Below are 288358 nucleotides of genomic sequence, written 5' to 3' on the forward strand. Positions count from 1 at the left end.
TCTTCCTCATTCCACCCTTTTTTATTTTATTAGACCAGAGGTGGTGGTGGTTTATTTTTTGTGTTTTCCATCTCCAATTTTTTAAGATTTATACTCAAATTTTGGAATCTATTTGTTATCATTTTCATCAAGCACGGACAAGCAAGAATTCCTATGATTATTATTATTGCAATGACTGTCAGCCCATAAATTCCTTTTCTAAATGATTTGAAGGACGGAAATGCAGATTTTAGAGCGCTTATAAATGTAGTAGTTTGAGTTGCTACTGAAAGATCTATATGGTGTGATTGTATCATATCGTGAATGTGCTGTCTCAATTCCCTAAGATCTAATGACGTGTTCGCATTATTCCATATGCCTTGAAGATGATCTTGTATTTTGTTCCAAGAGAATTTGGTATTATTGTATTCAACAGGAGTCACACAGATAGCTCGATATTCTGCATGACATAAGAGAGATTCACGAGTAGCTATAATTTGTAACTGTCTTCCCAAGATGTCTACTGTATCCTTTAAGGAATTGAGACGCAGTTCAATCTTTTCATCCCATGTAGCTTGATTTTGTAACGCTTTAGATACATTAATTGATAATTCATTAACATAAGCTGCTGTCTGAATACTAGTTGTTAAAGAAATAGAAGCTACTGTAGTTACTGCTATGGCAGCAATGAGCGCAGCTATTCCGGCTATTATTAATCTGACCATTCGCTTAGATCTCTCTATTAATTGCAAAGAAGTTTCTTGGAGAATTTCCATTCCCTTATCAGCATACCAATAATGTGTCAAATTTACAGGAAGATAGACGTAATCGGGTTGCTTTACTAACAAGAAGGAACTACTGCTACTATTAAGACAATTAGAGATTATACAATCGGTACAACTCACTATGTTATTCACAATATTTAGTGGTCCGCTTAAAAAGGCATAAGGTTCTGGAACACAAGCTCGCATATAAAATTCAGTTGTATAGCTCACTGCAGTCATTGCCCATTTATTATTTATTTGAATCCAAGTCAAGTTTAATCGTTTTGCTTTGATTTTTTCCATAGCTGCGACTGCTTTCCATAAATTAGAATAGAACGTATGATTGTTTTTTGTCCAAATTCCTGAGACCAAATTAATTGGTCGCCCTTGATTTCCTATCATATTCCAATCACAGATAGTGGAATTAATGCACACTGTTTCGTTAGCTCGACATGCTCTCCATAAAGGTGCAAATTCTGTTTTTGGAGTGATTGTGCTTTGACATAAAGGAAAATTTAAGGGAGGCATTCCAGAACCTCTTGTCCCATTAGCTAAATCTATATAGAGAAAATTCAGAGCCCAATGAATTCCTGTTGAAACATTGGTATCCCAATCATTTTGCACTACCACTTTCTCACACAGGGATTGTGTTTGATTCATCTGAAAACATATAGGCATACCATCAACCTTTCCAGAATAATTAAAATGCGCAGAGAACTCTATTATGTGTCCATCTGAATATTGCCCCATAAACATTGTTTGATTGTTGTAAACCGGAATGTCCACGGGTTCATCCCATGTTACTGGATGAATGATAGGAGGATTGGGTACAAATGCCCAATATGTTTCTGCTTTACAGCCATGATGTAGGATCCAAAAGATACTAAGGATTAGGGCCACGAGTCGTATTCTGACTTGCATCTTTCTTTCCCACGTCTGGGTTAGTATCAGTCTCTGCATCTTCCTCCGCAGTTTTCCCATCTTGGTTTTCGGCATGTCGAATGAGTCGTTCAGGGATCCACCGTGGTGATGGCTCATCTGTAGGGAAGATACAAGCATACCCTCGTCCCCACATTAATACTAGGTCTGGTCCACGTATTTGCCTATCCTGTGGGTCCCGCCAGTATACTAATGGCTTGGGCTTATTGGTAGGATTCCAATGCCTGTCAGCGGCAGACAACCCATCATTATCAACTTGTAAAAAATTAAGAATAAATAAGGCATGATTTAACAGGGAGGTGGGTGTGTCCTTGAATCCCCATATCCCCCCTTTTAATTTATTTAATTGCTGCTTGAGGAGATGATTGCATTTTTCGATGATCCCTTGGCCTTGGGGATTATATGGAATACCAGTTTTGTGATGAATAGAAAATTGCTTACAAAAATTTTGGAAGGTGTCACTAGTATATGCAGGGCCATTGTCAGTTTTGATGGTTTTTGGGATGCCAAGGATAGAAAAACAGTGAAATAGATGGGTACAGACCTGAGATGCACGTTCTCCTGATAATGGGGTGGCCATTACAAAATGTGCCCGGGTTTCGGCACCAGATGACGGAGACCAGCTCAAGACGCCTGGGACAGACGGGCTTAGGCTCTGGTGGCGCAAGAAGCAAAGTTTATTGTTGTTACAGGGTTTTTATATCTTTTAGCTACAGGAGTATACAATACAGGAGTATACAATACTTAAATCAGATAACATTCATGCAGCTGACAGCAATACATCATTACTTAATTAGCTCTTTGTGGATTATGGTCAGTACAGTGATCAAAAGGTGTTCTCTCCACAGAACACGTTCTGCTCTTGGTCACGGAACGAAGAAGCTGTAGCTTATGCTTGCCAGTTTCACATGGCAGACCTTCCCTTTCAGGAGGGGCTGCATGTTTCACGTGGCAGTATGTTTCACATGGCAGTCCTTCCCTTTCAGGAGGGGCTGCATGTTCCACATGGCAGTCCTTCCCTTTCAGGAGGGGCCGCGTGTTCCCTGTTTGACCCTTTCAGGCCATCCAGGTCTGTTTTGCTTAACAGTCTTCCTCACACTTCCATGCAAAACACAGATGAAGGCTCATCTGGAAAACTGATGATTGCAAATAAGACTGAAAATGATTTCCATATCTTAATACATTAGAGGGCTAATTGCCAAAAGTCAGAAGATCAATTTCAGCCAAAGGCTTGTTCACCCATGCCTAGCTGAGGATATTCAGCTACAAGCAGCATAGAGGCTCCTATGTATCAGCAGAATAATGCTCGTAGCCTTCAAATGGGAGAAACAGGAAACCCTGCTGGTGGGAGGTGGAACTTGGCAAGTTTAACAAAGCTAATACCTGCTATGGCTGTTTGTGTAGGAAGGACCAATCGTGGCGGCCCAGGGGATGCTCTGTACTAACAGTTCCCCTCAGGCCCAGTTGCTTCTCGTCTCTGTAAAATGTGCACTTGGAGGGAACACAGCAAATGGGGAAAAGCTGCCAGTTTGTTGCACAGAGCTGTGGAGCTCTGCCAGAATGCTGGGCAGATGCCCTGGCAGGATCTCCATCACTGCAAAGGCCTTCATAACACAAAGAGGTGAAATCCTAGCCCTGCAGGAGTGAATAGAAAAACTGCCACCAGCTTCACTGGTGCTGGGAATGTAGAGGGAGTCAGAAGTACAGGCGTGCTTTCAGAGACAGAGCAGCTGATTGAATACATCTGGTGCCCTGCTCTTTTATCTATCATTGATAAAATGGGGCTTTTAAAACATAAACTTCTGGTAAACTGAACCACAAAATGCAAACATGCTCATTTAAAAGCTTTAAAAACAAAATATATTTGGTTTTTTTTGTAAAAACAAAGGAAATTACAGCCCAAAATACACCACACTCCCACTCCTCCATCCCAAACCTCTGTAGCATTTGACATTCCACTTCAATGAGCCATTAAAGTGTAAAAAAACCCTATTAAAATGTTTCTAGGTGACACCTGACACTCCATCCTCTACGGATGTCATCCCAAGTGCCCTTCCTCCCCATGGAAGCTCCTCCAGCCCCAGAACCTCCGCGGTTCCCTTCCAGCCCCCACAATCTGCGCTTCGTGACCGCCAGCAGTGCATCCCTACATGCACAGCCGCGGCCGGAGGGCTTTGCTCGGCCAGAGCCTTTCTTGGACCCGACTCCGGCACCCGACCCCGCGTCCCGGCCCCGCACCCCGCGCAGCGCCCGCCGCTCGCTCGGCCCGGCCCCCAAGGCCAGCCCTGCCCCCGGGGCCAGCCCTCCTCCTGCCCAGCGCCGAGCGGACCTGCCCGGTGTGAGCGGCCGCCCCTCCCCGGCAGCTCCCGCAGCTGAATTTGCTGCGGTCCCTTGGTTGGTTCGCTCTCTCCGAGAACTTTGTTTACGGTCCCTTGTGCCGCGAGCTGCATCCCCTTCTTACGCTGCTGCGGGCTCGTGGCCGCCGCAGTCGCGCCCGGCAGTCGGGAGGTAAGGCACGGCTCGGCGCGGGGCGGTGCGGAGCGTGCAGTGTAGCGTCGGGAAGTACGGCGTGGCACGGCGCTATGGCACGGCGTGTTGGAGCAGGGCACAACGCGGCGCAGCACGGCGTGCTATAGCGCAGCACAGCATGCTACAGCATGGCTCGGCTTGCTACAGCATGGCACAGCACGGCGTGCTACAGCACAGCACGGCTTGTTACAGCACAGCACGGCTTGCTCCAGCATGGCACAGCACGGCGTGCTATAGCATGGCACAGGACAGCGTGCTACAGCACGGCACGGCACAGCTCGGCTCGCAGCGCAGCGCCGGACGCCTCTCGCTGCTCGCCGCTCTCCGGTGCGGCTGCGGCGGATCCCGGCTCGGCGCGGGGCTGTGTGTGCGGGGACGTCGGGGACAGGACCGCCACTCGAAGCCTTCGGGGTTCCGCAGGCGGAGCTGCTGCCTTGCCGCGCCGCTTTCCGTGGCAATAGACGGGAGTCGCGCTGCGTTTGTGGCGTTTTACCGATGTGTGCGAAAGTTTTGAGACTCGCGAAGTCTGTGTGCGAGAAGGTTCGGCTGCTCCTCCCCGAGCCCCAACCGCGCCTGAAGGACGCTGTGGTCCGGCGGTGATTTGCCCGACGGACTTGGTGAGGAGCCGGCGTGCATCCCGAGGCTCACGCAGTCGGCAAGGGCGCAGCGCGCTTTTCTCCTGCCTTGTTATTGAGGGTCTGCAGCCCCTGGGTCTGAGTTCTCGTTGCGCACTCCCGGCAGTGTTCCGTGAGGAGTTGCTGTGGGGTTGTGTTTAGGATCACTTTGGTGTGTTGGACCCCAGTTCTGGCTCTCCTCTCGGTACAAACTCTTTGTTGCAGTTTTTCGTAGTCGCTCTAATGGAAAGTCCAATGTGACACGTGGGCATCGTCGGGTCTGAAATATGCTGGGTATGGGGAGTCAGATCTGTGCCAGAATACGTGAAAACTTGAATGTGTCCCGTAGGTTTGGAGTAAAATGCAGAAAGGGAAGCAGTTGCAGTGGCTGCAGAATGGCAGCGCCGTGCAGTCACACAGGTATCAGCTCCTAGGAGCGCAGCACTGCCATGAGCAGTGCTCCAATACTGGGACTGTAAGGTGTGCATTCCATGTATTTCTGCTTCTCAGCTTTGTGGTGAGGGCAAGAAGAGCGAGGGAAGAAATCCTGTCTCTAAAAATTGGTCTGACAGAGTTTTGTTTTATAAAGGCATCACTTTAAAACTGTGAAGGCTGGCAGCGCTGCACCTCAGAGCAGTGCTGGGAGGATTATTTCTTAGGAGCCGCTGGAGAACATGGGCCATAAGTGCCCGTGTTTGTGAAATGCTACCATGGTCTGCAGGAATTAAAAAGAGAAAAAGCAAGGAAAATAAAATCACTGTATGATCTCCTGTATTTATTCTCATCCCCACATAGGAGCTCCTGCTTCAGTGTTGAGATGATCCTCAGTGTTAAAATGACCACGCACATGTAGGAAGGGAATGCTGACTAAGATTAGCAACAGAACTCTGCTGCTGCTGTGAGTTTTGCTCCACTGCTTGGTGGATCCACTGCAGTTTCTGCAGCTGAGAACAGCTTCCATCACTGCTTTCTGCAGTTGTTGCACAGCACTGCTGCAGCCCTGCCTTGCTCTGAATGGTCACGTAATAGAAATGAAGAATATTAAACACAAGAAAATTACATTTATCACACTGTGTTCTTGGGCTTGATTTGCCTTTTACTGTGTTTATTCAAGAGGAGTTTGGGGCATTCTATTAGTTATCTGTATAACAGAATAGATTTGAAAGGCAGCTCTGGCAGGAGGTGTCACGGCCAGCTTGCAGGTGGGAACCAGGAGAGGAGATGGAGGGCTTTGCTCAAAGCACTGGGATGCACAGCAGGGACAAATGCCTGAACGTTCCGGGCTATGATTGGGTTCTTTGGTTCAGGTGGCAGCAGCAATAGAAATGGATTTGGAGATGTTAGCTGTGATAACTTGTCTGTGTTCCCCTTTCCTGCCCATAGCTCTGTTCAGGCGACTTACCTGGGCTGCGGCTCCCGTCGCATCAGCCACACTGAGTGGTGCACAGCAGTGGGCACAAGGAAAGAGATGGGGGGAGAACACCTCCCTGCTCCCTATGGCTACAAACGCTGCACGCACCGGGAGCTTTTCCATTCGGGAGGTGGTTTGTAGGAAGCTGATAAATATCCAACCTCTTTTCTTGTAGGAAACCTCCATGCTGGAACTTTGTCACCTCCGGTTCATCACACAGCGACATCTGACGCCTCAAAGCCTGACGCTCTTCCCACTGCCCAGCTCTGCCTGGATCTGGGAGTCTGGCCCTGGGGACATCTCAGGCAGTCGCCCTCTGCTCGCTGAGTGTGCGGCGATGGATTTCTCGTGGCCCCGGTAAGTGTGCGTGCTGCTGTGCTTTGTGCCTTTGCCCACATCTCAGTTTATACCTATTAGCAGGCAGTGTGTGCTCCGCGGTCAGATTCCTCTCCCAGTGTTAGCCACGGATTGCCACATCAGTGCATTCTTACTGGAAGTCAAAATAGCTCCTTAAGCAAGTATTCTGGCCTGGCCAGCGAGGGGATGCTGTGCTGCTGGGGATTTTGCTGAAATCTCTTACCCTGAAACCCGAACCAAGTCATCTGTCGGCGTAAGTCAGAAATGACTCTGCTGGCAATGAGGACCTTGGGCTGCTTTCTGGGGTGAATACCTTTACTCTTACTTCTGATGGGTTCTGCTGTTTATTTAACTCACAGCATTTCAATAGAGGTTTGTTTGTTTGTTTTGTATAAGTGCCTGTCAGCTTACCTCCTGGTGCTGGTGTCGGCTGTGCGCCTCAGAGGTCTGCAGACTTTTTGCCATTGATGGAGTTGTGGTAGTTTAGGATTATTGTTCTTTTTTTTTAAATCCATGTTAGTTTTAACTGTATGAGTATCTCTTCTTCTTCATAAATCTCTGTACAAGATATTGAAAAAGACAGAGCTCACTGAGGATGTTTCTGAAGCAAACAGACAGGGAATGCTGCAAGCAGGTCCCCCTCAGATTTAGGAATAAGTCATTGAACAAATGGATTCTTGCTTAGTGTTTGAGGGATCTGTCTTGGGGGTCACTGTGCTGAACTTCTGTAATCCCCTGTGGACAAGAAGTACAGCAGAGTAGTGGCACCAGGGTGAGTCTGTTGTGTAAGTTATCACAGAGAATGCAGAACTTGGGCTTAGATCCATTGGGGACATCCAGTGGCATTCTAGCACAAATCCGTGGCTTGGCTGCTCTCTCCCTATGGGTACAAGGGATGCTGAGTTGTGTGTTGTGCTTCAGAGGACAAAGCCCAGTGCCCAGGAGAACCTTGGACACATACAATGCCAGCACGATGTATTTCCTTTGCTGGGTGCTGCTTGGATCCCCTGTTAGCCCCAGAGACACCGAGTGGTGCCCTGGGGAAGGGAGCACTGCCCAGCTGGGAGCTGCAGAGCATCTCGTGGGGCTGAGCACCATTGCAGCCATGTGCAGCAGAAATCCAGCAGAGCGCTCGCCCTTACTGCTGTAGAACAAAAGCTTTGTCCAACCAGAGCTGAACTTTTTTCTTGTTAGAGTTCAAGGAAACTCAATGACAAACTTTCTGATGAGGTCTGGGCACAGCCTGGGTGTGGGTGTGTTAAAAATAGTGGAGTCCTTTCTCACAAAACACACGGTCACTCACACGAGGTACAGAGATCCAAACCAAGGGCTCTCCGTATGGAGGGATATATCTTAGCAACAAGGGTGGGAGTGGTGGGAAAGGAAAAGGAGAACACAAGTGTCTGGCAATTAACTTCCTAGCCACAGATGTGAAGGTGATAAAGTGATAAAAGCGTTACAGCACTGCCAGCACTCTTCCTTGCTCCTCAGGCTGCATGCTGTGCTGTTGTCAGGCAGCAGTGTGCAGTGCCCCAGCGCTGAGCTCTCCTGCATGCCATCTCCTTCAGCTCTTTGGAAAACTCAGATCAATGGTTATGAGTCCCTGGGCATGCAAGCTTTCATACAGGCATCAGCATCTGTGCTCGAGGGAGTAGTTCCTACTGTCCTTTATACTGACATCAACAGATCAATAAGAAAGTAATTTGAATATCATTTAATTTAAAAAAAGAATTATTGCGTGGGAAGCTTGAAACCTTTCTGTTGGAATGATTAAGCCCTTTTGTAGGGAGGGAGCAAGTGATGACAAGAAGTGGTGCTGTCTGTGTCCCTGGTTACGTTACACACATTTAGCACACTGTGAGCCTATGGCAGTGCACTGCATCCAGAACTCCTGTCTGCAGTGCACAGCTTACAGTCAGGTCATCCCACAACACTTTCAGTCGGTGTTGCTCTGGGTCTGTCAGCACTGTGAACAAATGATGTGAGAGCTGATTCAGACCCACTGCAATCAGTGACAACTGAGCTTGTGCATTCATCCCCCTGTTCAGGGTCCCTGCTTGTCTGCCGCCCCAGGTGGGTGCCTCTCTGTCCCCATTTGCCATGTTGATGTTGTTGAACTCGGGCTCTTCTCTCTGCAGTGTGCTGAGTGTTGAGCAGTGCCTGCTCTAGCCTGAAAGCGGACGGTCTGCGGGGAGTCAAGATGACAACCGAACCTATCAAAGAGATCCTGGGCACCCCAAAGCACGCTGACCCCACATCCACAGAGAAGAGTAACAACAATGACTGTGTGATAACCACCATCCCCCTGGTCAGCGAATGCCAGCTGACGGCCGCCACGGGGGGGGCAGAGCTCTCCTGTTACCGCTGCACCGTTCCCTTCGGAGTGGTCATCCTCATCGCCGGCGTCGTGGTCACTGCTGTGGCGTACAGCTTCAACTCCCATGGATCGATCATCTCCGTGTTCGGATTGGTGCTCTTGTCATCAGGACTCCTCCTGCTGGCCTCCAGCGCCGTGTGCTGGAAGATCAGGCAGCAAAACAAGAAAGCAAAGAGGCGCGAGAGCCAGACGGCGCTTGTGGCAAACCAGCGAACCCTGTTTGGCTGAAGGCAGCTGCCAGGCGTGGGCAGCAGCAGAGCCTCACCGCTAGCCCTCCTGTTTGCCATAGGACAGACTGCAGCTTTTAATTTAACGTTGGGAATGAGCTGACACGGAAACGGAATGGATTAACAAAGGCTCTTAACAAGTCTGCAAATGCTCTTATTATTTTTCTCACCGCAGATGTAATAGTGATCCTTTCCAAGACAGAGGAAAAAAACAATTTTCCTGCACAAAAAACTGTTTTCATAACCGTAGTCGCCAGAAGTGCATTCTCCAGTGTGCTGCTCGTGTTGGAAAGGGGACTCTGAGACCCAAGACCATAATTTGAACTGACTGGAAACGCCGGAGGTCTCCTCAAATCCGCACTGTGACATTTAACCAAGGGAGAACTCGTAGCATTTGCAGTGGGTTACGGCCAGATTCTGCAGCTGACACTGATACTCAACAAAAAGAGCAAAGAAAAAAAAAAAAGCAATAGCAACCAAGCAAACTGCAGATTGCTCAATAAGCTGATTCGTATCTTTTATGTAACTCTTTCCCCCTCCCAATATCCGTGGTACTTTCCCCCCTTTTTAAACCAACTAATATTAATTTTGTCCTATTATTGAATACAAATAGGTAGAAATGTGTAATTATATTGTCTAACCTAAGTAACGAGGTATGGTTATAGCTTAAAACACAAAACTTTTTTTGTAAATTAAAGTGGTCAGGTTTAGCACTTTTGATTATTTTGCTATAAAATTAAATTTCATTAAAATAATATTCAGTGCTGCTAGATATTAAGATTTTTGTATTATTACAAGACAGCTCGTGTCTTCTGCTTTGAGTGCTTCACCGTCCTTGTTGGTGTTTGTGGAGCAGCACCTGTGGCAGCACAGAATGCTGATCTCTTGCAGAGCTCCCTGCAGAATGAGGGTTGGGTCTGAGAGCCCATTTCTCCCACGGTCTGACCAGCCACAGTTGCTGAGGAGCTGCACGTTCTGCAGGACAGGCCCAGCGCTGCTCACATCACTCCCAGCTCTCAGCAGCTGGTGGTGGAAGCAGTGCTGTCCTGCCGTGTTGTTGGGCTGTGGGGTTACATGTCTGTAAGAAAGCGCAGCTCTCAGGTGCCCCCATATGCATGAGGTGTTTCATTCTGTAAATGCTGTGTTTCAGAGGTCTTCCAACTTTTCTTGGGCAGTGTCCCAGGAAACCCTTGGGTTTCTTGGCTGACCCCAAACCACAACCAAACAGAACATTTTCCACATCGCAAAGGACGAGCGGTGCTGAGCCAAACTGTGGTGTGAATGAGGTGCCGGGTGGCCGAGGGGCTGCTTGGACTCCTCTTTTTCTCATTTTTCCCCCAACTCAGAAGGGCTGGGAGCAGTTTCTGCCACCTCAGCTGCTGAGCACTGCGGCATCCGTCCCATTGCCTCCTGCAGGTCAGCCCTGAGCTCTATGCTTGTGCTGCAGCCGCCCAGGCTGGCTGGGTGAGGCGGCACCTTGTCCTCTGCCCAGCGTGGTTTGAGCTCGTCGCATGCATAACTTAACCCCGCGTTTGCAGAGTGCACTTTGTGTTTTAAATAGAGCAAGCTATGAGTACTGGAGGGGATGTTTGGAGTCAGTATTTGCATTGCCACACTCCGTGGTTACCAGACGCTATAATAAAATCACTTGCATCAGAGGAAAGCTGACAACACATTTTAGCACTTCCAGAGCTCTATCTTAATCGCGGCAGGAAGCTCTCCTGCTGCTGGGAGAACATGTTGCGTCACCAGAACATCTGACACCGGTGTCTGATGTCAATCACTTTGCTTAAGGTCATTAAAAATATTAGGGTGTCTCCTTACGATGTACAGGTTTTGCATGAGCGACAATTCATAGGAAATGCACAGCGTGATAAATAATGGAACAGGTGGACTAAAGCGGTGTCTTTCCTGTTTAAAATGAGACAAGTGATTGACATTAGCAAAGCTGGATAAGCTAAATGGGGCCGTTTATTTTTTTCCCCTGGGAACACAATAGTTTTTCTGACTCCTCTTTCCCCTTCCCCATTTCTTTTTCCTCCGGCTGCAGAGCAGTGAGCTGCTGGGTCTGCAGGGACGCCATGACCCCCGGCACATGCTTGGTGCCCAGGCTGGGCTGGAGCACAGCAGTCCCCTTCAGCAGCCCTTCCCTTCTCCATTGCTGCGATGCTGTGAGCCTGCCTCCAGTGTGCAGCATGTGGAAGGGAAGTGGTGGTGCAAGGTGCAGGACAAAAGAAAGGGAACACAGATGACTGGGGACAGTTTGAAGTAGCTACTGACATCTTGACAGCCAGTGGTGACATCCAAGACAAATCGCACAAGTTCTATTTTCTCTTCCCATGTAGCTATGTATTGCAGACTTTTTCTTTCTCATCATCTCTTTCCCTGCACCTTTTGTCCAGGTTGCTACACAGCAAGGCACATTCCTTTGAGCACTTACTGACTGCTTGTTGTCAGGGAGGTGCTCCACAAACCCCATGTGTCAGGCATAGCACCTTCCTCTTACCAGGGGGTGGTGATACCCTTCGATCTGAACCGTTTTCAAAAGGGAAAAAAGTAATAATAATTCTTTCAGAAGGGCCAACTCCTGCGAACGGCTTACCTACAAGCAGAAAGGTTCTGCTCCAGACTTGGAGCTCCATCACCAGACTGGGGCTTTCATGGCGGATGGGGGCTGTGCAGCTCTGTGATGCAGAGCCCTTTAGATCTCCACGAGCGCTGCCTGGTGGGAACCCAAAAGGCAGAAGTTGGCCAGGAGGACGCAGCCCTGCAGAGATCACAATGACTTTCCGGCTCCGAAACGCATTCCCTTCTGGTGTGAAAAGGCTTTGAGCGCGACAAATGGTATTTTGGTTCTGGGAGAGGTTGGGTGGGAGCTGATGCAAAGTTTATGGCCACAATTGCTTGTCGCTCCCTTCCTGAAAGCTCTGGCAGCATTGCGTAAGAAAAACTGCCCTCACAAGGATAGAAAATTATCTAATAGGGGAATTGCAGCAGTGCGCTGGGCAAATGTTACGGCGATCTTAGAAAATAATTTCCAAACTTAAGCACAGGAAATTGTGTCTGTAACTACACCCTGCATTGCTATTGTACAGAGCTGCTCACAGCCTGGGACACAAGTTTTACCATAAGAGTTGGTTCACTGTAACAAGGCTCAGTGTTTGCCTCGTGTTCCTGCCTCAGCTTTGCTTGTCTGGAGCCCAAGCCCAGGGCTGCTGCTGCCTGCCTGGAGGTGCTCACACAGCCGTCAGTTTCACCTGATTTCTTCTTGAGAGTCTCCAGGGGGATGGGGAATCTCCACATCTCACTCTTACAATGGGCTCCAAAAGAGGAGCACAGCAGCACTGCCAGCCACCATTCTGTGCATCTGCCCATTGCTCTGATGCCTTTGCAGGGGGTGTTATCCTGTGCCAGTTACAAAGGGCTTTTCTAGGTGGAAGTACCTCGACAAACAAAGAATGGTGTGAAATGCAATGGAGATCCTGGTGAAACTCTGCAGCAGATTAAATGTTGCAGACTAAAATACATGGAGAACAATGGTCTCAAACTGCAGAACTGACTTGAATTGCTGGCTGTCATTCAGGTTGGTGGAGGACCTGATCCTTCCTCCCGCCGCAGCAGTTGGAGTCCTATTGTTCCAACTGTGCATCCAAAGATTTGCACTTGTGACAAACACAGCATTTTTGGAAAACACTTCATTTGCATTAATTATTTTCACTTTCTAACTCTTCCGTGCTCTCTAGATGGAGAGAAAATAGTATTAAACTTCAAAAACGGAGAGGAAAAGAGGACAGAAGGAGAATACATGACAGCAAATGCAGTGCTGCGGGGAGCACAGCAGTTCCCCCAAGCTCCTTGCCGAAGGGCACAGTGTGCTACAAATTGTGCAGCTCTGGTTGCAGATACATCCTTCATGTCTGAAGTCCCCACACCAACATCAGCCCTGGGTGTCACCTCATCCTACTTCCCACTGTCTGCTCCCAGCACTCAGCCACAGTCTGGTCTCAAAGCAGAGGGCCCTACTGAGAGGCGAAAACTTCAGGACCACAACAAGAGATGTCGGTGAACAACCTTTGAAGTAAATAGCAGTGGAGCAGCCCTCCTCAGCCTCTGCACAGCCCCATTCCCCTTCAATCTGAGGGCCCGACTTTGTGAATAGAGTTAACAGCTTTCCTGGAAAACTGGCCCATGACATTATTTCCTTGTGAACTCCATCCACCTGTCATGTTAGGGCTTGGTGCGACGCCAGCGCGGGCAGGAAATAATAGGCAGCAGGATGCTGGTGTGTGCCGATGGCCCTGACCCTCCCATTCCTGAACATGAATAAGCTCCGAGCTCACACGGCGTCACAGCCGCGTGGCTCCTGGGCCCGCAGAAACACTTGGGTGGGTGCACAGCCACTGCAATAACATCCAGGCGGCCGTGCTGCACGGGAAGGGCCGGCGCTGCGCTCCTGCAGCTGCTGCTGCTCTTTGTTTCCCTGCCCGCTCTCTCACGGTGCTGCCGGCGGTGCAGAGCAGTGGCTGAACAAAAAGCACAGAGTGTTGGTGCTTGTGAGTGAGCTGAGACCCCAGCACACAGCACAAGAGATTCACCGAGCGGCAGTCGCCAGTCCTCTGGGGAATCCCTCCATCAAGGGAAAACAAGCTGCTGGCCTGACACAGTTTGCAGTGAGCTTCTTTCTGGGACTGCCCTGCTGTCAATGGGAAAGGTTTGAGCAGGAAGGACTCTTAGGGTTAAACGGGGACTTAGGGAGCCCACATCAAACTGAGAGGAGGGAAAGGTCACATACACACACACATGCGCTTCTCACACAGGAGAATGGGACGTGAGGCAGGGATACTTCTGACACTCACGGCATAGACGTGCACTCCCCATAGGAAGTGCCTTCCCAGAACTGATGGCTGCAGCCCTCATCACTGCCAGGAGGGTCCTGCAGACAGCAGGTTGTGAACCAGCGCTCACCACCTCCAGCTTTGCAGCCTGGTGGTTGGGAAACATCTGATCACACAAGGCCTTCTGAATCAAACCACCATCCTCCTTCCTCATCTCCTGTGTCATGGAAGAGCTGAAATCCTACGGTGCTTCTCACCCCTAACAGCAGGGTTGGGTACAGTCAGTGTGACCGGGGTGGCTCCTGCTGCAGCAGTGTGTTGTCTATGACCATCTGTGTGCCACTTCTGCTCTGTTCCTCTTTTTTTGCAGACAGAGACAATGAAAGTGCCGTTCTTTGCCCACTGACCGATGGTTTCGGGGGATGACCTCTGCTATCACACAACCAAAGGGCTTTTCACCCATCAGTCCAATTCGTAAAACAAGTTTGTAAAGAAACATCCTGCTCCCATAGGAACTTGTCTATAATGAAACCATTTTCATAGGAAAATCCGATGACTAGATCAATTGTCTCCTGACCTGGAAACAAAACGGGTACAGCTGAAATGAAGTGAAATTCAGGCTAGAAGTGAACCATCCTGTCACCCCATTCCCTTTTTGCCCAAAGGTAAAAAGTGCTGAGCAACGTCATTGCTGTGCAAAGATCAGAAGGGCAGCTGGGCTGTTGCTCACATCACAGCTTTTGCAAAATGAGGCATTATGTGTAACAGCACCAACAGACTCCGAGATCTCTTCATCCATCACCTTTCTGTGTCCTTTCTCTTAGCTTCACTCTGAGACGGTGCCCAGTGGGTCCCACTGATGGCAGTGCACGGTGGGCTGGGGGAAACCGGGCCGTGTGGGGCCCCGTGTTCCCATGGCACGGCTGGGCTCTGCGGGCTGCAGGGCCGCCCCGGGTCCTGGCAGAGCCGGGACACAAATTTTGGGTATTTTTGAGCGCCATCTACTGGAGTTTTATTTGTTTTCTAATTGTTCGCACACATTATGTGCATGAAAATGAGTCCGTTAAGGGAAAATTCATCTGTAAGGGATGAAGGATTCCAAACTGAGAAGGAGAAAGTGAGGCTCCATTCCACCGGTGTCCCAGGGCTGGCAGGCAGCCCTCGCTGCCCCAACCATCACTTTGCCACACTCTGAGCTTTTAGTGTTGATTTTTTTTTCTTTAATTTCCTGAGCTGAACCATTTCCAAAGGCTGGAGTTACAAATGGCCCCAAATCCCCAAACAGACACATCCCACACTGGGAAATGATGAAGTGATCACTCATGGCATTTTATAGAAGAGTAACAGTTTCATTGCTCATTTGTTTTTAATGGAAGCTGTGGCCACATTAAGAGAATCGGTTTTCAACCATGTTGTTCTTAAAAAAACCATTAGGAGAAGGATGACACAAAACACTGCATCTTGCTGAGATGTTGTACATGCAGATGAAGGCTGTGCACCTAAATGTAAGCACAGATAAACTCCTGAGACCAACATTTGTGCTCCCAGTTTGAGAAGGCAACAAAACGAGGGACAAACTCCTCCTGCACTGAGGCTCCAGGCAGCAGAGAGCTCCGAATCTCAGAGCTTTGTCTCTCTGTGCAGCTTTCACTGTTGTTTTGAGAGAAAACAACCTGACTCAGGGGATCCTTGCTCTCTCTGCCTGCCCGTGCACACCCTGCTGATGCCTCTCCATGAGCCGGCTCTGCCGATGTACTCAGCTCAGCTCAGCAGACTGTTGGCAGGTTTGGTTTCCTGTAGCAGAGGCAAAGCTTTTGTACTTTTTCCCTTTGGGCAATTTTCTGTTTCCCAGTGTTAGGCCTTTCCAGCTGGGAAATGCACACTGCGGGCGGCGGGGCCAAAAGCACAAAGAGAAAGGAGTCTCAGGACAAGTTACAACACCGACATCTGGCATATAGATTTGACGTCTCTGTCGTCTCCTTTGCTGGACAATGCTCTGTCCCCAGAGTGAAGCCTTTGTTCAACACTGGAACTCTGCGAATGTGACTGGCATCAGCTCTGCAGAGTGCTTGCAGTTGTTTGCACAGATCCGCCAATTGAAAGGGGTGAAGCTGCTCAGCCCTCCCCTGCATCGTGCCCTGGGCGTCATGCGCTTGGGCAGCCAGCCCTGCTGACACCAACACAAGGAGCGTTTGGCAGTGAATGAGGCACAGAAATGGTGATATGGAGGGGAGGCATCCTGGCTCCCAGCACAGCCCACGGGAGAGGAGAGGTGGGTAGAGCGCTCTGCAGCCCCAGCCCATCGTGGGCAGAAGGAGCTGAAAACAGCATGAACTGCTCTGATCAGATTATTGCTTTTTCCAGCAAAAAATTAAATCCACCTTGAAACAAAGTTTTCCCCTGGGCTGGTGCAGCAGTTCAGCTGAATATAAAAGATGCTATTGAAGCAATTTTTGGCATGGAAGGGATTAAGTACCGTGAAGTCAGAACTAAAAGCTTGCAGTTCAGCAACACCCATAGCATGAAATTGTGTTCCTCAATATGTGAGTTACATTGCGGCCAGACCTCATGGCCATCTGACAACTGCCCTGGGAAGTTTTGGGTCAAAGCCCTGAGCAGTGCTACAAGTATCCCACTGGATGATGGGGTGAGTGATGGGAGCTGCGCTGAGCAGAGTGGGCTGCACTGCAGGGCACATGGGGGCTCCTCATGGAGAGAGAACCTCTTCTGCAGCACTGTGTCATTTAATAGCATTTGTCAATGAACTCATCTCCAAAGCAGCCTCTCCTGTGTGATCAGTGAGCACACCTGCCTGGGACAAGGAACAGCTGGGTGCTTTTTGAAAGGAGGCCTTGGTGATGAGCCTGAGAGCAGAACTCAGCTGCTGTGCTCAGCTTCCCCAGTCTACTGCTGTGGTGGAGGTGGGAAAGAAAAGTCTCTACTTTTTGCACACTCTTTCTTAATATTGCATGTTTCCATGCTCTGGTTTGAAATATGAGGAATAAACAGAGAACTTTCTCCTGCATGGGCTGTGCTCAGATCACTCAGCGCCTGGACCAGTTGGTGTTGGACCGTTTGGACAGTGTTTGCCAAGTTTTGCCTCGTGTTTCTGGATATGTCCAAAATGTTTCCAGCTCATCAGCTGCACTCCTGTTGGGCACCCTCCTAACTGATGGAAGTGATTCCTATTTGATTTCCCAGTGTTGTTTTCTTTTCAGATATTGTGCTTTGCTCTCTGTTTAACAGCTGTTCAGTAAAACACACACTGTCCTTTTGTGTACAGATCTCACCGTGTTACGCTCTACTTTTCACTGAAGTAGATGAGAGAAAATCCTTCATTTTTTGAGTGGAGAAACATGACCTGGTCAGCACAGCTATAAGAATGTGTGATACAAGGAAACCGCAGTGCTTCTGTTATTCCTCTGATACCTTCATCTCACTGATGAGAGTAACAAAACCTTCTGACTCTCACGAAGCCAAGATTTTGCCCACAGGTATCTCTGTTGACATCTTCATTTTCATTATGGAAGGAGCTTCATCTTTGTGACAGTTTATGGAGGAGAAGGAATGCATGCATGTATCACCTCCTGAATCAAAATAGAAATTTTTTTTTCTCTCAGCCAAATCTGATGAACTTTTGGTTATCAGGAGCCTCTGGCAGAGCTGCCCAGCATCCAACCCACCCCCGACTGGGGGTCCTCCCCTCCTTACTGCAGGTTCCATCCGCAGTGCACAAGGAAGGAAGGTTCCATTTCTCCAAGGAAACTGCACTTGAATGCATTAAGCCAATCCAGCAGATGGAATTCAAGTTTCAGGGTGTTGTTGTGGTTTTTTTTTTTTCCAATAGGGAAAGTAATTTGGTTTGGAGCCATCAATTAAGCAATCCAAAAAGGCAACGGAGCCACAATCTAATTACAACCTAATGACACTGCCAAGTGATTCCGGCCGCCGTGGCTGCACAAAGGGCTGCGGTGAGCTGTCAGTCTTTCTCTCACCAACAGGAAAGTCAACTTCCACCCTGTTTACAGGGAACCTTGGGCCTGGGTCCTAAACAAACTTCCTCTGCTGTGACTGCCAACAGAACAGCACAGCGCAGAGCTTCGGTCGCTCCAAGTCCATTATTTGTCAGCCTCTCCAAAGCCACTATTATCAAATGCATCCAGAGAGCGGCAATGAAAGGCAACATAAGGTCCCCCTATTCCCTTTTCTGCGTGTTTTCTCTGGAAAACTCTGAATGCACTTTGTTCAGGTAAAAGCTGCTGGGAAGATGCACTTTGGGTGATTTTCTGCTCTCGTTGCAAACAGCAAGCAAACCAGAGCTGCTTAATGCTAAACCAGGATGCTGGTGTTCCACGCTCAAGCAGTTGGGCAGAAAGGTGAGATGAGCTCCAATGTGCACAGTGCAGCTCTGCAATGAGGGCTGCACAACCCACAGCCACTACTGCTGTGATACAATACTGCTATGTATTTTTCCCATAGACCAGGGGAGGAATTTGCATACAATGAGAACATTTTTTCTAAGTTAAAGCATAGCACAGGCATATTCTGTGTCTTTCAAGGAAGGTTTGGAGGGCAGCCACGTACATTTGAAATCACTGGACCAGAAATAAGCCATTGAAACAGATTTTGCAAGATGTGGTTTTTTACAACAAAGGGAGGGAACGGATCTCTTGTTCTTCTTGGATCTTCAGAATAACTTCTCATGACTCTCCTTCCAAAACAAAAGCAATACAACTCAATTGCTTTAAGCTCTTTATTGGGGAACATTCCAAGAACATCATCAATTGACCTTATGACTTGCCTCTGGTAATTGCTTTTCCCTGAAATATTGACAGCAGAGTTCTGACATTTGCTGAGCTAACAGCACATCCAGCAGAGCAATGCTTCTGGAGGCAGTATGGGAATGGTAACACTGGGCCTGCATACGGATACAGGGAACTCAAGTGCTGCATGCTGTGTGAAGTCAGGCCTGGGCTTTGTGTTGAAGGCTAAGGAAGCTACAGCCAGGACATGCCTCAAGTAATGCTCCTGCTGGGTTTCTCCATAAATTTAAATCTTTTAGAACTTGCATACAAACAAACAAGCACATGTGTATAAAAGCACAACACAGTATCTTTGGAAGTACCTTTATAATCAGAACAGCCACCTGCTTTGCACTTTGAACAAAAGTACTTGAAGCAGCAATGATTAGCTAAATTATTTACAGCTGTCAGGGATCTTAATAGGTTTCTAATGAATCAGAATGCATTAGAAATACAATTGCTATTCAGCTGGAGCTCTGAGTAACCTGGAGGCTCTCACTGATCCCAGTAAGGATGTGCAGGTTGGTAACGCCATGGAGCCTATATTTCCTCTGCTTAGAAGGGATACTTCTGTAGCTGTCCAATATATTCAGGTTATGTGATTTTAATTTCAATTTTTAGTAAAGTTATTGTGGGTTCTGTGTGTGATGCAGTGCCTGAATCAAGCTGGTGTGCTAGCAGGTCTGGCAGAGCATTGCTGAATATCTCCTTGCCTGGGCTACGCAGCTCTTGCATTCTGTGCTGAGGAGCCTCTGGCTGTGTTTTATTTTCTGTTTCATTTGTTTGCTGACGTTCAAGGACGTTAATTAGAAAATGTGCTTTCCCTATAGTGTAAGAATTTCTCTCACCATAATAAGCATATGGGGCAGTTGGGATTGATACCTAAAGGTTTTCTTCTAGGATCCCTTAGCTGTGCAGGATTCCATTTTGTTGTTTCAGTACCTGTGCCCAAATTCTAGTGGTTTTCACAGGGAATCAGTACCTATAATGTGCTCAGGGCTGATGGCGTAAAGTTTCCAAGTTTTTCTGTGGCTTTAAAGCATTCTGGGCAGGATTACATCCTTCACAGCAGCACATCTACATGTGGGAAAGAGAAATGTAACCAATTCCCCTGCTGACCTTTATCTTATTGTGTCTATGTAAAACAGGAAAAGCATGCCCATTGGCTCAGCTAATACCTTCAATAACTAAAAGGCACCCTGCTATTCCCAACTCCTGACTACTTCCTTGTTTACTCCTCTTGGCCAGCAGCAACTTGCATATATATTTCAACGTGTATTCGAATGTCCAGTTCTAGGCAGGTACTACCCAAGAAAACAGGACAATTTAGGTATCTCTATAAGGCACCACAGGGTTGGATTCGTGATAGGGCTGAAGCCTCCATCTGTCCATCCCCTGAACGCTCTGTGCTCTGCCCTACAGAGTGCCTGGTGGTGTGTGAGCTGGGGGCAGATCAGCAGGAGAGGTGTGAGACCACAGTGAGCTCTGGCCTGACTGTAGTGTGCATTCCAAAAGCAGAGGTTCCTCTCTGCTGAATGGTGCTCTGTGAGGCTGTGGTCTTACTGTTAGTGAACTACTCATGTAAAGAGGGGCAGTATCTCTTTCTTCCATCCTGGATCGCTGCATCTGGAGGAACTTCCCTGCTTGGATTTCTGCTCCTTGTCTGCAGGGTCCTACGGGTTGTGATCCTTAGGTGGAGAAGAGCATCCTGTGTTTTGAGCTTTCTGTTAGCTCACCTGGTGAATCCCTGGTTGTCTGAGCTTCTCATGATGCTTCTGGGGCTCTCCCCATGGGAAATGTAGCTGCTTGGTCAAGGCTGCTGGTCCTGTTATTGATGTTGGCCACTGCACTCAGAGGTGTGAAGCCATGGCAGCTCTGCTCCTGCTGACTGGACCTGCAGACTCACAGAGGTCATCTGGACATCACAAAAACTTGCTTTGCTTGGGCTTTTCTTCAGCTTGTTGGTCAGTGATAAAGAAATGGAAAGAGTGAGAGCAAGTATCTCTACAGTTCTGACACACCCTTCTAGGTAAATAGGGATAAACTTCTTCAGAATGTTTCCTTGCTGCTTCAGTCGTGCTTCTAGTAACTTCTGTTGTGGATATTATAAACATCCTATATATATGGGAAGGGTAGCAGTGTGTTTTTCATGTGAGCTCTTTAAGCAGTGGCTGTTGCTGGGGCTGCACAATCTGTGCTGCAATGGGAACCTCCATCAGGCTGCAGGGTCAGGAGGAGGAAAATATATTTGAGACAAATCACCTCAGTTAGGTGCTTGTATGTTACCTTGTTGAGCTTCTTAGTTTCTTGTAAGAAGTTTTCTTTCTGCTGCCTTGGATTTAAAGCTAGATATTAAAAAAACAAAACAAAAAAAAAACCAAAAAACAAAAACCACACACACACAGAACTATTTGTTGTATGCAAAACTTCATAACTTGGATTTTCATTGATCTGGAGCTGTGTTTTCTGTATAATGGAAATTAGAAAGCAAAATTTAATTTTGCCTTTGCATTTAATGGGGATCTGGAGAGCTGCAGCCCATGGATCTGAGGGTGGCTCTCAGAGCTCCTGGGACGTGCAGCTGGGGCAGCTCCCACCCACAGGATGCCCTGTGCTCCATGGCTGTGTTTGGTGCTCAAGGTCTGGGTGCTTCCTGGGGTGAGCAGCTGATGGTGAGGCAGAATGGTGGGTGGTGGCTGTTCCAAACGCTCCACGCTGTGAGGAGGTGGCTGTGCCAGCTGTCAGAGCACTGAGGGGTTGTGGCCAGGGCATCTCCCTGGGGTGGGGGCCAACAGTCTTCATGCCAGGCAGACGCTGTCATTACGAAGCAGGTCTCTTTGGGGTAGGAACTTCCTTGCAGAAGTGACTGTTTTGGCATGAGTAAGTAGATCCACATCTGAGCAGATGCGGGGCAAGTGAGAGGAAAAAAGTCCTTCCACTCCTATATAAAAATTCTGCTTAAATTGAGTTGGAAGCTTAAGAAACTTAAAAGTGCACTTATGGAGGCACAGTTGCTGTGTTTTAAGGGAGAACAGCAAGAAGTCATTGTAGAGTTAAACAATCACCTACCACCTTTATTACATGGAGGAAATGTGGCATGGGATGAAAGGAAGAGCTTTATATGCTGCTGAAGATGTTAGATTCCATGTGGTAGGCAACGTCCAAATACATGAAGTCACTTCCAAAAAACACAGCTGCTTTGTGAGAGCTCTGACTTCCATCTGAGTGAGCTGCATGAGGACATCACAGCCGTGCTCTCGGGGCAGGAATGTCACCATGGATGCTGCTCAACTGAGAGACAACTGGATTGTTTTTGTGGTAATATTCAGTGATGCTATTGTTAGCCTTTTGGAAAAAAGATATTCCCTTAAATGAGTGCATTACTGACTGGTTTAATGGCTGCTTGTCCTGTAGGATGTGAGATTAAGCACAATGCTGAGTTGCTTTGGCACGTCTGTAGGTGAGATTTGTCTCAAAAGCTATATTCTAGCACAGGCTGCAGGCGATGTGCTGTGCTCAGTCAGAGAGGCTCAGGTGTGGGCTGTGATAACCTCTGTGCAGGGCTGTGGAAGGGGAGCTCTGTGCTGCTGAAAGTCATTAGGGCTTGGCATCAGCCAGACCTTCCCAGCATGTTTTTGTAGCTGCACATGGAATCTTACCAAGGTTGAAGGCAATATCCTCTTCCACTTGAATGCTAAATTCTGAAATCATAACATTTATGTTTTCTATCACTTGAAACAGCCCTTGGGTTCATGTTTCCCTCAGTTCTTGCAGCACGAGAGCAGTAGGGCTGTTTTGCTGAGACCCTTGTGTTAAAAAGAGGCTGTCAGCCGCTCTCTGAAAGATGGATCCGTGGTGAAGAGCACAGTGCCTGGCTGCCTGGGAGGTCGGGCTGTGCCGAGCCATGGGGCGCTGCTGCCGGCAGATCCCAGCCCTGTGGATGTGCACGGGGCAGTGAGAGCGCCGGCGCTGCAGTGGGAGCCTGACCCTCGGTGCTGGGAGGGCTGTCGGGGGCTTTCTGGTTCCTGCAGGGTGTTGGGTTGGGAGAGAAAAGAATGAGCCCTGTGTTCTCACTGGGGTGTAGTCAGCCCAATTAAGTACGGTTTCTGAAGTTGCTGACAAGTCTGTGTAAACACGGCTTGCGTGGACTGCTCTGAAGTTTACTGGAGGTCACTGACTTAATTGTGGTTCAGCAGAAGTGAAAACTGAGCTCGAGATGCCTGAAAGGAGCAGAGCTCCATGTTCTTGGCCTGGAGGTGATGCGAGCTTCAGCCTCAGCCCGAGCACACGTCCCTCTGATCACAGCCCTAGGCTTTGTGTGGGCTCTGCCCCACAGCCACCTCTGAGCTCTGGAGATGAGCGAGCAGCACAGAACAGCACTGTTTGCCATGCATGCACTAAGTCATATCACATCACCCAGCCCAAGACTGATAAATGCTTTCTCTGAAGCACAAAGTTAGAGGCACCATGGGATGCTGCTGGGTTTTGCAGTTTGCAGACCAGGTACGAGGGGCTTAAACATCCCAGGCTTAGAGCCATTTGTTGTATGCATCCAAGGGACCCAACAGCTCTCTATTTTATTTCTCTCCATCCTCCACAAGTACTTGTCCAGGTCTTCCAAATTGCTGGTTCATGGCAATATTCATATCTTCCCTCCATGCAAGCAACAGAGGACTTGAGCAAAAGCCCATCTAGGATCTTGGAATTTTCTGCAGATCCAGCAGGACTTGGAAGCAGTTCAGAGGTGAAGAAATCCCTTCAGTTACTCTGAGCTATGGACACAACCCATGCAGAGAAGGAGCGGCTCTGCCCCATCATACACAAATAGCTGAGCTGCTTCCTTCTGCTCTCGCCTCCTCTGCAGGCTGCTGGAGGCCCTTCAGCACACAATACATCAGTTTCTCACAGAGCACAGCTTGTTAATTTTTTAAAACCTTTTTTTTTAAAGCAACGCCCTCTGATTTGCCCCATCAGCTGCAGGAGGGGTAACAACTCCATGGGGCCATCCATGGGAGGATGAAGGTTGCTGTGTGCCTGTCCCTGCAGGCAGCCTGTTGTGAGTCCAGTAGCACCATTTGGCTCCTGAGTGTTCCCAGCAGGAAGCTCATAATGAAAAGGCTATTGAGCAAGGCGAAGGCTCAGACCGAAGGCACTGCAGACAGAACAGCTGGCTTTGTTTTCAGTTTGTGCTATCAAGAAGGACTGGGGGGGAAGAAGTTTGTCCTCTCTGCAGAGGACTCCTATGACCTTCAGGTACTCAATCACAGCGTTCTACTGCTCACTTCTAACACTTGCCTGTATGTAAGATCTCCATGCTATAAAGATGCTTTAGAATTGATTAATTGTGAATTTAATTGCTACTGCTTCCCAGAGAGAAGCTAACCACAATCAAAGAAAATAAATGACTGGCCCTGGGAAAGTGCAAATGTTGGAGGCGGTGCTGCAGCCCAGCGCACAGCACTCCTCCTTACTTTCCAGATGAGTATATATTTTTTGGAGGCAGAATGCGTGTGTCAGGATGGAGGGGAAGGGTGGAAATCTGGGGATGGAGTTGTACTTGCCAACTCCTACCATGAATTAATTGTATTTGGCTTGCCCAGCAAGTATTCATTGCCTTGAGATAATACAAACAGCATTTTGCAAGACTGAACTCTCCCAGCTCCAGCTGTGATGCTTCCTACCCCAAACACTCCAGCAAAAATCCATCCTCTGCCCTCTCTCTGAAAGCTCTTTATGAAAGCACTAATTAGTTTGTGCTTGATGGATGCCTGTTGCCACTGCGTCTGTCCCTGGCTTCTCCCTTGTCTGCAGTGTGTCCGGTGAGGGCTGCTTAACTCCTTCACCTCCAGCTGTGGCTGCATTACATGCAAGATCTGCAAGTGTGGAGTTCATTTAAAAACAGAATAAACTTAACAAGAAATTGCTGATGTTGAGTATAGCATTAATATGTCATCTCTTACTGAGCTGTTGCTGTGTTTTTCGTGTTGGAGGCATTGCCATGAGTTGCTGCATGCAGAAAGGTTGGCTCTATCTTGCTATTAAAGCTTTTCTTCTAGGGTGGTTGTTGCTTTTTCCCTCTGTGCCCTATAATGCTGGTACCCACCTGCACCCCTGCTGGCTTCCTGCAGAGACACTGAGCCCACAAAGGTCTGGGTTTCATCCTCTCAGAGCTCTCCTGCTTCTCTTTTGGAAGCTGTGCTTGCTGATAGTGACTCTTCCCTTGGCCAGGCACCACGGGATCTCCTGCAACTGAAACCATCATGTCTGAATCCCTCTCTCAGCTCTGTGGCTTTCTAAAACCCGACTGTGAATGGGCCCCATCAGCTTGCTCCTCTCTTCAGTGGGGATGTTGGAGACAATCCTCTGTTCAGAAGGAGTCTCCTGTTGCTTCCCATGTGTGCAGCTCACAGGACAGTATGTGCCTCCATCTGAGCATCCATGCTTGCATCCTGAGCCCTTGATTGCCTCCCAGGCCACTTCTGTATAATAAATACATCTGTTTTGTTTTCCCTTTGAGAGGAAAAGGGCTGAGGGCTTCCTACAACAAATTGGATAAATTGTTTATTGTGCAAATTTCAATAAGGGTTTTAAAAAGGAAGTGGTCTGTAGGCCCTGATAAACACTGTGTGCCAGATAGCGATGGGGAAGGGTTGCTGTTCCATCCAAATGTACACACAGCCCCTGGGCTCTGGTTGGTATGTGAGAACAGTGCTCTGAGCAGCAGGGTTGGCTCTTGGCATGGTGCTGGTGGCACCAGCTGGGACCCACAGCAGCGAGGATGTGGGCTGTCAGATTGGGAACCTCAGCTCGCAGCTTGTGGTCCTGAAAGCTTCTCTTCCCAGAGCGAGGGCTATTCACATAGTTAAGTGCTTGAAGATTTGGATCCCAAATGAACAGGGAACTTTAGCTATAAGTATATGATCTTTCTTCAAAGTATTAAAAACTTCCACAGAGTAAAATTCTAACTTCATTAACTTGAGTTGTTGGTATTTGAGAACTGGAATGTCAGAGCAGGAGGGATGGAGCTTCAGAATAGGAAGGTGTACAAAAGAAAAGGTACTGATATGTGATAACCTTTTCTCTTTATGAGGTACTTGGCCTATTGGTTGCACTCTAGAAACTGCCAATGTTTATTCCAGCAGTTGGCTTTCCATTACAATGATTTGTTTCTCATTAGAATGCAGGTACTCTCTTGCTGTAGCTAGTGACTGAAAGAAATACTAGCATGGCCAGAGCAAAATCTCATTTGCAAGAGGTATGAAAACCTCGTTATTGACTTTTGTTGGCTCTGGAGCCGTTTGTGTAATGGTTTCATTATCATATTGAAAACTCTCCATCATCTGCAGCTCAGCTTTTTCCCAGTGTAGCTGAGAAATCCATGGATGCTGCTCAGCTGCTCCTGACAGATGTGGAGAAATACTCAGTGTGCTGTGAGAGCTGTGATAAGGAAGCTCCTGTTCCTGCAGAGCCCATTGATGAGTGCTCAGGTGGAGCCCCACTGACCCCAGCACAGCACTGCCAGGCTGCAGGAGCTCCATGTGAGCCCTGGGGCTGAAGGTGTCTGCTGCAGCTGTGCAGGGTCCCAGTGTGGGGCTCAGTGAGGTCAGAGGAAGCTTTGTGGCTTCTCTGGGTCCAGATGAGAGCAGTGTTTATGTAGGAGTGTCCTCCCAGAGCTGGGCAGCAGTGCGGTCATACGCTCAGCTCTACCTCCAAAATGCAATCTGTAATTCTCCTGGGGTAGGGCTGGGAGCATTGCAATCACAACTTCAGTCCTGGGCTTGATAGGAGAGGCGGAGGGGAAGTGATTTCCCGAGTTCCTTCTACAGCTCTGTTTTCATGTTAAAAATCCAGCGTGGTGGTGTTGGCTGGGGCAGAAAATCCTCTGACTGTATATTGCTGATGGAAAGTATGACTTCTTGTGAAGGAAGTGAGCACTTTGAGGATGCACCTGTGCATCAAGGTGCTCTGGAGGTGCTCAGCAAAAACTGTTGTGGTCTAGAGAGAGTGGCACACACTGCCCAGGATAGGGCACCATGCTCAGTTCTATGGGACGTGTGCCTCTCATCCCTTCCTTCAAGGAGCCCATTGAAAAAGCATGACAGTCTGACTTGCATACAACCAGCAACCAAAACCCTGAAAGGTTTATTGGGAGGGAAGGGTGGTGGGGAGAGGACGCTATGAGGCAAAATGGGGGTTTCCACTTTAGCCCTACAGCATGGCTGGGAGCAGTGAGCCCTGCAGCACCCCACAAGTGCTCCACAGTGCAGCCGGGTCACGTCCAAACCCTGCAGGATGCCCGCGAGCCCCATCCAAGTGTTTGTTGTGGGGTTGCTACTGGAGGCTGTGGCCAAAGGGAGTTCCTCGGGTGCGTTGTTGAGTCACCCGATCCAGGAGGAGCTGGGATGGGAGGTGCGTCACCCCTGGCCCTGCAGCCGACCCCAGCCTGGGGCTGCTATTTAAATCAACAGCAGAAGTGTCAGTGTATCTGTGACATCTTTTTAAAGATGGCTGAGGAGACCAGGAGCCGACAAATGATTCTTCCACTTCTCCTGGCTAATTTTGGATTTGCTGCATTTACCAACAGGTGCTGACATATCCCCAGGTCCCAAAATTCCCCTGTGCCTTTATCTTGGGAGTTTGCAGCTCCCAGACCTGGGGAGTGGAGTGATCAGGTGTGTGCTCTGTGGTGCACAGAAATGTCTGCCCTGGTCTGACAGCCCTTCCTGGCCAAGCTGGCAGGATTCACCCACCTCCTCCCTGCTGCTCCTTGCCTTGCACTGCTCTCCCAGAGCCCATCTTTGTGCTTCCGCAGAGCCACAGCCCCAGTTCGCCTGGTCCCCCAGAGCAGTGCCTCCCTGCGGGCCCCTGAGCTCACAGCCTCAGCTCCATTGGAGCTCACTGCAGCTGTTACCAGAAGAGAGGGCAGGAAGAAATTCTTTGGTGACTTTTCTAAAGGTTAATCTGCATAGTTAGGCTCCATCAGGAGCTTGAAAATGTGCAGGTTGTCTTTATCGGTCAGCACAGCTCTTTAGCTTCCTGCAAGGCTTACCTCAGCCCTACATCAGTATTTTGGTGTATGAGGGTATGTACTCCTCTTTATATCAGCTCTAACTTAGTGTAGAGTCCTATAGAGGTAGGGATGTGGACAAGTGTTCAGAATTGGGAAAAAAAATACATCTGACTGTTTGCTTACCTTGCTCCTTGATTGGATATGGATTGAAGGACTCTGTGTTACCAGTGCCTTAAATAACCACACTATCGGGTAGCAACAGCACAGAGAACAGAGCTCAGAGCTGCTACAGGCTGAGCTGCCCTGGGAACTCTGCAAGCCTGGAGCCAAAAGTGCTGACCTGAATAAGAATGAGAGCCTTTGGGGCAGCTGAAACTTTGTGCGGAGCCTGACTAAAAGGCCTTCCATTTCACTGCGAGTCAGTGCGAATAACTTGCTGTTTCTTGGCTGAGGCTGTGGTGCAAAGAGCAGGAGGCAGCATTACACAGCATGCTTTTCATTGCTGATGTCAGTTTTGATACAGTCCCACTGGGACTATAGAAAGCTCTGCCCTATTATGTTTTGGAACAATGGGATCACTGCAGAAGAAAGACACCAAGTGTGAACGTGCCAAACTGATTCCTTTCCAGTCGCAGCTTGAGCAAAAACACTCAGGAACCAACATCCTCATGTCTAGAGGTGGTCAAAATCAGTGCTCACATCTGTGTGGTGTGGTCCTTATTGGCCTTCCAGTACACTCGTACCCTAATTCCTGCAAGGATGGCACACTGTGTTTCTGCTCTCCTGAAGTGCCATGGGGCGTGCTGGAGCTCAAGCACAGTGAGCACCTAATGCCCACAGCACTCAAAAGGGACAGTGTGGGTGAGGATGCTGATTCCATGTCCTATCTCCAGTGGTGGTTGAAGTTTGAATGTGTAAGAATGTATGTCTCTACCTAAACCTCATTAACAGTCACAGCTCACATCTCTATGGACTGCTTTCCAAGATGGTACAGTTGTCAAGGAAGCACTGATGTCTACTACTGGTGCTTTTAACAAATGGAGTTTCAATGACTTGTAGTAGGTTTATGATTAAAACTCAGCTCCTTGTAGTGAAAATGCTATGTGATGGAGCACCTGGTGGAAGGCAGGGCCAGTCCAGGGGAGCTCAGGTGCATGCAATGTAGAAGGGGTGGAGCCAGGATGCACCCCTTCCCAGCCCTCATTTAAGAGCTGGCAGTGGAGATGGAAGCATCTCTGCTGGAGGTCCCTATGTACCTGAGGATCTTGCATGCCTTCTGAAGGTAAGCAGTTTCTTTGTCTTGTTTCTGTGCTTACTGCTGTTGTTTCTGAGCAGATCTCTACTTGCTATGGCCTGGGGTCTTGCAGCTCTGCTATATTGTTGTGTTATGCTCCAGTATCCATGTTGCAGATACCAATGGTGAACGAGTAGTGCCTGTTGCTGACTATGGGCTGTTTCAGTTAATGCTGAATAGCAGTTATTGCTGTGCTGTTGACTTGGAGAGCCACCAGGTGTGGTAAGCATGGTGTTGGCCTTTTATTTCTGGTTGTGTGGCTTGAGAAAGCACTGGGAGCTTCTATTGATAAGTAACCAGTGGGAAGATACAAAAGCTTTCTGAATACAAACAGTTCTCATTTAACTACATCATGAGGGTAATAAATACATCAGAGGGGCAAGCACCAGGGAGGAAGAAGAGCTATTTAAGCGGGACAATGTTGGCACAAGAACAAATGAGAGTAAGCTGGACATAAATACACTTGGGTTGAAATTTAGAAGATCTCTCTCCATCAGAGGAGAGAATTTATTTTGGTTAAAGGAGTGTGGGAAAGAAACTGGTATTTGTTTGTTGTTTCTTCCCAAAATGAAGCTTTATCAGTGTGTAGGCAATTGGCAGAATCCATTGTATCCTAAAGGAACAACTGTGCTCATGGGTTACCTTTCAGCCTGCCCATTGCTGCTTTTTCCTCTTTGTCTGCCAGTTCTTGTCCTTTCAGCTGGAATCAGCATTCCTTTTAGCCCTGAATTACCTTCATACACTTGCAACTTCCAATCTTACTCCAGGAACTGCCTGCTTCAGTGCTGTGGGAGCTAATGGAGTGGGATGGAGGTCTGCAGGAACCAACTGGGCAGCTGCTGTCGGCAGGCCTTAACCTAAAACCTGAGATTATGGGCTTCAACCCCAGTAATCCAGCTGCTCCAGTCCACTCCTCAGTATCTTCTGTCAGAAGGGTTCCTTCCTCCTTAACCCTCATAGCAAATTGGAAATTGCTATTAAATGTGGAACCTACTCAAACAGTATGTGTTACCTCACACTTCATAGTATTTCAAGTACAGAAACAACTGTGAATAAACAGTCATAATTTGATTTAAGCAGCTTCTGCTGCAGAGAACTGGATGTGCAAGCTATTAGGAAAGCTGATCTATTTGAACACATCTTTGTATGCCTTTACAATCAGATTTCCTCCCACCATAAATCTGATTGTACTTCAACTCCTGCCTCCTTGTACGATCTTCTGTGACGATCAAAGTGATGAGTTTCCCACCCCAGAGATGTGTGTGCTTCTCAGGGCACGGAGGTGGAATGCTCTCAGTGCCTGACGGTTCTCTCAAGCTGCTGTTCCAGGCCATGGGGAAATGGTGTCAGGAGGTGATCTGTGCTAAGAAGTATTTGGAGGAGCCCTTAAGCAATGAGCCTCAAACTGATAGTAATGAATCTCTCCTTCTCCATTTCCTCTCCTCCCCCTAAAATGTACCAAAAGAATATACAGTGCTTTTCAGTTTATGTTATAAACCCACAAGGAAATAAGCCAGAAAGTGATAGGGTAAGTCTGAGTTATTAAAGCTGGGTCATACCCTGAAGGAGGTTACAGCAAGAGGAGCCAACATAAATATATGCTCTATTTCTGTCATGCGTCCTTCTTATCCTGGGTGGTCTGCAGTCAATTAATGGAGCAAGGGGAGAAAAGTAGAATACATGAATATGAGGGGATAGCAGAGCAGCTGGTTGGAATCCTGTTCTCATTAACTAATTTATATTCCTTCTCTGGCCTGGAGTTTGGTGGTAGTGTGGTATAAATCTGGAGAAATCCCCTTAATTACTTATTTGACTGAAGTCCTGCTGCTAGCAGAGTTGTCCTCTTTTCCTGTTGAATGTCCCTAATCCCCTCAATAACAAATGGATGTTCTCAGTCAAATGGATGTGGTGATGAGAAACTGTGTTAAATGTGAAAGCTGTGCAGCCTCTCTGCTTTGTGCGTTTTCAGGCCTTGGCTGTTGGATAACCTGCAAGGGAGGGCTCACACAGGCTCTGGGGAAAGGCAGAATGCTGGAAGGCATTAACGTATTGGCCATGAGCACAGAAAGCATTATCTCCTAAGATGTAGAGCCAAATTCTGGTTCTCATTAAACTGGTGTGAATCTGGAACACGCTACTTCCAGTGTCGTCACTCAGGATTTGCTCTTGGCATAATAAGAGGAGGAGAATCAGTCCAGAGAGGGAACCATCGACCTGTGCAGTTTGCCTCTATTGTTGGGTACCTGCAGCTGCAAGCCTGGGTGCTTCCATAGGGCAAAGCTAAAGGCTGAGCAGGAGGAGCTCACCTGCACCACAGCATCTGTAAGCAGCCCAGGGGAAAGCAGAGCTGTGCTGCTGCACGGAGGGCAGGGTGTGCCCTGCTCAGCCCTACGAGAACAAACAAACACAGAGCTGGGGGGAAGCCCTGCAGTAACGTCACGGCCTTGTTTTGCTTGCCTATCACACATCTAAACACAATATTTTCTCATTCTTGGGCCCGCATCAATTTCTGACAGTACAATTGGAGGCCAGCGCCCGGAGCATATTGTCTGGAGGAGCTCGCCGAGGAAACTGAGAGTTTGGTCAGCAATTGTAAATATCCTCCCTCCATTGGGTTTGTTTGTTCTGCTGTACACTGGGCGACTGGGCCGTGGGACACCCTGGCACCAGGTTAGTGGTGGGAAAGATCCGCCGCTCAGATAAGGATGGGAATAAACTCCACCCACAGAAATGCCAAAGAAAAACCCCTGATTTCTCCATTAATGGCTTTAAGGGGTGGTGAGCTGGAGCACAACAATGGGGTATTGACAATTATGTGCCTCCTTGGCAGGAAAAGGGCTTTCCCCTTGCTCAGAGACATTAATGCCTTAATGTCATTAATACCTCTTGGAATTCTTAAGCGTTTACAAATCCAGCAGTGGCTCAGGGGTGAGGAATGAAAGAAAAGCACCCAGCAGAGAAACTGCAGGTGGGAATGGCTGTGGTCCAGCAGCACTGGGGTGCTGGGCAGGGGCTGAGGAATACATGCTCACATTACTTGTATGGTTGTGGGGATTTCAGAGCCTGCTCTGTGCTATCTCTCCTAACAGCCATGGCTGTGTGCAGCACGCTGCCTTCACTGCAGTGTTTCCTCACTAACAAGTTGGAGGTGTGGGTCTGTTCCCTATTACAGTGTGTGGATCCAGAAGGCACACAAAGCTCTGCTCTCTGCTGAATGAGATTATGCTGTGAAGGGAGTGGAGGAGTTCCAAACTTGCACTGACATCGCTGGGAGCAGAACAGGGCGCGGCAATTGAATTTGCTCAGCATAACACAACTGCAGCAGGGAGGCCGTGACCAACAACTTGCACGTTGCTTTGTGAGAAACCTGGACCCTCAAAGTCTTTCTGTCAAACACAGCACGGGTTTCTCTACGACACGAGGATTGCTGATGAGAGATGCTAAACGTCAGCTCGCTCCAAATATCATGTGAACCCTGCAGCTTCCCAAGGCACAGATGTGGGACCCAGCCCACCCTGCTCTATTGTTTGTAGGCTGCACAGAGGCTTATCCCTGGAGGATATCCTGTCTGAGATTACCCTGTGCCTGTCTGCCCCATGGGGCCGGGCACTCAGAATTAAATAATGCCAGAGCAGGGCTCATCTGCAGGGCACGGGGCTGCCCTCTCTCAGGGGTTTAGTGCTGTGCTCTGGTCCCATTCCCCAGGGCATCACTGCAGCTGCTCAGTGCCCACAGGGATGGGTGCTGCAGACATGGGTGTCCCCAGCCTGGAGGGCCTCGCTGGGGCAGCAGCACCCAGTCTGTTCCCATCAGCTCTCAGCGAATGCAAGCAAATGCTACTCAAATAGCAGTGTAGTTTTGGTGACACTGAGTTGTTTTCTGAGCCTATGCTGTGTTTGCTGAAGCTTTTGTTTAGACTTCCAGGGTTTTTACTCAGCGCTGAGCAGTGATGAGAGGGAACCATGGCAGGGATAAGCTGAGGTGACAAGGACTGGTTGTGTGCATGTGGTTCCATCTCATTATGGAGAGAAATTGAGGTTTTGAGCTCATTCATTAATCTCCAGGGTTCTTAGAGGCTTCCATAAGAGTGAAAATGCTGTTCATTTATTTCAAGTGGCTGCTCTATCTTTCATTAGTAGCAAAAACACAAAAATGCTCCCTTTGGGTGTAAATGGCAAATCATGGTTTTGTGCTTAACTGCCATCCTGTAGGATATGGAAAAGAAACATCAGAAAAGAAACCAAAAATGAAACCTTAATGCTTCTGGAGAAGCCTCTTTGTTACTTGTAATTGAAAGAAGGAGAAGAGGAAAGTCCACAGTGATTTATTCAGAGCTAAGAGGGACTGGGGAAGGTGAGGAGGTTCTGGTGGGGACGTCTGGGGCTGGTGAATGCCCACAGGTCCCAGTTATGTGGAAGGATCTGGGTCTCCCCAGTCTTAGCTGCTGCTGCTCAGTGGGGCTGAGAGCAGGGAGGCAGCGGAAACCTTGGGAGCTGTGAGGTGTCCAGTCTTTCCCTTGCTCTCCTGATCTAATTGATCCTCATTCAACTCTCCTGAACTCAGCTTGCTCTGTTGGCTGGGTGCTGTTGGCTGGGTGCTGGCTCCTGAGCAGCGCCAGGGCAGTTGGAGAGGATCTGTTGTATTAGCAGCTATAAATCACAGCCTTGCACTGAGCCAGCTCAGCTCCCAGCCCCTTCCCTCTCCCATCTGGAAAAACAGATGGTTGCTGTCCTCCCCCTGCATCTGTGGGGATGCACCATGAATTACACGGGTGTGTGCTCCTGAGGGTGTGTGGGAAATCCAGACGTGCTCAGCTTTCCCACTGTGTAAGATGTGACAAGAATTCAGATTTCACTTTCTGCAGAGGGGAGAAAAGTATCCATTATTTGCTGCTGTTTGGCAGATGCTGGAGGGGAGTGGGCACCTGGTCCAGTGCAGAGAGCCTCCCCTTAGGCTGCAGCACCGGGAGAGTGGCTCCTGCAGAAGTTGTAGCATGAATAACTCGCTTCAGCACTTCATTTGGCTACAAGCTCCTTTGGAGCTGGCTCCAGTCTGGCCCTTAATGAGCTGAGAAGACTTGAAGTCTTCTGCACCCAGGCTTAACATTCACCAGAAATTCAGCTTTTTTTTTCTTCCTGTGCTTTATATGAGGGAAGCAGAGACATGACCGAGGCAAGAAGCTGAATTCCTCCCCAGGGAGATTGTCTGCAATGGTGGAGAGCCTGCAGGACCTCATCCTGGGGGTGGGAATGGAATGCTGCTGTGACTGAGATCCGAGGGGCAGTGGGGACAGCTGGAGCCCATCTCCTTCCACCTGGCGTGGATGCGGTGCCGCAAGTTCTTACTGTCGGCCCATGGGCTGTGATGAGGTTACTGCAACACTGACTCACTTGGCAGATGGACACAACCCATGAGTCAGCCTGAATCACATCCGCTGCATCTCGGGGTGCGTTGCTGCTCTTGAAGCCTTTGATGTGAGATGTACGTCTGATTCCTTGGAAACTGCTTCCCTTAATTAAATCAAAGGAAAAGCATCATTGGAGCTCAAAGACCCAATTAGCAGGAAAAGCAAACTCCAGCTCTGAGCATTTAAACCCATTTCTGGCAGGACACCCTGAGCTCTGCTTTGTCAGCCAGGAGTTTCCAAAGGGCTCTGACTGTTGCAAATGGTATGATGGTGCTGATCACAGCAACTGTCCAACTCCACGAGATATTTGGAGGAGAGATGGGCAGAGAAGCCCAGGTGCTGCAGGGCAGCAGCTCAGTGGGGCAAGCACTGGAGGAGCTGAGTGCTGCTCCTGAGCGTGTGCTTGTTGATGAGCATGAGCAAAAGGAAAGATCCTCCTCCTCCAGATCCTGGACCTATTAAATCCCTTTCCGTCAGCTTTGGTGCATGACCTGGTGAACCCAGAGAGGTTCTTTCATTGCTCCTGTCGCAACAAATGGGCAAACAAAAGTTGAACCAAAATAAAGAAAAGTGTTTGCTGAGAAAGAGAAGTGGAACAATTTGCTGCCAGTAAGCAAAAGAAAACAAAACCAAATGGGCTGAAGCTTTGCTGGAGAGCAGTAAAACAGCCCTCTGTGGGACAGAGGTGTTTGGGGTGAGCTGTGCAGGTTGTGTGCTGTCCCAGTGCCTGTGGAGATCGCTCCCCATGGGCACATCTGTGGGGCTGTGCAAATGAGGGCAGGATGCTTGAGTTTGCAGCCCTGAAACGTGCACATGTCATTTCCTTCTCTGCTCAGCTCCCTCCTATTGCCACCAGTTTAAACCAGTTAAAGCTAACCAAGGGTGCTGCAGGTGGGTTTGCTGTGGATCTGGAACACCAGAGAGGGCCCTGGGGCTGCGAGGGGCTCTACCTGCAACTGCTTGTAATGAAGCTGATATCTTGGTGGTTGGATGTAGGTGCTGTCATCTACCTGAGGACAAGTGCACGTGGTTTGGCTGCAGAAATTGTTCTTACAAGTATACATGGAGTTATGGAATCACTTTAAAAACATTTTTTTTTATTTATTAAATATTCGGAAACTTTCCTGCTGTCCAATGTATTGCAGTGCAGTTGCAGTGCTGCAGGTTTGGCCTTTCCTGGGTTAAAAGAACTGGATGCATTGCACAGGATCCCATGTGTTTGTGGTTGTTGAGTTCAGCATTTTGGTGTGTGTTTTTGGAGGAGTGATTCATGTGCTTTTGCTCAGGGCTAACTCCATTCCAGCTCAGAGCAGGCCAGCAGTGATATGGGCTTAGTTCTGTGACTTCCACTTTGCTAAATACCAAACCCAGCACTAAGATGGTTCATGTCTGGCTTCCAATTTACCTTAAATGAAATGGTCTAAAACTGAAGCAGAGGGCTATGTGGGAATATAGACCTCCTTTTAAACCTCTCTTACTTCATCATTTATCTTCTCCTTGCCAAAAGAATGAGAAAGATTTCTTTCTTTAAATGAGTGTCAAATACCAGAAAACTGCTGGTGAAACCTTGTGAAATACTGACATTGCAGAGAGGTTTTTGGATTCCCCTTTGATCCCTTACACTTCCCCTTGCCAGCAGGGATGCTCTGTCAGCAGCAACTTCTAAAGGGTGCCCAGGGCTCAGATGAGAGATGTTGATGCTCAAGGAAGAGCTCTGATCTGTCCTGGAGGTGCAAGGAAGCCCTTGGGGTGGGACCCCAAGGAGAGTGGTGACTTCAGTGGCAGGGAATCCTCTTGCTGCCATGCAGGCTCCTGCGTTTGGGAGAGCAGCACAGCCTGCAGCAGGGAGCACCAGTGCTTCCTTCACTGCACATCTCTGAGCGCCTCGAAAACCCAGCGCTGCCGCATCTGTGTGCGTGAACTGAACATCTGGGAAAGGTTAGGGTCAAGCATATAAAAGGGGGAGCACAGCACATCTCATTAAAATGCTCAATCTGTGACGTCAATTGAACCGATTGAGCCCTTCTGCATTGCAGTCGGGGAACCATTAACTTTATCCAGTGGAGAATGTTTATGTGGAAAATATGAGGCCAGGAAGTTTCTCTTGATTGTGACATGAAGGCTATCAGAGTAGCTCGTGCTTTTTTTTTTTTTTTATATATGTATGTGCTGCTTTTCCACCCTGTTGCTGTAACGGCAGCCACGTCTCTGCCCCTTGAGGTGCCTTTTGCTCCCTCTTTGCACCAGCCTTTCCCCTCTTTGCACCATTGGGTGCTGCTAAGCTGCTCTGAATTCTCCCATTTCACAGGCAGCTTCCTACAACATATGCAAAGGCTGGCTGTGCTCCAAAATACACTTGGAAGAATTAGGTTAGGTTTAGGCGTGCAATAGAAAATAGCTTCCATGGGAACAAAACTTCTACTCTTGCAGTTCTTAAAAAAAAAAAAAAAAAAAAAAAAAGTTAAAAAATGAAGATAGCATGTGAAAAGAACAGCCCCAAATATCAGGGGATGGGTGTACGATGCTCCAGTGTGCCCAGAGAGCATTTGCTGCTCTGCTGAGGGAAGCATTTGAGGGCACTGAACTCCTGCAGTGCGGGTCCCTCCATTTGAGCATCATTCTCCTCCTTGCCATTCTCTCCCAGCTCTCTCTTTTCTTTCCATCTGTCTACAAGAAGAGAGTTCCATCCCATGTTTTAAATCCTGGGTCTGTATTTCTGTCGTATGTTTTCCTGAAACGCTCTTATATTCAAGAGATGGCCCAATGTCTCTCCCTATCACTTCAGCAGTGTTTGTCGTGGGTGAGCTCAGCCTGGGGCTCCTTGGAGAAAGGCCTCGGAGTGAACCCCTCCTCTTTGGGAAGGAGCTCTCTGCAGGTGGGCTTCTACTTTTTAAACTTGAAAGAGATTTTGTTTAACTTCTGAGCAAGCCCTTTGCTTTTGGTGACCTGCTCTCAGGCACACAGACCAGCTGGGAAAACAAGAGAGCCATCAAAGCTTTGGTGTCTGCTGAAGACATGGCAGAAACCATGAGAAAAATGGGTTCCTTGCTGTGCAGCTGGGTGGTCCTATGGAGTCTGCATGTCGGGCCAGGTCCTGTGAAACTTACCTCTGAGCACCTGTATCTCCCTGGCAAAATCGGGCGTCTCATCTACCTCAACTTCATGTTCCAAGGCTTCCGAAGTCCACACACTGCTGTTCTAAAACTGCACTTTGTGGAGCAGCAGGACTGGGGATGGCTGCTGCAGCTGCCTGGGCTGTGGGGATTGTGGCACCTGAAGAAGTTTGCATCTTGGATCTGCTCGGGGTCTTTTAGCTGGGCTGTGTGAGCAGCTCGCCCTGCTGTGGAGCTCAGGCAGCAGTTTGCTGAGGCAAAGCACGAAGCTGCTTTTTGAAGCCGTGTATGTGAGGCTCTGGAGGTCACAATGCAGGACGGGTCAGCCAGTGTGCTGTTTAAAAAGCATTACAATATTCAAAATGAAAACACTTCTTTTTTTTTTCTCCTTTGAATCACGGCAATCAACTGAAGTGCTTCCAGACCAACTGTTCAAAACTGGAGATTTAATTTCTTTTGCGTTGTTTAGCACTGGGTCTCCGTGTTGCTGGAACAACAAGAAAAAGAGGCCAATCCTTACAAGGTCAGGACAGTTTGCCAAGCTTAAGAATCTCATTTTATACTTTAATTGGCTGACCTGTCAGAATAAGAATGAAAACCCCCGTTGGCTGCACTCTGCTTATTGAGGCATTGCTCAGCACGGGGCAGTGCCATGGTGAGGTGCAGGATTATCATCGTTTCTGTCCTATTGATGTATAGAAGTGTTACTGCTGCCATTTGTAGGGAGAAGCAACGTGAGGTATCAGTGCAAAGCTCAGCCAGAACTAAGGCCATTAGACTTGTTTTTTGTTTTCTAAACAAATCTTGTGTAAAACTCCAAGCAGTGCCTCATTTCAAAACAGAGCTGTCCTTGGGCAGAAGTTCACGCAAATGGATCCAGGGTTTCTTTGGGGTTTCAGACAGCTGTGCTCTGCTCTGCAGTGCTGGGGAAGCTCAGGACAAGCCGTCATTTCTTGTCGTGCTTGTGAACATTTTCATGGTCTCCTTTGCACAACCCTGACTTCCAGCTCTGCCCAGGGCTCTTTGCTCAGTGGAAAAGAGATGTTTGATGTGAGTTCAGCTGAGTTTTTGGGTGGGAGAGCTGACATGCATTGACAGGAACAGACTGAAGCCGGGATGTTGTGAAATAATAGTAATGAGCTCTGATGAATGACATCAAAACTTGACTGAAGCAAAGCCTAATGCGATATACAGAGAGCCAGAGGACAGATAGGAACCATGGAGGAAGCTGAGGAGGAACAATGCAGCCATGATAAGATAGCGTCTGGGAGAAAACAATGCAAAAGTGACTGGGGCAGCAGAAAACCATGCCTGGTGCCAAGAAAGAAAGCAGCGTGGTAGCACTGATGGCCATATATCGATGGTCTGAACAAGAGGGAGAGCCCAAGGGTTGGGAGAAAGGCTAGAAGGAGACCAGAGGCCCAGACCTCCCAACGCAGGGGACGTGGTTCCCTCGTTGCTGAAGATGGAAAGGCCACTTGCTTTGGACCGCTTTTATCCCGCTTTATTATCAAGGCAATACAAAATAAAAACATGGGTGTGGAAGAAGCAGAGAGAGGAAAAAAATATCCTGATGGTAAATGGAGTGGAAGTGGGTGAGGCAGGGGAACGGGATTCAGATCAGGCTGACGCTGGTTATTTATTGCTGTTTGTATCCCCATATCTTACATCTCAAGAGGAAGGCGAAGGCTTTGTCCGCCAGGGCTGTTATCTGCTGAGGGCGGCTGGCAGCAGCCGGGTTCCCATGGCTGTGTCCCTTTGGGCTGACCCTGTGCAGGCTTTGAGGTGGGTGACGGGATTGTGGGGTGTTCAGGTAGCAGCGGGCCGCCGTCGTGCTCACATGTCACGGGAAGTCATTCAGAGAGGTTTGCAGGGAAGGGGAGATGATGCTGATGAGTTTTGAACGTGGTGGGGTGGCACAGCCCATGGAGGCCATCTCTGCTCAGCAGAACGTGTCAGCACGTGCATAGCTGTGGGCATCTAACAAGTACTGAAGCCTTGACACAGAGCTGTGCGTAACCCTCTTCTCTTTTCCTAAATTAAACTCACCCCATAAAACTCTGCTAACATGAAATCAGGGACAGCAAAGCCAGTCTTGCTCTAATTTTTGTATTTGTTCCCAGAGGTTACTTGGCAAAATTGTACTCCGTGTACTTCTACAGAAGAAATCTAGGACGTAATTATTTGAATAGAGAGCTATAAGTGATAAAAATCTGTTTGTAGCACAGTATCTCCAGCCAAATGATTGACGTACTAGCTGCTGTCCTTCCATTGATGCAACTTTTCAATTTCCTGTTGTCTAAGCTTGATTTATTTCTCCATTTATTTGAGTTTCACAAAGAGCACTTAGAGCTTGCCACTTGGGTCTCTTTTTTTTTTTTGTCAGTTCGACCCTCTCAGTCTTCAGACTCTTCATTGTTCCTGCAAACAATGAGAAAGATGGAAAGAGCAGCTGTGAATGGCTGCCTGGTTACCCAGGTGTCTGACTGGTACTGAGGGAGGCCTGTGTTCCTGAAAGAGAGAAATTCAGGCAGGTTCCAATTTTTTGCTGCCCCCAACACATGATTTGCAGAGATGCCAGCAGGACTGAAAAAAATCAAAGCAAAGGAGGAGAGCTGCTTTAGTAAACCTCATGGTTTTCTCTGGTTGCACACTGGATGCATCACACAGAGCTCTGCAAGACCTGCTTAGAAAGATTTTACCAAGTTTTTTTAGAGAACCTTTCCTCTTCTCATCACTCAGCTGTTCTCTTCCTTGCCCACCCGCATTCTGCAAGGCAGTGGTCAGGAGGCACAGCTTGCACTGATTTTGCAGAGCAGCTTCAGCAGGGGCTGCTTTTGACCACAGTGACTTGTGCCTATCCTGCCTGCAAACCACCACCAATTCCCAGCTGGTAGAAGTCCTCTGGTTCCTTTGGAAATCAGCTACATGCTGCTGCTTGTCCCAGGGTAGCAGAGTCTTGAAAGCAAATCAAGAAAAAGCATATTGAATTCAGAAGCAAAAAGTGATTTGTTGCCTGCAGATTTGTCACGTGATCGTTCCAATATGGCCCTGGAATAGTGAGGTACTTCTTGCAGCTCGCCCCATGGAGGTTTATGTGAGGCACATGAAAAGAGGGGAAAATACCTACATCGCCCTATGGAAAGATGTGTAGGTTTTGCCTCAGACCAGCTGGGGACTGCTCAGCAGCACTTTCCCCAAAGGCAAGTGGTGCACAGCACTGCTGAGAGTTGGAGCCTTCTGCTCTGGCAGCACAGCCAACAGCCCCAGTTCAGCTGAACATACATGTTGGAGCTGAACACCGTGCCCTGAAATCCATCTCTGGACCATCCTTCTGCTAAGCACACGAGCAGTGCTGGGGACGTGAGGGAAGTGAGTTTTTGGCTGAAGGGTATGGCGGAAAGGGGGAGCAGTGCACAGGGTGGGATTTGTTTCACGCAGCATCAAGCAGAGCAGGGCTGATGTCAGCAGAGCCTGGCAGCAGGAGGGGGGCTGACGGGGGCTGGGCAGTGGTGGATTGCTGGGCTGCATCTGCCACCTCCCGGCGGATCGTGCTGCTGAGATCCAACCCCCTCCAGTTCAGATCTCTCTGCTAAGTCGATTTGCATGTGAAGGAAATTAGATTGAAGTCAGCCTGACGGCCTAGTGAGTGTAGGCTGGTTGTAAGTTGGTTTTGGTGGTAGTGAAGCTTTTGGGGATGGAGCTGAGGAAATGCAGGCAGTAGCTCTGAGCAATACTTAGCACGGTAAGACTGAAATCCTTGTTTCGAGTTTCTGGCTTCTACCAATGGTGCTCAGGCTGTGCCTGGCCCAGATGGGAGTCCGAAAGCAGAGCGTTTGGCTGGCAATGTGGAGACCTTGGTGCCTCCAGAGGAGAGCACAGCCCACATGATGGAGTCGTTCTGTGCACAGTAGCTACGGTGTGTTTTTCCTTCCTATCTTTCTCCTTGAATTTCTACTCCTCTACTCCAAAAGGAGCACGATAGTGACCGTTTTCTAAAGCTGTAGAGATCAGATAGATTTACAAATCGCGTGCACAAAGCGGGGAATGGCTCAAATGCGCTACTTAAACGCTTCCTGAGAGAGCGTAGCGAAACCCAGCGGCTGTGGGCCGACAGCGCGCCGTGCCCGGGCTCTCAGCGCTCGCTCCGCGCGGTGCGCCGCCCCCTGGCGGCAGCGGCAACGACGCGGCTCCGGGGCTCAGCGGGGGGGGCAGCAGCGCCCCCGTGCGGCCGTCTGAAGGCACTGCGCGCAGCGGAGCGCCCGTCGGGGCTTTGCTCCGCGGTTTGGGCTCCCGGATTTGCCGGGTTTGACTTCCCAGCGCGTTGTGCTTCTTTCCCCGCCGCCCTCAGCTCTCGCAGCTCCTGAAGGCGTGGCCGCCCGCGTGAGGAGCCGATGGGTGCGAGCAGCTCGGGGCCTGCACGCTTCGGCTGTCCGCGTGCCCGGCTGCTGGGATGCAGGGGGTCCCTCCATCCCGGTACCCCATCTCGGCCCGTCTGTCGTTCCGCTCGAAACTAGCTGGGACTGCCGTCAGCCCCGCTCCCCGCTGCCTTCAGGATTGAGGAGATTTATTTTCCAGGGTCTATTTTTAGCAATGACACTGCGGTTAAGCCAATCATCCCGGCGCTGACGGCTCCACACTGAGCGGCACTTCTGCGGCGCACCGACGGGCGCTGCGCACAGCACGAGGCAGCGCCGCCTGCCCGGCCCTCACCGCGGCGCCACCGTCCTTGGGGGGCTGCGCTGCACCTCAGCCTCGGGAGCTGCACTGCGGGCTCTGCCAGCCGAAGTGCTCGTGGGGTCCCATGGACTCCTTTTTCCAAGGCATAACATGTTCGTATCTGATCTCAGAGTTCTCTGCTGTTTTTTTGCTAACCTCTGCTTTTCCATGGCGTGTGAAGTTGCACTGGTGCTACTCAATGTCACCAAGTGCTCATCCTCACCACCTAGGCTCCTCTCGAAGCGTGTCTCCTGCAGTGCCTGGTTTGTGCTTATTTCCTCTGGATGCAGATCTGCACAGAGCTAGCAGGGCTGTGGGGCAGGCTGTGGAGCTGCTGTGTCTGGGGCTGCAGCAGCCGCATGGCCCCATGACATATTTCTTACTCACAGCTTAGACGCTCCAGATCCGATTCCGGCTGACATGTAAAGCCCTTTTCCACAGCTCCAGCAACGCTAAGATGGTGACAGCCTAATCCCTTCCTAAAGCCCTCCTGTGCTGTAATGCTGATCAAAACCTTCGGGTTCTGTGTGGAAGAGGTGAGCGTGCTGACGTGGGGTCTGGGTGCTCAGCAGCATCGCCTGCTGCCCTTCCCCATGGCCTTCCTGCTGCTGTGCACTGTGTTGTGGAGGAGGGATTGGGCTTCCTTAGCACAGGGCAGGGCAAAAAGTTGTTAGAATCACAATCGGGCCAATTAGACTTAGAGCAGTTACCTTGCAAGTGGCTTTTCCCCTCATTTATCTCTGTATTTGTTTAGCAGTGAATAGTGTGGCTTTATCCAGCCCACGGCCACAGTGAGCACATCTGGAGCCCAAACCCACCTTTAGGGGTGTCCTACAAAACGCCCTTTGAGGAGACCCAGTTTGGTGCCCACCTGTGGAAAGAGTCCCTGAATAATGGAGATGTTTTGCTGTCAATGTAGCGTTCAAATTTAGCTTCTGCTGCGGTAGGCAACGTGGCATTAAACGAAGGAGCTTAAGTTATTAAACTGAGCTGCTTTAATCATCCAGTTCGGGGAAATCCACTGCTACAGGAGACCTGAGGATTAATGTATTTTTACCGCAAAGCCAATACATCTATTCTGATCAGTTAGCGGTCACTCACTCGTGCATATGAAACTTCACTGTCCGGGTTTGCACTCCATAGTATGGGATCAAATGGAGTTTTATTTGGAGATTGACCCTGTTACCTTGAATCTCATCATTCTGGTAGCTAGCTACGTGATTTTGCTCCTGGTTTTCCTGATCTCCTGTGTGCTCTACGACTGCAGGGGAAAGGATCCCAGCAAGGAATATGCTCCCGAGGTCCCAGCCAGCAGCCAGCCCCCCATCCGGCTGGTGGTGATGCAGCAGGGCACCCCGGGCACCCGCTGGGCAAAGGGGCTCGTCTCTGCCTACGAAACCTCCCCCGACCTGCAGGGGAAAAGGACTACTGTGGTGTGAGGGCCTCGTGCTCTGCCGACCCGCCTGCCTCGGCACCTCTGTTTACTCTCCGTTTGCAAAAGGATAACGAGTTCATGAGGTAAGCTGAGATGCCGATTTATTTGTTATGGGGTCAGACAGATGGCTTGAGTTATTGTGTTACTGAGCAGAGCTCTGTGCAGCCGGCAGTTTGCACGGGGCTGGGAGCTGTGCTGCACCCCAGCCGTGCAGGTGACAAACTGGGGGTTGGTGGTGTGATGCTGTGCCACACACTGTGCTGAAATAACAATGCTGAATACCTTGTTCTGTTTGTTCAGCACCGAAAAAGTGCAATTAACTGCAACTTCCAGCTGCTTTTGGCAAAACTTGGCAGCGATTGAGCCTTCTCAGTGATAAGGGATCCCTGTGATTCTGTGACTGTGTGCTCATGGCTGTTTTCTTTGTTGGTTGAGATGCCACAATGAGGGTAGAAAGGTCCACAGTTCTCTGTCAAAGGTCATGGAAATAATGCAGTATCTGACACTGTGTGCTTGTGTAATTCTGCTGACACAGAGATTTGCAAGGCTATATTAATAAATACTTCAGATAGCAGGAATCTTCCAGACTCATAATTTTCTCTGCAAATCCCTGGTGTGCACCAAGCCAAAATTTTTGGCTCCCTGGATGTCAGTGGCAAAACTGCTGATTTTGGCATGGTTATGTTTTCTTGGTGAAGCATCAGGTGGGGAGAGAAGGACCTGTGAGCAGGTGAGCTGCTTTAGGAGCAGTGTTGATGCTAAGGGGACTTATTGCTTGTGACAGGGCTGGTGGACTCTGCCCTGCAACGCTGAGCTAAAAGCAACAAATGACATTTCCCTCCTGATAGTTTTAATGTGTAGTTGGCAAAATCCCTTTCCAGATGAGGCACTAAGGTGCATCAGGACTTTGTCATCCCAGAGGCAGGGGCTGGAATGGGTTTCTTAAAGCTATAGCAGAACAGCATTGGTGTACTTGAAGCAGCAAGAGCGCTTGGGTGCAATTGGGAATTGCAAATGATCACTGTGAGTGGAGGTCTCTGATGCCGCACTTGGCTTGTATCTGGAGCAGGGTTATGGTGGGCAGATGGGCACCTACAGGCTGAGCTTGGAAAGGCTCTTCTTCAGCTGACTATAGCACCCTTCTAAAGATATGTATGGCTGCTTCTGTATTACAAACTGCAAAGCCGATCCCACAAGCTGCCTTTGTGCTTTCTGCATGGCAAAGCACTCAGCTGTGCTCCTGCTCCGGCCCAGTGGCTGTGCTCTGTACAGGGCCAGGCTCCCCAAGCTACCTTTGTCCTGCTGCAAAGGGAAGTGGGTACAGGTGGGGGTTAGGGCTGCTGTGAGGCTACACGCCGCAATGCGTGCGAGGAGCTGCTCAGGATGAAGGCGCTGGGCTCCTGGGGCAGCAGGGAGGGTATGGCTATGGCAGCGAGTCACTCCTTGCAATGCAGGGTTAGGAAGCTGAATGGACTGCCTGTAAGTCACCTTGCCATTCATCGTGGAAAATCATCCAATGTTACCAAGGAAAAGCATACTAGGAATACAAAAATGGGAAAATCAGAGCTGCTGCCATCCCCAGCTTCCCATTGCAGCTCCCCTTTCTGCCTTGCATGCTGGTCTCCTTGGAGACACTGCTTGTTAGCTCCCTTTTCTTAGAACAAGCTGTTTGGCATTAACCTTCCCAGGAGGCAGCCCCCAGCCTGGAGGAGGTCTCCAGGGGCAGATCCATGCCTGGCAGCACCAGAACCCACTGCCCACTGCTGCTCCCCACACTGTGGGTGCTCTGTGTGCACAAACCCTGCCCCAATTTCTCCATCTGTGAATGTCAGCAGTAACTGTTACACAGCTGGGGTGTCAGGTTGAGTTAATTAATATTTATGAAGGAACTTTAGATCCTTCCGTGGGCAGTGGTATGGAGATATTGTTAATTATGAATTAGTCCGATTAAGTATCCGTGTCTGTTCTGGAGCACACAGACACAGTCATGCTCCTAAAGAACCCACATTTCACGCTCCTTCAGTACTGAAGGATCGCGGCTCAGCTCTTCCTTACCCCACAAACACACCGCACTGTTGTTGAGTTTGGTCTGAGCAAGGAATACAGGCTTAGCATCTGCTCCGATGCAGATGTGATTACACCAGAAAAAAAGTAATTTGACAATAAGCCTTATTTTGCTTGCTGAAACAATGTGTGCTAAACTGGCAGAAAACCTCAGGCTCTGTTGAGGCTCTGTTTACAGCTGATGGTGAGAGGCAGCTTGTAGGGACATGCCATCAAGTCTTCTCTGGTGCAGACAGAGCTCTGTAAAAGCTGCATTTTTATTTATATACCTCTGCAGAATAGAAAATCGGGGCAGCTCTTGTAAAGCCAAGTGTTTGGTCCCTGGGGTATTGAATAGAAGGCAAATGTCTGGCATCAGGAGGTCGGGTGTTTGTTTTGGGAAGCAGAGCTGGCCGTGCTCCCAGCACTGACTCTGAACAGCTGAGGAAGAGGCTGGCAGGGAAGAGTTCTGTTGTGACGCAGACGGGGGAAAGCCAGGAAATTGAAAGCCGGGACAGAGGCTGCTACCTTAACTTGTTCTGGCACACAGAAAATAATTGGGAAGTGTTAACACCACGTCCTTGGGCCGTGTCTTTACAAACCGTGCTGGCGGTGCGCTGCTGGGCAGGACCGCAGCTCCACAGCTCTGTGCAGTGGGGTCAGGGAGCTGCTCGGAGTGGAGCTTCCAGCCAGCACTGAGGACACAGCTCGGCACTGCTGAGCCTGTTTGTGTGGCTGTCTGAGCAAGGTCGGTGGCCTGAGAGGACACGTGCACATCTGCTGTTATGCGTAGCATGCTGGAGGGACAAAGGGATCCTTTTCCTTTCTCTCTAGCTAACTTTGTCTCACCAGCTTTGCAACATAACCTGTCCCTGGGGTTCCTTTTTCTTGGGATTTTTTGTTCTCAGCATTACAGAGGTCCAGCTGCTTCTTTGGGTAGAAGTTAAATGTTGTTAGGAGGGCACAAGGTATTATTATTGCTGGGCTCAACTCTCCCTGTTTTGCCAAATGAAAATGCTTTGCCTGCTCCCTATGCTGAAGGTGAAGACATTGTTCTATTTCACTGCCTACTTGATCCTAAATGTTGGTTTGCATTGGGAGGAAGCATCCCCCAGCCGGGTGCATCACATCTGGGATGGTGGACAGCAGTTTGCTGAGGGCAAAAACAGGTGGCAGCATCAGAGGGACTGAAGCATTCCTGCCTGGGTGTGCATCCCTCAGGAGCAGAGCAGTCTTGGCATAGGGCCTCAGCTTCCTGTATTGCTGAAGTAGAACAGCTGCCTGTGAGGAGACAGGAACCAGAGAGGCCAGATGGCTGCTGATTTTTGGTGCAGGAGGCCAGAAGTGCTTGCTGGATGGAAAGGATGCGGGGAAATGATGAAAGCCAAGCTGTGCCCTCAGCGCAGCTCTGTGTCCGTATGCTTTGCAAATTCTTGTTCTTACCCGTGGTAGACCAGGCCCAGCTCTACTCAGTGCTGCCCAGTGGGTGTCCTGCTCAGTGCTGGGAGCATTGTCTTGCAGCTGGCCAAGTTTTTCATCCCCTATTTCGGCACTACCCTGACAGATTGGCTCTACACCTGCAGGGTGCAGCTTTGCTGTCTTAGCAGATAAAGCCCCACCAGCCTGGTTGTATCCAGCTTGGGTGTGCAGAATAACCCAACAGAGGGCAGTGGGGGTTCAGATAAGCTCTGAGTTCAAAGGGACACATTGGGCTTAATCTGGCAGCACCCAGGGTGAGCAGAGCTCTGCACACAAAGCAGCACAGGCTCTTCCAAGTGTTGCAGTGCTCTAACACTGTTGTAACAAATAAATTCTTTAAAATGGCAGAAAGTGATAAAATGGGGTGGTCAGCACTAAGGATGACCTTCAGCAGCCCTGCATCTGAAAGGAAGTCAGAAAATGCTGTGATGTTTTACCATGGATTTAAAATTTTGAAACAGTTGTAATACATATCTCCAAATAAAAGATGGTATGGAAAAGAAAAGCAACTTCACCAGCTTCTTTGGCTGTTGTACCCATTTTAGTTGATATAATGCAGGTATACACCTACATTCTCAGTGTTGTATGAACACATAATTACAGGTTGTTATATAAAGATTGCAGGTGTTTCTATTTTAACTCAGTGTCATGGTATCTTGAATGTAACTCTGAAGTCCCTCTAGCTTGATTTCCATCCTTCCCCCCCTCCTTGGGATTGTCTTCTTTCTTCTTCCCAGAAGCTCACGTGACAAGGGCAGATGTCCTGACTGCTGTGTGAAGCAATTGCCATCCTGAGCACTGTCCTCCAAAAAAGCACATTCTGGAATCCAGAGCCCCACGTTTGAGCCCTGGTTTCAGGTCCAACATATCCCCTCGTGCTGGTTTTCATGCTCTGTGTTGCTCCTTGTACAACATGACTGCTAATTGCTCCAGCTAGCAAATTGTTAAAAGACAGTTTTTGGGTCTTCAGAGCCACCTGTGGATTTGAGAGCAGCTTTGCTGAGCAGGGAAGGCAGTGAAGGGTAGGAGCACCCTGAGGCAGCACTCGCTTTGTGTTCTGCTTCAGAGTCTCAAGCAGTTGTTTTTCCTACTTATTAGGTGCAAGGTTGGACCAGGCAGTGTTTTTCAAAAGCTAAGGGAACGAACAAAATTAAGTATTTGTTTCAATTGGGATTTGTCTAATCCCTCTTCTTCTGACATCTGTTCAGGAAACAGAATATGAAATGGCAAGCAGCAGCCTTTAACTTGAGCCCCCTGAGAGGCCGATGTCCCCTTTAGCAGAGATGGCAGCGCCTTCCCAAGGCGTTCTTGCATTACCTGTGGCTTGGTGCAGTAACAAAAACAGCTGCTTTGTTTGTTGAAGATTTCAGTTCTTGGCAAGCGCTTTGTTCTCTGGTGGTTCCGTGCCCTCAGCACGAGGCTGCGTGGCTGTCAGCCCTGGTGCAAAGGGGATGTGTGACACAGGGCCGGGGCTGTGCCCTGCCCAGCTGAGCTCCTGCTGCTGGCAGCCTGCACAGCGACCTATGCGTGGCAGGAGGCAGGCTTGTACGCAAGCTGTAAGTCATCAAGTCTCTACCATTGCCCTTTGCATGTAAGGTAATAGCAGCCCTACTTTCTTTCAACAGTGCAGTAATTTGTAGTTTGACAGAGGCTTAATGAAACTCAGCCGTTCTTCTCGCTGGAATTTGAGAACTGACATGAAGAAGTCCTTCCTTGACCTTTCCCTCTTGGCCCCTCCTGGAAATTAGTGCCTTCATTTTAATGAGCTCAGAGAACTGGGGAGTTGGAAGAAAAATAGTCAGCTTCAAAAATACCTCACCTCCTCTGAAGAGTGTGTCAGGACACGTTTTAGGTACAAAGCTCTTACCTGACCGGGCTTGTGCTCTTCTGATGTTGTGCCTTCTGCAGCCAAGCTGCCTCTTGGCCCAGCCTCTGCTGTATGATGCACAGCCACGTGTGCTGTACATGAGGTACATTGCAGCATTCAGACCAGATCTCCAGCTGTTGTAAATCGCCCTAGCCTTTGCTCCTCTCTCTATCACTTCTGCAGTTAAATCTAGACCGTGGGCCACCTATCAGTGCACATACACATACGTCCCTGCAAGGCTTCCAGGAGCTGACAACGTGCTCATATGGCCAAAAAGATGCTGCTGCCTGGCTGCAAAGCAAGAAGCAGCCTCAGGTTTTCAAACCAGGCTCCTTCTATGCGAATGATGCAGTGACTGGGATGTCAAAGCAGTGCAGAGGTGCAGGAGCTCAGGTTGCTGAGGCTCAGAGGAGTAGCAGGGCTGGGGTCCTCCTTGAGTGGGAGTTCAGGCTCTGGAGGTGGTGGGAGCATGGCCGTGTGGGCTCTGTGATTTAGGAAATACAGCCTGAACTGTACACTGGAGTTTGTACAGCTTTGGACGTTGTGTAAATAATGGTCTTTTGTAGTAACACGCACACTATCTTGTGTACACATTTATTTAGCAGCAAGGCAGGAAGATTGGAAGAGAACCATGTTTGCAAAGGGTTGTAATGGCAAACATTTTCTTCTTGTGCTGATGTTGGGCAGCACATAATATAAGCCGATATATAATTGAAAATCTGTAGGAAAGAAAATTTATTCTATCAACAGCAAATAGAGATACAAAACGGGCTGGCTCTGTAAGTTTATTTGCAGATTTTATTAGCAAAAATAGATGGTGAAGTGAACAAAGTATAAACAGAGCTTGTTCCTTTGGTGCTTCGTAAGGTCCCAGGACAAGGAAAGTGATGGCAGTTGCCTTGGCCATGCCTGGCATCAGCCTGCTGCAGCTGGCAGGCTCTGAGGGGTATGGTTCTCAAAGCGGGATGGTTAATGGATGTCAGCTTTGCCACCACTAAGTGAGGAAAGCAGCTGTGTTTTGTGCAGTCAGGTAGCAGCACTGTCATCCCTGAGTGGAAATATTGCGTTACGCTCACCTGGCTGTGGCGCAGTAAAAATGATACATGCCTCATCTCCCCAGGGACTTCGCAGCCAGGGAGGTGAGGCCCAGTAATTAATTCACCTGCCGTCACAACAAACCCTTCGGGCAGAGGACAAAGCTGCGGCTCAGGGCTGGCCTTGGAGCTGCAGCCATGGGGCTGTGTGAGGTCAGGGCTGGGCTGAGCTGGCAGGGCTGTGCAGCCACAGCTCTGTGCTGTGCCCCTGAGAGCAGGAAAGGGCAGCCTCTGTCCTCATCCATGTGAGCATCCAAGGAGGGATGGCTGCCATCCCATTGTTCTCTCCAAGCTGGGACCTTGTTTCTGCATGCAAAAGTGCTCAGTTGGTGCAGACACACTGTAGCCCATGCTGTGGCATGCTCTTTTTTGCAGCCTGATGCACTGTGAGCAGGGAGCCTGGTTCCACAGAGCTCTGGGTGGCTCTGTGCTGATATGGGCAGATAGCTGGGCTGCTGGGGAGGTGGTGGAGTTCCCATTCCTGGAGGTGTTTGAGGAGTGTGGACAGGGAACGAGGAATATGGTTTAGTGGTGGGCTTTGGTAGCTCACATTGGGGGTTGGACTGTGGTGTAGAGACTGAAGGGCCGATGGGCAGAGCCCATGGTGCCCCAGGTGCTGCTTTCCATCTCCCCTCTGTCAAGCCCAAGCTGCAGGTGGTGCAGACTGACTGGTGCAGATGCCCTAAGCAGTTTGGTTTAGTTTTTCACTTTTCAGCTTACAAGAAAAGCTGGTTTGGGGCCATAAAGCTGCCTAATTGAGCAGCCAGGATGAAGGTGTGTTGAGTCACAGCTATGGAGTGGCTGTGGGTCATTCCCTGCTTGGTCCTGCTGTGCCACGGCTGGGTTCAGTGCGTGGCTGCTCTCCAAGTCAGGCGTGCTCATCACCTGCAGCAAAACTTAGCAGAAAGTTGTTTGGCAGCCTGTTATTGCTGGGGGAGGGTAATGCGAATGGGATTTGTGAAGGCTGTCCTACAAATATTTGTTCTCTGCTCCTTAGCAGCACAGGGATACCTAAAACAACATCTCCTTTTAAGGTCTCATTCTTGTTACACAAGCCTTGATCCAATTCTCTTGCTGTTAAAGACCTCTAGCTCTTTTGGCTTGGTTGTGTAACATACAGTTCAGCTAGCTTTGCATAGCACTGAGTAGAGGCAAGAGCCTAAAGGTCACCTTTAGATCCCCAGCCATGAGTACAGCTGTGTTTGTACCCAGTCATCCCAAGCACTCATCTGCATGCCATGAGCATCCGAGCAACAGCACATCCTGTGCCCACGTTAGGTTAGGACTGTTCTGCTCTCCCAGGATGAGATGGGATTGTCAAGAAGGCTTTTTGTGAGACCTCCCAGTTTGGATGAAATCTCAGGCCACAAAATGAAAAGTAAAGAGCAAGTGAAACACCGAATAGCTGCTCCCAACAAGAACGTAGTCTACCCAGTGTGTCATTTTTCCTGCAGGAAAATTGCAGTTTGATGATGGTATCACATGCTGTTCCACATTAGACATATACAGAAGGAGCAGGTTAGAGTGACTTCGATTCTGGTACTTCCTAATATTAAGGCATTTGATTTTGCAGCTTTAGCATGATACTTTTCTGCTGCAGGTGGAGAGATTTTGTGCTGCCACTGTGTTAGCTGGGACACCCTGCAGGCATATGCCAAAGCTGTATCTGATCCTGCAATTTATAAAATTGATCCTGCTAAATGCAAATAGAAAGACAGAGAGTGGGGTGACCTCAGCCGGGAGGAATGGTCTGAGGGCAGATCGGGAATTCCCAGGCTATGACCTGCCAGTGCTGCAGCCTGGCTGCTGGGGAAGTATGGAGAAAACATGTTTTGCTGCGTGGCCTTCCTCCAAGGCTTTGCATTCCGTTCCCAAAAATGTGGCCTTGCAATTTTATGTTTACAAGCTGCAGATAAGAAAAAGTTGTACGTCAAGTGCAGCAGAACAAGGTAAGCTCTGGCAAGGTTTGCCTCTCTTCACTTTGCTTAGAAGGAAAAGTTTCTGAAAGCTGTGCTGTGTGTGCGCAGTTACCTCCATTTCAGCTCTTCAACAGAAGCATTGTCTGTTATTTCTTGATTTTTCTTAAGCTAAATTATCTTCTCCTTGATCATGTTGCTATGAGACCTTGGAATATGGAGAATAGGAATATGCAGTCCCGAGGCATGCTGTGCCCTTCTGGGTGGCTGCTTGCCCACTGGCCATCAGGCACCCAACATCATCCCACCTCCTGGGCTTCTTCCTTTGAGCCTTCCAGCAGTTATGGCAGAGGCTGCAGGCTCCTGAGCTGCTGTTTCATGGCTGCGTGGGGCATTTGGACACCTGGTCAGGAGAGCTGGCTTCTGTCCATCATGGCTTTCACTCCTGTGCTTGGTTTTTCTAAAATACTGAGAAAAAAAATCACACAGTTCAGGCAAACTAATCTTAAAAATCTGAAAATGAGAGAATGTCCTGTTGGAGTGAAGTTTCAACCATTTATCCACTGACAAGAAGTCAATTTGTTTTCTTTCTCTAAATATGTTTAAAATCTCTAAGTGGTCCAAATGGGATATGGAAACCATTTCCTCTCAGATGACGAATGACAGGGTAAATTCCACTCCCTCTGCTCTCTTTAGGCTTGACCTAGAGCTGATAGGAAACAATGAGAGTCTTTCCTTTAACTTAAATGGATTTTATGTCAGGCCCATTAAGTAACAGCTTATTTCACTTCATTGATTGTGATGTCAAAAATGAGATATTGAGAGTCATGATGGATGGAGGGCACATCTGCAGGGAAAAACACAATGGTGGGAAGAAAGAAGGAGAATAAATGTTTTTGCACCTAAATTCCATGAACATTGATTACAGACAGAGCTTTGCCTGAGGAAAAGGACTTAAAGGTAGGTCAATTTTATTCTGGATTTGGTGTTAGTGTGAATGTTATCCATTTACTTCTGAGACACCAGAAATGGGTATATGTATAAAATATAAAAGAGAAGTCATTTGTTCTGCATGCATTATGCTTTGCTTTGAAAAAAGAAAAGGTTAACATCCCTGATCATCTCCTCTTCAGTCCAATTACTAAAAGCCAAACAAACAGATATTTGTTATTTCTAAACAGGCCCCGAATTCTGGGACTCTGTGACTAACGCTTCACAAAGGAAACACTACAGAATCAATATTTGAAAGCAGGATGTTTCTTCACGAAATCCAAGTTCTTTGCCATCATCAGCTGATGACTCAGAGCTGTGCGTGGCTGCGGCAGGGCCAGGCCTCCCCTCCTTCCCTGTCGCTGTAATCGCATTTCAGTCACACAGAGCATCTCCTTGTGGCTTCTTCCTCTATGTCTGTAACATCTGTAAGGGGGAATGTTTCACTCCAACAGAAAGTTTTCTTTCCTTAGTCCTGCTAGAAAACATTGCTGGTTGAAGTACACGGGAGGTACATCAAGAATCCAAATGAAATCACCTTTGCTAATCACAATAAGGAAAAAAAAATCTGTTTTATAAATAGTCTCAACAACTAGAATATGAGAGATGGTGCTTTTACAATCAAGGATGTCATGTGATATAATTTTTCAAGCCATTTATGTTCTTGGAAAAGATAGATTAATATCAGATTTGACCTTTATTTTTTTAGGTCTGTATTTTGAAATCTGTGTGATTTTACTACCTAAAACAGGCCTGTCTTCAAATGCAGCGCATGGCAGGACTGTCATCTGAGGCACAGGCCAAATGACTGCAAAGTAACAGTTCCTCAATTATTTTCCTGAAGATACAATTGAACATCATTAGTCAAATAGATGACAAAATTTTAACTTCATAATGATGTCTGTACCTTGTTTAGAAGCTTAACTCTCACTAGTTTGAAGTCCCTACGTCAGAGAATGACTGACAGGTTTTCTCTCTGTATTTTGGTGTAAGTTTATATTTTCTGTTACATATTTCATTGTGTGGTTTTTTTAAATAGAAAATTCCAAAATTTTAAATCATTCAGTCATTGGATTCAATGGCTCAACAAATTATTTAAATAACTGAGTAATTTTAAGACATTTCTCTCTTCTGAGACTTTATAGCTACCCTACTCATTTCCTACCGATTGACCTCATATTAAAGATTCCTACCAACCTGTAGCACTTCATATTATTTCCCAACATAGATCCCTGCAAAATCTTGAGTGTTTGTAGCCATGAAAAATACCCTTTTATCACAAATACTGACAGAAAGAAACCTTCAGTAGATTTTCATTATCTAGCATAACCTAACTGCAAGGCACAACCCTCTAATATCACTTGTTTTACTGGTGATAAATCTTCTCTGATATTACTGAGTAACTCTGTAATCTCATTTCAGGTTTAATGCTGGCAGCAAGAAGGCTGTGACATCAGGTAAATGTTTCTGCTTCAACATTATTTCTACCGTGTGCCAAGGAGGCAGTCCCTCCTAGACACCAGTGTCACCCTGGAGATGTTGTCCAGGGCAGAACTAATTCCATTAGTGTTTGGAAAGCTATTTATAAGCTGCCTTCAGCAGGATGACCTTATTAATTAGGCTGAGGGAATGCTGAGGGAGGGAGAGGTGCTTGTTTCACAAGACCATTGACATGCATTTCAGTACAAGATTCTTCTCCTTCACAAAGATTGTCAGGAAAGGCAGCAATCTGAGCCAGTCTGCAGCAAGAAAAAAAGAGAGATGTTCATGTGCTGTGCAGGAGCCTTGGCCCAAGGAGGCTGCACCACGCTGAGCCCCAGCACAGGGTGTTCTGCAACCACGTGTTCCCACACATGCCAAGTCCCCCTGGGGAATGAGAGTTGCTTTGCAGCACTATGGGGGTGTGCCTGAGCACAGGCCAAGGGCAGCACACCGAGGTTTGCCTTGGGCTCACTTGGGACCTGTTGTTGTCCTGGTCCTACAGGTTGTGTTACTGCAAAACCAATTTTTGTACTAGAAACTTGAAGAATAGGATTTTCTTCCAGAATTATGTCAGTAAATTAGGTTTTACCAGCCAAGAAGGTCTTTGTGCATTTCTACTATGACCATGTATGAAGCAGTCAGTGACAACCCCCATTCTTTCAGAGTTTATTCTCTAAACTTGAGAAAGTGAAGGAGCTTTATCTTTAAAGCTTCTAAATCAAACCTCAGGGAAGCCACCACCTTCCTCCATTAGCACAAAGACTCCCAAGAGAGGAAGTCCAGATTCTCAGATTTGTTACAAAGTAAGAACAAAGCAAAAGATATTTTTCTCTTCCCTTGCCAGAAGTGCGTAGGCTGGGAGTGGAGAGGAGTTTCAAGGAGTTTCACCTGTCAGACTCGTTTCCCATGCCTCCTTAATGCCCCGCGCTGCTGGCCTTGCTGTGTTACATCGACTCAGAACTTCTCAAGCCACAGTGTGCCTCCCTGCTGCTCCAACAGAGCCCGTCACCACCAGCAGCTCCGAAAAGTAAGTACGTACCTGGGAACATTACTTAGCAATATCGCTGGTAGGTCCATTTGGTAGCACAGATTTATGCTTGTCTGTTATCTGTTCAACAAATCAAGAGACTATGTGTTATGCAGGCTGATATATAAACAAATTATCTGCGCTAAATGGCTGGAAGAAACTCAGCTCTTGTGTGAGATGTTTAGTGAAACTTCCTGACAGAATCCAATTCACCACTGACATCTCATGTGGCTCTTAAAATTTCACCTTGGCTGGCTAAAAGCAAACTTCCAGCAAGTCTCATCTGTTGGCTTGATAGATTTGTGCAACATTCTTGTAATAGAATGAAAACTGCAACTTTTGTGGCTTCAGACCCCACGTTTGTGTCCCGATTTGCATAATCCTATGAAAGCTGCCCAAGTTCTGATTCAGTAATGACACATGCTGTCAATTTAATGCTCATAAAAGCGCTGGCTTAAACATCCAGGAGAATGAACTCCTCTGTCCCTAGACAGTAGATAGTTCTGAAAAGGCTCTGCAGGAGCTTCTGTATGGGTAAAATCTGACCTAGAAATAATAAGGGCAAACCACACAGCTTCTGTAGTCATTGACTTCACTTCTGAGACTGTCAAGAGCTGCCATTAGAACAGATTTGCTATGCAAACTCCTTCTATTAGGTATCAAATAGGGATTGTCTTATTCATCCTGTAAAAATATCTCACACACTGATAAGAACTAAATTCCTTTTGCTCAATGAGAAAACAAGTCAAATTCCTTATTAACAAGCTCTTTGCCTCGTGGGGGCAGTTTACAAAGCTGTTACAACTGCACTGCTTGCTCGCTCAGGATGTGGAGGAAGATTTAGTAAAAGGGACCCACAGCCGGGGGAGATTGGGTTTAGTTTGACCGCCAGCCAAGTGACGGTGCTAATTCCTCCTGGCAGGCAGAGGTGGCAGCTCAGCTGGGTGTAACACTCCAGCAGGTCCCATCTGCCTCCATCCTACGAACAGTGCGGTGCTGGATGGTTCATTTGCCTAATGGTGGTTTGCTTTGCTGTGCCTGCACTGTTGCTGTTGTTGAGGGCTGGAGCTGTTTGAATGCCATTGTAAACAAGATCTTAAATTACAACACAATCTCTAACAGAACTTCATATTCTCCTCACTGACGCCCCGCTTTGTCCCACAGTGGTATAGGCAATGGAACTTATGGAGACGTTCTCAACACCGTTTCTGGGTTTCTTTATTTACACAACATAACCCTTGCTCGGACAACTGTGAGCAGATACGGATCCTCAGTGGCGTGCAGCCGGGGGTTGGAACTGAGCAGCCGGTTATCGGCAGCGCTGCAACCACGGCAGCCCCGGCGGAGCGGCAGCTCCCGCTTCCCTCGCTGCAGGGCCCTTCGCGCTTCCGCACTTCAACAGATCGGCCCGTTCGCATCGCGATCCCTCAGCCTCCGGCTTCTTCGGGTGAATCGCAAACCGCGCAGCGCCTCAGGCGCGGCTCTGCACGGCTCCGCCCCGGCACGGGCCGCCATGTCCCCCCGCCACGGTCCCGCCTCAGCCGGGCTCGGCGCTGGGGGCGGGCCGGGCGCCGGGGGCGGGCCGAGGCGCGGGCCGGGCGGGCTGCGGGGAGCTCGGAGAGCGGTTAAAGCGGCCGGCGGGCCGCCCGGCTCTCGCTCCTCTCCGACGGACGGCTTTGGCCGTCGCTCCGCGCCGCGGCGGCCCGCACGCCAATGAGGGCCCGGACTCCGGCCCTCGCCGCCTCCGGAGCCGCCCGCAGCCTCCCGTCCCGACCCCCCGCCCAGCGCCCGGCCGGGGCGGGCGGCCCGGACCCATGCGGCGGCTCCAGGAGCGGTTCCGGAGGTGAGGGATCCCCCGTTCCCCTTCTCTTCCTTCCGTCCCCGCGTTACGGTGTCCGTCCCGGGGCAGCGCGGCTCCGTCCATCGGCGTGGCCCGGCCGGGCGGCGGTTGCTTTGGCGGCGGTGCGTTTTCCCCTCTCGGTGGGTGAAGGGTCACGCATCCGCCCGTGTGCCGCGGTGCCCCGACCTGTGGCTCTCGGCTTCCCCGCCTCGGGATGCGGAGCTGCCTTCGTTTCGGAGCGAAGAGCCGCTGTCCGCCGGGTTTCTCCCCGCAGGTAAACGCTCCGCTGCGGGGCTGCGCTGCTCGCCCATCCCGGCTCGCTTGGGAAGCCGAGGTGTGAGCGTTAAAAGGGAAATAAAGCTGAAAGGGAACGGGGGGGAGAGGGAGGCGAGAGCATGCTCGGACCGCGCGAGGCTGGCGGAGCCGCGTGTCCGCGCCTTTGTGCTGCGCTGCGCGGCCGGGATGCGCCGCCTTCACAGCCGGCCGCGGCTCTTAGAGCTGAGCTGATTGCAGCGGATTCTTAGCCTTACGCGGGTGTGATTGCATTGACGCTTCCGGAGAAGCATCTGTTTCTGCGTTGATGCGAGTTACGTCTGCGGCTCGGTTGTTGAGCCGTGGAGGGGATGGTGTGGGCAGGTACCAGGCGCGGGTAGGCAGCGGCTACGGGGAGTGCCTGTGCTTGGAGCTGAATGGGCCGGATTCACAAAGAGGAGATACCTGCCGCTTTGCTTTAAAAAGAATAATCATCAGCCTGACTGTCAAGCTTTTTCTTTCTCGTTGAAACGCAGCGCCGACCTGTCTTGACCCGCTAGTGGTGTTTTTTCCTCTCGAAAGCATAGAGCCGCGGCAGCGCAGCAGATCGCTTTGCTATCTAAATTTATTCGCCCACTGAATGCGTGCTGCTGCTGTCTGCGTTGAGTTCTGCCCGCCTTGCTGCCGTTTCTGGGGGTGTGCTGCTATGTGTGGCTTAGGAGGTCTGACTGGCCCTTCCTGCTGCTGGAGAGCACAAGGAAAAATGATATAACAAGAGACAACGTGGTTTGCAGCTGCTAGAAGGAAGTGTGAGCCCTTTTGAGCTGAGTAAAGGAAGTGTGCTTCCTGACAAGACAAAAAACAAAATTAGATCTTTGAGACTAGATCAGTATTTGCTGGTTGTTTTTTCTGCTGCCTTCTTTGCTTCATCCATCAAAGGGTAATTCCATCAGCAGATGGATCCAGAATGGAAGAAAAGAACGTTTCAGTGGTTGTGGGAGTCTAGTAGAGATTTCTGTTCAATAGTCACAACAGTAACATTATTGTTTTATATGAGATGGTCAAGACTGATTGTTTCTGTTTTATTTAAGGAAAATGTTTGGAATTACTTGTAATTCTGAAATCTGGTGTTTGTTTTGTCAGGATGAATTTACCACATAGATAAAAGAATATTTCTTGCCAGGGCACAAACAAGGGTGAAAAAGGCCCTTTGTGTAGATGATAGGGAACAGATAGCTTTGTTAATGCCTTTGTCCTCTTCTGCTGCTAATAGCGCTGTCTTAATTTGCATGAATACCAGATCCTAATAAGAGACTTTTCAAAAACGTTTGTTCACCATCCTAAAACCTTCCCTTATACCAGGCCCTGCTGTGAAAAGGATCCATCACCTTTTCTCCTCAATGAATATAAATGAAGAGGAAAAAAAATTCTAAAAAGCCCTCTAATGGATAACAGGAGGTCCCATTAGCAGCCTGCCTTCAATTATTAATAGCTTTTTCAGATGGTAATACACAGAAATGTTGAACAACAGAAATAATCAAGCTAATGCTGAGGATAAGCTTATTCCTTTGTGTTTTGGGGGGTTTTGGCCTCTGGCCTCCTGCAAGGCTCCCACAGCCCCCCTGTGACCCTTTGAGGCACAGAGTAGCACTGTGCTGTGGGGGTTTGGTTGTGGTTCCCCTCACAAGCCGTGTGTATAAAAATTGCCAACAGAGCTGCTCTCAGTTCTGAGCACACAGGGGTGTCTGTAGAGCTGGTCCTGCCCTGCTGGATACCTGTCTGACTGTCAGTGCTCAGTTTCACAGTAGTCTGCAGTACTCTGGAATGCAGTATGAGAACTTACAAGTGAGAGCATCTCTTGCACGTGGCAGCAGTCTGTGCTGGGGTGCTGTGTGCAGCTCCGTTGCTGCTATAGGAATAGAGAAGAGGTTCAAGTTGGTTTATTCTGAGGTGCTGCAGAACTGCAATATTGCTGTAGAGCCGAGAATACTGTTCAAAATGAGTGACACTTGGCAGTGACGATGAAGGCCACAATTCAAGAAAAATCCAAGTCTTTATTATGAAAGGGAATACTTTCATAGTATAGGAAATAAATCCTTAATTCTTCTTTTGACCAAACGATTGAAGAGGGAGATATGACTTCTGTATTGTTTTCTATGAAATGAGAGCAGTCTCGACTGTGTGTTGCCATCCCCTGCGCAGTCACAGAAACGTTTTACCCTGTATTTCTGGGGAGGGAGCGTATTTGGGCAAACGTGGAATTTTAAGAACAGTTACCTTAAACGTGTCTGTACCGATATGTGCCGTGTTGCTGGGTTGGAGACATCCTCCATGACAGACATTCCAAAGGCGGTTTATTAAAAATGCTCCTTAATTACTCCACAGGTTCATGAACCACCCAGCTCCAGCCAACAGCCGCTACAAACCCACTTGCTACGAGCATGCTGCTAACTGCTACACACATGCTGTAAGTGCGTTTCCTTTTTCCTTTCTCACCTGGGTTTCAGTACATTTGTGCTGTATGGATAAATACTTACCTTAGCCCAAGTGGGTGCATTTTTGCAGTCTGTCTGGTTTTGTTACACCAGCTTCAGCCATAACAGCCCAGTAAATGGGATCACCAGCCGTCTAGCTGTTTGCCAGCAGTCACTGTTGCTGGTAAGAACAGAATTACTTTGGTTTACATGTAGAAGAGCTAACTGAAGCTTGTCTCATGTGCAGCATTATGTAAATATGTGCTTATTTGCCTAGAGAAATGTAGCAACATTCTGTTAGCGAGCACAAATATGTGGTTTAGCTCCTAATCCTTGTACAAATCCTGACCAAGAAGTTGGATTTGAAGATACCTGGCAGAAGTTGCTGTATTCCTCAGCAATTCTAGGCTTCATCTAGCTGAAATACAGACATGTGATATTCCTGCCTGACAGCAGCAGGTTGCAGCCAAGATGTCCTATCAGTATTTTGTGGTTTGCTGCTGTTTGTGGTGAATTTGTCTAATTATTTTCTGAACAGCCAGGCTGTATGCTACAGCATGCCACAAACTGTTTGTAACTTGGGGATATGCTAACATCCACTTTAGAGAAAACGGAGTATAATAAGGGGATTGTTGCTCTGTAAATGAAATTGTATGCAGTAAACAGCTTTTAAATGTAAAGCCTTGAAATAGGAATCGAATCTATGGGAAAGCACAGTGCGTTATATGGAAAGAGCAAGGGGGCATGCTTTATTTTTCAGATCTGTTACAGATTGTTTTGCTAAATGTCAGAAGGTCAAGTAGTTGAGCAATTGCTGCTAGCCTACAATGGTTTTTAATTAGACACCGATATATCTGTACCTGTGTTTAGTAATGGTTCTCTGTAGGTCTTTCAAAATTTTACTCTTAATTCAGAAAGTAATCAACTTGTGTTTAATGGCTGTTCTCCTCAGGTATGTATCACTTCTGATTTTCTACTTCAACACGTGGTAGTCGTTTAGGCAGCTGCTTGGAAAACATCAATTAGTAAATGGGAATACAGGGTCCTGTGTACAGCTTTGGGATCCAGTAACGAAGCTAACTTTGTGTAGCGTGATAAGGCAGCTTCACATTTCCTACTAGAAAAGCTATTTAAAATGTCTGGAATATTTTTTAAGTTTAAACAAAGCATTGACCTGTCTTTAGTCACTAGGAGACAGGAAGGGCAGCTAAGCAGTTGAATGTAGAGACAGAAAAGACAGCCCTGTGTTTAGAAGAACAGGAAGGAAGCGGTGTGTGAGAGAAGCAAGCAATAAGCATTTGAGATGTAAGGTAAGCAAAGTTGAAGCATTGGGGAGGGGTTGCTGGGTTGCCCATTCATGCTGAAACTTTCTAGGATACTCTAGTATAAGGTTTATTAGATAAAAGACACTGTTGTATTCAGACCTTTGAGCTTAAGCACAGATTTCTTTATGTTGCTCAAAACTTTTCCATTGCCTTAAAAGGAGGAGCTGTTCTTAAAATAAGTTAGGCTCAATTTCTGCAGTGTGTGCTGGGGGGAGAAAAAAAGTATAAGTATCTCAAAAATGAGGCTTGGAGTGTTGTCCAGGCCATTGGTGCATGGAAGGAGGGGGCTTCAAAATGTCAAAGTGCTCTCGTGATGAAAATGCCTTGGCTGTGTTTGATAGTTAATAGCAGTTTCTCTGTTCTCTGCACAGTGAAAAATCCAAGGTGCCAGAAGGCTTTTCATTCCATGATGCTTGTCTCCTTGTCTGGGAGGAGAAAATCCATGAGTAGAGGGATGTTGTGCTTGGTTTAGGGCTACGCTTCTGGAGCAGGAAGACTGAAATGGGCACGATTTCTCAAGTTGCTTCTAAGCATCACGTGATTATTTCTTTTTTCCTAATTGTTTTGACTGCTTACTGCTCTTTCTGTCTGCTTCCATCCCTAAGAATGTTGGGGTCATCTTTATGCTATTAACGTTTCCCTCTCAATGAAAGGCAAGTGAGAGAGCAGCAGTAATACCGTGCTTTGCCACAGTGGCTTGAGCGTGTCTCTGACTGTGACCTACGTGGCCTCGTATGCAAAGAAAATAACTTAATTTTGGTATGAATATTACATATAAAAGTAATTTTAAGGTTTTTTTTTTTAAAGCCATTCCATGGGAAAGATCGTCTACAGATATAAGAAAAGAACAAAGACAAAATGCTGGCCAAAGCACCATTTTTCTCAGCACCCCAAACAGATGGCAGTTAGCATGGAGTTTGCTGTGATGCTGATTTGGAGGAATTGCACTTCATGACGAAAGAAGTACAGCTTGTGCTGATTGTGGCTAATTTTGTTAGTGGGAACGTTGGCAGCTGAGACGTGCCATGGCATCCCCTGCAGTGACGCAGCACAACGGTGCGAGTTCTGTTAGTCCTGATGCTTTGACTTCTTCTGTTAAATCTCTCCCTCTTTAAAGGACCGATTGCTTCTGCCTTAGGATTAAAATACCATCCTTGCATTGGAGAGTTTTCTAATTACAGTCTTGTAATTAGAAACAATCTTGAGACAGATGTTAGATGTAATGAAGTCCATCGACGACGCGAGAACTGAAGAACTTTGGTCCAGTTGACTGGAACAGATTTTGTTTTTAATCTAAGTGCCTCCTGCAAATATGAAATGAAATAACTGTCACATCTAATCAGTTCCCTGCTGTTCTTAAGGGCTTTAGCCACACTTTAAATCGTATGCCATATGTGGAAAACAGGGGCAACTAATCTCCTGAGGAGTGAAATGCTTTAACCTTTTTAAAATTGGAGAGCAGTCCAGGATGTGTATATGGAAATTGATGGGTTGTGACAAATGAGAAGCCAGGCTGGAAGACTATTTTTGGCCTTAGAGTGCATGAGGTCAGCTTCCACAGACTGATTGCAAAACTCAAAGTATTTTCACCTCTGGTCCAAATGCTGCAGATGCAAGAATGCCACACTTCTCAATTGTATGACTGCGTAGCTTTCAGCTTAAATGTAAATCTTTGCAAAAAAGAAGAGAATAAAATGTTAATGAAGTCAGTATACTTCAAAATCCATAGGAAAAAGTAACGTTTTGTCTTTTTTAGCTCTTTTTTTTCTGGATTAACTGTCTGCTGTACAGATTGGTTCAGTACACTTTTCATCTTCTGAGCTGTAGCTGTGGTGAGAGTCTCCATTTTTTGTCTGCAGGTAGATGAAGGACAGACAGTACTGGCTAGACCAGAACTTTGCACTCTAAACTAACAAACCTGTAATGCAAAGCAGAATTGCCATATTTGTTTAAACATTGCTGCTTCCTGACTTTGTTTAGCCTGCTAAGCAATGAAGAATTTAACCTGTGAACTGTCTGAAAAGGAACTGATGCAGAATTTTTAACAGGAGGGCTGCCAAAGATTTTCCTTCATAGTAAAAGGAGACAGGTAGAAATGTCTGAGTCAGCAGGTTCCTTCCTTTAAATCCTCTTTGGCTCTTGGTGTTTTCTTTCTGAATGAGACAAAGGGTAGAAGTTGACCTGGAAAAGAAGTGGAGTTTTAAATGCATTTCCACACTGTGCTGGAGAAACAGTTAAAGCTGCTTGAGCAAAGATGTGGCAAGAAAAACAGGTTGGGATACACTGCAACATAATTTCATGTTTGTGCATTAAGCATCTTCACAAAAGAAGTCCCCACTTGAGTACTGTGCCAAGGAAGGTATGGGAGCAGGTCCAGAGGAGAGCCACAAAGATAATCAGAGGGCTGGAGCACCTCCCTTATGAGGACAGGCTGAGGGAGATGGGGCTCTTCAGCCTGGAGAAGAGAAGGCTCTGGGGGACCTTACAGCAGCATTCCAGTGCCTGGAGGGGCCTACAAGAAAGCTGGGAGGGACTTTTTGTGGGGTGTGTAGCAACAGGAGAAGGGAAACAGTCTTCAAACCGGAAGAGGGTAAATTTAGACCAGATAATAGGAAGAAATTATTTACTGTGGGGTGGTGAGACGCTGGAACGGGTTGTCCAGTGGAGTTGTGAATGGAAGCATCCCTGGAAGCGTTCAAGGCCAGGCTGATGGGACTGTGAGCAACCTGGTCTGGTGGGAGATGTCCCTGCCTGTAGCAGGGGGTTGGGACTGGATGATCTTAAAGGTTCCTTCCCATCCAAGCCATTCTATGGCTCTCAGTCTGTAGCTGATTTATTTGGTATCTAAAGCCCAAGTTCTGCAAAGCCTTTGTTAATTCCATTGCCACCTATTTACCTGCATATGTTAAAATATTCATTTTTTTTACTCATTTGCTATTTTAGTTTCTTTTGGTCTGTCCTGTGCTCAGCCTTTATGCACAAGAGGTGCTTTGGAGCACAGCTTAGGGTAAGATCAAAACTTTTTCAGGAATAAGCAGCAAAATGTGAATAAGAAAGTTGGTCATTCTGAGAGGAGCAAGTAGCATATTCTAATCCCATGTAAGAGTGCATTTGTCACAAGCAGGTATTGCTTCATTGTCTGAGATGCTGTCAGATCTCGACCCCTGTGTGCTGATGTACAACTAAATGGAAAACTCCTTGCAGCTGGGAGGCTGCCGTCAGATGTGCGTGCGTGTTCCTCTGTGGTGTGCTGCAGCATTCTGCCCTGCTGTTGCAGTTCAGTGGGTGGTAGCTGCACTTGCTGTGAGTAGAGTTAATGGCCTTTTTTTGGTTTTTGTTTTAGTTCCTCATTGTTCCTGCAATTGTGGGCAGTGCCCTTCTCCACCGACTTTCCGACGATCGATGGGAAAAAATAACAGCATGGATCTATGGCATGGGGCTCTGTGCACTCTTCATTGTCTCCACAGTGTTTCACATCGTTTCTTGGAAAAAGAGTCACTTGAGGTATGTCTGTAGCTCTTGTACAGATGTTTGACTCTCAGGTTCTGTGAGGTTTTAACACTGTGGCCAAAAACTGGGAATTTTACAGCCTAAGGTCAGAGTGGTATCTTGTACTTAATCACATAATCATAAAAAAGAGCAACAAACAAACCCTTGATTCTGTTGAAAGAAACATGAACCAAGCTCACGTACAAACAGATGTATGTCTGCTGTGTTTTGATGTTGATTTATGAAGCCCTTGTGGCTCTTAATCTAGTAGTTGAGTGGGAAGAACAAAATCTATGTGTGTGGTGGATGTAATCCCACCTCAGAAGAACACTATTTGGGACTATGTTATTTCATGTACCTGGAGTAATGCAGAGCTTGCTAAGAGAATGAAAATGGGATACATGACTAGCAGCCTTGGAAGAAAGGCAGCAACAGCAAAACTAAAATGTGATGGTTTTTTTTTTAATGACACCTATGTAGTTCTGGGTCACGAATTGGGTTTAACTCACAATCACTGGATAACCATTTCTGGATTAAGCAGGTCTGATGTGACAGCTTTCTGCTTCCTTGTGAGTAGAACCTATGGTGAGGTAGGGAAAGGGAGAGAAATAAAAGAGTGCTCATCTCCTGTGTGTCTGGCTTATGGCCTTGTGAGGTTGAAGCAAAGTGGACGGTGCTCCAAATGATTTTAAATGTATTTCCCCTGAATTCTAAGACGTGTCAGGAAAAACCAGTGATACTCTGATCTCCCTGCTGACTTGCTCTCTCCCTCACCAGGACAATGGAGCACTGCTTTCACATGTGTGACAGGATGATGATCTACGTCTTCATTGCAGCATCGTATGCACCGTGGTAAGGAGTCTGGGGGGAAGAAACCTCTGACTCTGAAGCACTCCATGTAAACACTTTTATCCTTGCAACTTTCCAGTTGCTGTAGGAGTTTCCATAGCTGCATCTGACCATGTTCTGCATTGTAAAAACACACGTCGTGATGTTGTGGGATTTGCTCAACAGAAACTAATTAGAAAAAAAGCAGAGTTGTTTGTCCCTCTTGGTGCTTTCCTCACATCAACAGAAATACGCTTTTGCCTCTTTATGCGTGCCCACAGTCTTTTCCCCATCATGTCTAAGCTGTAGTTCTGGATATTTATTTATATTAAGCCCCAGTGTTCTTGTGTTAGAGTGCTCCATTCATTCACTAAACCTGTCTGTTGAAATCTTTGTGCTTCCAGGTTAAATCTTCGTGAGCTTGGACCTCTAGCATCTCACATGCGTTGGTTTATCTGGCTGATGGCTGCTGGGGGCACTGTTTATGTATTTCTCTACCATGAAAAGTAAGAATTCTTATTTGCATTTAACTGAGGCTTTTGTTCTGCTTTCTGAGCGTTGGGTCTGGCCTTTCACACGTTGAAGAAAGACCTTCAAGAGGGCAGAGATAAGTGATGAGAACAATGCAAAGTTGCATCTTGTTCAAAGATGCTCTGTGTCTTCAGGCTATTTTACTGTCTTCTCTTAAAGGGGGGGAGGCAGGTATCCAGATTGAAGTCTTAGCTTTGTTGCAAGAGAGCAGGAGTGAGAAGGGGTGAGGTAAGAAGGATGAAGTGCTGTACAGGTTGTACTGCAACGTAACACTGGGCGGAGGAGGAGGAGGAATTCCTGCTGAAATGTGCCTTCATTGGTTTCTGGAGCCTGATTTCATTGCTTCTATTTTCAGTGGACAAGACCAACTGTTCTTTGTTTTGATGAAGAGCTACTGAGTTTCTTCTCAAACAAGGATATGAGTTTACAGAATGTTTTATTCTCACTAGCATTTAGCGGGAATGAATGCGTCTAGGCAGTATGTAGTGGATCTCTGCATGCAGAGATAAATGTTGGCTTTATTTTTAGAATAAAATGGGCAGAAAGCTTTTTGAAAAGTTTAATGGCCTCATGCTAACGTGAGATTGAATACATTTCCTTTAGTGCTGAAATAAAGGGTCATATTCCTGTACATCACCTGAAATGATTCACTTCTGTTCCATTTTTAGGTATAAGATCGTTGAACTCTTCTTCTATTTGGCCATGGGATTTTCTCCTGCTCTGGTAGTGACGTCCATGGTAAGGAACGCGAATATTGACGTTACAAACACAGGCTTCCCTTTTAGGACTAGTCTGAGTTCTGGTGCAGCTCTGCTGCTTCTGAGAAAATCTGAATTTTAGTCTACCATAATGATAAATGTTCTCTGCAGGAGAACCAAACAGCCAACTGTGTCATGGATTTACAGCTTCCATTCAGCGAAGCGCTGCCTCTCTTCGCTGAATCCGGGCTGTAGAGTTCAGATAAGAGCAGCTGGGGCTCCAGACTGGATGAGGACAGCCGTGTTGTGTCGAAAACGTTCCTTGCCTCCTTTCCATCCCTAACGCGTCCTTCATTGGCAGAGCAACACGGAAGGACTGGCGGAGGTGGCGTGGGGAGGTGCGATCTACTGCCTGGGCGTGGTGTTCTTCAAGAGCGACGGCGTCATTCCTTTTGCCCACGCCATCTGGCACGTCTTCGTGGCCACGGCGGCCGCGGTCCATTACTACGCCATCTGGAAGTACCTCTACAGGAGTCCTGCCGACGTTCGTCACTTGTGATCCGCGCGCGGCGGGGGGCAGAGCTGCACGGGGCCTTGTGGCAGTGTTACTGACTTCAGGAACGGGGGGAAATGCCCAGAGAAACTGCACTGACTGTGGTAGTTCTGTGAAGGCGACTGCTGTGAGCTGCTGTGCGCGTGTCCTGGAGTTGCCCTTCAGATGGCGACGCTGTACCTGACGGAGGAGCTGTGCTGCAGTACTCAGAGTCCATTCCATGTGAGCAGAACTGGCTACCTGATGTTTACAAAGAAATTTTGTATTCTAGTTTACCTTTGTGATTTTTTAACAACGTGAATTTTTCTAAATGAACGATTCCAATGAAGTCAGTGCAATAGCGAGAACAGAGCTCTTGATTTGAAATCGGTTTCTGTCACCTTTCCACTAGCATTTGTTGAACACAAACACAGGTGAACGATCTCCTTTTACCACCTATCATCTTGATATGATGTGACTTTTATAGAAAATTCTGGGGGCTTTTGTAAACTTTAGAAGTACATTTATTGAGCTGGAAACAAGCAGCTTCATCTATGCAGTTACTCATATTGCAAAACCTTGCAAGAAATGGTTACATTCCACATACTGTACTGACAGGCAAACATGGTACCTCTTCCAAGGGTTGGAGCATAGGTGTAATTATAACCACTGTTACAAACTAACGCATAAATGCTCTTCTGCTGAGTTTTAATGTGCTATTGTTGTGCTTATCTATAATACCACTTAAACAGCACCTTAATTTGGCTTTATCTGTGATGGAAATGAAGCGTGTTGGAAGAAATTGGCATTAAGTAGTTCTTCAGGATTGCCAGTCTGCCTCGGTGCTGTGCAATAAATAGGGCAGCAGTGTGAGGAAGCCAGCTTATCAGAGAGCAGCAGCGTTAATGAGAGCAGTCGACTAATTTGCCTCCCTGCAAAACAAAGTTGGTAATTTCCCCAGAGCATGGACATTGGTGCTGGAATATTAAGGCTCCAGTTTTTCAAAGGGATTCTAAACTGGCTGACAAAGGCAGTTCCCAGCAGCTTTCCCTGCGGCTGTGGCTGATGTGTGAGGAAATGCAGGTCAGAGCAGCAGACAGCAATGGCCAAGCAGGGGGAGTCCATGGCTGTTGGCTCTCCTCAGCACAGCCTTCTAGGAAGGAAAGGTGAAAGAACTTGATGCAGTGTCACTTGTCATTCTGGGACTTAAAACACAGAATAAAACTGGTATTTACTTGTATTTCTGTCCTTCTGTACAGGAAAATAAAATGTGGTAGAAAGTCATGACTGTAGAACGTGCATTAAATGGCCAGATGTAGAAGAGTCATTGTAATACTGTTTATCTGATAATTGTTCTCTGTCCCACTATACAATGAATGTCTTATATTAAGATTGACTTGATCCTTTTTCTAATTTACTCAGTTTTTCATGTCAGTATTTGAAAACAAAACCAAAACGTGTTGCCTTTTTCAGATTTCGTTCTGAACATTGCCTATCTATCTGCCACTGATGAGCAGCAAGGCAGGGGCGTTTTTCAAGGTACCACTTAATACTGCAGCTAGATTTGCCGGGGGGGGGGGTTGCACATTTTAAGGTAGATTCTTCTGTAAACAGAATTTAGAAGAGGGACAAACTTCAGCTTCAAGGCACTGAAGAGCTGTGCAGTGTTAGCAGGCTGAGCAGCTGCCCCATGGCTACAAGCAGGGCAGCGGGGCAGGTAATCTGTAGTGCTCACACATTGGGATGCCTCAGTTTTTTTAACATTGTGTCTACTTTAGGATTTTTCCACTTGGTGATTTCAAACCTTTTGTTTAAACGCAGTACTGTTAAAACCACTAAAACACACGTAAAGGTTTCCTGTAGTCTAAAGCGAAACCATGGCTTGAATACGTTTGATTTAATTTTTCATGGCATTGCTTTTTGGAGTGTTTGAAATGGTTTTTAAAGATTTCAATTCGCCAAAAATATTTTGAATTACTGTAATCTAGTCGATATGATATTGAATGTACTAAACTAACAATAAATATTTTGTGCAATTTGGAAACCCTTGTATTCTTGTATTTCTTGCCCCCACCATTTGTGCAGGCTCAGCAGGGGCTGAGGCTGTTGCCAGTCCTTGCACAGGAGATCAGGGCTGCAATGTACTGTCCCCTTCACAGAGGTTTTTCTCACTCAGCTCTTAGAACTGAGAACAGTAGGATTACAATCCAGAGGATCCCATTTGATGTCAGGGCAGCAAAAGACTTCATTTTCACGTTTTGATCCATGTTGGGACCTTACTACTTCAGCTTTGCCGTTCTAGATTAACTTTCTCAGTCACAAGGGCTTTGTTCAAGTAAGCTACCCTGAAACGTAACCTTCCTCTTATGCAGTGCTACACCTATAAGGATAAATCACAGACAAGCTGAACTGAAAATACAGTTGCCTACAAACCAGCGTTGTGTCAATCAGCCTCTGTGTCCCAGTCCCCACCCCTCCCCTGGGCTCCCAGAGGTAGCAATGGTGCTCTTTCTACTAACACTTCCTGCAGTAACAGAGCAGTTTCTTCTGGAAGCAAATGTCTTTAAAAATGTCTTAACAGCATTTGCTCCTCTACTTCCGTGCCTCCAGGGTTTAGGATGTGCAACAAGGACACTGCATCGAAACGTAGCAGTGGGAGAAGCGTTGGTGTCTGTGGGTCTTTCCAGAGAAGCCCCCACTGCAGCACATCAGTGGGGAGCAGCGCCTGACTGCTGTGCATTCCTGCTGTGTTCCTGCCTTCCTGCACAACTCTCACGGCTAGGAACAGAACTACAGTGCTGATACTTGATTTGTAAATCACACAGGTGTAATAGCATTCCTGTGCCGCTCCTTACTGAGATACATGGGGCAGGAGAATAATGAACAACTGGAGCAGAAGGTGCTAAGCTCCCCGGAGAGGCTTTTCTCTTAAACCTTTTGCTTAAATTGCACCCAGGACCCTTCCTCTGAGTCACCTACACAATTCTTTATTTAGCCACACGATTTCTTGGGAGGCCAAGGCTGTCACGTTCACACCATGTGCTTGACTGAGTCCTTTCTCCATGCTTTGCTATTTTTTAAGGGCATGCAGGATGTTAGCCTCTGCCTGTTAATTGCTTTTGCTTTCAATAGGTGTCATAAGATTAAAAATAGCAGAAGAATGACCAGGAAGAGCAGCCAGATGCTGCCTGCTCCGTGCATTTCCTGGGAAGTTAAGCAAGTTGATTGCTTCGTGGCATGGACAGTTGTTCTTAGCAGCCAGAGGCTGTTTGCTGTCATTCTTTTCTTACTAGAAGAAAAGTTTGCTTTCCCTTTTCAGAATGTCTCTGACTGAATTCACTGAGTGCTGTCATGGTCTGAAAAGGGAATGCACATGAAATACCTGTAATGTTCACTCGTGGCTACTTGCAAGCATTTGGATGCTTTTAATTCATTAGGACGGGTGCAGCCCAATTGCAGTGCCTGTGGTGCAGCAGCAGCTCCACGCCCAGGGCCAAATGCTCCCAGGTTACTCAGCGTCAGCCACACATCAAAAATTCAGCACCAAGATCAAGTGAAGCTCCTTAAAACATCCATGCTGTGCATACTCTGGACTAATGCAGTATGCTGGTCTCACTACCTCCATGCAAAGCAGCCCATAACGCTGTAATGTGATAGAAAGCACAGCAATGACAGCAGAATAACAAAGTCCTAAGCTGCAGCAAGTGAACATATGCTCAAACACAGAAGCTGTGTGTGCAGAAATAAAGGAAAAAAGCTGCCTACCTTCAGGAGGCCCCAGGTACACAAGGATCTCCAGATGAGATGCTCTCGCTTCCATACCAACCCTTAAATGAGGGCTGGGAAGGGGAGGATCCTGGCTCCATCCCTTCCAGTCAGCCAGGTTCATTGCATGCACCTGAGCTCCCCTCGGTTGGCCCTGCCTTCCCACCAGGTGCTCCATCACTGCTTCAAGCTGTGACTCAGCATTTCCACCACACAACCCAAAAGTAGGAATTTTCTGAATTCTGATTTTCGTAGTATGATGCAGCAAAATGGTGTTTTGGTGCTGAGCTGAGTGATGGTTTGTGTCACAGCAGGTGAGCCTATATGGCGTGCAGCACAGGCAGCAGCCACGTCTGTACAACCAGGGTGCTGGTTATTACTGAGGAGTTGGGGATCCAGAACCCTCTTGCAAAAAGCTGGCAGTGCAGCCAACACCAGTTTTATAACAGAAGTTACATCATTGCCTCTAACGAGGCTGTGTGCTCTCAGAAGGATATGTGCAGACACCTTTGTTGCTTAGCAGCATGAGCCATGCTGGCAGTGGCTTTGTGCTCCCAAATCCTTTAGGTGCCTTTGAAAAATCTCCCTCACGTTTTCATGTATGTGAAAAGCCATTAGCAGGGACCTGCTGAATTAGTGGCCTCAGCTGTGCAGAACTCTTCTTGCTCTCTGTGTCCTGTTCAGCCCAGGTGTGATGCAGAGGTTTGGTGTGCAGGCAGTGATGGGCACAGCACGCAGCTCCCTTGGCTCTGCCAGCCACCAACTGAGCCTCATCCCTGACAGGATGCCCAGCCCAGCCCATGGCTGCTTGGAGGGAGAGCACTGGTAATTAGTGAGCGACTTCACCGGTGATTAACACCAGTGATGAAACCCAACCCACATTGCCCAGTGAACTTAGAGAATCTGTGGTACATTGGGCTTCAAGCAGCCACAACACAGGAAAGGACTGAATGTTATTGCTCGGGGGGCTCAGCCATCCTCTGAAATTAAAAAGCATGCACCCAGGAAGCTAAAGATGAGTTTAGGAAGGGAATACAGATTTTTTATTAAATGCATGCCTGCACCCGTGAATGTTTGACTGAACAAAAATGCCCTTTGTCTTGAAGCTGATGGTGCTGCTGAGCAGCTTAATCAGCCTTCTGCTACATCACTGAAAATAAAGCTTGAAGGGACTCAGATATTTTTATCCCATCCTCTGCCTGCAGGCAGGATGAACTCTGCCTGTCACTCCTGATGGGCTTGTCCAACCTGTTCCAAACAGCCTCTAACAACAGGGATTTCACAATCCTCCCAGGCAGTTTATTTCTGTATTTCACCCTCTGCCTTCCTAAACTTGTTTTTTTCTGCTATTTAAGCTGTATTCATCATCTTTGCTATAATTTAAGCCCGTTACTCCCTGTCCTGTCTGCAGCGTGCTCAGAGAAGAGCCCTTAGAGCAAGGTTTCACGCGTGCAGACAGTCACTCCTCCCCTTTCTTTATTCTCCCCTAGACTTAAACTCAATTCCTTCATCTTTTTTCACATCACATTTTCTATACCTCGCACGCTGCCTCTTGCAGTCCTGCTGCAGTCCTCCTCCTCCTCCTCTTCCTCCTCCTCTTCCTTCTCCTCCTTGCCCCCCAGCTCTGCCTGTTGCTGCAGGTGCTCCACATCAACACATTGTGTCACATCACCTGTGCTGCCTTCAGGAACTTTGCAACAGTTCAAGTACCCCAAAACAAACTGTGCGTGATAAAAACGAGCAAGCAGAAGGAAAACAAAGGGTATCCTCTGCCCACACACTTCTTGGGCTGCAGTTTTGGGAGGCTCCCCCCTCACCGAGCTGTGCAACACTATTCCAGCCAGGAACAAAACATCAATCCTAGCAGCTCCCCCTGGAAAAGAAGTGAAGATTCCCTTAGGATGGGCTGCGCGTGTAACAGCTGGGGTCGGTTACTCATCCATTTCCCTCATGGCAAAGCTGCTGGGGATGCATTTGCTGTTGAACCCAGAGCTCAGGAGTGGAGCACGGCTCGTGTGTGACCCCTTGTGTCGGAGGGATCCGGCATGAGGGATGCGGCCAGCTCCGCTGGGACATCGCCGTCCCTACTGGGACATCGCCAGCCCCGCTGGGCACGCACAGATGGTGGCAGCTCTGGCTGTGCTCTCGGTGGCTGCCGATGATCCGCAGCTCCGCGTTCTGCTCCCTCCCGTTTCTCTCAAGCGCGGCCTCGTTTTCTTTACGATCACAGGGAGGAATGAAATGTAAACACGCAGCAAAAGCCCTAAGTCACACTCGGACGTGTCAGTGTGCGCTGCTTCTTTGTTTCAAACACCACCGCAAAGCTTTTCCACGGCCAGACTCCTTGCGGCAGCGCCGCTCCGCATCGAGCTGAGCAGCGCAGCGCTTTCCCCGAGGAACCGCCGGCGGCAGCGCCCCCTAGCGGCCGTCTCTCTGTCTTTGGTGCGAGAGCGGCTGCGCCTCTGTTGGCCGCCAGGGGGCGGTAGCGCCGCGGGAAGCACCGCGCTGCGTCAGCGCTTATCCGTAGTGCGTACGTGTGTGTGTGTGTGTGTACGTGTGTGTGTGTGTGTGTGTGTGTGTGTGTGTGTACATGTGTGTGTGTGTACGTGTGTGTGTGTGTGTGTGTACATGTGTGTGTGTGTACGTGTGTGTGTGTGTACATGTGTGTGTACGTGTGTGTGTGTGTACATGTGTGTGTGTGTGTACGTGTGTGTACATGTGTGTGTGTGTACATGTGTGTACATGTGTGTGTGTGTACGTGTGTGTGTGTGTACATGTGTGTGTGTGTGTGTACGTGTGTGTGTGTGTGTACGTGTGTGTGTGTGTACATGTGTGTGTGTGTGTACATGTCTGTGTGTGTGTACGTGTGTGTGTGTGTACATGTGTGCACGTGTGTGCACAGCGTGCATGCTTCGGGTATACATACGCTTATATGCGTGTGTATTTAGATGGGCTGGAAAATACGGATGCATAAAACATGGATACATTCTATTTGGCCCCATCACCTGTGCTGTGTGTCTATAATACATCAGTAATCCTCTGCTGGAGAGCAGCGTGTGCGGGAACAGCGGGAGCAGAGCCCTCCCAGCACCGACAGAGAGAAGCACGTGGCTGAGAGAAGACAAATTTAAAAGTTTATTAAACATTGAGAATAACAGACAAAAATAAAATAAGATTTGGGCTGAACAGCATACAGGATGCAATCCATTTCTTGTTGTACAGTTAATTTGATCTTATTAAACTTGTGTTTAAACAGATGCTGTCTTGTGGTGTTGCCAGAAATACAATGGTTGATCACTTGTTTTAATACATACATATATTTCCTTCTTGACATAGAAAAAAAAAAACCTCAATAAAAATAAAACTGCACATCCCTATTGTAAGTCACATGCAAAAATAGCTTTTAAGCAATAATTGGGGTTATTACAAACCCACAGAGGCAAGATGATCCTTGGCCAGGAGCCTTTGGTGCTGCAGGCAGCACAGCACACACGGAGCCCCAGTGCTGCCCGGGGCACTTTGCTTCTGTGAGTTCAAGTCAGACAGTGCTGCCATGGTGTCAGATCCAGTGACCCCAAAGCACCATTGGAAAGAAAGAAAAGGACTCCCCTGCCCTCTGCCACGCACCTTCCAAAGCAGCTCCCCAAGGTGCTCATGTTCACAAATACGTCTCAGATTCCATTTGTGTTGAGGATATTCCTTCTCAGAAAGAAAGAATTCGCTTCTAAGATCCGGAGGTAAAGAAATAGAAATTAAGCATTTTACTGATGCTTACGTTTTTAGTAGAGGTCAGTGAATTATTTAGACATGCTGGTATTTATTCTGCAAATACATATATTTCTATTTTTATAAAATGAGAGTTTCTTATGCCTGCAAGCTCCTTCACAGCCATCAGAGCTGTGGTGACTCCAGCTGAACTGAGCCGCGGAGCTGAACATGAGCTGAATTTCCTCTTGGTTTATGCCACGCTGGGGAAGCAGCCTGGTTGGAAAACCTGTTGTCACTGCCAGGTTTTTGGCCACGAGTCCTGAGCTCTGAGAGGGTGTCGTACAGGGAGCACCCAAAGCCCTCGGGCTCCTTTAAGGAGCACTCTGTGGTCACAACGCAGCGTACCAATGGCTCTCACCATTTCCACATCAGCTGATTTCATTTCCACCATTTCTGCTTTTCAGGCACCACTCCAAGAATGCTCACAGTGATGCTGATGACAAACTGCTGCCAATTGCTGCGCAGCTGCTAAAGATGCATCCGTGGCAGTGGCTGCTTGGGGAGCTCCGCCACCGCCACGCAGCGCCAAAGGGAAAGCAAACTTCTGCTTCCCAGAGCACAGAGCAGATGATGAAGGCTCAGCTGTGCTGGCCGCTGCCTCCTGCTTCTCCATTTGTGCATTCAGTGCCTTACACTGAGCTCTAGAAAAGAACTGACTGCACTCCAAGCTTTGCTGCAGCACATGGAAGAAAGTTGAGCTCACTGAGTTCAAGGTCCACGGGCGAGTACTGCGCGGAGGGACATGCTGGGTCTGAGACCAAGTACTGGGAAAACGTCAGTGTGCACGGATGTCTGTAATGCTGGACAAAATGCAGGGTCCTTTGTAGCCATCTCCTGAATCATTGTTTAATGGAATGAACGACCTTTTTATTTGAAAACAATGCCAAAAACACTCAGGAAACAGTGAGCAGGACATGTAGCACCGTATTTTACTCACATGTGAATGACCATGTGCACTACGTACAGCCGTACACATGAACTGAGCTATTCATCAGAAAAAAGGTCACCTGGAAACAGATTCGAGCAGCAGCAGCAGATTAGAAGTGAGTGATTTTGGGGTTTGCATGCTGTTTTTTGCCTTTAGAAATTGCACTGTCCAATCAATAGTTGCCTAAAATCCATATTGTGCTTTGTCCCTATGAAACAGATCTGTCACGTGTTTCCAATGGAAAATAAGCAAGTCTCTCTTCTTCAGTAACACCGAAGAGCCTGGAAAGCCACACTACTTCCATAACAACTTAATTTAAAGCACAGAACATGCCAGTGTGCCAGTGGTAGGCTTAAAACACGAGAGGTTCACAAAACAAAAACTGAAACCAACCAACAACCTCCTAAGCATTTCCTTTCTGTACAATAATGGAGAATATATATCTTTGCTATATATTTTAAACATGGAATAGCTTTTTCTCTTTGTTATATATAATATATGTCTTTCAAAATACACTGTCAGTATTTGTACTTGAAAAATACTGTACAAAACAAACATACTATAATTATTCTGTATAAACTTTATACATTTTATAATATCTGTTCTTTTGGTCTATAGTAAACACTTAAGATTGATTGGATTAACCACAGTATATGACAACACCATCCCCCTCTGAGATACACCAGTGTCTCTTACATTCATTTCTCAGAAGTCCACTTTAGATTCGAACATAAGTGTTCAAAAGCAAAGAGAGAGTTTAAAACAACAGAATTCAGAACCATCAGTTCATGTCACACTCAAAACAACAACCACTAGGAGAAATGGGCTTTGCAAACCAGTGACTTCTTCTAACTGAATCAAAGTGATTTTTATAACAGCAAGATATAATCCACAGAAAATATATTACACAACATGGGAAAAAAACAACTGAATTCAGGTTATTTAATTTTTAATCACAAAATGGAGCTCGAAGAAATGCGTAACTAACTGAAAACAGAAAAGCCCCTCTGATTCCAATGCCGGATCTGAGTTGATGCTATTAACTTTGTCATTTCAGGTAATTATCCTGCTTCTTGTACATGCGCTCCCTATAGCAGGGATACAATTAGCATGCTCACATGAACGTGTCTTTTTTCTTTTTTGTTAAAGACATTAAAACTCCTGTTGGGAAGGGAAACCATCCTACGTCCACTAGGAACATCCAGGCAGCATGCGCTAGCGTACAATAGGATTATTGCTTCAGGTACAGACAGTGCAAAGTACACACTCTGTGGGCTATCAATAGTACTCCTACCTACCTGGGGTCCGTGGAAATAAAAGGAACCTTAATAGCTACAGAGAAGCCATTATGGGGTCTATAATGAGTAGAGCTAACTCAGTCTAACAGCACTTTAAATCTGAAGACAATTATCACCAGAACTTAAAATACAACAAAAGCAATCTATAAATTAATATTTCTGCAGTGTAGTACTAAATTATTATTTGTGCACTTTATTAGCATGTTAACTTTTCTGATTAGACGTACTTAAACGACAGCTTGTTACTCTCCAAAAACTGAGCCCTACTTTTTTTTTCTTTTTTCTTTTTTTTTTTCCTTTTTTTTTTTTTTTTTTATTTAATATAATTTATACTGGGATCTTTCCAAGTGAGTCAGGAGGATGGAACCGGTTACAAGAACATACAAACCCTAATCCGAAGCAGCACTGAGAAAAAAAAAACAACGTAATAAAAAGCTTACTATGGCGGTTCTCAACAGTCCAGGTAAAAATGTGGCACCCTTCGAAGAGGGCTTTGTAAAAATGGGAAGTGCTGAGATGCGTGCACACACACACACACACACACACACACACACGCATGCACACATGCACACACCTGGAGGTGTGAACACACGTGCACACAGATGCGCCGCACACGCAAACGAAAAGAAAATAACGTGAAGTCAGTTTTGTTTCTGCTTCTGGTAAAGTGCTGAAGACAGAAAGGTTGGTTTGGGCGTGGTGCTATCAAACAGGAAACACATTGTCCATCTATTCAAATGCCAACCCGCAACCGAAACAAAAACAAAACACAAAAAAAAAAAAAGAAAAAAGAAAAAATACCCCGCTCCCCTCCCCTCCCCTCCCCGCGCCCTTACAGGGGGCCGTGCCGCGCCTCGTACTTGGCCAGCACGTTCTTGCACTTGCCCAGCTCTTTCCTCAGGTCGGCCACCTCCTGCCGGAGCGCCGAGTTCTCCTTCTCCAGGAAGGAGGCCCGGATGGCGATCTGGTTCTCCTTCAGCCGGCGCGCGTCCCGCGACCGCTTGGCAGCCATGTTGTTCTTTCTGCGCCTCGCCCAGTACTTGTCGTCCTGCTCAGTGAACACAGGGAGACACAAACGAGCCGTTAGACGTCCCGCAGGGAGCGGTCGGTGCGATTTGCTCCCTGTGCAGCACCACCGGCTTTGCTGTGAGTTTGCCTACTCTGCTCTTGAAGCTCGGAAAGCAAACGGGATCCTGGGCTCCATCAGCAGAGGGGTGGCCAGCAGGGACAGGGAGGTGATCGTCCCCCTCTGCTCTGCTCTTGTGAGACCCGTCTGCAGTGCTGCGTCCAGGTCTGGAGCCCCCAGTACAACACAGACGGAGCTGTTGGACAGGGTCCAGAGGAGCCACAAAGATGATCAGGGGGCTGGAGCACCTCCCTACAAAGACAGGGCAAGGGAGCTGGGCTTGTTCAACCTGGAGAAAAGAAGGCTGCAGGGTGACCTCATTGCAGCCTGCAGTACCTAAAGGGAGCCTGCAAACAGGAGAGGAGTCAGCTCTTGGAAAGGGGAGATAACAGCAGGATGAGGGGAAACGGTTTGAAGTTGAGGGAGGGAAGACTGAGGTTGGATGTCAGGGGGAAGTTCTTCACTATGAGAGTGGTGAGGTGCTGGAACAGCTGCCCAGAGAGGCTGTGGATGCCGTGTGCATCCCTAGAGGAGCTCAAGGCCAGGTTGAATGGGGCCCTGGGCAGCCTGGGCTGGTATTAAATGGGGAGGTTGGTGGCCCTGCATGTGGCAGGGGGTTGGAGATTCATGATCCTTCAAGTCCCTTCCAACCTGGGCCATTCTGTGATTCCGTGATTCTGTGATACTCTGATTCAATGTCCCACTGAGCTCTGACAAGGCAGGGACAGAAGTTACAGACCTGCAGGCACAGCCCTGTGAGCACAGAGCTCTGCTGGTATTTCTGCCAAGATGTTTGCACAAAGCCTCTCATCCTCCTGAGAATGAATTCCTCCAAGGAAAACCAACGCGATACTCTGGTCCGACCCATCTCACAGCTATGCTGACCTACTTAGCACATCCACCTACGTGTGCCATGACCCCCAAGCGGTTGCTCAAGCAGTACCAATTAATTCCTGCATGGCCCTGCTCCTCTTTGTCACCCAACACCTGGGGCTCTCTTTTGGAGCCATCACATCCTCTGCTGCTTGGCTCTTCGCTCTGTTCAGAGCTTTCACTACAGCACCCCAAAGGGTTTGTGTTTGCACACCAGAACAGGAAGTCACTAGAAGAACTTTTCTTGGCACAGCTTCACAGCCAACTCAGGAATGGCAAAACAAGGACGGCTGCTGTGGTACCATCCACAAAGAGATTCATGCAATGGACTCTAACAGTGAAGAATAAAGCATTTGCCAGAAATAGGTTCGCTCACCTCCAAAGTTCCACAAGTCAGCACGTTCCCAAAGCATTGCCCCAAAAGACTTGGCTCTAGGAGATTTCCTTCAGCTCTAACTTTATACTTAATTTCATCTGATTTATCCACTCTTCTAAGTAGCATCATTGTTGGTATGAAAGTTAATTAAGCTCAAGAACAATTCACTAAACGCAAAGTGGGCAGAATCTCTTAAGAAAAGTGAAATTCAGACCCCTGAAGAAAAAGTGACACAGCGATTCAGCCTTCAGACTGCCTGGTGGAGCCATACAGCTCCAACTTCCCTTCCCAGCACCATCCTTCCATTTTTATACGCTTACATTCTCTTACGATCTGAGTGCAGCTCTCCTGTTCTACCAAGCATGGAAGCACAGCCCCATCTCCTGGGTGAGATCTAAGAGCCATCTGTCCCTACCAAGCAGGGAAACACCACCCACTCCTCTGTCTCTCTGCAGGAAACCTGCCAAGACTAATGCAGCTGCTCTGCATCTGATGCCGCTGCTTGCACAAGGCAAAGCAAGAGCAAAATGACAGCTAGAAGCACTCTACAACTGCTTTGCACTATTTTAGCTGAGCCAGGTGTCCAGTAATGATGATTTGGAGCCAGTGTATCTCTAAATTGCTTTTTACCTGCATTGAGACAGGACCCCCCCCCAAATCCTCTTAAAAACAAGCATGCAGCAAAAAGCTATGACCCAAATCTTGTTTATAATTTCCCATCTCATTCCACTCAAAAAAAAATCAGCTTTAAGCAATTTATTAGTGTGCCACCTAGGCTTCATCCATCTTTATTTTAACAAATTGCTGCGGCAAATCCCTTAATCCAGGCCCAAAAGAGGTAAGGCTGGCATTTCAAAATCACATGCAACCAGAGACGATTGACTGGTCTAATCTGCTTACCCTCCCCGAGAACTCAACAGCCATTCCACATGCCAGGCAGAAGCAGCACTTGGGTCAAGCATTCTGAAATGAGTCAAGGGCATCTGGTGTGGTTATCTCAGGGAAATGAGACCCTCTATTTCTAGCCTTAGACTGAAAACTTATGTGCTCCACTGCTGTGTGCAAGGCAGTGACATTTTCTGCCTCTGTTATGAGGCATTTTTGGCAAAAGCTAACTTTGACTAGCAAGGATACCCGGGAGATACCACAAAATGATGTACGACACAAATTTCCCTCTCCTTACATCCGTGTAGCCATTTCTGTACTGAACTTCTCTACTTAGGTAGACCTCACAGTACACTGCAATGCCAACAGAGCATCAAAAATAGTAAAATTTGCCTGAAAAAATAATGGCATGGTACAGAGAAACCTTTCTGAATGAAAACAGAGGACATTACAAAGTGATAGCAACATTACCACCTGAACACCACCAGGACTGTGCTTTCTTTGCTTTTAGCTTGCACAACATTATCCTTAGGGATAAAAATAGCAAACAGCATCAGCTTCTTTCCCTAAATCTATCACTGTGGTTTACACACGTGGCACCACAGCCTCTTTGCACACACCGCCAAAGATTCCCTCTTCCAACAGGCTTTCAATCAGTATCTCAGGGAGCAACAGCAGGATGAAACTCTGCATTGACTACTTCTGATAAAAAGGTCCTCTTGGCAATCACATGCTGGGAAAGGAACTTTGAAAATAATGACAATTTTCACAGTTATTTGATAAACTGAATCAGCTGGTCAATTTGTTCAGCTCTCTTCTGAGGAGTTTTTGCACTTTACATCTCAGAAATGGTGAGAGACATAAACAAGTGTGCTTCCTCTTTTTAAATACTGTGCTGTTATTGTATTATGTTTTAAATATTGTACTAAAATGCACTTACTGGCAGAATTATTTTCTTTGACTTTCCTTAAACAGTTTTAAATTCTTTCACTTAAATTAATAGCATTTAGTGTGGTGTTCCCATTTGTTGTTAAAACACAGAGCTAAAGAAACTTCCAAACAAGACAAAACATATTTTATTCTGTCTCCACAGACACGCTCTGTGAGTGAGGGATTCTTCCTTGAAGACTTTGCAGACTATGCCAATGAGCCAGACAGGGTGGAGGAAAAGGAAACATGATCAGACTGTTTTGTAAGTGGGAAATATGGGACAAATTAAGCCTGTCCAAGGTCACGCAGGAAGTTTCTGGCATACAAAGGAAATTAATATTGATACGAATTTCAACTGTTGATTAACACATAAGGGACATCCTCCCCTCAATCTTGCTCAGAACCACTGACAGTTTGATTCTACAAAAAATGTCATTTTTAGTTTGGCAGATTTACACTACATGAGCAAACAGATTCATGCTCCTACTGCGTATCTGAGAGAATTACTGTCTTAGGGTCTGTGTAGGAACAAACTGGTCACCAGTTCCAATTTACCTTCAGATCATCTGGAATGAAGACTTTGCGAGCTTTCTTAATCATTGGCTGTGGTTTCAGCTCTTCTTCAGAGAATTTGCGCTTACGAGGGTCAAACATCTCCTGGCCAGGAATACTGGAAAGAGCAAGATCTGCGGGGTCAGGTTCGTAGCCAACGGGAACTTGGATGGTCTCTGGATCAATAGGACTTGGTGTGTTTCGGTTCGTTGGCAAGATTTGACCTACAAAAATAAAGGAAGAATTCAGCTATGTTAGAAGAAACTATGTAAATAATATCACTGAGCATGGATTTTAAAGGCTCTGTAAATACTAATAATTCTTTAAGCTTTCACTGTAAGTTTGGTAGCAACTCTGCTCAAATATTAGACTGCCCATCTGCAGGGTGCACATTCAGGTCCCGACATGCTCATGCCGTTCTTTTCAAAACTGGTTCCTAATTCTGGTTGCTAATCTTACGTGCCCATTTAGGATCAACGAACCCAGCAGGGCTGCTCTCAAGTGCAGGCAGAGGGCTTACTGCTCCAACCTGTGCCTTATGATCACAGCCTCGGGAACAAATCATAAGTGCTGTCATTTAGGTCTGATTTATCCATTGCACTGCAATCTTTCCTCTTATTCTCACACAAAGATTTCTAGAATCTGAAGGTGTATTAGTTGCGATAGGAAAAAAATCTCATCAAAGCGTACTGTCAAGCTGTGCCACAGCTCTCTGCTAAGGAGGTGCTAACTATTCTCTCAGAAATCTCACTGGAAACGTTTTAAAGACGCTGAAGGAAATCAGCAACATAGCAGGCTACAGTGATGCTCTGCAAAAACGGAAGAACTCTTATGTACACTGTTTATTGCTCTTTTATAAGAACTATTTAAAAGGAGTCTACTGCAAGAAAAGAACTATTATCACATCTACTTCTCTTTTTTTAACCTTCAGTATAGCCTTCAAGACTCCAGTGTGACAAGCCCAGTACAGGCAGCATTCCCACTACAACTCCAATTTAAAATCTCAACCAAAGGTTCCAAAAATAGGATCCTAAGGTCAGCTGCCTTTCCCCATGGGCAGAATTTCCAGGAGTTTTCACATGCCTCAGAAGTACCAGCCTCACTGACTTCAGAAGAACTTGTGATTGAAGCAGATATTCCTTTATAATTTTGGCTATTAGTTGATTCACTTTGACTTTAGAGAGATGGTGGCTTTCATAATATCCACACAAACATCCTGTGACTGCATAATATTTCCCTATTCGTGCCTGCATCTGTAATATTGACAGCGTAAAGTGGTAAACATGAAGTGTCATTTCTAATTCCAAATCAAGGTCACTGTTAACAATACAGTTTTATTTTAATCTAACAGATTGCAGCAACAATATTGGAACTGCGCAGAAAATGCACCGGGGGATTGCATTGTGCAAACCAGGGCTTACTGACAGGGAGCCTGTCTTTTGTAACTCCCATTTTAAAATAGCACTGATAAAATCAGCTTCCAGGAAAGGTTAGTAAGGGCCTGGGAGAAGAAAAAAGGAGGATCAAAGTTATTTGATTAATATATATATATCTGTATGAGAGAGCAAGAGGAAAGAATTCATCTGCCTGCGCTGCGCGAACGCCGCGCTTCCTCCCGTGCTGCACAACATGGCTGCTGCTGCCAAGGCCTCGGTGCTGAGCGCCGGGCTTCCTGGCAGCCTTCCTCACGGAGCCCAGCAGCACCGTGTGCTCAGGGCCGGGCAGCCATGGGATGGTGATCAGCCCACCTTGGCCTGCTGTGCAGGTGCAGACCAACCCCAGGGTGACAGGCAGCAGGACACGGGCAGTGGGACTCCGCCTGTGGGCAGCTTTGGCAGAAAGGCTTTTTGGTCAGCCCTGGGGACGACATTGGTTAATAGGTGTTTAAGCTAACTGTCTTCAAAGGGGGTGGTGGGGAAATCCAAACTATTAACTGTTTTAAAGCCAGCCCAGAAGGCTCAGTAAACCAAGACATTTTTGTACCTTGCTTTAAATGGATAGCTAATCTCATTCCAGATACATGGGCTGGCAGAAACAGGCTTATTTAAAGGCTTAAATGCAGGAAAGCTTCCTTTGATGTTAGCATACTTGTATCAGAGCAACCAGATATTCTTTAATGCAGACCAATATAGAGAAACACGCAGGTACAAAGCTTGCAACTTCAGTAATGCAGATAAAAATGAAGCAAGCCATTATTTCTGAATACCTCATAAAATTTTCAGTGAGCATGCAGGGTATTTCTAAAAGTCACGCAGATTGTGAAATTTGCCCCAGCTTTCTAATTGCCCTCAACAGAAGCACGGGTATTGCAGTATTGCTAAAGTTCTAGGTACAGACTATCAGCTGACATCATTTATCTACAATATGCCATGTGACGCAATTACATGAGGTTTGTAAGTGAAATTTTACAAGATCTCTCTAAAGAAGGAAAGGGCGTAAAAGCTCTTTTTCAACATGGGATATTGAGGTATTGCGTCTTGCCCAGTGAAAAAAACAACAAACCACTAAAACAAAGAGCATTGCACTTCTAAGTAATCCGGGAGAGGAATGTGCAGTAACCACAATCCTGCCTTCTTACCCACCTGCTCGAACTTTGCTTTGCCCAGTCCAAGCTCCCCATACTAAAGGTCCTCAAGGACCTTCAAGGCAAGGCTCAGTAAAGGTGACTGCTTTCACTAATGCCTGAAAAAATGATGTGCACAGCTAAGCATTATTACCTAGGAGTCTGAAGACTATTATGCTGGAAGAGATTCGCAGGCTCCCAACCACCTGCACACCTCTGTCAGTCTGTGTTTGCTCTCTGCTCTGGTGTGCTCTGCAGATGATCAGGAACTCCACTGAGCACAACAGAGTTAACGAGGGTGGATGAAACCCCAGGCAGAAAAACCAGTATTTCCTTGTCCAATGTTTTACGTTAGGCAACTCCTGGCACTCTGTATCTTTTTATTTATTCTATCAAGTTTTGCCAATAATGCAAGCCAGGAACCTGTCTTCGTTAGTTTACTGGCTAATGGCCACTGCATCTACGTGGTGCTGGAACTCGTCGTAACCTAAGTCGACAGCGTGGGCTGTGCTGGACTTGGCACTGCTGTTAGTGCAGAAGTACAGTATGTGGCCTCATGTTACACTGCTTTTCAACCTCCTCTCTCCCTGTATTCATGGCACTTTAGCTGTGCATCCTTCTGCCAAATTTGTTCAGGGTGTTATTTTTATGCACTAAATTCCTCGCAATCAGAGGTAGGTCAAATAAGAACAGCAATCTGAACGTCATGTGCCTAGCAGCCGACTAATCCTCACATCAGCAAGCTTCACAGCTGTCACAACATCCCGAGAGAGGGCCGGTCAGAGGCCGCGATGCGCAAGGAATCAGCCAAGGAGGAAGCCTCCAGTGCCAGCCGCAAGGCCAGGTGAAGGTAAAGCCTCTGCTGCTCAGCATCAGCAGCCAGATGCCTTCACTGCCAGCCTCTGTACTATTTAAACACTCTGTACTCACAACAGCGGCCACATTTTCACAACAGTGAAGTGGCTGGGCTATTCAGTGTGCTTAGCTTTGTTATCAATGGGGGCTGATGATTGCCAAGTGTTTTGGAAAGATCTTAGCCCCTCCATTTAAGCTGCTGAAACGAGAGCTCTTGAGCACTGAGCTCTTTTGGAAATCCAGCTGCAGAACTCCACAGCGGTGGTGGAAGCAAGCTGGGAACAATGGTTAATGGAAACTTCCCCTCATACCACCCCAGTGATGTGTCTCAACCGTGGCCTGGAGAGACCACAACTATGTCAACACTGGCCTTTTGTTTGGAAGCTTTCCCGCTCGCAGAGCCGCACTCCAGCAGCGCTGTCTGCCAGGACAGACGCAGCTCCAGGTGGATCCCGGCAGAGAAGTCAGCAGGTTTTGGCAACCCCAGCAGCTACGGCTGCCCCAGCAGTTTGCCTTCGCTAATGCTCTTGGTGTTGCTCTGGCTCCTATTAGCAATAGCAGAAAATTTTCCAGAAGGAAGGACTTGAAAGAAAGTTGGCTGTTCTAACCCTTTCAGTCCTTCTCCTCCCAGCAGAGACTGCCAGCGAGGAAGCTGAACGTAATGGTAATATTTTCAGTGCAGCTCCTTGTTCAAAGAGAAATGGACCGAAGCCATTCACTCATGTCATTTAGGTCACTGAGCAGCCGGTAAGAAAAGAGCAGCTTTTAATTGCTTGCAATAATTAAAATACACAATTCAAAAGTACAGTAGCTTTTTTATATACCTTCATATACAACAGTGCTTTTGTACACCTATAAAACCAAAACATGGAGGTGTTGTGGGGACTTTGGTCCTTTAATCCTGACTCGTAATTTCCCCCTCTTTAAACATCCTGCCTCCAGCTGTGTCTAGGAGAGCTAAGATGGAAATAACCTCTTCAACTGTACCACTACTTGACAGACTTATTACTCGTATTGCAGGAGATCCCTGATGAATTATGTAGAACTCAATTTTGAATCATTCAAGCCCCATAGAAATGTGCCTGATTTTCAGAAAAATCTCCCTTCTCACAGCCCTTCCACACCAATCATCAGTTCTGCAGCTGGCTGGAAAACAGCAGCTGAGAAGAGGAAAGAAAGGGAAGATGTTCTAAGAAAAATATTTTCCCTTATTTTTTACACATGCAATGGTGGAAGGAGAAAAAAGAGGAGTTTCTCATTCAATTTATGAACAGCCCAAAGAGAAAGACAGGTGTTTGCAAGTCACTTTTCTTTATATAAACTAAAGGCACCTTGGGTATGTCAGTGTTATGATGTAGTGTGGAAGTGCATTGACACCTAATCCTCACCCAGAGCTGCTCCGGAGAACCCCACTGCTCTGCTGGTACCATTTCCAACCCTTTTATCCTGCTGGAGGCAGGCCAGCTTTTTGGGATACTTCTCTCACTCCAAATCACAGACTGATCTGCTGTCTATTTCTGCATTAACTCTTTCTGCCTCTAGGCAAAGTCACTCAATGCACAGCACAAGGCAGAGCTCAGGAAGCAAGACAGACAAAAGAACCAACCAGATAGCAAAGTAAGAATAGTATTCTGGAGGCTAACATTTATCCACAGGTCACAGAGTTCCTCAGTTAAAACATCACAAGCTACATTTTATTTTCCTATCTGATTTCAGTGACTTTCTGCCCCTGAAACATCTGCATGGCTACTAAGACCATCATCTGCACTAACAGGTAGAGAAGAACCAGCCATGCTGCCTCAACCCCAGCCACTCTGCCTGGGGTGAAGGATGCAGGTCACCCTTGGGTTAATTGCTTATGTAAGCAATTCTCATAGGAGCTTTATTTTCTTCCAAAGCAACAGACAAGTGTATTTTGACCACTGCTCCAACCCAGCACAGATATTCTTCTATTTCTTCTCCTCCACAGCCTAAATTCTGCAGAACGTGGAACAACTGCAAACCTTTCCTCCAGAAAAAAAAATCATCATAATCCAATGCAACAACACATGCACTGCTCCTAACCCACACTAAGAGTTAAGACGTTTTAAAAACATGTACTTTTCAAAGATAGCAGCACTGTTTATGAATCTTGAGCATTTAATTATGAAGGAATTGTCATTTCCCCTCTCAGCACTGCGTGCCTCCCGCTCCGGGCCTCTGCAGTATTATTACAGGCAGGACTGGTAGTCTTACTAAGACTGCCTGACACTTCCCAATAGAGGATGCTGTCTTCAGTTTCTCAGGCCTTTGCCAGATTTCAGCCATTCTGTTTGGATTTGAATGTGCCAATTTCTGTTTCTGCCAGAATGGTTCCACAGCTTCCTGAAGAAGTTTCAGCAAAAATACTTTGTTTTGAACCTGCTACAAATTTCTGGCCAACTTTTCCCTGCCCAGTGCTTGTGCTCTGTCCTGGAAGAGAGGAAGGGAGCAGGAGAGCTCTGTGCTCACAGCCCACAGCCCCAGCTCCGTGCAGCTCTGCCTCGTGCTCAGTGCTAGTGCAGGGGTGCTGCAAACTGCAGGGCTGCTCAATGCCAGCCTGCATGCCAGATGGGGGGCACATGAGAAAATCCAGGTTGTCTTTTCAGTGTGCTCTCTGTTCATGCCACTGAACTTGTTCAGAGTTCTACTGAACCGTATGGTAAGGAAAGTAACAAAACCCAGTTTCTCCAGACATAATCGTTCTCTTTGCTGCTAGACTTCTCCTTCTTAGTTCCTCGTGTCCTCTCACATCTGCAGCAAATGAGGTCAAGATCCAAGATCCTACAGACAACCGCTTCCTTCCTGATACAGCTCTGATTCAACACAGAGCTGGTCTGACCTCTGCATTCAAAAGGGAAAGGGTAAAAAGAAGAGGATATAATGTAATTAAAGCCTGTATCTCAGAGCAGAGAAAGGATGGGGCTGCACTATCTGGAGCTGCACATGTGGCCTTTGTTTCAGTGCCTGCAGGCTTTTGAGGGCTTGAATTTGCAAGTCCTGCGCACGGTTAGGACAGTGTGCACACAATACACTATATGCCTCCAGTGACCTTCAAAAGGGATAAATAAGTAACTGAGGCATCACCTCGTGAAATCTTCCACGATGCCCACTGGACTTACAACTCTGCTACTCTCTAAGACTGATACTCTTTAACCTGTGTGAAGACAGCACTTTGTTCTGTGAGGCCCCATTGCTGACAGCTCCCAGGAAATCAGATTTTTATTCCTTCCTAAACCTGCCCCTACAGCCAGACTGCGGGATGCCAAAGCCCATTGTTTCCATTCTCAACAACTCCCTTGCACAGCTGCTACACACAGAGAATAAGGGATTTACCTTGATCCTGGGACAATGCACAGGGATTCCCCTTTTCAAATCCTTGAAAAGCCTCTAAAATTACTTTCTGATTTTTTGTAGGGCTCTGCTTTTCCTACACAGACAGGAATGTCCTACAAGATGACATGTCCTACAAGATGACATTTAGAGAGGGCAGAGCTGGAAGAGAAGGTGCATGAAAGCACGCTCATACAGGTATTTCATTTTGGCTTAGAAGCACATTTCACTTCAAGATGCTGCTGTCCTCTGGTATGCTGGAGCTTCACGACATCCTTTGGCACATTATTCACATACAGCAAGGTTCCTGAGAAAGTACAATTTGTTTCTGATAGAGAACCTTCCAGAAAAGCATCAGAACTGTCAACCTGTTCCGAAGGAGACAGCGGTCCATTTTTCCTTCCTTAGACCCAGCTTTAATCAATCAGTCCACCAACAGTAGACTTTAACTGAGTCCCTGCTTTAGGCATCAGCCTCATATGGCATCCATAAATTCCCCTTAAGTAGAATACCGCTTTCAGAACGACAAGTTGTGCATTCATGTCACTGCCAATGTCTTCTGCAAATATCCAGAGCAAGTTCTTCTCATATTGCTCTATCTATTTGGCTAATGAACATCCAGGACAGCACGCTCCCAGTCAGTAAACAGGTCTTGCAAAGCCACCATGTAATCCCAGCAGCATATGCCACTCATGAGTCATGTATCTGTTACCCAGTTCTAGTACCCAAGCTGATCTTGCTTGGGCGTGTTATCAAAACACAGCTGAGTGAGATTTGCAGTGGCATGGAGAAGCCACGTGAACCAGGTACATTTCCTCCCATCGGCAGGCAATGCCAGACCTGAGAGACAGACAACAGATGCTATCAGCCCCTGGCTGAATGTATCCCTTCCAAAAAAGGGGTCACCGGGCAGAGTTACAGCGGCTTGCAAATCTCACCTTCTCTTTTGACCTGTTCTGTACACAATACAAATTTGCTCTAGCTGTTCATTGGCTTTTGGTTTTATTTACATTTCTCGTTCACTAAAACAAAGCACGCTCTTTAGGTGGCAAAACTAAATTAAAGCTTTACAGAGAGTTATCTTTATAATCACAATTTAAGAAGCAGAGATGTCAGAATGAGGACAAGTTGTTTTTCCCTAACCTATTAAGTAAGACTTAATGCATTTTCTTTTCTCTCCAACTTAATTTTAGGACCCTGTAACGAAGTTGGAAAAAAAGAACAGCAACATTTCAAAACAGCAAAAGCCTGTATTTGGTTTGCACAGGAGCCTCGTTTGCTTTTACATACTAATGTCATTCTCACTAGGCACAGACAAAGAAAGCAAAGGTGGTGTGAATGTCCTCTTCTTGGGTACCAGAACAGGATGACAGAGATCTGACTTCCATTATAAAGTATACGAATGCATCAGTCATCACATAGTCTGAAAATGGGTCAGAGGAGGAAGAGAATGCAACCGAGGCTTAGGGAAAATTCCAGAACATGTTGCATACAGACATTACTGGTGAGGCTGTATTTCTTCGTAGCTGCTGCACATTTCTGTAGCACATCAAATACCCAATTCAATTTTGATCCAACTCACAAGTAATTAGGGTTCTACTTTTTGCAATCACACACAGCCAGGCATTCATAAAGATATCAAATTGTTTGAATGTAAACTTGAAGACAACAAGAATTGGCAAATCACTTAACAGTCCACATTTCATGGGAGCTTTACAAATGTGTCGGCATTTTTAAAACACACGTAAGCAAACTGGATTCTGTTTTCTGAAAATTTTCATTAAGAGAATTGTAAGCCAATGGTAACCTTAATTACAGTAAACTTATTTTTAATACAGTATTTTTCTTGCAGCAGCCATAGCTGCAAATTACAGAATTAGTTGCCAATCCAGACGTACCGACCAACTTTCAAACAATGTCTTGGCACCGAAGCATTTCTTTAACAGAGATACTTCTATCCCCTTCAACTATAGTAAATTTTGTACAATTCTCTGCCTGCTAGCAAACAAAGCCCTCTGTGTGCTGCGCTGGGCACTTGGCAACAGCCAAATGAGCAGCTCTGTGCCACACTGATCAAAAGAAGATGCGTTCTGCTCCCACAAGCATGGTGTCACTGCTGTGCAACACTGTTATTTCAGGATTATATGAGAGGGAGGGAAGGGACAACACACTCATCTGTGGCACCTTCAGTCTTGACAATTCTTACAGTTTGCAGTAAGTGTAACACTGCTTTCCTGTTAGCTGACTCCCACAGCTGGATGATCTGGCACCCTTTTAACATGGTGGTTGTATTCTGTACCTGGAAGAGCTGCAGTACAGCATAGGCCTTATAGTACTTTGTTGTCTAAACCTTCCTAGAGGATTTTTGGAGGGGTCTCGATCCCACATGTTCTGCTGCTCTGTTCACAGTGGGTCATGCACATGCAAAGCTACTGTGGGCTCCATCACACAGCACTGCTGAATCTGGGGTCGGCCATGCAGAAGGTACATCTGTGCCCAAGTGAAAAGAGAAACACTGGAGAGTTGGAAGGCACCGCAAGCTGAGGGCAGCAGCGATTCATAGGCTTGGAAAATTATGTGGGCTTTACCTTTTACACTCCTGTTAACTCTGATTTTCCTGAAGTAGGTGGTGTTGCTACAGCAACTGTCATATCACATCATTTCTACTGACTCTGTCAGGGAGATCATCTTATTTTATCTTAAATTCAGATATGCAGTTCTTCTTCTATTCTAAAGCCTTCTCTATTTTGGATATAAAAAACAACAGAAAACAGAGTTGCACCATATAAATAATACTTCTAAAATGCAGAAAGCCTGTAAGGTTTTTATTTGTTCTCTCTTTACGTACCCAGAAGGGAAAAAGAAACCAGCACTGATGAGATCTATAGTGCTCCAGAGGTTTGTAAATAATTCAAGAGCAGGTCTCACAATTAAGGTGCTTCGTGCCTCCTTTAACACATTCTTCCTGCAGAAGCAAACTGCATCCTTGTGCACTACACCAGAAGTAACTAATCCACTCACAGGTGGAAACACCTTGCCTCCTCATGCCCAGGTCCATTTACGTATGTACATTCCACACCACTCACACCCAGCACTTCCCAGCCACTGCACACAGTATGTGGCTCACCCTGCATACATCAGCTGCTTAACCTGTGGCCTGGCAGAAGCGCCTGTGGAAGCAGAGGCCTGATTTTCACCCAATTCAGAACACACTGGGCACGAGGTGGCACCCAGCTCAGTAACACCAGAACTTTGTCCAGCCTCACCTGCCTCCATTTCACTGCCTGGATGAGGTCTCTGGGTACTCAATGCAGTGGGCAGGAGCAGTGCCCTGTGACCCTGGGTAAGGCTACGCACACTGGTAAGACATCAGACGGTCTGCAGGTCTGTCAGTCACTCCACAAGCTGCATTTCAGCACCCTGGTACTTGACAACTATTCTTCAGCTCAATTTCCTAACAGAGATGAGTTCTGTGTGATTGGGCTGTACATGCCTGTGGAGCTTCCTCCCAGCTTTTTCAACTGCTGGGCAACTTCAAACAGATTTGGCAGAGATGTATTATTCTCAAACATGTATTACTAACAAGCTTTTTGAAAACAATGTGAACCAGAGAAATTTGATTTCCTGGAAGAAGGGCTCAATCAGCCAGAGAACCTCCAGAGATGTTGCTGCTTGTGAAGCCAATTCATCAGACGGGCAATAGGAAGGAAGGAGGAGGAATCTTCACCAAATTATTCTTTGTTATAGCAGTCATGAAAGTCACTTAATCCTCCCATTCCCTACTACAATTAAGTATATTTCTTCACCATATTCCACCCACCCATTTACTATTTCCAGCAATCACAAGTAAAATTATTTGTTTGACAACTGCACTGTTACTTGACAATCCCTCTGAACTCATCACAGACACACACAGCACTGACAGCCGTTAAAACTGTCAGGTGCACATTCCATCTTAACGAGCAGTTTAAGAGAAGGTCAGATGTGGACAACCATGCTGTCTGATATCACCTGAGCACGTATTTAAAATCTCTCTAGAAAGAGCTCCTTTGTATGTTGTGTTATCTCTACCATTTATTATGTAAAAGCAAGCAATTTAAGTCTTCCAATCAAGACACAGTAGGAGAGTTTGGGAACCACCAGATTTGTCCCGGCAGTGATGAATACTAATAATTGAGTTTGGGACTGGGAGTAAAAGTGAAGATTTCATTAAAATACAAGACAAAAAGCCAGCTGATGAGTGCTAGGTGGGACTCCAGCTAAGAATGGCAGCACTCTGGATTTGTGCAGGAAACTGCATGTCTCTGCATGAGGGACATACGCTGACACAGCTCAGTCCTTGCAGGATCAGAGACCCCTTTCCTAACCCTCTTCTGGCTCTCCTTACTGTTATTTCAGTGTTATGAATGTCCACAACATCTGAAGTCTGGAGAAGAATGGGTTAAACTCTGCAAAGAGGAAAAAAAAAAAACCAACAGGCAGGAGAAATACCTTTCCTCTTTCTGCTTAACTGGCTAATTGGTGAGCAGGAACCTGCTTGATGAGTTTCAGCAGCTCCTAGAGATCAGGCAAGGCTGCTTCTGAGCGGGCTAAAGCTGCTGCTGTATAAACAGCTTTAAGCTGACCGACAAGGCACCCCTGGCTAAGGCTGCTTTTGCACAACTAAGATTTTCAGAAGGCAATGAAGCAGTTTGCACCCTGAGAACCCAATCAAGCCCAGTAAGAGCACAGAACTGAACTATGTTAAGCAAGATATTCTATGGACATAAAACTATCGTACGGACAGAATTAACAGATGATTTCAAAAATGTTCAGGAAAATGAATAAAGACTAAATGAAATGGAGAGAGCAAAAAACCAAGATTCTAACAAATAACAGTTCCAGGAGCTAAGAAAATTCCAGTCCTAAAGGTTCATATGACAAACTAAAGAGCTTCACTGGATCTGTACAATCCTCTGAGCTTAATACTCAACACATTTATGTATAATGCAAAGATTCTACTCAAGTAATTAGTGTTTTTGAGTCCAGCTGTCTAAAGAGAAAGTACAAGAGGGTTGATTTTCACACAGGGATTTAAACTGTCCTATATAAGATGTGTAGCTATGCACATAGCATTAAAAAAGAAATAGAGAAACCCTAGTAATATCTTGCTTTAAGTTCAGAACTCCATTAAGTCTTGAATATGCTATCACCCAAGCAGCATCTATAGCAATCAGCGCAAAATACTAGAAAAGATTCACTTAGCACCCTCCATACTGTCATCTTGACTCCTGTTTATTCATCCTGATGTTTCAATTAACTGAACACTGACACTGACAAATGGCTATTTACACGAGCTGGGTTCTGACCCCACGAAGCAATCTCCCCTGCCTGGAGTGCTGCAGGCCAACAGCAGCTGAGCCTCATGTCCGGGGTCCTTCCTGCCAGCTCTTCTCTCTCAGGATGCAGGAGGCCCTGTGAGAAGACATTTGTAAATAGATGTTTCATAGAACAACGCACAGATCTGGGGAAACGCACGTAAGTTTTTGCTTGTGTGCATCTGCTCACAGTAACTGCAAAACCAGACTCACAGTCCGAGTTCTGTCTACATGAAACAAACCAACAAAAAACCCACACCTTCAAGAGATGTCCCTTTGTAAAGCTGGGACTGCTCCTCCAATGCTGCTGCTGGTGATGCTGTTTGCACTCCTTTCCTAAGTCTTATGTTTTTGTACCATTTTTTCATTCAACGGTGCCATCAGAAATACTGGGGTTTCAAACCCAGAGCCAACTTCCCTAAACGTGCTGTATTTTGAAAAGCCCATTTTTGTTTCAGAGAAATAAATGAGTTTGCATCACAAAACCTTTATATCCCCCAAACCCGGAGCCTTCCATACTGTTAAAAAAAATCAAATCCAGCTTTCCAGAGCCAGGCTGCATGCAAACAGAATCAGAGAAAGGCAAGCTTGGGGTGGAGAACAGAACTGAAGTACGACATCCAGAGCAGGATACTTGTTCTTCTAAAAGCACACTCCTATTTCCAAGATCTTTGCTAATCTTTTCACTTTAAAACCACCCTCTTCCCCCAAAACATAGTTTTAAAGATTACAAAGACACACAAGGACAGGCTTTATTATTTTAACAATTAGCTATTTTCAGAGCTCCAGCAAAGCCGCTTCCTTCCATAGCTGGACTTCAATCAAACCCTAGTGAAGCTTTTGATCTTGGAAAGAGTAACAACACAGCTCTGTTATCGGCACACGGGGGGCAAAGAGGAGGACATCCAGAATTTTTCAATAAAAGAAAGTTAATTGCTTTGACTTGTATTTACCAAAGGTCACGACTACAAGTTTGAGTGCACGTACATAACGGTGCACACTGAGAAATGGTGCACAGAGCAGCCAAAGTGAGCGCTGGGATTATACTACTTGTGCATTAAAAAAATAGAAAAAAGAAAAAGGCAGCAAAACAATGCTAGATTACTATCCAAATATACCCCAGTGGATGTCCTGCCAAACAGCAAATATGTGGCTGTAAGCTCCAAAGTGAAATAAAAGCTTGGCCAGGAGCCCAGAGCTTCACTGTATTTTGCTCAGCTAGCCATAGTCTGGCAGAACAGAGTGAACACATTCTCAGCCACGTGATGAAGAAGCCAGTCAGGCCAAGCTGATTTCCTTGTGTTGGGTAAATGTGATCTTCAGACTGTACAGTACACACCAGCAGCTTTGGGAAAACGTGAGAAAGTGGGAAACAACAAGCCATGGGCTATAAACTGAAGGACAGCAGAAGAATCATTCAAGGATTTGCTTCAACACGTGTCTGCAGAGCTGTCCTTGATGCAGGCGTTAACTGGGCTCCCGGGGCACAGCACATCCTGCAGAGATGCTGAGCACTGTGCACGCACACGGGCTGCATGGGAGATAAATATCACCAGCTTCTTGGGCATGTAGCCCCTGAAAGGAGCTGACTGTGAAGAAAACAGTAAATTCTTCATGGTAAAGGATTATGAGAGCTTCTCGTGAGAGCTCACAAGAGTGAAGTCTTGAACAACTTCAAATCCCATATTCAGGAGAGTCAGAGGTACTTAGGCCTCTCAGTAAAGGAAAGCTGTGCGTGTGATGGTAGGACATAACCCAAAGGCTCAGATTTTGCTGACAGTACTTAAACAGCTACCAGGGAATAGCACTGACCATAAAGGAACATTCATGAAATAGAGATAAAATTTGGCCAAGGGAATCAAACCCCAAACCATACAGGGTATAATGGGCTAAGAGTTCTCCTGGTGATAAGCTAGTGTATTTTGATAGTAGTGATAATAATGTTTTCAAATAACTGACTCTGGAAGAGATCAACAGCATCCCTGGCCAGCATCAGGGGTGCACGTGACTCTTGAGAGCACGTAGCATGTGGAAGCAGAAAGAAAAGCCTCCATGCACAAGACCTCAGAAGTTCATCCCTGCTGCAGATAACAGCAGCTTAGATGAAGCACTCGTGAGGGTACATAAGAAAAGTGAGATTTGTTTACTTTCTAACAGAAATAAATTGATAACCTAAACACGTGCAGCAGCTGCTGAAATCAGAGATGCACACAAGTTGACAATTATACCTCCAGCTCCTTCCCTCTACTTGGCTAATGATTTCTTTTCACATGTTCAAAACAGCTTCGCTTCTAAAGACTACCAGGACGTTCAACAGTAACTTCAACCATGTTGAAGCAGATAAGAAAAGCGTTGCCTAAATCTGGCACTAAGTCCAGTTGCACGGAGATCAGCTGCCCTGCAGCAGCCATGTGATTTTGGATGGATGGATGTCATGTCTCCGAACGCTGGCCTCTGATTTTCTCACTGTTGAAGCACCAGCTAAGGTGTTTCACAGACACCCAAACCACGGCTGTCCAACACCTGTAACTAACTGCAGGCCTGTGGTTCAACCTTCTTAAAAGGTGGGTAACTTGAAACATGTTGCACTCATTGCTAATTCCCCCAATTAGGGATACAACTAAGTCATGCAGGTGTTCAGGTCTATCTTTGGTTCCCATTTACTCAATTTGTACTACTATTAACAAATGACTCAACCACCATAAGGAACAGCCTAATACCACCTCAGGAAAACCTACATCAGCACACGCCATTTTTTCCCCTATGTGAATTAGAGTAAGGCATTCTAATGGTGCAGTTAAGCGACATGGCAAAAACTTCAGGCTCTGACTTAAATCCATATTTTATATTTATGCTCTTCTCTCCAAAGAAAACAGACTGGACTACAGGGGGGAATTAATCTCTCCTTTTTCACTGCACTCCTGCTGACACAAAGGGCAGGCCCTTATGCAATGGGAGCCACCCACCAGCCTCTGTGACCTGCAGCCCTGAGGAAGGCTGGAATTGGGGGAGTAGGAATGAAACGAAGGTATCCTAAGGTATCCTCAGCTTCACTCCCCAAAGTCCAGTCCTTCCCAGTCTCCAAAGCGATGCTCACCAGCTGACTGGGCTCCAACTCTGATCACCCATCCTTAGCTATCTGCTCACTGCCTGAGCTGGAAGCCATCCATCACCCCACCCCTCAACCTGTGGTAAACAAAGGGAACTGGGCTCCTCCGTGGGGATAGCTCAGCACAGAAAATGGATACAGCAAATTAAATTATCTCACAAAGTAAGGAAGACAAGAAAATAATTGAGCAAATACACACAGCTGTGAAAATTTTACTTAATGCATCCAAAACAATGAAAACAACTGAGCAGGAAGCTCAGTGCTTGCAGTTATTTCAGATCTGTATCTGAATTTTTACTCATCCAAAGCTAAGCTCAAGGCAACATCTTTGACTTACACTGCTGAGATATGTTACCATTTCTTTTTATTTTAAGCTTTAACTTAATCTGGAGAAAGCAAGATGAAACGATTTAGTGTCTTTTTCATGCAGCTTTAAAAAAGAATTATTTTAAAAGTCACTTCATACAGCATGTACCACTTTGTGATGCCAGTGCCAGACAAAATGGAGTTTCAGGACTTAGATAAGCGCTACCATGCCAAAAAGGGACTGAACCATCCTGATGCTGGGCTGGAAGCAGAGAGCTGAACTCTGTTCTAACAGATGTCCGAATGCCCCAGCAAGTGTGTGCACTCAGGGTAAGGGAGCAGGAGAGTCCACCCAGCAGTGCTGTATTATACTGCAAGCATGTTGTGTCATTACAGCTTTATCCCGACACACCCATATTTACAGCACACAATGTACTGTACAATTCACAATGCCAAGAAACTCAACATATCTAATCTGGCAGAAAAACAAAGTCATATCAGGTTAATCCAATTCTTACATTGCACAACTTTGAAAAGCCAATAGGAAAACAAGTCTTCCCCTCGCTCCCGCTCCCCCTTTCCTCCTTGAGCACACATACCCTGCCACGACCTACTTTTCTCTTTGATCCCTGAACATCTTTAGCCCACTCTCACCATCCCATGTTTCTCACTCACTCCTAACCCACCTCTGCCTCCGACCCTGCTGGAAAGTTACACTGATAAGCACAAGCCATAGAAGGGAACTTTGTGCAGAAACGCGCTGCAAAGAATGAATGGCAAGACACACAGATAGGGTCACTTGGACATCTGCCCACATGTGATACTGCAATAACTGCAACGAGATAACAGGCCTCAAATTTAAACTTGGCTGACCGCAAGGGAGCTTCAAGCTGGGCAGTGGAGCTGGGGTGCATAGGATACAGCAAGGTTGCACAAAGGTTCAGGTTTTAGGTAAAGTTGTTCAACTTTAGAGAGGATCAAGATCATTCCATTACCTGCTTTAGTGCTCTCAGGGTTCTGTCCACAAACCCAATGGCTGGTTTCCTAATTTCTATTGTTAAATGAAACCTTAGAGTCATGTAACGGCAAGACTCAAGGAGATGAGGATTTTAAAGGAAGAATAATGGTGGAAAGACATTTGGGACAACTGCACCCCTTCCCAGTAAATAAAACCCAGCTTCTTGCAGATTGGTTTCTCAAAGTGAATCAACACCTCATGGTATCCATAAAGGTGTCAGCTCTCACAGAAGAATTTCAAGCACATCAAGCTCTTTAAAGGTCTTATGTAAATTCTCTGATACAGAAAATGCACATTTACATCCCCACAGCTCCCCTGCTCACTAACATATTCCTATCCTATCCAGCCATCTACTTTCAAGAAATTTTAGCAATGTAATTATTCTTTGCAAATTCCCACTCTCTTGCCACATTTGGTTAAAAACAGACAATTACTCAAGAACTATGACCAGGAACATGCAAGAGGCCATGCACACCTAGGATGAATGGATAAGGTTCACTTTCACAGCAGAATAGGCAAAAATAAGAAACCCCATCCATCTATGGCTGTAAGCAACAGAGCTGCAAGATTTACATACATAAAATGACCGACTGTCCCACACTGTAATGAGGCCACAGCTGCAGGGATTGCAGACGTCAGTAACATCTGTATCTCCACTATGCAGCACAAAAGGGAACAGTGGTATGTCTGATTGCTGCAGGGTCCTTCAAATTAAGTCAGTTTAACCCTCTCCGTTTTAATGAGGAACAGGATTTACTCTCAAGTGCCTGGTTTCCACTTACTAAGCTTTAGAAGCTAAGCACCCAGCTGTTTTTGAAACAGACTCCTTGCTGAAGTAAGACTTGCTTCCAAATCTTGCAATGGTGACTTTGTGAAAGTGCCTGAACTGTTTGAAATCACCTCCTTCATTTCAGTGCAGTCCCTCTCACGCAGAGTCTGCTCCATATTCTGCAGCCTTGTGTAAAGCAGGCTTCCACAAGAAGGTTTAGTACTACTGTTTCATTAACTTGTGTTTAAGCACTGGATGCCCCAGGAAACAGAACTCTGCAGAAGTATTCTGCATTTAGAAGTTTCACATTATTATTCTTTCAGTTTTCCAAAATGCAACCTACAGTTTCTTTCCTTGTCTCCTTAGAATCTCAAGTTATAAGTAGTTACAGTTAGACCACTTTTAATTTGTTCTCCTTTACCACAATTACTGCACTTAGCAGGTCACCTCAAACACGTCTGCATACAAGGACTAAGAGTGTGGGGAACCTCGCAAGCATTTCAAAAACAAAACTAAGGTCCAATCATTGCCACCCAAAGTAATGGATCTTGCTATGGATGGAAAGCCCTGTTCATTCGTTTATTACATTCAGGAGTACCAACCAGCTCTGTAATGAATTACTTAATCTTTGACCTATTGTCCACTGCCACGTTCCAGAACAAAGAATTTATAGCAAGCTGAGTTCCCTAAGGCTAATTGGAAGAACTTTTCTAAACCATTCTTCATCCTTCACCAATCTCTGCCAAAAAGTGCCCTTTTGCCTCTCTGCTTATACACCTGAATAGCTAACACTTCACTGCAAATGAGCTACAGCTGTAGGACTCTCTGGCATCTGCTTGTAGTACCTGCCTGCTAACGCACTGATCTATAGGTACCGGTGGAGTGATAACCCAGATTTGTGCTTCAGTTAACAACTACCTGAGTTTCTAGGGTCCTCATGCAATCTGGATTTTTTTCCTTCCTCCTGCCTGGGTCCATGCACCAGAACATACGCATATGAGCAGAGCATCAGAATTCTCAATGTCCGTTTTAATTAAACATAAAATAATATGAACAAGAGAATGCTAGCAATAAGATAAAGAGCAAAAGCTGCTTCTCTCAAAAATCAAACAGAGAACCTTTAAACCAAAGGATGCCACATCACAGAAGCTAAGCAAGTGAAAGCCTAGGCCAACTTCAGCCCTGGCAAGATTCAATTCAACCAGAGAACAGAACGTAGAACTGTAGCCATACAACACCTTCATGCGTGTCAGAAAATGTGAGAAGTTGAACAGTAACTAGTATTCCTATCCAACATGATGGATGGCACCTCAGCTGCACAAAGCTGCCCAGCTCCAGCCCAAGCAGAAAAAAACCACAATGAAACACTGCAGCACCCACATTACGTCTGAAGCTCCCAGGACCAAGTTCAACTTTCCGACAGAAAGCTTCCTTAATGCTATTTGCTAGTTTCTTCAACACTGTTAGCTCATGGGGAAAAAAAAAATAAAGCCATAAAAGCTGCAGAATCTGTTCATCATGTATTTATTTTGACACTGATGTGCATCTCAATGTTTGTTTTCCATACTTAATCTTCATGTATAACTTGCTCCACTAATTACTATTGTATTTGAGGTTTAAGTAAATGTTTATTTCCCCCCCATTTACTTCACATGGAATAGATCAAACCACAGCCTCTTCCTTAATATAAAACTCAGTTGAAATACACTTTCCTGACTCTCAACATCTTTTGTGGAATTCAGACAAAGTATTGCAATATTTTATGAAAGTGAGCCTTCAAGAAAGCAAGCTAACAACTACGTTAGCATGTAAAGCAAGATGCCAAGCTTCTGATTTCCTAACACTCTAAAGTACTCTTTACTGATGACAAATATGTCCTTTCAGTCTGAGAAAACTCCATGGGTACACTGAAACCAGCTACCCCCCTCCTCCCAGAGGAAAAAAATGCACAAAGATAAACGACAGGAGAATGGATGGTGACATTCTGCTGCTCCACCTAGGAGCTGATGAGGGACGGCAGTCAACAAATCACTAATTGTATGAGGAGTAAAGCACTCATCACTGAGATTAATTGGCAGAATCTGGTCACAGTTAGCTCCCACCATTGCCAATCTCTCACATAAGCACAGAGAGATTGCAGCAACTTAATAAGTACCCCAGTAGTTTCATCTAATCAGATAATATCAATGTCTTCCTCATATACATCTCCTGATGACGTCTTGTCTCTTTTAACTACAAGATACTGTTCTGTGAAGGACTACAGGGTGTGTTCTCTTCTTCAAAACCAACTCTCTGCACTAGGCAACCTTTCTGGGATGGGAAGCAGGCCTACAAGAAAGACAACAGTACTGCAATAAGTTTGACTCCCAGGCATCCTTCAAATACCTTCCTCAGGGGAAAAAGCACCCACTGGCCCCTCAGTGTATCCTGTTCCTAATTTAAGTTAGCCCTGGCTTACGAGTGGCTCTGTTGGTGCAGAAAGCGCTGATCCACACAAGAAACTTAGAGGCAGGCCAGGTATTTTCTAAAAAAGCAGTAAAAAACCCAAGGTCTTTCTTGCTGTTTACTGTTTGAACTCCTAAGAAACTTCAAGTTCTTTCATGTAGCTGAGCAATTATTTAACCAATAATCAAATTTTGGCAGCAAATATTAAAATTAGATCTTCTGACAGAGACTCAGTGTTCTTGCTTCTAGCATTAACAAGGCTTGTTCGTTCAGCACTTTTTCCCCTGTTATCATATGACAGGCTATTTTTAATATTTGCCAGAATATATTTTGCATCTTCCTTTGATCCAGAAAGCAGTTTGTGAGGCTCGCCTGCACGCTGCACCCTCCTTGCTGCTGCAGTCCTCAGAGCCCTCAGAGCTCTTTTCTGCCCGGCTGCGGTTTCGGTAGCGGCAGGAGCACACAGCCACGCACGCATGCCTGCTGCTCCAACAAAAGCTGTGCTGAACAGGCTGCACAGGGGACTGCCACGTGCCTGAGCACATGGTCACGCAGGCAGCAGCCATTCAGAGCCTCACGTGAGAGGCAATGTGAAGAGCAGCTCTGGTACCAGCCTGCCTGGCCGGTCATTCCCATGTTATCACGTGGGATGGCAAGGGTCAGGAAATTCCCAGCACTTCTCGGTGCCGGAGGTGGAATCCTTTGCTTCTGAAAAAGGGGGGCTCAGGTTTTGGCTCATGTAACACCTGCTTGTAAACAAAGATTAAAGGTTCGGAGAGGATTCCTCATCCAAGCCGTCTGCTGGAAGCACTGCCCTCCGCGCTGCAGAGGCCAGCTAGAAGGGGAGGTCACGTTAAGAAACACATGGGAAGGAGGACTACAATGCAGGGAGTGCTGCACACACACCCTTCTGTGGGCTGCCCCCTCACCAAGGCATTCCCAGCATGCAGCAGAGGCAGCCATCCCCAGCCAGAGGGTACGCCCAGCTCAAAGGGGAGTGAAGAGAACACCAAAACCCACCCAGTCCTGCCCACTGTCAATCATTACAACTCTGTATCTATGCAACGAGCGAAAAGTAATGGATAACGTGCTCTAGATGACATCTCCCCACGGAGCACATACAATATGGCATTGAATTAAAATCTTACAGGAGGGGAGTTGGGAGAGCACAATTCAAATAGAAACGGTTTTCAGCTTTCTGATCAGTGCTCTCCTGACTCTCCACTTATTTTGTTACTGAAAGCAACAATTCACAGATGACATTATATATCTGCAACAGATTACAAAGCTTGTTTTTCTATTTTTTTTTCCCCTTTATCTTCAGGGTATCCTGCTCAAGTAGGACCAGGGCATCCAGCAATCCAAGCATCACAGAGCAAAAACCACCCTCATGGAAATGCAATGACAGGGAGGGCTCTGTACGCTTTCCAAGGCCCTGTCTGCCACAGGGAGCTGGGCTGTAATAATGCATGGGACTTCAGTGTGCTTGTACCTTCTGTGACACGGCCCCATATCCAAAGCTTTGGTGGCAAGCAAACTTGACATCTAAATCTCAAAGTATTTTCTAAGTAGAGCAGCCCTCCAACTTACCCAATGCTTCCAAAGCCAAACCCTTTACATTGCTCCCCAGTTCAGCCAAGTAAAGGCAACACGGAGAGAACAGGCAGATAAAAGCAACCACTGACCAATTAACTGCAAAATCTGATCCTCCTTTTATGTACAAACAGCTAAGCACTCCCAGTTTCCTTAAGGGACTGCACAGTTAAGTGGAGGGACACTTAATAATGCTATCTTTATCAAGCACTCTTTTTCTGAAGGAGCTTCGTTTTCTACCAACTAATCAGCACTCAGTACAGAAAAAACATATGTTTTAAAGGATGATGGTTTGTAATAATAAAATAAATCACAATACTGCTTATTAATAAAAGATACTGTGAACAAGAGATGCATTTTATTCCAAGCCTACAAAAAACACTATCCTGCATCCCTCCTATTCAAAAGCAAACCAGTTTTTCTTACACGGAGATACCCAAAACAGGATTTGATGGCAACGTAGGTGTTTACTTTAACCTTTACTATAATTCATAAAAAACTGGTGAGACAGTACATTTCTCTAACAATCAGACAACCCAAGAAGTTGGAAATAAAAACGTCTGTTCTATTTATAAGGAATTTGTTGTTCCATTTTAGTTTGTTTGCTTGTTTTCCGCTCTCCCTGAGGATTCTGTAATGTCACGTTTACCCAAGCACACTTCTCACTGAAAGCCAGGGCAAATTCCCAGATCTCTTCCACAGATACTATACAATGCATATCAGCAGAAGCCAATGATGCCACTCAGATAAGCCATGTATTTCAACACACACACAAAATTAAACCTTAAGCCAGTTTTCTGCAGATCTCTATGTCTGAGATACACCATGCAGACACATAAACCACATCTGGTGTTCCAGACTCCCAAACACAGCCTCCACATACACACTGTGTGCACAGCATGCGATATGCTGATGCTAACTGCCCCAGTGTCGTGTAAAGCAGGGATGTGAGAAGCACAGCATTTGATCCTCCTTCAGCCCCAGCTCACACAGGCTTACATTATAATATTAATTAAAACAAAACCCAAAGTATAAAATTGCTTAAGAAATGAAGAAAACTGAATTTTTTAGGTGATAGCAAGTAATGCCATGAGAAATTAATTTTATTGAAACTATTTTAGACTCTGTTGGTGCTTTCTTTCCAGTAGTACAAAATAAAACAGCTATGCACAGGGAAACAGTAGTTGACATCAACTGAAAAAGAAACCTCGATTCATGTAAGTTTATAAAAATAGTTTTTAAAAGTCCTATAGGACTTTGTTTAACCAAGAAGTTCCAGTGCAATGATTTTGACATTTACATTCAGACAAACTTTCATATTTCAAAGCAGCAAATTTACCCCGGCACTTTCATGACAACCTTAAGTGGACACTTTTATTTTACTGATTTTTTTTTTTTTTTAATAAATACTATCTTACCTTAAAACAGATTATTGATTGGACTTTCTCCATGACAACACAAAAATATTCCAACAACTGGACAACTAACAACACTACGGTTGTCACAGTACCTATCCACAATTGGGGAAAAAATGTTATTGCTAAGAAAATGAATGAGCTTACCCTTAAAAAAAACCAAAAAAACAGCTTAAAAAAAACCTGTATTACTCTTAAGACAACATGGCATGGGGAAAAAAATACCTTCAAGTTCAGAAGCTTTCTCCTGCCCCAAGAGACCTGACTTCTTTTACACCAATAAACGAGCACAATTTCTAGTGAGAGAAGTTAGTAACCCCAAGCTGCAAACAGCTCAGGGAAAAATCCAAAAATCAATGAGATGAAAATAAGCCGTGCAGGCAGCTGATCACAAATAAATTCTGACAGGTGATCATTAAAAGCCTGGCCCATAACTAGGCTCCCCTGAGAAGAACAAGGACAGACTGTCTGCTTTTAATGCACAAGTGACAGAAAATGGGGTAGCATACCCGCACTATTTTTAAAGACTCGCTTGGGAGAAGCAAGATTTTGTTTTATATTCCACTCCTGCCAACTCCAGATATATTTTAACATTGGAAGCACTCACAAGTTACTGGTTAACTAAGAAATGCCTTGAAACTGAAAGACAGAAATGAAGTAAGATCCACATACAGTGAGCAAACAAAATCCATGACCCAACACGCACACGACTTAGGGCCAAAGGCTCTGCTGACAGGTTTGGGGTGCTCTACTTCTTTTTAATGAAAAAGGTACGTTGTAGACTTTTAAGACTTTTCTACTTCATCCTGTTTTACAACTGTTGTCCTTCTATTTATTTATTTTGCCTCCTTATCAGATGACTCTGACAATGACTTCGCACGCTGAGCGTGGCAAGCGATCAAGCGGAGTGGAGAGGAGTGGTTTCCTGCTCCCAAGAGCACGCTTTGCTCCAGCAAGCCTTGTGAGAGCAGAAGGGCACAATAAGCCAGCCTTGGACTTCTTTTTCAGGGAAAAAAAAAAAAAAAAAAAAAAAACTTTAAAGTTGACACTATTCTGCAGGCCATGATCTCAGCCTTGCTGGTATCAAGCCAGAGCAGTTACTCTAGATGTGCACTGGTTTCTCTAAAGGGACTGTTTGAAACATTAATAAACAGATAGAAGAGTTTCACTGACACCAAGCAGGTTTGAAACCTGTTAGGATCAGAAATCAGCTCCCTGTCAATTTCTTTTTTGCCTCCAACTAAAAGTAACCATAGGTGTAACACATTAACTCTGGACAGAGCTGCACTCAGCCTATGCTACTTTAAGAAAGGTTACAATGCAATTACAAGATTTAGTTTGTTGCACCAGCTATGGCAAATTTTGCTATGCTCAATAAGGAATAAGATCGCAGCCAAAGCTTAGAACAGGAAGCATGATCCAAGGATTATCTTAAAAAATAATTACCAAGGCTACAACTCAAATACGGGTAAGAAAAATAATGGTCCTTCTCCCTGTTCATTTCACATCATGGCATACACGTGTTACTATTTTGTTCATGTGTTTTTCATCTGCTATTAGCAGGCTACCAAAGAAGAAAAGACAACAGGAAAGTTCTCTTGGAATTCTTGCAGCTTCCTGACATAAGTTAAGCAAAAATCCCTATGGAGCAGCTTAACAATACCTAGAGCTACTTTCCTTTTCTGAATACAAATGCCACGAATCACATCAGCCCTCTCTAAACTGCCTGTCAAGCATACAGTGCGAAGCAGTGATGTACAGCGGGGAGGGAGGCTCACGCCACAATCCAGAGGAAGCTCTGAGGGCTGATTTACCTGGTCTGACCGGACTCTGCATGCAGTTCTGCGACACCATGCCTGGGTGGACTGAAGTAGAAGCCCTGCTGCTGAGGTCCATGACAGAAGGGGATGCTGAGGTAGCTTGCTGCAGACCTGGCTGATGTGGGCTATGCTCGTGCTGGTTTGGGCTGGGTGGAATGCCATTTTCTGAGAGGAACTCTTCCAGGTCCATGTATTCCAACTGGAAAGTGTCTCCATCGTATGGCAGCGTCTTGTCCCATAATGTAGGGCCCAAGAAAGCAGACTGAGGGACTGTGGTACTGGTGCTGTCATCCTCTAACTTCTTCTCTTTGTCTTTTTCTTTACCGAATGCTTAAACAAAACAGATAACAATGATGTAAGAGCTGAGTAATGAAAATATTACCACTCCTTATTTCTTACAGCCGAAGTTGCAGGGGAAATGAGTATTAGCTTTATAAAATCAGTTCCCTTGATTCACTCTGTTAAGTGCAGCATGGAAGGGTCGTGACAACTGAGCATCTTTACTGGATGTAGCCACGCTTGTTTTTTTCTGCTCCTTTTAGTTAAGGATTCCAATGCATGCTTGGATTTGAAGCCAGCATGTGAGTAACAGCAAGCTGGGAGATACTGCTGTACCCTGCTGGAAAGGAACGGTCTTGACCTAAACCTGAAGGGGCTGTTATAAGGTCACATTTAAAAAATTAAGGTCCCACTCTTGCAGTCCTTGAATTTAATAACTGTTTTGCTTGCTTTAAGGTGGCCTCATACTCAGCAGCAAATTACAAAATATATCATTTGAAGAAATAACACTACTCATGCTTTAAAGTTTCTAACTCAGAGCAGCAAAGTCTAACTGGCCTTACATTGACGTTCAAGGGTAGAACCAAAGCAAAAAAAAAAAAAAACAACAAAAACTTCAAGCGATGTTTCCTACCCGCCCCTACAACGAAGAGCTGTAGGGAAACACCCCATTTCCCTCAGACATTTGGGAGACCCCGAAGGGACGCGGCCAGCAGCGCCGTACCCGTACCGCACGGCCCGCGGCTCTGCGGGACCTCCAGCTCCTCACGGCTCTCTGCTCCCGCGGTGCTGAGAGGCTCGCAGCTCTCCGCGGTGGCAGACGAGCGCTGGGTCGGGGCGGCAGCGTCCGGCGCCGCACCGAAGCCGTCCCGGTACCGAACCGCGCGGGGACGGCAGCGGCAACGAGCCGCCATTTCGGGGCGCACTGAGAGGGACGCGGAGGGGCGGCGGGGGGAGCGCGGGACCGCGGCGGCCCGGGGGGCCTCACCGTCTTCGTGAGCGAGCGGCAGCTTGAGCGGGTTTTCCAGCAGGGATTTCAGCACCCCGTAGGTGGGAGGTAGGAAGGTGGGGTTCAGCGGGAGCGGCCGCGACATGGTGGGCTTTCCCTCGGGGCGAGCTGCGCGGCAGCGGCTCCTTCAGCCTTCCTCCGGCGGTGCCGCGGCGAAACGGGAGTTGCGGGGCCGGGCCGAGGGACGGCTGCAGGCCGCCGGGCAGAGGGAGCGGGAGAAGCGCCTCCGCCGCGCAGCTCCTCCGGCACCGCCGCTCCCGCTGTGCGCCGCGCGCTCCGGCCGCGCGCCCATGTGCAGGCGCTGCCGCTGCTGACGTCACGAACGGCGCGGCCCCGCCATTGGCGGGGGTGGTTGAGGCGGGCGGCCCCGACCCTCGGCTCCGCCCCGGGGCGGTGTCGCCACAGCCGCGCCCCCTCAGCGGCACGCGCGGTGGCCGTTGCCCGCGGTGCGGCGGGGCAGGGCGGGGCGGCGGGTGCTGGCCATGCGTCGCGCTCTTCGCGCTGCCCCGGGCCCGGCGCCGTTTCCATGGTAACCGGGAGGCAGCGCGCTGCGCGTGATCGCGTGGCCCCGCGGGAGCCCTCGGCCGTGCCCGAGATGATGCGGGTCCCTCCGGCCGGGCCGGGCGTGCCGCTGGGAGAGCGGCGGGGCAGCGTGTGAGCGGGCCGGGGAGCTGCCGGGTACGGACCGCTGAGGGCCAAACTGCTGTCATTGGAAAGACTGAATTGCAAAAGTACGGAGGGAGCGACGTAGAGGAGCGGTGCTCGTGGTGTTATGGCACGGAGTGCTTCTTCTGCACAGTGTAAAGATAGAATAAACAGTGAGGCATCGGTGGAGTGACAAAGGATCGCTGTGCCAGCGCTGCGGGAATGGCGCGGCGGTGACCAGCAGGCTATAAGGACAGAGCGGAACTGCTTCTGTGGCTGTTGACATAATTGGCATTTTCTACAAAAATATACTAAAAAAAACCCCCACCAAGTTGTTTTTTAGGTACCAGGGGACCTGAATGCACCAGCCCTGTCATCAGATAGGTGCTGCAGAGCCTATTTGTGACCGAGGTATGAGGGCTGCTCCAAAAGTAGTGCCTCCTGTTTCGTCACGTTGGCCCATGATGTCAGAGGCAGATGCTGGCATGGCAGCAGAGGTTGAACCTTCCCACCAACATCTCGCTCCATTTTGTTCTGATGGCAGCAGATGGGAGGTCTGACAGAACGGTGTCTGACATGGGAGTACAAATGGAGCAAAGAGGTGGAACTGAATTCCTCCATGCTCAAAAAATTGCACCCACTGACGTTCATCATGGCTGCTGAATGTTGATGAAGGCCAAGCAGTGGATGTGAGCACAGGGAGGGGCGGTGCTGCGTCCCAGCAGTGGGGCAGAGGGTCACCTCCTTGTGCAGGTCCTTATGAGCGCAGCATGCAGATCTTGTTCATTGCTGGCATAATTCACAACTAATGTTGGCGACCGTGATGAAACGCAGTGTTTCTTGAAGTTGAAAACATGCTCTATCAGTGTTGTTGCGCTCTTCTTATCTGTTAGTTTCCATGGAAATAAACGGGAGGCATTACTTTTGGAGCAACCTATGCAAATAAAAGTTAAGAACAAATCTTCCAAGATTATCATTATTATTATTTTCTGTGCAATTATTTCCTAGCAATTGGAAACACAACTTAGGATGCAGGCACGGTGACGTTTAAGGCCCCTTCTCCCTGCAGCGCCCGGCGGGAGCACAGCCGGGGGCGCGAGCCCCGCAGCAGGGAGGGGTGAAAGGAGGGAGCGCGGGGCTCGTCACGTGAGCGCGCGGGCTGACCTACTTTGGGCCAATCGCAGCACGCGAAGCCCCGCGCGCCTCCCGCAGCAGCGCCACAGCGTGGAGCCGCCGCAACGGTCGCTCCACGCGCCCCGCCCCGCGCGTGGCGCCTCGCCTCGCCTCACCTCACGGCACCTCGGCCGTTTTGTCTTCTAAATACATTTTTTTGAGGGGGGCGGAGGGAGAAAATTGCAAAAGTAGCGGGAAGGATGCAAAAGCAGGAGAGCGCGGTTTGGGGAGCGTGCAGAGAAGCAGTTCCCCCTGGCTGAAATACTTCGGTTTGGCACCGCCCTCCCGCAGGCTGCGCGGAGATGCGGAAGGGACAACGGCTCCAGCCTTTGTTTTAGGTGTAAAACAGCAGAGCACCCCCAGCTTGGCCTCGGGCGTCAGTCCTCCTCCATCTGCCCGACAGGACCCGTTACTCAGAGGTGCATAGAAAGACAAATGCTTACGTTTAGACACCCACATCCCAGGCAGAGCTCAGAGCCGGCAGCTCCTGAAGGGCAACACGAAGCCCCAGCAGCACGCCCTGCTGACTGCTGCCCGCGCGGCTCCTGTGAGCAAGGACCTCTGCTGAAGGAACCACCATCTGCCCCCTCCGTTTTTATTATTTCATTTCTTTTCAAAGGTTTTTAATGAATGTGGGAGAGACAGGTTTGGAACAGCGTTGGGGTGATGGCAGAGGAAGTTCTCTGAAGTAATCTGGGGGCAGTGCCAAGAGCCATTCCAGTTCTCAGAAAAATAACCAGTCACTGCTTATGTGCTGGGAGCTGAAAGATTGATCATTTTTGCTGCCAACATTTACAGTCAGTCCTGACCGTGACAGTAGATCAAATACATGTACTTTTCTGGACAGCTGACCTGGTTTGAACTCAATGAGTGTTAAATCTCAACGATGACTACGTTTATTTAATAAATACTTTGCTATATTTTTTAAAGCAACCATAACCTCACCAAGCACCAAGCAGCCTCTTAGGACTGTTTCAAACACCTGGTGCCCTTGGTGCCTTGGGTAATTGCTCAGACCCCGCAGGTGTGACTAGCTGGTGAAATGAGATGACACAGCTGGACTGAGACAAGCCACAAAAAAGTTGCTGGCTTGTTCTGCAGTTGGACATTGATTTGAACAAGAGTAACTTCCAGCTGGTGCCAGTGGGAGAAACAATTTGATCCTTTCTCTGTGCTCGGCTCTTATTCCTTTCTCACTTTTGGCTTGTGTGCAGCAGGAAGGCAGTTAGAAATAGCTGTTCTTACATGCTTAGACTGTTTGATTTTGGAACTTGGTGCTGGTTTTACTGGAGATAGAAGAGCACCCACAAGCAGAGAATGAAACATCCCATCCCCAGGCAGAGCTGTAACGGGAGAAAGGAGTGAAAGGTGAGCATCTCTTCCTTATTCAGAGTTTCTAGCAAAGTCAATGACCCAGATTTCTCTGACTTCAAATGGCTGTTTTCAGCAAGCTTGCCAGAGGCATGGTGCTGGGGAAGGTCAGGCAGAATTCAGCCTCAAGTGTTCTGCATGTTCAGGCTTATCAGATCTGGATTTGTAAAACTTCATACTGAACACTCACTAAAATCTGACCAGTGCCCTGGGCTCCAGACTTGCAAGGCAGCTGCCCAAAGCTTGGGATTCCTTTGTCTGTACTTCTGGGCTCAGTTCTGTAACAGTCGCCTTGTTCTGAGATTTTACTCTTAAAAAAATTACAGAAAACCAGTTTTTAATCTGTGGTATTTATTAAGAACCTAGAAATACAATAAACCTCTTTACGTTCTCAAGGAAGCCTGACCTGCTGGAAAACTGGGACAAGTCCTGCAGACAACAATCAACCTTCCAAACAAAGGCATTAGAAGTCATGCTATGCCTTTTTGTGAAAGAATCGTCATAACAGCACACATTTTAAAAGAACAGCAAGCAGTGCAGGAGTGCTCTTTACTAACCTGTATGCAGTTTATCCTGAAGGACTGGATCCATTAAGGCTTGCAGGTGAGATTTTCCCCCCTCATTGCACCCCTCCTTACCACCCCAAAATGTTTTCCCACTCAGTTATATGCAGTAGTGGAGAAGGTTCTCAATTTCAAGGTTAGGCTGTAGCACCCTTCCTTAAGATCTATGCTCATGTCTCTCTTATGCTCTTTTTTTTTTTCAATCTCTCATAAATAAAAAGAATGAGTTGGAAACTAGTTGTTGTTATCTGAGTATTAGAATATATACACTGAGTATGTGTAATACCAGTCTACCAGACTTTGCATGTATTTTGAAACCCACATTTCTAAGTACCATAAAGCAACCACCATTTTAAGAGGCAAACATACCTTGCATTTTGTGCACGCAGCTCCTTCCTTTATTTGATGCAGTGAGACAGATTAGATCTCTAAAGATTAACTTGGATTTTTAAAATGCATTTCCAAATATTGAATAAGCTTCACTAATACTGAACATCCAAAATCTGGATTTCGGTTGTATGCTCAGTATTTACCAAAAGGAAGTGGAGGTATTTTCCCATAACCATTTGTTGGCTCTGCCTTAGCAGTGTCTGGGGCTGCTGCCTGCTGTGACTCAGAATGGAGCAGCTGCACACTGGGAATTGTGCTCAGAGTGCAAGATCCTGGGCAGCCATAGTGCAGGTCCTCCTGCCTCAGCTGTGCTCAGCAGCCCCCTGCAGAGGTCCTGCTGCCTTCTGAAAGAGTAGATGAGTGGATTATTAATCTACCAAGAGTAGATTACTGATGTCTCCTGTAAGGACAGACATGTATGGAAAAAAATATACATTAAGAGAGATGTATAGCAGTTGCCATTTCAAACATGTTCAGCTTTGTAAAACTATTTTTGTGCATTTAAATGAAACGCAAAAGTTGCAGTGGTAGCTGGCATTGTACAAACTTCTGATGTTCATGCAGATACAAGAAACCATGGAATGATTGCTTTTCATTGCTTTATTCTGCCTTTGACTTTTTTTAATATTGTATTTTATTTTGAAGTTGTCAGCCTTGATATGTGGAAATGTGGATGTGTAATTGTCTACATCTGGGTTAAAGATATTCTTGCCTCTATATTTTCCTGGTCAGGCATTTAGACTACAAGCTATATTGAAAGCCTTGGGCAGCAACCTATTCTGAAATCATCAGAATAACTGGTTTCATATTAAAAAGATCTGCGTTTGTTTTACTCCCACACATTTTGCTTTAAGCTTTTAAAAAAATCTATCTTTAATTACCTTGCAGCGTAGCATTTTCGTAGGCACTGGTGAGTTTTATTTTTATTTTTCTTTAATTGCCAAAGGGCATAAAAATAAGTATTCTGTGGCCATGCAACAACACACATGCAAGGAAATAAAGATGTCCTCCTGTATTTTCCCTTAAATGGCTTTGACCTGGAGAACACATCGTTTTGATTGACATGAGAAAGAAGGCTGTGATCTTATTTTTCCTGTTTGCTATAGCTGTTTCAAACTTATCAAAGGAAGAAATAGAGGCTTTTTAGATGGCTGCTTGCCAGCATCACTAATCAGAATTTTAATGAGATTTTTCTTTGAAGGCCTAAATTAGGTCTAATTAACAATATATAAAGCAAATATATAATGCCATAAAAGAGATGCAGCCTGCAGTCTTTTATACAGAATACGCATTTCAATCTCCTTACAAATAGAATTGTTAAGCTAAATACACATCTTTATGCTGCTTAAATATAGGCAGAATTTCTTTGCTGTTAGGCATTAATTAACAAATTGCCTTTAGAGAATGTGGTCCTACACTCTCATAGTAAGTTGGAAATCTCTGACAGGGATCAACAGGAGCGCTTACGGCTGAAGCCCTCAATGAATTCCGTTCACGTTGACGCAGACTCTGAAAACTCCAGTCCAACATACGCCACAGTCACAATGGCAGGGTGAGCTGTTCTCTTTTACTTCCCTCAAGTACTCCATTTGCCACCATCGTGTCTCTGGATGGACCATGTGTTCCTATTGTTTGTGGGCTGGATAACTAGCCTGCAGCTCCCATTTCCCAACCATCATAAAAGGCGCTGTTAAATTTAGTCTGCAGTTTTCCCCCCAGCATTTAGGACAGAAAATCATTAACAACTACAAAACATTATCCTCAAAACACAGCATTGTTTCTTCTGTTCCCCACCAAAGCGTATAGCACGAAAAGAAAGAGGAATAAACCAAAGACATTTTTCTTTCCCACTTGTAGGGTTTTGGTGCTACTTACTGTTCTCTCCTGGGCTGACATATCTCTAACATTACAAAGCTTTTTAGAAAGGGAAGCATTTTTAATTAGAGATGCTCAGATGCAGCCTATTGCAATTAAACACCTGAAAGTATGGAATTACAACATCTGCTTAAACAGATCATTTTATTCACAAGCTGAGACCATTAACCAGGAAGCTTCTTTCAAAGCCTTTTTCCAAATTTAATGCTTAGTAAACAAATCTCATTTCTTTTATCCCCATTAAATCAACATCACTTCTGATTCATTCAGTTCGTGAAACTAAAGATGAATAGCAGCATAACAATGGGGGGAAAAAAACAAACAAACACACACCAAAGCACAGCAGAATAGAAAGAATTGAACCCCCAAGTGCTCCCCCTTGCACAAAATCCAAGTCACCAGTTCAGGTGCTGCTGGATCGAAGCATTTGGAGTGCTTGAGCAGGATAATGCTCTAGGGATTGCTCTGGAGCAGGTCTATTTGGGAAGCTGTAGGCAGAGTTTATGTTAAATTGCAGCATCTGTAGTTAATAAGAATAGTCTCTCAAGTGCCCATTAGCTTTGAACTAACATCAGACACGTTCTGAGTAAGCTTAAATAGCCATTTCAAATGTGTATTTCTTGAAGTGTGTAAATAAATATATTCTCAGCAATTTTAAGAGAAGAGCCAAACCACAGGGTGAAGCGAGCCAGAATCATTTCGCATCTGTTACAACACTCTGGATAATGTTTTGGTTGATTTATAGTGGAAATATTTGTTTTTCAGCTGGAATTTTGGTAACTCAGAACAGATGTTCACAGCAATGTTGGAGTAATGTCTACTCATACTTCTCTGTTAAATAAAGCACTGTTACACATTTAAGCTAACCTAGGTTGGTTTAACCTGAAATCTAATATACTGTGAAGTTAGTAAGCTTAAGAAAGATATATAGTAATGGAGATGCTCATGGAATCCAATATCGTTTATTTTCCCATTTTATCAGAACTAAAAGGCTTACAATGGTGCATATAAAGAACTACCAAAGCTGTTAGATTTTCTGTTTTGTGAATCTAGATGGAGAAGTGCTTGTCTATCAATTTAATATTTTTTCAAAGCTATGTAGTGTTGAACCACTCATTTTTCAGACTTTTTTTCCCCCACCCTCTGCAAGCAGAGGGATATTTCTTAACCAGGAGAGAGAACCAGGTTCTTGTGATGATGAAGTTATGCATGTTTCCTAAAAAGCTGGCTAGTTGTCTTTAAAATCATTAGGAATTTAGTACATAATTTAGAAAAGACAACACACAAAACAGTAATCAACTGTCTGTATCACCTAGACCTTTGACTGCAGAACAGAGATGAACAGAGTCCTCTCTTCTCCACTAGAATTACTCATCTCTCAACATTTTGCCAGATAAGCATAGATGCAAACTCATTATATTAGCTGGATAGACAACATGTTGTGAAACCAAGTGACATCTCTGCATTTGCTTCAGTGGCATGGAGCTCTGTTTTTTTTATTTCCTTTTGCTCTGTGGAGGCCAGACAAATAGCATCCAATGCTCTTTGCTGATGCAAATTCCAGATTGTCAGTGGAGTTGTACCTGATTTGATGTCTTTACCTGATGCTGGTTGCTTCTTCTAGGAACTTTCAGCTTCTCTGCTGTACTGTTCTTACTTCCCAGGAAAGAGCCCCATTATCTGGCATGCAGCTATTTAATGGTTATCCCGTTTGCAGCTGTGTTTCTTTCCAGGTGGCATTACTATTTTCCTAATAGCTGAAAGCATTAGCAATGTCAGAGGGGTTTCGGTTACTCATTTCTATGTGGAGCACATACTTTGAATGGCTGCCACTGCATTTAGCTCTTGAAGGTATACCAGAGAAGCTTCCTCACTGATTTGCTGAGCTCCCAGCAGTACCTGATGATGCCCAGCCTGGTGCTGCGTGCTGTTAGAGGCACAGTGTCCTGCTCAGTGCTTAACCCCAAGTGCTTCCAGGTGGGAGAGAAAGGCAGAGGCAGAGCACCAGGAGCGTAGATTTTCCTCGAGCTGCAGCTGTTTTACACCTCGGGCTGCGTCTCCTCCTCCTCTAAGCCATCACTATGCGCTGTTAGCATTTGGAACAACTGGAGTCTCAGCAGAAGTTGTTGTGCAAATGCAGTACAAATGCAGATCTTATTAGAATATACTTTTTGCAAGCAGATTTGTATTTTTAGCAGTGACATGAGTTGTCTCGTTAGATACCATGGATACAAGCTGGCTGATTTCTGCTTCTTAAAGAATCCTGAACTGCTGAGAACTCCTCCAGGTCCAGAGGGCGTGATCCTTCCAGGCTGTGAACGCCTTCTGGGGCTGAGCTGTCCTCATTCCATCAGAGGTGAAGGCTCTCCCCATGCTCCAGAATCAATTGGGCTTGAACAGAAATTCTGTGCATATGGCCTACAAGAAAACACAGCTTGCTCTGGAATGCCCATAGATAAGCCTGGTTTACTTAAGAGTTGCACTGAGGCTCTTTGGAAGGCAGTCACAGGTGTGGTTATTGTGGGATTAGTGGCTCATGAGGAGTGCCTGCTGAAACAGTTCACTCTCACTGGGCTGTTGGAATTTCTCTGGTACTGTACCTCACTGCCACACAGACTTGTTTTGAAAATCAAAGAAGTCTGTGGAAACACCATATTTCTGTCATAAAGGTCAGAAAAGGATCTGTCATGTTTGTGCCAATGTCTTTCTTGAAAAGGTAACACTGGATTTACTATAAATGTAAGGTTTGCTGGTAAACTTTTACAAAAACTAAAATATGTACATGTTCCTGGGATGAGCTTTTGTAACTCTGACACACGCTGCAGCTATAGACACAAAACACTGCACTTTTGGTTCATTTAGTGAATACACATTTCAGCACTCAGAGGCCCCCTTATGATCAGGCATCAGCACAGACTGCACTAATGGGAATTTTCAAATTAACTCTGGAAAAAAAAATCATTAGAAGCTTTCCAGTTCTATGCTAGACAACAAGAGCTGTGATTTTCTTCAACACTTAGAGGAGTCCCTCTCAAAATTGCAAAACTCTGCTGATTTAACTCTTCTCCAGCAGGCGGGCGCTGCAGGGGAGGAGCTGCTGGGCCCTGCCCGCAGGCCACAGCGCTGAGTGCAGTGCAGAATGCACAGCCCAGCCTTGCCTGCTCCCTGCTTGTCAGGATGGGCAGCAGGAGCTGCTCCTAGCCTGCCTGTGACCTGGATTCAAGAGGCTTGAATCCAGCTGGATCCTGCTGTAATCTATGATTTTAATCCTCTCTCCTCCCCCAGAATTACATGAACTGCAGTCGTGGCTGAGGTTCATATCCAGAATCTGCGCACAGATTAAAAAAAATCTTGACAGAAAAGCTCTCAAAAGTATCTTTCATCAAGCAGTAGTCACTACTTGTAATTACCCTGCTTTCATCTGTAGCTGTCATTGCACTGTAAAAAGTGGCTGTTACAGTGGCTGTTACTCCCATTTTAGAGAAGAAACAGATGTTCTAGGGACTTCTGAACAGATTAATACAGAAATTGCATGCCTAAAAGGTCTTCTAGAAAATCCTGTCATTATCACATGACTGATTTGGTTCAGTGCACCAGGAATTCGGCAGATCTGCTGCTTGTGCTTTGCTTCTCTTATTTGTTTTAAAGTAGTTTTGGTTTGGAGTTTTCATTTCACTTCTGCTCTTGGGCAAAGCTGACATAACACTGGCTGTCAGCACTTTCTTTTCAAGGCAAACTTTCAGGTAGGGATTTGTTTGAAACTTCTTGAGGCTTAATTTGGTTTTCTGATCAAGAGACACAGAAGTCGCATTTGTGCAATCCAATTAGGCTCCATCCCTGGCAGGGACATGGCGCAGTGCACGTATGTCCAGCTGACTCACTGTCCTTCCCTGCTCTCAAAGCCTTCAGCCTCACTTGCAGAGCCATGCCTCTTATCGCAGGTAGCTGGGATTACTGCAGGCTGTTTGGGAGGTGTCAGAGCTGTAGTCTTTCCCTCAGAAACATGGTAGGTGACAGTGAGAAGGGCAGGAGAAGAACAGCAGATGGCTGTTGTATTGGTATCAACAACTTGAACTACTACAGTCAGTCATTACTGCATGCCACTGCTTCCATCCCCAGCAGCACCATGTTCCTCAATTGTCTGCAGCAGAAACTATAGATCTTTCTCCTTAAGTGAAGAACTATTTCTCTCAGCCACATCAGAAATCAAATTGCTAATTACTGCGTTTCTCACCTCCCTAGGAAGTAATCATCCCTCCCTGCAGAGACCTCTTGTAGAACTCTCTTGTGCCATGAAAAACTTCTTTTCTGCAGGCTGAGAATTTTTTTTTGAGAAGGAATTTGTATTTTCTAAATGTGCTGAAGTTACTGAGTCCTTTTCCTTCACTTCCCTGAAATTGCATCCATTTGTAGACAGGTTAATTTTGTGTATACATAACAGTGAGGACAAGCAATTATAACAAACTTTGACTGAAATGGACTCCAGAGCTTTGAACCAAATATCTCTGAGCACAGCACTTATCTTCAGCCAGCCACAAGACTTTCTTCTTGGTGTGCATTTGTCACCGATCTGTTTTAAAAATATGATGTGCTGCTGGAATCTAACCATTTTGTGGAGCACTGCAGCCCATATTAGCTGCTACTTTAGCACATAAAATTGTAACCAGCTAAGCACATAGGTATTTTTGAGAACTTAAGTTCAAGTGGCTGTACTACATGCCAAAGATGAGCAGACACAGAAATGAACGAGGTAAGATTAATTGCATCTAAACATTTTCCTTTAATGATAAGAGGCCTCCTTTCAGTTGCATCTTCCAAATAGCCAAATAATAAGACAATCAGTCTTCAACTCTGCAGGTGTCCTATTTCCTGTTCCTCTGCACCTTTATCATTTACAACACTTTCTGTACTTAATTTTAAGGAACAGGATGTTCTGAGAGTGACAGGCAGCTTTCTTAATGGGCTCATCAGCTCCTCTTCATGCCATGACATCAATTATGTACAGTTGTCTTTGACTTGGAATTTGTAACCCCCATGGTGACTAATTACAGTACCTAATGTTAGAGTCCCTGGTGGCACGGGCTGGAGATTAATAAACGCAATTCAGCCTGGGGATGGAAAGCTTCACAATCCCTGGAGAGCTCATGGCTCTTGGATTTTTGAGGCCACTGTAGTTGGAAAGGAATGGTGATTACCATTCCTCTTTGCAGTTTGGAGTTTGTTACCATCCTCTTTGGAGTAAACATGAAAAAATGAGAAGGAATCTCAATGCTAAGGTCATCTCTTTCCCGTATTGATGCTATTACCTTTTTATTTTAGGCCACAAACATCATTTTATATTTTCTTCTATTTTAATCACGTTTTAAAGAATTCTCTTCACATACAAGAGCAAGGAATGTTCTTAATAATAATTGGACCATAGGGAAATTATGACTTAATAGGTTGAGAGCCAGGGTACTTGAAAAGAGATTAAGGCATTTCTGATGAACTTGTGGCTTCTAGGAGTTGGAGTGAAATTGTGACTTATCCAAACTGTGGCAGAACTGCTGATTTTCCAGAGCTTCTTTTACTCAAGAGATCTTTGGGTAACGGGATCTGACTACTAATTCTGTGTTAGCTCACTTCAGCTCTTGTTGAGGCAATGTAAAAGGGACGAATCTCTTTGAAAGCAGGAGACCAAAATCAGAGACGGCCTTATGGATTCAGGGGCAAACTCTGCAGGGCTACACTAACATCCCAGATAACTTCACAAGTGAGAATAACTGGGAAGGTGTGCATTGGGATTTTCTTTTTTTTTTTTTTCCATAGATTCCCTTTGAATCAGCAGTTGAACTAGTTTGAATTTGACTCGGGTACCATACTATGGTGACAAAATCAGTATTGGTCATTGGAATTTAACTTCCCATCCTAATTCCTAATTTATCTCAAAAGAATGTTACAAAAATATCAACCTATGGATCCATGGGACCATTAGCCATATATGTTGAAAGAAGAGTATGGAATGAGCAATGAATAATCAAGCTACCAAAAATGCAAAAAGAACCTGGATGGTACAACCTGTGAGACAGCTGGTATTTTTAGTATGATGTGAAATCAATCCCCAGGGAAAGGCAAAGCTAGTTACAGAGGACAAAGGGCAGGCTTTATTCATTAGTAGCTGATTTTTGGTACAGTATCATTGTAGGCTGTGAGGAGAAGGACTTACTAAGATATTTAGGTACCTAAACATGCCTAGCAGCATTTATAGCAGCATCTAAGTAGGTTAGGTACCTAATTCCCATTAACTCCATCAACTTCTTTAAGCTGCTAAACATCACTGTAAAGCTGGTACCAGTGTGAGCTGACAGGTGCCTCTATTTAAATTGAGGTGGCTGTACTCATTAGCAGCAGCTGAAGTCTAAGCTCATGTTTCTTGCTCAGCTCAAGAAACGCACTGGAAGCTACCTGGGAAACCTTAATGCTTACTTCAAACCTAGCACCAAAACTCCGCGCCCTTCTTGCAAATTCTGGTCGGAGTGACTTTTGCACAGTTCTACTTAAATTAAGTCAGAAGCAAAATTTCAAATCAGCTCAGGAATTAGAATTGCCCTTTGAGGGCAACTACGTGAGAACTGAAAGGGGAAGTTCTCAGTGCAGAATCTCATACCACAGCAAACCTGTGTGAATCCTGAAGGCTCCAAGTGTGGTTGTGTCCATGTGAATGTGGTTGTGCCCCTTGGCTTGTGTTAAATGTCTGTGCACAGATAGCAACTGTTTCTGTCATCCTGATTGATCTGTAGAGGCTCCATGTATATGCTTACACAACATCTGTATCTTTTCTGCACTTCACTGCAGAAGACTGGCAGGGCAGCCATTATACTGGCTTGCCTGTAGAACACCAGTGCCTTAGCACAGGTTAGGCAGTGTGGCTGTGCTCCTGCCAGCATAGGTGCCTGAATATTTATGCTTTATTCATAGAATGGCCAGCTTGCGTATGTATGCATGCATATATTTATTGCATGGAGTTGATGAAAGAATCATCATTTATTGAGACCCTGAGTAGTGTTACAGGGAAATTACTTGTTATATCTAATATGCCAGTGTAGGTATCTGTGCTAAGCTGTTTGCTTTGATGGCAGCCAATGTGCCATCTAAAGCTTACAGTATTTGTGGTATTTGAAGGGCAGAGTGGTGCAAATATTCAGGTCAGTATTAACACCTATGCGTATCAGAACGGTATTTCTCAGTGTCACCTTTGAATGGAAAATAAATAAGAGATGTAGGGATTACTTATGGCCCTTTTGCCATTCCTTTCTAAAGCTGACTTTATTTTAAAGCACTTTTTTTTGTCCACATCATTTTTTTAATTCTGCAATGAGAATGGGAAGCCACTGTTTACAGCACTGTATATTGTGACAACTGTTCTTTACAAATTCTTCTCAAGTTATCCTAGAACCATTTTCTCAATATGCATAGTTCAGTTCAATCAAAATAATTTCACAAAATATTTCACAGGAAGGAAGAGACAAGGGGAGATACAGAGAAATATCCTAGGAAACAAGCATGCCAGCATACAAAAATAGATTAGAACATTTGGAAATTGTAGGTATGAAAATGTAGCCTCAATAGCAGAGCAGTTGAACTAGTGGATCATCTGAAGAGGTAATGCTTACCAGAGAAGAAGCTAGATAGATGCAGAGATCTATTTCTAATGACTTTAATTTCTAGGCAAATTTGTAAGAGAAAGAAACAGTCTCCATGTTTCTGAAATGTTCTCATCTGGGGGTGGAGATGGTAAGCAGAGCTGGCAGGATGTCAGCATTGTGCCTTGATTTCTTCTTCTCTCGTGCACAGCAGGCTGTGCGATGCATTCTCAGAGCAAGAGATCATTACCAGCTCTTCAGGAAGGGCCAGCACTATGTACATAGCTGTCCTCCTCCAGCTGATACAACAGAAGGACAGTTTTAAATTGCTGCTAGGTCTCCGTAAAGCCTCTTCTGATGAAGTCTGCCTGATCCATAGCCTCTGCCCCTAAATAGCTTCTCTATGAGGAAACTCAACTAGCTGTCGGAAAGCCAGCAGCAGAATAAATCAAGACTGTGAGGGTCAAGTGGAGCTTGAAACTTCTTTGGAGCAGAACTGGAAAACTGGAGTCTATATGAAGTCTGGCTGCCATGGAAGTATGAACTGAAAGCGCCTGTCATAACGCATCCAAATTACTTCTAAGGCTACAGTAAATACTGCAAGGCATTTAGAACCTCGCATACAGTTTATGGGTCACAAGTCTATGCCATTTCAGAAAAGGTATTTAAATAATGGTGCATCTAGAGTGCTCAAATGAAACTGAAGCACACACTTTGTCTTTTCACACTGTGCTCTCAGGGAGCACAAAGGAGGCCATGAAGCACTTAGGGGTCACTGGAGCAAAATATGAGAGAAGCCCAAGTGTTACTGCTATGAGAAATTTTCTCAGAACTATATGCTACTGTGGGTCTGCTGAGAAAACTCCTACCTAATCCACCTGTGTAGATTCATGGATAACGTGGTTCTGACCTACTTAAAAGTACAAAACATTTTTTCCTATTTGCTTATTCAATGTATCCTGACATCTCCTTCCAGCAAAGACTGCAAAAGAAACTTTCATGAGTTGCACTCTGTTCCTACACGAAGAACATTTGGTGATGTGCTCTACAGCTCACAGGCCATATGCAGTAGATTGCTGCACGGCTGTTCAGAGAAGAGACTTGACTTGGGTTTTTACAAATTGTGTATTATTTTAGATTCAAAAGGACCAGCAGCCCCTGTGTGCCTGACTTGGCACAGCTCTGCAGTGCTGAGGATGGAGATATGACACAGACACCAGAACTAGGAGGAAGTCTGGGCTTTATACACCTAGCTTGCTCTGAAAGTAATGCTTCCTATTTATTTCCATGGAAAACACAACAAATACAGTGAGCAATACAATAGTACTATTTGACAACAAATTCTCAGCTACAAAACAGTATTTTTCAGCATAGGCATCACTGGGAGCTATACATTTTTGCCAGCAGTGAATAGGAGCTTGCATGTTGCACTTGTAAAAATCTGCACCTGCAGAGCTGACTCTGCTGCAAAAAATTTTTTCTACCTGGAGGAATTCAATTTCATACTTGTTCCATGTATCCTTCCATGTCAGACCGCCCCTGCTGCCATCTGTCACGTGGCAACAAAACAGAATGGAATATTGGCAGAATGGTTCAACCTCTACTGCCATACCGCCAACATCTGCCTCTGACATCATGGGCCAACATCATACAACAGGAGGCATTGCTTTTGGAGCATCCCTGGTACATTCTTCTAGATGCTTGGATTTTTAATACCACATCTGCTGGAGACAGACCTCCAAAAAATGTGACCGCAAGTCCCAGTTTCTTTGTATGGGCCAGCAGAGGGGAGCTGGAGTGGAGAAGGGTCCCCAGCCATTTCAGAGAGGTTTAGAAGTCCTAAGTGTGTGCCTGAGAAAAATGCAGGTTGCAGCCTGTGCCTTCCTCACACTGTTACAGTACTGTTCTCCTTGGCCTGAAGTTTAGTAATAGGGTTTTCTTTTGGGAGATCCATCAGTGCTTCTGCAGTGTTTCAGATCCTTCTTTCATTTATTAGTCAACACCTACCATATACATATATATATATAAAATACATACACAGAGTCTCTAGAAAAATATAGCATTGAATCATGTTTGTAAAGCTAGCATCATATGTTGTGTTGTGAATAATGAGATTTAAAATATCCTGTGCTATTGAGGTGCAGCAAAATCTGTTTACTTAGATTGCAGTAGCACCCCGTCATTTTCTTCATCCTCTTTAAATCATCACCAGTGTTTACAAAATGATTCTGTTCTCCTTGAAGACCATTTTTGAGGAGGTGACTGATTTCTGCTGATCCTGGAGGTGGTTTCACAGGTTTCATTGTACTCGAAACTTCACAGCTTCTACTGAAGTATCTGATGCATGTATGCACCAGTTTAGCAGAGTACAGAAGTAGAATAATTTTCTTTCTTGCCACATATTGTTATCGAGTACGGTGTCTTCTCACAAAGCTGCTTCTTTTTGTTTGACATCCTACCAAAGATTCATTTTCCTAAAGCCCAACCTTAAAAGTAATCAGGGCTGCAATACTTGTAATTTGTAACTGCCAAATTTCTGTTAGCAAAACTCATTCACGAATTTATTCTATAAAAATAAGATTATTCAGTAGCTACACAAAAGGCATCCATCTGCATTACACTCATTAGCATTGGTCTTAAAAAAAAGCAGGCCTTGCATACTTCAGCAAACCATCAGATGGAATTTACAACACGAAGCGTATCCAATGCCTGTCACGCTGGTCAAAATAGAAAATTTCACTCTGAGTCAGTGGAGTTATGCTGCTACAGAAGTCATGAATTGGGTCTTAAGATTCACAACTGATCCCTACGCAGCTGGGGAACTTACGGACTAAGAGAGATTTCTGCAGTGCCAGCATCTTTTGAGGCACCTAAAAATAAAGCCATGTAAATAGGCAGCAGAACGCCCCTGACTTCATGGGGAGAAGTGTCACTGGGTACTACAGTGTTGGTGCTACAACGATGAGAGAACGTTAGAATAAAATGTGTGCTTCTCCTCTCTAATGTTTGGAAATCAAACATTACTTTCAGTCAGCAGGTGCCCTCAGTGGCTCTTGGATCCTGGAGGCTCTCTTATTCCATCGTCATCATCCTCAGAGCAGAGCAAGCTTAGTGCGCTTGTTACAGGGTGGATCCACGATGTTGTCTGTGTCACGTGGCTAAAAAAGAAAAGATATGCTATCAGCAATCTAGAAGGTTTACCAATCTCTGAAACAAGAAATGCCAGATGATATCCATTTTCAGGCCTTGTGTTATCATTACAATACTTTCAAATTATGAATTCTCTTTGTCTTGCTAACTAGGAGATTTTACAAACAAAATGAGGAGTCTTCCGGATGCTAGAATCTGGAAAGTTTCACTTCTAAAAAAATGAAAGAGTGCTTTTCTAGGAGATTCCTGGTTCAAACTAGCAACATTTCCTGTTAATGAGTAAAACTGACCCAGCAACAGTGAACAGCCCAGACTATCAAAGTCTTAAAAAAACCCACATCGAGCTGGCAAGGTATTAACATTGCCATCATAGCAGTTAGAGAGTGAAGCATTGTGGATAAGAGGAAGTGGACTGAACACTCATCATTAATATTTCTCACCGAAAAAAAGTTGATGAGTAAACCCAAACAAGGTGTACTTTGTGTAAGTAATAAAAAGGAGTATTATCTTTTTAAAGGCCTAAACCCTATACTTGAAAAGGAGTCTGAGCTGCTTGGTATTTTTGTTGAGCTTCCAGATGAATGGGAAGAACCTGCTCAAACTCAGTAAGGACAGATAAATGGGATGTGCTTATTGTCTGAGGGCGAGAACGCTGCACACCCTACGATTGGTAGCATGCATGCTAGCCATACTGTGTGTGGGCAAAGCACAGCCTCTTCTCCCTTCTGGAATAATGTGTTCTTGGTAAAGGAAATAGCTTCTCTGGACTTAAAAAATCTTGCTAATAAATTCACTGTTTTTATAGTCAGGCCAGTGCAAAGATGAATTTTTTAATACAAGTTCATGAGAAAAAGTTGCTGAAAAATATGGCATATTTAATATAAACTGTAAAAAACAAGCAGTTCTCCTCAGTTAAGTCTCACAACTACTAACTGTACCTAAAGCTCATTTCTGTACTCACATTTCTGGTGCATAAGTTTAACATGAAGTTGTGATGAAACTACTCTAGATTTACCTTTTCAAGTGAAAAGTTTGCATTTTTATCTTCAAGAATGCTATACAGAGTATCTGATAATGGAAACTGATTCACCAAAGTAGGATTCTGCGGGTCAGAGTTCATCACACTGACTTACAGGTATGGAGACTGCTTTCCATCTACCTGCGTTGAGACACAGCGCCTTCCAATGCCTGAGGAATCACGGGATTCCATCCATTCATTCACTGCCAATGCAAGATTTATTGCCTGCAGTACCATTCAGGTGTTTATACTGCCTTTTATCAAGCCATTTCTCAGCAAGCCATTTCTGAATTTAAATAAGAACCAAATTATTTTTGAATTTTTTTTTCTCATTTTTCACCTGTAGATGCCTTGACCTGCTGCATACCTTAGAAGTCAGTTCTTGCAAACTTGCACTAAACTTTGTCCCATGCTTCTAGTAGTACAGTTTGTTTTAAACCTTTTGTTAAAATCCTTACTAGGAAATAGCTCTTGTAAATAACTGTTAAGTCCAGATAGCATGTAAAAAGCAGTTGTAAAAAGACATGCATTGTAAGAAAACATACACAATATGCACAACATGATTTAGGTAAAGAGTAGATGTAGAAACCTCCTGCTATTTATTTTTAGCTCCCTACAAGTGCTGTGGCTAAAAAGCTTTGACATAATCAGTCTGAAGAGATAATCCCAGATTTACTGGTTTGCAGAACATTCCTGTATTAGAAATACATCCTCTCTGATTTGTGTTAGGCCATCAATACGAGCAAGAGAGAATACAAACGTACAGGCATTTTTGGAAGGCTTCTTCTATTTATGAAAATCAGATTACTTGAAATTAAACATTCTTTTTTTTCCCCTTCCTTTGTTAAAATTGGTTTAAAAGTGGCCACTCCTTCAAGGCACAGTGTATAAAACTATCCAGGGAGCTGCTAGGTCCTGAAGGATGGACTGACATCACCTTTCCTCGGCTGCAGGAAGATTGAGAGCACTTGTCACTGTGTCCTAAGGTGTCATAAATGTTGTTATTTTTTCTTTAATGTCCCTCAGGGACTGAAGGTTTGGCTTAATGGTAATTAATGCTTGAGGGATACCAAGCAAAAGAAGAGAGTCTCGCTGTTCATCCCTGGATAAAGCAGTTGTCTACTAAGAAAAATGTATGAGCAATCTCAGAAGTCTGTTATCACTAGGAAGATATGCGCATCTAAATGGCATGCTCGATCATTAAAAATTACCAACAACAAACTAATGAGCCCACTGAAAATGAAAGCAGTAATAAAAATGGGATCAGAGCCAAAGCTGAGTAAGCCCAAAGGTCTGAGTGATAGGATATACAAACTTCTCACAGTTTCACAAGTCTGACCTGAATTCCTCCTCACACCAGTTTTAGCCAGCTGCTGTTAACCCTACAGCGCTGCGTTAACCAGTGCAGTTACAGTGCTGAGTGCCTCCCCAGGCCTCACACGAAACACACATGGAGCAAACCCTTACTGTGCCCTGCTCTGCCTCTCCCCAGACGCAGGATCCCAAGAGCCCCGACTCAGCCCATAAATGCCCCAGCACAGGAAAACTTCCTGGGAGCCTCATCTTTCCAGCATCCAGCTCTATTTATAGAAGTTGTTAAATAGTGAAAACTAGACACTCGATCACACCAGGCTAAGAGTAGAATTACCCAGCAGAGGCAACAGAAATCAATGCACTGATTTCCGTCGAATTTACAAGGCTTGAGCAAAACAGCAATTTCAGCTTTAAGTGTTTCCTTACTGAAATGTTAACAGCTGCCTCGTATGACACGTCAGAACCTGGACACAGCAGTGTTTGTGGAAGCTGAAAGAACGCTTCTCCATTTTGGTTCTTGAAATTAAAAAACAAACAGCCTCTGAAGGAAAAAAATTATCCAACCAAAAGCAGCTTAAGGACTCAACATTCTTGTATTACAAGCTCATGTTATCATAAAATCCAAAGCCAAGTTTTCTGGTTGCACATCTGAGGCTATTTTTCTTATAGTCATGCAACTAGTGAAAATCAGACTGGCAGAATTCCCTACAACCTAATCATCTGCTGATGATACGCTTCCAAACCTTAGAAATTCTTGTGAATTTTCACCTTATCTCAGATTACTACCAGTAAGTCTTTAAGTCTTTTTGTTAGCCAAAAGTCTACCTCTGTAGAGGGAGGTAGGAGCAGAGCTCATACTTGATTCATTCCCACTGCATGTTCAGTGCAGCAGATCAGAGTTTCCCTTAGTTTGTTACTCTGAAGTCACTGAAATACCAACCTTACTGGAACATGCAGTTTACTCTTAGATCACCTCTGCTACAATTTGATCTAAATTGAGCTTGATTTCTTCTTAGATTGCCTGTGGTCAACTAGTATATTGCAATACACTAATACATGCTGGAATCAAATAGCAGAGGAAAAACCAAACACATCGATGTGCTACATTTTTGGGTTCTTTGCAATGCAGTAGAGATGTGAAAGTGCACTTACAAAAGGAGCAGGTTTGTTTTTCAATTGAGCACGCTAAGTAAAATCAGCTGTGATTTATTTTCCATTTACGATGATACCTTTAGCTCTACTTCACTGTTTACACTGCAGAAGTTCATTTACCACACATGCTTTCTATTCTTAGTTGAGTCACAAAATCATAAACAGTTTCTGTGACTGCCCAGCTTTCAGTAGAATTAATGTTGGCTCCTTCCCATACAAAACCAAAACAAATAGAATATGATAAAAATAAGTCCAATTTGTTATTTTCCAAAGTAGAAGCATAATTTTAGGTACGATTTCAAAAGCTACCATAACACACTGTGTGTTTTTATTAACCTGTAATGTATGTATTGCTTGTCTTCTACTCTCAGTTACACTGACATGCTGTCAAAGCACCTGTGCCTGCTTTGTCTCACTGAAATACGCAGTGCTTCAATGTGAAGCTTCTCATTTTTAGGTAAATTAATGAAAGATAATCCTAAATCAAACATTACCATTTCCTTTTTAATATAAGACAGAAAATCCATATGTCCTAATTCATCTAACAGAAAGCATCCCAAAACATTAAAGGAACTTCTGTGTGTCTTTTAGGCTAATTTAATTTAAGGTAAATGTTCTTGAGAAAAATAACAGTTAATATGGAATAGCTGGAACCTAGTCCTGTTAAAAAGCTAGAAGAGGTGTTACAGGGGCAAAATTCACAGCTGGTCCTTACAAACTGTATACATATGTAAGCAGTGGGTGGGAGTGGGAGGGAGAATAGCAAGGCCCTACCTAATTATAGGTGCCAGTCTCATGATACAGAGCTGCCATATGTTAAAGGTGAATGTAGTGGGAGGGTGGAAGCGATCAACTTTGATGGGTTTTCTGAGGAAAAAAATTAGTGTCCCAGCTATATTGTAAGTAGAATAGCATAGTTCAGTTGGAAGGCACCTTCACAGATCATCAGGTGCCCATTGGAATAGGGTGCTCGGATAGGTGGTGGAACCTTCCTCACTGGAAACGTCCAGGTCTTGGTTTGACAGGACTCTCATTTACTTTTCCGCGGAAGGTTTGATGACTTGACCTCCAGAGATTCCTTCTGATCAAGACTTAGGATTTTCTTCTCTGATTTTGGAATTGCAGTGGACTGCTGAGGAACCCATTGGGCTACGTTCAGTTGTTGCTTTAAGTTCACGAGGTCAAGATTTCAGCTCTTCTGAAACAAATTCACCGATGTAAACAGGGATAGAAATATCAAGGGTAAAATAGTGAAGAAGCAGGCATGTATTTCTATTAGACATCGTGTGAGGGGGCATGAATCTGGGGCTGCACGTGGATGAACGACTGTATTGCTGGCAGGCAAAATAAAATAACGCTTGCACTATCCATTACTTTAAAGTATATCAGATTATTTCAAAACATATCTGGGGCCAAATTCAACTTTTCAGCAAGAGGAGAGCAGAACCACATTAGCAATGAAGCTGATTGCTGCCTTTTAGTCTACTGGCATAATTTTTGTCCTTTTGGTAACTTCCTTTATATTATATTGCAGAACACTGAAACTTGCTCTTGCTGCACTGTATGCTGACGCATAACGCAGAGAGGCATACGCTGCTATCTGATATTGCACGGTAAGTCTATGCGCATGACCTTAATGCCTTGCATAGAGGTACGTGAGTTTATGACACGATAGCAGCCTTAAAGCTAATTTCCTCTCACTTGCCTCACTTGCACTTTGTGACTGATCCTTAGCAACTTGGTTGATTGATAATAATTTACTGCAAAACTGAAATCATTTCCTGAGTAAAAGAAAGAGGTGACTTCAGAAAGTTATCTGCAGGTACATAGAGGTGGACAAGATGAGTCTTTCCACAGTAGATGGAGAGCAGTTTAGTGCCTTAGGAATAGAGCCATGTAAATGTTTTATTCATGTCATTTATTCACATAAGTGGGTTTTCACTTCAGTGTGTAACACAAGCCAGCTGGTTTGCTTCTTTTAAACTCAGATTTCTCATGCGCTTCATATTGCTACACCCCCTTCAGAGATATTTATGGGAATTTCACAGCAAGCTGTCTCAAGCTTATGTGCTATTAAGGTTCCGTTCTGGGGTGTTTACCACATTAGATTTATAGCATATAGATTTATGGACTCAGCTAGTTGATGGCACAATAAAGCACAATGGAACTGAAGGCAACTGCTAAATAATTCTTACACCTCTCGTGGCTTTGGATCTTCTAAACATCAAAGAATAAAAGGATTGATATTCACAGCCAAAGAGAACAAGTTTACAGTGCCAGGACGGTGAATTATCAATTATTCAGCTAAATCAATTTAAACAAATGAATTAAATTATGTGAATTGTCTAATTATCTGAAAAGGATGAGCTGATAAAGATGCATCTCAAGCAAGCTCCAAAGATTTTTTCAATTATATTTTTAATATTAGGTAGAATTTTATCTTCAAATTTCTTCAAGCTACATTAGAAACAAGTGACTTGCAACCCTTGTTCCTTTCTCCAAATAACTGTCTGAGATGAATACTGAAGAGGTATGAATTTTCAAGCCTATGAAGAGCCTGGCTTACACTCTGTATGTACATTTGGTAACAAAGATATAAACAAAATTAGGAAATAGGTTAAAAAAAATACTAATTAATATCATGTTTTATCTTTGCATTCAATTAATTCTGTTCTAATGAAGTGAATTAAGACCTCTTAACAAATGTGGTTGTTCCATTTAGAACATGACAGGTGATCACAGGACAGGTTACAGAAAGTGGCAATGATGGAGAACCCAGGGCTCCATCACTTGCAATGCTAGGAGCATGTTAAGAAGAGGGAAGAACATTCTTGATCCATTAATGGTCAAAGGCCAGATATGCAAAAGTTCCTAAAAAACTTGTTCATGTGATCTGTTCAGTTCAGATCTGTAGCTTCAACAAGTGGGGGCAATGTGAAAAACATGGGAAGCTTTCTGAAATTAACTTCTACCACCTGGAAAGGCTGAGATTCCGCTGTTGCTAATAAGCATCTCATTAGTACAGCTGCAACAGTTCCACAGCCAAGAGCAGATCTTAAGAGTTCTTGACCAAACCCAGCTTTCTGCTGACACCCAAAAACACTTGTATGAAAGACACCAGTAACAAAACCAGGAAAAAGTGTTAGATTTCTTTTATTCTGTTGCTAGTGTATTGTTTGCAAAATTCTCTCTTCAAGCTCAGTTCCCAGTTACGCTGGTAAAAGCCTGTATTCCAAGTGCTTTACCCAGAACAGAACCCAGCATCCACCCTAAGCATCCGACTGTGCCATAACGTCTCCCTGTATCAACGCCCATCAAGATGGAGACCAAGTGAACAGTGCTCTGCTTCTTACTCGCTCTTGTATTTATTTGCATTGTTATGAAATTGGCTGCCGATTTGTTTTCATTTCCTAAATTATTTGCCTACAATTTCATTTTTTATAAATCCCATTTAGTAACTTATATCTGTCTGAAAATAAAAGCCACCCTTTGACTAGAGCTGGAATGCACTATTGTGTATGGTGTGTTTGAAAACCTCTGCAAAAAAACTCAACAAATCACGTCTGCTTTAACACGCAGAGCCTGAGGCACCATGGGATGAGTCAAGGACAACACAGCAGTGCTTGAAAAAAAAACCAAAAACCAAAAAAAACCAATTTCCTGCTTTTCTTCACTAGCTAATACATAACCTTCACTGTTATTTATGTGACTTTTGCAAGAGTTTGGGATAAAAGCAGTTGCATCTCAGTGCAAAGATTCACTGCCTTTCACGTCTTTTAAGAGACTTCAGGGAAATCTACCTTCAAAATCAGACTTAAACAGTATGTGAATTCCAGTAGCTGAAATAATCTGCTACGATGTAAGCAATCATTCGTGATGTATACAGAATGGAGATAAATTATAGTTTCTCAGCAATTGTTTCTGTCTTTTAGAGGAATAGTAAAACTATTACATGAATTAGTTTTCACTATATTCTGGAAAAAAAAATGCTTTGCAGCAACAGAACAACTGATTCCCACAGAAGGGAACAGGAGATCATATTTAAAAAGTCATCAGTAGCTGCAGATAGCTCAGAGACTGAATTCATTGCTAAGGCAGTTCTCCCCAAGATGTCCATTCAGGACAGGAGGTGACCAGGGAAAGATGCTCCTTCTAGTTACAATGTGCTATGAGTGCTGCAGAATGAGGAGAGCAGACAGAACTCCACCTTCTAGGGCAGCTGACACATTTGGTAGGACAGCTGGACTCTGGGGTCCTTAATGCCACAATGGGACTAAAATCCACCGATGAAACAAGACTGATATGTTCTAAAAATCCAGCCCTCAGAATTCTTCCACTTCCCCCAGAATATAAGAACGTTTGCAAATGGATATATTTACTATACAATTTTTGGGGGATTTTTTTTTCCTTCTGTATCTTCTAGGTCTGTTATATGGTCAAACACAGCTGGGGAAGTTCTCAACACGTGCACTGGGGTTTTCAAAGACATCTGAAAGACAGAATCTCACAGTTCTCACTGAATTTCAGTTGACTTTGTGACCGAGCCCTGTAGAACTTTCTGAACAGTGCAGTACTGAACCAGAGGAATGAACAAGTGATGTTGGTAATAAAGGTGTGTATTAAAAATGTGAGAGCTTTTGTTAATTTGCTCTTCTTTTTTCCTGTTCAATCTAGGTTTAAAAATGCCTTTAGATGGGATTTTATTTTAGCTGCAATCCATTTCCTCTCAGAAATACTCACTTGATAAAATATTTGATTCCATCTGCTGTATAAGCTTCTTCCCATCCATAAGGTAGACCTGCAATGAAATAAAAAAAGTCTCAAAATTTAGGTGACACAAGGAACAAATGGTTTTGAAATGGCGTAAGTTCGAGGCATTTCATGAAAAGATTATAAACAAATTCTTACTCTTTTTGTCACAGATGATAATATAAGCAATGCAGTTTAATATTTGCTGCACAAAGAAGCTACAAACCACTCAATGATACTTTTATTACCAGCATTTCTCTTCCTGAAGCTGACAGTCTGGTCAAATTGGAGTGCAGCAGTTTGGTCTTTGGAACTTTTCTTGTAATTCACACCTTTATAATATCAGCAAAAACAACCCTGTGCTTCACTGAGGTCTGTTTTAATTTGTTTTTATAGCTTTTCATTCAGATGGCTATATGAAGTACCAATCTGGACAGAATCAACTCCTCTACTGTCTGGCTTGTCACCATCTTCTGTGCTGCTACATAATTATTTGGAAATTCAGACCAACTCCAAGATAATGAATGAAGATAAAAGAAAGAAAATCCTAAAAATCCCTTCATTTTTTCTGTAGACTAGAAATATATATGTGCAGTTAAAAGATGCATGAAGATTGTTCTGCAAGAGTTTTAGCTTGAAGTCATCTGGAAATGTTACTGTCTTACAAGTTCCACTATTTTTGTTCAAGTCACAGTCAATCTCAAAGACCAGCTCATTAGAACCATCTGTGAGCCTGCTTTAGATTTAAAACTTGTATTTGGAAAACATGCTGGCCTGCACACACCATATGATCTTCAAAATCTTCTTCATACCAAAGCATGCCCTAAGTGCACACATTTTCTGGGAGGGAAATTCTTTCTTAAAACAGTGATTTTCTTTTCTCAAATTGTCACATCTTTGTTTCTAGTGCGTTCTTCTTCAAAATCTGGAACGGGACGGCTTCAGTTCTCAAAGAGAAACAAAGTTCACCACAGCTATGGAAGCACTGGCAAGTGAAGCAGGCACAGACCAGCCATGAGGTAATCACAGCTGGATGTAGACACCACGTGATGAATAACAAGGATGTCTACCAGAACTCAGAATTCAGATGGGTGACCTGAGAACAGGTACCTGTGTGCCGTCACAGTTTTGTACAGCTTTGAAAAGGAAAGAGTGCATCAATCACATTTTTCCTCTTTTTTGACCCGTATTTCCCACTTATCTCAAGCATCTTTACATTTTCAATTTAGCATAAATCTACGTAATCTGGTCCTCAGAACTTTCCACCTACTGCCTTTGAGAAGGAATAATCCACAGCCTCTTCCCTTTAATACCAAGTAGTTGCTGTGTAACACTTTTCAGGCTTTGATTCCTACAGAGGAAAGTAGGAAAGGATGTTTTTAAGTTATAAATACACTAGATATTATCACTAATTCTTCTGCCCTTCCCATAGATCATGGGAATTTTATTCAAGTTGGATAGTTTCTAATGATAAGAAGGGAAATAAGATTCATCCTTCAGTTACTACCATCTTCCCTGGCTTTTCCTCATTTCTGCACAAAACACACAAATCCAAAACAAGTGACAACACACTTGCTCTATTAAGAATAAAACCTCAGCATCTCCTCTGTGCTCACTCTGATCCCATACATCACCTGTTTCATTCATCACTGATAATTACATTTTACGCTGGTCATTTGTCTAAAATTATTTCCCTTTTTTTCCTTCTAAATAAAGGCTGGCACGTAGGTAGCGATGATAACTGATGCAACCACGAAAGATTGCTTTTCATAAATAGTGAATACATTTGTCAGCTGTAAATGAAAGTGCAAAGATAACTCTACAGCTTTATTTGCCTTTCTCACTTAATATGCAGTAGTTTGTATATCCTACTCTATCTCCATGTTCTTCAAAGCTCCACCTTTGTATTTTTTAATGCCTTAGTTTTCCACACTTTTTCACTGTTAACTGTCCTTAACCACTGTTCTCCTCATGCCCTTCTCTCACTGTTAGATTTATAGTTATTTCTCTAAGTTTCTGGTATTTCCCACGGTAGCCAGGAGGCTCTCATTTTTTGTCTTGTATTTCCCCAGACACCATCTTCACTTACTTCCAGCTCACTTTCTCCATGAATCATTCAAAAGTTGATCTACTCGCTAGTGCGGTGTTTTTTCACACCGTCTGGGGTCAGATTTGTTGTCTTTCCTAGGACTTGCTTTGGAAGACTGCGAAGCTCCCACCTGGGGTAAATGGGAGGTAAAGGAGCTCAAACAGGCAGAAGCACAGTCTGAAGACCACATTTAGCCTATGTAACCCACGGCAGTCTTAGGTTTCCTACATGTTTATCATTTCTTCTGTGAATTGCTACATTCTTTGATGAAACTTCATAAATAATGTATCTTAACTGTAGTTGTCAGCATGTATAATCTTTTAAAAGAGTCAGATTTCCAGTATTTAAAAATAATTTCCTCACAGCAGAAAATACAAGGCTTCTAGCTATTCAGATTTTTACAATTATTTGTCTTTTGCAAGAAGGTAATAATACAAAAGTAACAATGCATGCAAAACAAAAGGAATACATCCAAAGCACCCTTTGCCCAAACAGAATAGAGTCTCCCTAGAGAGCATATTAACCAAAATATATTATAATCTACCATTATTTGGTTCAGAATGTATGCATCTAATTAGGCTTAATGCAAAGGAGAGGTATATAATTTTATGCAAAAAAAGAAAAACAACAAACTGCTTGCTATTGTATGTGCCAGTACTGCTGCAGCTGCTACAGAGCAGCAAGGCAGTATCCGAGGGGGACTGCTTGCTTCTCAGCTGCAAGATGCCTGCTGCAGTAACTGCTGTATCAAGTTCCCACTGCTTAAGGCAGAGGGAATGAAACCCTGGGGCTAACCAAACTTTTTTCTGCTACTACATGAAGTGTGCATCTCAGTGATCTTGTTTACTTCTTTGGTTCAACAGGACAAAGAAAACGTACTGATACTTGGCTGACTGCACTAAATAGAACAATAAAGATAAGGCCAAATTAGAAACTTGTACAGGGTGAAAAAAATGGAAGATTTTGCCCATGTACCCTCCCTCATGCCTCAGGATAGTTCTCCTGGAACAAAAGATGCACACTGTGTCATCAAAGGTATGTCACTAAAAGAGCAAGGAGGAGAGCAGAGAATTTAGGGAGAAACCTCACTTTACTGGGCAGTTATCAAACCTGTAAGTAGTGCAGAAATATTATTCCTGCTCTTCACTAAGTTAAGTACAATTATAGGACAGGAAATGTGGAGAACAGCAGATGAGACTAATAGTAGCAGATATTACAGCACAAGCATTGAGTTGAATCTGAAGAGAGTTATTTCCCTAATGAATAAATAGTGCAGACCAAAACATTTTGGTTTTAATATTTTCTGATGACAAAATTACTTAAAGAAATGAAGAGATTCACAGACTGTAGTAAGAATGGATCAAAATTTACTGTTCACTACTATTCAATTACCTCCTAGGGACTGATATTTAATATTACAATTCTCCAAAATGATGAAGTTTTTGAAGAAATAGTAATTATCTATTAAAAGTACATCTGTTAGAAAAGGTTTCCTAAAGGACACTATTAAACAGTTTTCTCAAACTTTGGATAAATGAAATTTTGAATTCTGATCTCTTTCCAACATCCAGCAATTTATGCTCTTGTTCACACTCAAACCCTCCTTAATGGCCTCAGTGGTCGTGCAGAACTCATCAGTTAGGATCTCCAATGCCTTTGGCTCTTCTCTTTGAGTTATTTAGGCCACGCAAAGGAGATGGAGAGCCGAAGATCCAACCTGCTGGTCATCTGATGGCTGGTCTCAAACTCCTGAGCGCTCCTGGAATATGGGAAAATCCCAGATAGACTGGAGCCATCAGTGATGCAGGACTGGCAGAGAAACTCCCGTGTGAGTTATGCTGTTCGGCACAGCTAAGGCAAAAATTTGTGGAGGAGGATTCATCCCTGTTTGTCAAGAGTGGGTCAGGCATAAAATGGCTCTTTGTTTTTTGAAGCTGCCAATAATTTACGTATATTTTAGTGCTTACTTGCAAGTTAACTACAAAAACAGTTAGAGGTCCAGGAAAACAGCTTCCAGAAGAGAGTATGCACTTCTGGCATTTGTTTGTGTGGTACTTTATTCTTCAGAGCATTTCAAGTGCTCTTCCCACAAACAAATGGACTCTATTTTGTGAATAGTACTCTAAAGGGACATTCAATTCTTGTCTTTCACATATCAAATTCAATTCTTTTTTCTTCTTTTGTTTGTTGCGATTTAATAAAACAAAGATGGAGTCAGTAGTTTTCAAGTGGAGACATCTGGGAAATACTGGCAATTGAAATTTATGCTAATTTAGAGTAAGGTTGGCAGGGTGGCTTGTCTCCAGTCAGCAGTGTTCCTAGAAACCAAGCTTTAGGAAAAATACTGTTCTTATTTTGACACAGAACATGGTGAAAGACGACCTTGTGCCTTCCATTTCCTATTGATCATATGATACCGACCCATCTATGTCAGCAAACATCTCTTACTGAGACAAATGCACTGCATTGAACAGTAGTTAGGTACTAGGAGAGTAATGAAAAAAATAAATCACACGGTGAAAGCTTAGATCTCATTTTTACTGGAACACTGGCTTATATGATCAACTTTAAGATCTTTCTGGTAATCATGAAATTATTAACTATTAGAAGTGCTTTTGTTCTAATAATTGCCCTTGAAGAACTTGGTACAGTTATCGGAAACAGCATGGATACAATGGAAATGCTAAGATATGAACAATGCTCAGTCAGATGGCTTATTTCAGGAACCAAGACTGAATGACCTCTGATCAGTACCTGGGGATCAGACTTTACTGTAGGTGTCCTTTTTTTTCCTAGCTTAGGAATTAGGAAATCCAAATTTGAACAAATTCTTCCTGGAATGCACTCTTAAGTTCAAGTGAGAGCAATAGTCATGCAGGCACTGAGGTTACTAATAGGTGCCTTCAAGATGGATAAAGAATCACATTCCTGAAACATTATTTGAAGAAAAAAAAAAGGTATCCCTTCAGAAGCTGAATGCTATTAAAACAAAAAAATGCATGTTTTTCAACTAACTGCTAATATCCTCTATTTAAATACAGTTTTACATTCTGTAGGATACAATTATTAATACTGTAATTAAAAAGAGAAGTGAACAGTCTAGCTGAGGCCTGTTTTTATGCAGGAGGTTCGTAGTGTAATGAAAAATAAGCACACCTCACTTCATTAAGGCAATAAAATGCTTTCTTCTGCTTAGCCGACAGCAATCAGATGCATACAACAAAACACAATTATGCAGAAACCGCAGAAGTCACCATACTGTGCAGTAACATCACTGTGAAATACTCTGACTTCCTTTTTGAAGGAATGGAAAAGCTGCAGCAAATAACTGGGCTGCACTGAGTCTGTCTGCTTCAGCAATGGATGCTGTTCTTGTAAGGTACGCTGTAGAAGATGCTCATTTGTGTGAGAACAAGCTGAGGTACATAAGCCATTATCAGCTAACAGAAAACCACTGACCTTTGGATAAATCCTTATAGCCCAGAGGGAACACTGACAATCCAGCCATGCCATCAGCTAGGCACTGGCCTGATCCTGTGCAACTGCACCAAGTCTTGGTAAGAAACAGAGAACATCTCTTAAGCATGCAGAATGCCCAAGAGAGACTGCATTCCCTGAAATTCCAACACGAAAGGAATTTAAAATTATACTGATTATTTCTGTAGAGAGAAACCTTCCAGAAAACATGCATTATTTAATAACTTACACTGAAAACCATAAGCTCTTTATTTCTTATATTCACTATTAACATGACTGCCTGTTTGTGATCAGTTAAGAACACAGTATTATTTTCACAACACACAATAATTACTGTACAATCAGAGACATGGGCCATAGCTGGGGAAGAAATCTGCACCATGTCCTTACATACATTACATTTTAATACTGGCTCCTAAGTTCATTCCCAGGCTAAAAAAGCTAAATTCATAGAAGTGAAGTGCTCTCTCGAGTACATTCTTGTACTAAGTCAGCACTGTCCTCTTCCAGCTAATTTCACTAATGTGGAATAACACGTTCTGACTTCAAAAGCCAATCCTCTGCACACGAGGCACGCAGGACCAAGTGGGAACAGCCTGGAGTACTTCAGTGCACAGACCTGCTCCAAATCATTTTTTCCACAGCATCCCTTTCTCTTGCTCCCCTGGTTACTACTCCCTCTGTTCTGGAGTTCATTTGTCTCCTCCTCTCCTCACTGGATCAAATCCTCTTGTCACCATCTATTGTGCCACCCACCCACTTCCATCACTGTCATCTCGCACCGCTCCCTGACGCATTTGTTAAATATAAGTTTAATTAGAAAGCATTCATTGGTAACAAATGAAAAAGCCTAAAATTAGAATTGGACAGAGATTGTCTGAGATTTAAAAAGTAATACTATTACATGATACGCCTTTATTGCTAAGCAATATCTTACTTTTATGCACTGATGATGAAATTAATCCATGCAGGGGCTGGCATGTACCACCTTCAATTTGAGAACCACATAACTACTTTCAGCTGAGCTCCACAGTAAGTATGGACCAAAGTAAGTAAGAAATACTATTTTGTTATGAAGCAAGAATTGTGAGAATGCATTAAAACAACACCCATTCAGCCTGTTACTAAAGCCACTGTAACTACACCTGAGTTAAAGAAGGGCTTTACTTATAGACAGACGTGACTTCAGGACCAGTGTATTATAACAATTGTCAAATGTTCCTAGAAACTAGGATAGATGCCTTTTTTCCATAGTAAATCTGAAGAAAAATAAATTCACTAATTCACTGTGTACCAAAATTAGCATATTTATTTTATCCTAATTGTGAAAGATTCCAACAGAATAATTGTACCAACCACTAACAGGAGCCAAAATCACCATCCCCAGCTTCCCGTTCATGATATACATGCTTCATGGGACAAGATGACAGATTCAGTACGAGATGTATATTTTGTACCTCATTTGGATCTCCTTCATAAGCACCAAGCAATTATGTTTTGCTATTGCAAATTCTCAAAATACACTTTTGAAATCTTCCTATTCCACTCTTGGCAATCAACTTCTTCCATGCCTCTTCCCATTTCAGTTTTCACATTTGTGCACCACATTCACCATGTACGTCTAAGTAACTCTGCTAGCCCTCAGCTTCTCACTCCTACCTACTGAAAAGAAGTGAAAAAAATGTGCCAACTGAAGGAACTGACAGAGCAGCACATTGCCCCTCCTATGCAAGATGAGCACTGATGGCTTCAGCATGCACTGACATTCTAAGCAAAGGAAATTAGCATTAATCCACTCTCAGGGTGCTCCTAACTGCATAGCCATGGAAAATTAACTCAGCATTAACTGCACAAACAGCTTTGGTTGTGCTTCCTGCTGTAATGGTTATCTAATTTTTTAGTACCTGAAATGAGGAGATAGTTACTCCCTGACTGGTGTGCAGATACGTGCACCCCAACAGACATCTGGGCACCCTCCTCTCTGACAACCAGCATCCTGGGCTGACCTGTGCTGGCGGGTCAAAAACAGCCTGGAGTTTGAGGCACTATCTGGAATTGAGAACATATGGGTTCAATTCCCGTCTCTGACTTCTTTGATTGGGAGCAATTTGCATGCTGCAAAACTGAGAAGTATTTCTGTTTTCTTCTTCCTCACGTCAAGGACGTTGTACTGTAATTAATTGTCAATACATGTAAAAAAATTCTAATCATTATGTCAACAGAAATTAAGATGAGGGAACTTAGGAAGTACCCACCATCCGGCACAGTTGTTGGTTCTACACAGTTTTGACTGTCGTTTCCACAGTTACTGAGAACAAGTATGGGAAGAGGCACCAAGTCATTTAATTTTTTCATGGCTGGGTCACAGTAAGAACTGAACACGTGCAAAGACTTCTAAAGATTTGTTCCTTAATGAAGTCTTCTTATCAGAGATGCTGGAAATTTACTTAACAAGTCTGTCCTAATCTTGTTAGAGCATCTCCATTTTATGGTATAATAATATCACTTACTTGTTTTTCATTATTAAAATGTTTTGATTAGAAAGTCAGTACAGACAGTGCCTATTCAAAAGCTGATTCATCTTTTCTCATTAAAGGTAAGTGAATGGAAAAGGAATAAATTGCTTTTCTAGCGGCAGCAACAGAGTTCTAAAATCTAGGTCACATTAAAGAACTCTTAAATAGGTTTACACATTGAATTGTCTTTCTCATTGCTGTGAAACACTGGGAATAAAATACATGTTCAATCACCAGTAAATTAGCTAGCAATTTGTTCACATACTTGCTTTAAAGTATCCCTTCATGATACTTTAAATAGTTTTTCTTTTAATGTGATCAGACGATAAAATTATTCTGTCCTTCTAAGTATCACCTCTTATGTAGCTTCCCAGCTTGTATATAACTGCAATTTGGAATGTTCTGATTCTTGTACATGAATTTAAACCTGGAAAGAGGAACACGTGTACCAGCCTAAGAGCTTTTGTATGCTGTATCTTAAAGCAAACAAACCTATTAGTCCATTTTATTTCCTATAGGAAGGTGTCAATTACATGGCATAATGCAATGTTGATGAACTGGAAAGAATCCAGAGAAACAAAAGAATGATAAAACAGCCAGAACAGCAAAAAATGAGCAAACTGGTATTAGGGGCTTATTTCGGGAACAGAAAATTCAATGGTGAAATGATATCTTCAAATATATTAAAAGGTACCACAAAGAAGAACATACTAGGATGTTTTCAATAACCACTGGAATGAAGAAAAAGCAGCAATGGACTTAAACCACAGTGAGGATTTAGGCCAAAGGAAAAGCCTCCTAATGGCAAAGATAATTAAGCATGGGAATCGTTTGTCCAGAAAAGCCAGAAAGCAGAATATGTTTGACAAACACCTGTCTGGATTCATGTAGGTGTAATTGCTGAAGGCAGGCAGGTGCCCTACCTAATTGCTGGAGAATCTTTCTAGCCATATGTTTTCAGATTCATTGGTACTATTCCAAGTACTTGTCTAGTTTTGGAAGCATCTGTGTGATTTACATTACATATACATATTTCTTCTGCTTCCCATTCACAAGGCATTTTTATACCTCAAATTCACAGAAGTAATGCATGTGCATTACATTATGTACCAAACAAGTCTTCACTTGTCTTCGTCCAAGTATTTACTGTTAAATCAAATCCATCCTGGCCAAAGAAACAGACTTTATGGCTTTTTTTAGGTTGCAAGATAGCACCTCAACACACACCCCATCAATCACATTAAAACTGAACAGAAAACCCAAAAGCAAAACAGAGAGATTTTGCTGTCTGCTGCCTTTCTAATCAACCATTAAACCCCAACGTGGCCTCACTAGGCTTATTTATTTTTTTAACACTATGGACACAGCTTTTAAGTTCAGGTATTTCCTTAATGAGCACTGTTTTCTATCGAGAAGAGCAGGACACCAGAATACCAGTGCTGCTAATTAACAAATGTAATCTCTACACCTTTAAGCACACAGCGTAGATTTTAAGATTACTTCTTTTGCTAGTCAAAAACAATGGGAGCTGTATAGATGCTTTAAGAACATATGTTGTATAATTTAATAGGTCTCCTCATTTCTGATTTGAGTAACTCACTGAAATATTTATGGCCTTACCAGAACAGTGAATGTACAGTTATCTCTTCAGTTGTTATTATGCTGCTCTTTCTCAAGCAGCTCTTTCATTCAGGAAGAAAAGGTACATTCTGAGTTTATTAGCTGGAACTATATTAAAGCAATGTTGTCCTCCCAGTGCAGAAATGTCGTTAGAAAGACACCTCGCAGGGAATTATTTTCTTGCTCTGACACTGAAAAAATAAAAACATAGCAGCACGAGCCAGTGCCAGCAATCTGAAAATATTTGTGGGGTCAATGGAAGGGAAGAATTTTGATACTTGGGCTCTGCAAATGCATCTTTAATACCACTATGCTAATTACTAAGAGTCAAGTTAGCCACAGTATGCCTGTCTCACAATTACAGCTAGATATCAATGCACATAAATCAAAAAGGCAGGGGGAAACACCCAGTGCTTACCTATTAACTTCTCCACAGCTTTCCCAATCAGCTAAGCCAAACAGCTGTACAAAATTACACCACTGCCATATCCTTAATTTTAAGAACAAAACTAATAAAGTATATGGCATTAATTTGACTGTAATAAATATACCGAGGCTGTAATGTGTAATTAAAAAGAACATGAATATTTAGCAGTATTAACTATTCTCAAATTAGCAACTACTGTTTGAGAAGACTTGCTACTTTTCCTTGTAGCTCTGCCACATAACTGTGTCAAAGGAATGAGAAGGGACAACTAACAGCTTGCTAAACATGGAGCTATGTTGGCAACTTACCATAATGTAGTTTAAAAAGTAAACAGAAGAAATTGAGGGATTCCATATTTTAGCTGTTAATACCTGAGATGTAAGACTTCATCTGTGGTCCAGAAAGTAACAGCAACTTCACTACCAAAAGAACAAACACCCATGGCTGCTGACCACCAGCTCTTCCCATTGCCTTCTTTTCATGTGCAATCAGCATACAAGGAAAATGAACGCAAAAAGTGGGCAACTGAACCCCTGCCTGTAGGATCTTCATAAGTGAATGCATAATGCCCACTGCAGTACCTGGAGAGATCAAAATCAGGGCAGCAGGATTTTTGGAAGATATGTCTTTGGAGATACTTTTAGTGAACTTCCAATGACGGCCAGATCCCAGGCAGGAAAAGAGATTAAAGGAAAATGATGTCAAGAAATAGCTCAAGATATGCTGCTTTAGTGATCACAGATCAGAGAAGCAGGCTTCTGAGCACGTAACAGATACTGATGGTTGGGATTATATCAACAAGGGCAAGACTGTATTTTTTAATAGAAAAGTCAGAGGCAGGGTGAGGAAATTCGCAGTCAGAATACTTGAATGCTGTGTTATTCTGCTGAACGTTTCAAAATGCTCACTGCCTGCTGTATGAAGAGAGAAGTATGTTCCAGAGCTAATCAGATTTTGCCATTATCAAGTATATTTCTTTTTAAATTTTGTAATAGAAAAGAAGAAGTTGCTTTCTCAATTTTTTTCTTTACCAGATGGACTACTAAGTGCAGCAGCAGCTACTTTTAAATGTTACGGTTCCTTTGCTGAGGCATTATGATCCTTTGTAAGATGAAAGTAATTTTCTTTGTGTCTTAAGGAGATGGTATTCTGCAAAGCAGAAAGGCCTCCCAAGACTTACTGCCTAAAAATAGCTAACAGCCTTTCAGGAAGATGAAGAATGAATCTTTCAAGAGACGTGCTTGATTATTCTGTTTATTACTCTGATTTGCATTTCTGGAACTGGAGGATCCTGTAGTAGTAAGCACTGTAAAACAAAGGGGGTTGGTTTTGTTTGTTTTATACAGAATCCTGGCTTAAATCACCAAACTGACATCACGTAGCTGTCATTCAGCCTACCAAGCTGAAAACTGCTCTGCAGCATCATTACAGACAAGGCAATGTGTACTTGGAGAGTTTCAAGAATACACTGAACTTCTTTTAAACCTCTTCCCCCAGGCAAAATGTGAAGCTATTGTGCAACAGAGGTCACTCTGTGCAGCTAGCTCATGCATATGCCATTTTGTTCTGGATGTCAAGGATGATTTTTAACAAGGAAATCAGTTTCCATTTAGAAGAACACTCTACACCTAGATGTGTTTCACATCTACTGTAAATAAAGTAAAAATTAAAGGGCATAATGATGAATGTCCAGCAGTAGATTTTTATCCACTTAACAATCTCAGAAGTATTCAATCCAGTTCTGTAAGAACTCAATAACAAATTTTAATTTGGAGGCACTTGTCTGGATAAAAAGGAAGTCTTCTAAGTAGTGTCTACAGTCCTTTTTTCTTTAATGTATGATATTTATGAAATGCTACATACATGAGAGCCCTTTTTAGGACAGCACATCTGCAAGAAATCAGAAGATCACACAGAGAATGTGCTGTGAGAATCTGGCCTAGAAGGCTGCAGACAGAATGCCAGTTCCTGTGCTGTAACTATTTGTCTTTTTTTTTTCATTTCTTTTCTTTGAGAGAGGAAAGCCTTAAAGCTTTAATCTCACACACAAGCTCATCACATCCCAAGTCTATCTGTAATGCTCTCCAAATAAGAATGAACTCGGAAGGATGATGCTCAATCATTAAATCCTTCTCTGCAGAGCTGTTTTCAACTTACAGGTTCATAAAAGGGATCCTTGCTGTGGCTCTAGAACTTTCTGACCTGTCCTACCTGTTACGCTTGACAACCACACGGTAGAATTCAATTGCATTTAGGACTAAAAGTTTTCCTTGCATGATTTCCTGTGTAGTGCGATAGAAACAACTTAATGTCACAGCACACTTCCATTGTCACTGGTGGAAAACAAATTCCCCTCCCTCCTGGCCACTGTTATTAACTCCAAAGCAAAGAGTATGTGCAAAAGGCAAAGGAAAAAGTACAAATGTAAAAACTGGATCCGCTGCTACCAAACTGCCAGCCCACCAAAACAACATACATGCTAACAGAAATAACACAAGGAAATGCCCCGTGCATTTTCCTAGAAAAATATTGAAAGATTCCAAAAAACTCCGTGACTTCATTATCATTCACAGCACTGTTACAAAGTCTTATTTACTTTTTTGTTCTTTGTTTCCACTATTTATTTCTGAAGGTCACACTGTTATTTGTTACATGACTCAGGGAATTAGCAAATACATTCAATTTGCTTAAATAGGGTAATTACTACTACACTCAGCTGACATTAGGAGCCTTTGTGCAATGAACTGTCCTGTGAGGTGTGCTTAAAATTAAGGAAAATATGCATGTATATTTTAAGAGCATTAAGAAGGAAGAACACTTGTAACTCCAGACATAAAAGTTTTTCATCTTCTACTTTCTGTATTTTTTTGAAGTACTGATTGAATCTTAAGCTACCAGAATGCAGGCAGCTCTGTAGTCTCAGAATCAAATGAAAAAATAATACAGTGTATAAATTCTTCTGGGTGAGACAGACCACAGAAAAGCCACCAAAACAACCATGAGAGAACAATGCACTTGAAGGAGTTAATGTTATGGTATGGTTAGGACTGGAAACACTGACAGGATAGGAGCAGCAGCCCCTAGCCTGCTTTGGTAGGTCTTCTGTCATTCTGAAAGACAGTGCATTCTGGTAACCATACCCACACCACACTCTGAACACAGTGGGAACAGAACCCATACTCAGGAGCCTTTTTCCACACTTGGGAAAAAACAAACAAGGCGACTGCTGAAACTCCTCATGCTCAATTACTGAGCAAGATGCTAAAGCTCCAACATTTAATGAAAGAAATGAAGTGCTTATGTGCATGTATACAAGTGTACACACACACAGGCACGCAGCTCTTACTCACAGTTTACTTCCAGAATGGCACGGACAGACTTGGCAAGGTCCCTGGCTTCTGCTGCAAGAGCTGTGGTAACAGTTGGTCCAATCCTCCCCAGCCGGGCAAGAAGTGCTTTAGAAGACAATGGTGTCCTTCTGCCACTAAAAGAAGGGGAGAAAAAAGCATTTATTTGTAAGGTGAGCAAAGGTTCCTTTCAATAAAGTAAAGCTTGAGTGTCATTCTGTGAAAAAATCACTAGTATCATCGAGCATAAGTTGGTTTCAGAATTATTCTGTCTGTATAACAAAGGCTTTTAGGAAAGCTAAAATAAAACAGCATATTTAATTTCCCACCCCCGCATTGAGTATAACAGCATTCAGAAACATACAACAGAAAACTAAGGAAAAAATACAAGACAATTTTTAGGGACAAAAGTAGATTATTTTTCAATATGTGTGTGAATAACAGCTCATATCTGCTTACCTCAGAACAGCCGAGGAAGGAGAGTTTTCGGAAAGCATTTCATGCACAACCTGTTGGCCACAGTAAGAAGTTAACAGCTCATAAATCAGTGCAGTCAAGAAGGTCAGATCTTTGGCACATGGGCTCTGATCTGTACTTCATAATGTTGTTTCTGTTATAGCATTTCAAAACGTTACTAAATACCATTTTTCTGCCTTCTTCCTCTGCAGTATTTCACAGAAGTCAGTATGCTCGTGAAAAATACGTTTAAGAAATCCAACCAGTTTCACTGACTCCACATACAGCAAGATGAAAAGACATTCCTACAAGAACAGCACCTGTATTTCCAGCATGGTGCACCAAGCTGGGGAATCAACACAGGGCTTTTCCAAACAGAACAGTGCAGTGGCACAGTTACCTCTACGAATTGTAGCAGTTTTTCAGTAGCCACCTCAAAGCTCTTCCTAGCCGACTCCGATTTCCGCAGCTGACAGTCAAGAACAGTAACCCTCTTTCTCAAATCTTGGATGCTATCCTGGAAAAGATGTTTGGTACGTGCTAGTTTAAGGCTTTTATTTTCATCATTTGCTCCTATGGCTCACAAAGGTAAAAGGTGTGGATTAAAATGAAATGTTTTACACCTTATGTTTCCTACCCATACCTGCTCAGGTAAGCTCTAGTAAATAAGCTCCCGGGTATCACATCAAGATACATTCAGACTGGCAGCTGACAGCAGCGATGGGCTGAAACCGAGGATGCTCTGTACTGACTTATGAACAGATGAACAGCGCTGAAGTGACGCTGGCAGGACCTGTCAGCAGGGTGCCACAAACAGCCAGTATGTGAGGAGTTGTGGCCCTCTGCTTTGCGTCTGTCCATCCTTTGTCCAGCAGAGCAATTATGGCATATCATATTGAAAATCACCCCCCAGGATTTCTCCACGTGCGCTTGTATAAGCTATCGACCTGAGTTATTCATCCTTCCTCTCCTTCAGCTTCAGACAGTGTGAGCCCAGCACCACTGAGTCTCACTCATTAGATCAGGTGCTGAAGGCTCAGGGTTTTCTCTCGAGTCCTTGGAACTGTTCACCATGAGAAAAGTTTTTATATGCATGTAGGTTGCCCAAAAGCAATGCCTCCTACTTACATACATGGGAACTATAACACAGAGCAGTACAACATTATTTGATAGAGCAAATTCTCAGCTAAGAAACACTTTTTCTACACAGGCACTGCTTTCAGCTGTGCATGTAGGTATTTCACCCCGATGTTTGGAAAGGCTGTGACCGATCACCCATGCCATCAGATGAGGGGAATTTCTCCCTGGAAGTTACACACATTTCCTGTGTTGCTCCTCCGTAAGCTCATACACCGCAGGGGTCAGTTTTATCTTATTAAAACCTTTTAATATTGAATTAATTCTCACCGTGAAAAAAGGCAGCAGTTCATTAAGCCTCCTTCACCATTAATTCTTATGCACATCTATTTTTCAAGAGAAAAAGAAGGCAAACACACACGCCAACCTGTCTGCACTTGTTTGAACCATGTGCAGAAGATTAAAAGCACCTCCAATATTTTTACTCCTCAGCATACTTTGAAATGATTCACTGGAAATGAAGTAGCTTTAAAGTATGAGACTCAATTAAAAAATTGTAGGAAATTTCACTGGCACACTACTGTTGGTATCATTTAAATTACTATCTTGATTAAATCCACATGTACTTAAGAACAGCACTGGATTTTGTAACATTAATCTAGCAGAAGCATAAAAAACCATTCAGGTAACTTTTACATAGGTACAGAGGCAAACAAATGTGTGCACCATCTTCACAGCTGCTGTCTACAGAGCAGAAACTATTCCTGCTCTAATGCTCGAGATGTGCCATGGTGACATGGCCCACATGTGCTTCCAGCTCCTGTTTTTCCAGCCCAAAGATGTCTGGATAAAGGAAGACTCACGCACTCCACATTATCCCCCCCACTACAAATCATTCCAGTTATTGAATAATACAAGACAAACAGTGACCTACTTTAGCAAAGCAGATGAAAAGAAAATGAAAACAAGATACATGACAACAGCAAGGAAACCATGGTAACTATAACAGGAGACTGCTTTGCTTACTTTATTTTGGCCACAGTGATCAGAGAGCTGAGCCTTCAGCTCCACGATTTCAGCTTCCAGCAGGCGAATCACTTCTTCGTAGTCCATCTCCATTCCGCGCGCCTGTCTCTGTGCAGCTTCTGCAAGATGAATCCTGCTTCGCAGGGCTCTTGTCTCCTCTACAGCTGCCTTGGCTTCCTGTAGATGATAGAATTTAATTGACAAGTTACAACTCCTGCTAATAACAAAGGATTTTTTTTTTTTTTTACCTGCAAATTTAGCTTAAAAGCATCGTGGTTCACGTTAGGGCTGCCTTCTAGTTTTCAGTCAGCTGATCCACTTCCTGATTTTTACATCAGGTTTTTACAGAGAGATGACATTCCCAATGAATTACAACATTAATTCTATGACTACTTTAAATCCAATTGAATGAAAAGCTTTATGGAAATGCATCCAAAGCTGTTAATTTTTCCCATTGCTTCTGCAGGAGGCGAAGTCCTTCTAATGATGTTGCTACATACTTTACTATCACTGCCTGAGTTTGCACATCATGCAGGTGGATTCCAGATGCAACCATTCAGTCTAAACTGCTCTTAAAGTAAGTGCTGTTTTTAATTTTCCTGCCCAGTTCCTGCTCTTGTTATTCTGCATTACCACAGAGCAGCGTCACGTAACATTTATTTAGAAATATATGTAGAAAATTAGAAAAGAGAAACTGTTAAATTCTTATTCAGCTAGAAGTAAATGCTGTCAATGCTCAGTTCATCAACTCAAATTCAACTTCAAATTTCATGGAAAATACGTCATATAATGTTTAACAGGTGTCATAGTATGAATGAGTAGAAAGTTCAGTTAGGCTTACAAAGGCAGATTTAATTCCATTGTTTCCTAACTTAGAAACATGCCTATTTTGCAAGCAATATTCTTCAAGCCAGGTTTTCCTACACTTTGTCTGAATGTTTTTCATATAGAATGATGGCCAGCTCCACCACTGTCAGTTTCATGTTTTTTAACCTGTAATCTGTTAGCCCAAGAAAACAATTATATTTTTTCAGGCTGTAAGTAAATTAATCTGAATGACATATATAGGACACCATCTACCCCATATTTACAATGGTTTTGCAACGTAATACCAATTTGGATAATTGCCAGGGACATTCTGGTCCTTTGGGAAATAAAGCAATGAAGGAAAGAAGCACACATGTAGCAAACAGCAATATCACTAGTACAGATGACAGCTTTTATATAAAGACCTTTCTACTATAACTGATGAAAGATACATTTTAATACCCTTTGATAGCGAATATAGACATTTGCTATTTTCCTTCAGAAGCACAAGCAGGTGTGGCCAATGCATTCGACATGACTGTCATCTGCACCTGGGAACACAGGCGACCCGAAAGCAGCGTCTCTGTTGGGCAGCTCGTCCTGCTGCCAGCCGTTAGCACAGCACCCGGAGCTGAGCAGCGCTGGCTGACAGACAGACAGACAGACAGACAGCTGCTCACGGGCACAGCACAGACAACGCGTCCCTCCTGCACGTGGCTCACAGCAGTTCCCTTTCCTTCAAATTAGTCAGGGGATTTCTTAGAAATCCCAATCCATATCTGCAGAGATCAAACCTCCTGCTTCTGCAGGACTTCCCTGCTGCTGTGACTCATCAGCAAGAAAAGGTGGGCCCTGCAGATGACAAAGGATGTTTTCATAGTCTTCAGTAGCAAAGGTACCAGCAGTGAGGGAAGGGCTCTTGGAGAGAAAAGTGAAAAGGTACTAAGTTTGCTGAATAGAAATGAACACAGAGGCCCCGACAAAGGGTAGCATCTTAAAAATGCATTGGTGGGAATTATTTAAATAAACTGATAGCAAATATGTCATGGGAGAACTGCTATAATGAAAAGGGAGGTCTTTATTTTGAAATAAGACTTCCTTGAGATAGAGGCTTAATCTCTTCTAACCCAGAACTGCCTTCACTCCTCCATTGTTTCTTCTGAAACCCAATTGTTGAATATTAATTCCTCTGTAATAGCAGACTAAGTATGACCAGATTTCAACAATGAAAGACCTAAAGGAATAATTAACGAACAATGGACTCTTCTATTACAAGGAAACGATTATCCACACCAGGACTGAATTAGCAGAATTTTCTGACAAACCAGAGCTGTTTCCTCCAGCAGGGAGCACACAGGGATGGAGGCCATCAGCTTTCCCAGTTCTACAGTTACTGAAGCTGGCACTGCTGTGACGCGGTCGGTTCTAACCCACAGAGCTGGGGGGCATCCACCACGAGAACAGGTGGACTACAGCATGCTGCAGCAGCACCTCGTCTCATCCCTTTTGACTGCAGGCATAAAGGAAGACATAACAGCTGCAAATATTTTACCCAAATAAATGCTTGATGGAACCCTTTGTCCCAATGTGGCACAAAGCCACCACCACAGCTGAGTGCAGGCTGCAGAACAGAATGGAATCCTTATGGAGAAGGTAAGGTGCAGGTTTCTTACGTGCCAGGTATTTCTCCCTCGAATTAATTGAAATGTTTACAGGCTTTATCTGAGAAATAACCCAGCCACCACAATCACTGAACCAAAGTCACAAGACTGGGGAGGAAAGGAAAGGAACAGAAACCCTGACATGGCCATACCTACATGGAAAGCTGCAGAATCTTTTGGGAAAAGCCCCTCAGCATCTATGCCTGGAAAAAAATCACAACTTTAACACTGACTCAGTCAGTGTTCAGTGCTGAGACTTCTTCCATTAAGGACTGCGCCACACCTCTACCCGTCATAATGAAGATGTATTTCTTAATACATATACAAAAAAAAAGAGGCAGCATTCAAGTTATGGCTTCTAGACTGGCAGAAAGAAGGGTGAGGTGGGCTTCAGTACACCAAGAAAAAAGTTGCTCACACTTTCACATAACCTGTTTTTCCATTATTTCTCCTGAAATAAAGCACCTCAGAGACACTGCACCCATTCTATTTCTTACACTTCTGTGTGGATAAGCACCTAAGCTGCATATCTAAAACGTATCCTCATTTTTGCTCTAGGAAACATCTACCTCCTCTGAGCACCTTCAATGCAAATTAATGCAAATTAAAATAGCCACAGCTTAAGGCCAAAAACATATCCCTAGATCAGCAAAACAGTTTTCACTTTCTTGCTGAGTGAAAAATGGAAAGCACTTGCACTTTCACTTTCCTAAGTCGTACCCTTCCTCACCTCCAACAATCCCTGTGTGTCAGAGGACTCAAAAAGAGGTTCAGATAAGAAGCCTGAAGTATATCATTATAAATTGACAACTGGCAGTCTAGATTGCCTATTATTATCAACTGTGTATCACTATGAACCTCAGTGTCAACAATGGTTCTGAACCACAGATGTATATATATGCACTATATCAACATGTAAAAATGTAATAATTTCTTATATACATATATATACCATTTATGTATAGTTATATGTATAGTTATACATAAAATACTTGAAAACATGTGCAGAACACACAGAACTGTATTTTCATCAAAAGCCTTCTCTGTACCTCCAAAGTGGGACTCAAACAACAGCACTGCTGCAGTGACACATCAGTTATTATTTCTCTCTTTCACTATCTGGGCCCTTTTCAGCAGCAGTTACTCAAAACCTCAATGGGAAATGTTTGTATTTATCCCTTGGTGGGCTGCTTCACTCCCAGCAAAGCCACCTTTAGGACACGTAGCAGGACTGGACAGAAAACTAGAAGTATGAGGACCTCACCAGGTAGAAAAGGGGCATTGCTTGCACCGGAACCGACTGGTCCTAAAAAAAGTCCTCAACAAGAGCAGCTGTGTGAGCTGAGGCCCACGAGGAGGACCTGCTGCCATACCACCCGTGTTTACTGTCTGTGCTTTCTCTTGGCTTTAGTTTGAACCGATGGACACCAGCTCCAGTCCGGAGTGACGACCTGAGGGCCCATTAATGAACAGAAACATATGCAGCACCATTGTAACGTACTTCTGGTTACATTCATCCAAAAAAGAATCTGGTTTAATTCATCAGGGTCTGCTGTGGAGAAGGTATAGGATTAACGGAGGAAGCTTCCAATTAGTTCTCTTGCATTTGTGGAATGAAAGGTACCAACAATGGTGCTTAACAGAAACACGTAACGAGCAAAAACGTAAAAGTGATCTTTGCATAGCAGTGAACTGAAAGATTTTTCAAATTATATTTTGCATTTTTGCATCTGATGCAACTGAGAGCCTCCAAGGAAGGCTGCAGCAGTACAAGAGAGAAGAAAGGGGAGCAGCTTTGGAGGAGGGCAGACAGAAGTGTTTGGTAGAAGCAGGAAACAGGGAAGTTGCTCCAGCTGGAATTTGGGATATAAACAAGTTTCAAGAGAGAATGATTTTATTTTAAAGAAACTTCAGCATACTTGCTTGACTGCTTGTAGTTCCTCTGTTAACTGCTTCTGTAAATTCAGAGATTCTGATAATTCTTCCTGTAAAAACAAAAATAAATAAATAAAGTATGCCATAGCTTGTATTCCAAACTAGATTCCAACTGCTGTGTTTGCAGTTTGTGACACACTCTACAAATGACATTGAATAAGCCCACAAACACACAGATTTTAAAAGCGCTGGTGGGAAAAAAATAAAATCTGAACATTTTCTTAAGATCTGGGACAGAATCAAGCTGGAATTCATAAAGGACAGTTTTAGGAGGGTTCATTAACGTTATACTCATTACATTTCTCAAGCATCTGAGGATTACACACTGAATGTTTCTGCAATGCAAATAAAACACGCTTTAAGCCTCTTGCTGTACAGCCACAGAGAAAGTGCACAGAACAAAGACACCTCTGCGGCTCGAGCAGCGTGCTGCACAGCCTGGCATTCACAGCAAGGTATCTCCAGCACCGTGTTTGACCACTCTTTTAGCTGCCTACCGACACCAGCAGCACAGTCAGGCTGTGCTGCCACAACCTGCACCATTTCCAGAAGCTTAAAAGCTCTGGAGAAGTTTATTAAAAGAAGTGCCATAAAAGCACAGAGATGCTCACACTGAGGCAGAGCTTACAGATGTTTACAGGAAAAGTAAAAGAAATGGGGCGATTCTCATAAGCTGACCTCACCAGCTTTCAACATCAGCTATTCAAGGCCTCCTGGTCAGTATCCAGTTCTTCAAATTGATCACTGGAGACCAGGCTCTTTCATTTCAGTACAAAGTTCTTTGTGAGAAGAGTCCTTGCACACAGAGTGAAGAACAGTTCTTTGTGTGCACCAACCCAAAGCTTTTGCAGTCTCTAGCAAGGATGAATTTGTTGGGCCAGCTGACAACATATAGAATTGCTTGTACCCTGGGATCACGCTTCCCACTCATGTCCAAGAACAAGAGTTAGGGGCACTGAATATAGAATTTATTTTTTTTTTTTACATCTTGGATTGCTAAAGAAATTCAAGACCACGGGACAATGGTTGTAACCCAGGTATTAAGTAAAAATAAATACATTAATTGCTTTTGATATTAAGTGTTTCATAATGTCTGTGAAAACACGCATTAATTTTGCAAATGGATTCATTTATTTTCCAGTTAACTTCTTTCAAAATTATCAGCATCTGCTCAGACACTGTGGTTGTGAGGATCACACATTTCCAAATTAAACTGCTCTGCAAATCAGTCACTTCTCCAAAGACACTTCAATGAAATGGCTTCTCAGCCTCACCTCCCTGTGAATCAGATTTAAAAGTCTTCGTGGTCCATGTAATAAAGCTCATGTTCTCCATACTGTGAGCACACGATCTCTAAGCATTATGCAGTTTGCTCTGCCTTTTTATTTATCTATCACAACTTGAGTGTCAAAAGCAAAGCAGCAAAGTACACAAAAATTCGACTCCTGATTAAAATAACACAAGTCAAAATTAAGTATTACCTTTAATTTGCTCATTTCTTTTAGAGCTTCATTTCTTTCCTTCTTAAGCTTTTCCATGTCATCCTCCAAAGAATCCCAGGTTACAAACTGCGCACATTTAAACAGGCCCTGTTAGAAATCAGTCCTATGTGCATCTCTCATAATCCTTAACATCCTACCCTAAAAGGTCTTGTCAATGAAATGAGAGAATGATTTTAGAATGATTTAAAGCTCTGGAAAATATTATTGAAATCATGAAGAATTTTTAAGAAAATTCTCAGCAACTTATCAAGTAATTTTTCCTGTCACAAAGGACTGCCAAACTACTGCAAAGTGTCAAGACCACTCCACTAACAGTCACCACTTTGTTCAATATTTTAAATAACACATTATTGTATTTAGATTTTCCCATGCTACAAATACACTGCTTTGGCACTCACTCCTAAGTTACCTCCAGAATGAAGTGATATTCCATTTAGCAGCAGCACAAATCACCAGACCCCATAACTGTTTATAATGCACACAGGTAGCAGCAATGTGTATTTAAGAAACCTTGGCAAATCACTGTTGTCTGTACTCACAACAACATCATTATGTGAATTGCTTTCTGCAATGTAGGTTGCTTTGAAAAGCTTCATGGAAACTGGGTTATCTTAAAGCACAGCATGACAGGGGGCTGTGCTGAAAACCTGCCCAAGATTTGGAATAATCTCACACGTTAAGCTCCCCAATAATCCCCTCCCAGCAGCTGAACACTGCACACACACACACTTCACCTGCAAATCTAACAAACTGGCAATTTCATCAATCCCAAACGTTACAGGTTTTTGGCCACCATCTGTTGCATCCAATTGCACAGAGAACAGATTCCTTGAAACTTCAATGAAATCTAGAAAACAAAACAGTTCAGGTTTTGTTGCTGCAGTCTGCAGGTTCGTGTCAGCAGCAGCATCAGTGGGTGCAACACAACTGCTCAGAGCACGATACAAGGCTGCTCTCAGAATGCAGCATCTGCTCTCCACAATTTTCTTAAAGGAAAACATAAATCTTAGTTTTGTCAGACACAGCCCTCTGAACAGAAGCAAGCTGGCAAAATAAGAACAGGTCCTGGCACAAAATGCTTCGTAAGTTGTGAAGGAGAAAGGAAAACCAGAGTTCAACCTCCAAGTACCTGCTAAGAGATGCCGTACACCTGCAGACCCCTGTGGAAACCTGAGATCTGCACACCTGCTTTACACCCACCCTGCCCTGTGGATTGATCTTCTGCAGGAAAGACACAATTCTGTGCTTGCTCACCGCTCAACTGTACCTTGGGGAGCCTTCAAAACTCTGACAGAGGCCTGGGAAAAGCGATGTTGGACAAGGAAATTTCACAAACGCTGTGACAATCAGCGCGGCCCGAACCTACCGTTCATTTTGAACCTATCAAAGAAAACGTTCTGCTACACCAGGAGAGGAAACGTGAAGGTCAGTTTGTGAGCACCACAAAATCCGATGGAAGATCCACCACCTTCACCAACAGGATACCTGGAAATCCAGTGTCACGTGTGGATGATTTGGTACAAGCAGTTATTTTTGTACCAGTATGAAAGTTGCATTAAATTTTATTACCAGTGTTTGATGCCGTTTTTCACAAATTTCAGGAAATTTCCATCAATTTTAGCATTGGAAATAAAATATCTCAATGTAAAACAAATATTCTGAAACTGCTGGTGTCTCCTACCAGCACTGCCACAACCAGCAGCAAAAAACTGGACAAAGCAGCGTGCTGGGCTGCACACAAATGTCTCTCCACACATAATAGCTCTTCTTGGTTGTCACCAGCTGACCAAGTGAAACCATCTGTCAGTTTCGTTTCTTTTCTCTACCTCTCAGATACAGTCACTTCGTTTCAGAATTTTAAGCTTATTTTTGTTAAATAGAAAGGTTTCTGCCCTGAAGTACTGTTTTATTTGTGGTAGCAATCTGACATTGACAGAAAATACATCTGCTATTTCTGTATTCATACATCTTGCTGTTTTCCAGAGTAATTAAGAAATTATTACCTCCAAAAGACACTGTTCCTTTGGAATCTTTCTGAAGTTGCTGCCTTAGGGCTTGCTGCTGTTCAGCTGAGGGCTGAATCCCAAGATAATTCAATGCCTGGAAAGAAAAAACTTATTTTGGAGAAAAAAAAACACCAAAAGGACCAGGGATAAATGGCTGCAGGGACAGAGCTGCACTTCAAAGAGCTTCTGCATCAGAGTGCACTCTCACTGACTACACTTTTATTCCAGACACTCTTTGTGACTTCTTGTTCTAATTGAGAGATGTTCAGATATTATTTAACCTTGAATACAGATGAGCATAATAAGCAAAACCCTTTGTCCTTAATAACTTTCTTCAAAATCCTGAGGGACGTCAGATCCTCAGAAGAGTTAATCAGTAATTAGATTAACAAAAATAGTAATTTGCCCAGTATATAAAATGAAATATTGTCCCAGAACCTGAAAGAGCTGCCTCAAATTCATACCTTTGGTTTTGTCAACTTAGGAATACCCTCCAAATGCTTTACATTATAAGGAGGGAGGGAGGAAGATTCAGAAGATGCTGTTTACCTTCTCTAGCTTTTCTGCTTTGAGACGAATAGCAGAGCTCAAGGAAGCCTTCCTTCCTGGCAGACTGTAACCATTGCTCTGGTTGGGGGCAATGACTGAGAAGAAAAAAAAAAACCAAGCAGTAACAATTCAGTTGTAATTCCTGCTTTGAAAAACATAAGTATTGATACCTTAAACTAATCTGGAATTTTCTTTAAAAAAATTGCAACTACTGAGTTAATAGAGAGAAACCAGAATAATTCGATGTGTTCATGAAACACGCAGCTTCTTTTTGTAGTGTTTTCCTTTCTCAGATCTACACAGCAAAACTCTGGAAACAGAAGGGGAAACACTGTTGTGAATTCCAAGAAAGATCTTCAAAGACACACCTTCAGCACAATCAACAGTTCCTAAAGGCACATCCAGTGATCTGGAGAACCCTGTGGGAAGAGAGGCAATGCCCTGCTGCCAATTAAGCATGTGCAGAGGTAGCTCAGCCTGAATTCCAGTAGGATTCTCAGCAGGTTTTTTTGGGGAGGAACTCTTCCCAGGACTGCCATCCATTAAGTTCCATATTCCAAGTGTTTATCACCCCCCTTCCAGTTTGTTCAGTCAGAAATGCTGCAGTTTTGCATAACTTTAACTAGTTGCATTGATTAATTCATTACAGTGCACTAAGTTCTAATGGAAGTTGAAAAATGCAGCTACAGCCTTGTCATGTTTCACATGCATACAACAGCACGAGAGGAGGCAAAAAGCATAAACCAAAACATCTTGAACATCTCCGATGCCTCTCCCATGCTGTATTAAATTCTGAAGACTGGGCTAGAACCTCAGTTCAGTTGGCACTCTTTCTTTCAGCTCAGAATGACAAAGCTTTGTGCACGGCTTTCTGCAGGACTTTCTCAAAATTATGCTGATTTTTCCTATGGCATTTCAAAAAAAATCCCAAAGCTACTTCAATTTTTCATGGTTATCCTTGGAAAAGGGCAACAGGAGAGAAGTAGCAGCTTTGGTTAAAGCCTGGCGACAACTGAAGTGAAAAGTGACAACAAACTTCAAGCTGGAGCTGCAGGTTTTTCTGCTTTCTACTGTTAGCTACGCTCTTCAGAGAGGCTGACAAATTGCAGCCTTGTTCTCTTTAGGCAGCGTGAAGCTCCTGTGTATTGCATTGTACTAAACGAGCCTCCTATTCTGAACACACCCAGCAACAGCTGTTTGTCTCGTGCCTTTGATTTAATCACATTGTTTTTAATCATCAGTACGACAGAGCTGAGATCATTAAACTCCAGGTGTATTCAACTACAGCCTTTGCAGTATCAAAAGCTCATATTCCATCAGTTCACCCTTCAGGGAAGAAAACCAACCAGTCAGGTTTGCACTATGGAGGCTTTCATCTGGAATTGGGATATCTAACGTGGGCCACAAAAAACCCAAGCACAGCTTAAATAATCAGTGCAGAAACATCTAGGATGAATCAGATGCTGTTTGTTTGTCCTTCATCTCATCGGTCTTCCCCCTCAAACAGAAAGAAGCACAGGTTCTGCTTCCTTACTGCTGCCCAGAACATTGTTCAGGTTTTCATACAGGAATACAGTTTCATTATTGCTTTCTGTGAGGATCTCACGATCACGTCTGCATTTGCACTGTTTATACATGCACTGCATATCAGCATCTCAAAGGAACGACAGGTGTTCAGTTCAGACTCGGTTCTGACCAAATTCTAGAACCTCTCTTTAGTTTTCCCTATTGCTGCTTTCATAACATGTATTTGAAGATACAATCCAAGTGATTGCAGCCTCAGCTTGTAATGTCACAGCTCTCAAATACACACATGCACTGTTTGTTATTGAAATAGTGCTAAGAGGTCTGCATGTTATGCCTGTACTTCCAAAGCCTTGATTAAAAAAATGTGCAAGCAATATACATCCACAGAATTTCATTAAGGCAAGAAAGCACAGTTTCTATGGCAACATAATCTTGATCTATATGTGAGTCCTCATTATCTGCTTTCTACTAAGTCTGTTATCATTACTGCCATACAGCAAATGTTGTGATCACTCATTTTTGTTTGGTTTCAGATGTTTGTTGTTATATCTGACAGCAGCAACTGCACAATCCGTTGATCTCTGCTCATTTTGTACTATAAAATGGTGCAATATTCCTTTTTTTAGAATGCTAAAGAATCTTACTACATATTATTTTCTGTTAAGACAAATACTAAAGAAAAAAAGAGCGACAGGGAATTAAACCAGCATTTACCACGAACAGATACATCAGGAGGACTGCTCTCTGCAGAAGTAACTGGAGACTGCTCTTCCATTTTGACTCTAGTTTCCATCTGTGAAAGGAAATCAAAAGTCATGAAACACCATTTTGTAAGTAGGTCACAAACAGACCAGAAGCACACAATGAACCAAGAGAGGGAAAAAAAGGGCTGAACAAACTAAAACTCCAACAGAAAATGCAAAGCACAGTGAGAAGGTACAGCAACCAGAACTCAGACCAGGGCCTTATCAAAACCTTCCAAGGGTTTTCAGTATTTTCACAGATGAAAATAGCAAAGCTTTCATGCAACTTGCTTCAATGCTTGCACCCATGAGAGGAAAGAAAGCGGGCAAGAATTGAGAACATGAAAACAATTGAGAACCAGATTCTGTTTGGGGAATCTTTTGTTCTTCCTCATTCAAAGGAAATGCTTTATTTTGTTCCAAAACGTTGGGTTTTTTTTTGTTTGTTTTGTTTTTTTTTAATACAAATCATACACTAACTAAACAAGTGTTATTTCTTGTGTTCAGCATTGTTCCTTTACATTGAGGATGAACTGTGCTGCCTCTTAGCCAAAATAAAGAAAACTTCTCATTTTCCTGGGATGCTGATTTTTAAGCAAAAAATTCTTCATCATAGAAGAAGCGCAAGCTGTGAGATTTGCACTGTGCTCACACAGAAATCAGGCACTGAGATACAAAACTGAGTAACTCGCAGATATCAAGTTCTGAAGCTTTGCTGCCAGGAAGAAACAGAAAGAACTCTGTAACTCTAAATGCAGTTGTGGCTAATTTTAAAGGATTTGTTTTCCTACTACAAGTCAAATAATACTCCTATCACCCTCATCAGTGTTTATTTTGCTGTTGCACAACGTGTCTTGAAAGAATCCTACGCTGAAATTCCAGTAAAGCCCAGGCAAGGGCCACTTGCTTCCTACAGGAGCAGTAAGCAAACTCACAGCGTTAGGAAGCAGCGCTGACACGAGGTTTGTGTGAGGAGATGCCACAGGACCGGGGCCTGCAGCTCGCTGTCCAGCAAAGGCTGCAGGAGGCGCGACGAGGCTGGAAGGACGCTGCAGATTCTCTGAATAACTGGGAGCACTTTTTTGTCTAATAAAAGCTATTTCACAACAACTTTCAAACCTAAAATGAAAAATGAAAAAGCTTTCAGCATACTGCATGCTATTCTATTCATGAGAGCATGTACTACCAGTGCAAAAACCGTTTTTTCCCCAACACTGCATTATTTCCTCTTCTGTAAAAGATGTTTTATTCTCTACCATTAGAACCATTAGGCAAGCAGTGCTTTTTGGTTTTCTTTTTCTCCTTTGAAAGGAATGCAAACACAGTTTTAAACAGCTAAGGGGTGCATTTGAGTCTCCTTCTGTGATGACAGTATTTCAGCTGAATATATCAAAACCACGAACATCCCTTGTGTTTCCTCTAAGCACAGAGCATTTCACAGTAACCCAGTGTTCACTGTTGTCTAGTAGCCCATTTTGGAGCAGCTGTCTGGCAGTGGCAGATACCTCGTCCTGGCTCTGTCAATGATACTTTTTGCCTCTTCATAGGACACACCAATCAGTGACTCCTTGTTTATGGAGACAAGCTGATCTCCAGGCTGCAGCCGTCCATCCTGATCCACAGCAAACAGAAAACAAAACCACAGATTTTGTATTAACTACCAACACTGGATTTTGGTGAAGTTGCGTAAAGAAATTTGGACAGCAGGTCATACTTCTGTTGAAAACAGATAAGCCATAGATATTTGCTTCACCAAGAACTAACGACCCATAAGACGAGTGGAAACTTCTTACTAATTAACTCCGCTGAGACTTGGACTAATTTGTATTTCAAGAATCAGACATTCTTGGCTCTAAGCAGGACTTTTCAGGGATCTCCTCCCACATTCACCTTACCAACACAAGCAGACCTGCAGACCTGTCTGTTGGGAATCGGCCAGGCAGAATTACCATAGAAATAATCATAGAAATGATACTGTTAACTTTGTGTTGAATTGTTCATTGCAGTCTTTCTACCAGCACAGGATTGATGGCACTTTCCTGCTTCAGGTCTGCAAAACAAAACTTTCAATCTGCGTGGGCAGATTTCTCACTAATATAAAGCATTCTTCACTCACTTTTTAAACAAGCCTTAACAAATTTAACTGAAAATGCATGGCATTCACCTACATACTGCACATCACCCGTGCTTATGGTTACAGATTCAGATCAGACAATTGTGCAAAGTAACACACAGAATAACATCGTGTTCTTCATTTTTCAAGAAATGAATCACAGAAGCAACCTGACCACATAAATCAAACTACAAAAGTGAAATACCTTTATAAAACTAATATAGTTTGACATACTTACTACTCTCATACGCTAAGATTTAGTTATGTTATTTCAGCATGTGATCACACTTTGTTACTAAAAGCTCAGGTCTTCCATTTCTCCTGCAAGCAACCTGTGAAAGATATCAATTTCAATGCTGCCCTCCGGTGGCAGAGATTTAAAATGCACTCCTCATTTAGGTCTCTCCAACAGGATAAAGAGGGAAAATACCTCCAGCACTGCTAACACCAGAACACAGAGCACACTCGTGGCTCAGCCCCACTCCATCAATTACAAGCATGACAGACTGCAAGTGCTTTAAATTTACACACTTACAATGAGAAAAATGTTTCAAAAGCCAAAACTAAACAGCAAAAAGGAAGAGAAGGAGGATTACCATTTATCTATGAAGCCTTGGAGAGATTTGGCATTTTTTCCCTTCAATCTCTGCCTTTTAGGATTAACCTCAATCTACAGATGTTCAATCAGAAATAGTTTAAGACTATTTTGGAGCAAAACTCACTGCTTGTGAAATTAACTTGTACCCTCTTGCTTGGCAGATGGCAAACGCTGGCTTATCTACACCTCCAAATAACCACAATAACAAAGGATGACAAGAAGACTCTTAGATAAACAGATCTGTGTATTTGAACCAGGCCGTTCTGTTGTTTATTTTTTAAACTTACAAGCTCTCCTGCTTTACATATTGCACTTGTCATAAATGAAAACAGAAAGCAGTACTGATTCATACATTTTATAAGTCTGCTCTATTTTTTGAAATTATTTGCCTATGCAATGCTTTTCAACTGCACGGATTCAGCTAAATCCAGTGCAAGGGGGAAAAAAATAAGGCAGGTCTGCAGGTCTGTCCCCTCCTTGCTGATTTTCCTTGCATCATAAAGCCTCTTACAAAAAATCACTTTCTCAAGTGCCTCCTAAGTGGAATAGGGAATAAGATCTTCGTTTACCCCACACAAACTCACATAATTTTCATTTCGAGGCAACCACGCTGCGGTGCAATGAGATAATTCTGTCCAGGGAGAAACAAAAATGGATTCCACAATGACAATGTGTGCATATGATGTATATTGGTACACAAAATGCAGGCAAAAATACAGGGGACTCAACAGTGTGAGAAGGAAAGGTCTTCACCTACCTTATGACAGTCACCACCAGGGACAATTCCTTGGATGTACACCAAAGGCCCCTCATTTCTGTCAATTCCTCCAACAATATCCAAACCAAGGTTTGCTCCTTTGCAAACAGAGATGATCTGAAACGCACTACCCCTGGGAAGAGAAAGAGAATGTACACTTACCTCACAGCTCTGCATACTCACAAATGAGTGTCAAGCCTACTGATTTCACAGGTGTGCACCATAGTAACAGATACAACCAGTGGATGGAATTGAAGCATGATACAGCTTGCTTACTACAAAATCTCTAACTTTGGGTGTTGCTTCAGGGAATTACAAAAGGAACCACTATATAATTTTGCAAGACTATAAATCTCTCTCTCTCTCTCTCTCTCTCTCTCTCTCTCCCTCCAATGGACCATCCAGGTACACGAGGCAGAAGCATGCATTCATTACAAGACTCTAAGAAGAACAGTCAATCTGATTAATCTAACTTTACCAACTGAACAATAAAAAAAAAAGAGAAAAAAACTTCTATACTCTGACAGTTGGTGTTATCAACAGTATCATAGGATTCAAAATACAGTAATTTTGAGCACTTCAACGCTCAACTCCCTCTCAGACAAGGAAGTTACCATCAGTTTTGGGAATTACTTTGCAATCTTTGGAGATGCTGCTGGTACAGAATCTTTTCTGCTGACGGTGGTGATAACGTCCTCTGGAGGCAACTGAGGACTCTGTGACCTCGAGGATGATCCAGAAGAAAGGCTGTCCACAGGTTTTCCTTAAAGAACAATAAAAAAAGAGAAGTAAAACACACCTTTGGGAGAAAGCACAGTTTCAGCTCACTTAAGGGCTCGGTGGCATTACTTCATGTTAGGAAGCAGAAAACTGTGAGCAGTTGGGCAACAGAATAAAGTTTAACTCTACACAGCTAAGAATTGCAGCCAGCATTCCAGGGACACAACAGAGCAAGGGATGACGTTCAAAAATTTGGTGAAATAAATAAACAAATAAATAAAAATCACAACAACTTTCCAAAAGAGTAATGGTCCAGCGATTGCTGTGTACAGACGTTCTATGAATGTGGTATAACTCATAGAATATGGTATTCTAGCTCAAATTTTTATTAGTAATTCATAATCTTGTGGCACTTTTCTACAGCCAAACACTGTTCACACAATTAACTAAAACTGATGAAAGTAGACAGTAGAATATGTAAGTTAGAGCTGGGAAAGCTGGCACAAACCAAGTGATTCACATGTTCAGACTATAAAGTAAATCCTAAAGTCCCGAGTAAACGTGCTTTGTCTGACTCCCTCTTGCTCCAGTACCCTTCCCACAAAGCCTTTCAATGCAGGGTTCTAATGCACACAAGCATAAATTCTGCCCCACAGATTTATGTCAGGGCAGGAAGCAATCTCTCACCAGCTAACAGCTGTGTTGGAGAACTTCTTGCAGAATGGGCGTCACTGTGAGAGCCGTACTTATCCATCAGGTCGAGGAATTCCTTCCTGTGGGAATACAAAAGATCCTCTTTGTCAGGACTTGGTACTGGTGCTAAAGGTACCCTTAGCATCCTGCTAGCATCTCTGCTGGCCAGTCAGTCCCTCTGACTGGATAACACAGGTCTGCTAAAAAAGGAATATGAAAAAAGGTATGAAAAAAAAGATCATAAAAAATGAAACTGGTGTTTTTACAAACCTACCAAAACAAACTGGCAAAAAAGCAGCAGAGATGTAGAACAAAGTACACACATTACAGAAAAGGAAACAACTCCTTATTAATCAAACCCTGGATGCAGCCTAATAGAAAAGCATGATTTTTTAAATAATCTGAGCTATGAACACCTCAGTAACAGAAAATGTAAAAATAAATACACAAAAATCGAGACTGATGTAAGCCAGAAACATCATTGAATTAATATGCAATTAAAGATAGAGGACAAAATTAACTGACCACAGTAAGTTCCTGTCATTGCAGTAACTGCAGACTTATTGAAATCTTGTTGGATGTGTTGCTTAAAAAAAAAAAAAAAGAAAGAAAAAAAAAGACCATTTACTGAACTAACATTGAACCCAGGGAAAACACAGAAACCCAGTTAAATGGAAATTGAACCCTTTATCACAGGGATGTGATGTAATTCATTTACTCAGAGGCATCTGAGTGAGGGACTGTGCAGAGTGGTACAGCATCAGGACACTGAGCATACCACCAGGATGGCAAAAGGACTGATGGGTTTTAATTATTGAGGGAGTTTAGAGGAACTAGGTCAGAATGCTTTAGATAAAAGCAGATTAAGAGCACACCTCACCTATCTGGGCAGCCTGAAAAAAGGAGAGATCAAGGGCTGCAGCAGGGAGTCATTACTGTCAAATACAAAAATAAAGGAGCAGAAGAGGAAGGGTGAGGTGTCACAGCCATTTCCTCCAGAGATTTAAGTCAGAAGGGTTACAGGTGTGGATCTTAACATCCCCTGTGGTTCCAAGTATCGGTTTATATGGCTAACTTTAGACAAGATTAAGCAGTACTTCACATACATGTACTTACAATGGAGGTTCTGGACAACCTGCTGTGGTGAACAGTTTAACCTACTTAGCCAAACTAATTCAGAGCTCATTAGAGACTGAAAAGAAAACTCCTGAGGAGAATCAATACTCAAATTTGCCTTTTTTCGGAGGGCAAGACCAGCTTAAATCATATATCTTTGTGGTACTGTAGATCTAATATATTCCTACTTCTTTATTATTTTAAAATGTGAGAAGTGTATAAAAAAACCTATCGTTATTGCAAATGAATTGTAACAATAAGGGTTGGTAACATAACATGTCAATCCTCTTCATTAAACTGAAATCAGCCAGAGCTTACTGCTATCAACAGCCTTGATAAAGTGAGCCTTCCATTCCCCCCTGCCCAGGGCACTAAGAAAGCAAACTGCTGTGAGATGCAACACTGGAAAATGTGACATGTGCTGCAATTCTGTGATTAATCCTATCTGAAAGCAATCCTGATCCCTACAACCTCAGGTGCTGCGTTGGATGCTGTCAGTTTGAAGTTGAGGATTTCTTTTTCTCTTACTTTGCCTCTTCATCTCTGGCAACCAGCAGAGACATGTGATTAGATGCAGAAGCTGTTCTCAAGATGTCAACGGCCCTAGGAGGGAAAAATAATTAAGTAAATACATCAAAGTTTCAATCAAAGTGGGTAATGCTAAAGTAGTGGGAAAATGAACACATATGTAATGCAGTTGATCATTTTAACAGCCGGATACAGAGAAAAAAGTTTGTCAGTATCATAACCCAAAACTGAGTCAGTGCCAGCTGACAGCAACAACCTGGGATGGCCCTCTGTCTCCCACCCTTTTGTCCCCATCTCTCCTTGGTCGATCCTACTGCCTTCCTGGATCTCCTTCAGAACTGACAGCTCCATCAGCAGAAGAGCATTGCTCAGACACTCCGTTGCTCAGGATTTCACCTGGCAACACACACACAGTAGCTTTACTGTGAATTTTAAATGTACATCTTACTCCAGAACGAGGTTCCACATCGATCTCTGGTGATCCAGCTACAGAAACCATTCTGCCTTTTTTTGAAGCAGCAGCTCTTTAATTGTCCCATTACAGTGACACTTGTTAGCTGCATCATTTACTCTCACCACTATTCCATCAGCACACGGTTATAAAAATATCCTAACAGCTCAGTATCTTATAATGCTATTTACACATACATTCAATGAACAACATTATAAAACAGACATTCTGTCATTACAAAAGCATTTAAATGCCTGTCACTTTTCTACAATGGTTTTGCATGATAAGATTTATCGGATCAATTCATTGCTAGCTCAATTCCAGTGACCTCAGTGGAGCCATCTTTCATCAGTGGTCAATACAGTCCAAATAATCCCAAGCATATTCCAAGCTCTAATCAACATCTAATTAACAGGACACACATACCTTTCATTGGTTACTCCAGTTAAGTTTTCTCCATTGACATCCAAAATGAGATCTCCCGCCAGCAAACGGCCTTGCAGTGAAATCAACAGCAATTCATCAATCAACAGGAGAGTGCAGAACATATGATATCACACTAATAAAACAGGATATGTTCTTTCAATTTAAAGAAAGCTGCAATATCAGGAATCCTGACTACGCCACGCTATTTTAGATATCCTACCTCACACAGTAAAATAAAGAATTGTTTCAACAGCTTTTGCTTCAGAGCAGATTTGCAACAGAAATAAATAAAGTTACTTACTGTCCACAGCAGCGACCCCTCCAGGCAGAATTCTCTTTATGAAGATCCCATAATCTTCTGCTGTTTGCGCCCGGTAACCTCCAATTATTTTAACTCCTGCACAAGAAAAGACACAGGCAAGAGAATGGTTATTCCACCAGTGCCAAACTGATTTACAGCCGAGTACCTAAAAGGCAGACAAATTAAACTACTGACTGCAGTGTGAGCTGGAAAAGCTCACAAAGTGCTTTTAGATCTGGTTTCCTCTGAATCAACAGAACGTGCAACCTACTTACCTAATCCATTCTGACAGTCAGAGAAAGAGATGCGGTGAACAGCTCGATTGATTCCATGAGGGCCCATGATTGTCCTAGAAAATAAAATAAGAATCATTAAACCTCTCATAAATCAGTGTATGTAAAGTTAATACAGAATAAAGTACAGCGACCGTGTTTGTAACACAAACCCAAAGCAGCTTCTTGGCAATTTCTTATTATTTGATACCTTCAAAGAAAATTCAATCTGTTCATCGAAATCTGAGATGGTAAAATAAAGCACACTTTACTTCCTCTTCTCCCAAAGCATTTCAGGCCAAATTCCGAATCCCACTTTGCTTATAACAAAAGGACTGAAAATCCCACAGCCTGGTCCAGCTTAACAGTTTGGCAAGAAGAACACATTGCAACATCTCAGCTCAGGGAATGGATATTAGAACAGAACCACAACTAAGACAGTGCATACAGAAACATTTCCTAAGATACCCACCATATCACTGATTTTTCATTAACACAATCTTTTCCCTGCAGCTTCTCATCTTTTCTTCAACACCATTCCACTTAAAAAGGCAAACCCTGCCTGCTCCCCTGCACACCTCCCACCCAGGCCAGCACTGCAGGATGGCACGTGCAACGAGTTCTCCATGGGCACCTGATAATGGTAAGGAACTAAAGAACTACACCAAGTAAAATCAGATCCCTGAAACCTACATTCACAATCTCATCAGAAATATACAGCCGTGGGAATGCAAAGGGAAAGGACCATAAATCCAGTCATCAGAGATGCTCTGCCCTCCCCCTGTACCACTTTGGGAACAGCCTCACCAGATGCCTCCTAGAAGAAAGCACAAGCACTGTTCAGGTTTTCCTGCTTTGACCTACATTTTGTTCTCTATTAGATAATGAGCAGTGCTTTCTAGAGCATGATGCTGAAGTGAAATGGAACAACTAGAATTCATTAACAGGGGAAAAGAAGATCAAAGTGGAGGACACAGTGACCCAAATCCTCCCACGCGACCAAATCCAGCACAGGGCTTCAGCTCCAAGCCTGAAACCCCACATTTCTGTGAAACCTGCAGAACGTGTCATTAAAATGTGCCATGCCAGAGAAGACAAAAACGCAGGAGGCCCAAATGTTGCTAAATTCCAGCACCAGGCGAGAAATTCATGTCCTAAAGAATGTGCCAACCTCTTGCATTTTGTGCAAGAAAACGAGATGAGCCTTTTTTCGATGGGCAAGCACTTGAAAACACAACAATCCGTTCCAGAACCTCAAATTCCCAAGCACTTTGAAACATCAGCCTTTGCTTCATAGAGACTCACCTAAGAGCAGCCCAATAACCATTCTTCCCATCCTTTTCCTATCTTGCCTTCTGTTACCACTGTTCTGTTTCTCATGCACCTGGACTCTCGCTGGCACTCTGCAAAGACCCACAGACTGGCATTCGTTATTCAAAACATATTCTTCTCGGTAACAGAGACCTCAATTACACTGCATTTCCTTAATTTCATCACAGTGCTGCTCTGTTGGTCCATCCAAAATACTGCACTTTTTCCTCAACTTCTGAAGCATTAGCATAGAGCAAATAGTAGCAAATGAAGCTCTCTCAACACGTGCATAGAATATCAACATCCAGCAGAACTTTCAGAAAAGAGAATCTAAAAATGAGCAAATGTTGAGCTTCAACTTTACACCATTTATTTTTGTGAAGTTTGAAAATAATAGGTCTCAGATTTTAAGTCTTTAGTATTTCAAGGCGGTGGAGCTCGCAGTATATGTGCTATGATCACAGCATATTACCAAATTTAGGCACAGAATACATCATACAAAGCTATGTTTCCAGGAGCAATGCTTGGAAGAGGGATCCAACTCACATGAAATTCATTCTGAGAGGATACAGAGAATGTGAATCAATTGGCAGCAATAACAGAAAGCAATTTCTTTGTAGGAAAAGATGCAAATGAAATCATCAATTGAACATTGCTGCTCCCTCCTGTAGAAGTCACTCAAAAACACCTGTGAGCGAGCTTCCAGCAGGCAGAGGGAACAGATGAGAGGCAAGAGATGAAATAAACAAGCAGGTGCTGAAAAAGGTGTGCTGTGACTTTGGGACATTGAAATTACGAAAAAAAATATTCCAAAGCACTTCAACCAAAGTCGCGGAAGGTTAGCAGACAGCTTTGTGCAGATGTTCCAGTAAGGCAGTGAAATCTCTGATACTCTTCTCTATCACTTTGTTACCAGCACATACACGGAAGCCAACAGTTCTGTTTCCTACCTTCTGGAGACTGAGCAGCACACACAGCTCTGAGCCCTGTTCTGTTCTGAATTCCTCAGAAGTTACCAGTCACTGCCATCTACCAACTACTCGGCTGGACTTGCCAAAGGGTAACAGCAAACAGCAAACCCTCCCAATTAGCCATCACCTGGCACTCCAAATCTAAACGTTAACCTCTGACTGCTTATGAAAAGAAGGCAGCAGCTGAAAACAATTACAGCTTGTAAAGGACTGAAGGCTGCTTTCCCCATCTGCAGGCCCGAATGCCAGCAGACCCGAACGGCTGAGCGTACCAGTACAGCAGGGAGAGACCATCAAAGCGCTCCGGCTCGTCTTCGTCTCCAGGTGAGAGCAAGGACATCCTGCAGCACAGCACAGCAAACCCCCGGCGCACAGCTCAGCTCCCCACTGCAACTGCACCAAGGTTACGAGCAGGGCAATTTCTGCTCCTAACCAAAAAAAAAAAATCAGACAGAGCCCCAGACGAGTGTCTCTGCCTGCTTAATCTGCTTGAAACCCTCTGCGTCACATGGACTAATTCAGCTAGGGAGGTAATGTTTACTTTTTCTCCTTTGAAACAAGGATTTGTAGCAACTTTAAAGAGACTGATAAATGCAAGGGAGAGAAGTCACTCGCATTTACTAAAGCTGTGATTATGTGAACTATATTTAGCAGCAGCAACCAAGGGAAATAATTAAACTTATTCACTCGTGTTCTTCCAGTTCTTTATGTGCTCCATAAAAACAAGGTCAGCAGCAGCAAGTCCTGACCTCCACAACACAGCCCATCAGCAAACTGGGTCACCTCCACCCAGCACAAAAGGGAAAGCCCACAGAGCAGGCAGTGGGCAGCACTAAACAAAGGCCATCATGCTATTACCTTGCATTCTCTACCACAGCACTGATCCATGTCATGCTGTAACTGATTTTTAGCCTTTCGATACCCAGCAGTCACAAGTTAAGCAGAACTTGATGTGCGTTCAGTAGGAATGGATGCTGACGTGTTTTAGTCAAGGCAAGCAGAACTGGTGGAAGAGATGATCTCATTTTGTTAGTATATCCTCTGGTGGCTTTTATGGCTTGAGGAGGTGCAAAGCAGGTAAGATTCTGCACCTCACGTTCTCCTACAAAAGCAATCTGTGAACAAGCTGTGACCCTGAGGCTTTAAAAAAAAACAACAGACTTTTCACTTGTCACCGAATGCTCAGAACTGCCCTTCTTAATCCAAATGAGTCTCAAAAATTGCCCCCCAATTTCCATGTCCACTTCCAGGAATGCTTTGTCACGGAGTTACCAGAAGAGCCACACAGCCCTGCAGTGCCTGCTTGTCTCAACAAACCCAACAGTACAGCAGAATACCAAACAGAACCGTTCTCTGTTGCTACTTGAGAATAATCCTTTCAGAAAAGACAAAATACACCACAATTTGCAGAGCTTAGACTCACTCCTGCTACAAGACTCAGCCCTTGCACTGATTTTCAGAAGTTCTGAGATTCCCAGATCAGTTTGATTACTGACTATTTTCCACATTTGCATCACAGTGCACTTCTATAATCCCCCACTTCCTAAAATACCTTGGCAATACTGCAACCTAAAATGAAAAGCAAACATTGTGTGTTGGATGAAGGCTTTACAACAAATCCTCCCTGCAGCAGGGTGTCACCTTGCCATGAGACAGCATCTGTCAGCGTCTGGAGCCACACAGTGGGACAGCTTGGCTATGCAAGGAATGCATATGCTGAGCCCAAGTGCTTTTTTTTTTTGTTAAAGTTACAGCAACTGTGGCTTTATGAGCACGTGGGCATTCCAGGAAAACAACCCTTTTGCTTACAAGCATGTATTTATTACGTGGTGATCAACAACTTTGAGATCAGCCCTCAGACTGCACTCCGAGGACACAAGACAGAAAGCTGAAGGCTGAAAGCCAAAGTGACCCACAACAGACAAGCCTAAGGATGGAAGCAGAAATATGAACGCCGCCTTCCCAACTCCCACAAAGCAAAGGACTCCCACCAGCCTCATTCAGATTGCTCACACCCATTCAGTGACAAAAGCGTGTGCTCTGTAATCCTTACTACTCAGTTTAACTCTGCTACTGTTACTGGCATTAGTCCAAAAGAGGAAAAAATCACTGTTATTTTCAGCACTGTATCAATTGGATTTGCTCCAGGCAAGGTTACAGATGATAGCAAATAAAATACCCATTGCATTCCTACAACTATTTTTTCAGTGTTCTTAACAGTGCAGTTCAGTTTGTGTATCACTACACGGAGCATTTGTCAAAACAAATCACTCAGACCAACACAGCGTGCTCACAGCATCGTGCCTTCTGCAGCACCAACACACACCTTTAAAAATAGTTTCAAAGCTACGCATTTCCATTATTAAAAAGACTAATCCTTATTAAACCAGGCACAACAAACTCCCCAACAACACGTACAGATGCAAAGTAGCATCACCTCCTTATTGCTCCAAACTATTTTTATTAGTGTGGTGATCAACAACGCATCCCTTGTTCAAATACTTGCTCCTCCACTCCTTCCTCAAGAGAAAACACTGCAGTTCAGCTTCCTGAGCTCCTCCCCAAGGCCTCTACCCCTCTTCACTTTAAAATCCTCCTGCAGTGCTGCTCCTACAGTTCCTACAGAGTCAATTGCAAAACTGGGATCGCTTCTGGTGCCAGCTCTCTGCCTTTCAGAAGGTGCTCTGTGCAACAGGAATTCCCTTTTACTTGCAGAAAGAGCTAGGGACGCTGTGACACCTGCAAAGCTACTCCTGCTAAGTGCAGGTCAGACTGAACTGTGGTGGGAGATGAGGCACAGCTGTGCAGCAGGCAGACAGGCTCCATTCCTAACAGCCAAACCATCCCCATGTGGCAGTGTTTTAAATTATGACTCAGCTTTCCCCAAAGAAATTCTACAATGCTTTAGCAACCAAAATGGATTACAGGATAATTTAGCAGACGATAAAAAGACCTGTATCATCTCTGATAGCAGGATTCACAAGATCTTTTACAAATTAAAAAGAGCTTTATGAAAACCCCATTTAAGCAAATGACACCAACAGAACCTTTTTAGGTTTGCTAACCCTAAAAGGTGAAAATTCACTGTGACCCCAGGGACCTGACCAAGAGAACACTTTATCACACAGTGTAAGCAAACTCTTTCTTCTCATCTATCTCAAAGCATTAATTATTCAAAACTGTATTTTGTTGATTAGATCATACACATTAAAAGAAAACATATAATTACTGCTGATTAGTAAACACAGAGGAAAAAAAAGTTGGAGCAACAAACAGTGTAATTGTGGAGAAGCAGGAATGGTTAGAGGGTAACCCCTGCATGCAGCAGGAATGTATTTAAGTTTAGGTAAACCTCAATTAACATTTAATCAACTGCATTCTTGAAACTCTCTATGCTGATACGGTCTCCCAGAGTTTAAAACTAGTATAGAGAATGACAGTCTGGCACCACAGTGTGGCTCAAGTACGGTTATAGCACAGACTTCCTATTTGTTTCTTACCTGAAAAACTGCTTTAGGAAGTCAGTGGCCCATTAACCATTTATATGAAACACTTCACACAGCAACATGTAACTACTTAAAGATGTATGTTTGCATTGCACGCCCCATCACCCTTTATTTCCATTTGCCTCTTCAGACCTCAGTAAAAAGTTAATTCTTTTTAATACCTTTTGCTGGCTTTTTTCTGTCTGCACGATTTAACCAAGTTACTCACAAAATGATGTAATTAAGCTATGCTAAATCACTTAATTAAGCTTCTCAGCACCACAAGCTGGATCCTATTGCACAAACACAGCAAACATGATACAGCCCAGCATGAGCTGCCTGCTTTTAATTACAGATTCGATGATGCTGTTGGCATGGTTACCGAGCAGTTTATGACATTAAAATAATTCTTACCATTCTGAAAATATGATGATTGTACCAGCTGCGTTCAGCTATGCCATATAGTTAGGGTACATGCACAAGGAACCTGTTTGCTACACAGCTCACAAGTACGTGCCCATAGTCTTGGGACCATTAAGGAATTTTTCCATGGGGTTTTATCTGTGGAGATGCAGCTCAAATTAAGTGCTGGGAAACCTGATGAGAAGCAGAGGAGCTCTCCTCCCTTTCTTTGTAAACTCATGGCTGTTGGTGTCACTGTCTGTAAGTAGTTGTTTCACATTGTTTCAATGTCGAAGTTACTTTTAATGCATCATCAAAACATATTTCTATGTAGACAACTGCAAGAACTTTCATGTTACAATCCCATAACTGGTGTAAAAGTACTTACGTTTCATTGGAAGCTGCTGGAGGCTCTGTTTCAGGCATCTTCTATTTCAGTAGAAGCTCAAAATGAAGAATTCTGAGATAAGAGGCTCATATTTCAAGCAGTAATGGCTGTGGAAACAGGAAAGAAAAAAAAAGCTGTTTTAAATTCACACGGCTATGTTTCCTTTCATGCATGCCAACCATTCCATCACTGCCCCACACCAGGGTCAGATGGAGAAAAGAAACAGCAATAAACCAAGCCTTGCAGCATCAAAAAAAGCAGATAACACTTAGGACCTGACTGCACGCTGTACTGAAGCGTCCGACATCCTCATTAATCCTTCATCTACAGCACAGCGAGAAGCGAACCTACGCCTAAAACCTTCGAAAAACCGAATGAAGTCACGAGATTAAAACAGCTGCGAGCAACGCGATGCTAAACGGGCTCGGCTGCAGCCATCCGGGAGAGCAGGGCTGGAAACCAGCCGCTATCAGCGCTCAGCGCAGCTCGCGGACCGCAGGTGTGGAGGAGCTGCGGGCTGCAGCGGTGCGGCACAGCCCGCACGGGAACGGAGCCCCGCGCGGAGAAGCGAAGCGGTCCCTGCCGATAAGGCTGCGATGAACCGGTGCGCTCAGTGCCCGCGCAGCCCCGCACGGCGCAGAGCCGCTCCGTGCCCGCAGCACCGCGCCCCGCTGCCCCCGTGCTGCCGGGAGCCGCCGTAACGCGCGCACAGCCCACCCGGTGCGCGGCTCCCGGAGACAAAGAGCTCCCACCCCAACGGCCGCGATAGTTACCTCGGTACGCGGACGTCGCCCGAGCGGCACGTCGGGACACGGGGAAGCGACGGCGCGAACCCCGCGCGCCTCAGCGGGGCGGCGCCCACGGCCCCACGCGCCGCTCCCGCCCTCAGCCGGTCCGCCCCGGGAGGGCGGCGCACGCGGCGCTGAGGCGGGCCGTGGGGAGGCGCGTGTCGAGCCGTTCCCGCCTCCTCTCGCGAGAGCCGCGCGGCGCCGCGTGCCGGCAACATGGGGCCGCGGCTGCCCCTGTGCGCGGGCGCCCTGCGGGCTCTGGCGCCGGGCAGGACCGCGCTCCGGCCGTGCCGCGACAGCTGGGCTGCCCGCGGGCTGCGGAGCTCCAACCCGTTCACCCGCCGGCAGGAGGAGGAGTGGCGGCGGCGGAACCGGACGGTGCTGACTTACATCGCGGCGGCCGCCGTGGGCATGGTGGGGATGTCGTACGCGGCCGTGCCGCTGTACCGCCTGTACTGCCAGGTAGCCCCGCGCGCCCCTGGCATTACCCCGCCATCCCCCGCCCGCCTCCGCGGCGCTCCGGGCGGCGCCGAGCGCGGCCTTTCTGCCTCTGTGTCCGCAGGCGACGGGGCTGGGCGGAACCACGGGCGCGGGGCGCGGCGCGGAGCGGCTGGAGAAAATGCGGCCCGTGCGGCAGCGCCCGCTGAAGGTGACGTTCAACGCGGACGTGCACGCCGGACTGCAGTGGAACTTCCGGCCCCAGCAGAGCGAGATCTACGTGAGTTGCGCCGGGTTTGCCCTGCCTGGGGCCGTCCCGGCTCGGGCTCCCAGCCCTGCTGGCGGCCGCAGCCGCGGGGTTTGCCTGGCACGGCTCACCGCTCCGTTTGGGCACCGATAGGGATTGCTGCGCGGTGCCCTCCTGCAGCCCTGCGCTCACGGCTCCGTGTGCTCACCGTGCGGGTGAGATGCAGAGTGCACGCATACACCGACACAGCTTAATTCTCAATGGGGCAGGTTGTCCCAAAGCAACACATTGGCAAAGTTACAGAGAAAGTTCTCCTGCAGGTCGTACCTGGAGAGACGGCGCTGGCGTTCTATAAAGCAAAAAATCCTACAGACAAACCAATAATTGGGATCTCTACCTACAACGTAGTGCCCTTCGAAGCAGGACAGTACTTCAACAAGATACAAGTGAGTGAGCACGGATATGAATCGTTATTTGTAAATTATTTCTTCTAATTTCAATCCTGGGTATCATTCTAAATATGCCAATATGTTAAGAAAATACCTTAATTCCTCATTTTTAGCCTTACCCTCTTCATAAAAAGCATTAAAGAGGTTCCCAGTTCCCTGGCATTTGGTACAACTGTTGTCCTCTTGCCCGTACAGTTGATCCTTCCCCAGGCTACAGGGATGTATAGGGAATGAGAGTTAAAAGATGAAATGTTCCCATACTTTTGCAGAGAAAGTTCACAGTTTTTGTCTCATTTTTTTCCCTTCCCCCTGTAGTGTTTTTGTTTTGAAGAACAGTGGCTGAATCCTCAAGAGGAAGTGGATATGCCTGTCTTCTTCTACATCGACCCAGAGTTTGCAGAGGACCCCAAAATGGATAAAGTCGATTCGATCACCCTCTCTTACACCTTTTTTGAAGCCAAGGAAGGACAGCACTTACCGCTCCCTGGCTATCAGTAACAGGCAATCCCTACCCCTGCCTTCAGCTCCCTGACTGCTATGACATCATTTTTCTACAAAAAGAAAAGCTGAAGGAGCACTGTGAGACATGATAGAATTATTAAACTACTGTGGGCGCATCCTGGTGTTACGGAAGCATGTGTTTCTTATTTAACCTTGTACAGTTGGAATGTTACCTCTTAGGAGTAGTACTTCATCAGAAGACAGAAGGGATCTCTTTGTGGAGTAGAAAGTTGTCTCAAAGCCATCCTTGTATCAGATGATACATGCTTAATAAATTCCATGAGGCAAATTTTTAAATCTAAGTGTAAATTGAGATATGTAAATTTAGAGGAACAAATCAGTTTATTAAATACCTAACACTGCATTGCTGGCTTTGAAAAATAATTAACTTACCTTTATTCAGTGAAAGGTTTTTACTTCTCAGTAGCAACCTAATCAGTTCACGGACTCTCAAAACTTGACTGTATTGCTTCATAGCCTTCCCACAGCACAGGAAGATGGGATGATTTGAAGATGATGCTCCTTCTTGAATTATTACTGAATCAGTAGTTCATTTGGTAAGAGCACACTGCTCTAGAATTGTTGTTTGAGTGAGGAACAATAATTTAAGCATAAGCATTTCTGTGGACTGCTTGGAGAAGCATTTGACTTGGAAGGGAAGTAATCTTATTGTGTTTATAAATTGTCTGCATAGCTTCCATGTAGGAAACTCATTTAAAATATCAGCACTGTTACAGATTCCTCTTTCAGTCCTGCGAGGGCTGTACACTGGGCACCTCTATACAGAGAGAAGCTAGACTTGGGTCAGAAAAGTGCTGAAGGGAAAGACAGTACACAGCAACTGCTCTGCATCACAGGCTAAAGTACCACAGAGGCATCTCAAAAACCAAAAGGATGTCAACAAGTCTGCCCAGAAACACACCAGCTGATCAGAGTACATCTGAGTACTCACTGTTTACCACTAGAACATGTAACCCTGTATTTATGTAACTTTTTGTTATTATCTGGAGGGGAAGGGATAATAACACTTTATCATAATCCTGCAAATAAGGATGGAGTTGCAGAGCAAGTTTAAGTGATGTAGGGATTTTCAGACAGAGATTAATCTCAGTTGAGTATCTCACCTACTAGGCCAGTTCTTTTACCCCTTTCAGTGGATGATATCTCAAAAGATAAGACTGATGTTGTTTCTGAAGACTCTAAAAAGGTACTGAGTATATTGTAAGTTGCCTTAGTCTCAGTTGTGTTTGCATACAACAATAAGAATGGTGCCCTCTGAAAATACGCAGGTGCTACCTTCAAAATGCATTTTTGTACTGAATACCTCGTGTGTTTAAAAGGATTCTGGATGATGTGTCATGCTTTCACTGTATTTATTAAAATTAAAATTGAAAACTACCATTAGTGCTGTTGTATCTCTAATACGCTTTATCCAGCAGAATGTGGATCCCACACAAGTGGAATGTATCTGCATGAAAAGACCAGCAAGCTTTATAATAAATCTGTAATTCCAGTTGTGCTTCAGAAAAAAAAAAAAAAAAGTTATCAAGACAAATCTTAGAATCCAGGCTAGGGAAAAATAACAGTAAAATCTTACCTTGGTTTTCTTTACTTCTTCGTCATTTAGAAAAATGAGCTGATCCTGGAAGTCCTCTCTACACCTTCCTTTGTTCTGGCCACGTGTTTTAGAAGAAAATATCCTCTTGACAAATGCTGCTTCCATAAAGGCTGCCTTCCCCTGAGTTTGAAAGCCCAAGTCTGCACAGATACTGGGCACATCCCAACAATGAAACAAGCTCTGTAACCTCAGTGATTAGCCAGTTCCCTTCACAGTTTTTACCCATCTGTGGTCATTTTCCTTCCTTAAATATTGACAAGTTCAATTAGCAATCATTTCGTTATGGGTTACCCTTGAAATAGGCTATTTAAAACTTAGATTTGGCATGCTAGGGTCTGCATATAACTAGGCTGTAGGAAAAGTCATCCATCTCAAATCTTACTTTCAACTGTCTTAAGCTACTTTCCACATCACTCTAAAAATGCAAGAAAAATAACAGCAGAGGCTTACCTTTTCACCTTTGCTTACAAGCCCCCCCACCTTTCAACAGATTCTACACCCAGCTGCAACCTTGAGAACCAGATACTTGAAACACCACGGATCCACTCAGCTTCTTCCAATACTGTCTGCATTTAGAACATGCACGTCAGCTACAGAAACTCAGAAGTAATGGGGCTTAACTATTCAGTAAGAATTCGTTTTTATTTGGAATTCTATGCTACAAAAATTCCTTAAGGCTTAAGTGTTCGTGTCACTTAAACAAATAACCATGAGCACTTAAAATGCAGTACTTAAAGATGAAGTTAGCTTATCAGCTATAAACATAAACCACGTTCTCAATTTTTTTTTATCAATTACAAATTCAGAGAACTAGATCTGTAAAGTGCAGATTTTACATTCAGCATTAAAATAGACAAGGCACTTAAACTATTAAGAGATAAAAGCAGCTTTAAATTACTTGATTAAAATAAATGGATAACTAGTGCTCATTTGCATTGTAGATGGATATTTTTCCTTCACCAGAACAAGAAGCTGCAGAGCAGGAACATTGGAAACAATAGTGATCCCTTCCACTATTTACTAATAACCACAACATGGCAACACACAGCTTTTTTCTGCTCTGTTAATCACAGACGACAGCACTGGATGTCCCAGCTCAGCTTCTTACCAAGACAAAAATCCTATTAATTTGTGGGGTTTTGCAAAGAAAACAAAATCCATATTCAGAATATAAATGTAAGAAAGTGATGACTGTGTATCTTTCATATCTATCAGGAGGCTCAATTTTAGATAAGTCACACATTTCAAGAAATATATATATTTATAGGGAGAGAATTTCACAGACATCAACATGGCCAAAACAGAAATAGGATTATGTAGTATGAAAGAACAGATTAAGGTGGAAGAAAAGCTTTCTTCTATAGCTGTGAGAGTGCTTTTAATTTACTTGGTTTTGATGTCATGTGCTACCTCATACACAGGTGACTTCGAAAATTATATTCTGAAGGCCACAATACTTAAAAAAATAGCAATCATGTAAGTCACCTGGAACAATACACAGTTGAACATTCAAGACCAATTCTCAAGGTGTGGATCCAAGTATTTGTCCACTTCTCATTGCTCTTTGTTCACGTTACACGAAGCAGAGCCCAGGAGCAGCACCAGAGTAACTTCTGTGTTCAGATCTCCACCTTCAGCATTTTGAATGCTTTTCAGCTTCTGGCTTCAGCACAGCATCGATTTCTTCATAAATTGCTCTGGCAGAAGAAGAACAGGGCAACTCTTATGTCACAGCTCTGTTTTATTTGGACAAAATGCACCAATTAAGTCCTGGCTGGGAGTTTATGTTGTTTATCTAATATGTACAAACTGCAGGATGCTCAGCTTTCCACATTAGCAAGGAGCCCATCCTGAGATGTCTGTGATTGTACGCTGACTGAGATCTCTCTGGAAATGGTCGCTTTTGATTAAATAAACATGACTGCAAAATGCAAATGGCCTCCATGCCACGAGATGTGCAATTACTACGCTAGTTCAATAAATAAACGAAACCTTTGTTGAGATCTTTCTACCTCACAGTTTGATGGTTCCTTGAAAGTAGGTTTTGTGCAGATGACTCAAATCTTCTCAATTGACTGTTAAAAGGAGAGTGCTGCCACGTGGTTGGTTTATACTAGTTTTCTGCCTAGTTGGCTGTCTGGAGAGGCCCGGCTTGTACTGGTTGCTTATATTTTAAATTCAGGATCTTCTTGAGATTCAGCAAAACATTAAAATAAGGTTGTTATGAGCAGGAATTACTTCACAGAATCATGGTATGGTTTAATTTAGAAGGGACCTTCAATGATAATCTGATCCAACCCTCTGCCATGGGTAGTGACATCTTTCACTAGATCAGCAGCTCAAAGCCCAGTCCAACCTGATTCAAACTCTTCCCATGGTTGAGCAACTTGTTCCAGTGTCTCAGTGTAAAAAATTTCTTCCTTATGTCCAGCCCAAATCTATTCTCATTCTGCTTACAGCCATTATTCCTCATCCTGTGACAAGACGACCTGGTAAAAACTCATTCACCTTCTTTATGAGATCCTTTATGTACTAGAAGGCCACAATATAGGGTCCCCAAAGCCTCTTCTCCAGGTTAAGCCATCCCAACCCTCAGCCCCTATAGGAGTGGTGTTCCAGCCCTCTGATCGTTTTCATGGCCCTCTACACTTGCAAGTCACTCTGCTCCAGAACTACCTGTGTTGAAACATCAACTGGCTTCCTCCACTACAGCCCAACAGCGTTGTATTCACCTTTTCCTATCACTTAATAGGATTTTATTGGATAGTTTTTGACATAGAACTACTTCACCATTTTTGCAGATGCTGATTACTGGGCACACTACAGGAGCCTATTCCTTAATCAGTTAAGCAAGGAGTAATAAAAAAAAAAAAAAAAGCTCCAATCCAATTGGTCACTTAACTCTGCCTAAACAGTATGGTCTGTTTCCTCACTCAGAAGAAAGCCATCTCAGAAGCCCTTTTGCCTTTGGCACCTAAGAGAACTGTAAATTACTTTAAAAGCTACTTACTCTGTAGGAGCCAAAGGATCAAATTCCATTATCTCGTAGTAATGAGGTGTCTGCAACTTGTTCTTCGATGCAGCTGAAGGGTAAATACAGACAGATAAATCCAGATTTAAACATAACTAATAGCACGTTTTATGCATGTTACTTTTTTATTTCTTTCTGAAACAAGCATATTATCTAGTATCTAGTTGCTTTAAATACTAAAATGGGCAGAGAAAACCATGAACTATATGAGTTTTTGTCAGTGTTTGATGCTGCTCTGCTCTTTAACAGGCATTATACAAAGCATTTAAGTGCTAACAAGAAAATAAATCTCCATTAAAGTTAAGTGGTCTGCAGTAATATTACCTGGTGGCGATGGTCCACTTGATGATGTAGTATGTCCAGCCTGTAGATTTACTGGATTCAGAGGCACTGGGCTTAAAAGAGTTGCCAGCTGAGGGAATCAAGCAAAACAATGCACAGATCTGTGAGAAACTGCTGACTTCAGACTCTTGGACTAAAACAGGTAAATTCTAAAGGCAGGCCAACGTTCATAATCCTAATTAATCTCCCTTCCCCACACAATTAAGTTGGCATGACCACAAAATACAGAGCGTTCCCTGATGACTGTGACACAGAACAGGTCCCTGTGTCCCATTTGGACAGCAGTCAGAGTAAATCTTTTTGACACTTGAAGAACAGTAATTCTGAAGAGGAGTGCTACTCACATTGCTATACGTATGTCCAGCTGGGGTGCTCACACTATTGTTTTGTGCTTCAGTTGCAAATCTAGGAGAGTAATGCATTGAAAGTAACTGAGAAACTAGTACAGCTAAATATTCTGATCACTGCATTATTCTTATCTGCTGTGCTGTCTTTACCTTAAGTCACAACTGAGAGCAGCATGAGCAAGTGCTCCATTTATGTAATAGGTGGAAAACTGCAAGGATTCCTTTTTCTATTTTAAACTGTTCTTGGTCTGTACAATTCATCTGTTTCTCCCCTTAACTACTGCACAGGCAAGACTCAAGCAGAAAGTCAACAGATATCTCAAGTATCTTGAGATAAGTTCATGGTTATGACTAAAAGGTGCTTCAGGGTTAGTAAATATTTTAAGCATGTTAAGCAATGTCTAGCACACGGAGTTTTCACTTTTCTACTGGACTAATCTGTAGAAGTATTAAATAACTTCTTTTTTCCAGAGCTTTCCATAAAAATTCCTTGTCAGTTACAGCAGACTCATAGTTCTGATTATCTGCTATCATTTCTTGACAGATTACTCACGGGAACTGCTGAACTTTCACAGCAGCTGCTAAATCTAGCTGGGGGTAAATGGATGGATGGAGCCTTTTTGTGTCTTCAGGGTGTGCAGATATGGAATCTGAAATTCAAAGTGATATTTAATGATCATTTAAGAGTTATTAAGCAAATGTTCCTTACTTGTACTATGACCAATGAAGTTTTGTTTGGAAGGCATATAAAGAACACAGAACCAATTGTGTTTATTGTGACAAAGACAAAATTATAACTGAAGTTAGGAGATTTAGTCACTCCTTGCACTATGACAGAAGTCTGACGTCAGAGAAGGCAAAGTGCCCTTCTCAAAGTGAACTGCTGTTGACATCAAATGCCTCCTTGAAAAAACATAGGAAATCAAGAATAAAAGAATATCTCAATTTCTTTCTTCCAACCTACAGAACAGGCAGCTATCACAGTTTCATAAAGAACGTTCTTTTGAGATCACTGCTCTTCCTCTAAAAATATCAGAAGGAACCTTATGCCATCTTGTATTTATTTATTTTTTTTTAACACGCACACCCAAATTATCATGTTTTATCAGCTTATGGATACCTTTCTTTCAAGAAACTACTCGATCCCTCCACTACGCTCATGTTGGTTTGTTTTAAGAAATCAGACTGCCAGGGAAACATGCATTCATCACTTACTAGGACTTGGAAACTGAGGTGCTGCAGGGTCAGTCCCCAACACTGCAGCCACAGGAGATGGAGAATCTGTAGAGAAGTCAAGGAGATCACTGGAGGGAGCAGATGGCTGTTTCCTGTACAGCTTAACATTCAAAAAGAAAGAAGAAAGTAGGAAAAAAGGAACATGTAGTTTTACATAAGCTGTCATTTTTACAGAAGGTAAATGTTTGAAATCAGATTTGTCACTAACCAAATGCTCCTATAAGTGTCAGCGATATCAGATTTAATGGAGTGGATGGGGGCTGTGGAAATGCTAGCTAATGGACCAGAGAAGATTTCCAGATAACACACATTGCAGCAAGCTGACTCAGTTCCAAAGCGTAACTGTGAGTTTGCTCAGACTCTGACCTTCAACACTCATACATTTCTTACTGGGGCTATTTTGATTTGATAAGTACTTAGGGAATGGGTGTTCTTCCAGTTTCGATTTTGGCAGGAAAAGTTCAAAATCACAACGTTTCCCAGAGCACAGGAGAAAGGTTTGCCTTGTTTCTCTGTGAAAGTGTGAGAATTAAAAACGTAGCCAAAGTTTTTAATCAAAATCACGTACTTGAATCAGATATGGGTTTGGCCACACCAGATTGAGAGAAAAAAAATAAATCCATTTTACCATGGAAATTCCTGGATAAAATACAAATGCACACAGTGCACCATTCAAACCATCCTTTAATCCTACAGTGCCTCGATCGAGCAAAATCATCTACCTACATAACCAGACTGCAGCAACAGCAGATTTTCCAAAGGAAACAACATCGTCTTCTACCTTTCTTTAATAACAATCAGCTGTATTTCAGCTTCCACGAAGCAGTCATTCTCCTACTGAGCCCTGGATGACTGTGCAATTATGGCTTACGAGAAGCTGAAATGTGCAGAACTACTTTGCACAATATAATTAACAACCACAATTATCAATCAATAATGGACAGCCAGATTTGCTACAATCCATTATTCAGAACTCAGAAAAGGCTTTGACTGCAGAAGAAAAAAACCAACCTCAGTAATAGTGAATTCTGATTGTGAAACACATTTTTAGTCTGTAAATGTCTATAGAGAATAAAAGCAACATTACAGTTTCTCATTTCATGTATGGAAAATAATTGTGCTTAGCTATAATGGTAATAAAATTCAAGTAAATCTCATTTTCCTTGATCAAGCTTCCATCTGACATTGTTTTTTGCTTTAGTTAAATCTGCATGAAATTCTGCAATACATTATTAAATATATATTTAATATATATTAATATATATATATATTCAGTAAATATATAGTTAAATCTGCATGAAATTCACAATACATTATTACAAAACATTACAAAACATACAATAAAGAGACAGTTTTCACAATGAAGAGAAAATGGGAAGCTTGCAGTCCTGCAGCTCACAATTCATCCATCACTACTCACCTCTTCACGTTCACGCTGTATTCTCTGGTTCTCCAAAAATCGAACTCTGTTTCGAGAGAACCTGTTGGAATGGCAAAGCTAAAGGTTCGTTCTGACATTTCTGTTGTGCTGCATAACAATCTGGCAGTTATAAGCAAAGCAGCCCTCATTATTTCAGGCACTGTAATTGAGGAAAAAAAATAGGTTTTGAAAAGAAATCCCTGCAAAATATGTTTGTGTACTGATAGGCAAAATGGTGCTACAGTGGGAGCAGAGGAGCTAGATGAATGTCAGCACCTTAAGGCCAATCTGTTACAGAAGGAAAGGCCTGAACTGGCACGGATACGAGACTGGCACACGCTGCACTTGATGTTCAGGCCCACCATGCTGGTGAGGCCCATAAGGATGACATAAATGCAAAGAGGGACAGGAGAACAAAACCTTTCCAACAGCGGAACAAGCATTTGTCCAAAATACATTAAGAACAGAGTTGCCAGGGCCACTAGAGGGAGTCATCATTACATACACGAGGCCAGCGTGCTTCACAACGGTGACTGCTCCTGATTTAATTTAGACTCTACACGAATAATCAGAAACAGAGAATGCAGCATGACTTGTCTTCAAACAATGCACACAGCATGGAACAGATGCAGCTGGTTAAAATAAGTTTGTCTTTTACACATCTCATTTTCAGAGGGAGTTCCAAAGAACAAACCTGTAACAAGCATTAATCAAATAAATCTTAATACTTAATCAACTCCCATGTGCAAAGGCACCTGCACTCAGGAAGACTCGTTACAGTAAGCCACAACATCACAGTGCTGAGAGGCACAGCCTTCTGCCCATTTCACAATGGCCTGTTAATTGCTCCTTCAATCACCTGGTGAGTCCTCCACAAGGAATTTTTTAAACCATGCCCACAAGCTGCTATTCACAACTCATGAGGCTCGTGGCATTGCCAGCACTCATCAGCCTTAATAAACATATAAGCCCACCTCTGACTAAAGTGGATTTCACAGGATCATTTAGGAGGATGTAAACTGCTGAACATGGAAGGCTCGTTCCCATTGAACAAGAATGAGTATGTTCACTATGGTATTTTGGAAGAAAATGGTGGAATTCTGAATTTATGTTTCATTTCATTTTTGCCAGCACCTCATCAAGCTGCTGCTGCCATAACAGGCAAACACACGAGATGTCAACACAAGCACTGCAGCGCTTCCATGTGTGAAGAAACATTTCCTGCTGTAAGGCAGGTAGAACAGCTTGTTTCGATTCAGTTGGGAAAAGCAAGCGGCTCTCTTCAGCATGCAATAAAGCAGAACGCTATTCCATGGCCAATTTCTGCAGTTAAGGCTGTCAAAGTTGTTCAGAAAGGACAGTGAATATTCCTTCCTGGAATTGTATATATATAAATGCAGTGACCATCACCAGACCTGAAAGATTTGTAGCAGACTGACGGCAAATCCACCATGCTTGACAAGAAAGGAACACCAAATTCCAAAATGATTTTTGTGTGCCTCCATCTCACTTCCTGCCTATGCTGTCAGCTTGTTTTACCACATTCTGATGGTCTTATAACTACCATTACCGACTGCTTCTGATGTGCCCAGGGGAAGGCAAACAGATTATCTGCTCCTATTGTTATCACACCTCCTTCTGGATGTATGGAAAAATCTGCCTCCTTGGAAAGATTCAGCACTAGTCCCACAGACTGACTGTAGCCACCAGGTGTGCTTATCCAGTTCGGACCACTTACCTTTCATGTCCCAGGAGAACATTATTCAGATCTTCATTTACTTGTATTAACTCTATTATCACATCTTCATTCTCCACTGTCACCAACAGCTCCATGATCCGTTCCTGCATCATCCGACACGTCTTGTACAGCTTCTACCCAAAGAAGGGGAAGAAAAAATCTGAAGTCACAACCGTGTTCTCCTAATTTCAGTTTTGGAGAAGAATGATAAGACAGTTGAGCACAGGAGGCTCGCAGGTCACGTCCCTTCATTTACACAAACCACACACATACCAAGCATTGCAAATAGTGTGATTTTCATGCCTTTGATCTCTGCAAGGCCATGCTGACAACTCCTATCATCAAACCAGCACTCCTACCCCTACCAGCCCCTACCCATGACCTACCTTCATTTCTGAGGATATAGCTGTCTCTAAAGTCTAAATTACAAATTAGAGAATAATGAAGACTCCTCTGGGTGATGCAGAGTAAATTTGATTTGAGCCTGATTGAAGCTGATTAAACTCAGTAGGATACTTCACATGAATGTAATGAATGTGATCCAGGTTCAACATCTGCTAGAAGGAAAGACAATGGTAGTCTAAAGGATAAAGTGCTCTGTGACATCACCGTGTAGCTCTAAGTCCTCCTCTCAGTGGGGAAGTCTGGATGCTCCTCACCCATGCACTTTCTCGTGCATTGGCACAAACCTTGCATTACCATCCGGTGTGATATTTATGAGACCTTTCTCAGCAGAACGTTGCATTACTGCCAGCTAAAATGGTGGTTAGTTTATTTACATTTCTCTCCCCTGCAGGTTTTGCCTGTTCAAAGAAACACATTCTTTAGCATCAGAAGCTTCATCTCAGCCAAGATTCTTTTCCCACAGTGTATTTTTGCGAATGCTGGCTGGCTCTGCTTAAGGAAAAAAAAAAAAAGGGAGGGCAAAATCTTTTAGGTCTTTTCCAACCTTGGTGATTCTATGATTCTATGATTCTATGAAAATACTGTTTGCACACTGCTATTCAGAAAGGGCTCTGGTATTATTTTCAAAGTGTTCTTGTTTTTCTCAAGAAACATAAGCTTTGTTTAATTCTTTAATTTATTATGTAAGAAGAAATGTTCCACCCCTCTGCCAAATCTGCATACACATTACTTTACTGCTCACTATTGTATCTTCACCCATCCAGGATAGAACACACAGAAATGTATGCAGTCAATGAATACAATTAAATTTTAAACCTCTTCAGCTCCACATCTTATAACCTTGTCCACACCTCAAAAATGACTATTTCTTACGAATCCATTCTACAGGCAATTTTCTTTGTAAAACTGAATAAATCACGAAGCAGTAAATCGTGATGCTCATTTTGAGGAAGAATTTCTACGTTTTATTCTGACTCACCATGAAGTCCAGCATTTTGAAAACTGGAATTTACAGCAATGCACTACCAGCTCATATAAAGCCATCGGTGATCCCAATGAACTCGTGCCAATGTTCCCCACCTGGCAATGTGGGCCTTAATTCCTGCACATCCATCAGACATGCCTGTTCACTGCCCAGTACAAACATTTGTGGCTCTTTCAGCTTATAATGGGCTTCTGGTATTCTTCAAAAACTGTTACTGGCAAGCACAATGTTTCATGTGAGATTTGCTATCCTTAGTCTAGAACAGGGTGGGGAAAGGCTGGAAGCAGTCATTCACCAAACTGCAGAACCAAAAATACGTTGCACTGATGAAGTTTACCCCCTTAAAGGTTTTTACTCAGAGACCCTGGATAATCAGAAGGGCTGATACTCATCTCTCCCACTCACTCAAAGCCTAAACAAAGAGCTCTTGTAACAAAGGACTTTGTTCTCCAGCAACAAAAGCCTAACACAAGAAATCCAGGTAAAGCCACAAGCAAACATGCATGTTAAACATGGTTAAAGAAACAGGCTGGCCATGCTTGGTGTTCCGTACCACTCAGTGCATGGAGGAAAAGAACAACAATGAAATTAACATAGAAGGAATGAGTTTTTAGTCACTCCCCCACAAATGGGAACTCCACACCCTGTCCTCAAACTTTTGCCAACAATTTTATTACTGGGAGTGTCAATAAGAATCCACCGGTTTACCGTGGACAACCCAGTGTGTGCGCCTGCATGCAGAAGGGCTGCTCTGTAGGAGCCAGGAAATGAAAGGCGCCCTTCCTGTTTCACAGCTGAAATATCCCTGGTTCACTGGCCCTTCCTCCTTGGACCTGCGGCTCTACAGATCTCTGCCAGAGACAGCAGTGGAGGTGCCAGGAATTTCCTGGGGAGCAGAAACCCAGCGATTGATTCTGTCTCCTATCTGGTTCCCACCCACCAGCAGTGCTGGTGGTCAGTGGTGGTCATTAAAGGTGAGACACAGTGGTCAACTAGTGCTATCTTTCTAAATCTCAGCCTTCAGCTGAGAACCAACACAAAAAAAGGATGCAACTGAACAGTGTAACCCTGAAGGCAAACAAACAGTACCCAGAAAAATTCCCTGCAAAGGAAGAATTCTCCACACCAAAGTCTTGCAAAAATTATATCAGTTCTTCAGTGCATTTATGTTGACAAATTACCAAAACTGTTTCCTTGTCACAGAATTTTGGAGGTAAGTTTAGAAAAAGAAGGATATGATAAACTTATTTATTTCTTCCAGAAAACACGAAACATCAAGATGTCCATTTAACATACAAAGCTGCTGAAATGCTCAACAACGCTACATTTTAAATTTCTCAAACAGAAAAAGTACGAGCAAGTAGATCGTATGCATCTTCACTATCAAATCTAAACTTGACTATTGCAAGACACTACTTCAGGCTACACTTCAAGAGCACCTGGCTCCATCTAACGTGCAGCAAGCTTCTGGGCTTTGAGGTCATGTACAGAAACCCAAAGCCTCATTTTCTTCACTGTCCTTCAGTTTGCCTTTAAGGTATTGGCAATAATAAAGAGAGCTCTGAAAACTCCAGGACGGATATGAGATATTGTGTCATCACTTGTTTTCCCAGCAGGCAACTGCGCTCACCTGGAATGTTTCTCAGGGCTGTTTGACAGAACATGCTTAACAGAGAATGCTCCATTATGAAATTCCTTTGCCCTTGGAAGTCCCTACAGCTTAAATTTACATTGCAAGCTGCATTGTCCTTTCATGACTATCTAGATGTCGGGGAAGGTAAAGGAGACTAGAGGAACTGAGCAAAATCAGAGGCAGAAACTTGATGTTGGTTTGATTTTGCCATCTAAATTCCGATGTTACAAGATAGGATACAACAGATCCTAAAACCAGTTGTGTTCAAATTAACAACCCCATCAATGAATTACCTCATACCTGTAAAAGATTCATATCATCCGGATTTTCAGAGCCAGGAACATTTTCTTTTAATATTGATGACATGACTCTCACATTCATTTTCGCCATATCCAGTTCACTGTACAGTTTCCCAATCTGTTCATTTCAACAGGACAGAATATTGTGCAGGTGAACAGAGAGAGCAAAGTAATTCTTACCTCTAATACGTACTTTCTTCCCCATTAGGCATAATATGGGTCTAATTAGCATTATTTTACTCCACTGACATTCTATGGAAATCAGCTCAGTTTTTATGCATCCAATCACACTAAGACCTAAGCCCAAAAATACTAGTGGTTTCCTATACATGTAGTGCTTCTCTAAATACTGAGAAGACTTTTTAGTTAACTGCAGGCCAAGTGGGATCAGAAGCAAACTGTCCCTTCCTTTCTGCTTTTAAGTACAATTTCTTCACATGAGTCTTATCTAAAACTAAGTTCGGCTTCCTCACTCATCTCTGAAGGATCTTTTATCAACATGCATAACTTGCTCCTAAGAGATCAGCAGAAATTCTTAGCTCAAGTGAACTATTCCACTCCCTGGCTGGGTACAGCCTGGCATTTACCCAAGTGATTTCTGCATGCTTTGTTTTGGCAAATCACCATACGAAACATCTTCAGGTGAACAAATCTAGAACCATGAATAATGAACTATGCTTCTTGAGATGATGGTTCCATCTACGACCTGCAATGCTGAAACTGCATGTTCCTAGCATGTTTCAGGTGGAATGCCCCTCCCCTCCAAGCCTGTGGTACTGTACCTGTTCAGGTATCAACAGTAACGTTGGGCCCGTGGGAAGAGGCAACAAAGAACGTTTTGGGGGATTAGCAGAAGATGGTGATGACTTTGCAGAAGATGGGGACTGCTAGAAGACAAAAGAGCAAAGCTTGCATTTAACAGAGGAATTGAAACCGACTTCCAGATGAGAGTGCTACCATCATCTGTCAGACCACAGAACCAGGCATTAGCTTTCAAATAACCAATGCTGAGCAAGCTCTATTTGTAAGAATGAGACTAATAGCTAGTTTGTAGCAGTTTGGAATTTGAGAATGTTTTTCAATTAGTTTGCTTAGTAAATTCCACTACAGACAAAGCAGGAATGGCTGAGAACAAGCTGTCTGTCCTTGACCTCTGAAGCCATCTGACAGTGAGTCCTACCTTAAGTGCTACCACAGTTCTACAACCATGGTGGTTTAGAATGCATTCACACATGGAAAGAGTGACAGGCTGGGGGGTTTCACTTGTGTTACAACTGAACTGACTGCAGCAGAAGGCAACCCTGCACAAGACTGTATACATCACATGCTTAATCTCACAGAGACTGAGCTATAGATTGTATCCAGGTCTGCTGCAGCTAAGATTGACAGGTTTGCAACAGAATTTAATGGACTGAAATATGTGGCGGACAGAACTGTCTCTTATTGCAACTGGTAAGGAAAAAATTGTTGTCTAGCAAAAGCACTTTCTTTCAATTGTTCAAGATACAGCTTGTTCAAGCAGCCTTAAATACACGAGTTTTTGCACTCTTTGCTATTCAGTCGTTGAATCAAACTCAGTGTAACGATATCCTTCCTGTCTACACTGATTACAGTCATCTAACTCTGTAATTGCAAGGTTGCACCCAAAGGTGAACAGCTTTCACATATCCCAAGTCTTGTGAAAACTTTTCTAACAGAAAAATTCTGGAAATAACTGCTGGAAAGCATGGATAGCACGTACTGTATTGTCAGCCAATATCCCATGCTCAAGCCGTATTTATATTTAATGTATCCCAGATGCTACACAATGATGTTTAGCATATATATGCCTAAACACAAAGGTAGAAATTAGCTACAGGTCAAACATTATTGAATGTAAGTTATGCAAACAGCTATGGAGAGATACAGGCAACAGACCTCTCTTGGAGATCTGTACCTCTCTCAGATTAAAATTAAAAACAGACACTGTTCCAGGGAGATGTTATTGCAGCCTTCTAAATAATCTAAAGAAACTATTTACTCTGAGTGTGGTGAGGCATGAACCAGCCTGCCTAGAAAGGCTGTGGATGTCTCCTCCCTGGAAGTGTTCACAGTCAGTCTGGATGAGATCTTGAGCAACCTGGTGTGGTGGGAGGTGTCCCTACCAATGGCAAGGGGATGGAACTGATGCTTAAGGTCCCTTTCCACCCCATACCATTCTATAATTCTTTGAATGCTCGAATTCTGAATGGCATGTTTTCAGGCAAATCTTACTCATTTTAGTTAAGGCTTCCAAAAGCTGACAAGTTTCAAGCATTCATCTCTCATTCATTTTGAGGCAAACTGGTTGCTCAGATTTTTCAAATGCTCTGGAAGTCTCAAGAGACAGAAACTTCCTCTTTAAGAACAAATCTACTATTCCGTGGTTTTAAATAAAAGACACTATTATATAGGACAGGTTTCTTTGTTGTTATCTTAGCTGCTGTAATTGAAACTGATTTCTGCTCACATGCTTAAGTAGATTGGTCATACTCTGCCCTGGAGCATTTAGAAAACAAAACAATAACGTACACACCTTCTGTGTCTACAGAGCTCATACAATTAACACATCCTGCTTCTGATTTACAGTGGATTAATGAGGCATCCCTGCATATCCCCACCTTAGACCTTTCTTTGCTGGTAGCAGAAGATGGAAACTCCACTCCTTTCTTCAGCAGTTCCAGATAAACTTCTTTTACTTCGGTCACATCCACCATTCCTTGGAACCCTCGAGCCCATATCTGGTTTTGAAATAACAGTAACAGTCACAGAAATGGACAGTCAGTTGGGGCAGACAAACTTTTCTAAAACATACAATCCTAAAGGCATTTTCTCCATGTGAACAGCACGTTTTCAGCCTCTATCTGCTCCAGCTAGCTCCAGTTTAAAACACGAGAAAGACTGCAAAACTCTCAAGTTCCCTCTCACCCTGCTTATCACCACAGAGGGGAGCAAATACACAGACTGGGAGAGGAATATAAAAGGCAGAGGCTGACAGTTTTCCAGGACTCTTTCTAGTTCTGTCTTCTTGTCTTCCACTCTGCGCTACCCCTGCACGAAGCAGAAGAATAAAGCCCATGAAAAAGGTTTCCATGAGTACACTGCAGGAGAGAAATGAGATGCATATAAAGCAGAGAGACAAACAGCCAGTGTTTGCTCTGGGCTCACCATGATGAAGGTCAGGATTTTCTCCTGCAATTCAATGGGCAGGTTGTATCTGGGGTTCAGCAGTTTCACCAGCTTGTCCTTGCAGAAGTCCTTCTTCACAACTAATGACTGGAACCTTGGACCACAGTTCTGCATACACATGTCTAGCAGCTGCAAACACAAGAAGCTTCTGTTACGTATATGTCAGGAAAAAAAAACCTTTACTTCCTTAGTTTATGCCAAGGTGTTGCAGGGAAAGAGTACTAATGGATCTGAACAGATTATTGCCAGTAGTCTCACAGTGCTGTCTGAGGAGGTTACTGCAGGGAAACAAAAGTTCAGCATGTGCACTTCTACTGCTATGCACGTACAAAACGAGATGGGTTACCCAGAATTAAACTATTTTTGACAGCGAAGCCCAGCCAAGCTTGTTTCCTTGTCACAGCAGTTACTGAACACGTCATACCTTAATGGTGTGAAATCTGTCCGTAGCCTGAAAGAAATGACTTGTATAAGACGATTAATTTAATGCCTAGCAAACAGGTCCCCTGGTCTGACAGATTCTGAAGAGCTCTGCAGATGAGGAAAACAAGCTTACTAAGTGCCTCTCTTCTAATCTGCCCTCTAATGTGAGAGACTAATGAAAAAATAGAAAAGAACAAATTCAACAACTCAGAGCACAATTTCTCCACGTGTTTTAAAGGTCACACTGATTTGAAACAGAGCAGGTGAATTGTTGCAGTTGTCAGATTCATCTCCACTACAGCTGTCTACTTTCAAAACTGCCTGGAACGCTCAGAATGGGATCTCTGCAAGCAGCACATCAGCCCTATCAAACACAGCACGTGTCATCGTGACGTTACACCTCTCCTTCATGCACCTGGAGACAGCTGGCTGCAATTCCCTTTTTGCAGAAGAGATATCAGTACATCCTAACCACCTGGAATCAGGCCAGTACAGGTTTTGTTAGGGAGCTGGGGCTGATCACAATCAGAACTCATCTTGCCTGGCACAAAACTGGAGATCAACTAAGGTACTATGATGCTCCACACAGAGAAAGAACACTCACTTGCACTTTTCACTCTTCAACCTTGTCTTTTCTCTCTTGATTTGAGAGCGAGGACAGAAAGGTGAAAGCAAAGGGCAGAATTCACAAAAGTTTGCAAAATTCTGTGGCTTTAGAGTCATAAAACTTCCCCAGAATCATGCATCAGGCAGAACCCAGTCACAAAAGGATACAACAAATTTAAGGCTGCTACTGTAACCGTGATCAAAATATGCAAGTACACTCTCCTACCCAGAGCAGACTGTGTTTAGCTCTGTTGGAGTCATTTTAGAAACTAGTTTTCCAGCTCCAGGACCTGGGGATTTTTCTCCCAGCACTATCAGGAATTTCAGGGAGAAGTGGCTAAGACCAGAAGAAAATGCACTGCTGAAATAAAGAGAGCAGAACAAAGAGACACTGGCAAACTGCTGCGCAAAAAAACAAAGATAATTACCAAAAATCTTGGCTGGAATCATTATTTCTCATGAGCACATGAAACACATGCTAATAAGCCAACTCATCTGCCTGTACAGTACTTCAAAGATGGCTGGTGTAAAACATTCCCAACCCAGAACACAAGAAATTTGGTATGCTATTCTCTATCATTAATTTTTTGCATACGGGACTGACTGTTTACCTTCTGAAAGTACTGAAGCTAATGGAGAAGACCCTCCATTAAATTAGGCCAGTTCAGCCCACTTACTTCACCCAAGCTGGTGAAAAAAACAAAACATAACAAAACAAGAATTTGACTTTATTTTTAACCAGCCCATTCATGAACGAGGCACTTCTGTACTAATAGCACCTTTACTTACAATGTCACTATGGTTATTTATCACTGTAAGCAGGACTTCACTTTCCTGAGATCCATTGGAGCAAATGGACCCAAGTCAGCCCAGCCAAGTGCTGTAGCATACAGCACAATGGAATCTCAGCATACACATTTTCTAATAACAGAACTGGTAAATTAACGTGAATCAACCCATTAACCCTTCTCTCAATGAGGGGCAGGATTTGAGGACTGTAGGAATGGACAACGCTGCTGTGTTCCAGGCAAGCTGATAGTGGGCAACCATTGAGAAGAGATTTGCACTGAGTGGGAAGGGGGGAGAACTGCACAAGCACAGCCCTGGGGTTCACAGAGCACCAACACAAAGCTGAGGCGACAGAAGGCACCTGAGCAGACATGAAGGCAAGCCTAAGAAATAAAAGACAGAAATGAACAGGGGAGAAGCCACTGGGGATAACAATAAAAAAGCCAACTACATTCCTTATCAACAGTGACCTTGCTCAGAGTTCTGCAGGACTAACTGCTCATCTCAGGCAGCCACATATGAGGTCCATAAAGCAACAGTGAATGCATTAAGTTTGCAACAGGTACCTTCAAACTTAATGTGAATGCAAGAAAACACAGACAAACAGTCTGCATTCTAATATTTCTAACTGAAAGAGAACAAGTCATCAATCCCTGCCCAGGCTTATAATCCACTAAACTCATACTGCTGTCCTACCAAATAGAGTTTCTGAAAGCCAAGACGCTTGAAGAAACTGGCACAGGCTGCTTCTTAGCTGCCATTCACTACTCACAATGTAGCAGCCATACAGACGTTACCAAGATCTTTTATTCCTAAAAGCAAACTTGTGTGTTAACACAGGTGCACGGAGGAACACATTAATGAACTACTTCCCCATACGCTGTTCAGTTCCTAAGGCCTCACAAGATTCAGAACTGGGGCACTGCAGAGACACCGAACAGGTGCCTCAGCATTCACTACGTAAACACATTTTACACAACCAAAGCTTATTAATGAGCCAGATAACACACGCAGACTCTGCTGGATTCCTGCCTAAAAGTTCCAATCCTCGTTCTGTGGTTGAGCAATCAGCACTGCCAAGCCTGATCTCTCGGCTTTATCAGGGAGAGCAAGAAGCAGCTTCAAGGCCTGGCACGCACACACCTTGATCCATGTGACTTCACAAGCACCAGGTAACTTCCCTAGATCAGAGTACAAGCAGTTAGGCCACAGCCAACACATTACACAGCTGGCACTCACCCTTCCTCCTGCAAGCAAATAAACACATGTTTAAGATAGAGGAGGAAGACAACACTACTGAGATTTAACATGTCTCGATGACAGTACTGGGGCTGCGCCACCATGCAGTGGTGTTACTTCAGACACAGACTTTCAGTCTTTCTGCACGTTTCAGTCTGCCTGCATTCCCTGGGAAGGATCTGCTTTAGAAGTAGTTTTATTAAGACGACGATTCCAGAATTTCAAGGTTGAGTAAACAAACGTGGATCAAAGTACATTCCAAAGGAAAAGTGGTTTCAAGACTTTGCTGCCTTCTTAGAATCACAGAATGGCCTGGTTTGAAAAGGATCTGAAAGATCACCTGGTTTCAACTCCCCTGCTATGGGCAGAGTCACCAACCACCAGATCAGGCTGCCGGGAGCCACATCCAGATAGAGCTACGAGAAACACAGGCTGGAGAGAGAATTAGATGTAGAGTCCCAAAAGCAGGAAGACAGCATCTACTGCAAGAAAGGCAGGCAATAAGTATAGCTTGTCAAAAGAAAGAGCTCTTGTTTTTGTTGAAATCTGGGAGAAATCAAGGAATTTTTAAAAGGTAATGGTTGAGGGTGGGGCCTCTGCTGATTTGTTTATTAGGAAGTGAAAATGGCTTGCTTTCCATTTGCAATGACTTACTGATCCAATCCAAGTATCTCAAAATGAGAAACAGGAACAATGTCATTATTGCAATCAAGAACATAAAATAGAATGGCCCATAGAAGGACCAGCTTGGGATCAAAGGAGTTAAAAGTCATCCATGGTTAGCAGTGAAGTCAAAGGGAAGGTTTCACACACAACTGATAGCAGTGAGGGCAGAAAAGGGGAAAAAGGGAGCCTGGAACAGAGGAAGAAGTGAGGACAGAAAGTCTTACATAGGAGCAAAGGTAGAAAGAGAGCTAAATGTGAGTGGAGAAGGAGACTGGAACTGCAAAGAAGCTGTGAGAAAGCGATGAACAAGAAGTACCACTGAAACCTGGTATGCATTCCACCTGCAAGCAAACAGAATAAGCTTCCAAGTAAACATGATAAAGCTCTTCCTTGGACACAGCTGAAATAAGAGCTCCTTGAGTATGTCTGCAGGGCAAACATCCTGATAAGGACTCAAATGTAAGTACTGGGCCCTGGAAACTCCAGCTGACTGCATTGGAGAGCTGGGGTGCACAAGGACTGCAGAAGAAAGCAAGAAGATCTGATATAGGGATTGCAGTTACAGTGGAAACCAAGTGTTTCTGTTATGCAAACACATGGAACACACAAAAAGGTGACTCATGAGACAGTGGAGGAGGAAACTGAGAAAGCAGTGCGGAAGTGGAATGAGCTGAAGGTATACAATGGTATGTTCAGCACATTTATCTGCCTCTCAAACTTGTCAAGTGACACTTAAGCAATTGCTAACCGACCTACAATTCAACACTATCAATCACCTATCTTTCTTAATCACCTCTCATATGTTGATATAGATAATGATTTTGCACAACAAATAGCAAACCTGTGATTAACAGTACTCAGAGTGCAATGCAGACAAACCTCTCTACACCCTTAAAAAAGTCAATTGTCAAATGCAGCTCTGCAGCAGCTTATAACACAAACTGCTTCTTCCTGCAGCTGCACTGCTGTCAGCCAAGAGAAATTCAGGTTGGGACCTCTGGATTTATGACAGCATCAGGAACTTCTTGCTACTGCTCACCTTACCAGCGCACTGGAGAACATCAGCATGCTCCTGTAAATCTTAAACCGACTGAAATCATAACTCTTCCCCAAAACCTGGGAGAGCTCAAAAGCAGTGTCACGTTCTGAAGGCCAGGTAATCTGCAGTGAGGACACTCCCGGTCACCCCAACCTTTAGTCACAACATCTGAATCCTGCAAGGCTTATCCTCTGCCTTTCTGCATCACTTAATTCACCACTGTTAACCCTTCATTCAAATCTTGTTTATTTACAAAACAGGTAACACACATTTTAGAATGCGACCTCAAGCACTCAGTCTAACCAAGGTCACCACGAGGTAACAGAAAGGCCAGACAGCTTTTATGGCATGTCCTCAGCTCTGTGCCTTTCACAGACAGGTGGGGTGCTCACAGAGCCACAGTTGCTGGAGTAAAGAAGAACCAAACTGCTTTTACCAGCTGCAGGCTTAAATAAAATACAAAGCAGCAGTACATTTAGGAAGAACGAACACCAGTGGACCATCAGATCTACACTGGCAGAGCTATTCACACAAGCAACAAAGACAGAAAACGCCCTGGAGAGTCATATCAGTGCCAGTTTGCATGTCATCTTATCATTTGAAATGTTTTCTGTCTTAGCGTCCAATTAACATAACCAGAGCTGTACTTACAGACAGGGTGAGCCTGATCTCCTTATGGTTACAGTTTTTTGAAAGCTTCTTCTTTAACGCTTTGACTGCATCCTTAGGCCTGTGACAAGACATCAAATAGAAAAGTACCAGAGAAACTGTTTTTCCAGTTCATAACTACATCCAAAATCCCAAAATACCGGCCTGAGATTGGGGCATCCCTGTATTTACACCCACTTACAAACAGAGTCATTTCCCCACAGATTTTGGTAAAATTTCTTCAGCAATGAGCAAGATAAACAAAGCAGCCAATCGGGAGCATTGCTGCTGAGATTTGTGCAGAGAAATGAAGTTATTCTTCGCAGGGCCTCCTTCCAAACTGTATTACTTCACTGTCATACTGTGGATTTACTCACCTAGTGTGGACAACATCCGCTGCTATGAAAGGGAATAGGAAATGCCAAATGTACCAAGACTTGACTCGCACCTATTTTTCAAATATGATGTGATCAAAAGATATTCTCCTGGGAGTGCTGCAAGAAGTAGGGGTGTCTTGGCTAACCCCCAATCTTTTAATTGCTGGATGCTTTTAACTAATCTGAGTAATTATCAGGTACAGACAGACAACGCATTCCACCCAAGAGAGTGGCACTTCCACTACAGTCTTTCTCATTTCTATATATACACCCCATATCTGCTAACTATCTCTGTAGGAGGAAAAGGGTGGAAGACAGTATCAAAGTTTATCACATGTGGGAAACAATTCTGACTGATTAATATGGGCTATGTATAGTGTACCCAGAAATTACAGCTATTAGGGCCAGCTCAGTGCTCATCATCAACAAAAACAAGATGTCCTCAAGTCTCTTTAGGATCTCTGTGGAATCTAAGATGGAACCATAAACTGAACGTGTCAATTACAGAAATCTTTGCTGAAAACATTACCAAGTTGATTAACTTAAATGGGTATTTACCACTGCCACTTCTTTTTTTGTTTTGTTTTCCTCAGTTTGAAAGTCTGCTGTACCTTATAGAAAAAAAGCAGCAACTTCTGTATTTTTGCTTCGATCCTATGGCCACCCGCAATTAGACCAGCAGAACACAGAGTCAGTGATGGATGGGAGGGGAGAGGAAAACCTCCCCCTGCAAAGCGACGCTGCTACCCCACTGCTGCTTCTGTCTGAAGCATCTGGAAATGCCCTGCTCAAGAGTTGGGTATTACATTAAAATAACAATTTGCCTAATTAGATACAGCAGTTCCTCTGTTCCTAATATCCTGTTACAGACTGGGACTAGCAGCAGTTGCCTAGGAGGAAGCTTTAAGGAGCTGCTCTGTAAGCATAAGCTGTACACAAGAGGAAGTAGTTCATTAAAAAAAGCTCTGTTGCATAGAAACTTCACATAAAACTACCACAGATGGTCAGAACGTGCTGTGGCTCATGGCAAGGACTGGGAAGGAGTTACTGCTGAGCCCCCGAGCTCTCAGTCACAGGTGAGAGGTGACACTGGGAAAAATGAAAGGAGGAAAAACTTGCTATAAAGGAAGATACGGATACCTTTTTTTTCTGAAGAAAGCTCTCCAGCAGCGTTATAGCGTGCCACTGCCCACTGCCTGCGAGTGCTAGACACGTGTGTGCCAGCAACGGGTGTGCCAGCAGGTCCCACACAGAGCTCACCTCCCCCTGCCCACACCGCTAAACGCTGCTGCTGGGGCCGGGCGGCCTCGGGTTCCATCAGCAGCTGTGCTTTAACACCTGAGCGGCCAGAGGACTTCTCCTAGCCGGGGCTCTGCAGGGCACGGGGCCGTTCTGCCCGACGAACAGCACGGGCTGCACGAAACGCGGACGGAACCCGCGCTGCCACCTCTCGCCAACAGCTCTGAGCCGCAGCCCCGGCAGACGGGCAAAACAACTCCCGAGGAGCCGGGCTGCCGTTCGGCTGCCCGTACGCACGTGTGCACACACACATACAACACATACACACACACACGCGTAGCCCCGGCCCCGCTCACCCCTCCTCCGTGGCGTTGATCACGTCGCAGATGTGCATGAACTGACCCCACTCCTCCGTCTGCAGCGATCCGAACGTCGCCCGGTCTGTAAAGCCAGGGGCACCGCGGTCACCGGCGGCACTCGACCGGCCCAGGATCCCCGCTGCCCCCGCCCCCTACTCACCCACCAGGCTCCCCACGGCGGTGCCGAACGGGTCTTTGGGCGCCTTCCCGAAGGCCATGGCCGCCGCCTCCCCGGGGCAGCCCCCTCCCGAGCGGCCCCGTCCCGCCGGGCGCTCCTTCCCTTCCCGGGCCGGGGCGGAGCCGCCCGCAGGTACGGCAGCGGGGCGGCCGCGATCACGTGCGGGCCGGGCGGCACCGCCCCGCGGGGCAGAGCCTCAGCGCCGCTCCGGCCCGGGGAGCTGCGTGTCTGGCTGCGGAGCGAGACCCGCCCGCCGCCGCAGGGCTCCTCGGCCACCTCATACGCGGCACCGAGCGGTGCGGAGCACGGGAAGCCCGGCACGGAGCGAGGAGCCGCGGCTCGGAGCTGCCTGCTGGCGGCCGGCGCTCGGAGGAGTTCGATGGAAGAAACGGCACGAGCTGCCTGGGAGCGCTCGCCCGGATCGGTTCTGCGGAAGAAAGAAGTTTGGGCTGAACGCTGTAAAGCTCGCCTGTAAGAGCCCGCAAAAAACCGAGGTGGAAAAGGAGCTGACGCTGATCCCATTCGCGCAGTCACCCCACATACTCCGCAGAGCTGCCTGTGCATCCCACAGCGGGGCTTTCTTTTTGTGGTTACTATCGGTGTGCCGCTCTATCGCAAATTTGACTTTATCTCAGACTCAGACAATGCCGGGGAACAAAACGTGGCATGAATGAAGATTAAAAGCTCAACTGCAGTTTTTGTTGACTGCGAGTTGTAATTATTGCAGTGTCAAACAAACACGGAATCGCATTAACCTTCACTTGAGTACAGCTTAATCAGTCACAGTCAAAACACGATATAACCAAATAAGTCATTTGCGTGACATTAGAATATCATGAATGAACAAAGCTGTCTTTGCACTGACGAGAGCCCTGCCCAGCAGGAACGCGCTCATTTGCGTACATCTACGGCCCCACCTGCAGGCCGGCACAGCACAGCACGAAGGAGGGGAGCATCTCCCACATCCCTACAGTACAAGGCACCGAGCAGCTCGCCTCGGAGTTCTCGCGTTTACAGCGCGTTCACAAACCCAATCTCTTCCTCACACTTTCAATAAGAAATGAGCTTCATCACACAATCTGGTGAGGTTTCAGCTTAAGACTTTTTCTAATGAACTCCTCGATTCTCTATGCTTCTGCTCTCCTTGTCTGGCACACAAAGTAGGAGTCTGCTTGTCCTCCGTTGCAGAATACTGAAAGACAACCTCTAAACTCATTCACTCTTTACTGCCTGATCTCCAATAAGGGCCCATTGAAATGAGCCCTTGTTAAACCTGCAACATGAGTCAGCTCTCGTTTCAGAGAGCATATTTTATTGAGCTGCTCAGGGGAAAAAATTAATGAAGCCTTTTTTTTCATTGGAATTTACTACTTAAAGTTACTGACTGAGATCAGCTGCTGGCATCAACTGAAGAACAGCCCGGCGTTCGGGCACAGCCCTCAGTATGAGCTGCCCAGCAATCAGAGCCCTGCTGCACTCCCAGCACTCTCACTGCTGTTGCGGCTGCAGTATTACACTTCATGACCATTATTAAGGGGCACAGCATTTGGGAGAGTGTTCTAAAAAGAAAGGAGAACAAGCCCAAAGCAAAACCAGGAGAGAATCCCGAGCACACACAAGCATATTCAGTCTCACTGAGAAAGTGCTGAAAAATAACTTTCAGCTTCTTTGAAGACCCTGTAAGTTCAGGTTCTGCTCTGCCTTAGATGCATAAACATCTCCAGTGTGAAATTAAGAACCACAGTGGGACTCCACTTCTAAATTTTGTGCCATTTTAAAAAATTCTCAACAAATCCCAAGAAGGCACTTTGGGTTTTGGAGGCCTTATTCTGTCAGTTCGGAGGTAGCAGAGCTCTGCAGACTTTGGGAGATGCATGCACTGCTCACAATAAACTCACGGGCAATAACACAAATAATTTCTCTTTGCAAAACACTTTGGAAAAAGAAGGTGTCCAGTGGCACCACCTACACCCACCTCTTGATGCAGCATGTCTTTTGTCAGCCTAAGCAGGCTTCTCAATGCAATTTTATTTGTACTACGGATACTGTGGATGCTGTGACAAAAAACAAACCCCTAACTGCCAGAGCTACCCAGAGATTTTTTCCCCTCTAGTTTTGCTGAGTTTACAGCTTATATATCATTAAGTTGTAAAGTCAGACTTTATTTAATCTTCAGTCTTATTTTCAAGGATTTGTGTACACATACAACAGAGTAAACATTTCACCTAACAGCCCTCCTACTCATAAATTGATCCATGATATTGACTTGTAGCTCAGTGATGTGTTGTATCTACATGCACCACAGTGATGACTTTTGACACGGTTTAAGAACAGAGAGATTTTTAAGAGATCACTATTTCTGCAGCCTTGCAGAGGAATTGCACAGCACCATCTGCCCCAAGAGCTGTGTTTCGTCCCCAGCCTTCCCCAGGAGCTGTTTGAAGCTGATTCTTCCTTGTTATCCCATACAACAGAGCTGCAATCAGCGGGATTCTCGCTGCAGCTCATTAGACCAGATGCTGGTTGTGGCCTGTGCTGGGAGCTGAACTTGAACAAACAGCCAGAGGGCCGCATCAAATCCCTTCTGCACAATCTCCATTAGCTCACTGCCTTCAGATAACAGCAAACCTAATCAAGAGCCATTTGGGCAAATTAAATTAATGCTTGTCTTATTTGGGACTGAGCCTTACTAAGAATGCAGAGCTGTCCCCAAATATCCATTGAAGTAATTACTACTTTATTGTTTAAAAAAAAATAAAAAAATAAAAAATCCAACCCTGGTTGTGCAAGCAGCACCTTTAATTTGCCCGTGTAAGAACAGAGAAAGAACATTGCAGCAAACGAGGGAAGTGTGAGCAGCCTGCAGAGGGCAAGCTTGGCCAGCCAATCTCCCCGTGCACAGTGCAGGTGCCTCAATGAAAAGGCACTTCTGGATGGGCCTTTCTCACACACACTGTGGGCTTCACATGCAGCTTTTTAGCAGTAGGACACTGTCTTGTTAGGAACAAGGCTGTCTCTGTACGTGTGATGCAAAGCTTTCTGAAAGTAAACCGGGGAAGGAATGCGGTATTTTTGGGACTCAGGAGTGCCCCACTCAGGCTTCCCCCACAGCTCTGTGCTGTTTCCTGGACACACTGCCATGGCAAAGCTGGGCAAATCTGTGTGGCCCACTCCTGCCCCCAAGCTTCTCTCCAGAAGTGTATTTCCTTACAACAGATTCTAGATACATAAGGTGAAATCACTGTTACATAGCACAGTTTTGCAAGTTTTGACTCAACTTTCCTGTACGATATTAATTATTAAATATACCTCTGCTACTTCTTCTCATTTTCTCAGTACTGGGAGAACAGCGGTATCTAAAACCAGACCCTTTGTAGAAAACTGCATGTAAAGCAAATGATTTTCAAACAAGGTCCTGAATTACTAATTGCAGCATGACCTGATTGCCCACAACAGAAGCACTGCCACCAAAACTCACCTGTAGCCTGTTAGGAACCTCAACCTGCCTGTAGCCCTGTGTCTCCCAGCCCTGGGTTGAGTCCACCAGCGCCAGCTAACGTAATGCCACACTGCTCACAGGGCTATCTCCTGTCCTAATTAACCACGAGTCTCAGCTCAACTCTCTGCTGGATTTTAATTACTGAGTTATTAATTCATGGGGAAAAAATTGACAGATGTTTCAGGTTGGTCGTAGCAAATTAAAAGGCAGGTGCCTGGCACCAAGAGTCAGAAATGATTAAACAAATGACTCATGGATGTTCAGCTGTTTCACAGCAAACAGTGTGCAAGGCACTGCTTGGCATTCTGCAGGGCAGGGTGACTTCTCAGGATAAAAATAACTGCAACAGATTTCACTATCTCACTTTTAAATGTACGGAGGCTTTTAAATGTGCGTTCTTAATTTGCTTTGCAGTTTTTTTCTTGGTTTGTTTCACTCTCCTTTCCTTTAAAAAGGAAATTCTGCTTTTTCCTCAGATTCTTAGTTTAGAAAAAAGTTGGGGTGATGCCATTTGAAGAGAAGGAACTATCTGGTTCCTCTTCAGTTATCACAAAGCAATATGCCACACGTTACTCTGTATACAACATGTATACATAACACAAGGTTGAGGACTATTTTCCATTTCTTACAGGGGACAGCAATAGTTGTAATTCTGCTGCTAACTTCAAGGGCTTGACAAAGCTCATGGAAGCGTTAGTGCAGATCAAACACATTACAGGAAACGCAGCCTGAAAGGCTACCGAGGTCGGTGCTGTTAAAGGAAAGCAGGAAGCAGCATTGCCACGGGCTGCAGCTCTCCATCACTCGTGCTGCTCCGCAGAGCCGTTCCGTCAGGTCTCAGCAGGTCCCATTTGTCATGATGGCACACGCAGCCTCAGCCAAACTGAGCAGAAACCACCTTTCAGAAGATGGCTGGTTATTAAAACCCATCGCTTGGCCACAAGTTCTCTGCATCTCTTTGGGCGTTTCTGCTGGGAAGGTGAAGGAGGTGTTCCAGGCTGAGTTTGGTGACAGTGTTGCTTGTTTGACTGAACACCCATACACAATTTATGGTACAACCCTCTCCTGAATGAGGCATGTTGTATTTTCCACACGTTAGAATCATAAAAAAGATAAGTGTTTTGCTAATATTTTAATTTCTGTACAGGTTGTTTTTTTTCCCCCCACCCTTGTATTAAAGTACAGCTCAAACTACACCTCTGGTTCAAGTCAATCAAAAAATTACTCAAAGACAAAAAAAAAAAAAAATTACTAAATTTGATTTGGACAATGTGGAATCAGATATTTTGACAACTTCAGAACTGGAATTGAATGGTAATAGATTCGTAGGAACAGTCTACATTTGTCAAAATCAGCATTCTCTGATCAGACAGCAGAAAAATTCCCCACAGCTGCAAGCTATGCTGTGTAGCAGCTGTCCTGGAGCTATGAGGAAGTTAAACAACCACCATCATCACCACTGCCTTCTTCCCATAGCCTACCAAAACTCACCCTGTCTGCTTTATTACCACAGGACACATCCAAATGCATTACTTGGGAAGCTCTATCCAAACCATCTCTCTGTAGCCCACAGGCACAGCTGCAGCCACAGAATGACCAAAAGCTGAGTTCCTGTGGAAGTTGTGATGCTCAGGGACACAGCGACCATCCTCCTATTATAACCTGTCCCTGTTCTACCTCCCCTCTTGCCTGGAAGACCCCTCAGCTCCTGCACAGCACGTAACTGACATGACCACGCAGGAACTCAGACTCTCTCCGGGCTGGAGATTTTCCTGTTGCCAGGTAAGACACTGCCAACTGCCTGGACTGTATACAGAGCCCCGAGACTCACCTGTACCCCATCAGTTAACAGAAGAAACAAATAAACGCAGACTTCAATGCTGTGACTCAAAAATATCTTTCCCTGTTGCTATGAGAGGCTGCATTTCATCCAGAACACGAACACGGAAATGCTGTCTGCTGGGCCCTCTTCTAAGCAGGAGCACGTTCACACTTAATTCCTTCCACCTCCCTCCCGCCTTGTTAGCAGCTGCAGCCTGGTGCCTGTGGCCTGCAGGCTTCTGCACGGCTGCCGCTAGCAGAGTAACGCATTAATGGAGATTTATGGCACTGCCACGTGTGTCACACTGAGCTCAGGGTACTCCAGAGCAGAGGAATCACGCTGCTCCCTGAGCTCACACCCATGCTCTGCATCGCAGCTCACTGCTTTCTGTAGTGCATGTAACTGAGCAGCAGCACAGTGAGAGCCGTGGGTCCCCAGCTCAGGACAGAGAGCACACAGCGTGCGTGCCCTGGGCTGGGCACAGGGTATTATTGCTGCTTGCTTTTCTGAACTCTACAGTAAAGATATCTCAAAGCCTGCTCAGAACAGCTGTAAACCTCAACATATTCTTCCTGCCTTGGCTGCATCTTCACAGGGATGTTTTTGGCACACGTTCTCTTGCAGTACATTTCACCTAGGGAGCAGAAGCACCGGTGTGCTGCAGGACCACGCAGCTACCAGCAGTTTAAAGCTATGGGGAACAACTCTCGTTAAGACTAAGAGGTGGAGTTTCACACACTGCAGGAATCCCGGCGGTATTTCCAAAAGCACAGAACACGTGGGATGTAGTGCATGCTCATCCTAACGGACACTATGTGTCCTGCATGCAAACAGGACATTGCAGCTCATCTCCACAATGTTACTGCAGCTATCATCACTGAGTAACAAGGCAGCAACAGGATTCTTTCCTGAAATATTTCATACGGTCTTGGAGTATTAAAATTATCTGAATTGTTGGTTGTGAAGACAGCCATGAGGAGCAGCCCCCACAAACTGCTGTTTCTACCATGAAAAATCACTCTGATGCTCAAACAATTATAACAGCCTCTACTGATTTTTAGCTACCTACATGGTTCTCATGGCTACAGAAACTGACTGCTTTACAATCCTTAACACACTTCCCTTCTGTCACTACATGTAGCACCACAGGATCCCCACTGGAAATACACAGGGTTGTCTGTGGTCCCAATGGCTGCCTAAAGCCATGGAGAAGTTATACAAGGATGCTGAGTGTCAGACCTCTGCCTTTTTGTGCTCCACTTCATGGACCCTGTTCTTACACACTGTGCAGGAATCCTGTGCGTTGTCAGGGCTCAAACTTTGATGCCTGTAAACCTTTTATTGGATCTAGAAATAAGGAATTTGCTTAAGGTTATGCAAGAGATCAGTAGTAAATCAGGAAATTGAGCCTAAGCCTCTTAGAGCAGCAGCCTAATGGTTGTTTTCAGAAGAGTTTCACTACATTACACCAGCTAAGTGTCTGGCTCACTCACTGCTCTGTGGATTAACAGAGGGCAGATTGACTATAGTTTATTGAATTCCTAAAACAAAAAATAAATACCGGCTATGAGCTCTTAAAAAGCTTTTCCTAGCAAGGCTTAGGGAAATTCCCAGCAGTCTTAATTGGATATCTATACATACACAGAAACTAAAAGCACATACACCTACATAATAATAAAGCCAAGTCAAGTATCATTATTTAAAGTTAACGAAAAGCAGTGTAATGCCTGACATCCCAGATAAGCCGCTTTTCATTGCTGTACACAAACACACTGAAATACAGTTAGCATTTCATTCATCAGGCAAAAATAACCTTTGCCTCTTCCAACCTGGAATTCTCTAACCACCCATAGACAACAGGACATTGTGCACTTACCATCAAGTTACAGTATTTTTTTTGTCTTCCAGGGAATGAAGACTGAAAACAAAACACACAAACCCTCTCACACAGCAACCCCTGACACGTAACTTCTCTACTGCATCCCTGCCTACCTCTAATTTAACTCAGCTGAGCCAAATCTATACCCAGCTGCACCTGGTACTACAGCCCTCACAGCTCAAGGTCACCAGCTCCAAATAGCTGCTTGCTTTTAACTGCTCTCACTTGAATGGTAATAAGCTTCAAGTAGTGCCTAGTCTTAGCTTTGATTCAGTTAACAGTGCACTATCATCACCACGTGAGCAGGCTGTCTGAACTGCAGTTAGAACCTTGCTGCTCCTGTTGCTCCAGTCTAATGCAGAAAATATGCAATATTGTGCAATATCATCAGCAGACTTCTGAATATAGATGTATATTTACTTACACACCAGGGAAGCTATTGCTAACTTCTTGGTTTTTCATCTCAGTTGTAGTGTTTTTAGTAAACCCTATGCTAAGGAGATACAGATGTAATAAAATAAATTTATTTTGCTATCTCAACCCAAAAGTGCAATGTAATGGTAATAGGTGTAACAGCCCAGAGAGCTCACATTCTAGCAGGCTGTGATTCTAAGACTGTTCCTATGGAAGCCCAAAAATATTCTTCTTTGCTCTTTTTTCAATCCTTTGATTTCCAAGGCCTTAAAGGCAAGCCAGGGAAAAGAGGGCTAATTAAACCTCTGATCTTGAATCATGGCATGGCAGCTGCAGCCTTGGTGTACAGCACCACACAGCAAAGCTGCTACGAGTAACACCCTGATAACCTGTTAGTATTTGTTAACAACAGTTAGAGGGAATTGGTTTCAAAGCCTCTCTGCTTAACACAGACTGAGACCATTAAGTCTGCATACTAAAGCTAGTTTGGGAAAAATGGCTCACTTGCAAAGTGAAACAGCAAAACCCTTTGAGGAAACAGCAGCGACCTTTGCTGGCACTGTAGTTTGCTTTGCATGAGGATGTTTTGACTTCCTGACTCAGTCATTTTGGACAATTCAATTTGGCAAGCCCTTTGTAATTGCCTTGATTCTTAGGAATGCTGTTAATATTTAATATCTAACTATCAGTTGAGTCAAATCTTTATTACCCTGTAAGGCTTTTTTTCAGTTCTTTCTTTATTCCTAATGGCTGATTATATTTTTTAGCCAGAAAATATTTGTGCTTTGCCCTTTGCTTTGTAGAAGGAAGCTTATTAGGGGTTTCTTTCAGAGTAGAAACACAGTGCTGTCAGTCAAACCTCTACAAACACAAAGCCTCTTTACACAAAGTTCTCTCTACATACCCAGACAAAACTTTTTACCTAACATGTATTTCATCTAGCCTTACATTTATTATTTCTAGTCAGTGCGTATTTCTGTGGCTGTGTGAGGCATTTCTACCCCATAGGAACTGCAGTTCAGATACTTCCATGCCTGTTCTGTGCAGTTGGAAGCTTCTTTGAACTGCCTTTGTCTTGAGAGAAACCATGGCTTTCCCTCAGGCTGTCATACCACGAAACAATGGGATTTCCAGGAGCTTGGTGGGAGCATCTACTGCAAGAGCATGTGGACGTGGGCTAGCACCAAGTATAGACACATCTGACTCAGAATCAGAAATGGTATTTAAGGCACAGAAATTATTGACAGATCTCAAATCAGAGATGGTCCACGTTATACAACCAGGACGGAGGAGCCAGGAGTCTCAGCATCTTTCTCCTGGTTTTAAGCTACTTGCTGTGCTTTTGGGGAACACAAAAAGTCACTCACTATGCTATGCTGTAGTTTTTTCATCTGGAAAAACAAGATAACATCACTGACCTACCTCAGAGGCAGTAGGTGAGCCTTCAGTAATACTTGTGGAACTACGCCGATCTCCTGGCAAGAAATACTCTAATGGAGCACAAATGTCAAAGATTGTTTTCAAGTCAGGCAGGTTTGAGAGCCGCTGAAAAGCAAGTATCAGAATGCTGTATTTATTTCCACTAAGATGCTTCTCTTATTGTTTCACCTCTTTTATGGTCTATTTCATGGCCTATTTTCATCAGTTAGCATTGTCTAATACTTTTTTTTTTTTCTCCAAAATTTCAGGTGTCTCCTCAGCCCTTTCCCTGCATTCTGCCCACCCCACCTGCTCTCACCCAGCATGGCAGGGTGGCAGAATGCTACCAGCCAGAAATTTGCATACATTCTTCATTATCTCTTTTCCTTGTTGTGGTAAATCCTCCTTAAGTTAGCTTTAAAATGCCAATGGCTTAAATATTTCCTGTTCCTGTTTTGTCTCTTGGGATTATGATGCCTTTCCAGCACCAGGAATTATTATTTAATAACTTGGCTACTTGAGGTTAAAGTGAAGGTTTGTAGAAATCATCTGTACATTCATATTGTACAAACAGATCTCTTCAGAAATATCGTGAAGAGGACCAGCAGCAGACTCATGGAAGGTAATCTTTTACTGTGCTGCATGTAGGGAAGATGCCTTATCTTGAATATGGTTTGTAATTTAAAAAAAAGGATTATACATCCAAGCAGGAGCAGTAGCGAGCAATTAATGAAATTACTCCTGTGGGAGGGCTCAGTGTACACTCTTAAATACGTTGAAAATTAGCCACAACCCCTTAGGAGTTTAATTGGAACAAAAGCCAAATTTAAATCCTGAAATTAATACAATAATGTGAAATAAATCTTGAGACCAGTGGACCAAAAGTTCTCTCAACTCTTTTTTAAGTTTGCATTTTACCCAGTGCGTGTTTCTTTATCTCTTTATTACATTTAGTTTAATATTTTATTCCTCCTAATGTTGTCGTATGTTAAATATCGTAATCTCCCCAGGTGATGGAAGATAACAGCAGGCTGTGTGCAATGCAAAACCCAGCTCAGAGCAGTCTGGCACAGCGCTGTACTGCATCCAGCAGAGCTGGGGGCAGCAGTGGGGACCTGCAGAGAAGGCAGGAGGGTTTGGGTGTCCTTGGGAAGAGCTGCAGTTGCATCATTTTAACTGAGGAACTGCTCGGATTGCGTCTGCAGTGGGAGAATGGGGAAAAATCCAGCCACTGTTTTTGAACCAAATTCATGACGTGTAATTTGGAATTTGTGGTGCTCAGTGACCTTTAGAAACTGTTCCCCAAGTGGGTGCAGGAGGATTTAACAAGCAGGCCTGGATGGAGCTCGCTGATGCCCAACATGAACCCTTCTGCCTCCTAGGAATGAGGGATTTCTGCTCACACAGCCATGGAGATGCCCTGAGACAACCACAGAGCTCTCCCAAATAGCCTTCGAGAGAAATACCTTTCAGAAAAGGGATGAAATTCTTTCTGTCTTTTACTTTTCCTGTTTAGCTTATAATGTCCTAACGACGCTGGACTGGCTGCTTTCCATCGCTCCATTAAAACAAGTCTGCATTTCATTAAAATACGTCAGATGTGGCCTATTCCTTTTTCTTTCATCCTGCCTCTGCAGAGAGCTGTGTGAGACACGAAGTGCCCTCTTTTCTCTTCATGGGGTGCACGTGGCTTTGGTGTTTTGTCAGGTGGCTCCTGACCAGCTCTGTGCTGACCATCACGCATGGCTCTCTGCTCTGCAGCCCCAAAGATCTTCTGAAGGTGCTCCACATCAGTGAAGGAGCTCACTCAGGAGGAATTCTCCTGCGAAGGAGCTCAAGATATTTTCCAAGTCGTAACATTGCTTGTGATGAAGCTGGATATCCTTATTCCCACCGGAAGACGCTGGGTATACGAACCCGACGTCGAGTCACATAAAAGCTACACACAGAGCCAGGTTCAGGCACAGAAAAAAAAGGAAAGAAAAAGATAAAAAGAAAAATAGGAAGAAAAGAACAAAAGGAAATCCCAAACTGTTACTGTTATCTATCTTGCTATCACTAATTCAGGTCTGTGAAAGGCCTGGGCAGCCGTCCTTTACTCCCATCACCATCTCAGATCCCAGGAAGGCTAGCAAGCTGAACTCCTAGGGTGGGTTTTGTACTGGAGACTGCTTTGCTATATAAACCAGAGTGAAATTATCTTGCAGTATTTCAGACTATGACCTTTTGAGTAGACAGACCCAATGATTTTCAGTCAATGCTCCCTCCACTTGATTTAGAAGCCCATTCAGAAGGCAAAAAGGCCAGTTCATTGAGGCAACTCATTACTCCACTGTGCTGCTACATCCTGATAGATAACAAATCTGACCTTTGCTACAGAAATAGGTTGTTGTGGGCAGTAAAAGTTCACTTTGAGTGACACGACGAATGCTAACACTCCTGCAGACAAAGACAGCATGGGGGCAGAATGTGCAATCAATGGTCCACTTTGAGCAGCTCGCTGAAATCCTCTCTGAGAAAATGCATGGTTTTCCCATTTCTACAGATGGGATTGAGCCCATGAGCCTCAGATCTCAGTTTACTGTCATGGGAACACCAAAAAGTCCAGAAAACAACCCACAGGTAACCTCACTTTTGTTTAATGAAGTGGGGATCAGTTGAAAATGTAACTAAGTGAGCTCCTTTGTAGATGTAGATGGCCCCATTCTTGGCACCAGTGCTAAAGCTGTGCTCCTGTCTGTCTATCAGATATTCTGGCTGATGATGGTGAACTATCAGAAACTATCTGGAGAATTCAGCCCTTAAAATGATGTATCAGTAAAATGGAATCAACCTGCTCAGGTTGGAAAAGACCTCAAAGATCATCAAGTCCAACCACAAACCTCTGCTGAATCACATCCCTGAGCAAACAGTTTTCTGAGGAATGTGCTAATTATGGCAACGTTCAGTGGCTCCCTATTCAGCAAATGAATTTCAAACATAAAAATTGATTCTTGATTTTATTCATCACATCTATTTTATTTTAATGCCAGCTGACTTGGCATAATGAGATATTACTTGCTCTCAGGAATTATTTCTTTTCCCAAAGTTAGGCAATTGAACAAAAGCTTGGATGATCCATTTTGTGAAGTTTCATAGATGAAATAATAACATTATCCAATACCTATCACAATCCAGAATATATAAGCTCAAAAAAACACATTCCTCTGTTTCTCATGCAGCTCTGTCTACTAAATCAATGTATTTCTATTCCCTGCCTTCCAAGTGAGAACAACTACAAAAATCTGATGCAGCTATTTCTGGGGAAGTGTGGCCATACATCCACCTGCAACCTGCAAGAACCAATATGCCAGAGACACAGCATGAACCACAGTGCAAGGAGCGCAGAAATGAAGCTGTTGAGCTCTGCAGGCCTCCTGCTCCTTCACTGAATGCTTCATCATCAGAGAATATTGACATCATCTCAGAACTAAAATCCTAACATAAAGTCAGCAGTAAATTAAAGATCCTCCTCAGGAGAAAGGCGTTTGGCATTCTGGAAATATTGGTCTTTGTTGTTTAAGACTTATGTATTTATGTGAAACCTTTTTGGCTGAAGCTTCAGATGATTTTTCCCAATCTCACACACCCACAGTCTATCTTTTCATACCAGAGAAGATCAGGTTGAACCATGCTCTCAGTCCATCATTTAAGCTATTTTTTAACTGAAAAATCCCTTATTTTTTGAAGCACTGAGGTTTCATTCCTAGGAATTTGTGCTTCTAGCCTGGGAACTGCAGCGCTAATGAAGGCAGTGCTTTATGGCAGGGCTGGCTTGGCAGGAAGCAAGTGGCATCAAGAAGCCAAAAGACTGAATCCCCTCCCCCCCTTATTTTTTAAATCACATCTTTAATGGCCACAAGATCCAGGGTATCATCCTCCCTGCTATACTGCTGGGATGCTCATTAAGCACTGGTAATTAGAGTACTCCTACTGCTTTCTTATACAGCACTGAAAAAAACTGTTAACTTGGCTTCCTCCCAGATCAGCTCATTTCAGGGAAGTTCCTCCCACTAAATTCTGTTGACCACAATCCCTTTTAATCTGCTGACCTGGACACTGCTTTAAGGCCATTCTCTTTGAAAAACTTAAAGAAATGAAGAATTAAAAACGATGAGAAGGCAGCTACTTTCTGGAAATGTTAGCACTTAGAATTCCCTCGCTCACAGCTATGGCCAGGCCTGCGGACAACAAGGCAATGCATAAGAGCGATGTGGGAACACTAATGTGGGAACACTGATGTCACCCATGGGTCCCTGCCCTTAATAGCCCCCTGGCAGCCCAGCCTGGTGACAGCTGGGTGAACCAGCCCGCACTGTTCAGGGAACGTCCATCAGCTTTGTGGGTTAATGCCTCAGTGCCCCAAGAGTCTTCTAGAAATGACTTTCAGAAAATAATGCCATCAGCAGGAGACCAGCAAGAAGCCAGCGTATTTGCAAGATTACTTCCCATGTAATAAATTCCCTGCGACGAGCTGTGTTACTGACCTTGCTGTTTGTCTGCAGCTGCACAAAGGCTCAGAGGGGAAGGCTGACCCAGCATCGCACGTGGCCCCTCCAGCAGTTGCAGTGCTGCACAGTGACTGCAGCCTTGAGCTTACGGACAGATTACATGCAGCTTTCCAAAAGACCCTTCTGAAAAGGTGATGTCGGATATTTCATAAGTTAACACCAATGAAAACCAGATTTATTCCTAGTGACAGGGAGCTTAGCCCTGCTGAGAAGCCACATAATCATTTGCTGCTTTCACTTAGTCGTCATCAAAGAAATGGGTATGTTGGAATGAATGATCTGAGGGATGGAACATCAGACATGAAATACCTCATCTCTCCAACTAGCCCTGCACACTGAATCTTGCTTGGGCTCCATCTCACCACAGAAAATTATGTATGTTTAAAACCTCCTTTATTTACTTTGCAGAGCTTGTCAAATCTTAGAACTTCTGTTTTGCAAATTATTTCCAAACATGTATTGACAAAAACAGGACTAAAACCCCAAAATGTCCCAGAAACAAACAAAAAAAATGGATGTAAAAAACTCATTCGGTTTATCATTTTGTAGTTTGTCATCTTGCATATTTTCATATTGTTTTATGCCAAGCTGGTAGCGGTGATTCATTACACGAAATTGGAACATTATAGATTCAATACAGAAGCATTCATCTTAGTGACAGGAAAGGATCCTTTAGGTCACAGAGCCACTTCCCTGCAACCGTAGGAAATCCCATAAAAGACACCGAAACCAGAGATACTGAGAAACTCCACTTCATTCAGCTGTGTACCCCTGGAGTTACAAACCCCCGAGCATCCCGTAACAACACGAAAGCTGTCAGAGCAAATGAAAGGCTTCAAAAGCTAATCTGATGCTGCAAATCTATGCTATATAACAACCCCAAAGCATTAACAGTGCTCTGCCCTGGCACTGGCACAGCCTTTGTGAGGTTTCATAAAACAAATATTCTGATCACAAATGCCTGATGAGCTCAAAGCTTGAACTTATGGACAAGACATGCATGTCCATGTGTTGTCATCTCCTCTGCAGGGTCATTAAAACAAATAAACATTGCTGGCAGCCTGTTTCATCCAAGCCCCAGTGCCCTCAGTGCCCACCCTGCTGCTCTACAGTGAACTCTGAACTCGAAAAGGTTGCTTCATGTCTCCAGCAGTGATGCTCGGGGCTGTGTGCACGTCAGCTGAAGCACATGGGAGTGAAAGCAGCTCCCTAAAAGTAACAGATGGCGACATTAGTTCCTATTCTCACAGCAGGCCAAGCTGTGAGAAGAAGTAATTGAGTTGCAAAGGATTATAATATAAATACCACTATTGTACCATTATTTTTATTCCTTTGATATTCTGGAAATGAATTGGCCATAGATATTTTACTGTGTTTGAGTCGTGCCTTATTAATCCACATGAAAGAATCATAATGTCTTTCAGAGTGGATATTGGAGAGTGGGTATGGAATACCTAAAGGCAAGAGCTAGACAACACCCAACTGCATGGAGGCTATGCAGAGAGCTACAGAAAGGTGGGCTTGTATGCAGACGTGGAAGGGGCACAGCTGAATTGGAAAATGCCCTGAGGTATCCAAAGAAATGAGATGCTGTAAAACCATTTGGGATCATGAAGGAATCTGGTATACAGAATCTTTCAGCAAGTACCAACAGTTCAGTGACACCGCAGATGTATTCTTTATGCAGAATAACTGATATGGAGATGGAAGAAAGAAAAAGGGCAGGAGAACCAATTGCAAAGCACTGTCTAAGTAGGAGGACTGATATCATACTTCTAAGTTCTTTGGTTGGGAATTCTCTTAAAAGTTTCCACGCAGTGACAGTGAAAGAAAAATACCTTCCAGAATTCAGCTACAGATTTGATTTCTACACAGTAGTGACCAGTAAGCACCACAGAACTTTAAATCAAAAATCACCTCAACTTCAAGAATTGCTCTGTGTCCTTCATGGCCTGGCACAGCAGCCTGCCTGGCACAGACTCAGTACTTGCCTGGAAATCCCTCCCAAGCTCCGAGCATCAGCTGTACCTGCACAGAGACACCCCTGTGCTGAAGCTCACACCCAGCTGTGCTTGGGTTTGTTCTTAGGTCCAAGGCTTTGTTCTTAGCACTGCTCTGCTAATGCTTTGACAAGTGAAGAAAAAGTAACTGAATCTGTGAAATGAACAGAGGGAAGCACTGACCTTGCTCTATTGTCCCACTGACAATTTGACTGAGTTATGTATCCAGCACCAAAGACCTTTTCTGTGCAGATGTCCAAGAAAATATAAAGGAAGAATTATACCATGCAGTCAGCTTTCAGAGGAGCGTACGTAAGGGCTAGTACAATTCAAATAAAGATTAGATGTGTTGGAGAATGATTCAGAGAGAAAATTCATCATAGGTTGTGATTTTGGAATATGCTGTTTTCCACAGGCTCGGCTGGGTAGCTGGAATTTCAGGCTGGCCAGGAAAAAGCCACAGCGTTACCTGGTCTATCTGCAGACCTGACTGTTCAGTGGAGAGAGCAGAAGAGAATCAAGGAATCTTGCTTCCTGGGCAGATGCTGCAAAGCAAAAGACACTGCTTCTTCCAGACCTGAGGCTGCCAGCCAAACACATGCTTAGAAGTAATTACAAACATACCTGCCCTGCAATCCCTTGGGTCCTACGTTGTATCGCTGCCTACAAAACTCTGAGAGGAAAAATGCATTTGAAAGTGTTACACGATTATGAAATGTGTGTGTCTGATCAGAAGTGTAATTACTTTGCATTTTGGTATGTCAGCAGCAAATGGCATTCCTGTGGGATACATCATAACATATGCACTCTCACCCCTAAACCTCAGGCATTTCTCAAATGCCATTTGAAAGCAATAATAGAAATCCATGTTTTAATTTCTAGTATTTCAGAGCCTGTTCTTTTAGCCATTATATATGGCTGAATCAATCACGCTGTCTATAGCTGAATCTCTAGAGGCTCTTTACCTGAACCCTGCTGCTTTCTTCAGGCTCCTACACGGATTCACTACGTTTTCATTTTCTATTACCCAGATGGGTATTAACAATCAGGACATTAAGTCATAAAAAACATTAACTCGTTGGTGGAAAAATAGACAGCGAGAATCCATTTCACTCCTCCTTGTATTCTGACATTGCATTTGTGAGTTGTATCATCATTTTATGAGTGCAGGCAGAGCAGAGCACGGCCCTGTGATGCTGCAGAGCGTGAGAAAGCAAACGGTGCAAGGCTGCTCTGAGTGCGAGCCTTGGTCGGGGTTAAAGACATTGTCACCCAAGGGAAAAGCACTGATTAGAAAAGCTGTTAAGGGCCCACAGTTAGGAAGGACCTGGAGTGTGAGTACAGGCAGAGCACCCGAGTCTTGTGTCCAGGGTTGGCAGAAGAGCTATAGAGCTGCACACAAAGCCCTGCAGGTGTGCCAGCTCCAGAACAGCACCGCTCTGTGCATCTCTGCATGATTCCAGGAGGGATCTGCCTGACACAGGAGCCAGACCTCTTGCAACCATTAATTTAAAAATGCCTCCGGAAATGTAAAACTGAAACTGAAGAGCTACTAACGGGAAGAAGTGAAACAGCAGAACCTGGTGGAAGTTTTGATGTTTCCTCTCAAAGCCCATGTTAGCATTAGCACTAAACAGATGTCCCACATTCCAAAGAAATGGCAGGTTTGGCACCTCTTCACGGTTAGCAAATTTAATTATGGCTTCAAATGCAATAATGGAGCAACCTTGCTTGGTTATAATTGGATCTACAACTGGCATAGACTTTCCTTCCCTCACTGTGCCATATGGGGAACTGCAGAACAAGGTGCTGCATATGTTCTTGCTGAATTATACTGGGTCAAATCAGGGTCAGATTAAAATATTATGGAAAGGAAGGGAGGGGCAATCAAAAATGAAGAGTGGGTGTTTTCCTTCAATGCCAGTTTCTCTGACCAAATTACTTGGGATCGAATTGGATATGGGCTACAATAAAACAGCTATTTTAATTAGGAGAGCTCCCAGTCTGTCTGAAATAACAGCTTGTTCTGGGCAGAAGATCAGGAGAGGCAGAAGAGCTGGCATCAGCTGGGTACAAGACAGACCCGAAGAAAGGAAAATAACCCTTTAAATATACCACAGATTCTGGGGGGAAAGCTTTCTCTTTTCATCCCTTTGGAGAGTTAATGGCATTTCAGAAGATTTGGAACAGGGTGGGGAAAAACATCCTGCCAAGTCACGTTACAGATCTGAAACACCACACTGATTAATGAGAGCAAAAAGAAAAGCAGGGCTATCTTTTATTTGGTTATGTAAAATAGCCCTACAGGCAGTGAGGGAGCAGCATCTATGAGTGAGACTGCCTGACACTTTCCATTAGCAGACCTTGTTTTCTGTTGTTAATAACACTGTCAGACTTAAAGTGTTGGGACTAAAATTGCCCTTCCTGATCTAAGTCTTAGCCTGAGTTTGTCTGCCACATGTCCATGCAGGCACACTTACACCTGACTGGGGTGGTGGATTCTAATCCAGAGGAAGAAAAAGCAACCTATAAAATAATTGCTCCAACAACTTCATAGCACCAGCAAGGAAAAACAGCATTACAATATTCATTGTGGCATCCCTCTGCCAGAAGAAGAAAACCAGCTGTGTGAAGGGCGAGAAAGTGATCGGATGCTAATGCAGAACTCCTTACCTCCAGCCAATGTCAGCACTACACACAAGAACATTCAACACCACTTAGTTTTAATTTAGTAACATTCTGACAATATTTTCTTTCTCCTGTTGAAATGAATGGGATTTCTGCAGTAACCGACCGGGGCCTCTTGCGTGTACGTCTGCTTGGAGTTGCATCCCTCTGTGACATCTCTTAAGGCACCAGGAATCACAGTCCACTGTTTACTGTTTGAACGCCTACTTAAAAACCCCAACATCGATGAGAAGTTACTTATTCTTGTTTTCCTTTTCCTGTACTTTCTGTGTGGTAATTTGAAATTATGATTCTCCCATACTTGGAATAGAACATGAAATTAGCCCTGATGGCACTGAGACCAGAATCAGCACAGCAGCCGAACCCAGCACAGCATGCAGAGGTGCCTGTAAGCAGAGCCCAGCTGACTGCAATTAAGCAGTGTTGCCATGGCAATGGGGAGGGCTAGGGAGCAACACAGCAATGCCATTTACACGGGGCACAGGGGGAAGGCAGCTGCAGGTGACTGTGGCACTGGAATTTGGTCTCTCCATCAGAAAGCAACAGAGACATTTATAAATATGAATATGAATATAATAATGATTTGCAACACCTGGAAGTAAGGAAGAAGGCTGCACACTACAGAGCAGACTACCGAAATAAGAGGGCTGCTACTTTTCATGGCACTGTGTGCCCTCGGTGCGTGCCCTCTAGATGGAGCAGCCGAGCAGAGCTGCACAGGGGCCGAAGGAGCACGAGGAAGAGGAGTTGGATGCTGGAGTTCCCAGTCCCAACGACTTCAGCTCTGCCAGACAGCACTCAGCAGCCCCATTCCTTTTCTGTAACGCCAGGGATTTCGCACTCCTGCTTCTGCTGGTGCCATCTGTGTGCAGGACGTCGATGCCAGCACCACCAGGCTGCCAGCACACACTCAGCCAGAGAGCAGCAGCAGGACATTTACCCTCTGCTCCTTGCACTGCTCGCACTCCCTGGTTTAGGGACACATCCCTGAACACCTCTGACAGCAGCTGTCTGGAAGATGACCAAAGGGAGGAATGGATTTTTACTCCACGTGGAACCCGTTTTGGTTGTGTGCCCCTTTCTTCCCCCAGTTAATATCATCTTGAAAAAAAATAATTCAAATTCAAATATGAAATGTTCTCAGTTCACTTTAGGAAGAGCAAAACCAAACCACAAACCAACAATGAGACTCAAAAACTGCAGTCTGGAGCTGAAGGTCCTTACAGCTGTGCACATCTGCAAACACTTGCAGACAGCTTTGGACTGAAATAAGCTGCATATTAATGTCGTCCTTGAAGCAGCATGAACAGAATGTGTAAAAGTCATAAGAATGAATAAGGGCAAAAGTCTGGAAGATCTATTTCTTCATTACCTTATCTGGATACATTATGCTAGCAAATAATTCAATACTTGTAGAGAGAGAAGAAAGTCTGCAGCGATGTCCTGGATCCCTGGATCCATATCACTGCCTTCTGAGTTACTAATAGCTGAGACCCTTGCTTTGAAACTCCTTAAACCTGTGGCCTTCCACCTATGAAACCACATGTGTGGTAACATCTCAGGTGGCTGTACTTCTCCTGAATTCAGCCTGGAGAAGGGGGATTTCCATATTCCTCATACTGCTCACAGGATGGGTCTTGCTCTTTCTATCAGATTCAGTTGGGAGGCACTGCAAAGTGTGTTTCTCTACATTAAGAAGAGGGACAGTACTTGAAAGCATGAGCATTATTTTGTTATTCCACTTAACCTATAAGAAATACACAGATACAGCTTCCTCATATATTGCAGTCTCATTCTACTCATCGCCCATGGCAAAAGCCTCCATAAGACATGGTAAGCTACAAAACACAGCACTCGGGCCTAGATCCCAAGGGATCCTCAGTCTCTCTTACATAATAACAATGATGTAGAACTGATAAGTTCTACATTTATGTCAACATTTCCTTGCAAGGGATGCCATGGCACAGAGAAGTGGGCTGGGTGCATCCTGCCATCCTGCTCATGTCTTCCACTCCTTTTCCTCTCTCTAATGACCAATGACTTCACTGAACCCCGAGTTCAGCCACGTGCTATGTACAAATCCCAGTGCAATTCGTAGTATAAGGGATTTATTGGGTCGTAAGAGGCGCAGAGTTAGCACAATTAGATTTTATATCGGCTGTAGATACGTGGAATATAAAAGTACCTGCTTTAAAGTTGGAGCAATTTCTAGGAAATATTATTTGCTGCAAAATAAAAATTAAGACATTGCTGGGAAGACCACAGCTTCACTTACAGCTTTTGGATAAAAAATAAAAAAAAGCTCATTCTGCAAAAGCACACAGAATACAGTGTGCTTATGTATTCAGCAAGAGGAGGATGTGCTCCGGCAGCGGAGGTACCACGAACAGGACAGACAGAACTCAGATAAGTAAGAAGCTTCTTGAAGAAGATAACTTGCCAGGCTTTCACTGCACAATGCTATATCTGAATTTCCAGTCATCTAACAGATATTAAGGGTGCTCCTTGTCAGATAATCCCAGCTAAATCCAGGACATATCTCCACTGGTATAAAATACTGTTAGATTTTGCTCGTGTTTCATAGTGTGGGAACTATAATTAATGAAGTTCATTATATTGAGTATCTCAGCAGAATGCTGTGCTGCCTTGCTACGTGCCACAGCCCGTGCTGTGATGGAACAGCTCCAGCCAGAGCCACAGGCAGTGCAGGTCTTCACCTGGTTTTACTGCCCAGGAAAAAGGAGCACAACTGCTTGTGCTAAAACCTCCCGTTTTTGCTAAAATTGAAGCTCTGTCTGTCTTTTACAACCCCGGCTGCTCTGTTGCTTATTCCATTAGCAACCATTAGAGTCCTGCCGCTGCAAAAGGCAATTATTTGTTCTCCACCCGGCACACGGAGCTGGTGAGTTTGGCTGAGACATCACCTGGAGGACAGACCTTGACTGGCAGCTTCCAAAGGTAATTCAGGCTCCACAGTGAATGCACTAACATAAAACATTTTTTCTTTGTATTGCAGCAGCATCCTGTTTGTGAGAGCAGGTCTTACAGCATGGAAAATGATCTTTTATTCTCATTTTAATTGGAAGATTCCCTCTCATCAGCCTTTTATAGCACTGTATCAGACCTTCTGGAGGTAAAGCTGAGCTAACTTGGTAAAAGGCCTTAGCAGAAAGAAAGGAGGTTGCTGTGGCTTTTTGATTAAATTCTTACAGACAAGTGAAAAATAATACAATTCCCTAAAGCCCAGATACCACAGCGATGGCTGCACCGGCTATCAGAAGAATATTCACATCAGAAACATTTCTGCAGCTCTACTCTACCCAACTTGTTTCACCTCTTCACCACTCCTCCCAAATGTGAGAGAGCCAGCCTCGATGATTCAAGGATCTTGGATAAAAAATGCAACGTGCAGAGCTTTAGCTGGCGAGCCAGCTCATAAATTCAGTGTTTCAGCTGGCAGCCCTCGGCAGAAAGCAACCACCCCATTAAATCACACCGGGCAAGAAACTGTCATTTTGGTGAATCATGAGAATTACTAATTCTAATATAATGTGTGCATATATGAGGAAGGTAATTCAGTGGGAGTTTTAGTTTCATTTTTATGGTGTCCTTCAGAATATTATAATCCTTTCTGCTTTTCCCCGTTGTCCACCCAACTTCCAAAGCAGCTGTTAGAAGTGTTCACAGCAGCACTTTATAAAGACAAGCCAAGCATAAACCTTTGCAAAACTCATTCCTGTTTTGCTGCTCCCCAGATTCCAGCATTAACATCCCATAGACTGGGGGTTGTTTGGGAGAACAGAAAACCAAAACCAGCCTGAGCAGTAGAGTACTCTTATTTACCATGAACTCCAACTCTCCATAGTCCATAGGACAAAACAAGCAGTGCAGCCCAACTTTAAAACCAATCCAAGAGCAGAGCAAACAGCCCCATCCCAACCCTGAGCATGGCGTGGGGTTCTGTGGCGTTCTGGTAGCAAATACTTATTTTTGCACTTTGTTGCTATGCAGTGGGAGATGTGGGGTAAATTCTATTGACCCAACCGGTTCTGAGAGATACAAATGTATGTGAACGATGAAAAAAAATTTGCCATCTCAACACTTCACATCAAATGCATAAATCTCCCAGAGATACCAAGTGAATACAGATAGGTTTGATACTTCAATCCACCTGAAACAGTACAAACCACACCAATCAGTACTAGCATATTTTGTGGGAAGCTGCACAAGTCCAAACTGTTTGTAATTTCAGGTCCACAATTTAAAAGTACATGATTTAATTCAGAGTAAAGAGATAAAAAGCAAAAGTAAATCTGTTCTTTTTTTTCACCAATGAAACAGTACTTCACGGTGCAGTAAAGAAAATACTTGGCTGCAGTCTTACTGCAGTGTGTCTGGAAGAGGCACACACTGCTCTCGATTCATAAAATCTTGTATGTGTTGATGTGCTAAAGAAGATGCCAGCTTTTGTCACTGGTATCTGTGAGACAAGTTTATTCATTTTTGCATCAGTAAACGTAAATTGCTGGAGGCGACTGTTAAACACAAGTAACCATGTGTTGTCTTTTGAGCATTGCCACTGCTCCAACAGATCGATGGCATGCTTATAAATATGGGCAAAGGGCTTTTTGTGAGTTATTTTATTTTCAAAGTACTGCTCACCTATGTCCTGCCTTGCTTCCTGTACGGCCCCTGAGTCTTCTGTCTTCAGAGAGCCCTATTTGAACAGTGAGGAAAGAAGCTCATTCTCTGCACACCTCTGCACTGCTATTACCTCCCCCTCACCTTAGTTTGTGAGACATTTAACTACACCTTTACTGCCCTCTCATAACAAACCAGAGGATGAGCAGAACAACCTGGGACTGAGCTACAAAGAGATTAAGGCCATGTCTGCACTGTGCAGTGGAGCACACTGAAAACAGCACTAGGGAATATGTACTTGTGTCTAATAACTGCCACAAGCACTTCTGCCTGCTGCATAGCACTATGTCAAGCACTATTCAAGTCCAAAAGGCAGGGCTAATTAGCACTGTTACCCTCACATGGTGATCTGGTTGCTGCTTCTGGAGCTGGCTTGTAGCATCCCCACAGGGTTGCTTGGACCAGTGTGCAGAATTACGTGCTCAGACCAGTGTGCAGAATTACTTGCTCAAAGTCACGCCAGAAATCAAAGGCAGCAAGAAGAGAAGAGCCCAGATGTACTTAATATCAGCCTTGGCTCAGTCACTGGGCTCTCTCATTCCCAAGCACAACATCCTTCTTCCTCCAGTACACAGACAAAGCATTGGAGAAGCTGCACAACTCTTAATACGTGCAGACGAAGTGCAGCAGACACAAAGCCAGATCCCAAGAGGAGGACTTCACCAACAGCCCACTCTGGTCCAGGACAACGTAAAATCTCCTCCTGTGACTCAACTTCCTTGCTGGACCTGTTCAAATGAATTATTCCACATCAAGCAGATGAGCATTCATACAGACCTGAAGGGTAGATGAAGCTTATACTTGGCTGCAAGCTGCCCCGTGTGCACACAGGTGGGATCCCTAGCAGCAGCCCCTGCTCCACGCAGAGCCTCTGCTGAGCTGCTCTGCACACACACTGCTGGGGGCTCAATACTGAGTACATGAATTAGTGACACTTCAAGCCTAGGAGCAGAAATTCAGTTATCTATAGCAACTAAAATAACACGGTGTAGCTTGTCATACCCAGTCCAATTTGTTCCACAGTGTTTCAGAGACACCAGGGAAATACTCAGTTCTCCAGTTAAGCAAGCTTCATCTACGGTATATATTGGTTTCTAAGGAGTTGCTACAGTGGTGAAGAGAAAGAAAAAAACCATGGAGATATAAAACAAAACTACAGGCTTTCCACCACGACTCCTATCCACTTCTGGTTACTGAATTTAAATCTAAAGCCATTTTCTTTCCGAGACAAATGCCAGTCTATTCTGACTTCTTCAGCTACTGTCTTTGGCATGAGGCCTGTGTCACACAGAATCACAGAATCACCCGGGTTGGAAGGGACCTCAAGGATCATGTAGTTCCAACCCCCCTGCCTAGCAGGGCCACCAAACGAACACATTCAGATCAGATTGTGTTGGCCCACGATGTCAGAGGCAGATGTTGGAGACACGGCAGCAGAGGTTGAACCTTCCCACCAACATCCCATTCCATTTTGTTGTGTGTGACAGATGGCCGCAGAGGGACAGTGTGACAGCATGGCGTCTGACATGGCAGTGCGGATGGAGCAAAGGGGTGGAGTCGAATTCCTCCTTGCAGAAACAACTGCACCCACTGACGTTCACTGACACCTGCTGGATGATGGCGCAGCCCAGCAGCGGATGTGAGGGGGATGTGGTGGGTGCCGCGTTTCAGCAGTGGCAACTGTGGGTCACCTCTGCCGGCACGGACTGTCATGAGCGTGGCATGAAGCTCTTGTTCATCGCCGGTGAAAATGCGCAGCTAATGGTGTAACTGTGTTGAAAAATTGTGTTTTGCAGGTCAGAATTTGCTCTACCAAATAGTGTTATTGTGCTCTTTGTATCTGTTGTAGTTTCCATGGAAATAAACAGGAGGCACTACTTTCAGAGCTACCTACACACAATTCTGCATTGATTTATACTTCTTTTGACTTAAGTTGTTTAGGTGCAAAGGATGGGAAAAATGGCTTTGAATTTCCTTGCTTTTAACGCTTCTTCAATCCATAGAGAACACAGGCAGACTGGCTTATATTTTGACTTTGTAAGTCAGTGTCATATTTTTTTTCTCTAAAATCACAGTAGTTGAAACCATTATGTTTTTTCTGTGCACAAACAAAATTCATATCCTTTCAGCTTAAATTATTTTTAAATGGTGAGATGCAGAAGTAAGTACAATGACAAAGCACAGTGGGTTTCTCTCAGTACGTTTGGAGCAAAACCAGGAGGGAGCTGTTTTCAGCATGCAGCAGACTCCCAGAAAATTACTCTCCCAGCGCAGGCAGATGTAATCAATTTCCACACCTCCAGTCAGAACATCCAACTCTGATTTTCCCCAGCCAGCAGAGAGAGAGAGGAAGGTGGGGCTAACTGCCCAGCTCCCCTTAGGGTCCCAGTGAGCAGCACCAGGACCCTGCAGATGTTGATGGGAATGACAGAGAGCTGCAAAGGGGACTGCGACACTGAGAGCAAACTGGATGAGCAGTCAGACAGAAGAGAGCAAAGGAGCCGTCTAATTTTTCTTTGGGGTATTTTGTTTCATAAATTCTCAGACAAGCTAACAACTTTTCCACTTCAGAAATCAAATCTCAATGTAATTCTCCTTGCCAGTAACAAAACGAAAGACGTTACGTATCTGCCCACTGAGCCCATTCCATGGCCCACAGCTACGCCAACTCTTATTGGTACCAATACTGAAAGAGAAAAAATTAGAGTACAGAAGAAATGTTTTTGAGGATGTGCAACCCCAAAAGGATCCAAAGCACACTAATTTAAGCTCCTTTGGTGCTGTGGGTGCTTAGAAACAAGAAGAAAGAGCTCCTTCAGCAGGGGAGAATTCTCTGCTTCTCTGAAGGGTCTTAACTTTTAAAAATCGTGCTAAGGAGAAGTCAATAAATGCACTAAGTGGAACAGGAGGTCAGAAGCAACAGCCCTGATGAGGGCAGCCCTGTCCCTGGGGGTTTAAGGTGGGCCCTGGTCAAGGCCTAAGGACTCAGACCACAGAAAGGCACTGAGATTTGGAGGGAGCCAGACACAGCCACCTCTTGCTTATCTCAGGCCTCCAGGCACCCTAAAAAAACACATCAGAATTGAGTGGTCACTGTTTTGACTACATGTGTGGGTTTTGGGAGCTCACACCAGCCTTGATGGGATCTTTACCTCGTGTCAATCACACCGCTCACTCTACTGACAACCAGCTGCCTACACCACTTCTTACAAAGCTGATCCCATGGTAGGAATTTCAACAGCACTCAGTTTATTCACTGTTATTTTAACTGGATGGAAACACAGGGAAACATCACCGGTGAGCCCAAGCTCTACACAGAACTGCTGGACCGCAGCAGCTGCCCGCCGGTCTGGGCTCCTCCAGGGATGGCTGAGCTCAGGACGAGCCGCCTGCAGGGCCTGCTCACCACCCCCTGCTCCTCCTGGAACAGTGGTTTGCAGTCAGCTTCTATCCAACACAAAGCGCTCTCCCTGTGTTTGTAAGTGAAGTCGAATACAAATTTGGTTTGATGTCTCCTGCAAGAATCCTTTATCGTCAAAATTTGGCAGAGGAAAAAGACAGGAGCTGTTCCTGACCTAATGTCTCCCCTCCCCCTTTGGGTAAACCCTTACACTGGGAGACATTTGAATATCAGAGCTTTCCTTCCTTTTATCCTGAATTAGCGCCGTGGAAAAATCTAGCACAACGTTGTATGATAAATAATGCATTCAGGCAGTTTTCTCCTCTGCCCAAACAGTGCTGAGCACGGAGAGTCTCACGGTGACTCCTGCCTCTGCACCTGGCCGTGTTCCCCTCTTGGCGTTAAGCAGCTCCCGGTCAGAACTGATTCCCTTTCTGCTCCAGGTGCACCAGGCTCAGCAGGGTCTGTGCCGACCTGCTCTGCACATCTTCACACAGCTCCTCCCAGGACGATGCCATGCTTCTGTTCCTCAGTTTCCTCTTTATCTCAACAGCCTGTTTCAAAGTAACTTTTGTACGCAGCACGGAGGTCCTTGGTAGAAGTGGTGTAGAATTTCTTTACTTCTAAGCCCAGCTATTTGCAATTCAGAAACTCTTGATAGGACATTAAAAGGTTTTGACAAAGTAATGTGAAATTTCTGGAGTAGGCTCCAGCAGCACAGTTTCTTCTTTTTATCTTCTATTTCAAGAATGACAGCAAAAATGTAATGCTGTTTTTATTTAGTGCTGTTTGATTGAAAGACTAAAGGTTGAATTGCTAATTTGAAGAGCAATCCCCAATGGAGATACAACATTTATATCTATTAAGGACAAGGTGCCCCTGAAATTGCAATCTGCTGCTCTTCAGAAGTTTTAAATTTCAGGAAATTATAGCTTTTTACCTTCCCTACAAAACAAACAGATGTAGTTTTACGATAAAAATAAGTGCCTAAAGTAGAAAATATGTGTATTTCAAATCAAAAAAGTGCCCTCTTAACTTTCAGACGAGGCATTTCTGCCCCTCTCTAGCAGCCTCACAATAAAACAGCTGTTGATCTTATTTTATGGCCACCTCCCTTCTCAACATGCTAATCCTGCTACAACACAACTGAATTTCCAATTCTAAAGCCAAGTCCAGCTTATGCCAGCGCTGCTGTGCAGCAAGTGGAGCACAGAGATAGCTATAAGGCAGACACAGGGCAGTCTTATCTCTCTCAGACACCATCTGCATGAGGAGGCATCTTCCTCACCCACGACATCCTCACGCCAAAGGACACCGTCCTCAAACATCCTCCTGCCTGCTAGAGGCCCAGAACAATGTCTTTCCTCTTCCCTCCTGCCCATGTCAAACATGTCTACAAGGGATAATGCTCTCTCAGTACTCCAATTTCTGCACAAACTCTGAAAACTGGCAGCTTGAGTTGTCACAAAATGTTTTTCACCACAAGTAGCTCAGCTGCGAGCTCAGCCAAGAGCCGCATTCCCTATCCAGGCTGCCAGGCCACAGCCTGAGCAAACCTGAGCTGAGAGCTACGGCTGACCGCCGAGCAGCGCCGGCAAGTAGTGGCCATGTCCCCAGCCCCACTGTGACAGTGCTTTTATCTTACAGGCTGCAATTACGACTCAACACAACCGATCCTCACCATGACAGACCTGAGTTACAAAGCTGTCAAATTCGTCATCTGTCACTCAAACAAAACACTTGTGGATCCGCACACAGACCTGCCCCCAGCAGATTAATACTGAGCACTATAAAAGAGCTGTGCCCAGGCTGATGTTTGTGATCACTCCTGGATTCAAATATGTAACAGTCCAGCTAGAAAGAAATGATAGCTAATAACAAAACCCAGACATTTTTAGATAGAGAGAGAATGTTCCAGTCTTATTCTCAATAAGATCATTCCTGCCCAGAAAGCAGCATGGGTATTTGTACTCAATACTGTGTTAAGCAGCTTGCAGCCTATCTTGGGCAAAGGTGGTGTTGTCACCCTCATTTTTTATGTGCAAAATACAGGCACAGAAAGAAGAGTTGACTTGTACAGAACGAGCCTGACAACCATCAGAAGTGAATGAGAGCTCGGATGCTGTATGGGAATGTTTTCACAGAATATCTTCCCTTTTCTGTCACTGAATTTCCCAACCTTTTTTTTCTTCCCAATTTCCCACTTAAATTAGGGCATCTTTCACTGCATTCACAGATTCTGATTCCTTTGGTTTCCAGCAAGTTATAGTCTGTCCACTTACCAACAAAAACCAGGCTGTTAAGGGTTCTTCCTCTCTATTTCCTTTAAAGGAAACTGACTCTGGGCATCAAACTCAAAGGCATTTCTGGTGGGAACTTTCAAAGCTTTCCAATCTTATGCACCTGCAGTCACTCTAGCTGCTTGCACCCTGGAAGCAGGAGGTAAGAGGAGGTAAGAGCAGTACTGTGCTACCAAAATGGGTTAGATCAATCCTATATACTTTTCTTCCAAGATATAAGGGAGTAGCACCTCCATCCTAGCACAGAATCATCAATACTGGATTACAGCGCTGGAGTCTGCTTTTGAGGGACTCCTTCATTATTCATCTGCAAGCATCACAGGTCTGCTGGAGCAGGAAGTTTATAGTGCATGCTCTCGATGCTAAGTAAAACTCTAACAATGCCTGTCATCCTGCCTCCAGCATAACCTAAGATGAAACTTCCTACACTGATGCTTCAGAGGGCAGCAAAAGAATAAATAAACCCCTTAGTAATATGTCTAGCCAACCGTACAATGCTTTACATGGAGAAAAACATCTTTCCTGAGCCCAATAGGAAATCATTTTGTGCCCTGAAGCGTGAGATTTGTTTAACCTTAACTTAACATGCATAATGCTACTTTAGTTTTTTTTTTTTGCAATGAAATTATCCATTCCCTTTATAAATCCAGCTCTTCAGATTCCCCTGAAGAAGCTTATGGCACAGCTTGGAGAGATAAACCACCAGAATGAAACCATGAGGGAAATTACTGTTATTTCTCCTAAACTGCCTCAACAACTGCACAGGTTGGACAGAAGTGCACACAGACAGACAAGCACTTTCCTGAGCTGCATTTTACTTTAACACTGGCAAACCAAGGTGTTGCCTAAATAATAAGATAAATTAGATAAATTTTATGTTTAACTCCCCTTGGAATGCAGCACTGTCAGTAGAGCTAATAGAGAAAACAGAAGTCTTCACTTAGCACTGGAGATTCTGAACTTTTTCTTCTTGGGTTCAAGACAGCTTTAATTTTGATGGCTGATATTTAAAATGGCACAGACACTTCAGACAGACACTGTTCACGTGGACTGCATAGGGGTCACACCACTGAGAACCATCATGTCATGGGGGGGCTCAGACACCCACCAGTGCAGTTTTGAAGACCTACAGTTTTATAGAGGAGACACAGCTTCTGCAGGATAGAAAAGGACTTCAATGGCATGATGCTGCTAACTCCTGAAGGTCTTTTCCAGAATATTGTATTTACACTGAGATGAATTTGTTCCAGCAGCCTCATGGTATTTTGGTAGACCATGAACACCCCCCCCCACATTTTATTAACTCAGATGCTCTTTTGCTCTTAGAAGGCAAAAGGGCAGAAAGATCTGCTTGCAGTGGTTAAATGCCTTCTTTTTGAAGGCTGTCCAGTGAGAACAGAAAACATTCCTCCAGAGACAATGAATGCTGCCAATCCATAGCTGATGCACTTGTAAATACTGATGACAAAAATATTTGCTGAAGGGCAAAGTAAACATATTTCATAGTCACATCTAAACAGCACTGCAGGAGAGATAACACCACAGTCATAGAAGCAAGACTTTTTTTTCCTTGTATCTGTTCACATGCCGTAGTAAACTGCCTCCCCTATATCTCTAGTATTAAGTCTCGCATGCACTCATTGCTGATCCTCAGGACATCATTTCCATTGCAAATGGTGACTACAATGTAGAAAGAGACAGCAAAAAAACCCAAACCAGGCCAAAAAGCCAACAAACCATTTGAGGGAATGCAGCGATGCAGTGGTGATCCAAGAGGAATGCTGCAGCCTGGTGAGGTTAAACCCCCTCGGCTCCTCTTCGCAGTCAATGAAGAAGGTTGGCCTTTCTCAGATGGTGAAACTGAACAACCAAATTGAGTTCCTGCTCTGAGGTGCAGAATCCTGTCTTCACTAACTAGAGAGATCCCAGGTAGATTAACTGCAGTCAGTGGGGGCCTCACAGCACCTTCTTCAGTTGTTGGCCCAGACAGGGCTTTGAGTGCACGGGATGGATCCAGGTTCTTGTGCACAGATGGTGCCTGCAGGTCACTTCAGATGGTGTTTCATACCTGCTGTAAACTAACCCCATTGTTTCTACTTGTTTGGATTTTTCATTTTTAATTGACTTTCAGCTGGACAGGCCCTGGCCTAAGTCCCCCCTCCCCTTAGTGCTTTGCTCTAAGGCACTTCTGGAAGCGCTGCCTCAGTGGCATCCATGCTATCCTGTTGGTTTCTGCCACTACCATTTTGCTCACCATACCCTCCATCAGGCTCCCCACTACATTTCACTTCTTGCCACTACTCAGGGAAAGGAACCACAGAGAACCAATATCAAAACTGCATAATTATTATAGGCTAAATTCCATAAAAAGAGGTTATGGTAGGATATGAAGCCTATATAGCAAGAGAATATCTCCACTGCAGGGCTCGTGTGCTAGATAAGGGATGGGAGAACACCTCATCCTCTGTTCAACACAAAGCAAATTAATGCCTTACCGTCCCTTCCACGTGAGCTATTATGAAACAAAACAACCTCTCAAAAACAAACGAATAACACACAACGCCACCTCACAATAAAACAAGCAACCAATGAAAAACCCTTGTATGAAAGCATTTCTGTTAGAAGTAACAGTATGTACAGAAAGATGACAGCAATACCTGAGCTTCATGGTCAGCCAAGCCCTGCTGCAGCTGGGGAGACACATTCCCTCAAACGAGAAGGTAGGTAAAAAAAAATAAAAAGTCAAGGAATCAGTCATCTAATTAATTTAAGGCTGAGTTATTAAGTAAGTTAGACATGATATTAGAAAAAGAGGTGGCCCCAAATGTGTTAATATTCACCCAGACAAATATTGGCATTGAATCCAGTAGGATTACCCCCCAGAGACATGTTAAGCGTACACTCAAATCCCTGTGGAATTTGGGCTTAGTTTTGTTGAATAAACAGCTGCCAGAAAATTATTCATTCTGTTATATATGGCCTCATCTGTAGGAATACTGATAAAATAATTTGAATACTGCTGAAATATTCTTCTTACGTGGGTGAGGGATAAGACAGGTACAAATACAGTGCATTTGGGAAACAGGAGAAACTTAGTCACGTTACAACAAACGTCATTCATTTCCTTAGTGTAATTAGGTTGATTAAAACCCAAGGTAAGATACTATTATATTTGCAAGCATCTTTCCCCATGGAGCCCCAGAGTACTCAGCAAAGCCCATGCTGGCTGCAGCCTATGTGCAGCCCCTCTCCTGCACAGCACCCCAGCCTCAAAGCTCCCAGCCCAGCAGCCCAGCTCACGCCGTGAAGAATGGATCCAAGAGATTTCACCTCACCACTGCTCACATCCGCGCCCATTGCATGGCAGCCCGGGCCCAAAGAGCCCGTTCCCTCTGAAATGAATGTTAACAAGGAAGCCTGGCTGTTGGTGGAATCCGCATTAAGGGCACGCGTGTATCCTCAGCTGGGAAACCACGCTTCAAACCACCGCTTGCAGAGCAGCAGGAGGGCAGCCCCGTTCGGACAGCAGGAGCGGCAGAGCGCAGCTTTGTGCAGCAGCCCGGACCGCCGTGCTGGACCCGAACAGCAGCCGGCAGAAGGGCTGGAAACGGAGCACCGCTAGAGGACAGTGGAAGCTAAGAAACGCCTGGTGCTGCTGGAAGCGGCCCGGGGGCTGCAAAGCGGCTCCAGGAAACTCAGCACCCTCGTTTCCAGGCGTCAGCGCAGCACGGGAGCCCAAGCGCGGCAGCTCGGGCAGAGCAAAGCCGCGGAGAGGCGGCGCGGAACGGCCCGCAGATCAGCGGCAGTTCCTGCCGAGGGGCGGCCCAGCCCTCAGCGGGCGTGAGTGACAGCTGCTGTGTTTGGGATTGAAGAGCCTGACGGGGCAGCATGCTGAAATATAATTATTATGACGCGGAAAAAAATTAATCAGCTTGCAAAGAGGTGACAGCTGTTTCTCTGATTCCATTTACATCTCATTTGCAGTGTTTACTCAGTACCTTGGGCGAATCTCCAGACAGCTAAGGATACTGCATCTCTAAGGCTGCTAAGTGAGAGCAGACGTAATTTCACGTGGGTGACGAATTCTACCATTTCTTGCTAAGCAGCAGAAGCCCAGGCCAAAAGGAGTGATTTGAAGACACCTGGTTTGGAATGCTGAATGACAGTCTGCTGCATAGACTCACACTGGCCACGTGTTTGCATGAGGGCTTCAAACAAAGGTTCCGTATAAGATGATACAGATGTAAATGCCAGGCATGTCAACTGACTGTAATCCTGAAGAAAATGCCCATGTAGAAAACCCTTAAGATTTCTCACCACTCAGCAGCCAAGTGTGGCTAACATGCAGTTTGCGGCTGCTTCTAGCTTTGTTCCTTGGGACTGGCAGTGACACAACTGCTCTCCTCCAGTGCAGTTCCCAGTTGAGACTCCTTGTGGCTTTATCTCAAATTCTCTTCCATCTTTTACGTAATTTCTAACTGTGCTCACGTTTCTCCCATTTCTTTGGGACTAGCTTACTGCTTGTGAGGCAAAATGTGTAAGAGCTGCCACAGCATCTTTCACACAAAGTGTCCTGGCTCACTTTGCAAACCATGAGAAGATGTGCAGCATTCCTATGAAATGGCTGCAAAGTCAGGGCTGTGCAAGGCAGGAATGAGCCTTGTAACAGCGGTGCCAGCAGCAGAGCCCTGCCTGCCTGGTGAGGCTCTGCTCTGCTCTCTGCTGGAGGCAAATGCCACAATGTCACATGGAGAGATCCTGAGTACTTTTCTCCAGAGTTATTAATATTTTATTAGCAATTTATGGATTACCTTTCCTTCTCCCTATTCTCCTCAGACGTGGAACAAAATTAAAAAAACAATCAAGGCATCCTGAGTTCCAATTAAATACAACGGGGCAGATTCCCAGGGGCTAGACTGGCACTTGCTGGGGCTGTCCTTTATGAACATAAGCAGAACAGATCCCAGTTTGCTATGCAAAAAGCACAGTTCCTACTGTGCATCCTCCACTGCCAGGTACAGAGGGCAGACCTTATTCAAGAAATGCAGTTTTCCCTGGGGAAATACGGGGAAAAAAATGGCAGCTTGTTACTCTTTCTCACAATCTTCTCACCCTCAAAGTAAAACAGCAGTAAAGCTCTGGAGTGACAGCACTCTATGCCAATTTCTGTGGTTTTGGCTAAGCTGCTTACTATTGGCTTTTACACTCACAGTGGTTTGACTTTTCCTGGCAGTCTGGCAGCCCGGGGGAATGGTTTTCAGCATCCTGTAATTGCGAGGCTGCTGTCAATGAGCTGATGCCTATGGGGAGGTGGGGAAGAGCCCAAGCCCTGGGAACGGCTCCCATCCATGCAGCCGAAGCACAGAGAGATGCACAGAGAAATCTTCTTGATGGCTGCAGAGTAAAACATGGACTCTTAACATTCACACCTGCACTTCTTGGTCTTGTTACCTTAAGGGAAGCATTGGAAATTTTGGCACTCTGAGGTCATGAAACATACTTGCAATAGACTATTCCAAGCGCTTCCCTAAATTAAGGAATGCCTCTTTGTCTCTGCTAAGGACTTTCTTCCTTTACAGGAGCGATCACTGTGTTGGCAGTTCACTCCTGAAGGAGAGGACATCTGCAAAATGCTCAACGGCAGTGGCTTGGTGACTAGGAGAGAGCAAGGCACTGAAAAAGGGAAAGAGTGGAAAGAGAAGGAAATGCAATCAAAGCTCATTTTAACCTCAGTATATCATTATTAGTTAAAATTCCCAAGGTAACTTCATATTTCAATTTCAGTAAGAAAGTGCAAGCAAGAACCGTGAGACTCCAGGCAAAAGGACCAAGCAGTCTGGCTGCATGCACCATGTTGCAGCAGGCCTCTGATACTGCACCCCTGTGCCCTCTTCAGTGTGTACATATAGGTGTATATATACATGTGTACCTGCTACAGACAGCTAAATAATAATCCTCCCCTCATTCATTTCTTGTAAAATCATTTCTCAGCAGATCTGGATGACACAGATGAGTCTGATGAGAAGAATGACCTGTTTTTGAGTGAAGAGGTCAGAGGACAGATCCTGCACATCCCTGAAATGGCAAATGAAGCAGATGTTTGCTGTTATTGCCTACTACCAAGGTGCCAGCATTTCTTCCTCACTAACCTCATGCTGCAAGCAGCAGTCATGCATCCCCTTCTCTTCTTCTAATGGTTGCTCAGGCATGTAATAAGTTGAATTTCATCTTGCTGATGAATCTTATTTTAGTTGTTTGGCATGACAGGCATTTCTGTTTTAAAAAGTGAATGGAGACATCTGGCTTTGGCAGGGTGACTAAAATGAGCTGTGTTTGGCCAGTGTTTCTCTTGATTCACCTTAATTTGCTGGCACTAGATCCAGCTGTGACTGCAGACATAACAGGAAAGCAAGCTGCAGAAGCCACCCTTTACCCTGCCCTATTTTCCCTCAGACAACTTTATCTTTCTTGGTGTAAAACCATGAGGTATTCCTTCTGCCACCCGAGCAGCGCCAGTGCTACATCACTGCTGAGCACAGGCACTGAACCTGTGAGCACATGGGAGATATTCCCATTACTTCTGCTGGCTCCACTGATGGCAGTAATACTGTCTGCCAAGCAAGCACCACGTTCAGTTCTTCCTTGACCACCTGTCTCAACCTTGCGCTTATGCAGAGAAGCACAACACTGCTCTGACTCAACAGCATCTTGCACAGTGTGCAGGACTGGGGTAAGTACAAGCTTCAGGACAAAGAATCAGACCCATAATCTGGGGTCACTGGTGAGAGACTGCTGCTGCTTCATCCCCCTTGTAATAGCTTTCTCCCTTCGCAATGAGTTATTGCACTCCTATTTTTGGCTGTGCTTCATTTGGGAGGTTGGCACAGAAATATTGTTTGGCAGACACAGTCCTGCCCTGGCAATCTACTGTTTTGGGGATTGTTTGCTTTTAACTAATTCATTATATTGCTGTACTGCAACGTATATCACTTGTTTTCCCCTCCAGCAGAGAGTGTTTATTAGAAAACTACTCTCAGGAAAGTTCCCTGAGACAAACACTTAACCCTCAGCCTGCTCAGAATGGCTGGCAGTCCTGCTGCACAGGAAAACAAAGGCACTTCCAATGGATTGACACACGCTTTTAATGATAATAAGCTTTGGATCATATTTTACTTGATATTAGTGAAAACTTGTGTTAACGTCAGTGCCTTTACTTAGATTAATCCCTGAAGTAATCACAGAGAGATTTCTCAGATGAAGCCTGGATTACACCAGTTTCTCTCTCTTTGTGATTGCTCCTCACAACCCTGATACACAACCATCGTGTCTAGTGCTGGTAACCACCCTTCCTACTGGCAAGGGTTATGCATGCCAAAGACATTTAACAGCATCACTGCTCAACCCTGACTCTAGAGCCACAAAGAAACTCCTGTTCCTTAGAGCCAATCCCAACAATTTCCTTTTTGGCACACCAGCAGTGTTTGGTGGAAAGCCCTCGGCACTGCCAATTTCCATAGGGGTAACTGCAAGAGCTGCTTACTGATCTCAAAACAACCCTCAAGCTTCTGTGACCTCAGTTGCTGCTGCATGAGTGCAAAATCTTCAGGAAATACCAGGAAATGCTCAGAATTTCATCTCGTTTAGCTGTCATACAGACTGCAGTAAGCATGCTATTGCATTCAAGATCTCAGTCTAATCACTGGTTATGGCAATATGTAAAGACATGGCAACACCACCCTGACATCAGACAACACGGCCGAAGTCCACCACACAGTACAGCACGTGCCTTAGAGAAGAATCCCTACATGCAAAGAGAAAGAAATGGAGAAGCAGCATCTGATCACAGAACGAGTTGGAAGAGATCTCAATGACCCACCCAGTATAACTCCCTGCTGTTGCCTGAGTGCCACCCATTGGTGCTTTCCCCCCCGCTGGGAGCAGGGCCGGCAGCACAGGGTGAGCACAGGCTGCCAGCAGCTGGCTGAGCTCCTGCAGAACCTCTGCTGAGGTGAGGGCCAGACCTGCGGTGCCCGAGCCTCTCAGATAATAAACTCCCCATCCCGCAGACAATCTGCAAGTTAACCTTGTTCCCTGGAGCACCGTGGCTGCCCACTGAGCCAGGTGCAGCGATCGCATCTTCTCTGCATGCACCACAGAACGGCCAAATCCCCGCAGGCACAGCCAAGCGCATGGGCAGAGAAACGGCACAACAGGACATTAGAGAGAATCACTGATCTATCAGATTTCTGCCTGTCATAATAAATAACTCACTAAAGGACTTTCTAGACCATAAATTACAAGTTTTATAAAAGAGAAAGACACCCTTTTTTTCCTGTGCAGCTGCAGTGGTCCACTGGCTTTTGATGCCTGTGTTTCAGCCCAAGCCCAGGCAGTGTGTTCATCTTAACTTGGTTGTCGTTTTGCAGATCAAATTCTCATGCACGTCACCCAGAGGAGCACAGGTCAGCAAAGAAGAACAAAAGAAACACTGTTAATAATTTCCCCAATTCACCATTTGCTTCAGCTTTAAAAACATGCCTTGTCACATGAGCTAAGAGAGCGCTGCACAAGAAAGCACAGCTGTAAACCTGGGGCTGAATTCTGGATCTGTAAGGGGTGTGAGTCAATCTGTGAGGCAGTAGGAAAAGCCTCCCTCAAACCATCTGGGCTTTCACTGCTGCCTCGCTGTTTGTTGACATCAGCAGTCCTTGAAACGTTCCCAACAAAACCCAGGCTTTTATTTTTCACACCTGGGTAATTAAAACAGGTAAGCATTGAACACTGGGAGCCATTTTGAAAAGACATCCTTTTCTCAACCCAGCAATGCAATCTGCTCTCAAACAAAGCATTTCCACGCCCCGTTTCTCAGCATTTTAGCACTATAATTTGAAATACAGGTGATGGCAATGCCTCCTTCCAGGCAGCTGCCAGGTTGGGATGCAGTTTGAAATGAAGCGCTTGCCTTGTTCTTACACAGCTCAGCTGCCTATTGCCTCGGTGTGCAGAGCAGACAGCAGGAAACAGAAGGGAGAGCACTCAGAGGAGAAAAGGTACCTCATAAAATGGAGATGAGGGCAGGAAGAGATGATTTGCTTTACAAGAGAGTTACCACTGTAAGCCTTTCTTAGTGGAAATTCTGTTGTCGGAAACTTGATTTTCAGTGCAGCATTTTGGAAATAGGCTTGGTTGATTCGGAAGAAAATAAGACATAATCCCTGCAGCAAAGTCATAAAATCCTAACATAGAACTGTGCAAGGCTGGAAGGCCTTGGCTTCACCTGCTGTTTCCAGCTGAGACCTGAGCAGGTAATACCAGCATCGCACACGGAATCATTTTGCAGTACCCCAAACAAAATACATAATCTAGTTCATCTAATTCAGAGAACTTTTCTGGACACCACAGCCAATAACCTGGGTGGCAGGGGCTCCCATGACCGAGCTTTAGGAACTGGTTTTCCTTTCGGGAGTGCAGAACACAGCAGCACTGTCTGTGCATCCCAGTGGCTTTTCTCCAATGATCAAATCGCAACACACAGCTGAGAATCAAAAGCAGTTTCTCAGTGTTAGTGGATTCTACTCTAACTCCAATTGTAGCTTAATGTACTTCTTCCGAGCACTAATTTCATTAGATTTATTTATGGTTGTAGTGGGATGGTAACAAGTTACTCTATAATTCATGGATCACTGGCGTAATAGGAACCATTAGCTGTCACATCAGTGCAGATGAAGTGAGCTTTGACCTGTGAATTACCGTCACAATAAAAACTCCCGCAGATACCAATGTTATTCTTGTGGAAATAATGCATGTTAATTTGAAGTAAGTACTTTAGTGAGGAACCTAAGAAATTAAGGAGAGTCTAATCTGCTCCTGATCTTTTGTCTTATTTGAGAGCTGTACTTCTAATAAACCTATTTGAATATGCAAAGAGTAATGAGTTGCTCAACAAGGAGAACTAGGGAATAATGGCAAAGCAAAGGATAGCTCCTCACTTGACAGCTGATTTACTGCCAAATGTATGTTCAGGCAAAGGACAACAAAGGAACACGAATGCAAACTGTGGTTTTGTCACTAGTAAAGAAAACAAAAAAGGATAAAAGTAAATGTAAAGAATAAGGGGAGGTAACGATGGTAATTTGTTTCCCTATTCTGAGATAATTGGTCCACGTTGAAAACATAATTAGAGTACATTAAAGAGATTAAACATAAGGTCTGAAGCACAGAGTGAAGACAAGTGTTTGAGTTGAGATACTCTAATTATGACATTTTAGGAGTCGCAATATTTTGATGCTGGCCTTTCAAAATCGGGACAACGGCAATACAGCATTCAGTTGTCAGAAATCTGCTATTTCTATCCCTTTTCTTGTTTCTTTGGGCTGCAGACTCTGACAGAGTGCCTGCTGCTAGCAAGAAGCATGGTAAATGATGTGACAGTCCATGCGGTTAGGGACAACTATTCTGCTGCTCAGAGTGTCTTCTTTTGATTGCTAATCACACCTCAAAAACGGCGATTCATTTGCCCAAGGGGCTTCTAAACCTTCATGTTTTTGCTTGTTTGTTCCCAGCCCTCTTTCTTCCCTCTAGGTGATCTTGTGCTTTGCTCTTATTGACGCAATACCTGTGGTGACAGATGGTTTGGAGCCCTCGATGTTCCATCTGCCACGTAGGGCAGTACCTGGCATGCAGGGCTGGGCTACAGCAGCCAGCGGACTCCAGCCATCATTGGCCTCTTTTGTCACCAGCACTGGAAGTGCTCTGAGGCAGGGAAGCCCCAGCCTGCCTGGTATGGCTGTGGACATCCATTGTTAATGCATTGCGGATATATGAGATGACAACAGCTTTTAACTATTTAGAATATACATTCTGTTCTGTCAGTCAAGCAGCTTCTCGGGAAGAATAAAGAGAATGACTCAAATATAGGAATTCAAACCCTAGCGAGGAAAGGAGATTGCAATAAGCTCAGTATTAGCTATTTGCTGTTAATTCTATTATTCTGTGTTAGTGTGTTTTCCTGGGAAAGGCCCCCTTTATTTCTTTTGTTGAATAATGAATATAGAATATGCTTTTTTATGGTCACCAAAATTTCAAAAAAGAGTGCAGGCTGAAAATAATAGAACATAACCAATCAGGAAAGAAAAGAAATATCTGGCAAGTTTACTGCACACAGTACTGGCAAGCATGGATCACCCCATGCATTTCAGAAGAGAGTAGAAGCATTAGAACACAAATCAGTCACAACAAAGATTTAAACATGTCCAACCTATACCGAACACTGACCAGAGCAAGAGGAAGATGAAGGCTTTAGCTGATAACCCACCTTCTGCAGGGGATGCCAGCATACAGATACATCAGCCAGGAAGTTCTGGGGGTGCAGCTACCTCCCACCTACCAGTAGATAACTTATTCCATGAACTCATTTGTCTTATTAAGGCTTCAAGCAGTTGCTTTGTTGAGCACCTTAAAAAGCAACTTTCATTTCACTCCACCAGCTGGCATACACGCCAAGTATGCCCTTTAAAGCTGTTAATCTTGATTCCAATTTTTTTCTTTTACTGCCCTTAGGGAGTGTGATAAGGAAAGAGCAGGGAAGGAAGCATTAAGCTCCTTCACAACTCTGTGCTTAGGGCATTTACAGCTTACCTGATTTCCCTGGGCTTGGCTCATGCTGTGCTGCTTCTGCTGGCTAAGAAGCTTCACTACTGTGGCACTGATCACTTTGTCCAGCACATTAACATATTTTAAAAACCTTTAATTTCACTATAGAGCCTTTTTCTGACCCAGAGATGCCTAAGGAGTTTCATCTCTGCTTTCTACCCAGTCTGTCCCAGAATGGTCTTGATGTACCCAGGCACCCATGGGTGGTGGTCTCAGCAGAGCAGACACTGCAGTGCAGCATATTGCAACTCTGGACTAAGTTCTGTTTATGTAGAATATCTGGGATGTCATGGGAGGAAAGAAACTTTTCACTGTGTTTTTCTGCCACGCTATTACAGTGAGGTGAGAGGAAAAGCATTCTTGAAAACAAAGCAGAATAGGGAACTTCAAGAGAAAAACCAGGTTGGATGTCATCGCCACGAGAACTGCCACAGACTCCTCCAGCAAGAAGAGAAATTCTCCTTTTAATCGTTGATTTCACTGTCTGTTTTGAACAAAAGCTATGTAGAATGAGTTCCGTACAGCACTATTTCAGCCATCCCTAGTCTCACTTAACCCAGAGGAGGCTGATGCCTGCTCTTTTGCTCCCCCAAATTCTCATTTTTCTTATTTGGGAGTTCCCTGAAAACAACAGAAAAGTCACAATACTGTAAAAACCAATTCATTAAAAACAAAGGTCTAGACAATCATTCAAGAAAATGAAAGCATTGCACTTAAGGGACAGAAATACAGTACTGAAATAGATTAATGGGAGAAAGTAATGAAGACGAGAAACAGTCCAGAACAAAAGGCCAAATATTTCATGTTAGACAGGAGGAGAGAGAAAACTGTAAGGTCATACGTAATTTGGTCAGTTGAGAATTGTAAGCAGATGCATAAAGGAAAGTAATAGAGAACGGCATCTTCAGACGTGGCTGCCAGAACAGGGTAGAAAAAGGTAAAAGCATCACGAGCAATGCAGCTGATGAAGCCCACTGCGCAGTGGCTCTGTGCTGTGTCCCAGTCCTCCATGGCTGTATGACTCCAGGGAGCCCAGGGTGGATGCAGCCGTCCGGCCCTGGCAGCACTCAGCTCTCTCCACTGCTCTGCAAGAGCTCTTACTGCTACTCCTCCATCAGATTGCTCTGTGTACAAAACTGATCTCTGTTACTAAATCCCTTTTTTCCTTCTTTTTAAAAACGACACTTATTTGAACGTTTTAAACTTGACAGACAAGCAGACTTGTCAACTCTCTACAACAGAGACTGCCTTTTAATGCCTCAAACAATAGGCCACAACCTCGCAGCTCCCCAAACACTTAAGATTTAATGTTCGTAACACTGCAATGTTATCAGCATTAAATCATACCAAGAATGGAAGCACATGGATCTTACACTCAGCATTCAGCTTTGTTTCTAGGAATGTACTTCTAAGGCCCAAGAACCAAAAGGAGAGATGAAGAGAGGGACATTTCCTGCATTCCTTTTTGAATCCTGAGCAACAACACAAAGCAAATTGACATGAGGGGAAGCAGGGGAGAAATATCCAACATTTAGACTCTGAAGATGTTCGTAATGCTGCTTATATTGAACTTTTTTCCTCCTTATTGACTGGAGGAAAGGAAGAAGAATGACACATCATTGTACTCTGTTGAAGAGGGCACAAATGAGCTTACGTTGTCAATAAGAAAATACTGTACTATTTCTTTTGGAGACCTCTCCGACTCTGGTTTTAATTTTTTTAGAGAGAGATAAGACTCTCCATGCACTGTGTAAGTATGGAAATGACCTCTTTTGAAATTCCAAACTGGTGAAGTTCTTTTGATACAGAGCTTGCAGCACAGCTCTTTTCACCTCTCTGCTGAACAGTACTTATTCCTGCAAACAGGTTGCAGACGCAGCTATCAGAATTTCACCAATATCATTTAGCACTGCTGTTCACCCAGCCTGGGCAATATCCATATCTACCAATTATGTGAAAAAAGATGCCATACATGAGCAGAAATGCATGAAATATTTTAATTTGTACGGGCGCAATCTCAAATACCTGAGCTTGGAGACTAAGAAAGAATCACACACTGGCAGGTGTCACTGGTGCCTGTTTTCAAAGGTGAGAAAAAGAAATTTCCAGCAAAATACACTGTAATACTTCATCAGGAAAGAAATGGATCCTTCATCAGTGATCTTAGGGGGCCTGTGGCAGAAAAATGTGGGGTGTTTCTCTCTCCCATGTCTACAACTGCATCAGCATTGCACAGTATCTCCCACAGCACAACCACTTAGCGTGGCAGAATGATTTGCAGCTCAGGCTGAGGCCAGCCCATGGGTGCCCAACAAGGCACATGGATTCAGTACAGGTACCAACTCCTACTTAAGCCCCTGCCCCTACAGCATTACAGGGCTCTCCTGTAAACCAGGAAGCAACAGTTCTGCTTACACACAAACCAGCCCTATCTCCACTTCAGGTGGCCCAGCCACCTTCAGGAGTCACAAACCAGGCTCTGTGTTGTCTGATCAGTGAAGCCTCTGGCCCTCGGCAGTGTCCTCCTCTCTGTGAGTGCTTCTTTAATCCAGACTTAAGGCTAGAAAAATTTCATCAGAAACCTTACGAATTCTCAGTACATTGCTACATAATAAAAGACAGAGGCATGTTCACAGGATGAAATTCTCAGTCCTTTCCAATGAGAAGGCACCAACCCGCCAAACTACCGCTGGTTATTGCAGGATGCTGTGCTACCCTCTCTCTGCTCTCCTCCACCAGCCAGGAAGCACAGATGCTCACTCTCATTTCCCAATTAAGGCCCTGAGGCAGGAAAGCAGTTACTGTGCACTATAAACCACTCTGAAAAGCATTTAAATACATGCTTAAACTTCAGCATGCATTCAAGTACCCTTCCTAACAGGGCTGCTTCCCTGAACCGAGAGTCGAGCTGCAGCCCCTTCCGTGCCTCTTCCCCACATCTAAAAGGAGCTCATAAGAGAAGATGGTTATTATCAGTGGCTCCAGGAGTGGAGAACCCTCTTGTTAATACCACCCTGCACAGAGAGGGGCTTTGGATGTGTCCCAGATTACCAAAAAACAGCCATTCTGCCTACTTCGTTAACATCAAGGGCTGTCTAAGCTCCAGAAAGAATTTGTTCCACCTGTTCTGTTTATCCAAATTAGTACCTTTCTCTTCTATTCGAAAGCAAAGTTGCAGAGTGCACCAAGATGTGCTGCTGGATTGGAGCACGCTTAAAAATACCTCTTACAAAAGAATTAAAACTGGCTGATTGCTCGGTGAGTCTGCAAGTAGGTCACTAATTAATCTAAAAATATTTATTATCAAGTCAGATCCATACTCTCTGCTTTGGGATAAATGCAATTTCACATTCAAAGACAATGTTTACATTCATCATAAGAACTAAGCTTCTCTGCTGTAATTAACAGTTGTTCAGACACTGCCCACTATTACTCAAAATAATAAAGAAAATATTTTTTCTTTATCATTAGCCAGCTAGGTCAGCGAACACGAGGGCAACATATATCATAAAATTCCCAAGGAAGCAGAGATTAGTTCCAACACTTAAAATACCCTAAATCACTGTCAGCCACATTACAGATTCCCACGTGTAAAGAAGGAAAGAAGTCACAGTATATCAACACGCACACAAATAAAGGTAATTGCTTTTTTTCTCTCTATTTCTCCCTGCACTTTAAGAGAGATCACAGTGAATAATTATAGCTATTTTTTAAATTCTGTCAAATGAGTCCAGTTTTACTTCCAAGAATCTTCTCTCTACCGTTGCTTTAAAATTAATCTAAAGGATTATTTGGATGAGTGAAAATTGTCTGGGAGTGTGCTCTGAATAAAAAGGCGATTTCTGAGCCGAAGAGGTTATAGCTGAGATTCTCTGTGGCTTGACTTTCAGATGATGAGTCTGGTTTGATTTCCATGTAGATTTAAAGGCAAGCACATGTTCAGAAAGAGATGGGGAAAGATCCTGGATTTTTAGCACACATACATTCTCATTCAGGAGTACCCAAAAAAAGATCTGGGCACCAAGCTGTGCTGCTTTTTGGACAGGATGGGCTTGGAGGAACCAAACCAACGTTCAGTCCTCTCTTCATGACACTCAGCACAGGCACAGGTGCTGCTGTGTCGCAATGAAATCCTTGGACTCTACACAAACAGAAGTTCACCCAGAATAAACGCAGAATAAATGCTGCTGTGCATGCTTTCATCTTCAGTGCAGCACTTTCCAGAAATTAGATAGGAAACATTCTACCCTAGAACAGCAAAAGACTGCCCTGATGTTACCCAAAATCAGACAACACAGTATTACAACCACCCTGCAGGAACATGGAGGATAAACTGCCTCAATATAATTTGATCTATTTTTCTAATAACCTTTCTAATGAATATTTTATTTTCAGTAGTGCTGGACTTAATTTTCTTGGAATACGACTGTCGTTACATTAAGGAACAAACCGTTCACTAGAGCTGAGTAGTGCAGTAATTGATATTTCAACTTGGTGGGTAAATTAAGGAGTCATTATTTTTATGTTCCAAGTCATGTTAGAAAAGCTGTAGTGGATTCTGAAATTCTTCACTCCAAAAGACTGATTTTGATGTTTTCTAATTCTCAACATATTTTCCCTTTGGTACATTTGGATCAATACCCACTCATTGTTGCCACGGTTGCTTTTCCAGTTCAGATGAAGGTGCCTGTGACCATCCCAGCTCCAAGCAGCAGGGGAGGCATGGCTGGGCAAGGAGCAATCCCAGAAAGCAAAGCTATTATCCATGTTTATGTAAACGTCACATCTGTCGTTTATGTTACCTGCCCAGACATCATCCATGATCAATGAGCAACCACCTTCTAACATACGTTATATAGGCTTAGTTCAGGGCTGCACTTGCTCCCTATATGCAAATCTTTTAGGCTGAAGACTTTAATACCATTCACTTATTTTGATCTATTGATCAAAAAAGTATGTTCTAAACTCTCTGTGTCCATTTTACCAATCTGTGGAAGCAGAACAATCTATTCTGCTTTGCAAATGTCTTTGATGCCTTCAGATGAAGTGCAATGAACATTAATATAACTCTATTGCCAGCACAAAATTACTGCTATACCCTTCCCAGCCTTTGAGCTGCATTAAAGAACCAATGACATTTAATTCATTTGATGTAACTGTGTAAGAATGATCATATATACACAATTGAAAACATCTTTTTTATCAATTATGCACTACCATCTCAGTTGTAGTCTACTAATTAGAAAGGGAAAAAAAAAAGATAGTAGCTGAAAATTAATTATGCCAGCATTTCTTTACTGTTTAGAATCTAGTTATAAGAATTAAATATTTATATCCTTGTGGCTTCCATTATGCATCCTAATATGATTGCCTGAAAGAAAATTTTGCAAGGTGTTGCAATAGTCATGCAAGCTTCGAGTTTGGATTCTCCCAAGAGCTGATAATGCCAAGATGGCTGTATCTAAATTTGATATCTTCAGACAAGAATCATCTTTGCACAGTAAAGTTCAAAATGAGGAAAAAATAATCCAGGCAAATAAGAACTAGAATGGGAGATTAAAACCAATGTGAATAGAAGATGGGTAGAAGATTCTCCCAGAATCTGTCCTCATTTCATCTCTTGCAGCTTTCTCAATTCGCCTGAAAACACAGCTACCAAATGGCTTCAAAACAAGGCCTTGCACCCCGGTTCATCTGTGCAGGTTCATCTCCGAATGCCCAATGTTTATGCAGAACAGGTTCAGCCCTACAGCTCCTGGCTCCTTACCGAGACTGGCAAAATTTATGAATGTTATTCAAGGCAAGAAGGCTTTGCTCTTTGCAGGTAATTGCTAAAAGGTGAGGCCCTGACCCCACTCATTACACAATAGGTTATTGCCCAGATTTTGCCCTAAGGGGTTCTTTACCAGCAACTTTTATAACAACTATAAAGTGAACTGCCTGCTCCTACAGCAGGCTGCTCCTCCGTTGTTTTTTTTTTTCTCCCTACAGAATCCAGCATCCCTCTCTAGCTTTATTTAATGTTTATAGTTCATCCTTTTATGCTCCTGCGTTGAAGTTAATGAGACATACCTGGCTGGCCCAGCACGCTTGGCTGAATCTGAGCCTTTCTGGACGGTGAAGAAGGTCCCAGACTCTCTCAGTCATCATACTGCATATTACACCATTTTGTAATGAACTGATGCATAAACAGCAAATATATAGAAAGTCTCTCAGGAAAGAAATTTCACTTAAACGTTGAGCAATTTTAGCTGCCAAAAAGGCACTTGAACATAGAAGTTGAAAAGGAAGGATGATTTAAGTAATAATTTCAGCCTTCAAGAAAACACAGAAACATATGGTTAGTGTTAAATATTTGTACACATGATCTGGCAAATAGAGATGTCTCATGGGTTTTGAAACGGATTATTTAGAGAGAAAGAGAAATAAAAATAACTTGCTGTGTACTTTCTTTAGCACAGTCTGGAAGCAGATTTTCTTAAGACATGCTTATCAGAGAGAAACTTTGATTAAAAGAAGAAGAAAAATAATCTCTGAGCTCAGCATCAAATTTTAAAGCAGTTTTCTTAGCACTTCTCCCCATTTACTGCATTTAATTCCTCTGGCCATAGCAAGCAGAGCCCTTTGAAGGCAGAGCCCCTGCCTGGGACAGGAACCAGAGACTTTGAAGCTGGACACCACCTCCAGCAAGGCCAAGACCTTTAAAAGGGAGGGCACTTGGTGGAAATTCTTTGAACAAGGGATGCTTCAGCTACGTGAAGTGTTTAAGAGTAAAGCTTTCTCCCCAGAGATATCGGGTCCTTGATATGAGACACTAATTCAGAGAGGAGAACTCTTTAATTTGGAGAAGACTTAGCTATTTTATCTTTGGGGGGAAAGGGAAAATGTGTCTGAAAATAAAAGCGGATAGGAAATGAAGCAAGGAAGCTACATAACAGCTACCTAACCCTGTTGAAGCATTAAGTGCAGCTAAAAGGAACAGGACATTATTGATTCAGTGCAGTCAATGCTTTGTTTTGCTTCTTTTCCTGGAAATTGCCTCCCACACTCCAGGGGAGCAGCCCACACCATCAGACAGCTCCCAGCCCACCACATCCCTGGCTGCTGGCCTGGATGAAAATGGCCAACTGCAGGACACAGGAAAAACCAAGTACATATTCCCTCACTCCAAAAAGGTTGTGTTAAGAATACTAAGTGTATGGAGTAATCTTAGCTAGTAGGTTAGTAATGTAACGAAAATAGGAGATAAATGTCCAGCAGCATCAAGAGGGTCTCATCAACAGACCACAGAAAGCAACAGTCGTAGTTCAGAAAAGCACTGTGGTTGTGTGCTTGTGGATGCTGGCACACATGTACGCAGGGACAATCCTTTCTGTTTCATTCTCAATTTTCAGGAGTTTAGCTCAGCAAGAAGACTGGAGTAAAGAATGCAAGACATCAGTATTACAGAATAAGAAATCTGCCTACTTCTTTATATACGATAGTCTCTTTGCTGTTGTTTAACTTCAGACAGCTGCAGTTGAACATGGAGTGATATAAAGCTTGCTCTAAGTTGACAGGCACCTTATTAATGTATGCCATTATAACATTAGCAGTCGTTTTCTTACTCATATTGAACAGGATTTCTATGCCAAAAGGTCAGGAGGAAAAGGATTGAATTTCTCTGATCAGATTTGAAGCTGATTATCAGCAGCGTAAGGAACTCCTGCGTTAGCTGTGTGCAGACAGCAATTCAAAGGCAGTGTTACTCTGCCATCAGCATGTGTATGCAGTGACAAAAGCGAGGAGTGGAACACCTCAGAAGTCTCTTTCAAGATTTTATATGCTGCCTAACATGTGCAAAATATGCATGTGAAATTATAAGCAAACAACTCTCTGGAATTCAATCTACCCATAAGTTCACCTGGGTGTACCTTTCTGTCTCTTGAGTTCATTGGGAGACCAGAGTTACGTTCACCTCAATAACTAGCTGTAACAGATGTATTTTTGAAGGAGTTTACATGCTCCTCATTCATGGGTCATTTCTGACCAAGGTGACATTGGTTCTGACCATGTTCCTGAAGGAGCAAACTGATCTGGCTGCAGCACTGACTTGTGGGAGGATTTCCTCGACACAAATAGCTATTTTCTGCCTCTCTCCCATTGATTTTCAAGTGCCAGTCATGCCTCTTCCCACTCTCTTCAAATTGCGTCGACATCTGTTTACTCACCCATTACGAGCAATTGGTCCAATAAAAATCCCAAATGGAGAGCATGCTCAATCAATAGCTGAGACCAGTGAAAAATGGAGCATCAAAGCGATGAATGTGAAATGATTATTTTGATCACAATTAATCAATTCTGAGAACTATCATAGCAATGAAGAGTTCAAGAGGGGACAGTGACAAATTGTATTTCACATACATGCTCGGTTCAGTTAGTGGAATTTTTTGTTCATAGAAAGTTATGGAGAGAAGCCTATATTCCTTCCTGCTCCAAAGTTCACAGAAACCAGGGCAGTTGTGCGAGGGGCTTTAACATTTTTAGTCCAAGCAAATTCAGGCATCACAGAGTGTCAACAACAATTAATTATCTCCTGGGGTTAATAGTATTTTTCTTTTTTCTTTTTTTTTTTAACTTTAGTGAAAGACTAATGTTAGGGATGACAGAGAATTTATAATTAAGCAGATGTCCATCAATATTTTTTAAGCAGAACTTCTGCTTGAAAAACAATGAATATTTTCCCTACGATCCCCCTTTGACAGATGTTCTGCCTAATCTGCATTCGCTTTCCTCACTGCCTTACCTTTGACCTTTCCCGTGAAAGCATCCATAGTAGAGAATGTCGATATTTATCTACCTGCTGCTCTTCCAGCTGTCTATGCAGTGCATGAATAACCACAAATTATACTTTCTGTCTGAAATTTTGAATGACAGAAGCATTTCTAAGGCTTCATATACGTGTAACGATCAGATGCTATTTCCTTGTCTTGGAGGAATTATTTATCCTCTATCTGGACACGTAAACCAGTAACAGCTGCCAAATCTGGATTTGGATTTCCAGTGTCTCCACTGAGATTTCCTACCAGAAGTCTTTCTTGGATGCTTTTCCATCACACGTTGTTTTTCACATATTTTTCTTGACAGAGAAAATGAACCAGGAAGCTTCATACCCAAGACTGCCACAAAGAATGCAGAACAACATAAAACCATTTAAAGATCTCTCCTTTGGGAACGGTTGTCAGAATAATGACTGTCAAATCTATTAAAGTCTATATGGTTTAAATATTAGGAAACGTGCTTCTGTCACGACTTCAAGTGGAGCCATATTGATACTAGATCTGGTCTCAGGATTTATGCGCTCTAAGACTCTCAGAGTAAGCTTTCAACATGAGATGCCAAAATAACCTTCTTTTGGTCAACTACTTAGAATAACGAGGAAAATGAAGAGGCAGTGCTCCCTGAATAACTCTGGCACAGACGTTTATTGGAAATGGTGTCATCTCATTTTTGCCAGAGAGGTGAAAGAGGCCTCAAAAATGTGTCCTTAACAAGCCAATTATAAACACTAAAGCAGAAAAATCGACAAGGACACCAATCAATACTATTAAAAAAGGCTTGCAAGGTTAGGGGCAGGTTAGCTGGTACTTGTGCAGTAGAAATCACCAGGAGAATTATAGATATTATCTTGCATTTGTTGCCAAGACTTGGATTTGTTGGGTTAGGAATAGTAATTCCTAACCCAGCACATAAGCTTTTCCGTACTACTTCCAAGCGATTGTCAAAATATCCTTTGTAAGCTATCAGGAAGCATTCACATAAACAATACTGCCAAAACTTACACACTCAAAAGATACACCCTACATCTATCTTCCCAGCACCTGCTGGGAATCAACCAGAACACCTTTGGGAAGAGCAGACTCTGAAAGATAAGAGAGAATCAGCACCCTCCCCATTGCTCTCTCCACGATTTGAAATTTTTGCATCAGTCATGAGAGTGAAATGCACAGGTTGTACAGGGAAGTATCTGCACGTATTGTAAGAGAGGCAGGATTCCCTTTGCCATCCTTGCAGACGGTGCTGTCCCCTCCGATTTCAGTCCAGCTTTCCACTCACATCCCTTCACAGAACAAAAATCCCTGTAACTCCTTTAAGCCTTGGTGCCTCAAGGCTCTGCAATGCTTGAGCTCTGGCGCTAGAACTACAAGAATAGTAATCATTGAAATTCAAAAAAAGTAAATAAAATGCACCTCATAAAGGTCACAAGTCAATGATCCGTAATTTGTATCAAAGCAAGAAATGCGTCTTTGACACTTTAAAGTCTAAGTTTGCTTGTGAGAGCATTCTGACAGACTTGCAGGAGAGGTATCAAAAAGAATACATTAAAATGATTTAATCTGCAGAGAAATTTAAAGGAAACTACATGAAAGACAGTATTTCTAATGAGGGAAGAGTTGAAAACTGTGTCAGGAATTAGTCATGATTTTTGAAAAATTAGACTTTTATTCACTCGCTATCGAGTAATTGGTGTTAAGTTATCCACCTAACTCAACTGAACCCTGGAAATTAAGCAATAATGGTGGTCCAAGCACTCAATGGAAGTACATTAACAATGGTAATTTTGGTCAGGGTTGTAGCAAATGAGCTGCATGACTTCTGTTAATTTGGGGCCTGCTTTGCTTTTGAAGTCAGGAGTTCTGTTGACTTCAATGAAAATGAAACTGAATTGCCTTTCCTAGCAATAGCATGAATTCAATTCAAAATCAAAGCATCTGCCTAAAAGGTAGTCTGAATTTCTGGCATAAAACTAATTAAAAGAAAATCCTGAGATAAGCATGTAGTCTTTACACATCCTGGATCCAGAGGGGTCAAGGAAACACCACTAATGACCAGATAGCTGTAGACTTCTATTCTGATCTAAACTATCCCCTGACATGGCTTTGCTCTCAGGCTTACTGACATAAAGCTCTCAGCTTTTCCATAACCTTGGGTAAAACTCCCTCTCCATGCACCTGTCCCTTGTTTCGGGAGAAGGGGTAGAAAGGGCTTCTTTCTATTTAGATTGTACAAAAGCAGATGAAATAATCTGCACACAAACTATTCTTCTGACACAATTACACTGACATCTGTTAGGCTTTCAAAATAACACATTTCAAAGGCAAAATGTGTCAGGCCTACTACATGTAGTACTCCTTCTTCCTGAGGTTATGAATTCCTTACAGTTTAATTACACAAAGGAATTTATAAGGGTGGTCATTTTGGATGAACTGGATTCATTATGAGTGGATGGTCAGGTGGGAGTATTTTGGATGGAAGACGAGTCTTCAAGTGCAATTAGGGCAGGCAGGATGAAAGGACAGTGGCACGCTGCATGTTTATGCAATGTTGTCTGTTTTCACCCTGAAATACACTTTATGTTCAGGCTGTCCTGTCCTTCCTGTTGATGCTAAATGATATGATTAAGCACCTTTCCCTTGGTGTTCTCCTTCAGCACTGGATGGCCAATCTCTTTACCTTGCTTTCTAAAAGAAAATGTTAGGCATGATTGGAAAAAAAAAAAAAAAAGAAAAAAAAAAGTGATAATAAAAGAGCTTAATTTTTATATGCTTCAGAGGAGATTCGTGTTTCATCAATTCTGAGTTTAAACAACACGAAAATGGGCCCAACCCAGGAGTAAATCCCCTCGGAGTACAGCCTTTTGAGTCAATTTTTCATCTTAGCCTTTCTAACTGGAGACATCACACATAAATAAACATGTGCGAGTTATTGCCAGCATGCTCAGCTTTATTAATTTTGTGTAGAGCAAGCTGGCTTTTGGGGAGGTTAATTTCCTGAACTGAGAAGAAAATGGCACTTCACCAATTTGAAAATAAATAATTGTGCGGATACCTCAGTTCATTACGTTTAACTCTACGAAGTATTTGCAGACTCCAGAGGCGTGCTGGCACTTGGAGAAACAGCTATTTTCAGCACCAAGTTAGGTTTGGCTTACACTGAAATTAATGGCTGTTAAAATCAGCAATGCCTTGTCCAGGTCCTTGTAAACTGAGCCTGGCTGGCAGTCATAGTGCTGTAGCCATTGCTGTAGGAAGAAATCCACTCAATTCCATATTGGTTTGGAGAAAATATCCTTAAACTCCAGCACTCAAGATATGTTGAAGCCCTGCAGATGCCTCAGGAGACAGTGCACCTTTGCAGTCCATGTGGCCCTTTTAACCCTCCAAGCCCTTAGGTATGAGCAGCAGCGTCCTGAGTGCTGGGGCTGTTGAGCTGTCTGTGGAACTGGAACCAGAGCTCACACCTGAAGTGCAGGCTGAGTTTGAAATAATGAGAAAATGACATTGCTCCATATTGCCTCGGAGATCTTGGTCCAAACTTCTCTGTTGATTTAAGGGACGTATGGACGAGACAGGTTTCATACAGTATCACTTGATTGGGGCTATTTCTAGAAATAATCTAGAATCTAGAAAAAGCAGATGGCAGCGTTTCTGAGGCTCTGAAACACATGCTACAAAACCTTTATTTAAGTACATTTATTCACAGTGGGGTTAATTTCACTGGAAATTCTCACGAAACTAGTATTGGTAAATTGTTAAGGAAGCCACTGGTGAGCTTTGAGTTGTGTCAACCTGTGGCTCTGGAGTTATTTTCCCAGATTAAAGATTTGATGGAAATTCTGGATAGCACCACCACCCATCCATACTTCTGAGTGTCTCTGCACAGAAAGATTAGAGAAATAATGCAAATTTGGAATCATTTAAAATTCATGTGTCATTTTGAGTTTATAATCATCTTTTCATCATTGTAGCTAATGTCAGGTGATAGGCAAGAGTGCATTAATTTATCTGCCTTATCAAAATGTTTAGCACAGACAATGCAGGAAAGAAAAAATATTATCTGGCTGACGTGATGCAGAAATGTCATTCTGTTCTTCTCTGTACAGATGGTTTTTCACTACCCACAGTGTTTCACCGTGGAAAATCTGTTGTGTTCTTGATATTTAATTTGCCTTTTCGATGCAGCTTTGTCAATTAAATCTCACGCAGATGATGCAGTCATTTATATTCACAGGATCAGACTTTCTGATCTTATTGGATAAACTTTAATCTAATCCACGGGGCTGAGATTTAGCTGCATGATATTAATTGATTTTAAACTTAGATAAATGTTTCTTCGGTGAAGATCAAAAGGTAAATGTGGTCCCCAGATCTGGAGCCTCCAGGGACAGCACATACCGGATGACTGGCTTGGATTTTACTGAACTGAGAGGAAATCCTGTTTGAGGGGATGGCAGCACGGCCCTACGCCTGAGCCCGCAGCTCAGCACCGCCCCCTGATCGCTCAGTACAAGAAGGCCAAGCAGAATGATGCTTTCTTGGCAAAGAGGTTTTCATCTAGGTGCTGTCTTGAGATGTCAACTTCAACTTGGTATCCTCTTGATTCATCTCTGGATACAAATGAATTCAGCCATATGTCCATTATAAGACCACAGAAAAGATCTTCATTAAATTCAGTATCTGGTCCATAGGACCACGTGTTTGTCTTCATCTTTCCAGAATGAGCCTAAAGGAAACCCAAGGGTTGCCACAGAACCTCAGATTCCCATAAGGACAAGCATGCTCATTAGGACCACAGAAGGGATGACACAGCAGGTTAAATGTTACACTTTTGTCCATGAAGTTACAACAAAGCCTCTTCCATATCACATGAAACAAAAGCTTCAGTGTGCAAATGGGAATCTCTCTCCATTCATTTCTAGATGAGCTGCAAAATACTGAACTCCCCTTTGCCCCTCAAGTGCAATGCATTCAAAGAGATTCGTCCTAAAAGACGTCTTTCAATTTGTTTTATCTATTTACAGAAGAACTTGTTTTTCTCTCTGACTTGGAGTTATTCCTAAGATGTTCATTTAGGTGGCTATCTGCATACAAACAGTGCCACTGGAGAGCAGCACAGTGGATAGCCAATATGGATTTCTTCGTCTTATCGTTGCTCGTCTTTCATATCAGGTGCTCATTTAGACAGAATTCATTCTATATTATTCTCCTGTGACAACATTAACCGGCCTCCAACTTTCCAGTGCTTGTTATCATTTTCAGAGTGTAAAAACCTCAAGGACTTAAAAGGACAGACAGGCAAGTTTGCAGAACATTTCATTAATTTGTGGGAAATTCTACTTACTGTAAGTGTCATGTCTTTGCTGTGCAGACTGAGAACATCTGCCAAATATAATACCACTTTCTTCCTTCACAGTCTGGCTCCTCTTCTGTTTGACATTGAGGGACTAACCATTAACTCACAGTCTCAGCTTGAAGAGGCAACTATGTACATATATCTAAAGCTTAAATTTCAATTTGTATTGGAATGTCAGTCATCAGATAAATCCAGACAAGGAGGAAAGTGAATAATAAATAGCTGTGTGGGCCAAGAGAGAACAGCAAGTGCCAGCAATAACTCCTTTCTAATCTATCCTGGTCCTATAATTCTGTGGCTGTTATTTCCAGTGGACTTTCCTATTGCTTCTAGCCAGAATGACAGCAAATCAGAGTCGGTGGGTTGAATCACATTCGTCTGCCCCAGGGAGGTGTCTCAAAAAAGCATTCAGCTATTCAGATGACACTTGTCCAAATGATGTAATAAGCTCCAGGGTTTGTTAAATTGATCTGGTAGTATCCTGGGACCTATTCTGGGCTGACTCATCATCTTCCTTTTGCATTTCAAGGTTATGTTCTGGTCCCCAAAGAGAAATTAAAACTAGAAGACTATTAGGTGCTGGGAAGTTTTAACCATCATCTTCATAACTATAATAATGCATGCGCCTATCAACCAAAATCACACATGCCTATAACCATAAGCAATCCTGAATTGGAAATTCAGAGAAAACAATATCAAAACACACTACTCGAAGGCAGCTTCAGTATAACAAGCTTCTGCTCGATCTGGCTACCCCTGTTGTACTCAGTAGCATCAGTCTCCACAGACTGACCCAGGGAATCTGATCCCTATAAGAGACAGTGGGAATTCAGAAAGCTGTACAGGGATGTGAGCAACACAGGATCAAGCTGGAACCATTTGCAAGACTACTGGAAATTGTGAGGAGAGTCCAATGCCTCCAATTGTCTCCTGATGCAAAACACAGATGTCATTTTGCTCATTTATTGTTCAGTTTCCTTAAAATAATTGAATTGTATCATCCTCAGATGTTCTGTTCATGCCTCAGCACTGCCCTGATCCTTTGTGCTCTGTTAAGAATCATTTAATCAAACAAAAAAAAAAGTAGAAAGGAATGATTATGGCCTTTTATCTAATTTCACAGTGTTCAGAGACTTTTATCTATGACTTGTTGATTAAATGTTATCGAGCATGTTGAACCATAGTATCTCCTTTAGAACTCATTACAATAAGAACAATGCAGATATGTACTTAAGGAGCTTCAGACAGCAAATTATCCGTAATGACTTCCTTCAAATAATTTAGGTAGAGAGAGAGTTAACAAGAGTTAACAAGCAACCTACAAAAAGAGCATGTAGTATCACTGTCATCTCAGCATTAATTCAACCACACAGACAATGCCACACTGCAACCCACACTGAAGTAAGAGCAGCACAATAAAGATCTCAGAACAAGGTAAATATATCCCAAAAAAGGAAACCATCAAGGACTGGTCAGCCCCCCAAAATACTGCCTCTTCTGAAAACAGCAGCTTTGCTGCTGCTGGGAGGTGGGCGCAAAATGGAGCGAGGGGTTCACAGCGCAGGGCAAGTCACGTCAGTAGCAACTGACTGAGAGTGGCAAGGGCTCTTCAATTACAGTCCTTCAGCAGTAATTGTGAAAAATGGTGCTTACCTGACTTACTCTGAATAATGAATGAAAGTTCAAGCTCTAATTACGGTAAAATATATAACCATATGAATTCCAGACAACAGAGTATTTTTGGAATGTTTTCAGATGATTGGCTCATTTTTAATTCAACTATCATCCCAATTGTTTTGGATTATTTGAATTAATGGCCTTCACTTTCAGTTAGGTGCAAACATTTGCCCCTAAAGAACCAAGAACTTGAGAGGTTTGAGGCACAAGCCTGCACCAGTGCAACATCCACACAGGAGCGCTTGTTTGCTTACATACGACTTGTTCTAGAAGACCTGTGGCCATCTTGGATGACTGTCCAGGTCAGCAGAGGAAGGTGGGCTCTCAGATTCCTCACATACCAGTCGAACACACTCAAAAGGAAGCAGTATGATAAAGATGAGCGATGATCTGAAGTGCTGCTCTTTCTCAAGGGATTTTGTATCTCCAGCTGTAACGAAGAGCTTGCTATTTCCCTTGGGATTCACATCTACTATTCTTCAACTATTCCTCGGAAGACCTAAGGATGGGCTGGCATGATGTTCTAAAACATGAGCAGATGCCTAAGGATTAAGACAGTCATCCTATGAACTGGGTGTAGGTATGCATGCAATGATACTACGAATGTTTAGCAGCAGAGGAACGATTCTGACAAAATAAATGAGGAATGAAATAAGAAAGGTTAACAGTCTCTGGCACCAGATCATGCAACAAGGGTCAAGCCTGGAAAAATTTATAATGAATTTCACTCTGCCATCACCCAGTCACCTTCCCATAAGTTACATCTGACAACAAAGTAACCAAATGCCACCAACTTACAATTTGTCAAATGAACAGTTATGGAATCCCATTCACCTATTTTGAAGCAATCTGAACAGATTTTCTCTGTGAAAACCTTAACTGTATCTGCTGAACAAGAGTTTTACTGGTACACAAGGTCTAACATTGCCTGTTTAAAACAAGCACCTGCTACGACCACTCGTGCATCTTCCTGAATGAATTCAACATGTGGACACTCTTTGTTCCTGGACGACTTTATCTACAATTCTCACTTTCCTGCAAACGCACAGATGATTCAGTGCAGGAGCAAGTCATTCTGTGATCAGCCAGCGTACACCCCTGGGTCACTGCTGTGCCACTCCTCTGACTCACTGGGTTGCATATTGCAACAGCTGCTAAGAAATGCAAAATGAAGCTTGGTAGAGAAAAATAAAAGCTAAATAAACAAACATTCTCCCCTTTATGCCGTGATGTAAACATTTAACGGCTGCCAGACCTTCACAGGTCCTGCTGTCACCCCACAGCTTCTTGACTGGTGAGCTATGGCCCTGCATTCCTTCAGCTAGTTCAGCTAACCAGTGACCCCTGTATTCCAGGTGTAAATGAGTTTTCCCACTCCAGCCTGGCTTTTGTCAAGGCTTCAACATAAGCAGTTAATGAGTGCTATTGCTCTGAGTTTTCCCAGGTGGAAGAAGAGCACATCTAACTGGTACACAATGACAAGCAAGAGCTAAAGGAGAGTACAGGATAAGGAATCCCCAAGGCAAAGCAGGACTAAGGATACATTAGGCAGAGCCATCTGACAGCCCACCTCCAGCCTGCTGTATGGGCTTGGATCCATTTGTGCTTAGTCAGGAATCTAGCTGGGGGTTAACAGGAAAGAGGCTGGTTTTGTGTGAAACAGCCCAGCTAAAGCCATCAGCAGAACTGCTAGCCTGTAACAGCCCAATACATTTATTCAGCAGCAGGAGACAGCACAAGGATGCTCAGATTTATAACTCCAAGTACCATCATTATTTAGTGTGCAGAAAGCCTTCTTGTCTCACAGTTAGCAAAACAAAATTACAAATTAATAGCCATAGGTTTCCCCCCATGTCCTGGATATATCATCCAATTTCCCGTGCTGTGATTTTATTTTGTTACTAAACATATGGGGCTTGGAAAACTAGCAAAATTAGTATTACACATATTTTATCCCTGTTCTCTCACTGATTTTTCATCTTGTGTTTGTTTGCTGAAGGAGAACAGCCCTTCTCTTAAGAATAAAAGAAAACATGAGGGGAAAAAAAAAAGATTTCTTGTTTGTAGCTTTGACTGGGTTACTTCCTTCTGTGGACCCTTTCAGATATGCTTTGGATTTGCTTTCCAAGAGGGAGCATCCACTTCCACATAGAAGTTGGCAAAAGGCAGCAATCCCAACTGGGTTCCTGCCAGGAGATGAGAGTGGAGTTCATACAAATAACTCCACATGGAGAAACTCGTCTGCTTTCAGGAACACTTGGGTGAAAATGTTACCCAGGAAAGCTCTTGCCAGGGGACTCAAGGTGAAGCCATCAAATGACAAAGAACAGTTTTAAATGAAAGAAAATTGCAGCTCCCCCTGCTCAGAGAGATCAAAACAAACGAAAAGAGTTCCATGCAGGCCCTGGTGTGAAGGGAGACAGTGTGAGCCGGGTGTATTTTTGTTCATGGATGTGTAAGGGAAGACAACAGACCACTGCTGCACAAAAGCACAAAAGCCTTCTGGCGCTCAGATGGCGATGGGCACTTTGCAGTACATCACATATAGGCAGTCTAAAACAAACAAGGATGTTCTATTAGGGATCTTCTCTCAGATGGATGAAGAACCCGGCCATCAGCCTGAGCCCATTTTCCTTTCCATTGTCTCATAAATCCAAGTATGTCTGATTTAAAGGGAAAAATAATATTAACGATACCAGTTTGATGTAGTTAAATTAGGAGTCCAAGTTTAAGTTCAGATGGAAACCCCTCTGACAACAGGAATGTAACGGAGCAGGCAGAAAATCTCAAGATCTTCTGCATTCAAATGTTCTGCACAAAGCTATCTCCACTGAAAACACCAGGCAATCCATCTTGAGAATCCTTCCAGAGGTTCAGCAAAAACAGGCTGTGTTGGAGATAAGAAGTCTGATTGCAATCTTTCCTCTATCAACACAAAGCAGGAGTCGCCCCACCAAAGTCAGGTCGGAATACAGATCAAAAGGTGATTTACCTTCAGAAATATTCAAATGATTAAAGGCATACCACTCCATTTAATGCCCCATAGTTGGGTCTGTGACCTCAGTAAGTAGCACTTGGTAATTAATTCACATCTGATTGCTTGTAGTCCTTTCATCAAAAGCAAACAAAACAAAACAAAACAAAGAAAAGTCCTTCCCAGTGCTAACCTGTGATGGAGTTGCCTAGAAGCTGTGAGCATGGGCTGCCTGCAGCAGACAGAGCTGTGTGCCATGCTCGGGGTGCTGGGGGGACTGGAACTCCAGAGACAGAACTGAGGGGAATGACAGAAAACTCAGATGATGGCTGAAGTCACCGTGAGGAGAAGACCACCTCTCTGCCTGTTACAAAGAGTCTAAGCAGAACTGTTACTATTATTTATTTCAAGTGCAAATACTGTTTTTATTTGTCAGCAATTATGAGAAAAAGGAGCAGTGCCCTTAGGGAAATTTCAAAAGGCAGCTTGGAGATGTTCCTTGTGCTTCGTGCAGAGAATGAAGGTCCTACAATTGGTTCTCTGACACTTCCAACCAGCCTCCCCCAGCCACATCACAGGACAAAATATTAGCCTTACAGAGTCTGTAACAATGGAGTGCTGTAAAACTGTAAATAAAATGCATTCCCACAGCTCAGCTTAAACAGAAGACCAGCTGCTGGGTCAGAAGAAGGGCTGTACTGCCCAGCATTCTCTTGCTGCCAGTAGCCAACACACAGCGAAGCTGCAGATGGCTCATTACAGCAGTTATGGCTCCTCAGGTCGCTCCAACTTGGATAACGGTGCTATTTCTAGAGATAATACACAGTGATAAGCACCGACCTCCAGGGATGGATGCATTAATCATTAGCCAATAGCAGCTGCCTGGGGAAGAGCATATGGACTTAAGAAGCACCAGCTATGACTTCACTGCTTCACCGCTGCAGCAATTGGCAGATCAGAGATTTTCTGAGACAGAGCTGGCATCTTTTTGTCTCACAGTCCTGGATGGATTATTCTTCTAGAAATCTGTGCAAGACCTAGGCTAATAGGATACGAAAAACACACGCAACTGGAAAACAAGAAGAGCCTTTTGCTTTAAAGCTATGCTATAACAGCACTCTGAGCTGAGCTGCAGCAGGGTGTGCTCCTGCAAACCTGCCACCAGCCCTGCTGCAGCCCGTCCTGCCAGCTGGGTGCCAGCCCTCTGCTGTCAATAGATGTCACACTTGTGCTTCTGTTTATGTCTTCTGGAGGAGACTCCGCCAAGTGAGTGCAGGGTAGCAGCAGGACACAAATTATTTGAATGCAGTGCCTTTATAAAATAAAACCAAATCTAAGAAAGATTTGATCTTCTGCAGGTTTTATGATGTGCATCCCTGGAAAGTATTGAACACAGAAAGAGAAAGAGGGAGGAATGACAGCAGGAATCTTATCTTACAAGGCAAAAGTTCATTCTGAGCCATAGGTTACAAGTTCATAACTATATAGCTAAATAGTTGTCCGCTTTTTGGTGAGCAAATGGATTTTAAGTGTATTTTTGTAATCTCTGGCTAAATGCTTGTTGTAATAAGTAGAAGACTGGGAGGAAAACAAATAATCTGTGTTCAATATACAAACAGCAACAGATAATTCTTTTTCAGGCAGAGAAATACATTCAGCAAAAAGTAATGAATACTTCAGAATAGTAAACACCTTGGATCTGACTCCACCTGCTAACTCTTACATTGGTGTGCAGATCTGACAACTGGGATGGCATGATCCAAGGAAGAATACCTCAGAAAGTCTTTCTCTGTGCTATAACCACTGCTTAATGGTCAAGTTAGAAAACCAGAAAGCCTTTAGTCTTGCTTTCCCTGTGAAAGAAAGAGTTGCCTTTCTACACAGTCATCTGTGCTAACATACACAAATCAACCTCATGTGGAAGAAAGTCAGCACTAGAAAAAGTGTGCAAGATGGAGAAAAAACACGGGGTTTTAAATCACCTTGTAGGAATTTGTGGAACTTTGGATGAAAGTGTCATTGCTAAATCTTGCAATGTGGCACTGAATGTTTAATAGCTGTTGGCACTGTAAGGAGATGCAGTGCAAAGCTCTGGGCGCTCTTCCCAACAGGAGCAGCCAGCTGTTCGGCTGGATTTCTTGTGGACTCTCAGTAATTGTATTGCTGCAGCACCCCTTGCTCCCCAGGAACCCAAACCTCGTGTCATTGCAGTGGGTTGTGCCAATAGGCAGAGATGATGATTCCAGTGGGACTCCGCACAGCCAAAATGAATCAAGCTTAAACTGGCTACGACAGTCATCACTTTTTAATGTGCCAAATGCTGTTACCGGATTACATAGTTCACTTCAGAAGAACTATATTCCATGAAGTGAGGAATTTTTTACAGCAAAAGCAATAGCTATTTATACTGTAAATGTTTTCCAAAGCAGAACCAGGCAAAAGTGTCTTTTCTGCAAGAAAATTTAGTTCAAGACCAGATTCTGGAAACCAGAAGCTCCCCCAGCACAGCAGTTTTGGGGCAGTTCCACTCAGTATCAAACAATTCCCCAAGGCAGTAAAGCCCCTGGAAAGTTAACTAAACTCTTCTCTGATTTGCACTCATCAATAAGCTCATTCATTTAGTTCCCACTGAATAATTCATCATTACTAGCAGTAACAGTATGCAAACCAGGGAAAAAATCAGTTTGACTTTCACATCCCTGGACGAATGCACAGGCAGGAAAATAAAATGCTGGAAACTTATTTTCTTCTCTTAGCAAATGCTAGAAATGGATGTGGCAGCCATTTCAAGCACTGTGTCATGGTCCTCCACGACCACAAAATCTTTTTCATAATGTCTGAGAGCAAAACCAGGGAGCCCTGGGAGCAAAACCAGAGGCTCAGGCCGGCGAGTGCTGCTTGAGGAGCCATGCCAGCCCTGCTCCCACTGCACCATGCTCATGCAGTGCTGCCCTGGTGGTCACACATGGAGCTAAAACCCCACTGTCTGCACAGAGAAGAGGAATGACTGAGTGGACATTTCTCTGTGTTCCATTACTACATGCAAAAGATTAAGGGGGAACGCTCCACCCGCTGCATTTCTGTGTATAAATGTGGAGCACATTAAAACCCCACTGTTAGGCTGCAAGATTTCTTTGATCATCACTCACAAAACCACCATCTGGCCTGCAGTACTCCCAACTTGCACCAAAGGTCAATTTACATGAAATGTTTAAAGAAGCCATTTGTGTATCGCCAGCATAGGAAAAATAGACATCTCCATTCTATTACATTTCATAACTCAGACTGAATCTGATTGATATCACCTGAAAAATAATAGAAAATTCCTTCAGGCAAGTAACTGACATATTTGAGGAGAGACAGCTTTGCTTAATTATTCATTGCTACTGTGACTGAGTACTTCTGGATGCTACTGTGAGGGAAAATAGCAGTTTTCTGGCTTTCTGCATTGCCTGTGACCCTTCCTGGAGGCAGATCCTCCCTGAGTGCTCGCCAGCTGCACGCCCTGCAGCTGCAGGGACAGCACTGCTTAGAGCAGAACCCAGTGACAAGGCAACACAGACCCACAGCCTCTGCCCACAGAGCACATCGGCCATGGCTGCTTCCAAGGCAATGGTTTCCCGGTATCAGGAACAGTAAAAGCTGGGGACAACGATAACCAAAGTCGCAGTGATCCGTACAATCCTGCCAGCCCTCCACCACATCAGGTCTGAAGGAAGAACGGTACCGCAAGTGAGTCCCCATGAGGTGGGAGGACATCAATGACAAGGAGCATTTATGTGTGCTACACAATTAAACAAACTCTGCACTTCTGGTGACACAGGCAAATCTGAATCATATGCTGCAAACATTCCTACGGTGTGCTAGTGAGAGCGAATGACAAATCAGCACATCTGCCTGCACGCGGCCCGAGAGCCGAAATAGCACAATTTACTTTTTCTATGTGAAATATCTTGCAAAGGAAATGGCATAGAGGCTTAATTTCACAGAAAGAGCAAACAGTAATTTATCCCAGGAGCGAGGAAACAGCAGGGACTTGGAAATTCAGAGCGGGCTCAGTATTGCTGAAACTAATGGATTTTACAGAGGAGAAACAAAGAGGATCCTTCATGAAACTTCAGAAGCTCAGCCCTTACACTCCTACAGATGAGCAATGTTTGTCTCTGGAATAGCATCATCTTATGTTTAATTTATTTTCTATAGTCCCTCAAAGGCCTTCCTATTTAAGTACTTCAGCACTGAGGACTAATCATTTCTCTTTGGCCTCAAGAAGGTCTTCTTTATTTATTTTCCAGCTCCCCAGAGTAAGCGTGAGGAAGCGAAGCGCACCATGCAGCAGCACTGCCTAGAAACAGCACTAAAAAGACAGAGATGGCACCGCATTGAGTCGGCACCCCGACCTCCTGAATGCTCCTGCCTGCTCCACAGTGACATTGGACATTAAACGGCTGCTAAACACAGACCCCAGCTCTGAGCAAACTGTGCTAAATTTTATTATCCCTGAAGGCAGAGTAGGAAACCACAGCCAGATGAGCATGGTATGGCTATCCAGAGCTCTCATGGGTCACCTGCAGCCACTGAGCGTGGGGATGGCACTTAGAGAGCAAGGGAACATCCTACGCGTGGCCATGCATGGGGAGCTGAGGGGTGCGAAGCAGCAGCAGCCGCTGAACCTCCAGGCACTGCGGGCTGAAGCTCCATCCAGCACAGTGAGGAGGAGGGAGACCCAGCATCCTTCAAACATTGCTGTTTTACTGCCTTGCCCCTCATTTGACTAACACAATCTGCAATTATATAAAACATATCACATTCTTCATCTACCAAGTTTCTGGCTTTTTTTTTTTTTTCTTTTTTTCTTTTTTTTTTCTTCCCAGCAACAGAAAAAGGAAAAGGCTGGGGAAAAAAAAAACAACACAAAAAATAGGATTGAGATCTTTGCCAATGCTCCCTCCAGCTGTCACGATAGTGGTGGAACAAACGTGTCTTCTATTGGTTGCTTTCTCCCTTTTCTTCAAAGAGCAAGCTGCGAGTACCTGAGTGCCAAATCCCTGGCAAAGTCAGGAGCAGAGTTCAGTTAGCCCCATGCCCATGCTTCAGAGCTGGCTATTTGGTCTGAAAAACAAGACAAAGTCGTTGGTTTTTTTTTTAAGTTTACAGGGGAAAAGAGAAATGGAATGAAAAAAAAATAAAGGGAAGAATGAAGCGCAAATGCAGTCACACTGCACAGAAGCTATGAAGGCTGCACACACATCAGGAAGAGAATATTTGTAAATCTGGAGGTATTTATGTGATCACTGTTCCTTTCAAAAACTAAAGAAAAGTCCATTAATTTATCAAACCATCAAAGTGCTCCTGCTTTTCCATAAGTGCCATTAAAATACATTACTGAAAGAAGGTAAGGCACCAGGGCAGAATATTTTATAATTTAATAGAGTAAATCTTGACATCTTTCACGTTAATGACCCCAAAACTTGACGGGAATTCTGCCTTTATTAAAAATTGAATAAAGATGACATCATGTAGTTTAAGGTCACTGCAAGCCATCACTATTAAACACATGAGCCTCTAATGCAGAGTGCATAATGGAGATTCAATCTCTTTTTTCTCCCTCTGCTAATCAGCCAGCAAATCACACTGACGTTCCAGGCAGGTGACAGAATAAAACATGTAAAGGCAAAGAAGAAAAAAACTCAGAAAACCCACTGTTTTGTTTCATATTCAACAGCTGAAGTTGGAGCTACATGATATGCAGCAAGAGCTTCTGCTACCAGTTCACTACAGCTCAAAATAGCCCTGAAAGCAGACAGACTGACGGACAGACAGGAGGAGGGGCAGCAGAGCAGAGGAAGCCCGGCCCCGCTCAGCAATACCACTGGTGTGTAATGTGTGTAAAGCAGGCCCATAAAAACATTACTGCTGTCATTTCAGCTCTGCTTACGGATTAGGAAGTCTTTATTTTAATGGATCCTTTCTTCCTTCTCTATACTTTGTTCCAATTATAAATTATTTTAACAGCAGTTTTCTTTCCTCTTTTCCCCCCTTAAAGCACAATTAGAGAATAATTGTTTTCAAATAATAACCACAACTTTTCCATTTAATTCTCTTTTAACACTAGTGGCGTCTCCCAGCTGATTCGCTCGGCGCTAGATGAGGGTTTAGAAGCACTATAGAACAGAGAAGCAGCTGTTTCTTTGAGCATTATGAGTTTTATTAATCCCCTCTTGCCTATAAAATGTAATCGTCCCCTTTATTTCTAGAGGTACTACATATAGTTTCCAAATAAGTGACAATCAGAAACAAAAAGTTTCTAACCTTTTTATCACAGCCCTTTTAATAGTGCAATATACAGACGACCCTGCAGGGTGGCACGCTCCTTCTATTTAGCTAGTTCATAAATAAAACAAAACACACCACAAAAGTAAACACTCCACAAAGCTCAGTTTCACTAAAATCTGCTCTGATTAACATCTCTGAAATGGATATTATCCACAGCCAACAGAAGATGCTCACAGATACTGGAGACCAACAACAGGAAAGCTGCTTTGTATCACTGCAGCTTTTACTCATGGCTGGGGTGCCCTGCATCAAACTGCCTCCCTGCCCCCAGGAGGAGCCTCGTGAGCCCCAGCCATGTGCCCTCCTGCTCCCTTTCCCTCTTACTACAGCTAATGCTTCTGAAGCACATGGAGTGCCTTTTAAACAGTCCCTGATAGAGCCACAGGAGCTCTGGGGGTACATACGCACACTTTTCTATCACTCATCCAACTGCCTCCTATGCAGCATTCATACTTTCAACTGCCATCTAAGTAAGATATTAGACTCTCTGCATTTGTACTGGGAGAAAGTCAATGGAGGGAGAGTGAATGTGCATGTGCCCTATGGAGCAGAGAACTATTGGGAAGACGAGGGAAGCTCCTGATGGCAAAGCAACTCAGGTTTCACTGGAGAAGCTGAAGCTTTGCTGTACTACCTGCTTCTATTTAACAATAGTAACAATAAAAGAGATACTGAGAGTCACTTTTGCTCGAATCGTGCCCTCCTGCAGCAACATCTCACGTGGGCACAGGATGGACCTATTCTCCTCCAGACAGGGCTGAGCTCTACTTTCCCTCCCAAGCCCTGCCCTCCCTTTGCTGAGCTCAAAGCCACTCGACTCCTTGGGGCTGCAGATGCTCCCCAGGGGCAGGTGCCTGTTATTTCACACTTTAACCTTAAGCCCAAGACTACGTCACTTAAAAAAAGAAGCCTGTGAACAGCAGATGAATAATAATTGCAGCTTGGATTAAACATTCTTCTCATTTATACAGAAATTCAATGCAGAAGAGGAAAGAAAGATACAACTATGACCGGAATTGCTAATATTTGAGTCATTGCCAGGCTTACTTTCATATCCAAATATTTAAATACTAACTAGATACCATGAAGTGCTCCTAAATATGGCATTCTGTTTGGCTTCCAGAACCTGCTAGCCACAGGGGCATCCTGGTGGAGGCAACACAGCTCCTCCCCTGTTCCCTCTTGCAAGGCTGCAGCCTTTCCTGTGCCTTCAGCAGCACCTCACAGTGCTTGCAAGGGCTCCCTGGTGGCCCATCTTCTAACGATGTCATCAAAGACCTCCCTCGTTTGTTAATTTTTGCACTGAATAATTCAACTCATGGTCACCTAGGGCAGCTTCTTATGAGCGGAAAGTAACTTTTAAACACATCAGTGATTTCTTTACAAAAATAAACCGTGTTGTACAGCCCACGTCTAAAGCATTTTAAAAGCAAACTACATTCTGTTCATGGCAGCAATCCTTTCATCATCCACTGCTTCAAGATTCAGAATAGGAAACAGATATCCTCCAAAAATACTTTGAAACTGGAGCATCTGTCCTTGCAGAAATGGTTACCTGCCTGTTGTTCTGTAAGTTAATTACTGCAACAGCTGAAAGTGCAAATTTATAACATTCTTTTAGTTCATCACACTGTGGGTGTGTTCTTTGAAGAACACTGAATCAAGTTAGCCAACAACAGAAACAAGCTCTGACTAAGGAATACAATTACACCAGTAACCACATTAGCCTGTGGACTAGAGTGCTGTTCAAGGCATCAGCCTTCAGTGCTGGCTAAGCTCAGGCCATGCAGTGTAATGCAATCCTCTGCCATACTGGGCCGACGTGGCAGCTCTTCTCTGGCTTTGGCGAGGCTCTGAAACCAGCAGGCACAGCCTGCATCTCCTTCAGGGGCTGAGCAGAGAAGGATGGCAGGCTGTGGGAGAGGGAACCTTCCGAGCTGCCTTCTGACCAGGAGACCTTCCTCTCACTCGCCCTCACACATTCAGTGTCGTTCCATCTCCTCAGGTTTGCTGAAGGCCGGCAGCCCACGGCAGTACCCAGGCAGCAGGTTTGTGGCTGCTGTGTTTATGCTCATTGAACACATTTTCCAGATCCCCTTACGTGTTTTCAAGCTGCCCTACAACGAGCAGCTCCCTGTGAACACACAGGGCCCACAGCACAGTCATTAACAAGCACAAGCAGCCGACCAGGAGACTATTTGCATAAACTTGTTATGGAGAAGAAGGGAATTAAATGCTTAGCTGGATTGAGGCCTCCAACTATGGTTCTGATTATGGATTTACACACTTATGAATCAGAAATCACTCTGTCAACATCAACTGAATGACACTGCTGTAAAAGCAACATAAGCAAAAGGAGAATTAATCTCAAGGCAGTTTGATTTTTGTTCACTTATTTCATTTTTAATTAAAAGGAATGTGGAAATGAAAAATCCCTAATGACTGCAGAACCGCTCCATTTCAGAAAGGAAGGAAACAGGCAGATGTGAATGCAGATATGCTTTTTTCTGAAAAAGGAACATGGCATTTATGAGCCACGTCCATAAAAAGGAAGATGAGAAAAATAAAGTTCTTTCAGAAGCAGCACAGGATCTTAACAAGAAACGATGTAATAATGGGTCAGTGCTAAAAGAAAATAACAAATGACAGAGTTTTAGTGAAAAACCTGAAGATGCTTCGGCAGTAACACCCTGTAATGATGGTATTAAAAAAGTGCTGGCTGATGCTGTACAGACCCATTAAGAGAGAATTGAGTACAGTAGTAGTTTGACAATTTAGAGAAAACATTTTAGCAAATACATTATATTAAGGTCAGAACACTTTGGAGAAACAAGTTAACAAGATGAGAAAGGTCACAACACAACAGTGTTTTGGATTTGTAAAGATATTACAGCCATTGTAATGATGTATTGGATTTCTACGTTTTTGAAGTCATTTGATAAAATTTCACGTCTAGCTTTTACCTCCATGAAGCAGAGCCCGCACCAACAAAGAATAGCTGCAGACTAATAGGAAAAATACACTTTATGAAGCTCAGCATGAATTTCATTCAGAATCATAACCATTTTTAAATAATTCATATTCAAAGTAAAATGTCCAGCTTTACATGAGATCATTGGAAGAAGCACAAAGAAAAATAGCTAGAGAAAAAAACCCACAGCAGCAACATTGCCAGAAGGTAGGCTAGGAAACTTTCTGAAGAGCACAATGTGCATTATAGTCTATTAAAGATATGCGCCAGTGAATTACTCCTGTTTTGCGGGTCTACCCTCAAAAGCAATTACCAATTTGGAGGGTCTAAAATTGTAAGTCTGTTTTGTAATGCTGGGTTTTCAATGAGAATGTTCCTTGGGGTACAGAGGTGTGCTTAAGTCTCAGCAAACAGAAGGCCAAATTTACAATACAAAGTGTGGCTTAAAAGCTGACCTTAGTCCTGCTTAAAGCAGCAGAGGTATCATTAGCTCTGTCACACTTCTAACTTGACAGCTGTTAGAAGAGCGCATTTTCTGAAAAGCCAAAAGAATTAAAGGCTCATCCCGATTTCAGTGAGGTCTTCTTCATACAGTTCTCACGAGGAACCACTGTGGCCATCCCAGCTGACCATTCTTATGAGGTTTAACACACTTCCCCTAAATAACAACATTTATTGTTAATGGATCATCCACTTAACAACCTAATGAGGACTGTCGCATGAAGAGACGAACTTCCACGCAGCCACATTGATATCCAATGTCAACCAGTTAGAGCTTGGTGGTAACACTGTTATTAGAACTATTAGCATTTATTTCCCCTATAATAAGGTAGTTAAACACCATTATAGTCCCGTTCTGTAGGCAAAGCGTGTGCACAGCTTCAGTCTCATCATTCAACAGATCAAATTCAGGTTTACAAAGCATGCAGTGAAAGGCACACACAACCCTTACGACTCTGATTTGGTCCAGTTATGAGTACAGCTTTGCAAATTGAGACAAGAAGAATTTAGGCAAAGACCTGTTGGGATCACTCATTCCTCTCCCCGTCCTGTCTGCCATGTAATGATCCTCCCCAGAATGACTGCTCTATGCAGACAATTCATTCCTTCCTGAGCCACTCTCAGAATTTTCATTGAACGCAATTCCTTCCTCTCTAACAATGTCAGCACAGCACAGACATGACAGCCTGCTAACTTCTACCTGGATACTCCAACAGACTTCAGCCCTATTCCTGGCATCTGCAGAAGTATTCCGTGCATTGGCAATAAAGGAGTCATTGCTGATACAATGAACGCATCTGTTTGCCAGGCTAGCTCTTGCCAACATAAGTGCACAACTATTGCTCCAGAAAAGTCCCAAGTCAGTGAGGTTTTGGCACCCCTTCCTCTGCTTTGGGGCACAGCAGCTTTTCCTGCAGCAGCTGGCTCTCACCAGGGCTGCTGCTGTTGTGATTTTACAAGCACAGTGAACACCAGGCAGAGGAGTGCTGGCCTAGAGAGATAATGTGCTTGTCCTGCACAAATTACCACATTTGCATGCCTAATGGTTTCAGAGTTTTCTCTGAAATCTGTCTTAGAACTGAAAGCAAGCATACAGCTAGAGAGGAACAAAATTCCCAGTCAGTGTTAAAACCATGATGTCCAGTTGTAGATACTGAAACACAGAACTTGCAAGCAAGAAAAGACTTCTGCCTATTTGTGCAAAATTAACTGTTTTCTCTGATTCAACGTGACTCAATTGCTAATGACCACTACGAGAGATGTGACATGGTGCATAATGATACATGACTCTGAAACTGCTGCAGGAATGATCTCGTATCCTACAGTTTAAGATCTTTTGCAGAGATCCCCTTCAGCTGATACTTCTTGATCTTCCTTGTACCGCTCCATAGCTCTCACTTGTGTTCCAAGATTTACTGATTTGATTTGTAAATTGCGAGAATCCAGAAAGACAACTCTGATTTATACATTTTCACTCCAAAAGCATACAATGTAAGAGATCATTTGGGCTCATTAAGACTCATTTAACTTACATGCTCACATTCACCTTGCTTCTGCAACGCTCCTGGGACAAAGCTGGAATCACTCACGCGTGGGGCTCACAGGTCAGCATGGCAGCAAGTAATGCTATGAATAAGGAGTGACTACATTAGAGTTGACTGCCTTTATGACATACCTTTAACATATCTTTCATTCTATCTTTTCAGCTTACCCATTGCACCTACCTATAGCCCCTGGAAACACTCCTACACGAGGATACGAGAGGGTGAGTGATCTAAATGAGTCTGCAGTGGTACCAGGGAGTCTCAATTAAGGCAAAATAACTTCTGCTACTTCACCTATCACCTCTGATGTTGGTACTGAGGGCTTGTAAATCTCTTCTCAGTGGGCTCCCTCATTTGTCTTATACTTTATCCCCTTTGTGAGACCTTCTCCGCCCTTTGAAGGTAGCTAAGATTCATCTTGTTCATCTGTTCTTTGCACCTCATTGCAGAAACTGATGCTTGAGATAAGATAGCTGGATAATGATCACAAATGGCTTCCAAGAGCCTCTTTGGTGCTAAAGTAAATTATTTTAAGGTACTTTCTCTTCTGCCTGCTGGGTTTAAAAACTTCTCATGGTACACATAACACATAGGACTGCAAATTCTTGTTGCACAGTTTCCTGGGCAGCTTTTAAAGCATCAGAGCTATTTAGTGCCACTACAAATCTTTACCAATTATATTAAGAATTCTGAAAAATGAAGCAGGAACAGACATCACCTGCTGCAGGTATAAATATTCCCTGCACTCCTGCTTCAGCGGTAACTTGGGGGTAGGTTTGGAGGATACTGAGCAACTGTTTCTAATTAAAATTGTGACACGATTTGTGTTTCTTCAACTTCTATCTGTGAGCACCTTGCTGTTTGTCTTTCACAGCAGTTTTGAGAACCTGAGTGCTTGCAACATTGTAAAACCACAAAGCCGCCAGCAGACAATACGCAATTGTTGTAAAAGCTTTCCAAACAGAAGCTAAGAACCCAGGTCTCAATGGACCTTCCATCCTCACAATGCAGAACAGGAGCACCGAGCTCCTGCATTACAGCGGGGTTAATTCCAGCTGTCCCAACTCCTTCCTAAAGCTTTTGCATATTAGAGGAGCTTGGCTGAAAACCACAAAAAAGCAAAAAAATGGGAAGTTTACCTTAGATTTGAATAGCCAAGCTGGTTTTGATAAACACTCATTGTTTTCTTCTTTTGGGTTGAATTGCCACGTTCCAGTTTGTATTCACACAGACATAGTTCTGCTTAAGGAACCTGGGTGTTAGGTTGTTTTGTTCCGCCTGCTTGTCCCTCCTGCCTTTAGTGTGCAAAACCAGTCTCCCCAAATCACCAGGAAAGCACATCACTACTGAACAGAACGTGTTCCAAGGCAGAGATTTAAATGCCTCATATTACTGATTTGTTAGTTAAAGCTAAAGCTGCCTAACAGAATCGTCCTCTGTCAGCCTTGAATCACTTTGGCTAAAGTTTGCACACAAGACACTTTTTTTTTCAGAATTTCTCCTAGAATTTTGACCTCTCTAAAAGTAAGTGAATAAATGAATAGCAGGGATGCTCCTTTTGCTGTCTCTGAAAACAAACAAAACTCATGTTCCCACTTGCTTGACCTAAGGCCATGGGAGTGCTTGGTTAGCACAGTGAAGGACAAAGCTGTTAGTTTGGCAAAACATTTATTTTCTGAGCATGCTGGGGTGAGCAGCAACCTTGCAATTGTTCTTTCCAGTTCAGCAGGAGAGGACAAGAAAGCCATGGGAAAAAAACAGCTTGAGACGCAGGAGTAGCATGAGGGATGCTGAGCCAGGCCTTGGGATAAACTGCAACAAAAAAACAGCACCTAAGAAACCAACACAGGGCATTGGAGGATAGCGAAGAACACTGACGTGTTTGGAAAACATTTTGTTCTAATTTCAAGGCCTTGACTGCACTTCAAATAAAATAGGAGGTATTAAAAATGGGAAGGTGTAAGCAACTATGTCCAAAACTTGTGTGCTGCAGTGCAATAGTCTGCTGCTGCTGCTGCTGTGTTTTCCAGTAAGAAGATCATCAAAATTGATCCAATTTTGTCGGACACTTTGTTGTTCCTGGATGCACAAAAAAGAGCTTCAGCTGAAAGCTGGTGCCATGCCCTAACTATGCTGCATTATCTGAAGTGCTGCACGCACCGCCCTAAGGAACTCGGTGTTTTCCTCTTTTATTGTGATTCCTCCCATCTGGCTGGGAAAGATTTCAACATCTAACATATAACGAACCTGCTTCACTTCAGCAAGGATTCATTATGTTGAGGCTCCAATGCTACATGCTTTATCTAAACCTACAGTAATTACCACAGCAAGTTTGCTGGTCTTCACTTATCTTGTTTGCTAACATATCTATTGATAGTCAAACAAACAACGGTCAACCTTCCTAATGAACACAATCAATCACAATACACACAAGCCACGACCAAGGCCAAACTGTTAAGACATCCTGCAGTCCTACAGAACCAAAGCTTCCAAAAGTAGCAGAGCAGAAATATTGGAAAAAAACACCAAAGCAAAACAAATATCAAATTGAAACCAACAACTGTGGATTGTTTTCCAAAATAAAGGGGCTGCTGTCTTTGTGAAAGCTTACTGAGCCATGTGCTTTAGGCAGAAAGCCAGGATGAAAGGAGAACAGGGAAATTGAGCTCTCTAATGCTGCCAGCAGTAAGCATCCTTCTCTGAGCACAGGAGAGACCTTTCATTTCTTCATGTCATTTTCCAGTTCAATAGCTAAAGACATATTAGTGAAATATCCGAATTCATCTGAACAGAACAGCGAGCTGTGAAGGAAAGCTGTGAGAATACGTACCACATGGTGCTTTCTCCTTTCTTACCCTAATCCCATTTCCCTTGCCAAAGTGTCTGCTACAGGTCTCTGTCGAAGGCTGAATACCTGAAATATTCAGAGTCCCACTCTGACCCAAGTACAGCTCTTATGCTCTTGCACACACAAACAGATATCAGATAAGCTAGGACTGAAGTTAAACACGGGCTAAAATGTCATCCCGGTGACATCAACCTGGAGACAGCCTGTGCCCTGATTGACCTCCCTAGGCACTCACTGGGGATTGAGCAGGGCAGCAGCACTGCCTGGGTGCCCTGCTTCAACTTGCTTTTCCCTGAGTGCAGAAAGGGAAGAACTCACTTCTGTCACGGCTGTGACTGGTGCACTGCCTGCTGGGTCACCCAGCTCGCTCTCACCAGCTGCGCAGCACATTCACAGCCTTCTTGATCCAAATTGTCACCTCTCTTCTGCAAACGACCTGGCACTTCAAAACTCAAAAGTAATTCCTCCTCTCCTTAAGTGTCCTTCATTTTGCGTTGTCAGTAACGTTAATAAATTCAGCCATGGAGCCCAGTGCATTTCTTACAATGTTGGTAACAGTAGCCCAGCCATGCAACTCGGGGGATGGATCTGCCTGTACCACGGCTCCCTGCAGCCCTGAGCACAGAGGTGGGTGCGCAGGCAGCCAGACACACCGCCACCACCCTGCACAGCAAACCACTGTGCGAGACAGATGGACGTCTGGAGACAGCAAGGAGGAAGCCAACAGAGCTCATCTGAGTCATGGCAGGCTGGAGGCTGTCGGGAGGGAAAGCGTGCCAAGTGCTGGGCTTTATGTCATCATGATCGTAATATGAAATTGTCTATTGACTCTGTGTTGTTCTGCTCCATAAAATATTAATGTATCATAGAAAGAGGGGAATAAGACTCCTGTCTTTATGGACACAGATACTCAGAGAGAAGTACTAGTACGAAGGCTGAGGCTCAGGCATTATTCTGTCCCTGCACACAGCCTAACGCATTTGCTGAAGTGAGATAGCATCAATGAATTTTAAAAGCTTACCATACCCATTTAATTTAGTCAGCCCTAAAACATTAAATATAAGTAAACAATGAAAAATATATTCACATTTTGAGAATTGCCAGGAAAGTTTCAGCAAATGCTGAAATTTTCAGCTGTCACTACAAATTTCATGCCATTCAATTGCAAAAATGAAAAATTGTGATTTTCTACATTCAGGCTGAAGAGTTCTGCCATTTTTTTCCCTATCAAACTGCTCTTATTGGTTTTACCCAAGGTCCTAACTTCACTTAAAGACAGCTTTTAACATTCACATTGCTGGAATTTCAGAGAAGGAAAAAATACAGTATCTGCATATGTGTATACATTCTCTCCTACTCTTCATGTACTCAACAAAAATATAAAATCCATACATATGAGAGATATGAGACAGTATATAGAGTGGAAACACACATTTGCACTCTTCATATATCCTGCACTCCTGTTGCACAGTTTTGTAACTGGCTTCCTTTGGAAGGGAAAGCTATGAACGATGGGCAGATACAAACTGCTTTTGTCTACTTGCACAGCACATCTGTTTTAAAGATTGCAACTGGTTTTAATAGCATCTGCATTACTGTAAGACTTTGAGATTGCAACCAGGATCAGTGACAATGGGCACATGAAACTATGCAGAAGGGATTTAATCCTTCAGAAAAGGAGTCTACTGCACCTAGCCAATACTCAAATGATCCAAGTTTGATCCTTCCATCCCCATGTCAGACTATCATCCTCATCTGTGACAATAACAACGCTGTGCACTGCCTGGATAACCTAGTGATCCCTTCTGCCTTAAACATTTCCAGTGTCAATAAAATATAAGACACTATTATTGTCTTGGTGTCTAGAAACCTAAACCAGAGATAAAGTCATGCTGTGCTAGGCTCTACTGAGCACTGGCATTGTATCCAGATGTGTAAGACTTGACGACCTGTCTGTACATCTTCAGTATCAACCTCCTACAGGTCAAAGCAGTTTGAAGGCAACCCAGCCCATATTGTGCTGGATGAAACGCCCCTGGAATAGAGGGGCAGCAGAAGACAATCCCACAAGGAAGAACAAGTTGTGCTCTGCTTCCCAAATGAGCATCCATTGCAAACACTTTTGATTCTCCTTCTTTTCACAAAATGGCTTTTAAAATGCCTGATTTGTGGTATGTCAGAAAAGTTAATGGATTCACCAAACAGATCTCAGTGCTATCAAACACCTTGGTGTCACTTGGGGCCATTTACAACAAACACCCCTCTGTACACTGCTCTGTTATAAATACTACTCTGTAATTACTGAGGGACTCGTAGAAGGGAGCTGGCATCCTAGTGACAGAATTTCCTTGCAGATTTGTGACTTTAATATTGAAGAGATACCTCCTGCCTTTGAAGACGCTCCCCAGGCCACTGGCTTCCTTCAGCAGAGGGCTGAGCACACACATCATGGTTTGAAGAGCAATCATAAGACAGCACAAAGTAGCGCCCCATTTACAGACAGCACCACTGGCCAAACAGCAGAGGAGGATTTACCTCAGTCTGCTGTTGAAACGTGTCAGCAAATCATCCATGTGATTCAAACTATTTTATTACAAAGGTTCACAACTTAAACATACAAGCATAGCAATACACCAGGAGAAATCACAACTGTGAACTGCTAGGAAATCAGCCCAAATTTACCAAGGGAATTAATGCAGAGATCTTCATGCCTTGATCAAGCAGTAAAATTCATGAGTCTTTCTGTGAAAAAACATTTGAAGAAAATTCCTGTCTACCCAAACAACTGCACTGAAGAGAGCTGTTTTTATTAAAAGGTGTCTGCTAACCTCCAAGTACTCATTTGTGCACAACAACATATCTGTAACATCAGTCAAAACATTACACCAACAGTAAGATTACTTCAGCATGCTTTGGATTCAGACATAACCAACTGGAAAATGCGAGCTGAATCAGCCCCTACCCCATTATTAGACACTTTTCAGCCACTATAAAACCCTGGTTAAGTATAAATTGCTGCTGCACACTGTGCTCTGCACACTCAACCCAATGAGGCTTTTTGGCCCCGCTGCACCCCTGGCTTTGGACTCACTCCAGGGATCTCCAGCGCTGAGCATCTCACCTGGAAATGCTGCTTATCCTCACCCCTCATTGCTGGCCAGTGATCCAGCAGATTTGCTCAGAGGGAGCTTAGATCCCAAGCCTCTAGGAGTGTTATAGACCAGTGAGCAACAACACGAACTCTTTCTAAAAATGAGCAGACAACCTAAGGTAGGCTGGACTGTAATACTGCAATGTGTTTAGGGGATGGAGCACCATTAACAAGCATCTAAATCACGTGCCAGAAGCTTATTCTGAAGCCTACTTCTGAGGGAAAACCTCTCCTTGGCTCTCTGGGGCCTTAGATTATGTTCCCAGCTTACTCTGGGTTCATATGAGCATCTGAAGGAAATGTATGGGATCAGCAACAAAGGAAAGGTACAAATGGGAAGATGGAGATTCTATTGGCAAAGTGAGATTAAAAACCAAATTAAGCCTCCACAGATCTCTCAGAAAAAAAGTAGCAAAGCTATTCCAATAAGAGATTGCTACACCTCATCAAATCTACTGTTCAATTATTTTGAACAGAGCTTCTATTAATATACAAATGAAAACCTCCACATCATATGTTATAGTGACTATATTGCCCATTACCTTTAAAGAAAATTCATATGTCCATATTCCTTTGAGTAAAGAAGATTCAGTTCCTTTTTCTTCATACCCAGGCAACGACACCACCCTTAATCAGCAGTATCTCTTGATTTACTGTTCTGCTATTAGCTGAATGAGAGCCTTTTCTGTTTAAAACAAATGGTGAGAAAGCCAAACCCTGTACCACAGCCAATACCAAGGACTGCTGAAGCCGCTCTGAATTTGACAAGGAGATCTGCTGTGGGCCATCAGGAAAGCACTGTCTGCATTTGGGCACCCTTGCCTGGCTCCCAGCAAACCTGCACTGACTTGCTGCCCAGCAGGAAGGCTTGTTGTGCTTCTCCACAATGGAGCTATGCAGGGACCTGCAATCTCCACTGCTGATGTTCTCCTGAATGGTACTCAAGGATGTCCAGACACATCATTTTCTGAGAAGCAGATGGTGCCACTCACTGTGCAACAAGCATGGAACAGAAGAGCAGGTGATAACCTTAAAAGAAAAGCCCTGTGGTGTGGATTGAGACTGGGCGACGTGGAATGCATACAGTAATTCTTAATGCTTCCAATCTTGGGTGATTTAGGGCATTTGTAGTCTTTTTCCTCTCCAAGTCTCCTGGAGAAATTCAGCATGCCACAGAATAAGCACACAGATTGTTCTGATGCTGACAGACTGCTTTCAACTACTGCAATTACAATACAATTTAAAAACTGTGCTAAACAGACTAAAGTACCACATACCCACAGTTAAAAAAAAAAAGTATTTTGGAATGAAATGAAGAATGAGGTCTTTATTTTTTCATAATCTAAATGCAACAGCCTGCTAATCCAAGGGGCCGGGAGGTGATCGTGCTGGCCTTTGGAAGACGCCTTCATCTTGTTTGTGGCTGTGCAGGAAGGGAAGGCTGCATTTGCTGAAATGGATGCAAACTTGCACTTCCGACTACTTCAATTTATTATACAGAATTGTTTGGAGATCATTAGGTTTCTTCAAAGTTTTTGTTCACTTTGTCTTTGCTTTACTTTACAAGCTTCCAACATAAAGCCAGTACCATTAGAGAAAGAAAAAACAATTTAAAATTCACACTGAATTAGAAGAGATTAACCACAATTATTTTCTTTTGTTTACAACATAAATTTTGATGCCAGCTATCCAGTGCCAGTATAAAAAAAAGACTCCTGTTTGATGATTCATAGCAACTTGGAAGGATGCAGTTAACAAGAAATGACAAGAGCTCTTATTCAGCACAGCTGGATAGCTTCCTGCCATGCCACACTACTACATTTCTAACCCAAACTTCACAATTTCACTTCCACTTTCCAACTTTTCAGACCCCCTGGATCACAGTGAACCACACAAAGGATTTTTAGTGCTTAGTGCATTAGTGCATCTCCTACGTGGTGCTACTGTGTACTTTTCAGCACCTTGTGGGCAAGAGGACAGGCACACAGCTTATTAATGTAATGGAGCTTACCTTGCTGCTAATAAATTTTGAGAGCAGAATCACTGCTGTAACATCCATCAAAGGTACTCACGCTTGCACAGCTCTGAGGCTAAACCTTGTCCATTATTTTGGAAGTAAATGCATTTTGATTGAGCTTTTCACCATTATCAATACTCTGCTTTCCCCATCAAACCAAATTAACATTCAATGAATGTCTCTCAAAGCATGTGACAAAACCGCACAAATAAAAGAGCTTGAAAATTAAGAAACAACATCAAAGTCCTTCAGTCCAATAGAGAGAACAATCCATGAGAGGAAAGCTGTTGTCTTACTCTATTCTGCCTGTGGGCCTGACAGAAGAGCAACAAGAGAAGGCAGTCTTGAAACAAAGAAATCAACTAAAATATAATTCATGAGCTTAAGTTGAACTCGTGCTCAGTAAGTGACTGGATGAAAACTAAAAGCCATCCTTAGAACAAGGCTAATCCCCTTAAGCTCATTCTCCCAAAAGAACTCGGGTGAAGCCACACGGGAACACTGGCGTGCTCACGATGTAGGTCTGGCCCTATGGGGTTTCAATGCAGTATAGATTTACCTTCCTGGTGTAGGTACAAGCTTCAGAAAAGCCACCTGTGCAGACTTTACCAGCTGAAAGGAACAAGGAAAACACAGCATTAGGGCAGTTTTGCTGTGTAAAGGAGTGCCTCCATTTTCTTTCTTTGTCTCATAAAGCTCAGACCTGTCCTGCCTTTTTATGAGCTCACTATAAGATGATCCAATACTGCACAGTAGTGGCTGTGGAGTACAACCTGCCTTTCCTTTTTCATTTCATACATCATTTCAAACCCCTGCAATAAGCCCACAAAGCCAGCAGAGGCTTTAAAAAATTAATGAGAAAGATGTAAGAAAAATGTATTATTGTTTGTTTCAGAGAGACCTGCAACGTTGGTGGTTATGTACTCAGAGACACTATGTTAGCTCTACGCTGTGGGGTTTTATTGCATTGCTCTGGCAAGCAACTCAATGTATCATTAATGACCAAATCTTTTTGTCCTTTGTGCTGCTTTTGATAATAGTGATGCCCGAATAAGGGATTCAGTCTCGCCTTCATCAAGTCAAGCACAAACATACAAACACTGCAGATGATACTGATGACCAAGGATGCAGTAGTCTTCCAAAAGAACCGTCTCTGCAGGATTGGGTGAATGCACACAACTGGGAAACAACTTTTCATTTTCCTAAGTTAGAGTGTCTGCACTCAGAAACTACCTTCATGGCTGATGCAAAAATGTCCTAACAGAAAACAACAACAACAAGCCTTTGTTTTTCATAGACTCAGTGAATTCAAGTAAAAGCTATTATTTAAATAACTGGTTGCAGTGAATGTGGACGCCGCAGATAATTATTCTGTACTGTATCCTACTCTTCCAGCTCCTGTAAGTACACAAAGTCCTCTGCTCTAATAGACTGAAATCAAGAACCTTCAGTTTAACTATATCCTGGACCTTTCCTATTCCTGTTTCTTATATTTTAATTGCTTTTCTACTACTCTGCCTTATCCAGAACTGAAATTTTTTCTTAGATAAATATGTGATATCCCTCAGTTTTGTTCAAAAATACCTAACAATTAGTTTAAATTGTTCCTAAAGAAAAAATACTTAACTTAAAAAAATACTTAATACTTAATATTTAACTAAAACAAGTGTGTTTTTCCATAGCTACACCAAAAATTCCATGGAAGCAGACGCTGTTATTTCAGAACCCAGCCTCATTCTATTCAGACGGGAGAAGGCCGCCATTCCCCGCTCCCTGTCTGTGCCCCACGAGGTGCCACCAGCCTGCCCTGTGTGCCCGTACCCCTCCAGGTGGGGGGGCCGGGCTGGTGCTGGGGCTGGGACTGCTCACACACTGCTCACACGCAGCTGATGCGGGTGTGTGATGCTCCTGGAGATGCGCTGCCCGCGGTTCCTGGTCGTCATGGCAACGTCTGTGCATCCCAGGGCAGTGCTGAGCAGTACCGCACTGCACCTCCTGCACCTTCCTGCTTCCTTCAGAGCAACACCCCTCCTGCTCTTTCTTCCTTTGCTAATTTATGCTTAATCTAAGGAAGGGACAATACATGACATCTGTATTTTAAACCCAGCTTTGTTTCCATTCAATCTCCCCTCTTCCCTCCAGTATAATTTGTTGCACAAACCTATTTCAGAACCAATGGGAAAAGCAGGATTGAAAGATTTTTCATGTATAACAAATGCACAATCTTTTGACGTGCACAAACTCTCTGAAAAAAATCCCTCTCTGAGTTCATCGACCTAAATTCGCTCATGTCTCAAATATATTTCACTTTTTCTTACACACTTCCCAGTCCCACAGAACTGCTCATGGGCACGAAGCTAAGGGTGCATTTGCCCATCTGTTTTGCAGGGCTATAATCCATAACTTGAATTCTTCCTTTTCTGTGCTGTATCTTCCATTTTCATTATGCCTCAATTAATACGCTGAAATATAACAAGCACTTTCACATGAAATATGTTTCTCATTTTAATCAGTTTAGCATCAAAGGTTTTAGGCTGGTATTTTCTAGGTTGAGCATACAGTGTTTATTAATTTGTCTGCGATGCCCTCTCTCGTTAGTGTTTAATGGAACTTCAAGCAGTCCCAGCAACCAGAAGACAATTTATTTTTTAAACATATTCTTATCAGTGTATTGAATAACCAGAGTCTTTATTGTTTCTGAATAATCTGGAATGCTTGTTTCATCTCCAGATCAGAAACCTGCTACATTCTGCGTCCTGATTGCTGGGAAAGAACCAAGCAGCAGCCAATCACCGCTGACATCCGGATTCTCAAATATTCCATTCTTTGCAAGGAGCACATCCAAAAGAAAAGCCACAGAGTCCTGCTTCAGCCAATCCATTCAGCAGTGAAAAGGCTCTCTGCCCAGGCCGGAGCCGGTGCTTGGGACCGCTGTGTGCCAGGCATGTGTTAAGCAGGGCAGGCTGACCGCAACCACGCGCTCCCCCCCCAGCCCCAGCCCTCACCTTTCTCCCGGTGCCAAGCAGGCATGTCTCACTCTGCCACTCGGCAAATATTCACCGACTGAGGGTGCAGCAATTTCTGCTAACTACTGACATCTGCTGCTTCTGATTCATTTGTATTTTCTGACAGGACACTGTTGTGTCAAGAATTTTTACCCATGTTAGTCATCAAATCCGGAGCATCTTGTGACAGTCATGTTGTTCCCTACAGACAGTGGGTCAGTTCCAACGGAATGACAGCATGAGGCTGAAGACTCAGGAGAATCAGATGAGTTGAATATGCTGCAAACTCTGTGGGATTTCTGAGCTCAGATTTTAACCTCAGAGCTCCTTTTATCTCTAGGTCTTAAAAATACTTCTACAAACAAGGCTGACACCTTTGTAGATAGGCATTATGGAGTCCTCAATCAATACCCTTTAATGTGTTATCTTTCATCAAAACACATCTCAAATTATGTACGATCAAGAAAGAATATCAGTTGAGATTGATTATTTCACAAGACAAGTAAACTTAATTGCCTTCTGCCATGATCAATGTCAACTCAATTTGATTTTGCCAATTATTCATGAGCTTTCATGAATATGCATACACTTTTCTGTACGGTTTAGCATTATTACATTGTACTTTTCCCAAGAGCAGGTAAGTGAATTAAATAAAAGGGGAATTAAAAGTAACAACAGGTGCTAGCCAAAGGGATACGAAGAGATCACTATCACATGAGCTGGTTTGGCACCCTTGCCCTGCTTGCCCCAAGATTCACTGGTTCCCAGGTCTCGGGTTGCTGTAACATCTTCTGGACTGGGAATGTCTTCATGAAAGCCCTTCCAGCCAGCAGTAACGTGCAGCAGTTTGTAACAGCAATACCATTCAATTTTACTATGCCAAGATGCTCTGACCCTTGTCATCGTAAAATAATTCCTTTTTGTTTTCATCGGCTGAAGATAAGTTTATGGCTCACTGGAAAGTAAAACACTGACTACGCACTTTGTTTCCTTCAGAAAGAAAGCCTATCTGTCGTTCATGTCATAGAGAAGTTGTATCCAATAATAAAACATTCTGATCATGTAGGAAAACTGCCTGGAACCACAAAAGACTGATTTTTCTCCTAGAGCAACTCTGACATTTTTTACGCTAGCATCTGCTGTGGCTTGCATGCAGCATATGCACGGGATTTAAATCTGGATATGGAGCCCCACCAAAACCTGAAGGCTTCAGCTTCTGCTCTCGAACTGAGCTCTGTGCTGTGACAGCAGCCAGCACCCTCAGCCTGCTTGGCTTCACTGGAAACGTCTGGCTGGTCTCTGCCTCTGATTTGAGATTCTCAGACACCTCAAGGAATATCTTCCAATAGAGAACGGGTTACGCTATGCAGGATATCAATTAAACAGCTTAATAAGAACACACACACATACCAAAGAAGAAACAACCCAGTCCTGAAATCTGAAAAAGATCCATTGGCATGAGTTTACGGTCAGGTTCATGTATTTCAGCTGCATAGAAGGAGTGAGCTCTGAGCTCTGACAGCTTTACAGGAAAGTTAAGTGTACTTTAAGTGAGTAGGGGAGGAAAGTAATACTTGAGAAACAACAACAAAACAAAAGCTATCACTAACATTATGAATAGCAAACCAAGAATTTACCCTACCCTGCACTCCCTGTTAGACCAGGAACAGATACAGAGTATTATCTAACACAAAAACGCAATTTTCCTCTCAGGGAAAGCAATAAGTTTAGTAGAAGGAAAACAAGGAGGAAATACCACATTTAAAAATGTAGTGGCTCACTTGGAAACATAACTCCCTGGTTTTCTTTTAAAATCTCCTACATACATATGCAGTGCTATGAATTACATTGAAATGGATGAGCTCCTGTCACCTATTATTTGAAATGCGAGTTGAGGTTCTCTTTAAATCATTCCTCTGCCAGAGAACAGATAAAAAAAAAAAAGAAGACCCAATAGTTTCTACCCTGAAAGCCATTTCACCATAAATATATGTCTCCTGTTGACAATATATAGGATGAGCTTGTTTACAGATTCTAGTTCCAATGGTCTTAGGTAGTCCCTGGCCTCTTAGCTTTATTCTCATTACAATACGTACTTCGGGTAGTCGTCTATATGAAAAAATTTATGATTTCAGAAATCTTGGTGCTCTTCTTCTTCCTTCCAGTGAATTAATGAAATCTAAGAGAGAAGCCTGAGTCACGGCAGGCCTGAGACACAGGGCCAGGAGTGCTGCACAGCCTCTGAGCCGCGCAGCGCCTGCATGGGAGCCCTGAGAAGCAGGAAAGGAAAGGGAGAGGGAGAGCTTTGCTGAAGGAAAGATGACATCTTTTAAGCATTTCTTTCAGTAAACATCCTACTAAAGAGAAAAGCCATTTATGGAGGATTAGACATGATAAGCCACTCAAAATTTCAGCCAACCAGTTTCAGCTAATTCTTCTTTCTTCCCATCCTTGTAGGGGACAGGTGATATCTCCAAACTTGCACTCATCAACATTATCCGATTACTTCCTCTGCTGCTCCAACCCCCTGACCACCGTGGCACTCACCTCTGAGAGGTGCTGGTGGGTAACTCAGAAATACACACTCTGGTCATCAATCCACATCTTCACAACAATGATACATATGTGAAGTGCCCAACTGCCTTACTCACTGCTGCCTCTTCTTAGAATCACTGCGACAAATGAATATGGACATGCCTGTGGGTGGACTCAGTATTTGTGCTGTTTGTGTTTTTTTGAAAACAGCCAGTACTCCATGGGTATTATCTGAAAAAATTAGCTCACAGAGCTACCCCTGGATAAAACAACCAAATAACCTAGCAATGATTTCTCTAGTAAAGCTAGGAAATAATTCCTGCGTGCCAGCAGTCAGGGCGCAGACAACAAGCTACACTTCTTGCAATGATATTGGCACATTTTGCTAAGAGACAGTGGAATTGATTTGCCTGAATTTTCAGATCCCCACTATTGTGGTACAATTAGAAGCTACGCGCTGTCACAGCTCAGTGGGTGAAGCAATGGTTGTGTATCCAAACGTCTTAGAACCAGGATTAGTGTTTTGCACGGTAGAACGTGAACAATTAGAGCTTGTTAATGGATTGTGTTTTCATTTGCGTTTGCAGGATTATCACACATACACGTATATACAAATCCACTTTTGCACACACGTTCATATATAAAATAAAAATACTTTCTCTACCATGCCATGGGCTAAATGATTGTTTTTCCTTTGAAAGCACAACATGCTATCGAAAGTCCATTATGCTTTGGAGCAAGCCGGGCACTGGGAATTTTGAAGCACACTACTGTGCTGCATTTCAATTGTTAGCTTTGAATAAAGGTTTAAAAGGAATCCTAAATTCAGCAAAGAGTATTAAAATCTAAATGACTTGATGAAAATCGTTCCTCTAAATAGCATATTTGTATGAAAATAGCTTCACAGAGTGCTAGCTATGGAGCAGGACACAGCTTTCCAGGGCTGTAAAGCAGAAATTAAAGACTACGGATACAACCATAACCTCAGAAAGAAAGACCAAGATCAAGTGGTTTTCTGAACATCTTTCCAGAGTTACTGCTTGAATATCCAGTTCTCCCACTGAATTCTGAGTTACTTGCAATTGCATTAGACATATTTCTGCCACATACTGCTTTCAAACACTGAATACATGTTGAAATACAAATACGACTTCTTTCAACATATGTTAAAATTCTCTCTCTCTTTCAGAGTAAAACAAACAGCTACAGTTATTGCAACACTCCCATTTTCTGTGCCAGCTTTCAATTACATAGAACTGGAAGTCAGAACACTGCTCAGGCCAGTAAACACTTTTGGCAGCCACAGATCATGTACATGATTCCTACAATCTAATTCAAGTATAATTTTTCGATATTGTAATTATTCACTATGGGCTGTTTAATAGACCTGTCTCAGTATTGTTTTACTGATTCCAATCAACTCTAATTAATGTCTGTAAAACACTTGATCATTCAAGACATTACGTGAATGCCAGGGATTATTCCTGTAATATAATTTTAACAAATACTTGCAAATGTTCATTATTTATGAATCATGGAAAGGTGTTTGATACTTCACAGATACAGAGAATGACAGATTTTCTGTCCTTGTATGTTTCATAACACAGAGAAATATAAAAATACATGTATTGGTTTTCTTTTGTCAGTTTATCTTGATGTAATATCAGCTCAAAGACTTGTATCACCAGAACAGCTTGCTGGATCATAAGATCCTTTTGATTTGAAATCAGCTGCATTTTGATTCCAAGTACAGAATCAGCCACTTGAGACTTCAAAAGGCATTTAAGGGCTTAGAATAAACAATAAATGTATTTTAAAAACACCACCGACAAAACAGAAACTGCAGCAGAAAATACAAGATTTGCTTCAGAGAATCAAGTTTTAGTTTTCCTAAGCCAGTAAAACTCCAGCATTTCTTGGAGAGTTTTTCTTCCTTGAGCTATGCAGATCAGCTTTATACCTATTACTAATTAGAATTATACTGAATGTTCCTTTAGAAGATATGTTGGCCTATGTGCTCATTACGTGAAGGTAAAGCAGCAGCCTTGTGAAGGCGCACGGCCGCACAGCTGGTGCCTGCAGTGGGGACGCGTCAGGTCTGACACAGAAAATCTCTTTTTACAGAACTCAAGTCCCCTTCTGGGGTCTGGGACATGGTTGCTCATATAATTTAGCTTCTACTGTAGTGATAATTAAAGATTATAAAACTATGCTTCTTGCTCTGCTGCTTCGTCAGAAGACCTCTTTGTGCAGTGCTTTTTTATTACAGGATATTCCCATAAGCCAGGTTCTTTACAGACTCTGTAAGTGAATGGTAACCAGTCTCCTACACAGTCACAACACAAGACAGCAAACTCTAAAAAAAACCCAAACATTAAAGGAAAATAATGTATATGGAAAGAGTTGACCAAAATCAAGGACAGCACCATGGCTACAGCTTCAAGAAGATTCAGTAGTTTCTTAGGAGAAGTTGTTAGTTTAAAGCACTCCAGCATAACACTCTAGACGTGTCTCTGCAAACCTGATGAAACATTTCAGGATTAGTAGCCCATAGGAAGCAGGAAAATACATCACCTTGGATGGCACAGAAGTGGGAGTGGCAGTTGCACAGAACGCGCCTCCTAGTCAAACATACTAAAGCAAGAAAAGAGACCTAGGATGTATAGACCTGGTAGATCAGTAAATGACAGGTTAGACAGAACTGACTGTAATCATGAAATGCATTATGCAATCCTGTAACAGGTCACACATAGGCTAAGAATGTATACTGCATGACTTCAGCTGAAAGACTGAAAATGAGCATCAAACAAACCTTGCAAAGGGTCTTGCTCTACTGCACAACTTAATTCCAACTTACTCAGAGCCCACATCATGCAATCTAAATCTCAGCTCATCCCAGATCAGTCAGTAAAAGGGGCTGCCCTTAACTCTAGCTCTAAACTGTCCAATCCCAGTTCCTTCCCAGCTCACCCCCAAGCTCAAGTTGCTCCCAAACTAACACACCTGCAGGACCTCACATACAGCCACATGTATACCATTTGTGAAGGATCTGCTTTGCAGTATAAATACTTGGCCTGCAGTGCGAAACAATCTGATGAGCTGCAAACAGAAAAAAAAACCTCACACAAAACAATTCAGAAAGACAGTAAATTTCAATCTCTTGCTTCAGCTTCTACAGTTGCTTGATGGGAAAGGTACCCCTAGCTATGAATATTGTAGTGTGAAGAAGCCACATCTTATTGCCTCATCAAAATATATGCACATAATTCTCTCTCATTACTGTTCCATAAAACAAAACCATGTCAGGATGGTATCAAATAGAAGCACTAACACTCTTTTTACAAGCCATGTCAAAGCAGTTTAGCAAGGCAATTGTTGATAGCAGTCATACTTCCCATGCAGAGCACAAGGCCACTGCATGGCTATGAGCAGAGCTGGAGCCTCATTCCCACTTTATTTGGCTACTGCACTCATCTGCCAAGAAAACATTCATACAACACACAATGATAGTCTGAATATAGTTTCTTCTGTAGCCACATTCCTTGCTATTTACAATATAGTTTAATCATTAATAGGGTAGAATTTTCTCCATCAATATTACTACAAAGCATCCTTTGCTGAGTAGTAACAGGACATTATCGCACACCTTCCCAGTGCATCTGTTAAGG

General features: G+C 44.0%; 7 protein-coding genes and 2 long non-coding RNA genes across 19 annotated transcripts; 6 read left to right on the forward strand and 3 right to left on the reverse strand.

Moving 5' to 3' along the window:
* Positions 1–4004: 4004 nt before the first annotated feature.
* Positions 4005–9967, forward strand: TMEM100 (transmembrane protein 100). 2 transcript variants are annotated; one of them, XM_052688404.1, is made up of 3 exons: positions 4005–4190; positions 6412–6593; positions 8732–9967. In XM_052688404.1, the coding sequence occupies exon 3, from the start codon at positions 8794–8796 to the stop codon at positions 9196–9198; it is 405 nt and encodes a 134-aa protein (XP_052544364.1). In that variant the 5' UTR covers positions 4005–4190; positions 6412–6593; positions 8732–8793; the 3' UTR covers positions 9199–9967. The 2 variants fall into 2 exon arrangements, with proteins under 2 accessions (XP_052544364.1, XP_052544365.1); XM_052688405.1 differs by lacking the exon at positions 4005–4190 and adding an exon at positions 4603–4828.
* Positions 9968–43531: 33564 nt separating this feature from the next.
* On the forward strand, positions 43532–43819 carry SMIM36 (small integral membrane protein 36). Its single transcript, XM_052687950.1, has one exon. The coding sequence runs from the start codon at positions 43532–43534 to the stop codon at positions 43814–43816; it is 285 nt and encodes a 94-aa protein (XP_052543910.1). The 3' UTR covers positions 43817–43819.
* Positions 43820–55534: 11715 nt separating this feature from the next.
* MMD (monocyte to macrophage differentiation associated) lies at positions 55535–69723 on the forward strand. Of its 3 annotated transcripts, none has more exons than XM_052687949.1 (7): positions 55535–55710; positions 60188–60269; positions 64945–65105; positions 65868–65942; positions 66323–66424; positions 67118–67187; positions 67319–67502. In XM_052687949.1, exons 1-7 carry the CDS (start codon positions 55601–55603, stop codon positions 67400–67402), a joined length of 684 nt encoding a protein of 227 aa, XP_052543909.1. In that variant the 5' UTR covers positions 55535–55600; the 3' UTR covers positions 67403–67502. The 3 variants fall into 3 exon arrangements, with proteins under 3 accessions (XP_052543909.1, XP_052543907.1, XP_052543908.1); XM_052687947.1 differs by lacking the exon at positions 67319–67502 and adding an exon at positions 67509–69723 and having other exon boundaries at positions 55543–55710; XM_052687948.1 differs by lacking the exons at positions 55535–55710; positions 67319–67502 and adding exons at positions 57315–57553; positions 67509–69723.
* Positions 69724–74556: 4833 nt separating this feature from the next.
* Positions 74557–108350, reverse strand: HLF (HLF transcription factor, PAR bZIP family member). Its single transcript, XM_052687944.1, has 4 exons — positions 108049–108350; positions 106776–107111; positions 82184–82404; positions 74557–78486 (listed from the first exon to the last, which is right to left on the reverse strand). The coding sequence occupies exons 1-4, from the start codon at positions 108152–108154 to the stop codon at positions 78271–78273; spliced, it is 879 nt and encodes a 292-aa protein (XP_052543904.1). The 5' UTR covers positions 108155–108350; the 3' UTR covers positions 74557–78270.
* A 1579-nt stretch (positions 108351–109929) lies between these two features.
* On the forward strand, positions 109930–136650 carry LOC128082999 (uncharacterized). Of its 2 annotated transcripts, XR_008207919.1 has the most exons (5): positions 109930–111255; positions 111655–111861; positions 129877–129955; positions 133999–134197; positions 136044–136650. It is a non-coding gene; the product is annotated as an uncharacterized LOC128082999 (long non-coding RNA). The 2 variants fall into 2 exon arrangements; XR_008207918.1 differs by lacking the exon at positions 136044–136650 and having other exon boundaries at positions 133999–134507.
* STXBP4 (syntaxin binding protein 4) lies at positions 121458–175649 on the reverse strand. Of its 6 annotated transcripts, none has more exons than XM_052687795.1 (23): positions 175567–175649; positions 174389–174495; positions 167835–167908; positions 167560–167655; positions 167259–167328; positions 166382–166456; positions 164732–164817; positions 163958–164087; positions 163325–163457; positions 161362–161468; positions 160792–160975; positions 159828–159906; positions 157587–157681; positions 157035–157131; positions 155766–155878; positions 155011–155097; positions 153514–153579; positions 149127–149303; positions 147424–147540; positions 147027–147076; positions 146571–146704; positions 133083–133140; positions 121458–124866 (listed from the first exon to the last, which is right to left on the reverse strand). In XM_052687795.1, exons 2-23 carry the CDS (start codon positions 174424–174426, stop codon positions 124752–124754), a joined length of 2181 nt encoding a protein of 726 aa, XP_052543755.1. In that variant the 5' UTR covers positions 174427–174495; positions 175567–175649; the 3' UTR covers positions 121458–124751. The 6 variants fall into 6 exon arrangements, with proteins under 6 accessions (XP_052543755.1, XP_052543754.1, XP_052543753.1 ...); XM_052687794.1 differs by lacking the exon at positions 175567–175649 and adding an exon at positions 175162–175280; XM_052687793.1 differs by lacking the exon at positions 175567–175649 and adding an exon at positions 170386–170541 and having other exon boundaries at positions 174389–174487.
* Positions 149526–152072, forward strand: LOC128083000 (uncharacterized). The gene is made up of 2 exons (XR_008207920.1): positions 149526–149703; positions 150436–152072. It is a non-coding gene; the product is annotated as an uncharacterized LOC128083000 (long non-coding RNA).
* On the forward strand, positions 175357–178206 carry LOC128082998 (cytochrome c oxidase assembly protein COX11, mitochondrial). Its single transcript, XM_052687804.1, has 4 exons — positions 175357–175638; positions 175739–175894; positions 176182–176307; positions 176626–178206. The coding sequence occupies exons 1-4, from the start codon at positions 175393–175395 to the stop codon at positions 176806–176808; spliced, it is 711 nt and encodes a 236-aa protein (XP_052543764.1). The 5' UTR covers positions 175357–175392; the 3' UTR covers positions 176809–178206.
* An 846-nt stretch (positions 178207–179052) lies between these two features.
* Positions 179053–200759, reverse strand: TOM1L1 (target of myb1 like 1 membrane trafficking protein). Of its 2 annotated transcripts, none has more exons than XM_052687803.1 (15): positions 200618–200759; positions 200455–200539; positions 198486–198564; positions 193052–193201; positions 192505–192624; positions 190648–190749; positions 189867–189983; positions 186544–186677; positions 184806–184866; positions 183365–183485; positions 182703–182799; positions 182147–182207; positions 181785–181872; positions 181440–181512; positions 179053–180126 (listed from the first exon to the last, which is right to left on the reverse strand). In XM_052687803.1, the coding sequence occupies exons 1-15, from the start codon at positions 200673–200675 to the stop codon at positions 180063–180065; spliced, it is 1410 nt and encodes a 469-aa protein (XP_052543763.1). In that variant the 5' UTR covers positions 200676–200759; the 3' UTR covers positions 179053–180062. The 2 variants fall into 2 exon arrangements, with proteins under 2 accessions (XP_052543763.1, XP_052543762.1); XM_052687802.1 differs by having other exon boundaries at positions 190648–190752.
* Between the last annotated feature and the right edge of the window lie 87599 nt (positions 200760–288358).

The sequence above is a fragment of the Tympanuchus pallidicinctus genome, unplaced genomic scaffold (assembly GCF_026119805.1).
Source record: "Tympanuchus pallidicinctus isolate F22 unplaced genomic scaffold, pur_lepc_1.0 scaffold23, whole genome shotgun sequence".
NCBI lineage: Eukaryota > Metazoa > Chordata > Aves > Galliformes > Phasianidae > Tympanuchus > Tympanuchus pallidicinctus.

Bases quoted from the DNA above. Each gene is read 5' to 3' on its own strand.
- SMIM36 (XM_052687950.1), top strand. From the start codon at position 43,532: ATGGAGTTTTATTTGGAGATTGACCCTGTTACCTTGAATCTCATCATT.
- HLF (XM_052687944.1), bottom strand. From the start codon at position 108,154: ATGTCGCGGCCGCTCCCGCTGAACCCCACCTTCCTACCTCCCACCTAC. The intron at 107,112-108,048 runs GTGAGGCCCCCC...GTTTTGTTTAAG, and splicing joins GCCGCTCGCTCACGAAGACG to CATTCGGTAAAGAAAAAGAC. The intron at 82,405-106,775 runs GTAAATCAGCCC...TTATTTTTGTAG, and splicing joins GCAGAGTCCGGTCAGACCAG to GTCAAATCTTGCCAACGAAC.
- MMD (XM_052687947.1), top strand. From the start codon at position 55,601: ATGCCCCGCGCTGCTGGCCTTGCTGTGTTACATCGACTCAGAACTTCT. The intron at 55,711-60,187 runs GTAAGTACGTAC...ATTACTCCACAG, and splicing joins ACCACCAGCAGCTCCGAAAA to GTTCATGAACCACCCAGCTC. The intron at 66,425-67,117 runs GTAAGAATTCTT...TTCCATTTTTAG, and splicing joins GTATTTCTCTACCATGAAAA to GTATAAGATCGTTGAACTCT.
- TMEM100 (XM_052688404.1), top strand. From the start codon at position 8,794: ATGACAACCGAACCTATCAAAGAGATCCTGGGCACCCCAAAGCACGCT.
- TOM1L1 (XM_052687802.1), bottom strand. From the start codon at position 200,675: ATGGCCTTCGGGAAGGCGCCCAAAGACCCGTTCGGCACCGCCGTGGGG. The intron at 190,753-192,504 runs GTGGGGATATGC...TTTGTCTTCTAG, and splicing joins CCAGCAAAGAAAGGTCTAAG to CAGTCCCCATCTTCTGCAAA. The intron at 186,678-189,866 runs GTATGAGGTAAT...TTCTTTGGGTAG, and splicing joins ATGATATGAATCTTTTACAG to AAGCTGTACAAGACGTGTCG.
- LOC128082998 (XM_052687804.1), top strand. From the start codon at position 175,393: ATGGGGCCGCGGCTGCCCCTGTGCGCGGGCGCCCTGCGGGCTCTGGCG. The intron at 175,639-175,738 runs GTAGCCCCGCGC...CTGTGTCCGCAG, and splicing joins TGTACCGCCTGTACTGCCAG to GCGACGGGGCTGGGCGGAAC. The intron at 176,308-176,625 runs GTGAGTGAGCAC...TTCCCCCTGTAG, and splicing joins AGTACTTCAACAAGATACAA to TGTTTTTGTTTTGAAGAACA.
- STXBP4 (XM_052687793.1), bottom strand. From the start codon at position 170,453: ATGTCCTTGCTCTCACCTGGAGACGAAGACGAGCCGGAGCGCTTTGAT. The intron at 167,329-167,559 runs GTAAGTAACTTT...TTTCACTGCAAG, and splicing joins AGGGGTCGCTGCTGTGGACA to GCCGTTTGCTGGCGGGAGAT. The intron at 124,867-133,082 runs GTGAGTATTTCT...TTTCTTTTTTAG, and splicing joins GGAATCAAATATTTTATCAA to CCACGTGACACAGACAACAT.